Source organism: Hypanus sabinus, chromosome 7 (assembly GCF_030144855.1).
Source record: "Hypanus sabinus isolate sHypSab1 chromosome 7, sHypSab1.hap1, whole genome shotgun sequence".
Taxonomy (NCBI): Eukaryota; Metazoa; Chordata; class Chondrichthyes; order Myliobatiformes; family Dasyatidae; genus Hypanus; species Hypanus sabinus.
The window spans coordinates 147918573-148162365 of record NC_082712.1 but is presented as its reverse complement, the minus strand read 5'-3'; the positions used below and the strand labels follow the sequence as shown (position 1 = coordinate 148162365).

Here is a 243793-nt window from a genome sequence, read left to right as displayed (position 1 = left end):
AGCAAATTAAGTTCACATTATTCCATTCGGCTTTCAGTATTTGTGAAACTAATTTTTCCCCTTTTCTTCTTTACCCATCCAAGAAAAGTTCAAGTGAGAATATCAAGACAGTAATTCAACAGTATTCTATTGAGAACTTTTTTGCCAAAATGTAGAGCATTGATAAGCAAGTTATCTGTGAGCAGTTTTATGGACTTTATTTTACATTGGATCAGAGAATTATGTTTCTTTCAATTTTGCACTCAAGTACTTTGTTCATTTGAGGGAGTGCTCGAAGTTCTAAAAGACTGTTTAGAAAACCTGATAAATAATTCTGCACCACTACCTTAGAAAAGTAACAAAACACAATTATCGTGAAACAGGAAAAATGCTGAAAACCATGACTCTATTTTTCTATAAACTTTTATTTTTTTTTTGTCTATTACATCAGTGTGCTTTATTTTTGGGTGTTTCTGTTTTCTTTAAATCACATAGTGCAATCACTGCCACAAACAGGGCATGTGATTCCACGGCCAGGGTCTAGCTGGGTTCAACAAGTCAGGTTTCAGAGGGTACAATAATCCAGGAATCGTTGTGATATTTATTTGTAGTTGCTGTTTGGAACATTTCACAGTTGCACAAAGAAGCCCTTCCATCAGGCAGGGGAGGGAGGGTCCAGTTTAAATCACTTCCTGAGCAGTCATCTGGGTCGCAGTTACAATCTTCTTATTCATACCTCTGGGCCTCATCAGTCCTCCCCGGCCTGCAAAGTAAGACAGAAAGTAAATATCATTTACTACTCAGTAAAATAAATAAAACAAAACTTTTGAGTGGCATACAACTCACCCAATATGAAAGCAGCATAAGAAAGTTTGGAAAAAAAATGTTATCTCCCATTTTGTAGCACTTGAATGCAATACCCGTCAACCCATTTTAAAACATAAAACACGTTTTGAACATAAAACCCATCTTCAAAACTAATGCAGTACTAGCTGTTCTGTTTGACATGACACAACACAATCCCGTCTCTGACAAGTTTGCTTTGGAAGTTTTCTTTCAATATTGTTGTCATTTAGGCATATAATCAACTTCTACTCCTTGAACAGTTGTGAGGCACACTGCAACATTTTGCTGCCTTAAAACAAAGGCTCCTATTACAAATACAAGTATTTGCCTTGTAAAAACATTCCAACAGCAACAAAGCAGTAATTAAATATGATACACACAGGAAGAAACAATCATTGTATGTCACATTTTAGTAAATCTACTGATCTGAGACCTTTACATTAAACCAGATGGATCACAAAAATCTAAGCTTTGGCAAATGAAATATTCTGAGATAGTCATTAGTATTTTTATTTCATTTAATTAAAGAAAGCTGAATCAGATCCAGCTGATGCTACATGGCATATAGCATTCAAACCTAACAGAAAGTTCGCACTGGCAAAGATACAACGATGTTGGAAATATGCTACGTGATTGCTTCAAATGCACAAGTTAACATGTTGTAACCTTATGAAAGAACCAAAAGGTTTCAATAAAGTTCTGTGGTTAAAACAGTGCTAAACAAAGATTGCAAGAAATTTGAAATAAAAAGAGAAAAGACAAATTATTCAGGTCAAGCAAAGAGGCAACAAGTGTTCTGATAAAAAGATTGAAGATCACTGGCTTGAAACGATTTTCCCCATTTACTTCTAGCACTTTGTTTCAATTACAATTACCTGCAGCACACCTTCAATCGCAGAATCACAACCAACCCTGCATTTATAAAGGCATCCTTTTTGCAACAATTATCTATCCCAGTGAACTGTTCCCAGCAAATATCCTCACATCCTATCAGTACATTTGTGCTATTATCAGGGTTTGTTTTGGGAATTTTTAAAAAATGATTGCCCTGTGTAAAAGTAGAGAATAATTCAAGTATTAAAATATGGAAGAATCTCCAGAATCATTGATTGCTCTTTATAATCAAAGATTTTCATAAAAACAATGAGCATGCTGTTAAACAACTAAGTGAAAGTTACAAAAACCACAATGGGCAAAAATAAAGTGGAACAAACGACTACAGTACCAAATAAGGTAGGTGTACTTGAGACATCATTCTCACCTATAATCCCTCATTAAGAGCAAACATAAGAGGCTAACGTGAAAAATGACCAGAGTTGAACAAACACCATGCAGTCTTTTTTCAGCACACAAAAAACTGACAATTCGTAGCTTAAGGCAAACTGTCAAATTTGTTGCCAGCATCCTCTGGTGCAAAGACAAAACTTTGGTTATCAAGGCAATGAGACAGTAGATTATTCCAGGCAGCAATGATAAATAATCACATCACAAAAGTAGGTCCCAAATGTAATCAGTTAAGGAGTAAGTATTCACTTTGACTAGCCCTGAGACCAGAGCAATTTACAAATTTCCCAACCATTTAAAATTTCATGAATTAATCATCAATTTGGAGGCTTTTTAATTAAACTAAAATCTGTAATTTTAAGTGATTAAATTTCAGCTTAATTTCAATCCTATTTTTTCCCAATGAGTAATTCCAATGATTAACAAACCTGACTATATTGATATATATGCTAAGAATTTTAATCAATCACAATAAGACATTGTGCACTATTGGTCTGTACATTTAATACAGATTCACAATGCACATATTGAAAAAGTGTTCCTATGCAATGACCGAGATATTCTGGATATATATTCACCAAATACAAATAGCTCAGTATTTAACTATTTGAATTCTACATTTTTGAGTAACAATCACCAACTTAGTTGCTCCAGGTTGTTCCAGAAAAAGATTTACAACAGGTCAGATAAACATATAAAGATAACCTGGAAATGCGAAATCACTTGTACAACATAGATTATTGAATACCTCAGAATATACAAGTACATTGCAAAATTAGAGGAAATCTTGAGTTAACTATAAATTGGGTTTTGTTCACATTATCTGATGTTTATAACAACATTTGTAATCAAATTTCCAAACCCGCTGAGATTTACTTTCTGAAGCAAAAAAAAGTTGAGCAGCATATTATAAAAGCTAAATAGAAGCTTTTTCACCATGACATTCAATAATAAGCATGTCTTTTTTCAAATACAATCCCCGTCTAATTAGGAGAGAGGTTCATATCTCTTAAGAAAGTTGATTGCAGTGTTTACCAATTACATTGTACAAGAAAATTTATCTTTGACTCCATCCACAATTCTGCTCTTTATGTTCTGAAATACACCAGGACATGACTCCACAAGGTAACAAGCAAAATGACAGCAGACAAATATTGAAGTATGAGCCAAGATCAGCAGGCTCTGTTTGAATGGGTGCAGGGGATTGAATTATATAAAGTTCGACTTGAAGGCAATTGTAATTTATATCTTCATTGAAGGTTCTAATTTTCTTCTATTTCCATAAAACGTCAAAGGATCTGCATCTCTTACTCATTCCATTTTTTCCACGAGTGTTAAAAGTTTAACTTTATCTAAGAACAGAATTAACATCAAAAATGAGAGTACAAAAGATTATTGTGGTACAAGAAAAATGAGCTCTGGCTGGTATGTCAAACTAAAGGGAATATTCCCTATGCCTCCTTGAATAACCTCATGTGAAACAAATAAATAACTGAATTAATACAGAAGAATCTGGAACAGCTAGAAACTGACACCCTCTAAAGTTATCAAAGTATAATTGTTCACTCAATTCAAATCTAAGATTGTGCAAGGTTCCTGCTTCTGTAAGTGTGGAAACTTTTGGAACAACCGGTACATATTAACATGGAGAATGCACTTCATAATTACACCATAATGAATATAGGGCTTGAACAATGTGGAAGACAGATTTATGATCAGTTATACATTATTCTTATGAAAACATTGAAATCAAATTAAATAGATATTATATAAAATTTATACTTGAAAAATGTTAAGCTTTCAGACTTTGAAATACAGTACTTAGTTTGCAATTAGCACTACTATGAGTCATCAATGTAATGGTTCTTAACTGAATTTACCTTTCACAGATAGAGCAATTTAAAGAAACTCCAATTAGCCCCCCTTCCAAATAGTGCTGCATGGCTTGCTCAAGCCACATCTCTCTTGCATTCCCTGCTGAAACTACCATAAATGCAGCTCAGACAAAAATTATTCATTCAGATGAGTGCATTTAAAATCCTAGACTCAACATTCATTAAAAAGAAATCCCAGACGTAGAGAGAATCCACTGTTAAAACATACCTTGTGCAAAAAGTGATAGTTTTCCCAGTCTTTCAGTGTTATTACATCAGGGAAATTTGTGTTGGTCAAATGCAGTCATGCAGTGCCAGCGCATCAATTAGTTCAGCAAAATCTTAGTTTGATAAATCTGCCAAGACTTTTTGCTCCTGATCACTATCAGTGAGAATCCCTCAAGAGATAAGCATTCACCAAGAATGGAGAATTGGGATTTGGTACAAATGCTTCACTGTCAAGTAATGACTCATGAATACTGAACACAAAAAGTCCTACAACATAAACCCTAGAAAGGCTCAAATACATTTATTTAAAGAGAAAACAGAAGTAAATTGCATATCAAAACATAATGTAAAAGATCCCTTTGGAAGAGGTGTTTAAATTTAGTTAGTCATGTAATAACTCCATGTGCCCGAATTAAGACAGATTAAAATGATGCCCACAATTCAATGAATTCAAAGAATTCAAGTCCTTATTATTAGTCAATTTAATGTTTGACTGAGTAGGTTAGATTGAGATTACATCAGTGTCAAACATCTGCTAAAAATAAGAATTGTTCTATCAGAATTATGCAAGATCAGAATACCAAGTTACTGTCATTATTGAGAAGAATATAACCTGTTGTGCCTTTAATGTTTCTAAAGATTCCTTATGTATTTGCATATTTACTCAAACTCCTTAAATTTAGTCTTCAGGAACACCACCACATTAATTATCTGGACCTGTTCTACTCAGTGAATCTAAACCATCTTAATGATCCTGCATATGCAAACATGTTTTCCAAAAATTGTGTCAACTGAAAAATAATTCAATTTAAAACAGTTAAGCAGGTAAAGAAGCGAGTAACCCGACTTACTGTTCCAATTTAAAATGTTGGTACCACATTGTTCACACTTTGAAGTAAATAAAACGAATGCATACTTCGTTATTAAATCTAATGTTTATTTAACATATGCCTGACTTAACCTGATTGACTATCCAAATTTGGGAAATTCCTGTCTGCATCCATTTAAGCATTTCTTGATTTTTAAAGAGAAACCCAATAACAAACTAAAGGACTTAAAACAGTCAAAGATATCAGAATTTTTCTTTGACTTACAATAAGGTCATATTTGTGTTGGGGGATAAACAATTAAAATTTTAGCCCTTCGTTGCCTGTAACATAGTGAGTAGCAACATTATCTGGACAACAATTGCTGTACTTAAACCAAGCACAGGTCTAGCACATGGTCCGCACCTATGGATCACCAACCTTGCATTTCTGGTTAAAAATAATCATCAACATACTAGCTGTGTACAGCATTGAATTCATAAAATGGTAGTACTTACAGACTGTTTAGATCTAGAACAGATCTATCCCCAGTTATCATCAGCATCCAACTACAATCAAATACAAAATGCTGGAGTACAGGTCTGCTGAGTTCCTCCAGAATTTTATCTGTTGCTTGGATTTCCAGCATCTGCAGATTTTCTCTTATTCAAAAAAACTGGTAGTATTGGTTTTTAACATATTCAAACAATCATCTTTATGGGAATGATTTCTATTTGACTCTTCCTGATCATAAGAATCCTGTCCAATTGACATATACATTTTAATGTGGCCAAAATAGCTAACTAGCAATTACACATTTGTTAAATCTCAATCATTAATGAACATAGTTGAAATTTAATCAGCTGCATTGTTAAAAATGAACTTAACACTTTCAATTGGGAGCAGCAGCAAAGAACGGTTCAGAAAAACATGAAGATACAGGATTGATTTAAGATCACACCAGTCACACTGGGAACAGCAAGGGCTCCGTTGGTCAGGGTTGACATGGATGCCGTATCCTAACTGTCTAGATCCGCAAGCTTGGGCAGCACAATATGGAGAGCAAGCTATTGCCCATGTAGCAAGCTCCCTCTCTCCATGCATCTGATGAACACAAAGACACAACAGAGACCAGTTCTGCAGCAGCATGTTACAGGAGGTGCCAGTCAGCATTGAACTTAACATGGGACTGCCATAGGACAGCTCTGGATTTTTGTCTCAGGGTTTACTCTCAAAGTCCTCCACATGAGGTACAGCTGCAAGGCAGCAGCGGTTTGAAATCAGTTTTCCTTCTCCTAGATGAGCTGCAATCATAGCCGACAAGCACATCTGCGTGAAGCGGCTAATTTTAAGATACCAGTAACTCGTCCTTGCCCCTTCTCCTATCAATAGAAGTGATTCTGTCAGGCTCAGTAGCTGAGCCACGAGGGCCAGGAGCTGGACGTGGCTGTCAGAGGCTATTTGAGGCGCACATCATTGGCAGCATTGAATAGGTTAGTGGGAGCCTCTCCCCATTACCCAACACCTGACTGTAACCACCTTAACTGGGGATGGAGATATCTGCGCTGTTACTGCAAGTCATCTTAATCGTTCAGACTTTTTCCATTAATGATGACCTAACCTTACACACAATTGCCAAGGAAAAATTACAACTCAGGCATTAAAGATTGTAATCTAAAATATTTATGTAATGTTTTTCAAAAGAGAACCTAATTTAAAATTCATCTGAGTGCATGTTATACACAAAGGATAATCGATACAAATAAAATTCTGCTTTAAACTGCCAAATTAACAAGACAAAAAGAATACTTCTATGAAGTCATGGGAAAATATTTTCTTGACTAAACACTTAGGTTATCAAGCAACTTTTTAGTTTGAGAATATTAACTTTAAAACATTTATATACATTTATACATATGCTACACTATTGCCAGGGCAGCCAGCAACTACATAAAGATCCTCAATTTGCTATTAAATACACCAATTGCGGTATCATAGAAACAATTAAAACCAAACTTTGTCGAAAGGTTGTCAATTTGAGCCACATTCCTTGAATACTCATCTGAATCACTCCTAAAATGAAGCCAAACTAAGGACAGTTTAGTCAGGGCAGACCAAAAATTCTGTTTTTGTTATATGACTACCTAAAATTGTCATGTCATCTTACAATGGCCCATGAGCTTTCAAGTTTTACCAAAACTTAGGAACAATATACCATGAGTAAAGCATCACTTACCACAAGATGATCCACAACCCTATCTCCTAGCCACCGATCTTTAACTGGTACAATACAAATGCCAAAGATCAGGTTCCAACTTAATCATGGTAGATATGGTCCACTACTGCACCACTGGCAGATCTGAACGATACCTGAATAACTTCAAATCTTCCATTACCATCTATTCTGCACCGTCAACAGAGAACACTCAGACTAATGAAACATGCCCAATGCATTAACACAGAACTGATCACCTGCCATATATGCCAATAACAAATCAGACATTTAAATATTGTTCTATCCCAAATTCAAAATGCCCTGGTACCTGAGCTTCCTAGCACTAAACATTGAAGGTTTTAACACCTGTACTAATATAAATATCAGACAAACTAGGGATCTGAATTGATGCTGAAATACCTACCTGGTGTATCAAGAATCAATGACACATTGCAGAATAGGCAAAGAAAAATAACAAACACGGGCCTATCATCTAAATTGTATGAGCAAACATACGAGAAATTAAATTATTTCATTTACCTTCTAGAAAATCCACATATATACTAAGTGCCAAACTCAAAAGTTCTTGTCACAACTAATTTCTAAGTGACTGAATGACGTAGAAAAATCATTAGTTTCCAGTTCAAAAATTACTTCAATACATCTAAATCTTTGATTCAAACATTCAAACAAACAATGAAACTGACTGGTCTTTGCAGTGCTTTTAAGCAATACGTTAATGCTAGTTTATTACACAACTACAGTGTAACATTAGTTCATATTTCACACTGAAAGCAATACTACATTTTAACTGTATTAATAAGATGCATTCAAAATATGATCAAAGCTCTGCAAAATGAATACATACACAATACTTCAGACAATATAAAAGCAGCTTCAACATATTAAATTTCTTTATAATTCAGAAGCTTACAAGATTAGCTTTGTCATATGTATGTTGAAACATCGAAGCAGTGAAATGTGTTGCTTGTGTCAATAGCCAACATTCCAAGGATGTCCTGGAGTCAGCCCGCAAGTAGAGCCCGCAAGTATCATCATACTTCCATTGCCAACTTAGCACGCTCACAGCTTACTAATTCTAACCTGAACGTCTTTGGAATATGGGAGAAAACCTGAGCATTCTGAGGAAACCTACATGGCCATGAGGAGAATGTACAAGCTCCTTACAAAGGTGGGAATTGAACCACAGTCACTGACCACTGGCACGGTAAAGCATTGTGGTAAGTGCTTCACAACTGTGCTGCTCATAATCTTTAATCACAGATGTTGCCTGTCTTGTTGAGTTTTTCCAGCAAGTTTGTTTTCATTTTATAAATTCTAAGGTACAGTCTCAGATTGCAGGACAAGAAATTCACTGTGAGGTGAGGTGACCCAGCAGTTTTGCTAAAAATAGGTAGTAATCAGCCATGATTGTACTGAAATGGCAAAGCAGGTTCAATGGACAGAATGGTCTACAGCTCATTACCTTTACTTCCAATCTGCAGGCACATCACATTCATGCAACAAAAACCTTCATGGATTACAAAATTTGTTCAATGTTGTTCTGAAAGTGACCCTTTGAATGCATATACACAAATATACGTAACTGAGTCATTCAAAACTGTAATAAGTACATGGCAACAACAGGGGAACTGTGTATACATCTCTAAAACTGCCAGGACACTTTGGGACCATGGTTAATAAAAGCATAAGGGTACCTTGACTACAAATGAAGGCTTGGAATACAAAAGCAAGGTGTTGAGTCTTCATAATACTGGTTAGGTCACAATATAATTGTTGCACCTAAATCTGATCATGACACGTTTCAAAAACTAGGAATACCATAAAGGATGCAGATTTATTAGAACAGTTCAAGCGATGCCAAAAATCAAGGAAGAATTTCAAAACTTTTCAGAACTGAGAATGTTGAGAGGAGATTTAAGACAAATATGCAAGATCAAGACAGGTTTTCAGAGGATGAATAGAGAACCTGCACCCTTCAACAGGCTGCTCAAAAAATAGAGGAAATCATTTTTAAAAAAGATGCATAGATATAGGGCTATGCAAAGAACAACTGTGTTTTATGCAGCAAATCAAGGTCTTCACAGGGGATTCAAGGGAAAATTATGAGTGTCAATTGAGGAGCAGCAGAAAAGGGGGAACTACTAGATTCCACCAGAGGTAAGTAATGGTTTTAGTGATCATGTGACCTCCTCCTTCATGGCTCTATGAATAAGGACTCAGAGGCATGGCTTATATTATTAAAACAGAGCAAATATTTAATATGGCTGGAAGTACTCAGGGATGGGGTGCAAAAGTTACTAGTCTGCTTTCTTCATAATAAAAACAAATATATACATTGGAGTACTACATTTTGAAATTTCTGAATTAGTAACATTCTAGAGAGGTGCACAGTTACTTGAACATACAGGGATGTAGCATTCCAACAGCAAGGTTAGATTGAAGCTGCTAAGGTTTACTCCGTAGAATACACACACACATATATATGTACAAAGGCACAGGAAAAGATGGTTCTACTGAAATTTACAGTTAAACCCCAAACAAGCTGAGGAGAGCAGTCAGTCATCTCAGTTTAGTATGAATTTGGACCCCTGAAATGTTATTTTTTTTAAAAAACTTACGAAACTTGAACCGATCCATTTAATTAGATTTGTCCAATTTCTCTTTCAGATAGCAAACAATAAATCTTATTTGCAGCAATTCTATACCTACTTAACTAAGATAGGTTTATACCCATTTCTATAAATATAGATTCCAACATTTGAATGTTAAACATTATTATGCTCTGCTTGAATCTGAATTGGAGAACAACCCAGCAAATATTAAACATTTTAAGATAACATTTGAGTAAAGATGTACACAGAGCATGAGCCAGAACAATGATATGTATATAAACAACTGCCATCAATTTACACCATTATTCCAAATAAAGCCATCAGGACAGAGTAAGCAGAAGTCAAAATGCCAAAATGCTAGCACATAAAGCAAAATGCAATATCATAAGAAAATTAGCTGCATTTCTAACAGATGTAATTCATAAATTAAAAAAATATGGCTCACGAATTTGATTCCTAGTCTGCGTTCAAATGTTTAAAAAAAGCCTACACTGACAAGAACCTAATGAACATCAAAGTCTAAAAACAATTATATTCTGCAGGTGTTTGCTATCTTAACTTCATAAAGCACCAATATTCATTATACTTAAAAACTGATCAACAGAATTATAAAGAAGTGATTTTAAAATCCAAATTAAACTTGGCCTTCATCCACAAAGCTGATAGAAGTCCTATTACAAGTGTGGAAGTTCAAATTAAAATAGGTTAAAAAATGATCATTCATCTCCAAAGATGATAATAACTTCATTACAATGAACAAACCTTCAATTTAGAATCAGGTGCTTTTGTTAACAGGTACTGCAGCTTCCAAAAGAGATAGGCAGTCATTTTATACCAGCAATTGTATCTGGGACATGAGGCAAGGACAAGAGAACTGGAAGGAGAAATATTTTCTTGTTGATTGCTGCAGTGATTTAGGGAAAAAAAATTGAAATTAAATTAAAAGGGATTCTATGTCTGAATCAAACTAGGTCAACATATTCTTAAGGTTTGCTGAAAGAAATAAAACAAAAGAAAATTGAACATGAAAATCAGATGACAAGAGCTAATATCATTGAACAGAAAGAGCAATAACTACAAACATCTCCTTATAGATACCTTATTTTCAAACATTATAACAATATGCTTACTGAACCACAATTTTGTGAGCCCAAATATGTGTAAATTTGCAGCACTACATTTTTATACTCAAAGCTTTGAACAAAACATTTCGCCCAAAAGATTCAGTAAAATGTTAATATTCTGTAATTAGTGCAAAATACAAAAACTTAATTCCACAGAAGCTTCAATTCACAACAGATCAACAGCCCCCTTTCACCAGTTAAAAAAAATTAACATGCAGTGTTAATAAGCTCAAATATCTCTTGCATTCATACTGCAAAAGTTTAAAAATCTGCATTAATAAAATGAGCCTTTCTGCTTGAAATGCAGCTAATTTCCCCACAAAGCCAGTGTGAGCAAATGGAAACAGACAGAGGAAAGGCAGACTCCACAGGAACAAACTGACAAAAAGAAATCAGCAACAAGCTGCAAGTGTGCAACACATCTTTATTGAAACTTTCTCTGATGCAGCAACATCAATTTACAAACTCACACTTCTCAGGAGCTCTAAAAGGCAGAGAAGAAAAAGAAATACAGCCTCAGTTTAAAAACCAGTGAATCAAACATCCGCAAATGAACGTTATCAAAATACTCCCAGAAAGGGACAAATGGTGGCAGCATAAAGATGGTAGTAAGAAATTTTTTTTACAAAAAAATAAATTAAGGAATTTTCAAGTGTTCAGGAACAAAACTGACATACCATTTGCTCTTTTATCACAGGCGTCACTCTCGCTCTTTCGCATTCTATGTAGATGCAAACTACCAGAAACAGTTTCTGCTCAATTGAACGTGATTATTTATAAAGCAGGGTTATTTTTGTTCGAAGCTGACAAAGTGAAAACAAAGATTAAAGCTCCAAAGCTTCAACAAAAATGTTCTGGATGGGATATCTGAATCAAGTTTGTGTGGCCTACTTTTAAGAATAAATTTGTAATTCGACAACTCCCTCTAGAATGGAGCAGCACTGTGGCTGTGAAAGACAAAATTAAGCACTGCCAATATTTCACTTTCTCCAGTCCTTCATTAGGAGCGCATCACTTGAGCATTACCTCGAGGAGTGCCCCGAGGTCCACCAGGTCCAGAGCCACGCTTGAAGTTTTGCTGATATCCATCCTACAAAACAACAAATATTTGTTAAGTCTGTTTCCTGATTAGAAAGAAAATTATAAGACATGTGAATTCTGGTATCTCAGATCAAAGCAAAATTAACATCTTAACACATACTAATGAAAACTATTGGTTCTGTACTTTCAGGACTGAAAACAAATCTTTCAAGTCCTCAACAAAATTTAGGAGATTTACCACTGAGGAAATTTGAACAAAATGAATCTACTCAATGGCTAGATCAACCTGAGAGCTATAATTTATACAAATACAATTCAATCTGGCTTAATGCTTACTTTTGTTAGATTTCCTAATGGTCATATGGCAGCCAGAATTGAACTACTCATATCTTCACAGCAAGCTATTTTTCCAAGGAGCAATATTAATTCACTGTTTTTAAGTTGCTTTAAATTTGTATACTTAATTTAGAACATGGTTCACAAATCTTTGAATATGTAGTACTTCTGGAAGTATTTAGTGAATTCCAGCAGGGCTAATATAATAAACAGGTACTCCAATTTCAAGGTTACTAAACACAGGAAGATTTTCACTTACATTACCCTAAACATTAGTTCGTAGTTTCAATTAAGATCACTAATTTTGATATTCTTTTGAAAATAAATCTATTTTATCAAACTTTTTTCATCCTAACAAAGCACAGAAAGGAGCAAAAAATCCATGCAGAAACTATAAGCCAACCTTTCAATTACACAATTATTTTGTGCTAAAAAAAAATTTCTTGGCTTAATTAGCATTCACAATGAATGAGATCAATGAACAGGGAATCAGGACCCAGAATGTAGCTTATAGCTTATTAAGTGACTAAAGATAATACACATCTTTTCCAACATCTAATTATGTTTAAAGGAGTTCTATTTACCTAATGGACCTGGATCTCTACTGAAATATCTTACTGAAAATACCAAAATTTGCTTATACATTACTGATTACAATTTAGATAGAATAAAGAAATAAAACGATACATTGGAACTCTTACTGACATCTTCAGAAGTGAATCCATGACAAATATAATCAAATAGCACAAGTAAAAGGCATCAGGTCCAATGAATTACAAATAAAAATGGTTAGTGCTGTCATTGGTGGCTGAAATACATCTTAAAATGTTATGTTGTTAAAATTCAATATATTTCTAGTTTGTCAGCCTAACAATTTTGCTATTTAACATCTAGATCTGGAAATACCACCTGCAAAATATTCTATTTCAAAATTCTTAATTCAATCATGTATTTACTTTTTCATTTGTTTTCTAACTAGTGTACCTGAAGTCAACACATCTTCAAACTTACACTAATGCCATAGTTTTGTGAAAACATATTTTGAAACCATGCTCGAATGAGCACTCAAGTTAATAATGTACCATTTAATATTATAACACACTGCAAACTAACAAACACAGAAAGCTAACTGTACATTTCTGATGTTCTCCAACCAAACCATCCAAATTCTGGACTGTTGATAGCCAACTGACATAGGTAGAGTACTTACACGTTGGTATCCAGAATTGGAGTAGTCACGAGGGGCAGGAAACGGAGACTGTCCATAATTACTACTTGGAGTGTTTGAAAATGGAGGGCGATAGCTTTCATATCCACCTGAAACAGAAATATTTGGTCAAAGACCAAACACTAACTAGGCTTTTCCAATGCACATTGAAGAGTTTCAAAATTAGCACAAATGCAGATGGTAAAAAAATGACTTAATTACTTGTGAATAAACACTTTAAGTCCATTGGACAGAAGCCTTCAGAAAATACTTCCAACTCTCATTAACTTTTTACCTATGGGCACAAAAAGGCACCACCCAAAGATCAAGTTACATTTAAGTGAAATATCTAGGTGTCACCTGTCCAGGTGGACATTCTACATACACAAGAGAGAATCCAAATCTTCACAAGATGTGTCATACATATATTTTGTACTCTTCCTGCTTCAGTTCAGTCCCTTTCTGTTTAGCCAACTACAACAGATTAGTAAACTCAATATCATCATTTATACATGAGAACAGCACTGCATAGTGACTTCTGTAAATGTACAATTGGAGACAGCTCTTAAGTTTAAAAGTACAATATTAAATTTATAGTTATCTGGTCACTACAGCACAAAATAGGTTGAAATATATGAATGCCATTTGGAAGCAAGCCAAAGTTTTCTCTCAAGACATGGAAGTTGTTGGCAAGATCACTCAATGCCTAAAACAAGTAGCACCTCTAGGCAATTTAACGATACAATCTTAATCATTAAACTGTCTGGAGATACTGCTTGTGGGTCATTTCTTACTGAACTACCAGAATGCAAGTGGTGAAAGTCTCCACATGTGGCCAAGCAAATCAATGGGTTGTTCCATTTCAAAAGCAGACACCCTCCCACATGACTCAAATCAATTGCTCAGACTGGGTAAATATAAAAAAATTATTTACATTAGTGAGCCACATTTTGCAAAAATAACCCAGATGTTCACCGCTAAGACACAAAAGGCTATTGACCAAATACTGGAAAATGGGATTAGTACAGATGGGAACTCAATGGCTGACATGAACACAGTGAGCTAAAGAACACATTTCTACTCTATATGACTACCCTGGGATCTTTAAAACTCATTTCTGCTTAAACCAATCACCTTACTGGGACATAAGCCACTGACAGCAGTTCACCGGAGTCCTTTGTCCTGGCCCAAAGGTTGATCAGTCCTCTGATCTTGTACACCTGATAAGAGCTGTACAAGATAATGAGAGGCATTGATCGTGTGGATAATCAGAGGCTTCTTCCCAGGGCTGAAATGGCTAGCACGAGAGGGCATAGTTTTAAGCTGCTTGGAAGAAGGTACAGAGGAGATGTCAGGGGTAAGTTGTTTTTTTTTTTAAAAACGCAGCAAGTGATGAGTGCATGGAATAGGCTGCTGGCAGCGGTGGAGGTTTTTTTAAGGGACTCCTAGATGGTTACATGGAGCTTATAAAAATAGAGGGCTAAGAGTAAGCCTAGGTAGTTCTAAGGTGAGGACATGTTTGGCACAGCTTTGTGGGCCGAAGGCCCGGTATTGTGTCATAGGTTTTCTGTGTTTCTATGATTCCATTCACCACACAAATCCACATGTCTGCTAGGTGAAGATCCTTCCTCTCCCAGGAACAGTGTCTCCAAGAAATTCTTTAGCCCACTTCTTTATATATTAATTTACTGTGTTACTAACCCTATTAATGTAACTTTAAAACAAGATCTCAAAAAAGTGACCAAGATATTGCAGCTCCATGTGTCAAAAATTTGCACTAGCTTCTAGTATCTATATATTTTGCTCGCATACTGTTTAACATCAAAATTAAATATGTGATTCATGAGTTATCTGTAATTTTTCAATTAACTGGAAGTTGCAGTCAAATAGGTGAGACAGAAGACACTAGATGTTATTTAAATGTTTATTAACAATAAATCCCTGGCCCAGTATGTGGTCTCATTCCTAGCAAGTTTTGAGAATTACAAAGAAATTTACTTTTCTGACCTTCTTTCCCTCTTTTGCTTGCACCTTCTTTTCCATGCACCTCATTTTAAAAACTTCCACGCTCCTCACTGCTTTTTAGCCAATTCTTAGATTTCACTATTAAAGGGGACAACATGTCATTTGCATCCTTCAATCAGTAACAACTACAACTTAAAGGGCACAAAAGATTAAATTAGGTGCTCTAGATCAGCAGACTTAAAAATTGTAGTATACTTACACATAATTGCTCTAATCTTTACAAGTTAGACGCAATATGACTATAAGACAAGTTAAATCCTACCTCTAAACCCATTAGCAGGTCCGCGATAGCCATTCATCCCACCGCGTGCGTTGCGTGGTCCACCACGTGACACACCTCTGCTGTTGTAGAAGGCCTGTCCTGTGCGTGTAAAGCTTGAATTCTGTTGAGGCTGTTGGGACAGCTGTTGATGTGGTGCTCCAGCAGGGTGTGTTTGATCTTGAGTTGCATGGTAAGGACTAACCACTATGCAAAATGAAAAATAAAGCATCTAATCAGTTTAGGTCATATCATGACCACATTATCTTAAAACAAATCAAATGAACAATGGTGCAATCCTGACTGATTTCATTTACCCTGCATATAAATGAAAAACTGTTCAAATGAAAATGTTTTACATTTTCAGTTGGCAGCTTTTAATTATTTTGTTTAGTCGAAAATCCCAAACAGAAGGTATTTATTTTATTGTAACTGGACTAAAGCTTGTTCAGCTCCAAGAAAGAAATCCTTTAAGCAAAGCCTGTAGAAACCCATTACTTCTGCCACTGAAAAATCCACCAAAGGTAGACAAATTGAAAATTCAAAATTGAGAGAACAAGATATAGATGACAAAACCTACTTCTGCTGCATTCCAGGAATTTTATAAATGCTTACAGCTATTATAACATTAATACAAAAAAAAATGATGACATCTAATTCCCCTGACAAGATGATTAAATCACACAAGAGTATGGATTTAAAATCTTGCCATTAAACTCCAACTTCCCAAGTTTCATTCAACTTCTTCAGTCTGGTTAAATTATACATCTAGCTGTGATAGGACATTGTAACATTCATTAACGATACTTTTCTGAACACAAGTATCTTGCAACCATCATCAATGCTAACTGATGACAAATTGTGGAATTGATTTAATGAAGTTCAGAAACACTAAAATGTAACTCCAATTTTCCTTTATAGATGTGTGACCAAATTTGTTTTCTTACTTGATTTCTAACAAACTATTTAACTTCGTGTTAATATGGGACACCATCATAATTATTGGTTTCATTTGAAAAACATTTTATTGCAATGTTATTTTTACCTTAGCACAAAACTGATTTACAGAACCATAATGCTAGAAAAGGTCACACATCACTTTTGTGAAATTGGTAATTTAGCATTCATCAGATGTTCCATGTAATGCTTCATGTTAAGTTTGGAAGCTGCTGAGTTACTTGACGGCAACCTACCTCTGACACAAACATTGTTCAGCCACTTGTATTTCCAGTACACGGATAGCCATAATACCTTAACTCCCCAGGAGCATATACCCACAGACAATTAACAAAAAGAAAAGCAATCTTTAACATATATCAGGGTGGGTAAAAAGACTATTGACAAACAGGCCAAATTATAGCAAACATAACAGTTTGAAACTCACCAGTTGGATATACTGAAATTTGAGTACAACTGTTTAAGACAAAAACAGTCAAAATATCATAAAATGCAACTTTTGGGTACTAATATTTATGACCCCAGAGGTTGGCGTGATTTTGTACATTCTGTCAATAAACAAAACAAAGGGATGCTTGACTGCACCGCGTGCATTCACAGGAGAGCACAATGAGTAAGTGGCTGGCTGAGGGGCGGTTCAGGCAAAGGCAAGTTCTACCTGCTCCGCACTTACTCTGTAAATACACTATTATTTTCTACATTATTTTATTTTTACTATGATATAATTATGTATTTCATTATCTGTCTAGATGGCACGCAAAAAAGCAAATCTTGAAAAACATTATCAGAATAGTTGACCTGGTTCAAGGTAAGTGTTTTGAAAATTAAAATGCTTAAATTTTCTGAGGTTTCTTTATAACTTCTCCGATTGTGTCAGCATTTTAGTGGTTTGGTTGAAATTTCAGAATATTTCAAATTTGAAAAAGTCATGTTATACTTATCCATTCCAAGTATTAACAAAGTTTGATCAAGATCTGTTTAGGAAAGTTAGAGATAACTGCAAATATGTCAATCCCTGAAATGTTTTAATGAAACCATGTTTCTCTTTTTCACTGGATGTTTAAAATTAATTGACCAAGTTTCATAGAGATGCTGCAAAAGTGGATGAGCAGCAGTAACATTCAGTATGCCACCAACACCAATGAACCTGACATTTCCCTCAAATATATCTGTGATCTTCCCCAACCATATTCCACAAATAAATCTACTGTACCTGTTCCTGTTCCTTGTCCCTATGCCTGAAAAATTCAAACACAAGGGACTTGATCATTTTGGGGCTCTGGTCATAGTTGCTTGGATACCATTACAACTCAATGATGCTGCTGTACACCATTCATGCAAATTAATCCTCATTCTTTTCCAACACCTCTTGCATCTCCTACATCCTTACACTGTGACAACATCCATAGAATCTCCCGGATAAACTCAGCCTCATTCTATCAGAGATGTTCCCTTTATCATGCGGCACCCCTACCCTATCCACTAGCAAGGTATAACTAAAGTTCTCTTTTTCCCAGTTCTGATGGTATTCTCAATTTAAAATGCTAATTCAGTTTCTCCTAAAACAAATGTTGGCTGACCAACTCACATTTCTGGGATTTGCTGTTTTAATTTTAGATTTTCAGCACTTGCTCTTTCTTTGACTTTCACTACAGTCTAAAACTGAAATACATGCAAGAGTAATACTGACATCAAGGAACCATTTTAAGTGGTTCATTTTAACAAGACAGAAATCAACTGGAATGAAGGGGGAAATTTCTTCTCCAAATAGTTAGGCATCCAGAGATGGCTGCAGCTGCTGGATATCAAGATGAGGAATATGATGGAGTATTATCCACTTGCTTAGATGATTTTAGTTTCGAACTGTCATAATCTGGACTTTAAAAATTCACCCTGCCTGTTGCTGGTATACCTAGCTGCAACGCATGCTATTTCTAAAAGAGACTGCAAAATTTACCAACTCCAACACTATCCAACACATGACCTTTATCTCATAAAGAACAAAATGAGCAACAGCATCGATAGCATCATCTTGTGGCAACCCACTTCCTAGCGCACTTGAACCAGCTCACAAATAGCCAGCGCGCCAGCATAAAGGCCAGTACCAAAAGGGCGCCAGGTCTGCTTCACTAACAAATGGAAAAGCTCGCGCGGGACTGTGAATACGTGCCTCCTACAGCATCCGCGCCCGGGGAGGGCGGGATCAGGGAGGCTTTAAAGCGAGGCCGTGAAATTCGAATAAAATCTTCTTTAACTGCAGTTTACCGACTCCGTGTCGTTATTTCAGCGCTGCGTGTAGCACACCGCTACAATTGGTGACTCCGATGGTCCAAATGATATTTGGACTGGAGATGAACGACGTCGCATCTGTTCATGCAGTTTTGATGAAACTGCCAAGCTTCTGGATGCTGCGACCTCACCTGTGGTTCCAGCAAGCGGAAGCCTAATTCCACGTTCAGCAGATAACCTCAGAGGACACACGTTACTACTACGTGGTGTGCTCCCTCGACCAGGACACAGCGGCCCAGGTTGAGGAGTTCGTACAGTCTCCCCCAGCAGACGGCAAGTACACAGAATTCAAAGCCCTGCTCATAAGGACTTTCGGACTCTCACGGCGCGAGCGGGCTGTCCGTTCACTGCACCTGGATGGTTTGGGGGACAGACCTCCATCGGCTTTAATGAATGAGATGATGTCTCTGGCCGGAGGACACAAGCCCTCCCTCATGTATGAGTAGGCATTCCTGGAGCAGATGCCCGAGGACATACGCCTGATGCTGTCCGACGCGGATTTCAGTGACCCCCTGAAGGTGGCAGCCTGGGCGGACTTGCTGTGGAAAGCCAAGAAGGAGAGTGGTGCGCCCGTCGCACATATCACCAGGCCACGCTCCCAGCAGCAAACCAGACCCGGCCCGGCCACAGAGCCCGCTCACCCCAGAGGCAGGGGTGGGGAGCCCAACGAACAATGGTGCTTCTACCACCAGCAGTGGGGCGCAGAAGCCCGCCCTGCAAGTTCCCGGGAAACGCCAGGGCCAGTCGCCGCTGATGGCTACAGCGGCTGGCCATCGGGATAGCCTCCTGTATGTCTGGGACAAGCGGTCGGGACGCCGTTTCTTGGTCGACACCGGTGCCAAGATCAGCGTCTTACCTCCGACGAGTTACGACACCCGCAACAGGGCACCGGGTCCCCTCCTGAGGGCCGTGAATGGCCTGCACATTACCTTCAAGGGTTATTCTATCAGTCCCCTCTCTACAACAAAGTCAAATAAACAAAGAATAGCATGCAACCTTCATCAAACAAGACAGATTTGGGCACAAATGTATGCAACAAAAGAACTTCCAACAAGCGCAGTGTTCATGAACTTAAAGGCGAGGTTAGACAAAAATAATTCTAATTCATCCAATTTCTAGTAATGGCATTTAGTGTCAAAGTTTAAATCTATGACAACAAAAAAAGCTGCTCTATCGAAGATGTCATAATTTGGACACTGCTGTAGTTTCCACAGGGAATAGCCAGAAACAGCAACAATTCATTTGCAAATCAAAATACTAATTCAGCAAATTATAAAAGATGAAAGTGAATACTTAGTTGATTTTTTTTTAAAACATATAAAATCATGGCAAGGTCCCATGATACTTTTCCTAGCTTCAGGCCAGACTGCAAAAATGTGTCATCTAGTAAACTAAAGTAGCACTAAAAAATAGGACTCCCTGAAAATACCAGAATGGGAAACAGCTACAGAGTCTAGAACTGGTAGCACTTGGATTTACATTTAATATACCCAAACGCCCACAACTTTATCCCCAATCCAAAAATAGTCTTAACTTGCGTTTTTGACAAAATTCTATAATTAAAGCCACAAATCTATCTCTAGACAATTTTAGGACATTTGAAACAAAAATAAAAAGAGTACACATTTCAGCTTTATGGAAAATCATCCTACCAGTTGCAAGTGTTTCCTGCTGCAATTCAGATTGTTCCACCTGATGCTGAGGCTGGCTACTGAAACCTTGACCGTAGCTGGCCTGATAGGGACTCTGCTGTTTGAGTGTGTCAGGGTCACTAGCAGGAGGCACTGGTGCATTCATATTAAACACCTTTTTAAAAAGAGTAGAAAACATAAATTAATTTAAAGACAGACTCCACTGTAACTTGGCAACACCTGTATGAAACAAAGAACAGTAGCCTAAATTCTGGGATTAAAATATCAAGGGTATTATAAAGACAGTAAACAAATTACTTAAACAAATTCGACTTCCAAAGAATACAAGATGTATATAATCAACATCTGTCACACCAGGTGAATATTATCTGTATTTAATCATTAATTTTTTACTAAACAAATCCAGAAAATCTAATGGAAGCAAATTAATGAAAACGTGAAAACATTCAGTTCAGGACAGCTCAATACATATTAAAGTTCAAGGAATTTGTTTTAATGTTTTCTAGAAAGACATACATTTATGTAGTACATGTCCATGCCAGAACTTCCAAAGCACATTATACTTAAAGTACTAATGAAGTACATGAAGTGCGAATTTGCACTTGACGAATTCCCACAAATGAAGTGAAAATGACCAATGGCTTGGACACTGCAATTAATTCCTTGACTCTCAAGAATATAGAATGGTACATGCCCTAAACCCTTCTAGTAAATGAGACACAGCTTAAGACAGGTGAACATGTACATGAATTAGAATTTTTTTTTTGTCAAACATTAGCAAATGGGACTCACTTAGATGGGCCATCTTGGTCTGCATGGACCAGTTGAACTAAAGGGCCTGTTACTGCATTGTGAAGCACTATGATTCTGAATCACAAAGGTGGCCCCATTACCCAAATAAACAAACAACTATTATGTGACTGTTCTGTAGTCGCAAATCATAATCCTTCTGTGATAATGATTTATGCAGACTGGTGAAACATGTTTTGAAACTATTCCAGAATCTCTATGACATCCCAAGTTCAATCCCGTAAGTGCTTATGGGAAAAAAGACATTCAAGCCTTTGTCAGTCCACTTTGTTCAAAGTTTATACCCACAATTGCAACATGGGTTAGTGAGATTTAAGAACTAGCACACATTTGAGACCACAGCCTCATCACTATACAAATGGAAAAACTGAATTAAAAATTTAAAATCAATCATAGCACCATGCTTTGAAGCATTAAACAAACTGCCACAAAACAAAGCCACTACAAAAGACATTAAGGACCAATCTACAAACTTCCAATTAAAAGCAGAGAAGAACACCAAGTTTTTTGATCCCATTTATTTTTGTTTTTCATTTGAATAGTAGAACTTACATTTCATTTGATATCCTGGACTTCATTTTAATCTTTATCAATCATTAATATGTGCTAGTACAGATAGACAACATCTCTATATTCAACATCAGCATGGGTGCACTATAGGGCTGTGCCATTAGCCCTCCTCCTGCCCGCTGTACTCACTTTACTTCACTGCACAGTGATAAGTATGAAGCTCCAATGCTGTACAACCACTCCAGCACCATCACTGTAGTTGGCCACACCAAAGGTGGCGACAAATTGATACATAGGAGCAACAATGAAAATCTGCTTGATTGGTGCCACAACCACCACATCCCACTCAATGTTAGTAAAACCAAAGAGCTGATTATCAACAAAACGAGGAAGAACCTGGAAGCCCATGAGTCTGTCCTCATTAGAACAGAGGTGGAGAGGATCAGTCCTGGGACAAGCACTTAAATGTCATCACAAAAAAGGCACAACATCTTGTATTTGTGCAGATTCCGATCCCCGAATGCAGATAACTGACAGCTTGTCCCCAATTAATTTCAAAGCCTTTAAGCAAGCAATTTACCATGCCAATGCACTCACTGATTGTGCATCATTTTTCATGCAGCATTCCAGCTGCCTAGCTTTCCAGTATGTCTATGTATGACATCTGGGTTTTTTTTAAACTGCTAATTTCCATTCCCTTTCAATTCCACTGCTTCCTTCACTAACATTCACTTTTAATGATTCTTTCTCTACCAGCATCACCTCAACATTTCATAAGAACATAAGAAATAGGAGGAGTAGGCCACCTGGCCCATTGAACCTGCTCTGCTACTCAATAAGATCATGGCTGATCAGACCATGGACTCATCTCCACATCACATTTCCCCATAACCTTTAATTCCCCTATTATGTAAAAAATCCATCCAACCTTGTCTTAAATATATTTACTGAGATAGCCTCCACTGCTTCATTGGGCAGAGTATTCCACAGATTCATCATTCTCTGCGAAAAGCAGTACCTCCACATCTTCATCCTAAATCTACTCTCCCGAATCTTGAGGCTATGTACCCTAGTTCTAGTCTTACCCACCAGCAGAAACAACTTTTCTGCTTCTATCTTATCTATCCCTTTCATAATTTTATGTGCTTCTATAAAATTTACTCTCATTCTTCTGAAGTCCAGTGAGTACAGTCCCAGGCGACTCACTCTTTCCTCACAGTCTAACCCCCTCATCTCTGGAATCAACCTCGTGAACCTCCTCTGCACCGCCTCCAAAGCCAGTATATCCTTCGTCAAGTAAGGAGACCAGAACTGTGCGCAGTACTCCACGTGCGGCATAACCTGCCCTTAAATACAATCCCTCTAGCAATGAAGGCCGACATTCCATTTGCCTTCTTGATAGCCTGCTGCACCTGATTCAAGCACAAGCACTCCCAAGTCCCTCTGCAAAGCAGCATACTGCAATTTTTTTAACCATTTAAATAATAATCTGCTTTCATTTTTCCTTACAAAGTGGATAACCTCTCAATTACCAACATCGTACTCCATATTGCATTGCACATTCCACTGCACACTCACTTAACCTATCTCTCTCTGTATCTTCTGCACAATTTGCTTTTCCACTCAATTTACTATCATCAAACTTAGATACACTGCACTCAGTTCTCTCTTCCAGATCATTAATGTCTATCGTGAACAGTTGCAGGCCCAGCACTGACCCCTGCGGCACACTGCTCACTACTGATTGCCAACCAGAGTATTACCCATGTATCCCAACTGACTTCTTTTTATTAGTTAACCAATCCTCTATCCGTGCTAATACATCACCCCCAACTCTATGCATCCTTACCTTATGGGCACCTTTTATGCGGCACACAATCCAACGCCTTCTGGAAATCCGAGTAAATAACTTCAATCTGTTCCCCTCTATTCACTGCGCCCCTTATATCCTTCAAGAATACAGGTAAGTTTATCAAATAGGACTTGCCTTTACTGAATTCATGCTGCATCTGTCTGACGGATCCATTTCTTTCCAAACGCCTATTTCTTCTTTAATGATAGCTTCAAGCATTTTCCCCAACTACAGTTGTTAAATTAACTGGCCTATAGTTTACTACCTTTCCCCTACATTCTTTTTTATAACAGTGGCATGACATTCACTGTCCTCCAATCCATTGGGACCTGCAAAGAATTTTGGTACATTATCACCAAAGCCTCTACTATAACTTCTGCCATTTCAGTACCCCAGGCTGCATTCCACCAGGACCAGGGGACTTGTCTATCTTCAGGGCCACAAGTTTGCTTAGCACTACCTCTTTAGTGTCAGCTATTGTACTGAGATGACAATTACAGAGAGAACTTATGCCATCTGCATCAAACCACTGCAAACTTAAACTTTACTAACTGCTTGTTTCACTTCTTTCTTCCTCACTCATTCACATTGGACATTCTTGCACATCATTCCTTCTTATTTTCTCTTCCATTGCCCAGGTATACTTTCTGGGTTCAAAAGTGAATTAAGTGCCCTTGACTGGATCTGACCAAGGCACACACTAAATAAAAAGCTGTACAAATTTGAGAGAAAAACCTACAATTTCCTCAAAACCATTTATTCTATCACAATAGAAAAACATTTAGACCTAGAGATATGCCTGCCTTACTTCCTCTAACATCAATCCCACTAAGTAAATTCCACAATCCCCACACTCAGCCATGAGTTCATTTTTAGATTCATTGTTTTATTTCTATTCTCTTCCTCCTTTACATTCATAACAATTGAACCCCCGGATTTGGCTAAAAATTATTTCAGCAGAAATTTTATTGTAACAAAGTAATATTAACTACAACGTATTTCCACTTTCATATTTTGATTATAAATGAGAAATTCTGCAGATGTTGGAAATCCAAATCAACACACAGAATCCTGGAGGAACTCAGCAGGTCAGGCAGCATCCACTGAAATGGACAGTCAACGCTTCGGACCAAGACCCTTCTTCAGGGCAGATTTTGATTACGTAATAGTCTGTTCAGATGGACAGTTTCAAAGTGAAAAAAGATGATAAATAAAATAATGAAAGCCATACCGATCTTCATAAATGATGTACTTTTGGTCAAAGGTTTGATAAATTTGTAAGTTCAAAAGAGCCAATCTTACCGTTTGCATTGATTGGAATGGAGCAGCATTCACATTTATGCCACTGCTGTGAAGAGGTTTAGTAGGAGGTGCCTTGAAAGCTTGTGACTGGGAAGCAACAGGAAGTGCTGTTGATACTGGAGTCTGTTCAGAAGTCAGTGACATAGTAGTCTAAGATATACAGAAGTTGGAAGACCAAAGAAAGTTACCAAACCACAAATAACTGTTAGCGACTTCAAAACAGCATCTTCAACCTTACTGCATAAGTAACTGAGACATAGTCATAGATGATAAGAATTTTACATTACTAGTTAATCCTAGAACAGGACATGTCCACAAAAGCCTGATTGTAAAATCCAATCATAATTTCTTGTTAAGTTTTGGAAAGAATGCAGAAATAAACATTTACCATTTTTTATTCTAAATATGATGACTCAAATCCCTTGAGTAATTATGATTTTAAACCTGTTGGGCTGGCACAATATATCTAAGCTGAAAATTACTGATACTTTGATTAAAAAAAGCCAAAATTCAAAAGTGTAGTATATACAATCATGAAAATTTACAAGGCCAATACAAAATAGAACCTCAGACTTGAGAACGCTGGAAATGTTAACATGCCTACTATGTGGTTAGTGCAAGATGGCCCCCAATGTTGCTCTATAACATATTTACTTAGAAAAGGTGAATATTTTTGGAAATGGGTGAAAGTGAAGAGTACCTAGTTTATTGTACCAATTTTATGTACTTGTGTTGTAGTTACCTGAATAGATTCAATGGAATCTTTTTGGGTTCTTTGCTCTGTCATATGGGAAGGCTGGTACATAGGCTGAGAGGGTGCATATGGTTCAGTTGTGGAAGACACTAAAGGTACCTTAGTAATTAAAAGAAAACAAACAGGAGAAAAGCTTAAGCATTTATGGATTGCACCACAGGGACTTGGCAAAAACAGATTTAGCTGGAATGGGTCAAGTTAACACAATTATCAATAGTTAAAATCCTCCTTCTCAAATACATATTAATAAGCAAATGGATGTCAATATTGAAATTTCTATTAATATTTTTACAAAAAGTCTGTCATTAATAAGGATAAAACAAGAACATTTTATAACAGATATGTTACCTTAAATAAAATACAATATGCTTAATCTACCAAGGAGTTAAGAACTTCACAATGGAAATCAATGAAACAAAAACAATCACACACCTACTCTGAGTTTTACTTTCTAATATAGAGCATGGAGCAGAGTACTTGGAAACTGGAAACATCACAAGGTTTAAGCATTTGCAATAAATGCTGGCAACATCACCCCTCCTCCCACCCAAGACCTAGATTTTTAGGTGGCTCATGAAATCAAAGGATACTACAAAGTTAAAATATTTCAGCATATGGGAAAAGGAAACCTGTATTTATATACTGCTTGCAATAGGTGAGAGATCATTTCTACATTCACCCTCTCTTGTAGCCCATCCCAGCCTTTAATGTCCAATGTTTAGTCTGTCCACTTTTATGGTTCTAATGTGCCTGCTACTACTTCTAAGAAGTCAGCCGTCATGCTTCATGTGCACTAGCTTATGTGACAGGTGATATCCAAACATCTTACACCTCTCTTGCCCCAAAGGCACACCCATATAGTAATTTACACAATATGGCCACAATACTTAGAGAATTTGCACAAGAGCATCTTCCAGCATGGAAGCAAGCTACCCTGCCTAAAGAGCATGACACAGAAGAATTTGTACTTGATGCCCCAGAATGCACAATGGATACAGGTTGCCTATTCACTATTGGTGAAATTGAAACAGTGCAACATGCACTAATGTCACACTTGACTGCATTGTTAAAACTCCAATTTGTTATAAAATTAAATAAATGCTTTTCTTCATATAAATATACATCCTAGCAAAAATATGTCCAGGTTAGTAGCTGATGTATTTACTTCTAATTTATCAGGGTCATTACACATCAGTAAATCAAAAAGTTACAAAGATTAGAAGGTAAACAATGGATTTTCTTAAGGTCAGTAAAAAAAAGATTGATCAAAGATATTTGGTAAATGCAACACACACAGGGAAAAAGTTCTGCATTTCACAAGATACATTATGGCAAAGAAACTAAAATGTCTCCAGATGAGCAAAGTCAAAATGACAAATCCAAATATCCTTAATTCCATGTCAACATCAACAAACACCACTGCCTCTGCCTCATCATGTAAAATTTGGATAATGAAAAATTTCCTTATACAATGTGTAACACTGCAAATTCAATAGCTAGCCTGTGAAGGTTACAGTACCTGTGTGGCTTCTGACTGAACAGAAACTGCATTGGGCTGTCCATGCCTGGATTCACTATGCACTATGGAAAGGACAGAATGACAACTAATCACAACAGCATAAAACCAGAAACATTTTCCTAGAATTGTTAAATCTTAGAATTTAATCTAAAATAAGTCAAGTTACCTTTTACCCAGAATCAATTAACCTAGTAACTTGAGCCTTTGCTTTTAACAATATACCATTTAATATAGAAACCAATCATACAAACAGAACTCAAAACAAAACAATTTGTTACAAAGTTTATACAGTTAATTATAGAACCATTCACAGATCTCAGCTTACTGTGAAGACGTGATAACCTGGAATTTATGGTTCAAAAAATTACCTTGTGTGCAAACCATTTGTTGCATCTCCATGGATTGTGCCGTATTCATGGGCTGCACTGAAACAATTGCAGGGTCTATTGCTTGACTCTCAAACTCAAGCATGGATTCCTTTGAGAGGAAAAGAAGAATCATTTCCCACTGTATGTTTAATATCAAACTTAAGGTGAACAGGAAGCTTTCATCAGAAACTATACAGTATACAATGTGTATCAATAGGGACTCTGCTGCATAATACACTAGCTCTGGTGAAATGTTATCAAGGAGAGATATTGAAAACATTCACCATTATGTTTTTATTTCACATATCAACATTTCTAATTTAATGGTAGGAATACTTTAAGTAGAGAATTGATCAAGTCAGATGGATATGCACTTGATACCTGCTAGGAGGACACATACAGTTATTTGAATAACCCTTTTCCTTCAGAAATCAGATCAGTAATGATCATACAGTAGGCCCTCTCCTACTCCTAATCATGTTAATCGTCATAGATTTGTGTTTATTCTTTAACACACCCAGCTCGGAGAAGGGGTTCATTTGGTCCTTCAATGACTTCTGTTCTGAACTGTTCTCCACATCACTGTGGAACGTAAACATCTAATGAACTTGCTAGTTTCTACTGCAGAATCTGCAGACATTGTGAAGAAAAGAGTATAGATTACATAAAGCTTGTAATTACATGCTTCCAGTTCTCCAATGTGATTGTACATGTAGGATTGGAAAACTCGTATTACATGAAAGCCTAATAGCTCCCATCCTTCCTCCATTACACTGAACTTGCTATTTAGTCTCTTAAGTATTATCGGTAATTCAACTATCTGACCACTAATAAACCATCACGGTGGAGGCAAAGAAATAAATGAAATCTTGTTTGAATTCACTAAGGGGATAAGTACAGCTAGAGATATTTGAATAGTCTGGAAAAAGTCAGTATTAAGCCTGAGGTGCCCAATGTCTTGGAATACATACTGCAAATCTCCAGGGCAGGATTAGACTGCCCCCAGAATATTATTGAGAACAAGGGCAGATGCTTCAGAGCAAATTTCTATAGATGTACAACAGAGAGCATTCCGACTGCTTGCACTACTGTCTGGTATGAAGGTGCCATTGTACAGAACTGGAAAGCTGCACAAGTTTGAATCTCAAGAAGTGGCATCCACATGCCTCTTCTCTTTGGTGTCAGGGAGATAGTACAAAAACCTGAAGAGACACACTCAACATTCTTGGAACATCACCATCTCCTCCATCAATTTTCTGATCGGACCATGAACACAATCTCACTTTTTGCACTTATTATTTCATGTATGGGTTATAATAATTTATGTATTGCATTGTACTGCTGCCGCAAAGTAACAAATTTCATGACAGTCATCGAAACATTTCCAGTGGTTGAATACTTATTAACAGAAGGCCAGGTTCAAGCTAAGTGGTGAAGTAATGAATTACTCACCCAGCTTTGATCTGCAATAGCAAATTGTAATTATTATAAAATGATATGACATCTGCAAGAAAAAATAACTAGATTATGGATAAAGAGAAAAGATGGAGACTAAATGGATTGAAATTTAAAGACAAATATTTTATCTTGCACTGACAGGGCAAACTCAATTGCCCAAATGTCAAGTGAGATGGAAAGCCAAATTTTGTCACCCAATTGTTATCAACAAAAATGCAAACAGCAGTTAACTGTTCTCAAAACAAACCTGGATTTAAAAGTTGTCACATTAAAACATTTATATTCAAACTGTGGATTTTAGCTCTTGAAATAGATTTGGATAATACCTACTTGAATAAAGTTGAAGGTTCCTTGCATCTGTGCCATAAGATCTTGCACCCTCTGCCTCCTGACCAAGGGATCTGAGGGAGCAACAGTGTTCAGTGCATGATTTTCAGGTACTGCTGGTGGCTGCACCTGTTGCTGTGGTTGCTGCTGCAGTGAATTTACAACCTACCAAAGAGAAGGTGGGGATTAATGCAGTACTTTCACCATTCTGTTTTGTATTTTGTACATAATTGCTGACCCTGACACAAAATCATATTTTTTTTATTTCTTATTTATACATACAGGACCTAATAAGGCCGTCCAGTACTTTGAGCAGCGCTGCTAGCAACCCACCAATTTAATCCTAGCCTAATCACGGGACAATTTACAATAACCAATTAACCAGTATGTTTTTAGACTGTGAGAGGAAACCAGAGCACCCTAGGAAAATCACCGATACATGGGGAGGACATACAAACTTCTTACAGAGGATGTCAGGATTGAACTCCGAACCACAACGCTCTGAGCTGTAATAATGCCTCGAAAAGTATTTCTCTTTTTAATCCAACCAAAAAAAGATGGTAAGTTCTCAAACGTCTTTACCGCATTGAGTTAGCCATCAACATTGAACATATTGTTATTAATTTCACTTAATTAGCAACAAATGCATCACACTAAGGGCACAAGCACAAAGCTGTATTTGCTCAAAAAAAAAGTTGAAAAATTAAGTGGCTTATTCTATTGAAGTATGTTTTTACAAACCCAATTTCCAGAAAAATTGGATTTTCCAAAATGCAATAAGAACAAAAATCTGTGATATGTTAATTCACGTGAACCTTTATTTAACTGACAAAAGTACAAAGAAAAGATTTTCAATAGTTTTACTGACCAACTTAATTGTATTTTGTAAATATACACAAATTTAGAATTTGATGGCTGCAACACACAACAAAAGTTGGGACAGAGGCATGTTTACTATTGTGTTACATCACCTTTCCTTTTAATAACACTTTTTAATCGTTTTGGAACTGAGGATACTAATTGCAGTAGATTTGCAACTGGAAATTTTGTCCATTCTTGCTTGATACAAGACTTAAGCTGCTCAACAGTCCGTGGTCTCCGTTGTCTGATTCTCTTCATGATGCGCCATACATTTGCAATAGGAGATAGATCTGGACTGGCAGCAGGCCAGTCAGGCACACACACCCTGCGTCTACAAAGCCACGCTGTTGTAGCCCGTGCAGAATGTGGTCTGGTATTGTCCTGCTGAAATAAGCATGGACGTCCCGGGAAGCGATGTTGCCTTGATGACAACATATGTCTCTCTAAAATTCTAATATACGCTTCAGAGTCAATGGTACCTTCACATACATGCAACTCACCCATGTCGTGGGCACCCCCATACCATCAGATGCTGGCTTTTGCACCTTTCGCTGATAACAATCAGGATGGTCGTTTTCATCTTTGTCATGGAGAACTCGGTCCGTTTTTTCTGAAAACTAGCTGAAAAGTGGACTCATCTGACCACAGCATACGGTTCCACAGTCTTTCGGTCCATCTGAGATGATTTCGGGCCCAGAGAACTCTATAATTGTCACAGTAGCATGACGGTTTCTTAGGCAGTGTCACCTGAGGGCTCGAAGATCACGCGCATTCAACAGTGGTTTCCGACCTTGCCATTTACGCACTGAGATGTCTCTGAATTCTCTGAATCTTTTCACAATATTATGTACTATAGACGTTGAAAGACCTAAATTCTCTGCAATCTTGTGTTGGGAAATATTCCTTTTGAACTGACTAAAAATTCTCTCACAAATTTTGGCACAAAGGGGTGAGCCACGACCCATCCTTGCTTGTAAAGACTGAGCCTTTGATGGACGTTACTTTTATACCCAGTCATGATACCTCACCTGCTACCAATTAGCCTGCTTAATGTGGAGTCTTCCAAACCAGTGTTACTTGAATATTCTGTGCACATTTCAATCTTATTTTAACTCTGTCCCAACTTTTGTTGAGTGTGTTGCAGCCATCAAATCCTAAATTTGTGTATATTTACAAAATACAATTAAGTTGGTCAGTAAAACTATTGAAAATCTTTTCTTTGTATTTTTGTCAGTTAAATAAAGGTTCTCATGAATTAACATATCACAGATTTTTGTTTTTATTGCATTTTGGAAAATATCCCAACTTTTCTGGAAATGGGGTTTGTATATGCTGTCCAACAACCTCATGGAAAATAACCTCTTATAATACTGGTACACTATGGAACTGCAGAGGGTGAGAAATAAGCCCATACACTGCTATTATATGATCTAAAATAATAGTATTAACCACAGCACCAGAACTAACTTCACAATTCTGGTGTGAGTGAGGAAATAAGGCCAATGTTGGCTCTTGCTATTCAGCGACACTTACTGCAAGAAAGTTTACTATAAAGAATATTACGCTCTATAACCAATCTGACAATTGCATACATCCATATAGAAGAATGCACACTCATGATGCCAGAAAGATAAACTACTGTGGAAATGTATCCAGCCCCAAGAATCAGCAAACTTGAGAGACTTAGGGAGTCCAGGGGACGGAAGAGCCAAGCATTCTACAAAGCCATGTACCAAGTCATTGGTTTTCAATGGCTGCAAACATATTCCAAGCAATATGACACAAAAAAAGGTTACCTCAACAGTTTCTGTATTCCAATCATCAGCTTGCTCTTTTTGGCTACTGCTAAATTGTGTCTCTGCAATGAACTGTCTGTTTACAAACTGAAACACAAGCAAAATATTAAAAGATCACCACCAAGCTGAAAAAGGGAATTCCGAGTTCAAAATGATAAGGGTAATTTAGCTATCAAATACAGCAATGAAGTAAAGCAGTTCAAAGATGAAATATTTGTCTACCTGCAGAATTTAAATGAATTTATGGTGTTTTATTGGCTAACTGCTCTGCCTTTATCATAAAATGACAATTCTTTTAGGGAAGAGATTTTCTGTGACAATGCTGTATAACTTAACCATCCAGGTTAAATCAAGTTCACAAAAATACTGAAGGAATTCAGCAGATCAGGCCGCATCTCTGGAAATGAATAAACAGTTGATGGAAGAGGGAAAAAACCAGAACAAGATTAGTGGAGGGGAGGGAGGACAAGCTGGTCAGTGATAGATGAAGCCAGGTTGGTGGGGGAGGGGAATGAAGCATGAAGCTGGGAGGTGACAGGTGATAAAGGAATCTGATGAGAGGAGAGTGGATCATGGGAAAAAGGGAAGAAGGATCACTGGGGGAGGTGATAGTCAGGTAAAGAGTACCAGAAATTAGAACAATTGATACGCATGCCATTTGGTTAGAGACTACCCAAATAGAATGAGGTGTTGTTCTTCAACAAATGAAGTAGGTGACCCCAACAGATTGACATGTAAAGTGTTGCCTCATTTTGAAGGACAACTTGGGGCCCTGAATGGACGTGAGGGAGGGGGTGAATGGGCAAGTGTCAGGAGAGAGATTAGCAGGGAGGGAGTGGACGAATGGACAAGGGAATTATGAATAGAGGGATCTCTGCAGAAAGTGGAGAGTGGTGGGAGGTAAAGATGTGGCTGGTGGTAGGGTCACGCTGAAAATAGCAGAAATCGTGGAGAGCGATGTGCTAGATAGAAGCTTCGTACACCAACGCTCACCTACTGTACCCAAACAAATAAAAAATTACAGAAGCTAGTAACCCAAGGCCTGAATTTGCAAGCTGACTTGAAGCACTGCACACTTCTTGCAGTTATCTTGTCAATGCAAAGTTTCAGGTTTATTCCATACAGTTATCTATAACACAAAAATGAACTGTAGAAGTCATGCAAGTTGCAACTTTCTTGCAAAAGAACAGATTTGCTATCCAAATTTGCACATGTGCATTGCAAAGCAATTTGACAAACTGGATCCAAAACTGGTTTGTCAATAGGAGGCAGAGGGTGAGAGCCAAGTGCTGTTTCTACCACTGGAAGTATTGACAAGTGATATACCATAGAATGTCTAATGGCACCTTGATTTAACTCAGGTAATAGAAAGTGTTTAATTTTGGGAAGTTCAAGCAGGCTATGATATAAAGACTGAATGAAAGGACCCTAGAAAGTAGGGAAGGACAGAGGGAACTTGATTCAGCCTTATTGAAGTCCATAGATCGCGACTAACGCTAATCCCTCACTGAGCTTAGCTTGGATACACTGTCAAAAAACTTCAAAATAAATTCTTCAAATTTATGAAATATGATCAGTGCACAGTCATGCTGCATCCAGACATGACCTCTCTCTCAGAAAGCTGTAGAGAGCTTGGAAGTGATCTTCTAAGGACAAAGCTATGCATGATAGGATGCATGAAAGCTACATGATAGGATGGTCACCACACAATAGGAAGGATAGGGTGCAGAGCAGATTTGCTAGGATACTACACAGCATGAAACACCTCATTTTTGGAGAGAACCAGGACAAGCAGGATATATACTGCTCAGAGTAGTACATGAAGAGGAATAGGTAGGGTAGATGGTGAGAAACTTTATGCTATGGATGTATCTATGACCTGACAAAAGAGGTTTTTAAATGTAAAAATTGGAAGATTTTAAGGGGGTTTGAGAAAGAAATATTTCAACCCTGAACATTAATGAGATCTAGAAAGTATTTGACTGCATGTCGGGAGATATTCCCATAACATTTCAGTGCAATTTAGATGAGCACTCGAAGTGCCTTGGACTAGGAAATGGGGTCAATAGACAGATACCCAATAATTAGTAGATGCAGTGGGCCAGGTCTGGCTTTCATAATGTCTGACTTAACAAATTTACAAATTTTACAACTTTCTTCTAGCTGACTTGACTCCCACGTCTTCTGGAAAACTCTGGCTGAGATTTCATGTGAGTTCCCCTCCCCCCAACAGTGACTTTCTCTTTGCTGCTCTCCCAGAAAGTGGCAACTGGTGAAGCACCAGGGCAAAAGTTGCTGTATGCATAGTCTCTCTCATCTCAACCACTGAAGCTTGCAATTCCTCCAGTTTACATAAGTCTCTTGGTGACCTCCCTCACCAGCTCCCTTTTCACACAGTCACTCAGTTTTGAGAACAGGCAGATTTACAGCTGTGCTGTATACTTTCAATGTCTTGACGATCGACTTAACTGTACTCGAAGGGATATTTATTGGATCCAACTCCTCACAAGTGCTTTTCAATAATCTTTGCACAGAATTGTTTGGATAGTTCTTTGAGCAAACACGAGGAAATCTGCAGATGCTGGAAATTCAAACAACAACATGCACAAAATGCTGGTAGAACACAGCAGGATAGGCAGCATCTATAGGGAGAAGCGTTGTCGACGTTTCAGACCGAGACCCTTCATCAGGACTAACCGAAAGGAAAGATAGTAAGAGATTTGAAAGTAGTGGGGGGAGGGGGGGGGGGCGCGAAGGGTCTCGGCCCGAAACGTCGACAGCACTTCTCCCTATAGATGCTGCCTAGCCAGATGTGTTCTACCAACATTTTGTGTGTGTTGTTGGATAGTTCTTTTGTCTTCGTGGTGTAGTTTTTGGCAGGATACTCACCAAGAATTGGACCTTTCATATACAAGTGTATTTTTACTACAATCAATTGAAACACCTTGACTGTACACAGCAATCTCTATTTTAACTAATCATGTGACTTCTAAAACCAATTGGCTGTACCAGTTATGATTTGGGCGTGTTATATTAAGGGTGGGGAGTGAATACTTAGGCAATCAATTATTTTGTATTTCACATTTGTAATTAATTTAGCACACTTTTTAGAGGTCCGTTTTCCCTTTGACACAAATGTATCTTTTTCTGTTGATCAGTGTAAAAAAAACATAACACTCCTTACCTCTCTTGCCTCCACGTCAGTTTGCTCCACATATTCTTCCACTGCTTCAGGTTCTATAAAAGTAAGGTTAATTCTTTGTCTTTATGAATGAAAATATTAAATAAAATGCAGCAGCAATATTTTGCAATTCAGGACCATAAAAACCAAAATACTTGAGTGAAAACGGTAGGAAAGAAGAATTTCCTTGTCTCCTTCAAAACAGTATCATCTGATGGTGGTCTCTGATCTAAGACAGCATCCATGACCTTATATTAACGTATCTGGCCTCTTGCACTCCTTTTGCCTCTACTGTACAAGATTATTTACCAAGGGATTTGAAACCAGAAAACCTAACTTAGATGCAGTGCAGCCAACAAATCCAAAGTTGACATTAAGCCACTGAAAAATATGTCTAAAGAGATCCACCTAGAATAACTCAAGAAGTGTAAATGACACCCTTAACACTTAAACCATCCTTTTTTTAAAATCAAAATTATGAAGTAGTGCACAAAACACAATAAGCCAACAAGGAAACAATTGGCTCTGCTCAATTATTCACATCTAATTAAAAACACAATTCTCAAATCAGTGCCAAATGCAACAACATGACGAGAGAAAGGAAAACCACAAAACACAGCACCAACATTGACCAGAACAAACTACTAGCTGCCAGGGTGAACCTCTGAGTCAGCATAGTACTTTAAGATCTTCCAAAATACATCTTGCTTTTACTGAAATAGCTAATGTGATATCAGGATCACATTATTCTGATTTCAAATATTTAGATACAATGGGTCCTTCTACCATAGAAAAAGCAAATAGGCTAGCTTTCAGAGTTGGAAACCACATTAGAGAGTGCACAGGTAACATCAAGTACCATCCAGGCTCAAAAGTTACAAAATACTTTTCATTGTCTGACATTGTACTTCATATGAATTTTTACGATGCAGGTTAACATGTTAGCTTTAATCAACAGAAAGAGCATGCCTCTAAGTATGGAGTGTACAGTGGGCAAATGACATTAACTAGTATGTTAATGTCATTTATACGACATCAACGTATACGTTATATATGTCAATGTATATGTTCGTATAGAAGGCATCCATGTCATAAGGTAAATTACATAAATATTCAATTAAAATCCAGTATTACTTTAGTTATTTAAAAAGCCACGTACCCATACGCCTTATTAATTTTCTATGCAGAAGATACAAAATATTAAAAAATCAGGTTAGATCCGAACAAAATTATGAGGATTCGAGAGCTGGGGTGTAAGAAAGGGAAAGTGTAATAACAGACACTTGGTTAGTGACAACTGCAGCACTGAGTGTCTGTTACACAAAAAGCAATATATTTGAATTTAATATATATCTCTCAAATATTCTTTTACTGTAAAAGACCATACAGACTAGCTTCTTACCTGGTTCTGGAGGCTGTTCCTCAACAGGCACTGGTGAAGGTTCCTCCTCTTCACATACACCATTCTGGTGATTATGAATACTGTCAAAATAGCCACTCTGTAGGAGTCTATTGACAATTGCCTTAAGGTTCTTGTCTAGAAATTAGAAATTAGTTCATCACTTGACTCTTCTGAAAGCAAATCACAATGCTCATTAAATTCAATTCACTCTTTAAATCCTTCAAAATATTGATCATCAAATTTTCTTTCTACTTTTCTACTCTGGATAATAACCTCAACTTTCATGTGTCATTCATTTAACTGTCCTCTTCCTTGGAGTCATACCAGTGAATTTGATGTGAACCCTTTTAAAAATGTGCATATTTTCTCTAAAGCAAGAGGTCTAGAATTATGTATAATCATATTGTCCTCCAAAATTTTATTGTAGGTTTAACAATACAGCTTTACTGCTGCCAGTTTCTACTGAAATATCTATGTATTGGAGTATCCATAATCTTCAGATGTGCTCTGTGACCTTTACAGTCCTAGGGCATCATGCAGAGCAATACGAGTAAAGGCCTCCCCATCAATCAGCACATCCACACAAAACAGCATCCATCATCAAGGACCCCACATGCTCTCTTCTTGCTGTTGTCATCAGATAGGTGGTACAGCAGCCTCAAGACTCGCACCACCAGGTTCAGGAAAAGTTACCAACCATCAAGCCCATGATTCAAAAGAGATAACTTTACTCCATTTCACTTAACCCATCAATGAAATGTTGCCAAAACCTATGGACTCACTTTCAAGGACTTTTAATCATATTTGATTTGTATTGCTTTATTTATTATTATTTCTGCATTTGCACACTGGTTGAACATCCAGTTGGTGCAGTCCTTCAGTTACTTTGCTACGGTTATTATTTTATTATGGATTAATTGGGTATCCCACAAGAAAGTGAATCAGGGTTGTACATTGTGACATATGCACTTCGCTAATAAATTTATTTTGAACTTAATAAAAATTTGTGAACATATTTCAGTAGCAGTTTCTGATGTGCAACACTTAAAAACTATACTATATTGCTCAGTCTACTGTATTTTTGTTGTTTTTGAATTTCCTATCAAATGAAATTTCCATTCATCTAGCCAGTCAATGGCCATGAGCTATAATGTATAATAACCATTACATTAATATACATTTTAATGCTACCTTCCACTAAATACAAATTGAAGGTTTGCATCAACTGTAGTTCTAAATCCAACCTCATTGAAATACAGCCAAATAAATTCCTCTACCACTATCTTCTACAAAACCCCATACAAAAAGTTCAGTCTTTCAGCATCATTATTTCTATCCCTTACACAAATGATTACATTTTAATAACAAATACAAAAGTTCTTCACGATATCCTACATCATTTAAATGAAAAAAAATCTCAACTTTTCCTCAACTAGCCACCACCAAAAGAGTGTTTTGTTGAATTCAAAGGCACATCTTCCTGGAACATAAGAGCACAGAAACAAGCCTTTCCACTCAAATGGTCCATACCAACCAAGATGACCCATCCAAATTAGCCCCATTTGCCAGCATTTGGTCATAACTTTCTAAACCTTTCCAATTAGTACCTATACGATTGTCTTTTAAAAGTTATTGTACGTGTCTCAGCCAGCTGATTCCACAGACACTGCCCTTGGTGTAACCAGTTGCTCAAGTTCCTCTTATCAAATAGGGGTTTAAAAAAATGTATATTCTTGCTTGAATAGGAGAGCATAAGAGTAATTCCAATTCCATTTGTCTAAAGCAAATAAGCTTAATATGACAATTTCTTTGTTAATGTATCAGATCGAAGCATTTTATCCTAACTAGAGTTTTTGTTGTTAATTTAAACAGAGGAATATGATAATAAGTAGCATCTTCAGAATTTTTTTTCAGTTCCCCCCCCCCTCACTGCACTGAAAATCCTTGTAACTGAGATAAAGACTAATGAATAGATGAATAGTGCTCACAAAAGATTTGTGAAATTTGTTTTGAGTACTAAACGTTTAACTTAAATACAAAGGCCCAAACAATGGTGTCATTGTACACCAGTCATTGAAGGTGGACATGTAGGTACAGCAGGCGGTGAAAAAGGCAAATGGTATGTTGGCATTCATAGCAAAAAGATTTGAGTACAGGGACAGGGAGGTTCTACTGCAGTTGTACAAGGCCTTGGTGAGACCGCACTTGGAGTATTGTGTGCAGTTTTGGTCCTCTAATCTGAGGAAAGACATTCTTGCCATACAAAGAAGGTTCACCAGATTGATTCCTGGGATGGCAGGACTTTCATATGAAGAAAGACTGGATCGACTAGGCTTATACTCACTGGAATTTAGAAGATTGGGGGGGGGGGGGGGGGGGATCTTATTGAAACGCATAAAATTCTAAAGGGATTGGACAGGCTAGATGCAGGAAGATTGTTTCCGATGTTGGGGAAGTACAGAACGAGGGGTCACAGTTTAAGGATAAAGGGGAAGCCTTTTAGGACCGAGATGAGGAAAAACTTCTTCACAGAGAGTGGTGAATCTGTGGAATTCTCTGCCACAGTAAACAGTTGAGGCCGGTTCATCGGCTATATTTAAGAGGAAGTTAGATATGGCCCTTGTGGCTAAAGGGATCAGGGGGTATGGAGAGAAAGCAGGTACAGGGTTCTGAGTTGGATGATCAGCCATGATCATACTGAATGGCGGTGCAGGCTCAAAGGGCCGAATGGCCTACTCCTGCACCTATTTTCTATGTTTCTATATAAACCATCACTTGGGCCTCCATTTATTGTAGATTGATCTTTCAGGTAGAGCAAACTATAATTTGAAATGAGACTTGTCAATTACAAAAATGCTACTTTGAACTTATTAAGCATGGTAACTACTTCAGCACACTTGAAAATCCCATTGACCAAGTGGCATAAACATGCATTTTGATTTATTTTAAAAAAATTCTCAAGTACTTCATTTAAACAATTTCTGTCGAGTGTATTTATTCAAATTTCAGCATTAATAACAACATACACAACTTAATTTAAGCAGCTGAATGATAAAAAGATAGTTTAGGAAGCATTAATGAAAGGGCTTCCTATAATCAAAAACTATGCTGAGAATAAAGTTAGCTTCTGATTTGAACTTCAATGGATTTTTTTTAAACAAAGGATAAGAATAAACAAGCACAAGTTTACGAAAACATACTGTAAACTTCCTTGTGAAATTTTTGAAGGTGTATTTGACCAAACCTCAGACCATAAAGCAACAAGTTTAACATAGCAAAAAAAAATACTGAATCCTAAATTTACCCTGTTCAAAAAAATTCCCTAAAACTCACATATCTAAACCTTGCAACCAAACTTGTATAACAAACCACTGTACAAATTAGTATCAGATGATCTTAGGCTAAGCCCAAGCCACAGAATTGTTCAAAAGATTTCCAACAGAGCTAAACTCTACTCAAACACAACCCATCCTTAAAGACACTACCTTCACTAAAAGCACCCTGACTTCAAAATTATTTGCAAATATTTTGAGATGGCTTGATTTCTTTTGTGTCAAATAAACTCAAACTACCAATTATAATTACAAAGTACAATGTCACAAATTGAGACCCTCCCATTGCTACATTACTGTTTCCTTTGAGCTATGAAAATTAGCAAGTTTGTCATAACTTGAACCCTGCATGTGCCGCGGATAAAGGATGAAAATAAAGAATACCCAGGAACAGAGCAAAATATACTTTACAGTCTTTCTTATTTTGTCCTGCCAAAGATCAGATACTCACAAGTTGTGGCCCCAACTTTCTTGTCTTTGCCTTCCAGTAGATCCCATAAGTGTACTGATGCTTGTTCAAATTGTTCGCATAGTCTGTTAACCATAAAATAAAAAGGTTAAGCTCTGAGAGCACATAACATCAAATGGTTATTTCTGGAACATTTATTAATTTTAAAATTGAGTACTAAAATTTAAATAATCAAAGCAAATTCTGACATTTCATCTTGCAGAAAAGAAAAATGGTCAACTTCACCTTAAGTACTCATTCTCATCTCTCAAGTATAACCTATATTATCATACACGTGAGATGAACACAATGTTGCACTGGTACGTGCACTGCAGGAAGTTCAGTGGGGGAAGAGGACAGAGGTGAAGTAGCCTGTTTGGAGAAATAGGAATACATCTCCAGTGGAAAGAATTCCTGGTGTGAAATGCTTTCTGGTTACCCTAAGTTTCTGAAATGTAAACCTGTTAGCACAACACAACAGATTCAAAACAAGGAGTGCCACACAGAGCAAACTGATTTAAAAAAATATACACACACACATAAAAGGTACTGTATTAAAATCATCGAAGCAGGATTGTTTACATTGACCAGGAGAAACTCAGTAAAATTCTCTTACAAAAGACATTATCAACTCTTTACAGCATAGCCAGGAAATACCAACCTATGCTGCCCACCTATCAACAAATCACAGCATCAACATGTCTAAATTCTGATCATGCCATGGACTCTACACTATCAATTATAGGGAGTTCACATGATTAGCACTTGCACACTCTTCCATGAAAGTGGTTGCTTCAGTGATTTACTGATCCGACAACTGTCCAAGTGAAAATGAAGACAAGATTCATAATTACTAAGCAATTGGATCATTATGCTCTGAATCCTCCCAAAAAGGTGTTGAACTTTTTAAAAGCAGAATTATTCTGATTCCCTCCACTGTTGCTGCCAAGCCAAGTGCTTCTAGCATGTTTTCATCGAATGATAAAAATAGAAACCCTGGAAAGCCGTTCAAGAGCACGTTAGCAAGAATACAGACTATAGCGCAAAAAAAAACAAAGTAGAATGCTGTGCATCTTCCCATTCATTTAATTTGAATAGAAATTTCACCAAGTTTCTTAGTATTTACTGGAAAGATGCTATGAATATTTAATTGCTACTGAAGTGAGTGGTATGAGGAAAAATGTTATCTCCATATTCATAAACTTTCCAAAGTTTCTAAAGTTTGTAGCATTCTACTCAACTTTTTATAAATGGTTAATTGACAATAGGTTCAGGTAAATATTTTGACATCCTATCATTTGCTCATTCCATAATATAGATACTGTTTCTGTGCAAACATTTGAAATGTGAATACAGCTTTTTAAAGTGAACAGGCAATTACTTTAACTATCAATCAGACTCCACTTTTAAAGACTGGATTCTATTAAGGACAGCATCATCTGGTGCTACAGAAATTGGACTTCTATTCTTTGGAGTTTAGAAGAGCGAGGAGTGCTCTTACTTAATCATGTAATAGCCTGAGGAAGTTTTCCCACATGTGGGCAAATCTCAAATGAGGTGACAGTTACAAGATTAGCTGATGGTCACGTACAATTGGAGTGGACTGGAAAGCAACACTTCAATGGATTTTGGGGGCTCATAGCACTGAAGGTATTTAAAAAATTCATGTCCTTCCCAGGTTACAAACCCATGATTTATGGAAATCCCTGTATTTCACTGAGTTTTTGCGACACCACCAGGCTGTGTGGGAATGTATTTACCAAATGTTGCTTGAATCTTCTGGTTCACAATAGAGCACTTCCACATGCCTCTTTCCAACCCCCACCCCTTCCAGGTGCTGCAACAATTTTGGGCTGGGTCAAGCTGAACAGGGCTGGCAGCATTAAGCAGTCTCAATAACTGAGCCAGCAAGACTGGCTGGCCTCTGCTCTTCTGCTCACGCTTTCATCAAAACTACAACTTACGTCCTCAGTATTGTTTATTTACTTATTGTTTGTATTTGCACTTTATCTTCTTTTGTACATTGGTTGTCAGTTACTATGTGTAGTTTTTCATTGATTCAATTGTATTTCTTTGTTCTATTATGAGTGCCTGCAAGAAAATGAATCTCAGGGTAGTATTTGATGACATACATGTACTTTGACAATAAATTTACTCTGAACTTTGCAAACTAACTCTCCCACACAGTGCCTTTGTTCATTACCAAATTATGAACTATTCTCAGGAACAGCACCCCAACATAACCTGGGGACAGCCTGTAGAAACATTTAAAAAAAAACAGAATTGAGACTTAAGAACTGGCACAACACCACAGTCATTTTGAATGATAGGGCAGTCTTGAAGTATTAGAGGAGCCAAGCTGATTCACTGACTGGTTACCTGTAAAGTTAATTCTCTTTTTGGGTTTCCCAACAATAGCTTTGCCCTACACTTTACACCTTTTATAATTCCCCTTAGTTACCTCTCTCTCCAACTGCCCCCATTTATCTACTGTGCAGGCATCTTTGTAATTAGCAGAACCAAGTCATGATCTAATGCCAGAGATATTCACTTTGTCTTATTAAATGAAATGAACATGGTAGCACTGCAATCCCCTCAATCTCCATCAGACAGATTTATCCCTTGGATACTGATGAGAACGATGGCTTCTTGGCTAAGTGCTGCCAGTCAGAAGTGTTACAGCACAAACATCACAGCTGTGCAAGAGGGGAGGAAGCCAAATGAAAACTGAAGGACCAGGGTAAGCATAAAACCGGGAGAGCAGATAAAGGTGAAACAAATAGGGGTTTATTTACAAACTTAACAGAACTATTCTAGAGCCCAAACTTGAATCAGCTAAACAGAAATTGGTTACAACAACATAGAAAAATACTCCTCAAACCAAGAGACACCACTCATCTCCTGACTGCGGTTTATATTTGATGCTGGCCAGTCTGTAGTAAATTGCAGGGGAGAAAAAACATTCCTCTCCTTAAAAAGATACAGCATAAAAAGGAAGCAGCTCCAGAGAACACCCCTCTGGCTGTAAGCAGAATGGCCCAAATCAATCATCCAGTCCCATCTACTTAGGCTGGTATAATACAACAGCTCAGTCGTTTTACCAGATTATCAGGAGGATGGTCGGCTACAGGACACTTTAATATGCCCAGTTGATGGTGCGGCTGATAACTGCAGCCGCCACACTGACCACCAGATTTATCAATGGTGGTGATGGGGGGTGGGGGGGGGGGGAGGGGAAACGTAGCCATTTGCATCATTATAGTTCCAACTCCACAATGGTATGATGTCTCCTTGGTTTAAGTTCAAGGATGCTACTGAAAGAAAGCTGAACAACTTGAAGGGGGAAGTAACTAGCCAGAGGTTGTATCAGCAACAATAGCACAGCTAAGGCAGAAAGTCAGGGAGCTAGAGAATGTCAATCTTCAAAAGGTTGACATTTTAGAAAATAGCACAGGAGTAACGGCCTAAATTGGTCATGAATGCAGCAAATTTCGGGGGAAGACAACACCTCTTGAAGACAGAAGGACTACACCTCAATGGGAATGAATCCAATGTGCTCATTGGAAGACAGGCCTCTTAAATGTTATTATTGTTCCTGTCTGCACCACCTCCTCAGGAAATTCAATTCAGATACCAACTACTGTATAAAAATACCCTCAGTTCCCTTTTAAATCTCTCCTCCAACCTTGAACCTCTGCCTTCTTAAGACACCCTACCACTGGAAACTCTGTCTATCTCAGCCTCTAATTCTATGTACCTCTATCCCTCAGTTACTTTTGCACCAAGGAAAACAAACCAAGCCTATCCAATCTCTACTTTTAACTGAAACCCTCTAAACCATTCATAATAAACATTGGCTGAAAAAGATGCTGCATTGAGTGTTAAATATGGATCGGGAAATGTTTCAAATTGAAGCGCCCGATCTGTACTTAAGAGTTTTGATAATAGATCTCTGACCTAGACATTGCCTATGCAACTAAATTTTTGCAGCATTTTTTAAAATTTTCAGATTCCAGCACTGCAGTTTTGATTTGATTTGCTTGGGATTAAGCATTTCAGGATATCAAGTGTTTGGGAAAGACTAGAGAAGATTGAGAAGGGATATTGGTATTGATGAAAAAAATACTGGAGAGAAGACAGCAAAGGTCAAACACAAAACCATAAACACAAACTTTGCAGAGGCTGGAAATCCAAGAGAACACACAAAATGCTGGAGGAACTCAGCAGGTCAACAGCATCCATGAAAATGAATAAATGGTCAACATTTCGGGCAGCGACCTTTCTTCAGAACTGGAAACGAAAGGGGAAGACACCAGAATAAGGAGGTAGGGAAAAGGAGGATAGATAGAAGGTGATGGGTGGGAAACAAAGGCTGGAAATGGAGGAATCTGATAGAAGAGGAGAATGGGCCATAGGAGAAAGGGAAAGAAGAGGGGGATCAGGGGAAGGTGACAGGCAGATGAGAAGAGGTATGAGGTAAGGGGAATAGACAGAATCATTTTAGTTAGAAGAAAGGAATAGAAGTAGCATTATTTTGCTGGTGTATTCCATCAGTCACCAAAGTGTGGGAGAGCTCTGGCAACCAATTATGCAAGAAAAAGCAGAGTTAAGATTATAGGGCAATTATAATCTGGGATATTAGATATCCCAATGAAAAATGACTAAAATATGGTCAGCATGTTCTCAAAGTTCAAAGTAAATTTTGTTACCAGAGTACATATATGTCACCACATACAACCGAGATTCATTTTCCTGCGAGTATACTGCCAATCTAGAGAACAGCAACTATAACTAGATCAAAGAAAGATCAACCAGACTGTAGAAGACAACAAACTGGGCAAACAGAAATATAAATAACAGGAACATGAAATAACAACGTGATGAGTCCTTGAAGTAAGATAATTAGTTATGGGAACATGTCAATGGATGGGCAAGGAGTATAGTTGCCCTCTTTGTTCAAGAACCTGTTGATTATGGGAGGGTAACCATTCTTGAATCTGGTGTGAGTTCAGGGGCTCCCATACCTTCTACCTGATGGCAGCAGCAAGAAAAAAGCAAGGTCTAGGTTGTGAGAATTTCTGATAATGGATGCTGATTTCCTACGACAGCATTTCATGTAGATGTGCTCAATGGCTGGGAAAGCTTTACCAGTGAGGCACTGAGCCAAATCCATTACCTTTTGTAGGCTTTTCCCATACCAGGCTGTGATGCATCCATTCAATACACTGCCCATAACATATCTATAGAAGTTTGTCAAAGTATTTGGTGTCATGCTGAATCTCTGCAAGACACCCAAGGAAGTACAGGCACTGCTTCACCTTCACCTCTGCACTTATATGCTGAGTCCAGGATAGGCACTCTGAAATAGTAACCCCAGGAATATAAAGTTGCTAACTCTCCCCGCCTGAGCCTCCATTGAGGACTGACTGGCTCATGGACCTTTGGCTTCCCTCACCTGAAGTCTCATCTTTCTTACACTGAGCGAGCAGTTGCTGCAATGACATCACTCAGCCAAGCTTTCAATCTCCCTCCCGTTTGCTGATTCTTCACCACCTTTGATAGGACCCACAACAATGGCATCATCAGCAAACTCTTATTGGAGCTGTGCTAATCCACAGTTATAGGTGTAAAGCAAGGAGAGCAGGGGGCTAAGCACACAGATGTGATGCACCTGTGCTCAAGGAGATCATGGATATGTTTTTGCCAATCCAAAATGACTGAGGTCTACAGGTGAGGAAATCCAGGATCCAATTTCACAAGGAGGTACTGAGGCCAAGGTCATGGGAGCTTTTTGATTAGTTTGAAGGGATGATGATATTCAATGCTGAGCTGTAAGCAATGAAGAGCCAATGAGATGGCATCTGCTGTGGACCTGTTCCAAGTCGCCTCTCAGGCAGGAGCTGTTATGTTTCAAGTCAAGTCACTTTTTATTGTCATTTCGAGCATAACTGCTGGTACAGTACACAGTAAAAACCAGACGTTTTTCAGGACCATGGTGCTACATGAAACAACACAAAAACTACACTGAACTATGTAAAACAACACAAAAAAGCTACACTACACTACAGACCTACCCAGGACTGCATAAAGAGCACAAAACAGTGCAGGCATTACAATAAATAATAAACAAGACAATAGGCACAGTAGAGGGCAGTAATTTGGTGTCAGTCCAGACTCTGGGTATTGAGGAGTCTGATGGCTTGGGGAAGAAACTGTTAAAGTCTGGTCGTGAGAGCCCAAATGCTTCCGTGCCTTTTCCCAGATGGCAGGAGGGAGAAAAGCTTGTATGAGGGGTGCGTGGGGTTGTTCATAATGCTGCTTGCTTTGCGGATACAGCATGTGATGTAAATGTCTGTAATGGCGGGAAGAGAGACCCTGATGATCTTCTCAGCTGACCTCACTATCTGCTGCAGGGTCTTGCGATCCGAGATGGTGCAATTTCCGAACCAGGCAGTGATGCAGCTGCTCACGATGCTCTCAATACAACCTCCGTAGAATGTGGTGAGGATGGGGGGGGGGGGGTGGGAGATGGACTTTCCGCAGCCTTCACAGAAAGCAGAGACGTTGCTGGGCTTTCTTTGCTATGGAGTTGGTGTTGAGGGACCAGGTGAGATTCTCAGCCAGATGAACACCAAGAAATTAGGTGCTCTTAACGATTTCTACCGAGCAGCCGTCAATGTTCAGCGGAGAGTGGTCGCTCTGTGCCCTCCTGAAGCCCCTCAAGACACTTCATCATCATAGATGCAACTGGGCAACAGTCATTAAGACTGTTCTTCTTGGGCACTAGTATAATTAAATCCTGCTTGAAGCAGTTGGGTACCACACTGCCAAAGTGAAATGTTAAAAGATAACAGTGAACACACCAGCCAGTTGGTGAGCACAAGTCTTCAGCACGTGGCCAGGTACCCTGACCAGTTCGAATGTAGTACTGTACCCACTTTTGATCCAACAAAGAAAAAGGAACTGTTGGACAAATTTCTGGGAACTCAAGTGCACCAGAGGTTTGATGACGATCCTTACAAAAGACTTAAGTAGCTAAAGAGAGGAAGCAAAACAAAGTCAAATTTATTAATTGGAAAGTTAACTACAATGGGGTGAAGAGAAAGCTGAAGAGATTTGAGCGTGGGCAAAGCAGACAGCGGAGACCTTCCTTCCAGTTGCAGGCTTTAGGACTGGAGACTAAAATAAAGGCAAAAAAAGGGCCTCTAACAAGCACGTCAGTCTACATAGAAACAATTTAAAATTACAATGACAATTAGAGATACAGCATGGTAACAGTCTCTCCAGCCCAATGAGCTTGTGCCACCCAATTACACCTACATCATCAATGAACCCAACAGGTCTTTAGGATTTGATAGGAAATCAGAGCACCTGGAGAAAAACCATGCAATTTTGGGGAGAACATACAAACTCCTTACAAGCAGCAGCAGAAATTGAACCCAGGTCACTAGTCTACAGAATCTTAACTGCAGAACAAGAGATGCGTAGTCAGTGAACCTACAAAAGTGCACAGAAGACTTGTATTTTTGTAGTTAGGAAAACAACTGCAATATTTACACCCGCCTTCCATCACCAGACCTCTCCTTGACAAATTCATCCAGTTTTTCTCTTCCAGGCACTTCAAATTTTCTTTGCAAGTCATTAATTAGGCTTTAATAATATTTAATTTTACTATTTGAAGATCGTTAAATGGAATAAGATCATATGAAAGCTTGAGAAAATCAGTTTAACTGTTCTTTCTTCCTTTCCAGTTTTATTCCCACATCCTTCAAGGTACCTTTTAAAATTAAAACTCAAACCTCCTTAGATTTACCAACCACGAGGAAATCTGCAGATGCTGGAAATTCAAGCAACACACAGAAAATGCTGGTGGAACGCAGCAGGCCAGGCAGCATCTGTAGGGAGAAGCAATGTCGATGTTTTGGGCTGAGACCCTTCGTCCTGACTCGGCCCGAAACGCCAACAGTGCTTCTCCCTACAGATGCTGCCTGGCCTGCTGCGTTCCACCAGCATTTTCTGTGTGTAGATTTACCAACCTTCTGAGTTCTGTAACCTGAAAAATAACTTAAGTTCTGAAACACTGTGCTCTGCACACATTATTGGAGATGACCTGGTCCTCTATCTTAAAGGGCTTAAAACTCCCATCCCTGCAAACCACTGATCTGAAGTTGTCAATTAAATTACACAGTATACAGCTATATGCTGTATAGCATAAAGATATATGCTAATTAAATATTACACTGTATTAGCTGAAGTCAAAAAATTATTTTCAACTAAATCAGATAAAGATCAAACTATTTAGAAATCCATTTAAACATTCAAGACAATGAATAATACAAGAAATTTCTTCATAGCATAAGAGAAAATATTTTCACAGGATGTTAATAAATTTATTACCTTAAGCTCATGTCTCTCTCAGGTTGTACTAGCTTATAAAATTCATCCAACATTCCCAATTCTTCTTCAGTGAGCACAGTGGAACCATTCCAACCTTGTTTCAAGTCAGTGCGTGTATCATCGTCACCCAATTTGTCCAAAAGATACTGTAGCTCAAGGACTGTTTTTAATCGTTTTTGCTCCACTTCTTCTCGCATCAATTGTTCCCGACGAGCTGCTTTTTTCAGTGATTTCTGGATCTACATAGAATTGTAAAAAAGACAGGATATTTTTATAAAAATAAACCAACTAAGGCTTCAATACTCAAGGCAGTAAATGTGCTAATGAAACCGGGTTGGTTCTTAAGTGCACTCAACAGCCAAGCATCCCAACTCAGCTTATACAGTACTATCTTTTCTCAAGCAATTTGATTGAGTAATCAAAATTGGCCTCTGGTTGATGCTCACATTGCACCAAAGAATAAAACTGCACAGACTAAATAGCATACGTTAATAACTGAGCTTGTCCAACAACCAAAGTGCAGAAGATCTAAGGTAATATACGGTAATATAAGTTCAGTCAAGGAATAAAAGCATAGACTGTTTTCTAAATGGGAAGCAATTTCAAAAATCAGTTGCAAAGGTCCTTGGGAGGGAGTCCTACTGCAGTATTCCCTAAAGGTTAACTCGCAGTTGAGCCAGTAGTCAGGAAGGCAAATGCAATGTTTGCATTCATTTCAAAAGGACTAGAATATAAAGGCAAAGATATAATGCTGAGATTTTTCTAAGACATTGCTGAGACAGAAAATGGTCCAGAGGAGGTTCACAAGAATGATTCTGGGAATGAAAAGATTACGCATTTGATAGTCTGGGTCTATACTTGCTACAGTTAGAAGTGGGAGTGGGGTGGAAATCTCATTGAAACCTATTAAATATTGAAGGCCCCAAATAGAGTGGATGTGGAGAGAATGTTTCCAATAGTGGGAGAATCTTGGACCCTTTAGAGCAGGGATGAGGAAGAATTTCTTTAGCTCAAGGGTGGTGAACCTGTAGAATTTAATACTACAGATGGCCGGAGGCAAATCATTGGGTATATTTAAAGCAAAGATCAATAAGTTCTTGTTTAGTAAGGATGTCAACGATTAGTTGGAGCAGACTCAATGGCCCATATAGCCCAATTCTGCTCCTCTGTCTTATGGTCAGTAGAAGATAGAAAAGGAAGTAAAATAATGGGAAGAGGGGCAGACAGAAAGGATCAAAGGTACAGTGAACAGATCCAGTCAAGGGTTCTGAAATATCCTCCCCAACTGTGGCTTCCCAACTACCACAATAGTGTATGGAGTTTCATCCGAGCAATTACAACAAGACAAAGGACCGGAAAAAATTAATTGTTACAGGAAGCAGAGCGAGAAAAATTTAAATTGAGACAGCGATTTCACTTTGCAATCTCACCATCAACATTGGTCACTAATCTATCAGAAGATGGAGATGGGAGAATTCTGAACTTCTATCTCATTTCTAGTATTTTTGTCATCTTGTTTGTTGAAGTTTTAGGCAGTCTACCAAAGATGTCAGAACAATTCTCAATTGTTCCTGGAAAGGTGTTTGTTAATCAGTTTCCTTCCAGAAACATTTGAGCAATTTTTGGGCCATGTTCTAAGGCCACTTACAGCAAAAGATGCATACCCAGAAGATGATGTCTTAATATCAAGTTTTGTTAAACAATGCAAAATATAAAAGTTCTTATTTAAGTTGTGCCGTATCATTGCAAGAACGCAATGCAAGAAATGTTGATCAGATAGAACGCAACATATCCCTTTTCTCCATAGGAGCAAGTATAGACAATTCAATGCAATGTTATTCCTACACAAGTATTCTATGGCTAAATAGAAATAGCAGATTAATGTTCATTAAGAGGATACTTTTCCAGAAGTTAGATTTCAAGGGACTGAAATATTACCACTGAAGTATGTTTTGCATGGGCAGCAATTTTCAGCACAAAATGAACCCAAAGGAATAAACTGGTACAGAAGTGTTTACACCTATCCTTCCCCTCTCACACATACAATATTAGAAATGTCAGCCAGAGCAGATTTAAAAATAGACTTGAAGTAAAACACCAGTATCTCATTTAACATGCAGAATACAGCCTCAGGAAAGAGAACGGTAATGGAATCAGCACAGGAATGGGTCTTTATACCATTAGGTATTGACAGATCCATTACTAACAGTGCTTCTGTACTTGGAAAACTGGCGCAAATCCATCCTTTACAAGACTACAGCAGAAACCTGGTGGGCAATTCAGCAATGGATTACCCATACGCCAGCAGTGAAGAAGCTACTTATTATAACCTTTACCCACCAGTGCATTTTACATATTTCAAAAAGCTGATTGCCCAGTTGTGACGAAATCTGTAAATTATGCTTCAGTTTCTATCCAATTAACAGCCTAGCTCATCACCACTCCCCCTTCCCCCAAACAACTCTTGGGATACTTACATCTTGGCCTAATGTAATGAAGCTCCGTTGCAGTTCACGAGCAAACTCCAGATTATTTGCAACTTCCTGTAACTTTCCAACAGCTTCCTATAAGCAAAGACACATATTATAACATAAGCTTTAAAGGCCACCAACTCACCATAATCACAAATTCAGTTTTAAAGGTTACCATATTCTAACTGTAGATTTTGCAAATGATTAGGCAGTGAGAAATTCTCAGCAGTTAAGAGCAGAATTCTTTTATCAATTCAAGCTAATGTATAACAATAAATGTTTAATGCTGTCAGAATTTAAGCCAACTGAAGGGGTTTAATTTGAGATTTTAACATGCAAAAGTAGACTCTAAATCTCACTTTCATTCATTATCCATATCTGTAGATATATTCTTGGATAGATGGGAAAATAAAATGGATATCTCAATGTAACTACAAAATTTAAATTTGGTGTAATGGATTTTCAATTCAGCTTGGACAGAATGTTGACATTAAAAAAAAACTGCTTGCAAAGATCTAGCAATCAATGCTGGTTGTCACTGTGCAGTTTTAGGTGACAATGGTATCCAAAAACATTAATGCCACACTGTCTCTACAGCCAATTGTAAGGAAGATTAGTCACAGCAAAGCAGAAAGGATAAAGCGTAATCTTTAACATATTGCCAAGTGCAAAACAAAGATCAGAACACATAACTAGAAACAGGAGTCAAGCTTTAATTTATGAATAAAAAGCTTAATTTGAAATATTTATTCAAGATAATTAGAACCCACAAATACGGACTTAAGTCTGCCAGAAATGCCCCTAAACTTGAATTACGACTTTAGTACAGCCTTTGCAACAAGTATAACACTAAGAGTAAATTATAGTAAGCAAAGTATATAAACACAAAATTCTCATTGGTTTCATTCCTCCAGATTGCACAGAAGAAAACGAGGAGGAGGAGCAAGAAATTACCTTCAGCACCTTCGGGAGTATGTGGACTCTCAATTAAAACTGTAAATCCAGGATCTGCTGTCAGTTTCAGTGAATGCTTTAAACTTTATTGCTAAACCTCAAAATGTTTCATGTTCTCTTCTTTTGGATAAGTATGATCTTGTTAAGTGTGAAGGACAAAGAGACCTAGGGTACTAATCCATAAATTACGGGAGGCTGGAGCACAAGTGGAGAGGGCCAGTAAGTAAACACATGGAATTCTTACCCCAATCAGCCTTGGTACAGAATACAAGACCTAGGACAATGTGTTACAACTTCATAACAATAGCTAAGACAAATAAGATCATACTTATTCAGAAGTGTAGGCCTCAGTTAGTCTTGATAGACCATGAATTTGCACCCTGGAAAGTTTCCAAGGCGCAAGCCTGGGCAAGGTTTTCTTATATATGGAAGACCAGCAATTACCCAAGCTTCAAGTCTCTCCTCTCCATGCCACCAATGTTGTCCAAGGGAAGGGCATTAGGGCCCATACAGCCTGGCACCCGTGTCATCGCAGAGCAATGTGTGGTTAAGTGCCTTGCTCAAGGACACACACGCAGCCTCAGCCAAGGCTCGAACTAGCGACCTTCAGATAACTAGACAAACGCCTTAATCACTTGGCCAACAAAAGAAGAGAACATAAAACACTGAGGTTTAGCAATAAAGTTGAAAGTATTCACTGAAAATGACAGCAGATCCTGCATTTGCAGTTTTAATTGTGAGTCCATATACTCCAGAGCTTGCTGTACATAATTTCTTGCTCCTCCATTGTATATTTTATTTTATATTCTTTGTGCAATCTTGGAGAATCAAGTAGTTCTAGTTACCATATTATAAGGATGCAACTGTGGGGAAGATGTAGAAATAATTGTAGGATGTCGCCTGTATTGAAGTTTTTCAGTTTTAAGGAGAAATTGCACAGGCTGAGCTTGTTAACCATTTTTGTTTAACCAACAAAAGGGATAGAAAAACATTACAGTATTACAAATGTCTTTCAAAAACCATCCAACTTTATGCCAAAATATGCATATGCAAATCTTCCAAAAACAGAATGAAAGGCAGTTTTTAACAGTATAGAAAAGAGTTGTCAAAGTACTCATGTAAGTTATGCAGGTTTCCTTATGCAGCACGTATATAATTTCTATACACTGTGTTGCTTAAGGAAACCTACATTTTTAAAAGCTTCAGAATTGCAATGAAGCATTAAAAAAACAAACCTTTGTTAGGTACAGAGTAACTTGTGAATTACATTAAACTCAATCCACAGTATTAGCTTGTAAAAAAATTTACTTGCACATACAAATGCAATTTGCATGACTTAAGGCAAAGAACTCTGATCTTCTATCCTTCCTTGCATTTGGCCAGCTAATTACAGAATGGAGGGAGAGAGATGTTAACTTCCAAAAATGACACTGCTCTTGCACCTGCAATTTTTTTTTAAATCCTAAATTTACTTACCAGTTGGTCTTGGTTAAGTACTTCCCCTCTGTCAAGCCTTTCTTGATAGTCGTCCAGTTTGCCCTTTAAAAAAAAGAATTTCCAGATCAAAAATGTTGAAAATATTTCCGTGCAGCTAAAAGACTTCAAAATACAAAGACTAGAAAACACCCAATTATCTAGATTGTGCTATTTTGAATAATAACTTTATTGTCCCACATTACTTACTGTACATTCAGTTTCTGTTTTAATCCATTGAAAAAATGCAATTGTTAGTACAACTTGCACACAGAATGTAATCCTAGGATCTGAAGGACCAGGGTGGTGCAAAATAAGGAAATGAACTACATGTTTTGAAAACACCTTGCTGAACAAAGTTCCTACACATCCACACTTTTGCGAGTGGTAGATGAACAATTTCACTGACAAAAGCAAAAAAAGTTCAGAGGTGCAACAAGCTCAAAAGAGCATCTCTTGGTTATCACAGTGTAAAAGCCCAGACAAAAGCTGAGCTACAAATGGAGCTTTTCTTACAAAACTGCAGACACTGCCTTGAACACAAGATCTGTTTCAACACATTAACTGCAATGCTTAATCAATATTTCCTTATCCAATACAATGGGGGGGGGGGGGAGAAGAGGGGGGGTGAAGAGAAAGCCCTAATACATAATGACAGGCCAACTCCTCCACAAAATTAATACTTCACTTTAAGGACAGCTAACTCATGGTTAATTAAAGTTTGCATTTGTACCATGCTAACAAACTAATGCAAATTTAGAATTAAAAGCAGGATATTAAGTAGTTAAATCGCACAAGTATGCAAAAAGCAACAATGACAAATTTTCTCTGTAACCTTCAGCTTGCTACGAAATTGTATTTTCTTAGCTTGTTTATTTACTTTACAATTTTAACTACTTTTTCACTATTTGATGAAATTGCATGTACAAACTGAGAAAAGCTGGATATGAAATACAAGTTCACCCTGTCCTTGTTATATGCATCTTCAGACAATGTGGATTCATAGTTATACAAGGAACCTATTTCTACCAACTTCTCCTTATATGCGTCCAAAACTCAGTTATGCGAGGAGCACTGCTTTCCCGCCAATACAAGTCACGTGCGCACATTTCACAGTTGGGCTGAGAAGCACTGCTTTCCCACCAATACCAGTCACACGCGCACATCTCAGTCTCACTCCCACCAGTCTCGCATTAGTTTTGGCAACGCGTGGATGTGCGATCATATGCTCTTAAACTTCTGTTGTTTTTACCTATGGTGCAGTAATTTTGTGCTTGAAATATTTAATTATGTCTCCTAAGTGACGGATGCAAGTCCTGGGCCATCAGCCAAGCAGCAGAGAACTTAACACTTGAAAAAAGGTTGAACATTATAAACAGGGCGCCGTCGGGTGAAGGTAACACAGCTCTCGGACGCTACTTCCGCCTGGGTGAATCCACGATCAGAAACACAGAAAAGTGCTGAGAAAATAAAAAATGCAGTGATTGATTCATCACAATTATCTTCAAAGATTGTTACCAAAGTGCGTAACCTGATTAGGACAAAAAATGGAGAAAATATCGAGTTTGTACATTAAGCATGAAACAAAAGAAAAAACACCGAGTTCTGATCATCTTCGTGTGAAAGCTTTGGAAATTACGGTCGCCTTTGTTCAGGGGCTAGTGAGGAAGTGTCAAGTGATATTGTTAGCTTTAATGCAAGTAGGGGATGGTTTTCTAAGTTTGTTAGTCGTCACAGGCTTCACAATATAGCTGTGCGTGATGAGCAAGCAAGTGCTGACCACAAAGCTGCTGAACGCTACCCTGTGCAGTTGCGGGCTACAATAGCTGAGTTAGGCATCACACCAAAGCAGATGTTTAATGCAGACGAGACCGGGCTTTTTCTGGAAGCGCATGCTGAAACGCACTTGCATAAGTAAGGATGAAAAAACTGCGTCAGGTTTCAAGGCAGCAAAGGCCGAAGAAGACTGTAAGATGAAGCCTCTCTTTGTTTACAATTCACTAAACTGTGCTATTAAGGGTTTGAGTACTGTACACCCTAGTATGTTAACTTTCTGTGATTTATTACATTGAATATTACCTTAAATTGATGAAGTATAATATGAATGTTGCCTTGTGGTACTGCTTTTGTGTCGTATTGGTATGAAAATGTGAATAAATTACTGATAAAAACATATTTAAGAAGCCCTCCAGAATGCATCCCTGTTTTCTCCATTTAACTAATTATTCACATTATGCTTTGACTGTGAGGGACATATTCCCTGCATATAATGAGGATAGGGTGTTTCATGAAAGCAATAAAAATTCTCCCCATCTACTTAAACAGACCAATTTACAAACCAGGAGGCATGGTAAAGTGGCAGCTAACATTAATTTCAACTCGAGGGATCAATTCCCACCACTTGCTGTAATGAGTTTGTACAATCTTCCTACCACCATGTGTGTTTCCTCTGGATGATCCTGTTTCCTCCCACAGTCCAGACATTCTGGTTTGTAAGTTGTTGACATGTAGGCTGACCCAATATATCCTCATACTGTGTTGGTTATTGACAGAAACATATTTCACTGAATATTTTATATTTATGACAAAGTTAATCGATTTGCAATACTGCAACTTATTACTTTTCTAGTCATTTGCTGCTGCTGTAGTTAAACATTTCTCTATGACCTCACTGACACTGGCAAAAAATGTCAACCACAACCAACAAACAACAGCTTGCCCACTATAAACCAAGGAGTTAACTTCAAGAAAATTACTTTTAAAATCTAATGTTGACAACCCAGGAATCAAGGATTATACACACATTACAACAGAATTCTAACACAAGAAACTATAGAACCATACATAGTGTGAGCATTTCAAAATCACCATTTTTTTAAAAATTGGGCATCATTGGCCAAGCATACATTCATTGTCTAAAGAACTTTAATTTTGGAAGAGGGAGAGAAAAAAATGAGCCACACCTTAAAAAGTTAACAGTACTTCCATGGCAGATCAGCAAAATCCTTCCAAGTCAAGATGAGTAACACCTGGCGGGGAAATTTCACATTGTATTCCCATGTACTTGCTGTCCTCATCATTCTTAGTGGTCGGGATCACAGGTTTTGAAGTATTGTCAGAGTAGTCAGGGCAAATAACTATTGTGCATTTTGTAACAGGGCACATTTAGCGTAGTTGTGGCAGCACTTGAAATTTGAACCTACTAATTGGAAGATAACTATCATTGTTTATTCATGGCTAATATGCTATGCCACTAGAAAGTGAGGAAATTGCCCAGAACCATTTTAGACCACAAGACATAGGAGCAGAATTAGGCTACTCGGCCCATAGAGTCTGCTCCATCATTCCATGATTTTTTTTATCCCTCCCCAACCCCATTCTCTTGCATTCTTCCCAACACACTAACCAATAACCTATCAACCTTTGCTTTAAATGTACTCATTGACAAAGCCTCCACACCCATTCGTGGCAATGAATTCCAGGTTCACCACCTGCTGGCTAAAGAAATTCCTTCTCATCTCTGTTCTAAATGGATGTCTGGTCCTAGACTCACCCACCATAGGAAACATCCACTCTATTTAGGCCTTTCAATATTCGATCGGTTTCAATGAGAACACTCATTTTTCTAAACTACAGTGGGCACATGCCCAAGTGCTTCCGACACATTAATACAAAATCAATACATTGATACAAGATCAATCTTCTGAGTCACCTCTCCAACATTAAAGGGGGCCCAAAATTACTCACGATACCCCGAGTGTGGTCTCAACAATGCCCTGTAAAACCACATCTTAAATTCTTTATCTTATATTCTAGTCCTCTCGAAAGGAAATGCCAACATTGCATTTGCCTACCTTATCATCGACTTAACCTGCAAGTTAAACTTCAGGAAATCTTGTACAAGGACTCCCATGTCCTATTGCACCTCTGAGTTTTAATTTTGCTCTATGTTTAAAAAATATTCTACTAAAATGCATGACCAAACACTTTGCTACACTATATTCCATGTGCTGCTGCTTCGCCTACTATCCTAATCTTTCCAAATCCTTCTACAGACTCACTGCCCCCTCAACACTAATTGCCCTCCATCTACCTATCACGTAGATCTTAACCACTATTTAGATTAAAATCTACAAGACACAAATTATGTAATGAAAGTCTGGGCGAAAAAACATACTGAAGGTGAATTGGTCAATTGATGCAATATACATTCAGAACATCAAGTTTCAACAAGCTTGGTGGCAAAAATGTATCCTTACTGAAGGGGAGAAAGAGCCAATAATAATTAGAGTTTACTTCTGAGTTGCAGAGTATCTGTTGAATATTACAGAAATATTAGATAATTTCATCTCTAAGATTAGATTCTCTTAATCAAACACAAGGAAATTGTGGAACAAAGTCATCTTTTCTTTCCTACAATCAAAACTAAAGCCCCTCAAAAGAACGTATATGATATATACTAAATGCAAACATAACTATCAATGCATAATCAGAATGAATATATGCCAAGGTAATTTAGCAATATAAAAAGAAACTGCTATGAATGTTCAGCAAGTGGCATATGTAAAGAGTTAATGTTACAAGTTGAAAATGCATTGTCAGAACTGAAATCAAGAAAAACCAAGTTAATAAGGGAAGTCAGATTTGTACCGGAGATTGGTTGCCTAAATTCATCAAAGGAGGCACTCAGAGGCCAAATTAACAGAAAAAGAGGGAAAAAAGGGGCCAAATAATAGTTGGATGACTTACAGAGAAATCATCACATCTGACCCAAAAAGAACAAGTTTCCTAAATTTTGGAATTTAATATCAAATCCAGAAGATAATATCCCTGATGGAAAAAGTGTGGATCCTCAAAATTGCATTAGGCTTCACTACAGCACTACAGGAGACCAGAAGTTTGGAATTAAATAATTGTTTCATTTAAAAATACTACTTAAGTCTCTGGAAGATGTAAAGTGTAGAGATAATGCAGCAGTCATGTCATTCCCTTTGGTTGCACGAGGAAGTACTGTAAGATGGGATGTGATTGGTGAGGACGAAAATGCAGACATTTGTGAAAACAATACATCCCTCAATGTTGAGAAGGGTATGGTGGAATCATGAAGCTAGTAAGGATTTCAATAGTTTTATATTTACTCTATTTAGAGAGAGAGGAAGAGAGAACAAATGTGTGGGAAATCAGAGATGAGGTCAAAAACCCCATAGACTATGATTCAAGAAAGATGGCAATGTCTTTGTATGGAATGATGTCATCCAGGCAACAATGATGAAATGGAAGAATTGAGAGAACAGAACCCTATCAGGAAGTAGAGAGGACATAAGTAGAGAAGGCAGCTCTGTACATTTGTAAGATTGTAATAGATTCTCTGGCTAGCCTGAGAAAGATATCCAGAAAAGTCACAGATGACCCATCTGTGGAGGATGCACCTAGATCGGGGCTCGGCAACCCGCGGCTCCGGAGCCACATGTGACTCTTTTACGTCTGTGCTGCGGCTCCCTGTTGCTTTGGGAAATAATTGGTCAGTATTTAATTAAAATGTATTTTATGTTAGTTTGTTAGTTTTTGAAATGTAATTCTAAATTTGAAGATTATGGTGATCTTGTACAATCTAAATTAGACGTTGTGGCGACCCATTTCCTGACACATCCAAACCGGCTCACAATTAGCCAGCGTTCAGGCTAAGGGAGATAGCCTACGGGGGTTTGTGAGTACGTGTCTTTTGCAGCATCCGCGCCCATGGGGGGCGGATTGAGGAAGGCTTAAAAGCAAGGCTGTTTAGTTCGAATAAAGCTATCTTTGACTGCAGTTTACTGACTGCGTGTAGCACACCGCTACAACGTGTTTTTATCGCTGGCTGTCCAGAGGGGAGGTGCTGAAACGCTTTGTCGTGTGTCTGGAAGAAGTGAAAACTTTCCTGGGCAGCAAAGGGCTCACCTTTCCTGAGCTGGAACAGCCAGAGTGGCTGGAAAAGCTACACTTCATGGTAGACATGACAGCGCACCTGAACACGCTGAACACAGCTCTTCAGGGGTAAGGACGTACAGCCCTGCACATGTTGGAGGATGTTTTGGCATTCGAGCGCAAGTTGACAGTGCTTGCCAGAGATTTACAGAAAGGCACATTGTCTCACTTCCCCAATTTGAGAGAGTTCAAACAAGGTCACGACATGATAAATTTGGAGTATTTACATTCTGCAATCATCGCAATGCAAACATCGTTTGAGAAACGCTTCTGTGAGTTCAGAGAGGGAAAAAACACATTATCCTTCCCGGTCACTCCCCTAAGCATCGATCCATCCCTACTGAATACGACTGCATTGTCAGGTGTGAGTCAACATGACCAAGTATGATAAATATTTTAATTGCCTATTATTTTACGTATATTCATATGTTTTCATTGTTCAGTGAAATAGTCCTTTTATTTTTCAGGTTGACAGCTGGCTGACGTTATTTTTGGTTTGCTGCTGGCGGCAAATTTAAGTTTGGCGTTTTTCATAAATACAAGAAGGACTCAAATAGACGTTGAGTATTTTACTTCAAAGTAACCTTCAACCCAACGTCTTTTTTTTGGAGTTCAAAATGTTTTTGTTGCATGCAGAAATGTAATTTCGTTTTCTCTACAGGAGTTCATCAATTTCATAAATGCAACACATTATAGTTTGTTTATACATAGCATAAAGGCAAAACAAAACGTTGTATGCAGTGTTATTTCATTTTAAATGTCAAACGGGTTTTGCGGCTCCCAGTGTTTTCTTTTCTGCGGGAAACGGGTCCAAGTGGCTCTTTCAGTGGTAAAGGTTGCTGACCCCTGGCCTAGAGTAATAGCAGCAACTCCCTAGGAGAATCAGAACAAATTCTGTATTTTGCAAAATTTCAGCCAGAACTCATACAAGCTCCATAGCTACAACTCAGATTTTTAGATACTTTGACGTGGAGAAGTTGCTCAATATAAAGATGAGTTCAGCTAAATGAGTGAATGGGAATGAGTTGTGTGCCTATGCAAAAAAAAAAGTGAACTGTTAAGACCTTCCTGATTGTGGATAAAAGTCAGAAGAATTGCATATCACTGCAAAATAAACCAAATCAGAGAAGGTAATTGGAAATTGTCTACGTGCTGGAGGGCACCAGAGGTGTCATGGATGTGAGAGTAAAGGGACTGGACAAAGAAAGGAAAAAAATGGAAGATAAAATGGAGAAATATATTTTCAGTAAGAGCAGGCTGAAACCATGGATCTGCCTGGCCAATGCTACTTACAGACCATGGGCAGAGGGTAGAAGGCAAGGAAATACCTGGAAGAATCTGTGGAAGGAAGGTCTCCTGAGGAAAGATAGTCAACATTTCCCAGGTCATAAGACAGTGAGTTCAATGTTAGGATCATGATTCAGAGGAATGCATGGCTTATGCAAGTAAAAATTAAAAAATCTCAACACAGATTTCATAAATCTGGATGGAAAGAAAAATCATGTAACCAAGAGCTGGTGTTTAGCACATATGAAATAGAAGTCAGTTCAGACCATAACAGCATCACTCTTGCAGGCAGGTTTGGTGACATTACCTGGTCTGGTTTTAATAAGCAGGGTGCTGCAATTTCAGAATGAACTAGGTTACAGCGCATGAAGCAACAGGAAAAAATACAGTGGTCAATATTGCAGTTAGCAATAATTAGAAACAGAGGGCAAGAAGCAAGAGAGAATCCAAATGGATAGGGAATTCTGGAGAAAGGAGCCAGTGCCCAAGACTCTTGGCTAATGTACGTCTAGACACAGACAGCTTTAGGTTCAAGATCAATGTGACTTTCTTTTAAATTACAGAAGCCTGCAGAATCAAGAAGAGAGAAGAATAGCCTTTAACTTGGCAGTGGAGTTATCGAGGCACCGTCATGACAGTGTTTCCGTAGCAAGCTATTCTTGTTTTTACGAAGCTGAGTTGCTAGCTCGACGCTCAACCCAACTTGGATATGAACTCAGGAACCTTTGCTCCGGAGTCCGGAGCTGATATTATTGCGCCACCAAGAGGGCCTACAGAATCAGAATTATTATCACTGGCATGTTGTTGTGAAATTTGTTAACTTAGATGTTAGATTCTTCTAAATAAATTTTTAAATTTAGGCTGGAGATCCTCACTCCAAGCCAAGGGAACATTTGCTCAATTAATTGAATAATCATGCAAAAATTAAAACCGCAAGGAAGAAAAATCATGGAAATTTTCAATAAAGAGAATTGATCATGGACAATGACAAAAACATCAACTTTGTTCTGGAAATTTAATTCCTGACCAATTTTGAAAATGGATCACAAACAGTAACATATGCAATGGCATTCATTATTTTTTTTAAAAAATTGCAAAATTTAATTCAGTTTATTATATTAGCAAAGTAAATTCTGTGAACAGGATACTAATATCAAAATACAACTACAAAATTATCAAATTTAGTTTCCACTCATATGAAACATGAGAAGTCCACTTATACAAACTTTTATTATAAAGAACTTTAAAGACTACGGCCAAAAAACAGCAAAGTAAAACATGTTGGATAAATTATAGTTAAATAAGGATGAAATCCCAATGACCATTTGCATGGCTGGATGGTGTGAGATATGCAGCAATTCCCTATTCCTTACAAGCCTAGACAAGCATGAATAGTAGAGAAAGAGTATATTTGAACATCAGAACCAGCGGAATCAAACTTCAAACATTTGAATCAAAAAGGGTGCCAAAATAAATTTGGTTAACTAGCCTCCGAGAAAAGAAAGTTACTATTTTATATATGGCAGTTATTACAATGTCAAATGTTTCCTCTAAAATTTTAAATCAAAACTTGTCCAATGAATAATTTCTGAAGGATAAAGTCATCTTCACTAAAAGCTACCTAAAATTTGGTGATCCATGAGGTAGCCTGGATTAAGTATATACAATGGCTCAAATAATCCAGGCAGATTTAGCATCTCTCCCCCCTCCCATCACAGCAAGCTTCCTTTCTTCATTTCCCCAAACATCAAATACTTGAAGCACATCTGCACTAAACCCAGTTTAGAAATAAATTAATGACTAAATTAGCAAATTCACCATTTTTTAGCATATGCCCAAATCGCCCAAACATTTTTTTTGTCCTTAATTAACGCATTAATGAAATATGGCTGTAGAGAAGAAATTTGCATGAATTTCTGTTTAAAAGCATATCAAAACAGATTTTAAAACCAGTTTTAATTTGAAGAGATGTTTTCTACAATTCTGATTAACGCACCTAAGGTATTGGTCTAACAAAAGTAGGACAAAGTTTCTGATTTATGGGAACAACTTTAATTGTGAAATAATTTTGAAAAAGCTTCAATTTATTATGCAATCTATATGACTTGACAACAAAGAGCTTGAAAAACATGTGCATTCATGCCTCAATGTGAAATGGTTTTAGCTATAATTATGAAGAAATTGGGCACAGTGATCAACCATACTGGGCAGCTTTAAGCACAATACTTCTTTGGTAAATCCAGGCTTCAAAGTTATGCTTTTTAAAAAAAAATAAATCCAGCTTACCAGCATTCAGTCAAGAGCAAAGTTCAATTTTTTTGTCTCCAGAGTACATTATTAATTCATTTGATTGGGCCAAGCAATCTTGTCAATTCTACTGAATCTTCAAGATTCAAAGATTCAAAGCAACTGGTGTTCATTGTTATGTGGTCTAGCAACTTCAAAAGACAATGCTGCTAAATACAATAATTGAAATTCGCCAATCCTTGTTAATGCTCCCTGCAAATTACATTCAGTCATCTGTCTCACTGCTGCCAATGTTACAATGCTGTTATACTTAGATGGCTTATCCCAAGAAAACTTACAAAACATAATGGACCATTACCTCTATTTTTCCTTGAAATATGGGAGCAGTCATTCAGACTATGCTCTATGCTGGCTCACAGTGCAGTCCCACTCCCCCACTAATTTTACCTGCAACCTTTATATTTCACATTCCACACTCTTTTATAAAGTTGGGAGATTGATGAATAATCAATTTAGATACCAAGCCAAGACTTCAGATTGATGCAAACCATTTTAATCCCCCTCTCTACTGCACCTGTCTTGTCCTCAACTGCCAAGGTGTAGCCAAAGGAAACCAGAGGAACAGCCCCTTTCATTCCATCTAGGCGGTCTACAACCAAATATCATGAACACAGAATTCTGATTTCAGACAAACTGCTCCAATTTGCCACTTTTTTCTCTCCTCCTGATCTACCCAATTCCTCCTACACAGCTAACACCAAAATCACCCTGCATCTTTCTTCTATCCATCTCCATTATCCTCCCGAGACCAGTCTTTCTACTGAGTCCTGTTCCCCCACTTCTCCGATCTACCCATCAACCTCCTTTAGTTGGTTCCAGGATTCCCCTTCCTTTCCGATCAGATTCCATCACCTGCAGCCGTTTGTTCACCACTCACTTATCATCACACACTCTAATGTTACTTCCACGCTTTTCTCCTCCAACTGCCCATCACTCCTCACGTGGATCCAATCACTTGCAGGCCCTTGCTCCACATTCTCTCCATCTAATATTAGTCATCTCTCATCTACTCTTGCAGTCCAAATGTGACTTATCCACTGTCCACATATGCTGCCTGACCTAATGAGATTCTCCAATAATTTGTTTATTCTGCTCCAGACTCCATCAACTGCAATCCCGTACCTCAATTTTATTTGGCTCAAGCTAAATTTATTTCCCAGATTTCATTAAGCACAATAAGGAAATGCTTCCCTTTACCAAATCACCAGGATGCACCAAGCTCCATGCCACCAGACACCACAGATTGAGCATAATGTTAAAAGACATAAATTAAAGCCAAGTGCATTCCAGGTATAATAGAAGTCAGAATCAAATAAATATTTGCAATGTTTCACGTAGTTTCAATTAATTCCACTTGCCGCACCAAAAATAAAACATCCATTTTTGAGGTAGTTATGATCTTCAATAACAGCAAAGCTGAATAAAATTCTAGGTATCCAGTACTGTTGCTCAGCCATCAGTACCAGCTGCTTTGCCCTTATTATCATCTGAGATTGATCAACAAATTTCAAATAATTGCATGGTATTTCTTTTGGATCTTCACTATAAATTAAGGTAAGCACATACTTAACAAGGAATAATCTTGATGCAGTTATGAAGTGTCAGGATAAGTGTTGTAAATAGCCCACATTATAGATCAGGCATGGGCAAACTACGGCCCGTGGGCCATATGCGGCCCGTTAAGCTTTTTAATCCGGCCCACAGAACTTGATGAAATTATATTAATAAACCTTAACGTTTTTTCCTCGCAATTCTGGCGTTTTCCCAATAGATGACGCACTCTATATACATTGACCTTTGTTGAGGTGCAGCGTATTACTCCACATTTGCGCTTTACTTTGTGACCTTGTGGCGACCCATTTCCTGGCACATCCGAACCGGCTCACAATTAGCCAGTGTTCCGGCTAAGGGAGATAGCCTGCGGGGATTTGCGAACACAGAGCTCCGCATACTGGCGCGCTCTCACTGTTCTGTCATTGTGCGGGTCGTTGTTGAGTTTTGGCACAGGGGACAATTGAATAAGAAGGAGCAGGACAAGTAGACCTGCATCTCCTACCGTTTTTGAAATAAAGACAGTCAGGAGGAGAGTGATGATGATAATATCTTGAAGGATAACAGAATTTTCAGTGTTCTAAAAGTCATTTCAATAAATAGCTAAATACCATGGGACTTCAAAGACAGAAATTTTGTTGTAATGCATTTGTTCATTTTCAATCGAAATTAAAGCACATGTTTTCTACATATCCCATGATATTTTGTTTTCTCTTATGAGGTGTATTACCAAAACACTCCGTCCATCTGCTCCTGGTCCGGCCCCCCTGTCAAATTTTAGAACCCTTTGTGGCCCTCAAGTCAAAAAGTTTGCCCACCCCTGTTATAGATGCTCAACTGATACAAGCATTGTGGATTCTTTCACTGGCTTCCTTAAAATGATCCAACACTTTGCCAAGACAGACAATGCTTATAATCGACTTTTCTCAACATACAGGTACTGAGCAATTATGCAACATGGTAGGGCAGAAACAATGGGAAGAAGTGAAAACAGAAAGCAAGCAAGAGTGAAATGAGCAAACAAACATCTGTCTTGGATTCTGCCTTAAACATTTTCTTATATTTATATACTTCTTTTGGATAAAGCTAGTAAAGACTCAATTGCTCAAATAATACAGGAAATATTTCGCCTACCCTACATACGTTGATTCAAGTATTTCCATTTCAAGAACAGATGTCAACTGAAAAATAAGTAATTTTAAAGTAATTTAAAGTACCCTTTATAGCTAGCAGTCATCAATAATAGCTAGTATAGCAAACCCCGTAGATCAGAAAGTTATTTCCATGCCAAGTTAACTAACTCAGTAAAACTTCAATTATGATTAGCTCCTATAACCTTAACTCCTAAGGCGAAAATCAAGCCCAGGGTTGCACTCATTAGTAGCAGTAACTTAATGAAAAAATGTGCACACACTAGGCAAGGACAAGTTCTGCATAGCATATTTCTTAGCATAAGCAGCCCCCTGATAGTGATTAGACAAGCTCACAAGAAAAATGGTATTAGTGATGGGTTGAAGTCTATCGGCACTGAATTAAGAATGGTTCGTTCCACTGCAATGGCTAAAATTTAAGTAAGGAAAAAGGTTGAATAACAATTTATAATTCATAAGCTTCAGTTTAAGCAATTTTCAAACAGGAAAAATAACACAGCCGCATCTTTCAGCTTTAAACCTCAAAGAGAGAGCAGGGATAGAAAATTTTGACTAAGTATTCCTCTATTGAGCTACTTATACAATGGCGATACAAATCAACCTCAAAATAACCATATTTTATGGTTCATGTATATCAGAACAAGAGTTATATTTGTTTCAATTTACTCAGAGGATGATCAAAACTATTTGCATTATGAATTTGAATTGAATCATTTAAACTGGATTCGTAAGACCAGCTTGAAAACAAAAATCCCTGTAATCTTAATAGATCAATGCTAAACCACCCATGGCTGCCACCTCGGCTGGTACAAAACAAGTCCTTCAGCATTCACACATCCTTAAAACTGAGAACCAGGAAGGTGTTGCATTATTTACCATTGAAGAAAGTTTGCAAGATGGAACTTGGAGAATAAACGAAACAGATTTCAACTGTGATTCTTAAAAAAAAAATTAGACTCATTGTTCCCTCTATTGCACCATGTTAGAAAACCACAGGTGTAAATGCCCCCACCTCACCCCTAAAACTGATTGATTAAACAATTTTCGCTCCTTTCATCCAATAGTATGGGTATAGCTTCTGAAGGAGAACACTTCTGAAATACCATATTTTGTCCTGAAAAAGGACATCTATGGTTCCTCCAAAAGGAACCATACAACTCATTTACACGACAGTTCACATGACACAATCATCTCAGCCAAATACAAAAACATGCAAATTAGTTCACCAAGCTAATGGAATGTTTATTTAATGTGTTGTAGCCATCAAAAAATAAATATTACCACGCGGAGCATTTTGCAAATAATTCACTTTGTCTCAACTGCAGCAGCTTTGTTATCCAAAGGATTACATCTGATTTATGATTCATGTTTATGGTGTTTCATTAGTTGTGTTCAATGCAGCAAATTACCATTCAAAGACTTAATTTAAGTAATGATATTTAAAAAGGACAGTTATGCAATATTCTGTCACGTTAGTATGAAATAAAAATACAAAAAATGCTAATCAGCAGTATTGTGGAAAGAGAAAGACAATGAAGGGTCTTTACTAGAACCTCCCCCTCATCCAACTCCCGATTCAACTGCAAAAAAACATTAAAGATTGTTTATCACAAGTAATTATACTTAATTTACATTTAATATCATCTTAAGAGCTCATAACATTAGTCACTCGGAATGAAGTGGCAATCAATATGGGAGAACATTCCCCCACTCAAATATGCATCAGAAATTCATCTACCCACTTTGGTTATGACAACATCAAATAAATTTAAAACTTTCAATTTAACTTTTAAAATTTCAACGGAACTAGCCTCATCAGTTTTTAGTGTTAAGTTTCAAATTTCTTTCAAGCTGTGTGAAAATATTTCCTGAAATTAACCCCGCATGGAGTTTAATTTATTTAAATCGCTTCCATGTCCTCACAAAAAAATGTAATTGAAGAATTAACAAATTTACAAAAAACATATTTGCTTATACTAAACATTTAATCAAAAAAAAACTTAGAAGACACCAAGTCTAGAGTAGCTGCAGCTCTTTATATTAAACTTCAGGCAATGCTTTCGAACAACAGCAGGCCTCTACTATGACACCAATATTCAATCTAAAGAGGGCTGGGGTTCAGTTAAGCATCCAGTATACAAAGCCTGAAAATCTGAGATAGCTGCGGTATTATGGAGCTCCAATTTGACTAGCATTCATTTTAAATGAAGGCCAAAGCCTCCTGCACTGGGACAGCTAGGCCTGGCTCCCCTTTTACCTTCTTCTTTTCCATGTTGCGCACTTTCTTGTCGATGACATTGAGAACCTGCCTGAGTGCCTCATTCTGCGGGTGCGCCGCCTGGCCCTGCCCGGCCTGGAGACTCACCGCAGCGGCGGCGGCGGCAGCCTCGGCTCCGGCGGCGGAAGAGGATCGGGATTCGATTGCTTTTGTGGCGGTGGCTGCTGGCATTTTCCCTCTTTCTCTTGGAAGCTGAATTAATTTTTTTTAAGGCGGCTATGAAACAGGCGCTGGGGGAAAAAAGTTTCTACTTTTGTTGAAACGAAAAAAAAATGCGGAGAAGCAGCTGGAGCTCTCCGCGCGACAGCACACCGAGACTGAAGAGCGGGAGCGCGCAGTGGGCGCGCACTCGCTGCCATCGGCCAGGACCCCTCAAGGCCCGTCTGTCCGCACCGCGCCGGCGTCCTACAAAGCAGCCCCCATCCGACCGGGGCCCCAAATTGAGAAAGCATCCCATTTTTATAAATATATTTTAAATAATACACATGAAATTTGACTAATTATATTTTTAAACCGGCTTGAATTTACTAATGAAATGCAACAACACATTTTAGGCACTCTTTCGGCAACTAAATACAAAAGGAAGGAGTAACTAATGAGCAAGCGACGGGAGCTGCAGGCCGCGCGGCCAGAAGTGAAACCCAGTGAAATTAACGAACACTTCTCATGCTCATGAGTGTCGTACTCTCCTGAGAGATATGTAATTTTTTTTATTATATCCACGTGAGATTTGTCGTGTAATTTACTGATAGACACCAAAGAAAACATGACGTTCCACGCAAGGCAAATTAAACATTTTGAAAGCAATTCGATCAATTAGAAATACCTCGTATATTCATTTCTGAAGCTACAAATTCCTTACTCGGTTCCATAAAGTATTTCCACCCCTGTGCTCACCAAAGGAAATACCAATCAACAGCACGCCATCATAAAACATGACCACGTTTTAAGGCCCACGTTAAACAAGCTTTGCTACTCTATTTTTTTTTAAAAAATCCTGTTAAATAATTAATCTGAAGAGTTACTTCACTTCCTTCCACAGATGTCATCTAACCTGATTTCCAGCATTTTCTGTCCTTATTTCGAATTTACAGGATCTGCAGACTACTCCCATCACCCCTCCCTTCCCCCCCCCCCCCCACGCCGCCAAGTCATGGCAAAGTGAAGTCAATTTGTTCAACCTATAAACCGTGTCTTGTAATAATATCATTATCCACAATTTTCGTCATCTCCAAAAGGTTCATACCACTAAATACATCTTTACCTCCCCACTCACTTTCGCTTACCCCAGGACTGTCCCCTCTGTATTTTCCTTATCCATTCGTCTCATCCCACTAATCTCCCTCATGGCACTTAAACTTGCAAGAGGCCAATGTGCTACACCTGCCCATTCACTTCCGTTCAGAGCCCCAGTCCTTCCAAGTGAGGCAACACTTCACCTGTGAATTTGCTGGGGTCACATCTATTGTATCCAGGGCTCCTGATGCAGCCTCCTCTACATTGGATGACCTGTCGTAAATCAGGGACCACATTGTCATGCACCATCACTCCATCCACCAAAAATGGAACTTACAGGTGACTCGGCATTTTAATTCCTATTCTGACATTTCGGTCCGTGGCCTCTTGTTGAGATCACCCCCAGCGTGGAGGAGCAACACCTTATATTCTGTCTGGGTAGTCTCCAACTTAATGGCATGAATATCAAGTTCTCTTTTCAGTTAAAAAAAATTCCCTCCCTCCCCTCTTCTATTCCCCATTCTAGCCTTTTACTTCTTCTCACCTGCCTATCAACTTTCCCAGTGCCTCTCCTCCTTCCCTTCCTCCCACAGTCCATGTTCCTTTCCAACCAGCTTCTTTCACTTCTCGCCCTTTACCTTTCCCACCCAGTTTCACCTATCGCCTTCTAGCTATCATTCTTCCCCGCCCTCCACCTTTTTATTCTGGCATCTTCCCTCTTTCTTTCCCGAACTGAAGGGTCTCAGCCTGAAATATTGACTGTCATTTCCATGGAGGCTGCCTGACCTGCTGAGTTCCTCCAGCATTTTGTGTATGTTGCTGTAATGTATTCTTATCAAAAACAAGCATCTGATCGCAATGTCTTGATGGGACAGGGGTCTCAAAAGGCAACAAACTGAAGCAAAATAGAAATGCCAATACACAAATCAGGTCAGAAGGCACCTTTAAAAGTTGTACAGTGACTGTTTCAAGTCAGTAACCTCCTTCCATGAGACATATACATACTTGGATAATAAATTTACTTTGAACTTACTTACTTTCTCTTGGCTTCAAACCTACAGCCAAATGTGGAAATTATTACTGACCCCACAGCTCAGTTTTACTCATGCCTCAAACCTGATAATTCCCAACCAGCAGGAGCTTCAGCTTAATAGGGACTTGCCCAACCATCTCCTACTATTAAGTCATTGTTCCTAATCTGCACTAAGCAGTCCCCCATTTGGAGGCACAGTGGACATGACCTTCACTGTGTAACAGCTGTTTTAATAGAATATACCACGTATTTTACCTGGCTTTTTTTCAATCTTATAGAGGCTTTTGACGGTCAATCATGAGTTGCACTCCTCAAATTTGCCTGCCTGCAGAAATTGGTCTTCATCGTATGCTTGCTTAACAAAGCTGTGATTCTAAGCAATAAGCACAAAATAAAACCAACCTCACTGAAGAGCAAGGTCAAATAATTGCCCCACTTTCTGATGTTCCTACTGGGGTGGAAATAATCTACAGAATTAAAGAAAAACTGTTCAGCAAGAGTTCCCAACCTGGGGTTCACGGACCCCTTGCTTAACGGTAATGGCCCATGGCATAAGATAGGTTGGGAACTCCTTCTCCAGCACCTAACCCACTCCAAAACTTAAGTTGCACTAATCTCAGTAGTTGAGCTACAATCCCAGCAAGGGTAAATATCAATGATTAAATTAAATATCACCAAAGGACACAGATGTTTGAAGATCAAAATCTCAAACTGGCACTGAACTCATCATCCACTGGGTGACAGTGATCCTTGCCCTCCTGGAACTTGAATCATCTACAACAGGGATTTCAAAAAGAAATGACCAACACCAGACTCCTGAAACCAATGCACTTTTCTGAGACTTGTCACAAGAATAATTACCAGGCAGACAGAGGTATTCAAGGATGTTCTCAAAATTGCCTTGAATAAAAATGCAAAATCTAACAGATCCATGGAACTTATGGCCTATAATTATTCAAAGTCTAGAAGCAACATTCAGAATAGCAATGATAATCTCAAGGTCTACACAGTGCACTATTTAACAAATACCTGTGGCATGTCACAGGACCCACAAAACTAGAATAGAATGAGTCATCCTTGATCTCAAGTAATGTTAACGTTGATGACAAAGGAGATTGATGATATGCAGAGGTTACAATCTGACAGTCTAGAGCAATATTGACCACCTAGTTATTACCTTTCCACTTTGAACAGAAAGTGGCTTATTTCCCCCTTTAGAGTTTCTTAAAGTTTAGTGACTTTTATTAGTAATCATCCCATCAAACCTACAAAGAGACCCCACAATCAAGTTTATTTGATTCCAGACCAAATATTCCCAGGTATGATTTTAGTTAAGAGTAAAACATGCACCAGATTAGAATTTATTTACTATTCTTCAAATCCAGAGATCTTTTAAAACAAGATGGCCAATATAAAGAGGAACTAATTAAACATCTCCTCTCCATGTCCCAGACCCTCAATACCAATGTATCAGCCTAGAACAAAACATAAGATTAGATCATGTGGCTTTGAGCTTGCTCCATCACTGAATAAGACCATGGCTGATTAGGTCTTGACCTCAATTGTATTTCCTACCAATTTCTTAATAACTTTTGTCGTCCCCATGGAAAAGTTTAAAGACCACCCTAACCTTGAACATTTCAATAATTCATGCTTCACAACTCTCTGGATACTGAATTCCAAAGATTCATGACCCTGGGAAGTAACTGCTCCTCTTGACCTTAAAAGTATAACCACTTATTCTAGTTCAGGATTTCCCAGAAAGAGAAAACTCTCAGAACCTAAATTTTCAAGCCCAATTAGAATCATACACATTTCAACAAGATTCAGAAGGAGCTTAAAAGGATAGATTCTAAGAATCTCACTCTAAACTCCACTGAGCACAATCTGCTACGCCCCCACTTCATAAACCTTCATCCTAGGAGTCAACCTAGAGGACCTTAAAGAAAAAAAACAGGGCATAGCATAGTGAATGTATTTGTATTATGAAAGCCAAATAAAGTTTGAAAAAGTTATTAGGGTTATTTGAGGATGTAACAAATGAGGTGGATAAACGGGGAACCATTAAATGTAGTTTGTGAGGTCTGGAGAATAGAAGATTAATTCAGCAAGGAATGTCAAGGAAGTGCAATCAAATAACATATTGGTTAAGGAAACCTCTGCAAGTCAAGAATGAGCACTTAAAAAAAAACGTTAAGGCACTGCATCAGAATGCAAGCAACATCTTCCTCAAAATGTACCAGTAAAAGTTAGTTTGATGCAAATGAAATTGAATTTCCATCTTGGAATAGGATCTTTTCAGTATATTTAGTAGTTACAAGAAAAAGCAAATTCCATCAAATGAAAACAGTTTACAAAGATCCTAGCTTAGAAACTCAAGATGTAGAAACAGTTTGAGTGGAAGAGAAAAAAAATCATAACAATAGTGTTTCCTTTAACAGTAGACAGTATCCAGCACAGAACTAATCAGAATATTGATGTGGACGGAACATACGCATGAAGAAATTTAATCCTCATGTAGGCTAGAAAGATGACAATTGCAGCAAGAACATTGGACAAGTTCTCCGATTGCATTCAAGACATTTTCTTGTTCAGTCTGTCAAGGAATCAACTAACAGTCAGGCTATTCAACATCAGTACTGTACCATGTAACAGGTATTAGCAAATTTACAATAATATTACTAATTAGTATTTTTTCCACACTGGCAAAATGATGATATTTCAAAAATACAGTAAAAGTCCAATAGTTCAACACCCTTGAGACTTCAGCACTGCCACAGCAGCAGCTTCCTGGGTTATTAGTTGTGACTCCTATCAATACCCAAATGTACTGGTATTTCAATATTTTCAATTATACAGTGGTGTAAAAGATGTTCCAGTGACCACAGCAAGTTCAAGGTTGTGGGAATTAGACAAGCACTCTGATTCTGTCTCCAACCATACTCTTCATTTGCACTCTAGAATCCATTGGACATTCAGACTAATGAGCAAGCCAGATGCCCAACCACATCACTTAGGGAAGTAACAGTAATATTTGCAATGTCTCTTAAAGAGGTTGGAACTCCAAAAATTGCTAAAAAGAAAAGGATGAATAGCATAAGAAGAATCTACAGATCAGAAGTCCCAGATTTTACAATCAGTAAAAACTTTTGCTGTTTCCCTGGAATCAGATGATGTATCCATGAAGTTCCACCCAAGTCGGTATCGCACAAAATATACTGTGATGGGAGAGAACTGAAGGCATTATTGTGAATTGATTTACCCTACAGCCAACAAGTGAGTCACTTTTGGGTTAGCACACTATCACAGGTGGGATACTGCATGGGTTAGTGCTTCGATCTAAGCTATTTGCAACCAATGATATAGGTAAGTGATGTATCCAAATCTACTGACAAGGTACAAGCTTGGTTAAGTTTCACCAAGACAGCAAGTGGCTACAAAGAGATATGGACAGGTTAAAAGATTGATTATCCACTGAGGTTGAAAATAAAAAAGTGAAACATTATGTTCTTTGGTTTTTAAACAACAGAGGGCTTAATAATATTGTAAAAACTACAATCAAGAACCTGATATTACAAACTTACACAAAACTTCAAACACGCAAGTTTCTGAAATAGTTTCCCCTTCTTTGTCTAATCCTTAATTATACTGATCATACAATAAGCCCAATAGCACCCCAATGTAATATTCAGAGGAACAGCAAATATTTGTATACAAACCAAAAGGAACATACAACAGCAAGTAGGAAAGCAAAAGGCAAGCTACACACAACTGCAAGTCTTCCTTCAATGATAGACAGCTTTTTGTAAGACTACAAATTCTTAACCTTCCTCTCCAAGGATATTTGTAACCTAGAGGGAATGCAACAATAGGCATCTAACATCAAATCAGCTTCAAAAACCCATGCAAGGTGCAGAACAGAAATAAGAGTTTCAACAGTGCACAGAAGAAACACACCTGCTTAACTGATAATGTAGACTTCATCATCTAGTGTTGCTAATTATATTTTAAGGCTTATAATGTGAACATTTTAAGCTTTACATCTATTGTAAAAGTTACAATCAGGAACCTGACATTACAAACTTACACAAAACTTCAAACATGCAAGTTTCTGAAATAGTTTCCCCTTTCTTTGTCCAATCTTAATTATACTGATCATACAATAAGCACTCCAATGTAATATTTTCAGGCTAAACAATATTCTCTTTGTGCCTTGTAATCAACTTATAATCAAGTTACTGTAATAACCTTAAATCACCCCAAGTTTTCAATTCCAAATCTTCACAGCCAAAAGGCACAATTTAGCCCTTCACAAAGCAAAGTTGACTACTTTCTTGATAGGAAGGTCAAGACCAACCATAACTTACCAAATAAGTGGCAGAGGTGGAAATAAAATAGATTTCAAATCAGCGCAAATCAACCAATGACTTTGTTGTTCATTTATTTGAGCTTGTGGAGTAGAAACAAAGAACATAGAAAACCTATAGCACAATACAGGCCCTTCAGCCCACAAAGCTGTGCTGAACATATCCTAACCTTCGAAATTACCCAGGGTTACCCATAGCCCTCTATTTTTCTAAGCTCCATGAACCTAATCCAAGAGTCTCATAAAATACCCTACCATATCCACCTCCACCACCGTCACTGGCAGCCCATTCCACATACTCACCACTCTCTGAATAAAAAAAAACTTAACCCTGACATCTCCTCTGGACCTACTTCCAAGCACCTTAAAACTGTGCCTCTTGTGCTAGCCATTTCAGCCCTGGGAAAAAGCCTCTGAATATTCACATGATCAATGCTTTTCATCACCTTGTACACTTCTATCAGGTCACCTCTCATCCTCAGTCACTCCAAGGAGAAAAGGCCATGTTCACTCAACCTATTCTCATAAGGCATGCTCCCCAATCCAGGCAGCATCCTTGAAAATCTCCTCTGCACCCTTTCCATAGTTTCCACATCCTTCCTGTAGTGAGGTGACCAGAACTGAGCACAGTACACCAAGTGGGTCCAGGGTCCTATATAGCTGCAACATTACCTCTCGGCTCCTAAACTCAATCCCATGAATTATGAAGGCCAATGCACCATATGCCTTCTTAATCAGAGTCAACCTGCTTAGCAGCCTTGAGTGTCCCATGGACTCAGACCCCACCTCCCCAAGATCTCTCTGAATCTCCACACTGCCAAGAGTCTTACCATTTATATTCTGTCATCATATTTGACCTACCAAAATGAACTACCTCACACTTATCTGGGTTGAACTCCATCTGCCACTTCTCAACCCAATTGCGCATCCTATCAATGTCCCACTGTAACCTCTGAAAGCCCTCCACACTATCCATGCCCAACCTGTGTCATCAGCAAATTTACTAACCCATCCCTCCACTTCTTCATCCAGGTCATTTATAAAAATCATGAAGAGTAGAGGTCCCGGAACAGATTCCTGAGACACACCACTGGTGACTGACCTCCATGCAGAATATGAACCATCTTCAACCACTCTTTGCCTTCTGTGGGCAAGCCAGTTCTGGATCAACAAAGCAATGTCCCCTTGGATCCCATGTCTCCTTATTTTCTCAATAAGTTTTGCATGGGGTACCTTGCCAAATGCCTTGCTGAAACCCATATACACTACATCTATGGATCCACCTTCATCAATGTGTTTAGTCACATCCTCAAAAAATTCAATCAGGCTCGTAAAGCATTACTTGTCTTTCACAAAGCCATGCTGACTATTCCTAATCATATTATCCTTCTCCAAATGTCCATAATTCCTGCCTCTCAGGATCTTCTCCATCAACTTACCAACCACTGAAGTAAGTCTCACTGGTCTATAATTTCCTGCGGCATCTCTACTCCTTTTCTTGAATAAGGGAACAACATCCGCAGCCCTCCAATCCTCCAGAACCTGTCCCGTCCCATTGATGATACAAAGATCATCGCCAGAGGCTCAGCAATCTCCTCTCTCGCCTCCCACAGTAGCATGGGGTACATTTCATCCGGTCCCAGTGACTTATCTAACTTGATGCTTTCCAAAAGCTCCAGCACATCATCTTTCTTAATATGTACATGCTCAAGCCTTTCCGCCTTTAAGTTGTTCCATCTTACTGCCCAAAGTATTTTTCCGAAAGAAATTAACCAATTTTGCCAGACACTAACAAGAATTAGAGAAAAAAAATGTGAAGATAAATAATCACACATTCACCTCTTATCTACAAGCCAACGGATGCATAGTACAAAGGATTCTGGTTAATTTTGCCATCAGTAAAGTGGGACAGACCATTGCCAAACAGTTTCTAACTAGATTGTACACCATGCTTAGCGCGAAGTTTTTAAATAGCATCAGTTGCACACGCTGTATTCAAAAAGCAGTGATTTTTTTTTTAATTAATAGTGGCCAAAAATAAGCAGCAAGACAATTCAGAACTGTTTTGCTCACTGCAGCTTCAAGTACAAGGTTTGGAGATTCCAGAAACAGTTGGGAGTGAAAATGAAACAATTTCACTACTTCAACAAGTCAGGGACGACAAAGAATTTAAAGGTATTGAAATTATCTTGAATGTTACCATGCAAATGAAGATATGGAGGATGCAATCACTGAAAGCATTGCATGAAGGCAGTCCATTATCTTCAGCAGGTGTCTGTGATGATTTCGTTCATTTACAGTTTTAACACCCTCAAGAAGGTCTCATTGCTAATGCAATGGTCTTACTGCACGTAGAAGCACTGTTTGGGTTATGGTTACAGTTAACGGGTGCTTTGGAATGTGAGCAGTCCAATGAGGGCAGCGTGTTTTCGTGCTCTGTGCCTGAACTGGGTCTTTTTTTCGGATGGGGATAGAGAGTGAAGATGCCTGAAAGGAGTGGGGCCGGAAGTTGACAAAGTCTGGGAAACTCGATGAAGGATCGGTGAAAGGGAAACTGTGAGCTCCAACTTGTGTACATTAGCCTGTTTCATTAAAATGGGCCCTTTTCTTTTTGTTCTTTACTAAACCTTTTGTGAAGCTAAGAATTATAAGCAAAGAACTATAAATCGTTTAATTGCATATGGTGTACTGTCTGTTATTTCGTGGTACTAATTTATAACAGGGTAACAAACATGTAGCATCCATGGGGTTTGGCACCTCAATTTCACATATTTGGCGAGGCCAGAGTTGGTCTTCCCTAGACTTATGCAACTGAAAGAACATAAGGGTTACACAGTAAATAAAAAAAAATGCAAGCATACAATTGAATGAATTCCTCTGTTGATAAATACTAGGAAAAATTCGGTTTTATAGTATTGTAATACTATTGATAACATTTTCATTGTTCTGTATTTCATTTAAATATATAATTTAAATCTCAAATAGTAATTTGTATTTTTTTTTATATCTTTTTAAAGTACTTCCCTGAAACTTGGGCTCTTTGGGGCAGCTGCTAATTGGGCCAAAATGTGCTGATCCCCATGGTTCCAATTAACCAGAATCTACTGCATTTTCAAATCTTAAAAATGCTCATGATTGACAGACTATTTGTGAGGTGTAGTAGGCAGAAAATCTCATTAAGTATTCTCAAAAGAATGGCTATTAACAATCACATTAGTGGTTTGGGACTAGTAAGAATAAGAATTTAATTTTTTTTAAGTTTCATTGATTTGTTGAAACTAAAAATAATGACAAAATGAAAGCATCTCTTACTTTTTAGAACACAGAAAAATTGTGCTGTTAGATAACCGGCATTAGTAAATAAAAATCATTTAATATTCTAAGTTTAATTTTGTAAGAAATTTTAATGAGTTTAGACCATAAGATATAGAAGCAGAAGTCAGCCATTCGGCCCATCGAGCCTGCTCCACCATTCAACCATGGGCTGATCCAATTCTTCCAGTCATCACCACTCCCCTGTTTTCTCTCCATACCCTTTGATGCCGTGGCTAATCAAGATCCTATTTATCTCTGCCTTAAATGCATCCAATGACTTGGCCTCCACAGCCACTCGTGGAAACAAACTCCACAGATTTACCACCTTCTGACTAAAGTAATTGCTCTGCATCTTTGTTCTAAATGGACGATCTTCAATCCTGAAGTTGTGCTCTCAAATAACATTGGCATATCTAATCTGTTCAAGCCTTTTAACAACCAGAATTTTTCAATGAGATTCCCCCCTCATTCTTCTGAACTCCAGGGAATCATCCCAAGAGCTGCCAGACATTCCTCATATGGTAACACTTTCATTCCTTGAATCACTCTCATCGATCTTCTCTGAACCCTTTCCAACATCAGTATATCCTTTCTAAAATAAGGAACCCAAAGCTGCACATAGTACTCCAAGTATAGTCTCATGAGTGTCTTATAGAGCCTCAACATCACATCCCTGCTTTTATATTCTATACTTATAGAAATGAATGCCAACATTGCATTCACTTTCTTCACCACCGACTCAACCTGGAAGCTAACCTTTAGGGTATCCTGTACAAGGCTCCCAAGTCCCTTTGCAACTCTGCATTTTGAATTCTCTCTCCATCTAAATAATACTCTGGCCATTTATTTCTTCCACCAAAGTGCATGACCATACATTTTCCTACATTGTATTTTATTTGCCACTTCTTTGCCCATTACCCTGAACTATACAAATCTTTCCTCAACACTACCCGCTCCTCCAGCTAGCTTTGTATCATCAGCAAATTCAGTCACAAAACCATTAATCCCACAGTCCAAATCATTGACATACTTTTCAAAGAAGCAATGAAATTGTGTATGATGGCATATCAAATATCAAAGTAATTACATTATTGATAGAAGTATCTTTATAGAAGTCCCTAAGATTTATTCCAGAGGAAAACACATGCTTCAGATCACAGGAAATGTGGAACCTATTATTAACTAGTGAAATTGTAACTTTAAAATATAAAGCACAGATTTGTAATGACATACAAACCTGTAGGTAGGAATAGAGAATAAAGCAAATAAATATGCCATGCATTCAGGAACACTTAGCAACTTGGTTCATTAGGATTTTTTCTGTGGTGAAGATGATCTGTATAAGAGTAAGAAGGAAAAATCTGCATGGGAATATGGGGTGGTGGAGGGAAAGGAACAAATATATATCCTTATGGAAAGATTTGCTATTGCTACTCTGAAACCAAACTAGTGGGGAAAGGATGGGGTTGGAACCTAATGTAATAGTACATCAGATGACAAAGTTTAAGCAAATAAAGTTACACCAGCCAAGTCCAGTAGGCAGGCCAGGTGGAAGCAAAGCTGAGATTGTAGAAGGGTCTGATCAGTTAATTGTATTTACCTTAATTCAAGAAGACTTATAAGGGCTCAACAGATGAATTCTAACCATGGAATAGCATATAAGATTTCAGTTTCAACCTGAACTGGAGGGGGGGGGGGGCTAATATCTAGCAGGAAGATTTGCTAGTGCTGCACTGGTGGGGGGGGGGGGGGGGGGTTCAAGTCAACTAGAGTTCCAGGGGAATGGGAACCAAAGTGCCAGAACAGATGGTGGAGAGGATGTGGAGACAGCTGTTGCTAAGACCTCAGACAAAGTCAGGAATCAAAAGATTGAATGTGATGCAACTAATGCCCTGAGCTGCATATATTTCAATGCAAGAAGTGTCGTAGGAAAGGAAGGATGTGATGGGAAGAAAGAGCGGATTTCCGGGACATGACAAAACATTTTTTAATCCTCGTTAACCAAAGATGAGGTGCCAAAAGACAGGAACGATACGCCTTTAGCTAAGGAAAATAGCAGGGATAAGCAAAGGAACTATAGGCAAGTGAGGCATACATCAATGATGGGAAACTTATTGGAAGGGATTTCTAGGAGACAGGATTTATTTGTATTTGGAAGACAGACTAATTAGGGATAGAGATACAAGATTTAGATCGCAGAATCTGGAGCAATAATCTGCTAGAGGAATGCAGCAGGTTGAGCAGCATCTTTGAAAGGAAAGTGAATTCTCAAGACTTTGGGTCAGCAACACAAAAATCACCCACCTGGGTCACACATTCCTGGTCACCTCCATCTATTGGTAGTTTGCCACCAAACCACTAATGTATGTCTCAGCAGACAATGAGAGATAGAATGGAAGATGTGAGAGGTTGAGCATAAAGAAGATCCAAGAAAACAAGGAAATGGATTATAATCTATTTTATATCTCCAAGTACGGTATTTCAAATGCTTACAATTAACGTTACATGTGGAGACTATCTCTGAGGACAATTTTCTTTTCCAATTGGATCAAACTTGGAACTAAAATTAGCAACTTGAAAAGTTTGTGAAAATAACCAGTGTTCTTTCTGTTGCAGTGGAAAAACACAAGAACAAATAGCAATGTAAAACTTCTATTTCTTAAATCAGTCATATTTTTTAAAACCCAGTATTAAGACAAGCTTTCATGATTGGGTAGTAGATTTCCATTATTGGATTCATATCAACAATGAAATAAAATGATCAAGCACAATATTTCGTAACTGTGATGCTCAGCCAAGCTGAACATTCCTTGGTCACAAAATCAGATGGAGAGATGTGAGCCAGCATCTTGGGAAAATAGCTATTCTGAAATCCAATCCATGAAAATTTCAACAAGTAAGTTATTAACATGTTGTCTGCACCTGTTTTGAGACATAACTGTCTTTACAGTTGGATAAATCAGAATATCAAATCAGTTCGCACCAACAGCTAAAGAAAAATAAATTACCCAGAATACTGACTTAAACTTTATATAATGGTTCCGTGAAGCTCAAGAAAACATAGCCTGGAAACCCATGATAGATGTCATTCATTAACGTAGTCCACTCCCTGACATTCAACTTTTATAACTAAAACCTCTGAATTTACCCAATTATTTAACATACAGTACAGAATAGAAAGGAGACGAGGAGGAATTTCTTTAGCCAGAGAGTGGTGAATCTGTTAAATTCTTTGCCAGAGGCAGCTGTGGAGTCCAATTCTTTATGTACAGTACCTATAAATAGTATTCACCTCCCCACCCCTGGAAGTTTTCATGCTTTATTGTTTTATAACATTGAATCACAGTGGATTTAATTTGGCTTTTTTTTTTGACAAGGATCAACAGAAAAAGACCCTCATGTCAAAGTGAAAACAGATCTGTACAAATTAATTACAAATATAAAACAAAATAATTAATTGAATAAGTATTCATCCCCTTTAATATGACACACCAAATCATCATTGGTGCAGCTAAGGTGTTTCCATTGATAGTAGTAAAAATACACCCGTACAGTCGGCCCTCCTTATCTGCGAGGGATTGGTTCCGGGACCCCTCGCAGATACCAGAAAACACGGATGCTCAAGTCCCTTATTCAACCTGTCTCAGTGCTGTGGACATTATGACCCGGAAGCAGAGCTCTGAATCCGCAGTGTTTCTGTTCACGAAAATAATCACGATGATGATGGAAAATAAAGTGAAAAGCGTTAGGCTATGTCGGTCAACGATCGGAACAATTTTAAAGGATAAAGTGAGAAAGGCCCTGCCCCGATGAAAGCTACAATTATAACTAAGCAACGCAGTGGTTTAATTATTGGGTTTTGGGTTTTTGATCCTCCATATTAACCAGACATGGATGGAGAGTGTGCTCGGGAGCGGTCTGTCACTGGATCGAACTTGCGAACTTTTGTTCCCGAGCCCGGCTGAAACATACGTTCTTAAGTGTTTTATATGCATAGAAAGATAAAATATATACTAAGACAAACATTTGACTAACCGACGCTAAATAATACCAGATGTACCTGTTCCGACTTACTTAGTAAGAGAACTTCTGATTTTTTCTTATTCCGATCCTCAATAACCTACGCACATCCTCCCGTATACGTTAAATCATCTCTAGATTAGTTATAATACCTAATACAATGTAAATGCTATATAAAATAGTTGTTAGAGCATTTCCGGGTTTTCTAGATTCACGGTTGGTTGAATTCGCGCATGCGGAACTCACGGATAAGGATGACCGACTGTATATGGAAGGTCCAACTGCTGGTGAGCCAGTATCCTGCGAAAAATTACATCATGAAAGCAAAAGAACACTCCAAGCAACACTGAAAATGTTATTGAAAAGCATAAGCCAGGAGATCGATACAAGAAAATTTCCCAGACACTAAATATCCCTTGGAGTACAGTTAATCTAGAAATGGAAAGAATATGGCACAGCTGTAAATCTGCCTAGAGTAAACTGTCCTCAAAAACTGAGCGACCGTGCAAGAAGAGCATTAGTGAGTGAGGCCACCAAGAGATCTATGGCAACTCTGGAGTACAAGATTCAGTGCTGAGATGGGAGAGACCGCACATACAATAACTGTTGCCCAGGTGCTTCACCAGTTGCAGCTTTATGGGAGAATGGCAAAGAAACAGCACCTGTTAAAAAAAAAACTCACATGAAATCTCAGCCAGAGTTTGCCATGAGGGAGACTCTGAAGTCAGCTGGAAGAAGGTTCTATGGTCCAATGAAACCAAAATTGTGTATTTTGGCCACATAATCAAAACACATCATCCCTATCATGAAGCATAGTGGTCAGTGCATCATGCTGTGGAGATGCTTCACTGCAGCAGGCCCTGAAGAGCTTATGAAGATGGAAGATAAAACGAATACAGCAAAATACATGGAAATTTGCAACAGAACTGTGAATTGGGAGATTTGTTTTCCAGGACGACAATGACCCCAAGCATAAAGCCAAAGCTACACAGGAACGGGTTAAAAATAACAAAGTTACTGTCCCGGAGTGGCCAAGTCAGAGTCCAGACCTTAAATTGAGAATTTGTGGCTGGCCTTGAAAAGGGCTATTCACTCACAATCCCCATGCAATCTCAGAGCCTGAGCAGTTTTGTAAAGAAGAATAGGGAGAAATTGCAGTATCCAGATGTGCAAAGCTGATATGGAGACCTAGCCACACAGATTCAAGGCTGTAATTGCTGCCAAAGGTGCTACTAAATATTGACTTGAAGGTGCTGAGTTATTAAGCAATCAATTATTTTGTGTTTAACAGTTGTAATAAATTTAGACCAATTTGTAGAAATTTGTTTGACACCATAAGACATTGGGGCAGAATTAGGCATTCTATCATGGTTGATCCCAGATCTCACTCGAGCACCATATTCCTGCCTTCTTGCCATATCCTTTGATGCACTGATCAATCAGGAAACTATCAACTTCCACGTTAAATATACCTACAGACTTGGCCTCCACTGCAGTCAGTGGCAGAGCATTCCACAGATTCACTACTCTGGCTAAAAAAAAATTCTTTCTTACCTCTAAAAGGTCACCCCTCAATTTTGAGGTTGTGCCCTCCAATTCTGGATAACCCCACCATAAGAACTATCCTCTCCTCATCCACCCTAATCCTTTCAACATTCAGTAGGTTTCAATGAGATCCTCCCGCATTCTAGATTCTAGTGAGTATGGACCCAAAGCTGCCAAACGCTCCTCATATGTTAAACATAAAGTACACTGCAGATGCTGTGGTCAAATCAAGACGTAAAAACAAGCTGGATGAACTCAGCACCTGAAGAAGGAGGGGGCAGGAACCCTATGAAGAAGGAGCCAGGTGAAAAACCAATTAGAGGAAAGATCAAGGGGTAGGAGAGGATAGGTGAAGTAGTAATGAAAGGGGAAAGCACTATGGGTAGTAGAAGGCGGCAGAATCATGAGAGAGGTGATAGGCAGTGAGAAGAGGAAGCAGAGTGAAAATGGGATGGTGGAAGGGAGAGGGAAGGAATTACCGGAAGTTGGAGAATTCGATGCTCATTCCAAGGGGCTGGAGGCTACCCAGACGGTGTATGAGGTGTTGCTCCTCCAACCCGAGTTTGGCCTCATGATGGCAGTAGAGGACATATCCGAATGAGAATGTGAAGGAGAGTTAAAGAGGGTGGCAACCGGGAGATCCTGTCTGTTGTGGCGGATGGAGTGGAGGTGCTCATCGAAGTGGTCCCCCAATCTGCGTCGGGTCTCGCCGATGTAGAGGAGGCCACACCGGGAGCACCGATAGATTACCCCAACAGACTCACAAATGAAGTGTTGCCTCACCTGGAAGAACTGTTTGGGGCACTGAATGGTGGTAAGAAAGGAGGTGTAGGGACAGGTGTTCCACTTACGCTTGCAGGGATAAGTACCAGGTGGGAGATCTGTGGGGAGGGACGGGTGGACCAGGCAGTCACGGAGGGAACGATCCCTGCGAAAAGCAGAGAGGGGTAGGGAGGGAAAGATGTGCTTAGTGGTGGGGTCCTGTTGAAGGTGGAGGAAGTTGCGGAGGATAATATGCTGGATCCGGAGGCTGGTGGGGTGGTAGGTGAGGACAAGGGGAACACGGTCTCTGTTGTGGTGACGGGAGGATGGGGTGAGGGCCAAGGTGCGGGAAATGGAGGAGATGCGGGTGAGGGCATCATTGATGATGGCAGAAGGGAAATCACGATTCTTAGAGAGGACATTTGAGACGTCCTGGAACGGAAAGCCTCATCCTGGGAGCAGATGCAATGGAGAAACTGGGAATAGGGTATAGAATTTTTACATTTGACAGGGTGCTAAGAGGTATAATCAAGATAGTTATGGGAGTCAGTGGGTTTATAGAAGATGTCAGTGGACAGTCTATCTCCAGAGTTGGAGACCAAGAGATCGAGAAAGGGGAGAGAAGTGTCCGAGATGGACCAAGTGAATTTGAGGGCTGGGTGAAAGTTAGAGGCAAAGTCCATGAAATTGATGAGCTCAGCATGGGTGCAGGAAGCAGCACCAATGTAGTCGTCAATGTAGCGAAGGAAAAGTTGGGGAGCAGTACCAATATAGATTTGGAGCATAGACTGTTCCACATAACCCACGAAGAGGCAGGCAGAACTGGGGCCCATGCAAGTGCCCATAGCTACACCCTTGGTCTAAAGAAAGTGGGAAGAGCTGAAAGGGAAGTTATTAAGTGTGAGTACCAGTTCCACCAACCAGAGGAGTGTGGTGGTGTTGGGGAACTGGTGACGTCTATTGTCAAGAAAGTAGTGGAGGGCTTTGAGGCCTTCTTGATGGAGAATTGAAGTGTATAAGGATTGGACATCTGTGGTGAAAATGAAGCAGTCAGGACTGAACTATGGGTGACAAAATAGAGTCCAGGTAGGCAGATACAAGATTGGTGGGGCAGGAGCAGGCCGAAACTATAGGCCTACCAGGACAGTCAGGCTTGTGTTGCTCCTCATATGTTAACCCCTTCATTCGTGGAATCATCCTTGTGAATGTCCTCTGGACTCTCCATTGTACAACACATCCTTTCTGAGATATGGGGCCAAAACTGTTGACAATACTCCAAGTTCGGCCTGACTAGTGTTCTATAAAGTTTCAACAGTATCTCCTGGCTTTTTGTATTCTATTTCCCTTGAAATAAATGCTAATATTGCATCTGCCTTCTGTGCCACAGACTCAACCTCTGAATTAACCTTCTTGGAGTCTTGCATGAAGACTCCTAAGTCCCTCTGCACCTCTGATGTTTGCCCTATTTAAATAATAGTCTGCACTATTGTTTCTTTTACCAAAGTGCATTATTGTACATTTCCCAACACTGTATTCCATCTGCCACTTCCCCCCCATTCTTCCAATTTGTCTAAGTCCTGCTGCAATCGCATTGTTTCCTCAGCACTACCCTGCCCCTCTACCTATCTCTGGATCATCCGCAAACTTGCCACAAAGCCATCAACTCCATTATCTAAATCATTGACAAATACAGTCAGGCCTCCTTATCCGTAGATTCAACCAACCACGGATCGGGAAAACCCGTAAGTTCTCTCTCCAGCACTCGTTGTTTGAGCATGTACAGACTATTTTTTCTTGTAATTATTCCCTAAACAACTATTTACATACCATTTACATTGTATTAGGTATTATAAGTAATCTAGAAATGACTAAAGTACAGGCAGTCCCCGGGTTATGAACGAGTTCCGTTCCTGAGTCCGTCTTTAAGTCGGATTTGAAGTCAGCATCAGTTAGTCAAATGTTTTTCTTAGTATACAGTACATATTTATCTTTCTATGCATATAAAATACTTAAGAAACATATGTATTTCAATAATTAAACCACTGTGTTGCTTAGTTATAATCGTAGCTTTCATCGGGGCAGGGCTTTTCAAATGCTCCATTAAAATTGTTCCAAATGTTGACTGACTGTAGCCTAACACTTTTCCAATGACCGACTGCATTTCACCTCTTTCTGATCGCTTTATTACTTCCACCTTATTTTCAATCGCAATCAAAATTATTTTCGTGAACAGAAACACCGCGGATTCAGAGCTACGCTGGGTCCTAAAGACCACCACACTGATTCAGGTTAAATAAGGGACTTGAGCATCCGCAATTTTTGGTATCCACGGGGGTCTCGGAACCAATTCCCTGCAGATAAGGAAGGCTGACTGTAATGTGAAAAATAGCAGTTCCCCTGAGGAACACCACTTGTAACTGACAGCCAACCAGAAATGGCCCCCTTTCTTCCTCTTGCTGCCTCCCACCTGTCAGTCATTCCTCTATCCATGCCAGTATCTTTCCTGTAAAGCCATAGGATTTAATCTTGACAATCAGCCTCAGTGGCTTCTAAAATCAAATAATATCCACTACCTCTACTTTGTCCACCTTGCTTGTTACTTTCTCAAAGAACATAAACAGATTTGTCAGGCAAGATTTCCCTTCACAGAAACCAAGTTGACTTTGACTTATTTTATCATAAGTCTCCAAGTACCCCAAAACTTCATCTTTAATAATAGACTCCAATTTCCCAAACATTGTGGTTAGACTAACTGTCCTATAACTTCCTTTCTTTTTCCTTGCTCCCTTCTTAAAGAGTGGAGTGGTATTTGCAATTTTCCATTTCTCCGGGACCAGGCAGGAATCAAGTGATTTTTAAAAGATCATAACCAATACATCCATTACCTCCTCAGGAACCTCTCTCAGGACTCTGGGATGTAGCTCATCTGATCCAGGTGATTTGTCCACCTTAAGACCTTTGAGTATGCCTTGCACTTTTTCCTTTGGAATAGCAAGCAATGGCACTCACTCCTGCTCCCTAACAATCAAAGACCTCTGGCACACTACCAGTGTCTTTCACAGTGAAGGCTGATGCAAAATACCTATTTTCATCTGCCATTTCTTTGTTTCCCCGTTTCTACATCACCAGCATCATTTTCTAGTGGTCCACTTTTTACTATTTATATAACTGAAATTTTTTTTTCAGTATCATGCTTTATATTATTAGTTAGATTGCCCTATTTCATCTTTTCCCTTCTTATAGCTTTTTATTTGCCTTTTGTTGGATTTTGAAAGCTTCCCAATCATCCAACTTCCCACACACCTTATATGCCCTTTCCTTGGCTTTAATGCAGTCCTTAACTTATCCTGTCAGCCACAGTTGCCCACCAATGCCAGTTGAGAACAATTTCTTCAGAGGGACATATTTATCCTGTGCCTTGTGAACTATTCCCAGAAACTTCAGCCATCTCTGCTCTGTCATCATCCCCACCAGTATTCTCCTCCAATCCACCTGGCCTATCATGCCTCTGTAATTCCCTTTACTCCATTGCAATACTGACATGAGAGATTTTCTGTTGATCAGTATCAAAAAAGCCAAATTAAATCCACTGTGATTCAATGTTGCAAAACAAAAAGAGAGAATACATTTTAGAGGCACTGTATATTTAAGGCAGAGGTTGAGATTCTTGTTTGGCCAGAGAAAGAAGGGATAATGGGAGAAGGCAGGAGATCGGGGCTGAGAAGAAAACTACATCAGCCACGATTTAATCCTAGTCTCATCACGGGACAATTCTCAATAGTGTATCTTTGGACTATGGGAGGAAACGCACGTGTTCACGGAGAGAAAACATACAAACGCCTTACAGGCAGCAGCAGGAAGTGAACCCAGGTCGCTGGTACTGTAAAGTGTTTGCGAACCACTATGTTATTGTGGTGCCCCTGTTATCAACAAAGTAACTCCATTAAACAGTGTTATTTTACAGTCACAATTAACTTTTGTGGTTTAGACTTTGACACTAAAATAGTACCTTTGTACAAATTTGGTCTGTCACAACGCATTTCACAACCAATAAGTGTAGTTGCTGTTTCCTTACAGATTAACGCCAGCTAATTTGCATAAGGCAAGATACTAAAACAGCAATCCAAGATAAATGTCACAACGATTTGTTCAGAGGTAAATGTTGGCATCAGAATTGCATTACACTTCTCCGAATAAAGCAAAGCGATATATAACATCTTATCAGAAAGATAGTTTCTGATAAGGCTCATTTCCCCTCAATATTGGACTGATTCTGTCTTCTCGTAAAATGGGGCGGCAACAAAACTTATCACCAAGACACAACTTATGTTGAACGTAGCTTTGCTCCACATGTAAAAGTTTGAAAGCTGAGTGGGGAAAGATGACAACATACAGCTCTCTAATATTAGCAATATTTTGCTTGCAATATCCTTTGAGATGTTGGCCAGCTTATTATTCTAAAATTGAACAAAAAAAAATCACAATTTTAAGTATAAAGCACACAAATAGCAAATTGAAGAACTAAAACAAATCACAAGGTAAACTCAATTTGAATAAATGTCCTGAAAAGGACAGCAAAGCCACCAGGCACATGTTAAAGTTACCACGATGCAGGCGACTTCCATTTCATGTCCATATCAGTTACTCCACACCCCACCCCCTCTGTCGTTCGCCATAACCACTTCAGAAGGCAAAGGAGATTCTCGAGCAGACACCTTCTCTCAGGGGTGTATGGTTCTACCGCAAGGCCTTCCGCATGTCCACGTTCAGCAAATGGCAGCTGGCAAGCAGCCAGCTCCCCCCCCCCCCCCCCCAGTCTCTCGGTCCCCCTGCCCTCTCCCCAAGTATCTTTTACCTTCTTCTTCTCCATGTTGCGCACTTTCTTGTCGATGACATTGAGAACCTGCCTGAGTGCCTCATTCTGCGGGTGCGCCGCCTGGCCCTGCCCGGCCTGGAGACTCACCGCAGCGGCGGCGGCGGCGGCGGCCTCGGCTCCGGCGGCGGAAGACGATCGGGATTCGGCCGCTTTTGTGGCGGTGGCTGCTGGCATTTTCCCTCTTTCTCTTGGTGAATGGAAACCGATTTAATTTTTCTAAAGAAAAATATGTAAAATAAAAAGGAAAGGAAACGGGCTCGGGAGGGGGGGAGAAGTTGCGACTTTTGTTGAAACGAAGAAAATGGAAAGAGACGCGACCGGAGCTCTCTCCGCGCGACAGCACACCGAGACTGAGGAGCGGGAGCGCGCACGGGGCGCGCACTTGCAGCCATCAGTCCAGGACCCCGAGGCCCACCTGTCCGCACCACGCCGTCTTTCCACAAAGCTCCTCTCAGCAGACCAGCGGCCGCTAGTATTTGTAAAATAAAAATACCTTCCCCCCTTCGTATACCTCATTTTATTTTAAAATATATCAACTGTTCGGTTTAGGAAAAATATCTAAGGCATATCGGAGGACAGCAAAAGCAAGCTGCGCTTGCGCTGTTCAGTCTGGAAGATGAGATCCTGAGGTGAAGTTTATTAAGTCACGATATCCTTTATTTGACTAAATGTTTTTTTTAAAAAAAGAGAAACGCGAGGGTAGTTGAATAGAGAGTTTCAGTCGAGGATTGGGCAGTAGAGATGTCAGGAAGTGATGAAAAAAGCGAATGGGAGATGATACTGGGTGATTAAAGTTGTATGGAGGACGGCGAATGACAGGTTTCTGGGAATGCGAAAATAAGCGGCGAATTGAGGATTGGAGTGGCTTATCGTCTAGTGAGAACAGTACACAGGATTTAAATAAAATAAGGAAGGAGGAGTTTAAGGTATTGCTGGCTTTTGAATGTGGACCGGTTTCTGATATGAATCCAGTTTGATTAATTAAGGAAAATAATTAGGAGATACCGTTTAATAAGAGATGGAGCGCTTGCTCGTGTTTTGTAAAGATAGTAAGCAACATGAGAAAGCTTTAGGGTTAAAAGCTGTGGGAGGAAGGAAGGAGCATGGTACCAAGGAATTATATTGAACGACCGTGGCTTTGGGGAGTCAGCAGTGCGTCGAGATGTACTCATGGGCCAAATTTAAGTAATTTAGTTGGGGGAAGAGTTGCAGATGCTGAACGTTTTAAATGGTTTCGTGGTGGAGTAAGAACAGATAACGGTGTTGATTAAATTTGATGAAAAAATGTTACCAAATAGGGTTAATTTAGGCTATATGAGGTGTATGGTTCTAGTCTCTTCTACCCTCTAAGATATGTTGTTCCAGAAGTTTGGTTATGTAGCAGCAGTATTCAGGGGTAAAAAGTGTTGTCGATGTGATGGAGAACATGACTGTGTTAATTGTAGAGAAGACATTAAGCTAAAATTTAACAATGGTGGAGGGGAACATGGCTCTGCTTATGATGGGTGTCCTGTATATAAGAAAGCTATAGAAGAGCAGCTGTTCAGGTGGAAGTTTCATATGCAGAGACTTTACAGAAAGTACAGAAGACAGTGTTAATGAGACCAGTTAATATCAAGAATACAGATAGATTAAAGTCAGTGTGTAAAATGCATGATTTTATAGCAAAGAATTCATTAGTTGTTGATAAATTTGCTTTCATGTCAGATGTGGTAAATTGTACAGCACAAACTAGGAGGATGGAAAACAAAGTTAAAAGCTGTAGGGAAAAAAAACATCTGGAGATAAAAGTGTTAATTCCAGAAGTTATTGATGGTATTTTACAAGGAGGAATAAATGTTCAGACTTCAAAGAAGGATTGTTTATGTTTTTTCCTTTTCTGTTTTTCTTACAATGGAATGCTAGAAGTTTGTTCGCTAATAGTCGGGATTTTAATGCTCACAGTACTATGTGAGGTTGTAGTGACACAAATGCAAAAGGGATGGTGGAGGAAGACTTTCTGGAAGAAAAATATTTGGCGTGCTTGAATGATGCTCAGTAGGTGGTGGTAATGCACTTTGTGTTGGTCTGCCAACTGTCATTAAACGTTACTAGAACAACAGAATAAACATGTTTTGTCTTTTTCTTTTACATTTTATTAAGTGAAGCATCTTGTTCCTGATACTGCAGTTATTTCCTAGTGTGAGCAACAAACTGTCTGCTAAAGGAACTCAGTGGGATGAGCAGCATGGGGGTGGGGTGAGTTCTGCGGACGGTTCGGGGGGGAAATCCTGCATGAGGGCTGGCAAGAGAGAAGAAAGCCAGCAAGGGGAAACATGAGCCTGATACTGTAATTTGTGGGATGGGGGGAACGAGGTGCCAGGGGCAGTTTGGAGAGGTCAGGCACCATTTGCAGGAAAAAAAGGCCAGTTGAACGTTTCAGGTCAAGACCCCGTATCAAGAAAGAGAATGCAGAACACAGTTATCTGCTCGGAAGAGGTCTCAGGGAGGGTGTGAGACGGGAATATAAGAGGACATAAAGTTGGTCATTCTATCATGACAACATTAGTTGAGTGCTAAGACCACTCCTTTCATAATGTCTTCAGATTTGGGTGGATGGGAAACGAATAGAGACAATCTTGGGTAGTTTGATGTGAAACATGGGCCCAGTGTACCCCTTTCTGTCACCCCTCTATGGTTATCCCTTTGCCTGTGGTTGATTTAAGCCTTCAAGATCAAGACAGAGGCTGATTGTATATCAGTGACACAGCAATATGTACAGGGCAGAGATATTATGGCTTCTTGCATATATACACACATGGTTCAAATGATCCAGTGACAGGTCATTCAGGTGTTTCTGTTTATGTTCCAAAGTTTCAGGTTCTGTTAAGAAGATTATCAAAGTATCAGTATTTCCATCTGAGACTGCAATCATTTTAGCTCTGGAATGGGTGAAAGAAGAATGTCCTGACTATCTCCTTCTCTGCTCTGATTTATTACTGGTTTTGACGTCTATTAAAAAGGTTTCAAACAGTAGGCCAGACACTCTGCTTACGATTGGACAACATCTGTTGAGGCTGCAGGAATTTGGCTTGTGTATCCATTTATCATGGGTACCTTCATGGTTAATGGAAACAAGATGGTGGGCATTCAAGCCAAATAATCACTTAAAAGAGAGGCAAGAGTAGATATCAGTCCACTTGGAGATGATGCTGGAGAGGTAGTAATGGGGGATAAGGAAATAGCGGAAGAACTATTTTGCGTCAGTCTTCACTGTGGAAGACACCAGCAGTACGCCAGAGGTTCAAAAGTGTCAGGACAGAAGTGAGTGAAGTTGCCTCTACTGGGGAGAAGGTGCTTGAGAAACTGGAAGTTCTGAAGGTAGATGTGCAAGGCACCTGGACTTCATGGTCCACTCCCAGAGTTCTGAAGGAGGTAACGGAAGAGATTGTGGAGGCATTGGTAAAGATATTTCAAGAATCAATGGATTTTGGAATGGTTCCAGATGACTGTAAAATTGTAGATGTTACTCCACCCTTCAAGAAGGGAGAGAGGCAGAAGAAAGGAAATCACAGGCCAGCTAGTCTGACCTCAGTGAGTGAGATGATGAAGTTGATTGTTAAGAATGTGGTTTTGGTGTACTGGGAGGCACATGATAAAATAGGCCGAAGCCAGTATGGTTTCCTAAAGGGGAAAATCTTGCTTGACAAATCTGTTGGAATTCTTTGAAGAAGTAACAAGCAGGATAGACAAAGGAGAATTGGTGGATGTTGTGTGCTTGGTTTTTCAGAAGATCTTTAACAAGGTGCTTAACAAGTTAAGAGTGGATGGTGTTATAGGAAAGATACTGGTGTGGATAAAACAGTGGCTGATTGGCAGGAGGCAAGGTGTGGGAATACAGTGAGCCTTTTCTGGTCGGCTGCCAGTGGCTAGTGTTCCACAGCGATTGGTGTTGGGATCAGCTCTTTTTACATTTCATGTCAATGATTTGGATGAAAGAATTGATGGCTTTGTGGCCAACTTTTGGACAATACAAAGATAGGTGGAGGAGCAGTTAGTTTTGAGGAAGTAGGCTACAGAAGGACTTAGATTAGGAGAAAGGGCAAAGAAGTGTCGAATGGACTACAGTGTTGGGAAGTGTATTGGTTATGCTCTTCGACAGAAGTAAAAGCTTAAGATGATTTTCTAAATGGAGAGAAAATTCAAAAATTCTGAGGTGCGAAGGGCTTGGGAATTTTCATGCAGTATCCCCTTAATTTGCAGGTTGAGTCAGTGGTGAGGAAGGCAAATGCAATATTAGCATTCATTGACAGGATGAGAATATAAAAGCAAGGATCTAATGTTAGGACTTTAAAAGGCACTGGTGAAGCCTCATTAGGGGTATTGTACGCAGCTTTGGGCCCCTTATCTAAGAAAGGATGTGCATAAATTGGAGAGGGTTGAAAGGAGGTTCACAAAAATGATTCTGGGATTGAAAAGCTTGTCATATGAAAAACGTTTGATGGCTTTGGGCCCGCACACTAGAATTCAGAAGAATGAGGGCCTTCTCATTGAAATCTATCAAATGTTGAAAGGCCTTGATAGAGTAGATTTGGAGAGAATGTTGTCTCTGGTGAGGAGTATTAGACCAGAGGACACAGCCTCAGAATAGAGGGATGCTCATTTAGAACAGAGATTGGTGAATCTGTGGAATTCATTGCCATAGGCAGCTGTGGAAGCCAATTCATTGGGTATATTGAAGGCAGAGGTTGATAGATTCTAGATTAATCAGGCCATGAAGAGATACAAGAAGAAAATGGATCAGTCCTGATGAAATGGCGGAGCAGACTTGATGGGCCAAATGGTTTGTTCGGCTCGTACGACTTATGTTGTATGGTCTTAAAAATTAAGGAAGTAAATGTAGTGGTGCCTTAGATAAAGGGGAGTTGAACGTTAATTAAATGTTTATTTGATCACTATGGTACCAGAATTGGGGGAAAAAAGGAGAGCATTTATATAAAACTCAGAGGATGGTGGGAGCTTAACTGGGGAATGGGTATAAAAGGAGGGCAGAAGTTATACATTTACATATTGGGCATACTAAGTTGAATAATTCCCTGTTCAGAATTATTATGCATGATATGGACATTTGTAGGGAAAACATGTCAAGAAACGGTGTAGCATGCAGTATATTGTTTGAATGCAGTTCCTATGAAATCTTTGGGACAAACAGTTTAACATGGAAAGTTTGTTAGGATATCACCACCTTTGTAATGTATATGTGCATGTTTGACATTATAAAAAGCAATAGGCTTTTTGATATTATTTGAGGTTTTTTTGGGGGGAGGTTGGGAATTTGGTGGGTATACTTCCTGCAGCTTTGCTCCGTACATGGCAGTAATGCACCTTGTGTTGGCCTGCCAAGCACCATTAAACTTTCCAAGAAGAAGTGGTTAGACAAGGGCCAGGAAATAATTGGATGGAGGAGGGGTGAAGGATGACGGGCAGATGGTGATGCAGGTGATGCGTGGAGATGGAAGACAGACAGGTGAATCCAGGTAAAAAAAGCAAGTGTGAGTTGGTGGCCGTGAAGTTTGAGACAGCTGCTGAAGTGTGATAAGCAATTTCTGGAATCTGACAATAAGTTGATAATAGGAACCATTCAGAGAGGGGTGAAGGGCAGATTGAGGTGGAACCCACTGGGTTATCTGTATGGGTAATGGGTGGATGGAACCAGAAGCAGAATAAAAATGGTGATTGGGGGAGGGGGCTGGAGAGGGTTATGAGAAAGGAGACAAAAATGGAAGGATTGATGGGTCAGAAGGAGAGAGTGGGGAATTACCAGGAGGTATTTACACCTATTGCCTGCACTTTATTCTGTTCTTTGTTTTACCTTGTATGACCTCATGAATTAATTTGTATAGACAGTATGGAAGCTTTGCACTGTACCTCTGACAATAGTCAAATAAATCAAGGTTACTTTAAAATGGAACATTCAGTGTTCATACCACTGGGTTGTAAACTACCCAGACTAAATAGGAAGTGTTGCAAACCCAAGGAACAACATCACATATTCCACCAGGGTAGTTTAAAACATAACATTAAATTTTCCAATATCAGGAAACCCTTACCTCATGCATTATCTCCTCACTGTCTCTCCTTCCATTCTGCATTTTCCCAATCCTTTTGTCTGATATCCTTCACTGTACCTTAATCCACCAATCTCCTATTGGCTCCTGTCACTTCACTCCCTCTATCTCTTTATACTGACTATCCTCCCTCCCCACCCTCAGTTACACATGGAGGATGTCCTAAACAAGCCAAGTGCTTCCTAGCAACAAACCCCACCATTGTCAATATGTTATCCACAACTGTAAGCAGCCCTACAGCTTTCTAATAAGCATCAACTTATAACTTGCATTTAAGATAAGATTTCGATAAACTTTCAATGTTTTTTGTAATAAGGTTAAAATTTAAGCTACACAAGGAGATTACACTGGATAGCACAGTAAAGTGGTTTAAGCATCAAAGTGGTAAATTAGTTTAGCTAAACCTGCATAGCTCCGTCCATCCAGTTCCATCCCAATCTCCAGTGCCGTTTGTGTGGAGTATGCAAAAAACTCTTTGTGACTGCACTTGTTTCCTCTGAATGCTCCAGTTTACACTCACATCCCAAAAGCATGAATTTCAAACTATAATTTGCCCTTTCTGTGAGAACAAATTCCAAGAATCAAGATTGTTTACTGTAATTTCCAGTACGTAAGTGTAAAAGAGAACAAAATAATTGTTACTCTGGATCCAATGCAGCATTTAAGAAACATGTTAAGATAAAGAACACTATAATAAAAACATCACAAATATAAATACATAAGATAGCATATACACATAGATTGATTACACATACATAAAGTGTCCTAGGTACAGGAGTGTACATAATGTGACTGAAAGGAAATGATAAAGTGATGGTAGGTGTGAGTGGGTTAGTAAAGCGTGGTTTTGATCAACTTCCTGTTGGGAAAAGAAGCCGTTTTTGAGTCTGATGACTGTGACATGGATGCTATGTCTCCTCCTCCCTGTTGGGAGTGGGACATATAGTCCATGAGCAGGGTGGTGGGATCCTTCCTGACATTACTGGCCTTTTTCCAGCACCTTCTATATGTATGCCCTTGTTGGCAAGTAGGCAGGCGCCGGTGAAGCATTGGGCAGTTTTGATTACCCGGTGTCAAGCCTTCCTGTCCGCCACAATTTCCAGAACATGCAGTGGGTCTACCACGCATCTGTAGAAGGTCTTGAATGTTGATGTGCATAGTACAGTTTTTTTCAGTCTCATCAGAAAGTAGAGGCATTGGTGAACTTTCTTGATTGTGTAGAATGTGTTCTGGGACCAGGAGAGGGTGTGAAAGATGTGCACTCCCAGGAGTTGGAAACTGCTTGCAGCTATTGAAATAGTTTAGAGTGGGTTTAGTGTAAATGTACGCTTGATGGTCAGTGTAGGGCTCCGGCATATTTCCATGCTGAACCTCCCTTTGACTCAGATACGGGGAGGTATAAACTAAATTTTAGGAATGTCTTAAGGCAACATTGAAGATGTGTTTTGGAAAAGAAAACCAGATCTTAGGATCCAACAGCTGGATGATAAAGCAAACAACTGCATGCAAAAGGCTGGATTAGAAGTGACCTCAAATCTTGAAGACTTATGGCATTTACTGAAGAGGAAATCTGAAGTGGAGACCTTGCTGTTTTCGATTATCTTTGATTTTAGCCAGTGACAAGGATTCTTAAAGAGGAGCTTTGTTTTCTCTCTTTGGAAAATAATTAATTCAGAGGAGTTTCACGAAGTACTGTGTGCACATTCTCAGTGAATCCACTGGAGTGCAGAAGTGGTTAGAGTGTGATGGTGTTCCATCTGTAAGGGTATTTCAAAGAGGCATGAAATCAATTGATAAGCACTATAAAATGGGATACTATTTGATTTATTGACATTTTTTCTGACCAATAACTTACAGGCATTATTTCTGACCAGTGCTGAAATAACAGTCTCACTTTGGGTAGTTATTCAGAAATAAAAAAGTAGCAAGAATCAGATTTATTATCACTGTTCCATATGTGAAATTTGTTGCCTTGTGGTAGCAAAATAGTGGGAAGACATAAATTACTTGAAATCACAAAACAAATAGTGTCAAGAAAAGGAACAGTGAGGTAATGTTCATGAATTTTTGGGAAATTTGATGACGGGGAAAGAAGCGGTTTCTGAATCATCAGGACTTGTGCTCTTGTAAGTTCTTCTTAAAGGTGGTAATGAGAAGATCCAAGTTTATTTATCGTATGTACATCAAAGCATACAGTGAAACGCATTCTTTGCATTAACTAAGGGTGAGCTGGGGCAGCTCGTAAGTGTCACCACGCATTCCGGTGCCAATATAGCATGCCCACAGTGCTCGGCAAAAACACAGAATGCAACAAAAGAGAACAGAACAGCAGCAAAACGAAACAAGCCCTGTTCCTCCATCCCACACACACAAGTACACAGTCCTCCAACCCCAGGACAGGCTGTCTTCAGCCTACAGCCCTGGTGGACACTGGGCCTTCGACTTCCCCCAACAGACTCAAGGATCCAGTCAATGGACTGTGACTTCCAGACTTCCAATCGCCCCGTGGGCCTTGGTCTTCTGCATTGACTCCAGGACCCACTGATCTCTGAATACTAGGATTCATTCCAGACTCACCATTAATGAGACCTTGAGCACTTAGTTTCAAATTCCAGTCTTGCCCCAAACTCCTCCCCCTCCCCAAAATCTCCCCAACAAACTTAAAAAACAACTTTAATAGGGCATGTCCTGGATGGTGAAGACCCTTTATGGTGGATGCAGCCTTCTTGATGCACCACCTCTTGAAGATGTCCCCAGTGGTGTGGAGAGTTGTGTCAAATTGCTCTGGGTCCAGGTTCTTGCTCAGGCAGCAATAACTTCTACCTATAAGAACCTCTCAAAGTATTTCTTCACAGTAGATGAACATTGATAGCTGTTGAGGCAGCTCACCCTGCTCTGCTTGGGGGGAGCTGGTATGACTGCTGCTCTTTTGGAGCAGGTGGAAACTTCAGACTGCAGCAGTGAGAGGTTGAAAATATCCTTGTACACTTCCACCACTTGGTTTGCACAGGTTTGTACACCATTGGTACCTGACACCTTGTGAAGGTTCATCCCCTCGAGGGATGTTCTGTCATCAGCATCCAAGATGGAGAACACAAGGTTGCTAGATGCTGTGGGGATTCACACAGAAGTGATGTTATTCTGAAGACAGATGATGGAATTCTGAATCAACAGACACAAAATGTTAGAGGAACTCAGTGGATCGGGCAGTGACTATGGAAGAAAATGAACAGTTGACGTTTCGGGCCAAGATCCTACATCAAAACTCAAAGTACCAGTTCTACCAGACAGCAGAAGATAGTGATAGAGGGGAACTGGTTGCATTTGTTGTAAAGAAAGAAGCGGAGAGCCTTGAGGCCTCATCTCAGCTATTTATGCTGTTAGGTTTCACCTTGTAGAAAGTAATAGCATATAAGCCCTGCCAGAGCTGTCATGCATCCAGTCACATCTCCAATTTGGCACAGAATTGTTTTCCAACTCTCATGATGGCCTTTAGACTTCTTGTAGGATTCCGGATCACTGATCCAACCTTCAGCAGACTGTGAAACTTCTGGTTCATCTGCAACTTCTAGTTTGGGAATACTCAGTATGTTCGCAAGGGCACGCTTTTACCCCCAGATGTTCTTATGAAGTCAGTGACAGCTGTGACATATTAATTCAAATCCAAAGATGAATCCTTGAGTATGGTCCAGTCCACTGATTCAAAGCAATCCTGTAAATACTCCTCTGCTTCCCTTGATTGTACCTTCTTTGTCCTCACCACAGGTGCTGTGGTCCTCAGTCTTTGCCTATTCCAGCCGGGTGAACAGGAATACAATATGGAGTGGATGTGAGGGGAAGGGAGGTAACAGGGGTGGTGCACAGAAACAAAAATAAGTATCAGTATTCTTGATTGATTCCTGTTCGATAACTCCTAATAATAAAAAAAATCTCGCCAGTGAATGACGATACAATGAAGATTTGCTCCTTTGACTGCATTATTTGGTATTGTTGGAGGAAAGGATATTAATTTGGAGCCATCTGATTTGCACATTTTGGCTTTTATGTCTCTTAAGGCCAGAAGGACGCTTTTGCTTAAATGGAAAGATGTGGCCCCTCCTATTCACGCCCAATGGTTATGTGATGTGATGTCATGTTTAAATTTAGAGAAGGTTCAATGTTCAATCTTTGAATTTAATCAAGACTTTCAAACATTGTGGGGACCTTTTCTGAATTATTTTCAAAACCTTTGATTTGCTGTTAAAGCACAGATGATGACTAACAATCTTTTTTTCTTTTTTTTTCAACTAATCAGCTTCGGTCTTGGTCGTGGGTCAGATTTTTTTAATATAATAAAATTATTATTTTTCAATGTTACGAACTAATTGACTTGTATGAATATGGGGTAAGGAGTCTTTATATGCAATTTAGTTTAATGTATTGATGTATATTTTTTTCTGTACTCTGTATTCTTATATATATAAATTAATAAAAATATTGGAAAGGAAGATTTGCCTCTGATGGCCATCCTCCAACTGATTTTAAGCTTTTGTGTGAATATTAGCCTCCTAGATGTGTGCTAGAAAACTTTGGTAGCTGTAAATCCGAATCCCAGATGAAGTTAGCTCAGAGGCTTTGTGACAGTATGCTCTCTGCTGTGTTATAAGTTCTGCTTCCTGGGTACAGTTTCATAACTCCTTGAACAAATCTTCATTTGCTTTAAAAACATCTAATTAACATCAAAAACAATGCCAATTCATTTTCCTGAAAAACAACCAATCGGGTGTGGCAGGCAGAGCGTTGATTGCCAAAGCTGATATCCTGATCCAAGTTTATGTCATTTTACAAAATTTCCATTGACTTCAGCTGAAACAATACCCCAGCTTTTTTAAAAAAAAATTTTCACAGTTCTTTTGACAATAGAACTTTTCAGAATTATCTTAGCAATAAATTCTTGAAACGCTTCTGGGGAGGAAATGCAATCAGAACAGTACAGAGGAGCGAAACCAGAAAATGCTAGCGATATTCATCCAAAGTTGAAGAAAGGTTTCTCAGCCTGAAACATAAACTCTATTTCATTCTCCACAAATGTTGCCTGAGCTGCCAAGGTTTTCCAGTGAGCATCTGTAACCAGCTGAAGTTAGATTCATCCATAACAGACCTGTGCTGTTATCTGGCAATAAGGTCTTTGATAGCCTAACACAGAGACACAATTGACACTGCAATACAGTATAATGAAACTTGTTCCATCAGCCTTGCTCAGCAGAAGACCTTAGGATGATGTACACATTCATGCAGTTCCAAAATGAAACTCAAGGAAGAAATGCATAATTGAATTTAATTGCTCTGTCAAGACACCACTGGTTAACGGGTCAGAAAGTGGACTTAGTTCATCTAGTTCTGGAAGTAGATGTGCCACAGTATTGCTTGTGTACTGCATCAAGACTTTTACCACATTCATCAGGAATTTGGTAAATCAAGGGTGTGTCATAGATTGAGTGACAATCAGAGGCATTCTAGGATCTGCTCCTGCTACGTTTGCAGAGGTAGATGTCCAAACTGGCGGTGCACCCAGTCACAGTGCCTGCTCCAGCTACTAGTGTAGTTGTTAGTCCTTTATGATTGCAAGACACTGCTGGATATTAAGAGCACCAAGTACTGCAAGTCTACCTCACTAGCGAGTTGCTGGATAGCAGAGGAGCTGTGCAGCATAGGCTTGCATACCGTGGCATCGCCTGCTACAGCCACCCAGGGAAGAAGGTATCGGAACCATAGTAAGAATGCTGGTATTCATGCGAGACTAAAGATGAAATTCTACTGGCTGGCTCTCTTATTTCTGTTTTCAAAAGTTCAGTCACTAGTAAAGGAAACAGATTAATTGCATCTACAACTGAATCAGCTTGAGATGAAGGAGAGCTGTGAGCCCATCCTGATGGAAACGTGGTTCTTGGACACCACTGCTGAAACGGCCATCTGGTTAGAGGGTGTCATCTCTTTCTGGCCAATAAAAATCCTGCGATCCGCGGCAGAGCGCTGTGTATCTACATGAATAAAAGCTGGTGGTAAACGCTTCAGTGGTGATGACCCACTGTTCACCTCTGGTATACTTTTTAAACAGTGAAGTGCAGGCCCTTCTATTTATGTTGGGGCAGCGCTGTATAAGCTCTATAGGGTCATCTTTATTTCTTTATTGTTGCTAGCGACTTCAATCATACTAATTTCCAATTCTATCAGCATGTTGACTTTGCTACCAGAGGCAAGAACACATTAGACCTGGTTTATACCAACATCCCTGGTGCATGCAAGGCTGCCCATGCCCCCAGCTTGGATACTGTGACCGGTTATCTATTATGCTAATTCCTGCATGCAGACAACTGATTAAATGAGATAAAGACCTGGCCAGAAGGAGCAACCTCAGCATTGCAGGACAGTTTTGAAAACACAGACTGGACCATGTCCAGGGAGACCTCTGACTGTCACATTAATGTCGATGGATATGTGAGATTTATGGCTGTCTACATAGAGATGAGCATTGAGGACATCACTGTTATTAAACACATCTCTCTGAGGGCAAGCCAGAAGCCATGGTTGACAGCAGAGTTCTGAGCACTGCTGAGAGTTCGGGATGCTGCCTTCAGCTCAGGGAATAAGATGCTTTTAGATTAGCAAGAACTATGTTTTCTCGCCCATCAGGAAGGTAAAACACAGAGACACAAAGCACATGTGGCAGGACAATCAGACCATAAACCAACACCTGTGCAAATCACTACAGCACCTGGTGACCCTGTGATCTCTGTCTCGGAAGCCAACATCAGAGCATCTTTCAGGAGGTTGAACTCTTGATGGTGTGCCAACCAACTGGTAGGAGTGTTGAAGGGCATCTTCAAGCTCTCACTGCTGCAGTCAAAGGTTCCCACCTGCTTCAAAAGGGTGACAGGTGTGCCAGTGCCGAAGAGAGCAGGGCGAGCTGCCTCAATGACCTTCGCCTGGTGGCACTCACACCTGCTGTGATGAAGGGCTTTGAGAGATTGGTTGCAGATAGAAACAACTCCTGCCTCAGCAGGGAGCTGGGCCTGAGTCAATTTGGCTATTGACACCATAAGTCTACAGTGCTTGCAATCTCACTCTCTCTCCACTCAGCCATGCAGCAGTTGTGAATTTAAATTATTTGAAATTCCATTCCTTTACTTTTTTCATATAACTTTATCTTTTTTATAAATTAACCAATCAGCTAAAAGAGAGATCTGCAATTATCCTTGTGCTTTGTTTAAATAATGGTTTCTGTGCCAACTGACCTATTATTAGACAGGAAATACCACAGCATTAGGACAAGGACTATTAGAATCTGTACCAATTGACACCCTACCACCAGGCAGGAGGTACCATGGCATTAGGACAAGAACTGTTAGGATGGGAAACAGCTTCTTCCTCCAGGCCATAAGACTACTGAATTCCCTGCCATCATATATGAATCTCATCATAGGGTCTTACTGAATATGAAGCACCAATAGTGTTATACAGTTTACTATTTAACATGTATTGTACATGCTCCTTATTATTTGTTAATTTATTTGTGGTAATTATGTGTGTGAGTTATATGTACTGTGTTGTGCACCTTGTTGTGTTCATAAATATCCCTATCTCTACTGACCTGTCACTGCAATAGGTTCCTCAGTCCATCTGTGACATAGCTTAATGCAGTGGTTCTTGTGTGTTATAGAATTTCACTGGGGCCGTGGGGGTCGGGAGGGTGGTGGGCACACACATAACTGTCACAGGCTTCTCCTGTATCATTACTGAGTGGGTTCTGGAAATAAATAGCCGGCCAGTGATGTAGTGGGTTTATCTACTTCCGTATCTTGCCGTGCAAGCCCTTTGGACAACTACATTATCCATAGGGTCGCCATGAGTCAATGACGGCTCGACGGCACTCAACAGTGGCAACAGCATAATGAATCGACATACAGATGAGTCATATTCAAATTCATTTGTGGAATAGGTTTGAGTGTTGAGCGGATTTTGTTGTCTTATTTTGCTGATTTTCTCATCGATAGTACACTTCTGTGGGCTACGCTGAGCATTAGTTAAATATCTATTTAGTTACAAAAAAAATTACAGGAGAAGAACAATTTGTCACAAAAATTTAAAAAAGAGATCAAACCTAACACCCAATTCTATCTACTGGCTTTTCATTTCGTTTTGCAGTTAATAGTGAGAGTGAAATTCTGCCAAATAAAAATTAATAGTTTTGACAAATATGTGAATTGATTTGTTCTGACTTCAGAAGGAGCTAGGACTAGCAGCTTCCAAATTGGAGTGGCATGGTAGCGTAGTGGTTAGCACACTGCTTTACAGTACAGCCGACAAAGGTTCAATTACCGCCGCTGCCTATAAGGAGGATGTATGTCCTTTCTGGGACTGCTTGGGTTTCCTCTGGTGCTCCGGTTTCATCCCACAGTCCAAAGACGTCCCAGTTGCTGTTAATTGGTCATTGTAATTTGTCCCATGATTAGGATCAGATTAAATCCAGCGATTGTTGGGCGGTGTGGGTTGAAGCACCGGAAAGGCCTATACCGCACTAAGAATTTAAATTTAAAAAATAGGCATTGCATTTTCGAAAGTCGGTCATTAGCAATACATTTTTTTGGTATGTCAATGATTTCTAGCCAGCAATGAAATATCAATTAATGTGCTGTTCTCATTGGTACCAAAACAGACTTAATAGAAAAACAGCATTTTCACCTCCTTTCCCAGGAAGAGTAAAGTGCAATCATCTAGATCAGGCATGGGCAAACTACGGCCCGTTGGCCATATGCGGCCCGTTAAGCTTTTTAATCCGGCCCGCAGAACTTGATGAAATTATATTAATAAACCTTGTTAACTTTTTTCCCCGCAATTCTGGCGTTTTCCCAATAGATGACGCACTCTATATACATTTGAGGCGACCCATTTCCTGGCACATCCGAACCGGCTCACAATTAGCCAGCGTTCCGGCTAAGGGAGATAGCCTGCGGGGATTTGCGAGCACAGAGCTTTGGAGCCTCTGCACCACGGGGGGGCAGGTTGAGGGAGGCTTAAAAGTGAGGCTGGGGATTTTGAATAAAGTTTTTTTCTTCGACTGCAGTTACCGACTCCGTGTCGTAATTTTAGCGCTGTATGTAGCACACCGCTACACATTGACCTTTGTTGAAGTGCAGCGTATTACTCCACATTTGCGCTTTACTCTTTGTTCGGCTCGACCTATTCGTGTGAACAGGCGTTCAGCGTCATGAACATCAACAAAGGCAGCCACAGATCCAAGTTAACTGACCAACACCTCAGATCCATCCTGAGAATTGCTACAACAAAACTAAGTCCAGACTTTGATGCGCTGGCTAAAAAGGGAGACCAACAACACTGTTCCCACTGAAATTAAAAATAAGTTTCTTCGTTGTGTTCTGTAAAAAATGCATTTGAAAATATTTTTTTCAATAAGCCTTACATGTTACATGTCATTTCTGTTAAGTGATGGACATGAGTAGTGTGCAGGTGCACGTACGTTCTCAAAATAAAAAATGCGCTCCAGATCAAATAACGCGCTCCGCATACTGGCGCGCTCTCACTGTTCTGTCTTTGTGCTGGTCGTTGTTGAGTTTTGGCACAGGGGACAATTGAATAAGAAGGAGCAGGACAAGTAGACCTGCATCTCCTACCGTTTTTGAAATAAAGACAGTCAGGAGGAGAGTGATGATGATAATATCTTGAAGGATAACAGAATTTTCAGTGCTTTAAAGTAATAACTGTTACTATTAAAAAAAGCTGTATTTTATTCATTTAATTTTCAGTGTTTTAAAAGTCATTTCAATAAATAGCTAAATACCATGGGACTTCAAAGACAGATATTTTGTTGTAATGCATTTGTTCATTTTCAATTGAAATTAAAGCACATGTTTTCTACATATCCCATGATATTTTATTTTCTCTTATGAGGTGTATTACCAAAACACCGTCCATCTGCTCCTGGTCCGGCCCCCCTGTCAAATTTTAGAACCCTTTGTGGCCCACAAGTCAAAAAGTTTGCCCACCCCTGATCTAGATGAAGTACACCTATATGTCTGGAGCTACCGGGGACTGTCGATCCCAATCTGCACGTCAGTAAGTTGTTTGACAGTGATGTATGTGATATCAATGTGGCATGTTGTATCCTACCAAAGCACCTTTTAACATTTACTGCACCTGAACAGTGAATGTGAAACAGGATGACAGGCACTAATTTTTGAAAGATCCATAGTGTGAATCTACAGTCAGAATGAAGGAGGCAACAACATAGTTTTGCAAATGATTTAAAGGACATAGAAAAAAAATATAGCAAAATCAGAAGGAAAATTGGTCATTTCAAGGTGAACCATTTTATATTTGAAGTTTTCATTTTGTTTTTACCAATTACAAGAAAAAGTTGATTTCACATCTGGCTTCACAAGAAGCTGCATGGGAAGTTACCAGCACTGAGGAAAGAAGTCTCCAGCCTTATTCAGGAAAAGCAGTTGAAAGTGTAACTTTTTGCTGTTAAAATGTCACTAAGTTTGGGATTCTAATGCAAACACAGAAGCCTATGCTTGCTGTTCACTTTTGTGGTGATTGACTTCCCGTCTGTGCTCCTTATGGAGTCAAGCAGTGGAGCACCAGCTTGCAGCAGTCCACACTCAAGTTGCAGCACCTGCTCTCTGAATCTATGTCACGTTGGACAATCACTCATTATGGGCTCCTGCAGGGAGTCAGGCTGGTGTGCAGGGCCAGTCTTTTCACCCTGAATGGGACACTTCTGCTCACAGACCTGTAAGCTCCCCTCACCTCCCAGCAGGGTATCCGAGATGTCTCCCTGCAGCAGATCTGTGGGAAGAAATGATTGAGAAAAAAAAAACACATTTTGTTTTAATTGAGTTTATTTGTTTCAATTGTTAAATAATAAATTATGTTTTTATCTTTCCTAATTAAAAAAATAACTTTAAAAGAAGTTTAGTTTCTTCATTGACCTTTATTAGTTGCTGACTTTTTTAACTTTAGGCACATTTGTAAACATTGAAATTCTTAGACACCGCTCTATCAGGAGGGAATTTCTTGATCACGCAAAGCTCTGGTACAAAGCTCTTTGAAGATAGGAACAGCTAGTGTAAATTAGTCAACACAAGATCTGCTAAAGCTGATGGTATAGTTACCATCAAAAATAAGGCCAATAGCCACAAATTTCTCAAATAAAACTGAACATAAGCTGATCTTATCCATAGACTGTTTAATTTGATGAAATTTGAAGAATACTACCCCCATGCTCACCCGCACCTGTAGGTGGCACTATTTGTTAAGGCTCAGCTAGAAGCAATGTGCTCTTGTCCATTGAATTACTCAAGATGCAGCAATAACTTGTTCTTTATGAATAGATGGAATCCTCACCAATGAATTTCTTGAATGGCAATCCTTCAACAGTGTAGGCAAATAATACAATGTTCCCCCCCCCCCCCCCCCATTAGAACATAAGAAATGTTTCCATTTTTTAGTCTGGTAGTCCTGGCATAGATGCAATGTAGCCTCATCCCTGATGGGAGTGGGTCAAGTAGTTTATAAGCAGGATGGGTGAATCCTTTATGATGCTGGCCTTTACCTGGCACCCTCCTGTATATAAGGCAGATAGGCTGGCGCCAGTGATGAGTTAGGCAGTTTTAACTACCTTCTTATAAATCCCTCAATGACTTGTGAGGTTGATGGCACTGACACCTCACTTCTGAACCTGGTGTGTTCCTTATCCATTGAGTTTGCATTAACTTACAATCATTATGAGGGATGTGAAGGTTCTTTACCAATACCCAGCTAGAACTAGGTCATGTGACAGGTCTATATCAATGGTTCTCAGTTCATATGGTTCAAAACAATGACCGATGCCCCAAATTGAGATGAGATGAAATACAATTCCCTTTACTCTTTAGAAGGCACTTATAATATTACCAAAAGAAGAAAGCCAGTTAGCAACATAATATTCCGAGTATCACTGGTGCAGCATGTAAACTGAGAACAGAGCTGTCATGTTCCACAGATGGATCGAAGATGGTATCTTGTAGGATCCAGTAGTGGTAGCATATGGTGGGAGAAAAGTTGGTAGCCCAGAAAGGTGAATATAAAATGACAAAGAATAAATTCTTAAAGTTCTTTAAAGTAATACATTTTCACATTTACCATTTTTTAAAATTACAGATGGCCTTTTCTTTCACTGCCAGCCATTAGAAAAGCTGCATTAATGTGTGAGAACGGTAATTCATCACATCCAGCAAGAAACCCCAGAAGAGAATCAGCATTGTAGGCTTGTCTCCAGCTTATGGTTTTGTGGTACACAGGGGAGTTTAGGAAATAATGCATTTACAACAGTATAATGGAGTACCAAAACAAAACCAGAGAATGCTGGAGGCACGCAACACATCAAGCAGATCCAGTGCAGAGAGATATAGTTGACATTTTGGGTAAAAGGCCCCTTTTCAGAACCGGAAAGGCTGGAAAACAAGCGTATATTAAATTGCCGGGGGGGGGGGGGGCGCGGTTGTTGAGCACAACAGCAATGTGATGATGCAGAACAAAATTGACAAGTTAACTATCGAAAGACTGTAATGTAGAATCATTAGATTCAATTCATGCACTCGGATAGTTCCAACCCTCTGTTTCCCCTAGGCCTGGCATTTTCCTTTTGTTCAATAACTTAATTTTTATCTTTTTTAATGTAATGTTTCTGTCTCCCTCCTCTACCCTTTCAGGCAGAGAATTCCACTTCATAACTAATTTCTACACAAACATGTTCCTCGTGAGTAACCTTTGGCTCTTTTTCTCAAAAGTTGGACTCAATTTGCTATTGAGCACAACATTCCTTTGACAGTGGAACCAGTTTTTTTTATGGAAGTTTGACATAATCATCTTACTTTCATAGTCCTCTTAGAGAAGATCCAGGATCACAAAGACATTTTTAACCTTTTTTTTAAGCACTCGTGCAGATATATACAGATCTTTCTTCATGCAGTCTTTTTAGAATTGAACCCCTTTATTAAGCTGTCCTTTGGCATTCTTCCTACAAAAGGGCAGCACTTTGTATTTCTGTGCATTAAGTTTCATCTGGCACATTTCCACTCATTCCAACATTCAGTCTGTGCAATCTTGGAAGCCTAAATTATTCACCTCACTGTGTACCACACTTCTAAGTTTGGTATATTCTCTAATTTTTGAAAACTTATCCTGTATACCCATGTAAGGCATTTGTGATATCCTGAATTGTGTAGCAGGCAAGGTTCCTCACTAATTAGATGCACAAATAAAACAAAGATAATCCAACAAGATGCTGTAGAGGGTAGCAGACATGTCCCCGTCTCCACTGAAAGAATTGACATGAGGCACTGTCTCAGCAAGGCACCATCTATCATCTAGGATCCTCACCATTCTGGACATGTCCATTTCTCACTGCTACCTTTGATCAGAAGCTGCAGAAGTCTGTAAGCCCCAAGTCACTAGATTCGGGACTAGCTGCTTTCCTACAACCACCAGGTTCTTGAACCAACCTGTATAATCACAATTTCACCTACAGAACACCTTTTGCACTACCAGTGACTTGTCTCTGATTGTGATTTTTGCATTGTTGTCTTGTTTTGCATAGTCAGTTCTTCTTCACTGTCTTGTATAGTTTATGTGTAACCTATGTTCTATGTGAATCTACATGCTCATGATTCTGCTGTGTGCAAGTTTTCATCACACCTGTATCTCATTGTACTTGTGCATAATTAAACTCAACTTAACTTGATCTTTGGGACTTTAGCACCAGACAGGCACCTGTTCTGGACTGTTAGATACTATTCCTATTAATACCCTTTTAATTCACTTTTTTAGATGAGTAGCATAATGAGTTTTCCAGTAAACTCAGTAAGATAAAAGGAATAAGGAAATCTATGCTCCGGAGAATTTAAAGAGATTATTGGAACCAAGACCCTAGTGGGAGACATTGCAGACACCAGGTTCCAATAAGTTTAGAGAGAATGTGGGAAAACGTCCCCAGGGAGCCATGCGCCAAACTGACAGAATTTCCAAGCCAGGGGAGTTTAACTGCATTCATAAATTGAAGATAATTGTGATGTGTTCACAGTTCTGTAATCTGTAAAGACCAAGTTTTATTAACCAAAAAACACAGAAGAGAATGATTAAGAGGTGAAATTTTTGTTTTGTATGACTTCTGAAGGTCTGTCTAAACAGTTAAAGACTATGGTAAAGCTAAGTTCAAAGTGGCTAATTAAAATGATGAGAACAAAAACTACTTGAACTGCCTCATTTTGCCAGAGTATTTTTCCAACAACACTAAAGTAGGTTTGTTGAATGTACTTTTAACCTGGTCTAAAACTTCTAAGACCATTGATCAATTAAGAAATGTCATAATGATTTAAAAACGTTTGCTACATGTAATAAACAGTAAATGCTTCCTGTTGCACTGAAACTACAGACTCACTTTCAAGGATTCTTTACAACTCATGCTCTCAGTATTATTTTTATTTCCATAATTTGTCTTCTTTTGCCATTGGTGTTTGTCAGTCTTTTTCTGCTTATGTAAAGGTTTGGTTAAATCCTTTTTTGTATTTCTTTTTCCTGTAAATGCCTGCATGAAAATAAGTGTTGAGATATTACATAGTAATGTATACAAAGTTTGACAATAAATTTACTTTAAACTTTAAGTTTGAAATCCCCTATGGAAGTTTTCTGCGGTAATACTGATAAGGCAAAGTTCCAGTGGACTGGGGAATCTTTCATGCTCAGTTCACTTCCATCAGCTGTCACATCTCACTGTGAAATAAGTTCTTTCCAAAATACTCCTGATTCCTTTCCTCCTGTATCTTTACCAGTGTCTTTATCAGCTCAGGCTTCATATTATTAGAATGGATTTTGTAACAGAAAATAAGAAATGAGTAGATCCAATGGCTTTGTCTACCTTGCCAAAAGTAAGAGTCAATTTTAAAAATTTTCTTGATATATAAATAGTTATCTCATTTGAAGCTCTAATGAAAAAGTTCAAGGATCTGTGGAACTGGGATTATTTCAGAATGAATAGCAAAGTAATTATGTCTAATAACTGGGAACAAAGAAGTAAATTTCTTGTTTTCTACACCTCTGCTGTGGGAAAGGTTTGTTACTTCTACCCTATTTGTTCCCATGTTTTGTGAACTTCATTCCCCCCCCTCCCCCCACCAGCCTCCTCAGCTCCAAAGAAAGCAAAGACGGTATATCCCATCTCCTCATAAGTGAAAAGCTCCACTCCACAAATATCCCAGTGTATCTCTTCTGCACCTTATGCAGTGAAATTCCATCCTTGCTAGAATGTGATGCCACAGCTTCACATAGTACTCCAGCTTCAATCCTTTCTCATTTAGGAAAAGTGCAGATGTTTATGATGTTTTTCATTAATGATGCACCATCAATAACTCACACTGAGACGTAAGGCGAGATATCGGCTTTTATTGACTGGAAGAAGGAACCAGGAGTGAGTGTCCATCATAATATGTCCTGGAGACTGAGGCTGAGCGTCAGGCCTCAGATCACCTTTATACAGGGGCCTGTGGGAGGAGCCACAGGAGCAGTCAGCAGGGGGCGTGTCCAGACAGGCACAGAGTTCACCACAATTAAAAAAGTGAAGACATCTGGTATATACATCTAATTTTTGTAAGAAGCAAAAGCTAATTCCCTTGCTTGATGATTACTTCCACAAGTAGAAAATGGAGAATCAAAGAAAATTCCAGGGAAATGCCAGCTATTCCATGCACAATTGTCAACATTTTGCTGAAGTGTCCCTGGTTTAGCAATCCAGCATATACATGTGATTGCATAAATCCTCAGCTTTGTCCCTATTTCGCCAGCTGTGCTCTGATGTTGGATTCACCAGTGGTGGAGCATGCTGTTACTGCAATTCCCTTGCTTTGACTCAGTGCAGGGAGTGTGTCAGCAGTCACTTAAACAGAAAGAAAGAACACCCAAAGTTCTTGGAAAAACTAACAACTGCCTAGGCCAGGAGACATCACCAAGTCAGTTGTCAAGGCTGTAGCGGTTGTTGTTTGATAGGGCTTGGTTCAAGATGTCCCTCATGATGCCATGGTTACATGAATGGCCTTTTATTGTTTAGAGCTTTACGTTAAGCATCTGAATTCCTCATCTCGCAAGTTCAAGCTATTGGATATAAAATTAGGAAGTGAATTTTTAGTATGTACAAAGTGAATATGGCTTGCCTATGATTTGAAAATCTGGGCCAATAACTTTAAAAGGGTTGAATGTTATTTATGACAGAAAGGTATATAGCACCAGGAAAAAAACATTTGGTTCTTCCAAGGGATGGTGCAAGCATAATTACTGGTATGGCTGCACTGTTAATTTTTAGTGTGTTTTTACAAAAGCTAGTATGATAACACCATCTCTGTTAATAAAACAACTAAAATATCACTTTGATATTGATTTTATGTGTAATAACACCCAGTTCAATGTTATGTTACGTCAGCCTTGTGTCACTAGCTATGAGGGTTGCAAGGTGAAACCACTGACCTTTAAGACCAAGGCCATTTATTGTTCAATTTTCCTGCTGCCACCGGCCAAAATAAGACAGTTTTGAAAGAGGTGTAAGGAAAATGTCTTATGAATGTTGAGAAATGTACAAAATCGAGAATCAAAATTAAATGAGTTGAACATCTGTGATCTGTACTTACCTAATAGAAAAAAAAAATCACAGTCATGGTGTCCAACCTAGTTATTACATCACCAGTTATGTGTCATTCCACCAATGCAGCTGGTCAGTCCTCTGTTTACAAATCAGTCATCTTCAGTGGGCCTGGACTGCTTTGGCCAAGCATCTTTTTCAGTACCTGCAGGGAATTGTATTTTCTTCCAACCAAGTATGTAGATTCAGTAGAACAGATTATGCAATTCAGTGGAACAGTATGTGCGATTGCAACACTGTGTCAGACAAAGTGGTCAGCAGCACTGGGGCTCCACAGGGGACTGTCCTGTCTCCCTTTCTCTTCACCATCTACACCTCGGACTTCAACTACTGCACAAAGTCTTGCCATCTTCAGAAGTTTTCTGATGACTCTGCCATAGTTGGATGCATCAGCAAGGGAGATGAGGCTGAGTACAGGGCTACAGTGGGAAACTTTGTCACATGGTGTGAGCAGAATCATCTGCAGCTTAATGTGAAAAAGACTAAGGAGCTGGTGGTGGACCTGAGGAGGGCCAAGGCACCAGTAATCCCTGTTTCCATCCAAAGGGTCAGTGTGGACATGGTGGAGGATTACAAGTACCTGGGGATACGAATGGACAATAAACTGGACTGGTCAAAGAACACTGAGGCTGTCTACAAGAACGGTCAGAGCCGTCTCTACTTCCTGAGGAGACTGAGGTCCTTTAACATCTGCCGGATGATGCTGAGGATGTTCTACGAGGCTGTGGTGGCCAGTGCTATCATGTTTGCTGTTGTGTGCTGGGGCAGCAGGCTGAGGGTAGTAGACACCAACAGAATAAACAAACTCATTCATAAGGCCAGTGATGTTGTGGGAGTGGAACTGGACTCTCTGACGGTGGTGTCTGAAAAGAGGATGTTGCCATCTTGGACAATGGCTCCCATCCACTCCATAATGTACTGGTCAGACACAGGAGTACATTCAGCCAGAGACTCATTCCACCGAGATGTAACACTGAGCGTCATAGGAAGTCATTCCTGCCTGTGGCCATCAAACTTTACAACTCCTCCCTCAGACTGTCAGACACCCTGAGCCAATAGGCTGGTCCTGGACTAATTTCCACCCGGCATAATTTACTTATTATCATTTAATTATTTATGGATTTATTTTACTATATTTCTACCTGGGGAACTGTAACAAATTGGTTGGTGCAACTGTGACGAAACCCAGTTTCCCTCGGGATCAATAAAGTATGTCTGTCTATCTGTCTGTCTGTAAAGCTGTCTTAAAAATTGGTGTTGTACCAGTCTTGTTCAACAGCGTACTGTTGTCATGATGTTAAGCTTCAGGAGGATTACTTTAGAATGGTGCAGTGGCCAAGTGGTTAGCAAAATGCTTTAGAGCATCAACTATAAGATTACAGTTCAATTCCTGCCATTGTCTGTAAGGAGCTTATATGTTCCCTCCCATAACTGCATGGTTTCCCCTGGGTTTTCAGCTTTCATCCCATATTCCAAATGTACTCTTAGGATGAGTGAGTAGTGGACAAGCTCTGTTGGTGCCAGATGAGTGGTGACACTTGCAGGCTACCCAACACTATCCTCACTGATTTGATGCAAACAACATATTTTGTGTAATCACATGGATTTACTTGTGACTAATAAAGAATTTATCTTTATTAATTCTTTATTGCAAGGCCAGCTAAATCCATAAGGACATGTGTAAAGAAAAGTCTTTGTTGCCTACAGTCAATGTACTTGGATGTAAGAATGGGAAAATGTATTTGATAAAACATAGCTTATGAACTTTACCCATTGAATGAGGAGACATAAGGCAACATTTATGTATCAGCTAGCACACACATGGACACAAGCTGGGAGGAATCTATTCAAAGGTTAAAAAGAAGCCCGCTCAAATTTCTGCTCATTTGTGGAAATCCATCCAGGTTCCTGAATAGATATACAATCCTCCATGCAAAAAAAAACACAAGGAAGACCACAAGCATTATAAAGATTCATCAAGGAGAGGAAAATTATTTCAGAATCCAAAGATTACACACCTCCTCTGTTGCACACCAATACTCACACACATAAGTGTATATCTAAGGTACTCTACTCAGGGTAGCGTAGTGGTTATCGCGATGCTATTACAGTTCAGGAGGTTCTGGAGTTCAGTGTACAATTCCGATGCCACCTGTAAGGAGACTGTGACCATGTGGGTTTCCTCTGGGTGCTTCGGTTTCCTCCTACAGTCCAAAGGCTAATGGTTTATTAGGTTAATTGTTCATTGCAAATTGTTCAGTGATTAGTGTAAAATAAGTTGGTAGCTAGGCAGTGTGGCTCACTGGATCAGAAGGGACTGTTCTATGCCCTATCTCTAAACTTAAAAAACATAAAATTAAAAAATAGTCACATACCTGTTTCAGATATATTATGCGCACATGATAAGGAAGTTTTATATCATAAGATAGATAAATGTTTTAATAAATTAAAATTTCTTATAGTCAATGAGCCTTTATCATTAGTATTGGCTATAGGTTTTCAGAAAATCGGACTCTCATAGACTTGTCCTCAGCTCTTAAGGAATACATTAAACTTGCACAGTTGAAAGAGTTTGCGGGGATGTTGTGCTAGAAATATTTGAATGCAATTAGTCTAAATTAGCAAGGAATATGGGCATATAGAATAACAGTGTGGCAGTTAGATTGCTTTCTGGAGCCCAGAGCATAAACTTTGACTAACATCTAGAAGATTTGTTAGATGTATTTAAACAAATAAGAACTTCTGACAGTGTCAGAAAACCGCAGATGATCTGGATTCTGCCTTTGGTCTACATCTCAGCAATGATGGCTCATATCCTTGGTTTACTTCCAAAAAGTAACTTTGCACTGATTGTATGTTGTGCATTATGATGATGTTATAAATTAAGTCAAGAATTTAAACATGCAGTGAATTTATACCCAATTAGTAAACAGTTAATTAAGAATAACTTACATGGATAATTTAGGCAAACACCTTGCTGCCATATCTCATATGCATGAAAATTGAAAATAAATAATTTACTTATTCTATCCAGCCATAGAAGACACTGCAATTAAATCCTAATTGCCCAGACTTGATGTTAATAATGCCTAAATCACTGAAAGGAATGAAAGAGAGATTTGATTCTGGCCGATTTCTTTCAATCAACCTAAAGCTAATTATTCTATTCTCTTCACTGCCTGGCTGTTTAGTTAACAGGCATTGGAGTCAAGGCTTCTCCAATCTGAATGATTCAGTCACATGTCAGATGTAACATTTATCCGCTGAGACATGAAGGAGGAGAGAACAGGCCCATTTCTTCCTATTTTTGATTAGTAGCACTGAAAGCTGGGTAAAAAGTATAATAAATGTGTTCCCAAGTGAGTTCTTTAACTTTTGGCAAATTCACAATGTTGAAAAAAAAACCCTATCATCTGTGTTGCTGTTGGAAAACATTCCTTTTTTTGTCCGAAGTTTAAATTGTGCACTGCTAAAAGCTTTCTCGATAGCAGTTCTGCAATTACTTTTAGATTAGACAGGAAACTCCAACAGCACTATTGCTGTATCTCAGCCTATGTTATCAAAAAACAACACATCAGACTCTGTCTTCACAGGAAGAAAATCCTGAGTAATCAAAAGCATATTACTCCAATTGGCTCTTATAGCTAGCACAGGATGTTGACTGTGTAGTCAGGCAGATAAACATATCAGAGCTCTCCAGTACTTTAGCAGTGGGGAAAGTGGGATCTACCAATTTTTTAATTTCTGTATTTTCAAAATAAAAATACTCCTTTCCTTATGATTTTACATTCTTAAAAAGTGACTGGGTGTTGGCTATTTTGCAGAAAATTATATGGCATTCCTGTACAAGAAATGTTGAGCTTACCTGAAATTAGCAATATCATTTGTAGTTGTCTTTAATACGATCTCTTGCAGTTTTCCACAAATTCATTTATCAAAAATCAAAAGGTTTATTTTTGAAAAAAATTAGGAAATTCTCTCAATATATGAGGGAGATTGAAAATCTGGCTGAGTGGTGCCACAACAACAACCTCTCACTCAATGTCAGCAAGACCAAGGGCTGCAGGAGGAGGAAACTGGCAGTACATAACCCAGTCCTCATCGAGGGATCAGAGATTCACAGGGTCAGCTATTTCAAATTCTTCAGTGGTATGATTTCAGAGGACCTGCCCTGGACTCAGCACGTAAGTTCATTTATGAAGAAAACATGGCAGCACTTCTACTTCCTGGTAAGTTTGTAAAGATTCAGCACGACATCTGAGACTTTGACAAACCTCTATAGATGCATGGTGGAGAGTATATAGACTGGCTACATCACAGTTTGGTATGGAAAAACCAATGCCCTCGAATGTAAAACACTACAAAAAGAAGTGGATACGGCCCAGTCCATCACAAATAAAACCCTCCCCACCATTGTGCACCTCTACATACATGGAGCGTTGTTGCAGGAAAGCAGCATCCATCATCCAGGTCATACTCTCTTCTCATTGCTGCTATCAAGGTACAGGAGCCTCAATATTCACACCACCAGGCTCGGGTACACTTGTTACCCCTCAGCCATCAGGCTCTTGAACCAGGGGGGATAACTTCACTCAACATCACATGCCTCAATCACTGAACTGTTCCCACAACCTATGGACTCACTTTCAAGGACTCTACATCTCATGTGCTCAATATTTATTGGTTATCTATTGATTATTATTATAATTATATATTTTTATTTATTTTTGTATTTGCACAGTTTGTTGTCATTTGCACACTGGTTGTCCTCTCTGCTGGTGCAATCTTTTATTGGTTCTATTATGGTTATTGGATTTACTGAATATGCCCACAAGAAAATGAATCTTAGGGTTGTATATGGTGACATATATGTACTTTGATAATAAATTTACTTTGAACTTTAATAAGCCAGATGTTTCTATTATGATGTTTCTGAAAATGAGATAGCTATGGTACACTTGAATTACTGCAAGAATCAGGGTAAGGCTTAGACCACAGCCAGACTTTCTTTGAGATGCACTAAATGGCAACATGGTGTTAAATCCGTATTTCCATTACTTAGATAATAATACCATGATTCTAATTTTGTTTGCAGGTATGCAGAAATATGTGAAAACATGCAATTTTGATGCTAAACATTCCTATTATTACATGATTAAATCTTATTTGACCAAGTATGGAAGTGAATATTTAAATTTGATTTCATAAATTTCACTTGGAACATATTGAGATGAGGAACCTATGCCTTCTCCAAATCTTCTGTTGACACGACTAATTGTAGTATAGACATCTAAAACAGAACAAAGTGTTTCAAAACTTACTGAATGAAATTCAGCCCAGTCCTTTTGTATAATCATGAGAATACGAATAAATGTTTCCTCATTTCATTCTCTGTTTGTGGATATTCATTCTGGAGGAAAAAAGCAGAATTGCAATTTTTTTTTCCCCAGCAACAATGTTGGGAAATACTTTGAGGCAATCATTGCCTCATATAAGATTTTAGTATTAACGGGAGGACCATCTTTTAAATTTTAGCTTACAAAATCACTATTCTGTCCTTACATTGTCTGTGGTAAATATTTAATGAAATTCTCTGGAATACAATACAGTGGTTAAAAGGTCTCCAAACTTACACAAAGGCATATAATAAGTATTCTCCATGTAATAGTGCATTTATGAATTAAATGATCGTTCATGTTCACTTAGTGAATGTACAATATATTACTTCTATTGACTGCAGAATATTTGAAGAGAATAACAACAACATAGATAATTCATTGTAGGTCACTTTAATCCTTGCTCTTTGATAGAATAGGCCTGTTCTTTTACACAAGTTCAAGGTTTTCCTCTGCTTCAAACATTGAGATGCTTTTTCTCTATATGAGTCAATGATGCCTGAAATAAGTACTTTCTGTGGCATGACAATCTATATTATAAGATATCTTGATAAGCCTATTTCATTTTAAAACTGATAACCCTTAACTATTGAATTCCAGCCAAAAAAAAACAATATTTTTCCTATCCACCCAATCTGTGATTTCTCATTTCTAGCATCTGACAAAAATACAATATGCTCTGTGGTTTTAATAATCTTTAATTTTATACCAAAAACATGGCTAATGACCTTTACAATCTGTATATACCTGTATATCCAGATGTATAAAGCCTACCATTACTTGCTTTCATTTAATTAACTTCAAATGCATTTTTGGTAAATCATGCTCATTGAAAACTTGCCTCTCTTGCCAAAATCCTTCAATTTTTTTCATAGAATGTATACTCATAACCCTTAATAATTCTTGCCAAATTTCATAACTCATTCTTCTTTGCACTAAGTTGAATCTGCCATCTATTTGCTGATTCCAATAGCCAACTCCCTCAGATGGAAGTTCACCATCCTCCTTTCTGTTGAACAAATTCTCATTTCTTGTACTGTTCTCAAATTATGCTCTTATAACTTTGAAGGTCAACGAAAATTGACCCAGCATTGACAACTTCTAACTTCTCTCCAGTCCAAGTAACCTTGTTTCTCGTCTGTCAGCTCAATTATTTTTTGTGCTTCAACTTTTTCCTCTCAGATCGTGTTCATATATTGCTGCACCTAGCAACATCATACATATTCATGAGCTAGCAATTCACTTTAAAACGAGGTGGCACCTGGATAGTAGCTATGTCACTTTGCATACAACTGACATTTTTGTTCCATTCAGGAGCTAATTCATATATGAGGTATAATGATTGAATCCTCTTACATATATGGGCTCGGACAGGAAATTGGTCCGATTAGTCCACAATCATCATTGGTATCGTCAAAAAATATTTATTGTGCACACATGAAGAAGTGGTGAAGTGACTTCCACAGGATTAGATTAGATTAGCTTTGTTTGTCACGTGTATATTGAAATGTCATAACATAGTAAAATGCATCGTTTTACATCAACAACCAACAGAGTCCGAGGATTGTGCTGGAGAAGCCCACAAGTGTTGCCCAGCTTGCAGCACCAACAGAGCATGCTCACAGCTCTCTAATCCGAACCATACGTCTTTGGAATGTGGGAGAGTCAAAGGACGAAATCCTACACAGTTATGGGGAGAACATACAAACTCCTTACAGACAGCAGCAGGAATTGAACACCATTTCCAACAGGAATTGATCACTGGTGCTGAAATGCATTAGCTGCTATGCTACCATGCTGCCCATGCCCTACTGTGTGGTTGTTAGAAAGTTGCAGAATTTAGACCTAATGATGATGCAGGACCATCTGTGTGAGGGTGGTGTGCAATTTGGAAGGGAGTATGTAAAGTGGTGATGGCCCATGCACCTGAAGATCTTGTCATTCTTGATGGTGGTCTCTCTAGGATTGGGAGGAGCAGTCAAAATAGCCAAGATGCGTTTCATAGATGATGCACATTACAGGTGACAGAGGGATGAATGTTCAGGGTAATTGATGGAGTTTCTATCAACTATGCTGTTTAGTTCTCAAAAATATTAGGCGTGTGCATTCATTCAGAAAAATGGAAAGTATTCAATCACTTTCATGACTTGTCTCTCTAATTGGTGAAAGTCTTTGGGTTTAGGAGATGAGTCATTCATTGCAAGACTACAAACTTCTTACATTTTCTTGGGCCAAAGTACTAATGTCCCTGTTCCACTGATTGTTGATCAATGGTCCCCAAGGTCTTGATGGTGGGGAACTCAGTGATGATAATGTTCTGGAAAGAAGAGGGTTAGTGGTTTGACTTTCCCATGTTGGAGATAATTGGTGACAAGTAGTTTTATGCCTCAAGTGTTACATCCTGTCAAAGAATGGACCAAGCTGAATGTAGGCATGGTCTGTCTGGTTTGCTGATCACGTGAACATTGCAAAAAGTGCACCTTCACTTCTGAAATTATAACGAAAAGGAAACAGCTGAAGGTAGTCGGGCCAAAAGCAGCTGGCAGTGATGATTGACCTCTAGCAACTGTGTGTTCATATGGATGATTCCTTATTCTGAGACCATGTCCTTACCTCTGGGTACTTCCACCAGGGGAAACATCCTCTCATCATTCACCCTCTCCAAACTCCTCAGAAATAAAAAATGTTTCAAAAAGATCACCTCTCATTTTTCAAACCAATTATAGCCACAAAGTCTTAAGCTGTTGCCCACAGAATTCAGATATACCAGGACTTGCTGCTGCCATACCAGGCTTATGTCCCAAAATACAGCACCTCCAACAGTACTTGGTAATGCATCAGTGTGTCAGCATGAAATTTTGAGGTATACATTGCAGTCATGTGACAGATCATTCACAAATCATTATTTACATGGAACAAAGGAATGACATGCATGTACAGAAGATAATTAGGCAGACTAGTGGAAAGCTGGACTTTACTGCAAGGAGTGTGAACTATAAAACTAGAAAGGTTGTATAAAATTTACAGGGTCCTGGTGAGACTGAACCCAAAAACTGCCTACAGATTTTGGTCATCATATTTAATGATAGATATAGCAAAGCTGATTTCTGCGACACAGGGTTGATTAATGGAAAAGCTGAGCATTTGGGACAGGTAGAAAGATAACGAGAACAAAGGGTCATTGTTTTAAAATAAGGAATTGATGATGAAGGTAAAGAAATTTCTTCTCTCACATTGTCACAATTCCTTGGAATTCTCCACCCCAATGAGTTATGGAGGTAGTCATTGAATAAGTATATAGCTAGGGTGCCTCAGACATTCGCACAGTACTGTAGCAATTTTATGTATTGCATTGTACTGCAGTCACAAAAATAAAACAAATTTCATGACATATCCAAGTATGATAAACCTGATTCTGATAAGGGTCTCTATTGTGGTCTGAGAGTGGGAAGGGGCAGGGAGAGGGGAATCATGGTTGGAAAAGGGGAAGGGAGCAGGAAGCACCAGAAAGATATACTGTAATGATCAATAAACCAATTGCTTGGAATCAAATGACCTTGCCTGGTGTTTCAGGGCTGGGTATATCTGCACCCGCTTCACCTCCCACCCCTTACACCCCTTGTTCTCTGCCACCTGTTCCACGGCACTCCACACTCACCCGTCCCAAAATCCTTTGCTCCTGCCAGATTTACAAACTAGCTGTCCACTCCATATTGACAAATACAGTACTGTGCAAAAGCCCTAGACACCCTAGCTAGATATATTTGCCTAACACGTTTGCACAGTACAAGACAGAAATGGACAGCCTTTTGAACTGCAAAGGGAGCCATGGGATCTGGGCTTCATTGCAAGGTGTGTTGGTAAGACCAAGGCTGCATCAGCCATGATCTTACTGAATGACAGCGCAGGCTTGAAGGATTGATTGGCCAACACCAGCTCTTGTTTCTTATGTCACAAGTCCTGAGTCTCTGCTAAGAGACCTGAATCCGGAAACATTTGACTCAAAGGCAGGTATGCTCCCACTGCAGCCCAACTAACATACAGGTCACAGCATTATACCCCTGGGAGGGTGCAAAAATAACACGCACATCATTGTTTAATTTCTTAACTAATATACCTGCTAAGATTGTGTGCCTGTTTATTCGGTTACAAAACAATGATGGGGGTTAAACTGCTGTATCGCTTCTGCGATCAACCAATCTGCGAAACAAATACAGTTGATTTTCACACAAGGAGAATGACATTGAGTCAACATTACTGGAGAGTGTTGGGTTGGCCTGCAAGGCATCATTACTTTCAGAAGTGGGAAAGGGAGAAAATTGGCAAGTGAATAGGGAAAAAAACATTAGTAAGTGAACTTTATCTCCACTCACTAGTTAGTGAATGATCTCCCAGAAACAGTTGAATTAACTGATAAAACTGTCTCATTCCAATAGAGTCATATACTCCTGAGGAGTTGAAAAAATACTTGCCATTTCCAGTACAAATCACAGAGGCATGACTAATATCACACCGACCTTGTAAAACTGCCCAGAAAAAGGAGGGGCATCCTTTTCCCAAGGAGGAATGGCATGCAAATTAGCAGAAAATGATAACGTCCCTTGACAATAATCAGGCTAGAAATTAAACATGCAAAATAGTACATTACATTAAAGAATTAATGTTTCAGAAATGGAGCCACAGCCATTTCCCAGACCACTGGACTCAAACCAAGTAACTTTGGTGGTGGTGGTTATTAAACTGAATGGCTAACATTGAATAATATGAATGAAAGTTAATGTATTCTCTTCAAAGTTGAGATACCTTATCATCCAACTCCTAGCAGTTGCTCATTTGTTAATTCTGATTGTCAGCCAGAACATATCAGAAGAGCAAAACTACAACAGGGTGAAAGGTCATGCTATGCATATTTTGATAAAAGGAAGTACATTGTACCAAAATACACAAGTAATATTGTGTTTTTGGAACAACTGTTCCTATCTAAAACAAATTTGATATTTAAAAATGTCAAATTAACCTCTCATTTTTTTGTTGTCAGTATGTGTCTCCATAATTGTTTCTGTAATTCATTTACTTGTAAATTAATTCATTAAGTTTGCCTATAATAACTCGTTCTTCTATTGGAAGGACACCGAGGCTTCGGAGAGGGTGCAGAAGAGTTTATCAGGATGCTGCCTGGTTTAGAGGGCATGTGCTATTCGGAGGAACTGGACAAACTTCAGTTGTTTTTTCTGGAGTGGCGGAAGCTGAAGAGAGATCTGATAGAGGTTTGGAAGGCTATGAGGGGCATAGATAGAGTAGACAGTGAATATCTTTTCCCCAGGGGTGAAATGTCTAATACCAGAGGCCATGCATAGAAGGTGGTAGATTCAAAGCAGATGTCTAATACCAGAGGCCATGCATAGAAGGTGGTAGATTCAAAGCAGATGTGAGGGGTAAGTTTTTTACTCAGAGAGTGCTGGATGCCTGGAATGTGCTGACTGGTAGTGTGGTAGAGGCAAATACTGTACATTAGAGGCTTTTAAGAGGCATTTAGATAGGCATATGTTGCGATGGAAATGAGAAAGATTCTTTGGGTCTCAAAGGCAAGAGCTCTGGACACACAATTTTAATAATAATGAGTTTATTTACAAGGGGAGAAAAAGCTTGGGAACAACACAAGCGGCTACAGTACTCGTACAAACGCACTTAGAATAGAGGAGCGTGGGAAAGGTTGGGTCTGCAGTACAATACACGGGAAAATGGTGTGGGGATGGAGTACAGGTACACATACAAGCAAGGGAAAAGTAACTACAATACTTGCCCCCCCTTTGCTATGGACAAGCATGGCTCTTTGCTAAAGGGACAACAATAAACGCTCCCACAACACTATTCAATGCACATCTTACCATGTGTCTCCAGCGCTGTTCTGCAGTCTTCAGCCTGGAATGAAGCAGGGTGGTCCCTCAAGGATGGCAAAAAAGAGCAAGCTGAGCACATGTAGCACCTTTTATAGGTCAGGGGGCCAAAGGCTTGGTGCTAGATGGGTTAATCCAATTAAGGTGGCCAATGGTTAAGTGTGCATTGATTAGTTGGGAGGGGCGAAATGTTGACTGGCAGGTGGTATGACCTCCGACCAGGTGAGGGCAGTGTTGTCACATGACAGGCACGGCTCTCTGGTTACAGCATATGATTGTGTGGAAGATGGAGAGACATGGACATTGTGTAGGTAGATAAGCGTTTGGGGGTGTTTGATTTACTTTTCAGCTGGTTTGGCATGATTTTGTGGGCTGAAGGGCCTGTTCCTGTGCTGTTCTGTTCTAAGTTCTATGGTTAAGAAAACTTATTAGGTTGAAGCTGAGAAATTTAGAAAACTTTCACCGACCAGTTCAATGGCAGGGTAACTGAAAATGATGGACTATTCTAATTCAGTACATTAGAGTGCACAGGATGCATTTTCTGATGACAAGCTCGTCCCAGGTTCGTCCCAATCTATCTCAGTCTCATCATGCTCACTAATTTCTACAACAAGCAAAAGTTCATCAGTGGAATAGTTAAGTGGCTACCAATGACCCTATCCATCTAGTCCCAAAGTCCGTTCAAAGATGAGAAGAAAGCGTGATGGATCATGGCTCCACTGAGCTCAATGGCAATAGTTTTGCAAACTTCCAGTGGAGAGGGTCTAATTGCAAGATAATAGTGGTGGTTGAAGTGTGTAGAAGGGATCGAAAGCTGTGCTGTATTGGGGATGAATTATTTCGACTGCAGATATTCCCAGGATAGTCACACGCTTCCTGATAGTCATGGAATTTTTAATCTCGTAACTTGAATCATTAGCAAACGAGAAGTGGAGAGCCTTTGCTCATCATTGGCAGTACATTGTGTTGCAGAAACTCCGGTGACTGCAGTAACCTTTAATGCTCAGGAGTTTCTCTGTTGAAAGCTGGTTCTCATGGAGATTCAGATCCTGCCCTTGTCAACTGAGTAGGCTTTCAAAGCAATTGATTTCTATTCCCCTTAATAATTCAGATTTGGGATTCAGTCACTCCACTCTCCACAATCCAGATCCTCTGGTAAATCTAAATTGGACTTTAAAACAAATAAATTGAGCAGTATTATATCTTCTGTGTACACGGTTCACCCAGAACCTGAGGGTCAATGATAGTTTATTGTGATACACCTCAGAAGGAAACATTGTGAATAGTGGCTTGGTAAATCGGTTTATTATTGTCCCACGTAATAAAGTCTGTGGTGGGAGGGATTTGTTGGCAGGTTTACCGAGGAAACGAGGAGATAGAGTCCATGGAAAGGTGGACTCTAGCTTCCATGATGTGTTAAGCTGTACCCATTGCTTTCTGCAGTTTCTAGTGGTCATAGGCAGAGCCATATTAAGCTGTAATGCCGATCACAAACAAGAGGAAAATATGCAGATGCTGGAAATCCAAGCACCATGCACAAAATGCTGGAGGAACTCATCAGACCAGACGGCATCTATAGAAAAGAGTAAACAGTTCACATTCGGGCCGAGGCTCTTCATCAGGACTGGAACATTGACTGTTTACCATTGATGCTGCTTGGCCTGCTGAGTTCCTCCAGCATTTTGTGTGTTGTTAAATTGTAATGCATCTGGAGAGGATGCTTCCAATGATGGTTCAATAAAAATTGGCGAGGGTTAAAGGGAAGATACCAAATTTCTTTAGCCTCTTGAAGAAGTAGAGGCCTGGCTGGACTTTCGTGGCCATGGTGTCAGTGTGTTTGGAGCAGGTCAGGCAATTGGTGATGTTCATTCCTAGAACTTGAAACATTTCAAGCCTCTTAACCTCAGCACCATTGATGTAGGCAGGAGTATGTGCACCACCCACTTCCTAAAGACAATGATAAACAGATAAAGTTAATTTGCAGTCATCTTATACATAGGTCCTGTTGTCCTGGACTCATCCACAGAGGAAACAGTTTCTCTACAGCTACAGATTTTCTCTTGTTTGTGATTAGATTATTAAATCTACCTTATTTTAGTCCTGTTATAATGTAAAGATCTATAAGGGTTCTCATCTTATACAACACATTCAATAGAAACCGCGCCCCAGATAATTTCCTTTATCTTGATGGTTTTGTTTCCTCACAATTTTATTTAAGAACATAAGAAATAGGTGCAGGAGTAGGCCATCCGGCCCATTGAGCCTGCCCCGTCATTCAATAAGATCATGGCTGATCTGTCCATAAACTCAGCTCCATCTACCTGCCTTTTCCCCATAACCTTTAATTCCCTTACTATTTAAAAACCTATCTAACTGAATCTTAAATATATTTAGTGAGGAAGCCTCAACTACTTCCCTGGGCAGAGAATTCCACAGATTCACCACTCTCCAGGAAAAACAATTTCTCCTCATCTCCATCCTAAATCTTCTCCCCCGACTCTTGAGGCAATGTCCTGTAGTTCTAGTCTCACCTACCAATGGAAACAACACTCCTACTTCAATCTTATCTATCCCTTTCAAAATGTTGTATGTTTCTAAAAGATCCCCTCTCATTCTTCTGAACTCCAGAGAGTATAGTCCCAGGCGACTCAATCTCTCCTCATAGGCTAACCCCTTCAAACCTGGAATCAACCTGGTGAACCTCCTCTGTACTGCCTCCAAAGCCAGTATGTCTTTCCTCAAGTATGGAGACCAGAACTGCACCCAGTACTCCAGGTGCAGCCTCACCAGTACCCTGTATAGTTGCAACATGACCTCCCCTGCTCTTGAATTCAATCCCTCTAGCAATGAAGAACAACATTCCATTTGCCTTCTTAATAACCTGTTGTACCTGCAAGCCAACTTTTTGCAGTTCATGCACAAGCACTCCCAAGTCCCTCTGCACAACGGCATACTGCAATCTTTCACCATTTAAATAATAATCTGCTCTTCTATTATTCCTTCCAAAGTGGATGATCTCACATTTACCAACATTGTATTCCATCTGCCAGACCTTGGCCCACTCACTTAACCTATCTATTATTCCTCTGCAGACTCTCCACATCCTCTGTACAATTTGCTTTTCCACTCATTTCAGAGTCATCAGCAAATTTTGCTACGCTACACTCAGTCCCCTCTTCCAAATCATCAAAGTAAATGGTAAACAGCTGTGGGCTCAGCACCGACCCCTGCGGCACCTCACTCACCACTGACTGCCAACCAGGGAAACACCCATTTGTACCAACTCTCTGGCTTCTATCGGTTAACCAATCCACTATCCATCCCAATACACTTCCTCCGTCTCCATGCATCCGTATCTTATTTATAAGTCTCTTATGCAGCACCTTATCGAACGTCTTCTGGAAATCAAAGTATACGACGTCCACCTGTTTGTTCCCCTCTATCCACTGCACTCACTATGTCCTCAAAGAACTCCAGTAAGTCTGTCAAACAGAACCTGCCCTTTCTGAATCCATGCTGCATCTGTCTAATGGAACCACTCCTTTCTAAATGTTTTGCTATTTCTTCCTTAATGCATTCCTTCAAGCATTTTCCTGACTACAGATATTAAGCTAACTGGCCTATAGTTGCCTGTCTTTTGCCTACATCCTTTTTAAAAAGTGGCGTGATATTTGCTGTCTTCCAATCTGCTGGGACCTGCCCAGAGTCTAGAGAGTTTTGATAAATGATTACCATCGCTTCTACTATAACCTCCACCAATTCCTTCAGCACCCTGGGATGCATCCTGTCTGGACCAGGGAACTTATCTACCTTCAGGCCCTCTAGTTTGCTCATCACTATCTCTTTAGTGACAGTGATTTCATTGAGGTCCTCACCTCTGACTTCGTTCATGACATCCTTCTTTGGCATATTAGACGCGTCCTCCACCGTGAAGACCGACACAAAATAGTCATTCAATGCCTCAGTCATTTCCTTGTCACCCAATATCAATTTCCCCTTTTCGTCTTCCAAGCGACCTATGTTGACTTTAGCCACCCTCTTCTGTTTTATACATTTATAAAAAATTTTGCTATCTGTTGTTATATTTTGTGCTAATTTACTTTCATACTCAACCTTCCCTTTCCTTATTTCTTGTTTAGTTATTCTCTGTTGCTTTTTAAAGTTTTCCCAATCCTCCAGTCTCCCACTACTCTTTGCGACTTTGTACACATGAACATTTAATTTGATACTATCTTTTATTTCCTTAATTATCCAAGGCTTGCTCTCCCCACACTTACTGTCCTTACTTTTCACTGGAATATACTTTTGTTGAGCACTGTGAAAAATCTCTTTGAAAGTATTCCACTGTTCCTCAACTGTCCTACCAAATAGCATGTGCTCCCTATCCACATTACCCAGCTCCTCCCTCATCCCATTGTAGTCTCCCTTGTTCAAGCATAATACACTAGCTTTAGATCTAACTATTTCATCCTCCATCTGTACGCAAAATTCAATCATACTAGGATCACTCTTTCCAAGAGGATCCCTGACTACAAGATCGTTAATCTCACATGTCTCATTGCACAGGACTAGATCTAAAATAGAATTTATGCCCATGGTTGAAGTTACAGTGACAAACACTTCTTCAGATGACGTGTTGTTTGCAGAACTGTTTTCCTGACCTTCTGAATAATCAATAAAAGAAATATGCAGAATGTTTCTGAAACATTCATACCTACAAAGGTCATTCTCACATCGTGATGCCAGAGAAAATAGATAAAAGATCTACCTCACAGAAGGTCAAGAAATTGCTGAGCCATTCTAATGAAAAAAAAATGCAACAAGCCTATAATTAAACAGGAAATTGTCATGTTCCAAAAAGGACATGCCACCCTCAAAAGAAAACATCAGACGGAGAACAGGGCTAGCACATCTACTCCTGTGGGACATGACGCAGTTTGTCACCTGTGATTCTGCTACATTAAACCTGATTCTAATGGACTTAGACATTCTTGTACAGGTACTCAGAATCAGAACCACTGACATATGTTGTGAAATATATTATTTTTCAGGATAGTACAAAATACAAGATCACTGTAAGTTACCGAATGAGATAAATAGTGAAAAAGAGGAATAGTGAGGTAACATCCATGGGTTCATGGACCATGCAGAAATCTGATGGCAGAGGGGAAGAAGCTGTTCTTAAAATGTACCTCTTCCCTACTGGTAGTAACACAAAGAGGGCACGTCCTGGATGGTGAGGGTCATTAAAGATGTATACTGTCTTCTTGAGGCACAACCTCTTTAAGATGTCCTCACTGGCGATGGAACTGGCTGAGTCTACAAATTTCCGCAGCCACTTGCAGTCCTGGGCATGGACCCTCCATAATAGACTGTGATGCAACCAATCAGAAGGCTCGCCACTGTACCTCTATAGAAATTGTGAGAATCTTTGGTGACACACCAGATCTTTTCGAACTCAACCATTTAAGTATTGCCATGAAATAAGTTGCCACATGGCAAGAAGATGCCTGCAGTCCCACACTAACCAGCAAAGCCATTCAGCTGGTCTCCCAAGCAGTCATGTGGTCTGAACATACGCTGGATGTTCATAACCTGAGGAGGACCTGCACATAATTTGCTGACTATAAGGCAAGTTTAAGATATTTGATTATTTGTTCAAGCAGGTTTTATCAGCATTACTTTGATAAATGTAATGCAAGGAAAAAATTAGTAATTGAATATTAGTCCACTGTTTTCTTTCTGTAATTGTGTACAAAATACAGCTTTTTGTCTCTGCAGTCTTTTGTCAGGTTTAGTTTCGACTGGACATAATCAGCAGTTGTAGGATTGCTACTCGAGAAAGAAAAGGTTAAATAAAACAAATTGTGTTACTGATTTTTATTTTAATTTAATGATTTCTCTCCCCTTAAAGTCCAGCAATCCGATTGGACTACTGTACAAGATGCACACTTTTCAAATATGGTGTTTTCGCATTTTAGTTGTGAGTAACCACTACCCTCTTGGTTCTCATTATCTACATTTTCACTTTAAAAAAAATCACCTAATATACATCAGTATTTCACCTGTATTTCTGGAAGGATTTATTAACTTAGTAAAAACTGGGGTTTCCCCTAAAAGTCACTATTTTGTAGGGAAACTAATGCATACTTTTGGATGTTGCTTGAGGTTTGTTAAATGTGTGCAGCCTTCCTAGTTTGAAATGTTCAGTTTAATTAACTGACCTAAATCAACCTATTTAATCAACCACTGGAAAGCGGCCAGTGAGTGAGTGGGCCAGTGAAGGAGTGGAGATTTGAAGCTTTGACTTCAGTGATTCTGGCAGTTTTGGCAGTTGGACTGTGCAATCAAGTCAATCAAGATTTGAATAGCTCAGCAGAAAGCCGTTGATTAGACAATCAAGATTTGAATAGCTCAGACTCAGCAGAAAGCAGCTGATTGGGCAATCGAGGTCAGATGACCAAGCAGTTTGAAAAGCTCAAACAAATAAATAGAGGGGTACCTCAAGCGGAGCGGCCTGTGGAAAGCAGCCAGTGAAGGTGTGGAGATCATGGAAGAGAAGAGAATGGAGGTCATGGCAGCTGAGATCGACCCTGTGGTTTATTCATCCTGCAGCATGTGGGAAATCAGGGATACTTCCAGTGTCCCTGACGCCTATGTGTGCAGGAAGTGTGTCCAACTGCAGCTTCTGGCAGACCGCATTGAGCGTCTGGAGCTGCAATTGGATTCATACTGGAGCATCCACGATGCTGAGAAAGTCGTGAATAGCATGTTCAGTGAGTTGGCCACACCGCAGGTAAAGGCTACACAGGCAGAAAGGGAAGGGGTGGCCACTAGACAGCATAGCAGCAGGCAGGTAGTTCAGGAGTCCCCTGGGATCATCTCCCTCCTAAACAGATATACTGTTTTGGATACTGTTGGGGGAGATATCTCATCAGGGGAAGGCAGCAGCAGCCGAGTTCATTGCACCATGGGTGGCTCTGTGGCACAGGAGGGAAGGAAAAGGAGTGGGAGAGCTATAGTGATAGGGGATTCAATTGTAAGGGGAATAGACAGGCGTTTCTGCGGCTACAAAATAGACTCCAGGATGATATGTTGCCTCCCTGGTGCAAGGGTCAAGGATGTCTCTGAGCGGCTGCAGGACATTCTGGAATGGGAGGGTGAACAGCCAGTGGTCATGGTGCACATAGGTACCAACGATATAGGTAAAAAAACAGGATGAGGTCCTACAAGGTGAATTTAGGGAGTTAGGAGATAAACTAAAAAGTAGGACAAAAAAGGTAATAATCTCTGGATTACTACCAGTGCCACGTGCTAGTCAGAGTAGAAATAGGAAGATATTTCAGATGAATACGTGGCTTAAAAAATGGTGCAAGGGGGAGGGATTCAAATTTCTGGGGCATTGGAACCAGTTCTGGGGGAGGTGGGACCAGTATAAACAGGATGGTCTGCAACTAGGCTGGACTGGAACCAATGTCCTAGGGGGAGCGTTTGCTACTGCTGTTCAGGAGGCTTTAAACTAATGTAGCAGGGGGATGTGAACAAGTGCAGAGAGACAGAGAGGTGTAAAATGAGGGTAGAAGCAAAAAGTAGTAAGTTGAAAAGTAAAAGTGGCAAGCAGGCAAATCCAGGGCAAAAAGCAAAAAGGGCCACTTTTCAACATAATTGTATAAGGGCTAAGAGTGCTGTAAAAACAAGCCTGAAGGCTTTGTGTGTCAATGTGAGGAGCATTCGTAACAAGGTGGATGAATTGAATGTGCAGGTAGTTATTAATGAATATGTTATAGTTGGGATCACAGAGACATGGCTCCAGGGTGACTAAGGATGGGAGCTCAACATCCAGGGATATTCAATATTCAGGAGGGATAGACAGGAAAGAAAAGGAGGTGGGGTAGCATTGCTGGTTAGAGAGGAGATTAACGCAGTAGAAAGGAAGGATATTAGACTGGAGGATGTGGAATCGATATGGGTAGAGCTGCATAACACTAAGGGGCAGAGAATGCTGGTGGGTTGTATACAGGCCACCTAACAGTAGTAGTGAAGTTGGGGATGGCATTAAACAGGAAATTAGAAATGAGTGCAATAAAGGAACAGTAGTTATAATGGGTGACTTCAATCTACATATAGATTGGGTGAACCAAATTGGTAAGGGTGCTGAGGAAGAGGATTTCTTGGAATGTATGCAGGATGGTTTTCTGAACCAACATGTTGAGGAACCAACTAGAGAGCAGGCCATTCTAGATTGGGTATTGAGCAATGAGGAAGGGTTAGTTAGCAATCTTGTCATGCGAGGCCCCTTGGGTAAGAGTGACCATAATATGGTGGAATTCTTCACTAAGATGGAGAGTGACATAGTTAATTCAGAAACAAAGGTTCTGAACTTAAAGAAGGTTAACCTTGAAGGTATGAGATGCGAATTAGCTAAGATAGACTGGCAAATGATACTTAAAGGGTTGACGGTGGATATGCAATGGCAAGCATTTAAAGATTGCATGGATGAACTACAACAATTATTCATCCCAGTTTGGCAAAAGAATAAACCAGGGAAGGTAGTGCCCCCGTGGCTGACAAGGGAAATTAGGGATAGTATCAAGTCCAAAGAAGAAACATATAAATTAGCAAAAAAATATAGCGGCACACCTGAGGACTGGGAGAAACTCAGAGACCAGCAGAGGAGGACAAAGGGCTTAATTAGGAAAGGGAAAAAAGATTATGAGAGAAAGCTGGCAGGGAACATAAAAACTGACTGTAAAAGCTTTTATAGATACGTGAAAAGAAAAAGATTGGTCAAGACAAATGTAGGTCCTTTACAGTCAGAAACAGGTGAATTGATCAAAGGGAACAAAGACATGACAGACCAACTAAATAACTACTTTGGTTCTGTCTTCACTAAGGAGGACATAAATAATCTTCCGGAAATAGTAAGGGACCGAGGGTCTAGTGAGATGGAGGAACTGAGGGAAATACATGTTAGTAGGGAAGTGGTGTTAGGTAAATTGAAGGGATTAAAGGCAGATAAATCCCTAGGGCCAGATGGTCTGCATCCCAGAGTGCTTAAGGAAGTAGCCCAAGAAATAGTGGATGCATTAGTGATAATTTTTCAAAACTCCTTAGATTCTGGATTAGTTCCTGAGGATTGGAGGGTGGCTAATGTAACCCCACTTTTTAAAAAAGGAGGGAGAGAGAAACTGGGGAATTATAGACCGGTTAGTCTGACATCGGTGGTGGGGAAAATGCTGGAGTCGGTTATCAAAGATGTGATAACAGCACATTTGGAAAGAGGTGAAATCATCAGAGAAAGTCAGCATGAATTTGTGAAAGGAAAATCATGTCTGATGAATCTTATAGAATTTTTTGAAGATGTAACTCGTAGAGTGGATAGGGGAGAACCAGTGGATGTGGTATATTTAGATTTTCAAAAGGCTTTTGACAAGGTCCCACACAGGAGATTAGTGTGCAAACTTAAAGCACACGGTATTGGGGGTATGGTATTGATGTGGATAGAGAATTGGTTGGCAGACAGGAAGCAAAGAGTGGGAGTAAACGGGACCTTTTCAGAATGGCAGGCAGTGACTAGTGGGGTACTGCAAGGCTCAGTGCTGGGACCCCAGTTGTTTACAATATATATTAATGATTTAGACGAGGGAATTAAATGCAGCATCTCCAAGTTTGCGGATGACAGGAAGCTGGGCGGCGGTGTTAGCTGTGAGGAAGATGCTAAGAGGATGCAGGGTGATTTGGATAGGTTAGGTGAGTGGGCAAATTCATGGCAGATGCAATTTAATGTGGATAAATGTGAGGTTATCCACTTTGGTTGCAAGAACAGGAAAACAGATTATTATCTGAACGGTGGCCGATTAGGAAAAGGGGAGATGCAACGAGACCTGGGTGTCATTGTACACCAGTCATTGAAGGTGGGCATGCAGGTACAGCAGGTGGTGAAAAAGGCAAAATGGTATGTTGGCATTCATAGCAAAAGGATTTGAGTACAGGAGCAGGGAGGTTCTACTGCAGTTGTACAAGGCCTTGGTGAGACCGCACCTAGAGTATTGTGCGCAGTTTTGGTCCCCTAATCTGAGGAAAGACATTCTTGCCATAGAGGGAGTACAAAGAAGGTTCACCAGATTGATTCCTGGGATGGCCGGACTTTCATATGAAGAAAGACTGGATCGACTATGCTTATACTCATTGGAATTTAGAAGATTGAGGGGGGATCTTATTGAAACATATAAAATTCTAAAGGGATTGGACAGGCTAGATGCAGGAAGATTGTTTCCGATGTTCAGGAAGTCCAGGACGAGGGGTCACAGTTTGAGGATAAAGGAGAAGCCTTTTAGGACCGAGATGAAGAAAAACTTCTTCACACAGAGAGTCGTGAATCTGTGGAATTCTCTGCCACAGTAAACAGTTGAGGCCGGTTCATTGGCTATATTTAAGAGGAAGTTAGATATGGCCCTTGTGGCTAAAGGGATCAGGGGGTATGGAGAGAAAGCAGGTACAGGGTTTTGAGTTGGATTATCAGCCATGATCATACTGAATGTTGGTGCAGGCTCGAAGGGCCGAATGGCCTACTCCTGCACCTATTTTCTGTGTTTCTATTCCATCTGGTTTGTGAACTCTGTTGAATTTTTTCTCTTTCTGCACAAATATGGCCTAAAATGTGATCAGATGTTCATATACGTCCTTAAACTAGATAAAGAGAATCCAATTAGTTAATAACCCAAAAAAACATCATACTTGTTCATGACGAAGGGTCTCGGCTCGAAACATTGACAGTGCTTCTTCCTATAGATGCTGCCTGGCCTGCTGTGTTCCACCAGCATTTTGTGTGTGTGTTGCTTCAATTTCCAGCATCCGCAGATTTCCTCATACTTGTTCATTTATTTATTGAGAGAAATAATCCAATATTACATGTATTTGTTGGAAAACGTATGTGAATCTCTGTGGTAAAGCATTCTACAAAAGCTATTTGGAGTCAGGTGTTCCATTAATGAGATGAGATTGGTGGTGTGGGTTGAAGAGATGCCCTGCCCTGTAAAAATGACACACAAAGTCAGGTTACAGACACAGCCTGCTCTTCTTAAGAAATATATGTTAATGTGCACCATGCCTCGATCAAAACAACTTACAGGGGACCTTAGAAGAAGAATTGTAAATATGCATGAAGCTGGACAAGGCTATAAGAGCATTTCTAAAGACCTTAGTGTTCATCAGTCCACAGTAAGAGAAATTGTCTACAAATGGAGGAAACTCAGTAATTGTTCCTGCTCTCCCTAGGAGTGGGCATCCTGCAAAGATCACACAAAGAACGCAATGTGCAATGCTGAGGGAGGTGAAAAAAATGCAAGGGTTACAGCAAAAGACCAGCAGAAATCTCTACAACTTGCTAACGTCTCTGTGTCCACTATAAGAAAAGCACTGAACAAGAATGGTGTTCATGGAAGGACACCATGGAGGAAACCACCGTTCTCCAAAACAAAATATTGCTGTGCATCTCAAGTGTGCAAAAGACCACCTGGATGTTCTACTATACTTCTGGGACAATGTTCTGTGGACAGATGAGACAAGAGTTGAACTTTTCGGCAGAAATGCACATTGCTATGTTTGTCGAAAGAAGGGCACTGCACACCAACACCAAACCGTCATCCCATCTGTGAAGCATGGTGGAAGGAGCATCATGGTTTGGGACTGCTTTGCTACAGCAGTGCCTGGACAGCTTGCACTCATTGAGGGAACAATGAATTCAAGATTATATCAAGACATTTTACAGAAGAATGTCAGGGTTGCAGCCCGTAACCTGAAGCTTAATAAAAGTTGGATAATGCAAAAAGACAATGATCCAAAAGAGGAGTAAATCAACAACAAAATGGTCTAAAAAGAAGAAATTACATGTTTTGGAATGGCTGAGTTGAAGTCCTCACCTTAATCCTATAGAAATGTTGTGGAAGGACCTGAAGCAAGCAAGTCATGCAAGGAAGCCCACCAACATCCCAGAGTTGAAGCAGTTTTGTAAGGAGAAATGGCCTAAAATTTCTCCATGCCGATGTGCAGAACTGATCAACAGTTACGAGAAATGTTTGGTTGAAGTTATTGCTATACAAGGGGGTCACACCAGTTACTGAAAGCAAAGGTTCATGTATTTTTTTCCAACAAATACATGTAATATTGGATTATTTTCTCAATAAATAAATTAAGAAGTATAATATTTTTGTGTTATTATTTAGTTGGGTTCTCTTTATCTAGATTTAGGACTTGTGTAGATCTAATCATATTTTAGGTCAAATAGGTCAAGTAGAGAAAATTTTTACAGGGTTCAGAAACTTTCTAGCACCACTGTACATTGCCCATGTTGTACTAGCCATATTTGTCAATGGCTTAATAGAAATCATTGAATCAAAACAACACTTGATGCAATTGATGAATTCGAAGGAAATATAAAAATGGGAGATTTTACAGTTCGTCATATCAATGAAGACGAAGATATTGAATTGCAAAACCATGCTGGATTAGGAATGGTGTCCTTTTTCTGAGTAAGAAGTTAATTCCAAATTTTATAATTTCTATCAAATTAGAAGTAATTGGTAAGTGCTTGCTTTGTTTTACTGATTCATCTGAAAAATGATACGGAAGAAAGTTACTGATAAACGATGAGAACCAATCATTCAGACCTAGAATAAATAAACTTACTTGCTCCTTTATGACCAAAATTCTTAAGCCGAGGCAGAGGTGTGCTGTGGACAGAGAATGGAAGAGGAAGTGCAATGAGACTTGATGAAATGGGGACCCAGGGATCAAGTTGGGTGCAGTCTGGAGAGATGTCTCTACCAAAGGAAGTGTGCAGCGCTACTTCCCTCCGCTAGCCTGCAGGTCGCCCTTGGGCAAGGTGTAGCACGTGCTTAGCACCCCCCGCCCCCTCCAATCAGGGTCACATGAAGTCCTGGGGGCAGGTGGTGGGTGGTGCATTTCACAAGTCCTAGTTAAGTGACCACTGATACCAGACAGATGATCTCTAAAGAGTATTGATAATGCCTGGGGGTCACCCTTCTTGTAAAGACACTGCCCAAAAGAAGGCAATGGCAAACCACTTCTACAGAAAAATTTGCCAGGAACAGTCATGGTAATGCAAGGCTCGTATGATCATCCACATCATCTGACATGGCACATAAAGAAAGAAGGAGGAATCAAGGAAGCCTCTAGTTTATTTGCCGATGGATTTTCCTTTCGTGGGTTGGATATGCAGCTCCTGATTGACTGACTCTGTTAGACTTTGATCAACAAATAGAGAAGAGCTTGGATACATGTAAAATATTATCAGATCTTTATATAATTGGAAGCAAGGTGGGCTATTTTAAACCTAATATCAAAAATAAATGAATTATCCTTTGTGCATATTTAATAGATTTGAACTGTAGCGGACTGACGGACTGTTGAAAGATACTTTGCACTTCTAGCTGCTTTGTGCAGTTGATAGTTGTAGTTCATGACCCTACTTCTTTTCAAATGGAGTGCACATTGCTTAGAATAACCACTGAAGGCTTCCATTAAGTTATGTTTCTGTTATGAGGTTTGTTTAAGTTATCATTAAGTCTTAGAATATTTCTCAGCTTGCACTCAGCTCCAGACAAAACAAGCCACTGCTTATGTTCACAGTACACGTCACGTACTGTGCAAAGTCAGTTCCTCAATTACTTATTTTCCTTCCGCAGTCTACCAAGTAATGGCCTGTTTATCTTTGCAGATCATGCCCTTTCTGTTATTCTGAATGCAAGCTCTGCTGTTATTCTATTCACCCTCCCTTTCTGAGAGTGACTGACACTGTGGCATAATGTTTTGGCACCATCAGTGTTTAGTACCTCAGCCAAACAAATTTTCCTGAAATCCTTGGCTCTTATCACTGTCCTGCACAGAAATTAGTTAATTTAATGAAAGCCAGATACAGGTTTGCATCGTATTTGGTCGTATTATTTTAAGTGTTTCTGGTTTTTTTTTGTATACGGTAACAATTAGCAACCTGCAAACAGCAACTTATATGCACCATGTCCTTTCAATCGTTTATTGATTGTTTATCTATTCTACATTTCATGAAATCATCATTTCTCTATCATGTATGCTTCATGTGCCTTCATCCATTGATTTATAGGTAGTGTGTTATACACTAATCAGTAAAACAAAGCAAGCACTTACCAATTACTTCTAATTTGATAGAAATTATAAAATTTGTAATTAACTTCTTACTCAGAAAAAGGACACCATTCCTAATCCAGCATGGTTTTGCAATTCAATATCTTCGTCTTCATTGATATGACAAACTGTAAAATTTTTATATTTCCTTCGAATTCATCAATTGCATCAAGTGTTGTTTCGATGCAATGATTTCTATTAAGCCATTGACAAATATGGCTAGTACAACATGGGCAATGTACAGTGGTGCTAGAAAGTTTCTGAACCCTGTAAAAATTTTCTCTACTTGACCTATTTGACCTAAAATATGATTAGATCTACACAAGTCCTAAATCTAGATAAAGAGAACCCAACTAAATAATAACACAAAAATATTATACTTGTCTCTCTGTGACTTGTCTCTTTAAGACTGTGCTCTCTGGCGCCCCACAAAGGCCTGAAGAACTCATTACATCTATTGCGTATCCAGTGAGCCTCTGCACCAGAATCCCCATGCCTAGTTTATCCGCCATGATACCTCTGTCTAATAAAAAATGCGTACATCTATCTCTTCATTGGCTGGCACTGTGTGGTGGCAGGTGCAATGACCCAGCACAGTCATCAATCATTTGCTCCCTCGATTCTGGACAGAGCAAAAGCTCAGAAAGGTAATAAAGAAAATGGTTATGATTGTGAGCTGCACTCAAAACATAGTGATATATCTGCACAGATGGTTGAGAGTTTGTCTACTCCACATCATATCAAAGGGATGCAAGTATTAGAATGAAATATTTCTAGTGAGCTTACCAGACAGGTTTCTTTCTGTTCTTGTGTCAGTTTGTTTCTTCACACGCACCTTATTTATTTGGCCTTCACTATCCTTTTCGTTAATTGTGAAGCTCTTCCCTGAACCCTGCAGCATTTTGCTCTTTGAGGTAGGCATGACATGTATTGCCGCTGTCTGGTTTCCATGCAGGAGTGGATTAAAATTTATTTGGGTTTTGAGCGAACAGAATTTTGAGGCTGTAAGGCGCTAAAAATTGGAATGAATTGTTAGAAGTACTCAGTAGCTCAGACAGAATCTGTAGAGAAGTTTACAAAGTTAACATGATTTTTTTTTAACCAGTGTTGTCAGAAATGTTAGAAAACAAACGTGTTTTAAGTTGCAGTGGTGGGGGGGGGGGGGAGGAGTGGATAGAATAGTGGGAATTTTCACAATAGGTTGGAGACCAAGAAATTCTAAATAACACTTGGTGAAATGACACTGAGAATACAAAAGGCTTGCTTTTAAGGATCCATCTACCTGATTATGAACATGAATGTCTCAATGAGTCATAGTCACGATGTACCTAATATAGCCCAAAACACCATGCTGTAAGTAACCAATCTTTTACGTCACAGAATAAGACAACGACCTAATGAAAATGACTCAGATACATATCTTGTACCTACACCAACTTAAAGTCGAGGCTATTCTCATAGCCCCAAGCAGGAATCTATGAATATGATTGAACCAAAGCAGTAGGGATATTCAATGCCTCATCATGATTCTTTGCATTCAATTATTATTAATTTCTTGTACTGTAAACTACAATTGCATTTCCATTGTATTTACGTTTTGGTGCTAGCATCATTAATTACATGACCAAAATGTAGCAATATATTAACATATTAGGTGACTAGAATATAGAAATATATTATTGATATAAAACCTCCTGACAATGCAGGTACTGATTTTGCAATGACTGGTTTCTTTCAAGTGTTGTGGAGAAAAGACTTTTATACAAGATCAAAATTACTTTTTTTTGCAGTTCCTATTCAAATTTCATCAGAAATAAGGCAGATGATTTCTCAATTACTGCCATGATTGAGAATACAGGCTCTCTTCGCAAATTCCCAGCTGACAGCACAGGAGAAACTTGCGAGCAAAGTCTACATGAGAGGATGCTGATTGAAGGGCACTTTACATTAAAACTTACATCAATTCAGACAACTGATTTGGATGATGAATTTAAATAGCACAAAGCTAAACCACACCTTAGGACTACTCAACAGGGCAGGCAGCATTAGAGAAGAAAGTCATATGATTAGCTTCTCAGATTGATGATCTTTCTAAGGCATTATTATATCTTAAGTCACGGTTTACTAAGTGCCATAGAATCTGGGAGCATTACATCAACGAGACAGGCCCTTTGGCCCATCTAGTTCATGCTGAACTATTATTCTGCCTACTCCGTCGAATTGACCCACACTGGGACCATAGCTCTCTGTACCACACCTGGACCATACCTCCCATCCATGTACTTATCCAAACTTCTCTTAAATGCTAAAATCAAACCACCATCTACCACTTCCACCAGCAGCTCATTCCACACTCTCACCACTTGTTGAGTGAGGAAGTTCACTCAGGTTCCCTTGAAATATTTCACCTTTCACTTTTGACCCTTGTCCTCTAGATCTAGTCTCACCCAACTTTAGTGAGAAAAGCCTGCTTGCATTTATTCTGTCTATACCCCTCTTAATCTTGTGTATCTCTGTCAAATCTCCCCCTCATTCTCCTACACTCCTAACCAATTCCTAACTTCTTCAAACTTTCCCTGGAACTCAGGTCCTCAACTCCCAGCAATATCCTTGTAAATTTTCTCTATACCCTTTCAATCTTATTGATATCTTTCCTGTAGGTAGGTGACCAGAACCGTATACAATACTCCAAAAGTCTTCAACAAAACATCCCAACTTCCATGCTCAGTATTTTGATTTATAACCATATAATTTATGAATGCCAATGTGCCAAAACATCTTTTTACAACCTTATCTACTGATGATACCACTTTCAAGGGATTGCGGATGTGTGTTTCCAGATATCTCTGTTCCATTGCCTTCCTCAGTGTCCTACCGTTCACTGTGTAGGCCTTACCCTGCTTGGTCTTCTCAACAGGCAACATCTCACACTTGGCTGGGCTGTATTAAATTCCATCTGCCATTCTTCAGTCCATTTTCCCTTTGATACACTGTTGTGCTTTCACTACAAGTCAGATCATTTTCATAATGTTGTGAGAAAGCCCAGCTTTTTATTTTTAACACTATTTCCAGAATAGCATATTTTGTCATGCTCGTTGAAAGTGAAAGGCTGTATTCTGGTCAAGGTTATTTCCCTATAACTTCAGACTGGGGATTTTTAAACCAACGAAGAATAATGCCTCCAAAATTGTACCAAAAAGGCGGTTCCAGTTGGTTTATCTTCTGAAGAGAAACAGCTTCCACTCATTAGTATCTTCCGACAGTCTTCTAGTGCGAAGATGAGCTCTTTGATTTTTAATGACCCAACATCATGTCCTTCAACATCAGCTCCGCCATGCTTGTTCTTGAAGTGCTCTTGAAGCTTGGATGGCTTCAGATTTGAGTTGGAAAACACAACGCTACAAAGAATGCACTGGGTTTTTTGCAAGCCATCATTTCCTGTTGTGCAACTGAAACTAAAGCATACATAGTCAAAATTCCATTTCCCTCTGTTTGACATGATGAAGGGTTAATGAAGGGAAAAATATAAGCTAATATGAGAAAAACTATCTGACTAAGTCAGGGATGACTGCTTTACTCAACCAGACACGCCCATAGCAAAGTATCACGAGAAATACGCTTTCGAATATCAAGAGCACTTCAAGAACAAGCGTGGCGGTGCTGATGTTGAAGGACATGATGTTGGGTCATTGAAAATCAAAAGAGCTCGTTTTGATTCACAAGGAACTCTTCCAAAATTAGGTTTTGTTTCTGTTGAAAAACCACTACTTCTTGCTTCATACCAAGTGGCATTTCAAGTGACCAAATCCAAGAAGCCTCATACAATTGCGGAAGATCTCATCAGGCCATGTGCACTGGAAATGGCAACAATTATCCTGGGCAAAGAAGCAAGAAAAAATTGAACAGATGCCCCTATCAAATAATGTCCTTCACAACCGAATCAGTGATTAGAGTGAAGATATTTTGGACCAAGTCATCTCAGATGTCAGAGCTAGTCCTCTTAAAATCTCTATTCAGTTGGATGAGTCAACTGATGTCTCCAGTTGTAGTCAACTCAACACATTAGTGAGGTATGTCAATGATGGTGCTGTGAAGGAAGATTTCCTGTTTTGTAAAGACCTGAAAACAAACACATCTGCAAAGTATGTGATGCAGCTGGTGAAAGACGTCTTTGCCAAGCATGATTTAGATATCAAAGTCATTGGTTCTGTGTGCACTGATGGGGCACCTGCAATGCTTGGAAATAAATCTGGCTTTTCTGCATTGATGAAAAAGGAGATTCCAGACTTGCAAGTTACCCATTGTTTTCTTCATCGGCATGCTTCGGCATCAAAAACATTGCCTCCAAATTTGAAGAAAGTCCTTGATACTTGTGTGAAGATCATCAACTGGATCAGGGGGTGCTTTGGACCATCGCATCTTCAAATCATTTTGTGAGGATCTGAGAAGTGAGCATTCAGTTTTGCTATTCCACACTTTCTCCGTTGGTTGTCACGAGGACCAGCTTTAACCCATTTCTTTGAACTGCGGGAAGAAATCAAAGTTTTTCTGGAGGAGCGTGAATGTGATCTGGTTGAGGCAATGGAATCGCAGGAATTCACCCAAATGCTGGCTTACTTAGCTGACATTTTCACTCCTATGAATGACCTGAGTGTTTCTTTTCAAGGAAAAGGGATAAACATATTGAAGGCTTGTGAAAAGTTGAATGCCTTCAAAGAAAAGTTACGCCTTTGGCGTCGAAGGATGGAGTCAGTCTCTCAAATTTTCCATCACTAGAAGAGATGGTTGATGATGCTGGATCCATAACTCCTACTGTGTGTGAAGAAATCGTGACTCATTTGGAAATGCTGTCAGAATCATTTGATGGATATTCTGCTGCTGGAGACCTGAAGATTTCAGAAGAATGGATCATGAATCCATATTCCTACAATTTGGAGAAAATGTCAGATGATGAAGAGCTGAAGGAAGATCTTATGGATTTGTGGACAAATCGTGCTCTTGAAATGCAATTTGAAAGCAAGACTTTGGAGGAGTTTTGGTGTGCAGCACTGGATATATTCCCAAGACTTGGTGGAAAAGCACTCCATGTCCTCATTCCATTTGCAACAACATACTTGTGTGAATCTGGATTCAGTTCTCTTTTGTCAATCAAGGCACAATCTAGGAATCACCTGAATCCACAGGCAGACCTACGGATTGCAGCCAGCAAGAAAGTTCCACGTTTTGACCAAATCATGAATGAGAAGCAGGAGCAAAGAAGTCATTGAATTTTATGTTCACAATTGGGATTGATTTTACCGTTTACAATTTTTTCTGAATAAACTAGAATCTAATTGCTCATTTTATATTTGTATTTTATGCACTGAATTAAAAGCTTATTTTTTAAAGTTCAATTTGTTCACCCGCAGTATTGTAAGTGGTTCTATTTGTGGTTCAAAAATTAGAAATCACACTTCTTTATCTTCAAATGTGATATTACTTTTGTAGGGGGTGCGAACATTAATCAAACATTTCCTAGGGATGTGGGGCATAGAAAAGGTAGGGAACCACTGCTCTATTTGAACAGTATGTGAACTCCTCCCATGTGGGAGTGACTAACTAAGTGGCATAGGAATGACACTATTATCTAGCACAGTACCTATGAAGACGAATCACCATCTTAATGACCAAATAATACATTCTTTGCAAGTTTATTTTTCTTTATTTAGAGATACTGCACAGAGCAGGCCCTTTCGCACAACTAGCCATAGCATCTAGCAACCCACCTATTTAACACTAGCCTAATCACAGGGCAATTTACAATGACTAATTAACCTGCTAACAAGTACGTCTTTGGACTGTGGGAGGAAACCCACACAGTCATGGGAAGGACGTACAAATCCCTTACAGATGGCATTGGAATTGAACTCTGAACTCTGATCCCTTGAGCAGTAGTAGTGCCGTGCTGATCACTGTGCTACTGCGGCACCCCTGAAGTATATGATTATGGATAAGAAGAAACATCTTTGCTCACTCTTGCAGGATTCATATAAATTGCCACAGATGGATCAAATTAAGCAAGTAACTCAAAAATTCCCAAGTATCTCCTCTGATTAAGTGACATTAATGACTCATTGAACCCACAGAAAACGTGTTCATGTCCAGTTAAGAAGTTGGAATGCTATGACAAATCTAAGGTCACCTCTTTAGAAGAGATATTCTGATTGAAAGCTTGGATGTGTATCCACTGCACCTTTTCCTTTCAACACTGTATCCATGCCAACATACAATGCTTCAATATCCCAATTTCATCAACTCTGTGGCTTTGTTCTGATGGTGGAGCCTTCTGATGTTTCTAAAATGACCTTTGACTTTTCCTCTGCCATGGTGGATGGAGTGAGTGGTCAACTACATTTCCTCTATTCCTTGCAAGGCCATTCTCACCCTTTCTCCTGCAGGGCAAAGTAAAGATAGAATTTCCCTGATACTCACCTTCCACCTCATCAGTCTTTACATTCGACACATTCTCCTTCTCAATTTCTGTCAGCTATGATGATGAGTAACATTCTCCCCTTTCTGCATTTTACAGGGACTGCCCATATCATGGCTCCCTTATCCTCTCTTCCATCCCAACCAATCACTTCTCATTCCCAGGCAACTTTCCACCCAGTTCTTGCCTGTCCACCAACCACGTGAGGCAGCAATTCAACTGCACTTCTATAAAACATAGAACAGTACAGCATAATACAGTACAGGCCATTCAGCCCATGATGTTGTGCTAACCCTTTAACCTACTCTTAATCTAACCCTTGCCTTCCACACAGCCCTCCATTCATGTGCCTATCTAAGAAACTCCCAAATGCCCCTAATGTATCTGAATCTACCACCTCCCCTAGCAGCACATTTCCTGCACCCACCATTCTCTGTGTAAAAAATTTGGCCCTAAGATCCCCCTTCAACAGCCGCCCCCCGCCACACACACACACACACACACACACACACACACACACACTTTCCCTCCAAAACTCCTTAAATTTCTACCCCTTTGCATTAGCCATTTCCACATGGTAAAAACATCTGCGGCTGCCCACTTGACACCCCTATCAAGTCACCTCTCATTTTGCTTCCCTCCAGAGAGAAAAGTCTGAGCTCACTCAACCTATCCTCATAAGACATACTCTCTAATCCAGGCTGCAGCCAGATAAATCTCCTCTGCATGCTCTCTAAAGCTTTCACACCTTTCCTGTAATGAGATGACTAGAACTGAACATAAAATTCCAAGTGTGGTCTAACTAGAGTTTACAGAACAGCAATATTACCTTACAGCTCTTGAACTTAATTCCCTGACAATGAAAGTCAATACACCATACACCTTCTTAGCCACTCTTTCACCGTGAATTGCAATTTTGAGGGACTTATGGATGTGAACCCCACAACCCCTCTGTTCTTCTACACTGTTCAGAATTCTGCCATTAACCCTGTATTCTGCTTTCATGTTTCAGCTTCTAAAATTAATCTCTTCACACTTCTCTGGATTGAATTCCATCTGCCACTTCTCAGCCCAGCTCTGCGTTCTATCTATACCCTGGAGTAACCTACAACAACCTTGTACACTATCCACTGCAGCATCAGCCTTATTGTCATCTGCAAACCTACTAAACCACCCTTCCACTTCCTTATCCAAGTCATTTATAAGAATCAGAAAGAGCAGGGGGTCCATAACAGATCCCTGCAGAGGACCACTGGTCACCAACCTCAGATGTTGTTGCCATCGCTCCAGTCAACTGGGCTGAAGTCGGCATTCTGCAGAATGACTGGGGCCCCGTGAATGTACATTGGCAGCCCATTGACCTTGGCTTTCAAAGAACATGCCAGGTCAGATTACTTCCTCTTCAAATGCTTCTTAGCCCCATATTGATAGGAGCACTCTGGACCCATAAGATAACTGGCTCCTACTGCCTGGAAACAGGCATGCCTCATTTTGCACTTGTTTCTTGCTTGTAAATAGCACTACCAAAGTCTCAAACTGAACTTAGGCTGATTTTGCAAATTTTACAGATTTTTTTAAAACTGCAAACTAATTTTTGATAGTATGAAATGTAGGCATGTTTTGGCCACCATGGTAGCGTAGCAGTTAGTGTGATGCTATTACAGCTCGGGGCATCGGATTCTGGGATTCAATTCCTATGCCATCTATACATCCTCCCCGTAGAATGAATGGATTTTCTCCATTTGCTCTAGTTGCTCCTCCCATGTCCAAAGATGTACTGGTCAGTAGGTCAATTGGTTATTGTAAATTATCCCAGGATTAAGCTAGGTTTAATCGGGGGTTGCTAGGCAGGACAGCTTGAATGTCTGGAAGGGTCCATTCCATACTGTATTTCAATAAATAAATAAACTGAAATAGGATGACCCAATCTCCAGGCAATAATGCCTTGCAGTACCTTGCAGCTTGAAAGACCAATTTTATTTCTAATATTTGCTGTTGAAGAATCTGCAATTGGAGTGGCTACTTACTTACTGCCCATTATGCTACTGGTGCTTAGAGCTGCAGCGAAGGCTCCCATCTTCATCTCCCATTGGCCACTCAGATTTAGAAGGATTCCTCTTTGTTGTTTCTGTAACAATTTCGTTTTACCAGTCAGGGCTGATAGTCCTGAGCTGAACCCCCAAACCTGGAGGACCGGTGGATCACCCTTAGTCTGGCCTCTACCTTTTGACCTGATTGTCATGAGTGACCCTAGCAAATGTCAAAGCATAAAGCCCTGACTCCAGCCAGCATAACTCTCCAGGTCATTGAGGCACACAAGTAGTAGCAGGAAGTGGTGCTATTCACAGCATTTCAGCAGCACAGTGTCAGTTTAGGCAACTATCTAGTGCAAAATAATTACTCATGTATTCAGTTGTAGAAAACTTTTCTGGGCAATTTTATCAAAGAACTTTTAGTAGTGATTCCTTTAACTCAGGCACACAAGCCTCCAAACCTGGACAAGGCTGTGGTCCTCTCAGAGAAGGGTGGTACTGCTGCAGGTACTGAAAACTTTCACAAAATGTCCTGACAATCTCCTTTATAAGCAATCCCTTGGGATTATCTCTTCCACTCTAGTTCAGCAGGTTCTCAGCTGACTGATTCGGCCAGTGTAGGAACCAGAGGCTCTTGCATAGATGGGCAAGGAGGTGCCAGATGCAATAGAAGCCTGCTTGGCAGATTCACTATTCTGCAGCCAACCAGAGAACTGGTTTTCACACAGCACATATATTTTCCTGAGCAGGAAAGGAGAATTTTATTACAGTCCTTTTTGACCATCAGCGGAACCCCTAATAATCCAAAAGTCTTATAAACTATTATCAATATTTTTCCATGTAACACAGGCTCGTGGCAGAATTGAACAGAGCAACACAATGACATGACGATGAAGGGTCTTGGCCTGAAGTGGCGACTGTTTATTTATTTATTTACTGAGATACGGCGAGGAATCCAGCCCTTTGAGCTGCTCTGCCCAGCAAACTTCTCCATTCATGTGCCGAGATCCTTGGATTTCCAACATCTGCAGAACCTCGTGTGTCTCTGAATTAAATTGAATCAGTTATATTGGTTTAATTACACAACCCCGTGTTGGTTCAAATGTTTCCTGCTGTTTCGTCCTCACGCCCAAGCTTTAAGCAGCTAGGCATTTGAAATGGTGCTGTCATCTTCACAGTGTGCTCTCTTGCAAAGAAGCACTGGAAAATTGTTGCTGTCCTTTGAAGCAAAGAGGCTTCTTCAAACTACTTTGCTTGGCTGCAGCTATTTCCTGGCACTCCCATTAAGTCATGCAATCTATCCTGTGAACTCTGTCTGCACAAACACTGAACCAATATTCTAACTTGCAGCACATGCAAACAACATTTTTTGACGAGCCAAGAAATATAGGATTTCTAGGGACTGAAATTAATAAGGAATCGAGTTTGGATAAATTTAAGGATGTACAATTGCTTGTATTTTTCTTACATTATGTGGCATTTTTATTGCTGTGCAAAGGTTTACAATGTAGAGTCACACACCCTATTTCTTAATGCCACCTCCACCCCAAAACTGTATGAGGCATCACCTCTGCCTGAGCAGTGAGAGTCCCACTGCCCAATCTAACCTTTGATATCACATAAACACAAGAAGTGCTGGGGATACGAAGTAGCTCAGGCCGCATGTGTAAGGAAAGGAAGAGGTAACGATTCAACTTATTGATCCCTCTAAAAAGTTAACTTGGTCGCTGCAGTTTTTTTTTGACAACACCAACATCAGATGTTGTTCCCATCGCTCCAGTCCACTGGGCTGAAGCTGGCATTCTGCAGGATGATTGGGGCCCATGAATGTACAGTGGTAGTCCATTGATCTTGTCTTTCAAAGGACATGCAGGCAGGTCTGGGGTCAGATTTCTACCTCTCCAAATGCTCTGAGCCGCTGATTGGCAAGAGCACTCTGGATTCATGAGTTCATTGGGCCCTGCCGCCTGGAAACAGACAGAAAGTTCTTCTGTGATTACAGCAGCTATGCACAAATGAGACTGGAAACAGGCAGATCTCATTTTGCACTAGTTTCTTGCTTATAAATAGCACTTACAAAGTCTCAAACTGAACTTAAGCCAATTTTGCAATTTTTACAGGGTAGTTGTGATGGTATTGGGTTCCCTGTCCTCAAAGCCCTGAACTCAAAAGAAGATCTTAAGTCCTAACTAGTATAGATATCTATGGATTCCCTCTCTATAGTGAGGTTATACTCATCCACCTGCTTGTCAAGGACTCATTTATGTCTTTGTCTAATTCTGCAGCAAGGTTTTAGCTGCCAATACCCACAGTTTGAGTGGTGGGAACTCAACCACCACCCACAACCAGAGAGGAAATATTTCCACTTAACAAAGTACTTTAAATTCAGTTTATTTTATTTTTAATGATAGACATTTCAATTTAGACAAATAGTTCTTAATATACATTTAAAACTCACAAAGTATTTCTAATTTATAAAAGATTTCTGAATTGCTGTACTAAATAGTTACAAACTTCAAAGGATTTCAAGGCACAGGCACAATTCTTATAAACTCGAAGAACATACAAACAAGTTGAAGACAAATGAGTCGTCCATCGCAGAAACTGAAGTTTGAGGAATGAATTCTAATTCTTCTTTCTGTCCTTCCTGACAATCTGCAGTTTTTTCTGATATTTATACTGTTTTCTACCCGATGACATGATCTGCCTGTTATGTTTTCCAGATACCTTTGCTGGGAGAAAGTAACTCACACAGATGGTCTTAAAAGCTTCTGGTGACAGAGGTTACAAACATTCACAATTAATGCTGTCTCCAGGTCTCTTTATTTTGCAAAGCTGCGCCTCCATCTTCAAAATGAATGCTGCCTGCAAGTTACATTAAGAACTGGAGACTGGTTATTGTTTACAATGGAAATCTGAGCAAAGAATATTTGTTTAAAGGTTAACTTTATCAACAGCTCTAACCCCTGGAAAGGTGACGCTGCTCTGCTAGAAAACCGAGTTCAGCAATAAGCCCTTCAGGCCCTGGAAAATGAATATCCATCACACATTCACTTTATAATGGAATGTAAGCCAGGAATCCAACCTGGACCTCTCAACGTACCACATACAAATTATGTAGGAAAGTGGTTTTTTCAAGCATTTTATTTTTTTACTCGTCCAACAGGATTTCTTCCTTTTAACTGAAAGGATGTCATGAGTGTGAATAATATGCAATCAAAGCATCTGATTGTGTAATGAAAGGGTTAAGCACACAAGTCTGATCTAAATGATATAACTTTTAACCTCATTTGAATCCAGGCACAGCTAAAGGTCTCCTCACAGTGATGAGAGATCACAAATAAATTGATTTAATCCTACAAACTATACAGAAGGCAACATCTCTTTTCTCTACCATTTATGAATAAACCTTACATGTATTGTAAATATATAAGTATTTGTGACGTGGTACAATGATGGATTCAAAGACAGATACTATCTCAACTTTTTTTTAATATAACCTGGTGCACAGAAAGAAGCTGTTGCTTTAATATGAGATATATGCAAATCACAATTAATTATACCACGGGACTGACAGCTATTGCTTTTTTTATGTCCTTTACACCAAGGCAGGTTTGTGGTTAGTGTCCCTCATGGCATATCTAACTTTCGACAGGAAGACAGCTGGATTTCAGTGACCTATCAGAATCTAACATGCAACAGCAACTGAACACGAAGGAAGTAAGCACAGCAAGCAGTTGCAGCTGGAACATTCCACACTTTCCAAAGAGGTTCATTACTGAACACTTGGGTAGTGTATTATTGTTCTTATTACCCTTAAAATAGTTGCAATGCTCCAGATAACAGGAAAAAGATAACACGCACTTATATGCACGGTGTCCGCTGCAAGGAACTAGGGGGGTATGGATTCCATGTTTGTGAGTGAAATTGTTGAAATGGAAAAAAGGTAAAATAATCTACATTTTAACAGCTTGATTTTTTTTGCCTTAAGCAATTAAAAACATATAAAAGCACCCCAAGGCCATCTTGGAAGGATCAGGATGATTTCTTTGCACTGATAAATAAATAAAGATAAAATCTTGTATTAAATTGCCATTGCACAGGATAAGCTAACTACCTCTTGTGCTGTTCCAAAGGGTCCAATATAGGATCTGCCTGCGTGAAATTGTATTCATGTTTTCTGAGCATCCGATTGGATGTTTTGGATCCAGCTTACTAAATATACGATAAATGGAACTAAGAATTAGTTTTGGAGTCAGTGACGTGAATCAGCACTTTGAATCTGCCTTGCATGTTGACAAGAAACCTGAAATGTAATGATATTTCTGCCAAGCTTGGACTCAGCTGCAAGGCTCAAGTCTCATAACAATTATCTTTCAACACCCCATTCCGCTTTCTCTAGCCTTTCAAGTGCCATAACCAAATCACAAGCATGTATGCATTTCAGATTAATTATGTTGCTCTTTGATTCTTCAAACATGTATGGCTTCAAAGAAGGCATGTCAGGACAATCAAGATCTAACAAAGCCTCACTGGCTGCACCCACTATTGGATAAACACATGAAGAGCAATTTGGTGATGTTATTAATATAAAGAACAGTGTTAACAGAGCCAGGGATTTTTTCAAAGTTGTATTTCATCTTTCTGATGAGATATTAAGCTGAGATTTGTATAAGATATGGAATGTGCCTTGCTGCTATTTCAAGAAAATCAACTAGTTTTTGCAGTGTTCCTAGTTTTTCTTCTTTAGCTAACCAAATCATAACATGGGCTATTACACAAGTTTCTGGGATCTTACTGCGTCAAACTGGCTGCCAATTTGCTTTATATAACAATAGCTATGACTGTGTGGTTAAGCACAGCTCCAATGCCATATTCAAGTTTGCTGATGCCATCACTGCTGTGGACCAAATCAAAGATGGTGATGAATCAGCATACAGGAGGGAGATTGAAAATATGGCGTCATAACAACTGTCTCTCACTCAACATCAGCAAGACTTGGGAACTGATTATAGACTTCAGGAGAGGGAAACCAGGGATCCATGAACCAGTTCTTGTCAGAGGATCAAAGGGAAGAGGATTAGTAACTTTAAATTCCTGGGTGTTCCTATTCCAGAGGACCTGTCCTGGGCCCAGCATGTAAGTGCAATTGCAGAGAAAACATGGCAGCTCCTCTACTTCCTTAGGAATCTCTGGACCTTCGGCATGACATCTGAAACTTTGACAAACTTCTATAGCTATGTAGTGGAGAATATATTGACTGGCTACATTGCGGCCTGGTATAGAAACATCAATACCTTTGAACGGAAAATCCTACAAAAGTAGTGGATTTGGCCCAGTACATCATGGGTAACGCCCTCCCAACCATTAAGCACATCTACATGAAATGCTACCATCGAAAAGCAGCATCCATCATCAGAGATCCCCACCACCCAGACCATGCTCTCTTCTCGCTGCTGCCATCAGGTACAAGAGCCTCAGGACTCACACCACCAGGTTCAAGAACAGTTACTAACCCTCACCATCAGGCTCTTGAATACAAGGCGATAACTACACTCACTTGCCCCATCATTGAAATGTTCATACAACCAATGCTCTCACTTTAAGGATCTCTCTCTTCATCTCATTTTCTCATTATTTATTGTTATTTATTTATATTTGCATTTGCACAGTTTGTTGCTTTCTGCACTCTGGTTGATCTTTTGATAATCCTGTTATAGGTACTATTCTATAGATTTGCCCAAGAAAATGAACCTCAGGGTTGTATATGGGGACATATATATGTACATTGACAATAAAATTTACTTTGAACTTTAAAACTTAAAACAAATCATTGGATAGTTGTGATGTTATTTCATCACAATTATCAAAGATTATATAAAATTTCTCCACCAAGTTATCTTGTTCAAACTTTTGAATGCTTTGTGATAAATCTATGTTCCTATGCTGGTTTGCTGTTTCATTTCAGCTCTTCACTGAGGTTGGCCATTCAGAACACTCTTCAGCATGGTGAGTCAATGAGAGGATATTCTGTCTAAATGTAGACCCACAACAAAAAACAAGAGTTTTCTTTTATTACATGACAAATTTGGTTTCAACCACAGGCTCTCTCATCAGGCTAGATGGTAATTTTCAATTGAGAAGTTACAAATGAGGGCAATTAGGACAGATAACCTCAAGAAGTGAAAAAAGCAGAAGAAAGGAAATTATAGGCCAGTTACTCTGACCTCAGTGGTTGGGAAAATGTTGGATTCAATTTTTAAGGATGCAGTTTCAGGGTACTTGGAGGCACATGATAAAATAGGCTGTAGTCAGCATAGTTCCTTCAAGGGAAAACCTTGCCTTACAAATCTGTCGGAATTCTTTGAGGAAATAACAAGCAGGATCGACAAAGGAAAATCAGTTGATGTTGTGTATTTGGATTTTCAGAAGGCCTTTGACAAGGTGCCACACATGAGGCTGCTTAACAAGCCACGAGCCTGGGGTATTACAGGGAAGATTCTAGCATGGATAATGCAGTGGCTGACTGGCAGGAGGCAAAGAGTGGGAATGAAGGGAACCTTTTTTGGTTGGCTGCTGGCAATTAGTGGTGTTCCACAGAGATCCATGTGGGACCGATTCTTTTAACATTATATGTCAATGATTTGGATGATGGAGTTGATGGCTTTGTTGCAAAGTTTGCAGATGATACTAAGACAGGTGCAGTGGCAGGTAGTTTTGAGGAAGTAGAGAGCTGCAGATGGATTTAGACAGATTAGCAGATTGGGTGAAGAAGTGGCGGATGGAATACAGTGTCAGGAAGTGTATGGTCATGCACTTTGGAAGGAAAAAATGAAAGGGTTGACTATTTTCCAAATGGAGAGAAAATACAAAAAAAGTAGGTGCAAAGGGACTTGGGAGTGCTTGTGTAGGATTTCCTAAAGGGTAATTTGCAGGTTGAGTCTGTGGTGAGGAAAGCAAATGAGGCATTCATTTCAAGAGGACTAGAATATAAAAACAAGGATGTAATGTTGAGACTTTATAAAACACTGGTGAGGCCTCATTTGGAGTATTGTGAGCAGGTTTGTGCACCTTATGCTGAAAGGATATGCAGAAACTGGAGAGGGTTCAAAGTAGGTTCATAGAAGTGATTCAAAGTTTCAACAGCTAGTCATATGAAGAGCGTTTACTTATTGGAATTCAGAAGAATGAGGGGTGATCTCATTGAAACCTATCGAATGATGAAAGGCCTCGATAGACTGGACACGGAGTGAATGTTTCCTATGATGGGAGAGTCTAGGACTAGGGAACACACCCTCGGAATAGAGGGGCGTCCTTTTAGAACGGAGATGAGGAGGATTTTCTTTAGCCGGAGAGTGGTGAATCTGTGGAATTCTTTGCCACGGGCAGCTGTGGAGGCCAAATCTGTGTGTATATTTAAAGCAGAGGGTGATAGATTCTCAATTGTCAGGGCATGATGTGATACAGGGAGAAGGCAAGATTGGGGCTGAGAGGAAAATTGGATCAGCCATGATGAAATGGTGGAGTAGACCCAATGGCCCAAATGGCTTAATTCTGCTCCTTTGTCTTACAATCTTATGCTAATGAAAAAGGAAAATTAAAACAAAATGTGCTGGTATATCTCACTTATTCCAAGAAAATAGTATCTCAATGTGGTGTTCATTTCTTTTGTGTATTGAAAAAAATGAGTTTAATACCATTCAAAGCAATTTGTGTGTGTCCTTTGTTGTTTTCAGTTGATTAAACCGAAGCTATAGTTCCATGCACACTTGGGATCTCTGAACTTTTAATGTCGCCTTACTCTGGTTTTCAGCAAATAGTTACAATTCAGATAAGTATACAAAATTCAATATCTCTTAACGTGGCCTTAGAGTTCCACTTGTAGGACACCAAACTGATCCAAACAAAAACAGGAATGTTAGTGAGAATCCCAGTGGTTTGCTAAAAGCATTATAAAATGCCAGAAAATGTCTGCTGGAACCCTTCTGCAAGTAGTAGCAGGAAGTGGTGCTATTCACAGCATTTCAGCAGCACAATGTCAGTTTAGGCAACTATCTAGTGCAAAATAATTACTCATGTATTCAGTTGTAGAACAACTTTTAGAACTTTTAGAACTTTTAGAACTCAAAGAACTTTTAGTAGTGATTCCTTTAACTCAGTATGGACAATCACATTACAGACTTAAAACCCGGGTCTTAAATTTGATATTGTTCGCCTTCGGCCACACAGATGAACATAGTAAGTTTTATAACCAGAAGCCCCTCAATTTTCAGCTGTCACATTTCAGAACCAAAAATGCAGTTAAGTTTGATGTGTTATTTCTTTCAATGCCTCAGAGGCTCTGAGTAAGTGCAGACTCGCGGATCCATTAATTACCTTTCCATTTTCCACCCATATCTCAGTACTAGTCACAACTGGCCTTTCCTCTGGCTGGGACTGCATTCGCGTTGGGTTGTGGGTTTCTCCAGCAGACTTTTCCCTTCACCATAGCGTTCGATTATGGAAGCAATTACTTTAATCGGAAGGATAGATGCAACAAAGAGCAAGATCTGCCAGAAATTCCTTGCAGACAAAGGCAAAGTAGAAATACAAGCTAGAGTTTGTTGCAATGAATACATGAGATTCATATAGTACAAATCTGTTACTGTAATATTTACTTCAAGTACAAATCAGATACTGTAAACATACAATTAAATCTATACAGAAGTTACTTTGTACCAAAGGGAAATCCCATTACAGTAACATTCAACTCTCTTGGTAAATCATATGACACCCCAAACAACTGTGGCCTGAAATATTTCCCAAGTAACTGACCTTAACTGAATTTCACTCACAATACTGATGTGGGAGAGTCAAGTCCAATCCTACGTCCCTGTCGTGAGAGGGGGAAACGGGAAAGGCTGGCCAACAGGGCTCTGGTGAAGATGTAAAGGGCGATCCCTGTACATGCAATGGATTGCAGAAGCATTGATTTACACAAATCATACCATCAACTTCAGAGGACGATGGAGGCGGGAGTCATCGACGGCCTAGGAGCTAAAAGCCTGTGTAAATAATTAGGATTCAGGTAAATACAGTTTCAATGGATCTATCTAAGTACAGAAGAACGTCCGAGGAAGTAGACACTTCCTCCTTAAGTATGTAGAGTGGAGTCCAACATTGCCATTGGATGATAAGCTGATACTTTAACCTCAGACCTAAGTGAAGAAGGAAAAATTACTATTTCCCTCCACACAAAAACTGAAGAAATCCAGTACAATGCAAAAGTCTCAGGAGCATATATATCGCTAGGGTGCTATATATATATGCAGTGATTTTATATACTGCACTCTACAGCTGTCGCAAAAGAAAAGTCATGACATACGTGAGTGATGATAAACCTGATTCTGATATGGGTCTCTATTGTGGACTGAGAGTGGGAAGGGGGCAGGGAGAGGGGAATTATGGCTGAGAAAAGGGGAAGGGAGAGGGGAGGGAGCAGGAAACACCAGAGAGATTTTCTGTCATGATCAATAAATCAATTGTTTATAAACTGGACCATAAATCAATTTATTTCATATTTTGTATAAGTATGAAAATGATTTGTCTTGGACCAGCCACATGGATGTTGTTGTCAAGAAAGCACACCAGTGCCTCTACATCCTTGGAAAGCTGAGGAAATTTGGCATCTTCCCGATGACCTTCACCAATATCTACAGGTGCACCTCAGGAAACATCCTATCTGGAGGCATCACAGTTTGGTAAGACAACCTCTCTGCTCAAGACCGCAGAAATTGCTAAGTCATCTCGAAAACCAATCTCTTCCCCATTGACACTGTTGCCTTAGGAAAACAACCAAAATAATCAAAGACCCTTTACACTGGACATTCCTTCTTCTTCCTCCTTCTCGCTGGGCAGAAGGAACAACATCTTGAGAGTACACACAACTAGACAAAATGACAGTTATAAGTCTCTAAACTGGATTTCATAGAATTAAAATGAAATTTTGATGTCTCTGTCTACCTTGTTAAGACCCTTGCAAATTGTAACACAATATTCTGCATTCTGCTCTTTTATTTTTTTTGTACTACCTTAATGATCTGTTTGAATAACATGCAAACTTATGCTTTTCATTGAATCAATATAACCTAGTTTACCAATGTATTTAAAATTACAGCAAACGGAGTGCTAAATTGAATCGGGCTTCAAAGAATGAAGAGCTCGGCTTGAATATATTCAGGGACACAGCATTTACAATGCAGCGCAGCAGAGAATTCCAAAGATTTGTCACTCCTCTCAGAGGTTTTCATCTTCTAACTGGCAACCCTTTATTCTGAAATGGTATGTCCTACTTCCAGATTCCCCACAAGAGGAAACATCTTCTCAAAAAACCCTGACAAGCTCCCTCTGCAACTTAAAATTATCTGTCATTCGCTTACACTCTAATGAACAAAACCACATTTTCTAATTGTCCTGCTACTTCTTCATTAATAATAGATCCTGACATTCTCCCAATGACAGAAGTCCAGCTACTGGGTTAATAATTCCTGTATTCATTCTCTCCCCTTTCTTTAACTGGGGTTGTGATTTTCCAATGTTTCAGGTCATTTCCAGAATCTGGAACTTCAGAAGATTATGAACAATATCTCTACTATCTCTGCATCTCCTTTATTTAAGACCCTAGGATGGAGGTCATCTGTTGCATAGGATTTGTCAGCCTTTAGTTTCCTACCCTTCCTCTAAGTGACAGTGCTGATTTAAGTTCCTTCCTTCATTTTGTCTTAGATTTTCTTCTATTATTAGGATCCTTTAAACATCATACAAAGTATTTCCCCACTATTTCCTACTCTTGCTCTTAAGATGTCATTGACAAATAAAGGATTAAATTGGAGTCATGACACTTAACAGCAATCTCATAAAGGTATATGCAAATTATGACAATTGTAGTTGCTGGAACTGCTATTAGCTGAGTTATTTAGATAATAAAATCAGCTTTATTTCTGACTAAGATAATACCAAATAAAGCAGAAGAGAGTTAGAACTGGGAGCCCTGGTCTAGGAAGAGGGAAATAACAGGAATGTGGATGGGATCCTTCATGATATTACTGGCCCTTTTCCAGCACCTCTCTGTACACATGTCCTTGATGTTGGGTAGGTTGGTGCTGGTGATGTAATGGGCAGTTCGGACTACACATTGTGGAACCCTCCTGTCTGCTGCAATACAGTTTCTGTGCTATGCAGTTGTTAGGATGCTCGTTACTGCATGCCTGTAGATGTGAGTATAGATGTGCCTAGTACAGTTCTCTTCAGCCTCCTCACAAAGTAGAGGTGTTGGTGAGCTTTCTTGATTGTGTAGGGTGTGTTCTGGGACTAGGAGAGATTGTGTGAGATGTACACTCTCAGTAGTTTGAAACTACTGTGTCATCAGTATAAAGGAGGGTGTGAGTTCGCCTGAAATTGATAACCATCTCCTTTGACTTGTTGACATTGAAGAAGAGGTTATTTGCCTGGCACCAGGTCTTGAACCCTTTCACCTCCTCTCCAGAGGCTGTCTCACCGTAGTTAGTGATGAGCCCCACTACTGTCATGTTTTCATCGAACTTGACAAAGTGATTACTCAGGTGTTTGGCCGTGCAGTTACGTGAGAGCAGAGTGAACAGCGCTGGGAGCACCCACAATGAGAATGATGGCGAGGAAGACATGGCTGTGTATTCTAGCTATTTGAGGTCTGTTGGTTAGAAAGTCCAACACCTAGATGCACTGTGGTTATTTAGACCGAGAAGTAGGAGTTTGTTCACCAAGGTCTGTGTGACGATAGTGTTGAATGCCAAACTGAAATCTAGACACAGCATCCTTACATAAGTGTCCTTGTTTGCTGGTATGTCAGGGCCAGTGCATGACAAATGCTATGGTATCTGTTGCAGCGTAGTTCTGTTGGTAAGCACATTGGTGCATGTCCAATTTGCCTTTACCAGCTATTTCATGATGACCGGGCAAGAGCCATTTTGTTCTGAAGGTGCAGAGTTCTTTACTACAGCGATGATGATAGCTGTTTTGAAGCATGTGGGGACAGCAGCTTGGATGAGTGATGTGTTGCAGATATCTGTGAGGATGCCAGTGAACTCCCTGAGTACTCGGCCTGGGGTGTTGTCTGGCCTGGCTGACTTCTGGTGGTTGACCCTCTGCAGAGTCCTTCTCAAGTCTGCTGCTGTTACGGACAGTGGTTGCTCACAGGGAGATGGGAAGCTTTCGTGGCCAGTATTGTGCTGCATGCACAATGGTTGTTCAGAGCATCAGGGAGGGGAATGTCTCTGCTACAGTCAACACTACTTTTCCTTGCATTCAGCATGCTGTGCATTCAAAGATGCTGTTCTGAACACCACCGTTGTAATACATGGTTAATTGAATCTCTCCTAGTGGTAGGTGAGTTACTGGAGAAGACTCTGAGGGAAAAGATATACAGACCTCTGAAAAGACTTTGGATGATACGGTTAAGAGATATGCAGGTGTCAATGAAATAGGTGGTATAGTGGCCAATGAAGAAGGTTATGAAAAATTACAGAGGATGTTGATCAGTTGAGTAAATAGGCTGAGGAAGTTTGGGAAGTAAATTTCAGATAGGACTTCCACAGTGAACAGCCAGGCCCCAGGTTGTGTTTTTTGAATCGAAGGACCTTGAAGAGCAAGTACATGGCTCACAGGAAGCATGTGACAAGTAGACAGGATGGTGGGTGAAGAAGACTTTGGCATACTGGCTTTCACAAGTCAGGTCAGTGAGTCTGAGAGTGGCAAAGTCACATGTGAAGACACATTTAGAGTATTGTGCTCAGTTTTGGTCCTGCTGCTACAGGAAAGATGACATTAAACTGGAAAGAGAACAGAAGAGATTTACAAGGATGCGGACTTGAAGGACTGGGTCATCAGGGGAGGTTGGACAAACCAGGACTTTATTCCTTAGAGTATAGGTGGACTGAGAGGTGGTTTTATAGAGCTGCTGTTCTGTGCTAAAGTCTTGGCCATATACTCTATATAAAGCTAGGGTGCCTAAGACTTTTGCACAGTACTGTAGTAATTTTATGTATTGCTGCTGCTAATAAAAAAAACAAATTTCATGACATGTGAGTGGTTATAAACCTGACTCTGATATGGGTCTCTATTGTGGACTTAGAGCAGGAAGGGGACAGGGACAGGGAGAGGGGAATCATGGTTAGGAAAAAGAGAAGGGAGAGGGAAGGGGATGGGAAACACCAGAGAGACATTCTGTAATGATTAATAAACCAATTGTTTGGAATCAAATGACCTTGCCTGGTATCTGCACCCATGCCCCCCCCCCCCACCCCAGCACACCTTCTCTGCCACCTGCCCCTCACCCCTCCCACAGTGCTCCATCCTTGCCATTCCCGTCACCCTTTGCTCCCACCAGATTTACAAACTTGCTCTCTGCTCCATGTTGACAAGCACAGTACCGTGAAAAAGTCTAGGCACCCTAGCTATGTATATATGGTATGCTTAAGACTTCTGCACAATATAAATTCATGAGGGGCATCGATAAGCTGAATGCATTCAGTTTTTTTTTAGAGTTGCGATATCAAGAACAAGAGGGCATAGGTTTAAGATGAGAAGGGGAAGATTTAAGAGGGATTTGAAGGGGAACTTTTCTTTTACACATGAAAGATTGGTATCTATGCGAAATCAACTGCCAAATGATGTGGTTGAGGCAGGTACAATAACAACATTTTTAAAATACTTGGAACAGTTACATGGATTGGAAATGTTTAGAAGGTCATGGGCCTATGGGCATATTGTGGAAGATTATGTTAGTAAATGGGACTAGCTTGGATAAGGCATGTTAGTCGCCAATGGACCAGATAGGTCAAAAACTCCATGACTCTAATTTGCTGAATAAAATATAAAAATGTTCAATTATAAAAAAAATAAAGATTTGGCCTTTAAGTTCCTGGTGCAGGGAAAGGAAATAGGACAATGTTTATTCTTTAAGGGTTAAAAAGTATGTAAGTCAAAAGATATTGCTGTACTGTAAACTAACTGCATGCTAGTGAGCACTGAGGCCTTGGCTCTGCTCAGTCTGACACAGTAGTTTTGAGAGGAAACAGATATTGCAGGTTCAGGTCACGGTTTTCTCAGATGGGACCCACAAAATACAGTAGCAGAAGAAACGATTGCTGGCAGAAAGGATTGGCTTGTTTTTTTTTTACTTCATCCATTTGTTTTGGAATGTAGACAGCACATTTATGGGTCACCCCAAACTGCCCTTCAGAAGTGGTGGTGACCATGCTCAGGAGGTGCCAAAATGTTTCTGAATGGGGAGCAAGACCCATAGACAATGAACGATTGACAATATATTCCCAACTTAGATGGAGTGTGTCTTGGAGGAAAACCTGCACCCAGTGGACTTTCCATGCACCTGCTCTCCCTGGTGGTACATGTTGCAGATGCTGTTAAGAGAATCTTGGGTAAGCAAGCGTTGTCCATTTTGTAGATAGTCTACATCATTACAGACAGACATACTTTATTGATCACGAGGGAAATTGGGTTTCATTACAGCCACACCAAACAAGAACAGTGTAGAAATATAGGAACATAAAACCACAAATAATTAAATAATAATAAGTTAATTATGCCAAGTGGAAATAAGTCCAGGACCAGCCTATTGGCTCAGGGTGTCTGACACTCCGAGGGAGGAGTTGTAAAGTTTGATGGCCATAGGCAGGAATGACTTCCTAATACGCTCAGTGTTGCATCTCGGTGGAATGTGTCTCTGACTGAATGTACTCCTGTACCTAACCAGTATATTATGGAGTGGATGGGGGTCATTGTCCAAGATGGCATGCAACTTGGACAGCATCCACTTTTCAGACACCACCGTCAGAGAGTCCAGTTCCACTCGCACAACATCACTGGCCTTACGAATGAGTTCGTTGATTCTGTTGGTGTCTGCTACCCTCAGCCTGCTGCCCCAGCACACAACAGCAAACATGATAGCATGGCCACCAGAGTCTCATAGAACATCCTCAGCATCGTCCGGCAGATGTTAAAGGACCTCAGTCTCCTCAGGAAATGGAGACGGCTCTGACCCTTCTTGTAGACAGCTCAGTGTTCTTTGACCAGTCCAGTTTATTGTCAATTCATATCCCCAGGTATTAATAATCCTCCACCATGTCCACACTGACCCCTTGGGTGGAAATAGGGGTCACCGGTGCCTTAGCCTTCCTCAGGTCTACCACCAGCTCCTTAGTCTTTTTCACATTAAGCTGCAGATGATTCTGCTCGCACCATGTGACAAAGTTTCCCACCGTTGTCCTGTACTCAGCCTCATCTCCCTTGCTGATAACATCTAAGCGCTGGCTGTGGAAGGACTGAATGTCCATTTGGTGGATGGAGCACTATTTTATCCTGCATGGTGTTAATCCCCCTGATAGTTTTTGGAGCTCTACACATCCAGGCAAGTGAAGATTTTCAGAACTTGTGCTCTGTGGATTGTTGAAAGCCTTTGAGAGTCAGGAGTTGAGTCACTTACTAGAGGAACTCACAGCCTCTGGCTTGTACTTTTAGTCATAGTTTTTAACTGGTTGGTTCAACTGAGTTTCTGGTTAATGGTGACCCCCAAGTATTGATGGCAGGGAGCTCAACGAAGGAAATGCCAGTGAATGTCCAGGTAAGTGGTTACTCTTTGGAGGTGTTCATTGTCTGACAATTTTAATGGCATTAATGTTACTCGCATGCTCTCTCTTCTTTTACAAATGTTGTGCTGGGAAGACAGAAGGCACTCGTACGTGAAAGATGCTTCGACCACATCTGGCTGTGCTTGGGTTAGAAACTATTGGCTGGTGCGTGTGAAACACATTCAACGTTACTGAGGGCAATGCAGATGTTACAGAGGGAGAGACAGACAGCTGCTGGCCAGGAAGTGCCCATTTGCTTCAGTATCCACCTCAGGTGTTAACAGTAAGTAGAAACAACACTGAAATACTGCAAACAAACTCAAATAAAGATCTTTCCTGCCGAAATTCATACTTCAGAAAGGCCAGAAGGATATTGATCCTGTAAAGACAGCCAGTACAGAAAGCCACAGAGACCTCTTCCAGGAGGAGTATTGTGGCCTGCACCAGACAGCCCACACTGACCCTTAACCTTTCAGGCTAAACGGAATATGAGAGGTGTGTGGCGCTGGGCTGAGCAAAGAGCACCTATATAACCAACTTATTCCTCGAATAATCTTCCAGCTAAATATCCTCCATGCTTTTAGACAAGATCACGGGCCAAGGATAAGGCAATCCGTTTCTGATCTTCAGTTTGTTGCCTCACTGATTCCAATGTTCCCCCGGTTCACTCAGGAGTGAGGTATCGTTCCAAGAGCTCGGTGACCTCAAGCTAAGTCAACTGACATGTGATTCTTGACAATGAAGACAATGTTTGTGTGAGGGGAACACCACAGGCATACAGGATGTTGCCCTTGCACAAAAATCAACATTTTCCCAGTTTCCAGTCTGAAGGTGGACACGTTTCCTTTCCCTAACTAAGAAACACCAAGGTCACATGCAACAATTCTACTCCAATTGTACTTGATACCTAGTTAGTTGACACAGACTGGAGGTTTAAGCCTCAACAGGTCATTTGAGGGGCCTCACAGTGCTCGTGAGCTTTGAAATAAAGCTAGATATGTGAAATGGAATGGAATAACTAGTTACTTCATGGTCTTCTAATTATATTATAGAAGTTGAGTACCCCAATTCGAAGTTCCAAAACCCAAAATTTTTATGTGCTAATATAACTTCTCAAATGGAAAATTCCACAAGACACAGGGAAGGTTCCCAGGCAATGCTCAGGTTCTGAGAAATGATGTCACATATGTAATGAACAGAAGTTAATGAAAAATAACAAAACCCTGCATGAATTGAAAATTAAGATCTCAATCGCGTATTGAAAGGGTGGATTCATCAATGTCAGAGTGAACATTTGCTGATCATGAAACAAGCAAAAACCTATCATGACGAACTGAAAACTGAAGGCAATTGTGAATATTCACCAGGCTGGTTGCAGGAATTTTTAAAAAAGGCATGACATTAAAATTTTAAAGATTTTAAAAAGTTTAAAGATAAAGCATGTATGAATCACAAAGCAGCAAAGAAATTCATTGATGTTTGCAAAGATCATTGCTGAAGAAAATCTAACACCAGAACAAGTCTACAATGCTGATTGTTTCCATATCATACATAAAACATAAGCAAAGTAAAATACAAATAAACCGTACTGCAATCTTTTAATCAAAACACAGCATCGTAGGTGGAAACTGAAAGCCTACAGTTGTTTGTTGTTGTTCAATAGCTGATTCTGGAATTCTCCCGATACTGCTGTGCTCCTTTTGTTACCCTGAATACATTATATTTTCATTCTATTAATAGCATATTGTGGCGGCTCATTTCCTAGCACACCGCTACAATATAATAATTTTTACTGTTAAGTATATATGGTGTGTGTGATGAACAAGTGTAAGGCAAAGGCACATACCAGTGGCACGTAAATTCAGAGTTGAAAATGACAGCCATCCCAAGCTACATATCTTATTATATATTCCAAAACCCAAAATCTGAAACACTTCCAGCCCCAAGCATTTCAGATAAGGGGTGCTCAGCTTGTATTGCAAGGTGTAAATGCTGGTGCACTGTATCTTGATTTGTTACCACAATATTTGGACTTAAGAGTTTTAAAGTCTAAGTTTGCGACAAAATGGGCATGACTATCTTCAGAACCTTCCATGGCAGTGGTCTCTGACTCATATCATTTCATACCGCCAAATCATATCGTTTCCTCGCAGCCCAGTAGCACCTGCTTTGCGGCCTGGTACCGGTCCGCGGCCTGGTGGTTGGGGATCATTGTTCTATGGAATCGCTGACTTCAGATCTACTAGAAACACTTCCCTCTTTCCCCTTCCCGCTTTTACAGCTCTGCCTTTCTTGGATGATCTGCGTGAATAGTCTGCAGCAGTCACTCAAATGGCTGATGCATGGACAATTCCTGAAAACTTTCACTGACAGGAAACATACAGCTTTTACTACAAACAATCCGAGGCAGCATCTTAATCCAAAACCTTGACAATTCTATTCCCCAACAGATGCTATTCAACTACACTTACCACGCCCATCCCTCACTGAATTCCAGCTGATGTTTTTTTTAAATTTCGCTGCATATTCCTGTATTTACAATCTCTTGTGTCTACACCAGGGGTTCCCAATGCCAAGGGCTCCAACCATTAAATGAGGGGTCCGTGGACCTTAGGTTGGTATACTGTAGAGCACAGGGTAGCCTCCCTCTCCACCCCACCCTTCCTCACCCATGTCTTCAACTGCCAAATCCAAAACATCTCAAGTAAGAAACGTGTGTCTAGAGGTTAAACCCCCCTTCCCCATAAATTCAAAAAAATCAATGGTAAGAAAGGGTTTCATTTAAACCACTCTCGTGGTATTAGGTAAAATAGGTCATTTCCCTCAATGTGCAAGAAAATCTCTTTTTACATATCTTGATAGATAGAAGTGACATAGAAAACCCAAGAACTTGAATTTAAATTTATTCCAAAGTCTGGGGCCTGTTAATGCAAACTCTGAACACAAGCCCATGAATTCAGGTATTCATCCACACAGTTACAGAGCAGTAAAAGCTGTCATTATTTAAAATGTTAGTTTAAGTTCTAACAAATCAATTCTGCACCGTCATTTTGTACCGTCAATTCTGCACTGTGGTCACCTGACCACAGCATTAAGGCTGCAGAGTTGAAGGGCTTGGTGGATAAGAACTGGTTCATTTCTAGACCACAGAGGGCCATTGATCATGAATTTAAACATTTATCTTAGGCTCAAAATCAGAAACACATGCTTCAGATCGCAATTGTTTAAATCCATTTTGGCTTCATTTAGGTACAGTTTTGACAACTATTTCATTCAAGGAAACAGGTTGTGTGAAATATTTTGACCTTCCATGGCAGGAGTTTTGATCCTTATTTTATTGTTTTGTTTCTAGTTTGTCTTACCTGTGTGGAACAGCATTCATGGCTTATTGTTCTGAGAAATAAACTTTATAACTTTGTTATATATAAACTTTCACAGTCTTTCTGACTTCATTCTTCTTCAATCAGATGACAACTGCTATAGTCAACTTCCACTAGTCAGGATAGGAAAAAGTACAATTACCATCTTGAAGAGTTTGTCCTTGCAGCACAGTCTTTTGTTGCAAAATCATCCTTGACATAAAGTAAAAAGACTGATTACACTAATGGAAAAGGCTGGCCTTGTCACTTACAACTCCCCTCCCAAAAATAAACTACTATCATTAACCTGCATGCATTTTATCAGAGGGCACATGCTGACCTCCTTACTTAATTCGTGGAATTTTCAGGCACAAGTTGGTTAGAGTTCAGATAAACGGCCACAGCACAACAGGATCCAAGTATGATATATAACTAGTGATAACATCCCTGGGTGGAAACAAGTGAGAATGGGTAACTCCCCCATGCCTGTGGTGGTGTATTATGATGTAGCATTTATACATAAGAAGCAGGAGTAAGTCATTTGGCCTCCTTTGTCTGCTCTGCCTTTTTTTTTACCTCAGGTCTTCTTTCCTACACTAACCCCATAACCATGAAACCCTTAACATCTGCAAATCTGTTGAAACCAGACGGGAATATACTGAGCAACTGAGCCCCACTGCCTCTTGCTTAGCGAGGTTGCAGAAAAGGTTCACAAAGATATTACTGGTCTGGAGGGCTTGAGTTATGAAGAGAGACCAGATAGGCTGTGTCCCCCTCACTCTCAGAGTGTAGGAAGCAGAGGCATGACCTATAGAGATATACAAAATCCTGAGTGGCGTAGACAGGTGGATGGTCACAGTCTTCTTTCCAGTGTCAGGGAGTCTAAAACTAGATCATCTTGATTTAAGGTGGGAGGGGAATTTCTTCGGTCAGAGGGTGGTAGGTATATGGAATGAGCTGTTGAAGTTGTATAATTGCAATGTTAAAAAGATAATTGGACTGACACTTGGATAGAAAAGATTCCAAGGGTTATGGGCCAAATGTAAGTGATGGGACCATCTCAAACAGATATCATGGATGACTTGGGCTTTTTCTGTGCTGCACAACTCCATGACTCTAAAATTCCAAGGATTCACTAACTTCTCTTCGTTTCAGCATTCATATTTCTTTCTGTTCAGCCTCTTCAGACTGAGTTTCACCTCCCCTTTGTCTAGTTCAGCGCATTCTGTTTTCTGTGCTTAACTCAAGTCTCCTGCACTCTGGAGAGAAGGTTGCTTGATCACTTTGAGGAATATGTCTAATCAGTCTGTAAACATGACCCTGTGCTGTGGGCTACTTACCATTTCAAGACTTTGCCTCACTCCCACTCTGATCTTTCTGCCCTCAGCTCGCAAAAGTCAAAGGATCTTACAACATGGAAATAGGCCATTTGGCCCAACTCATCCATGCCAGCCCAAGAGCATCCTTTTGTATTAGTCCCACCTTCCAGCACTTGGTCCATAGTCTTCAGTGCCTAAGAGATTCAAGTGCCCATCTGGACACCTCTTCAATACCATCTGCAACTCAGCTTCAATCATTCTCTTAGGCAGCGCATTCTAGGAATGGTTTGGAAGGATATGGACCGAATACAGGCAAATAGGATTAGCTTAGCTTAGCATTTTGATCAGTATGGACCAAATAGACAAAAGACCCTACTTCTGTGCTGTAGATGAAACCTTGTTAAAGGCCTTTGTACCCTGTCCCAATATTCTCAAGCTTGGGAAACATCACTTCAACTTTTGATGAGGTATTCAGTTCTGAAAATCATTGAACCATTTGGACTGCAGCTGTCATAACTCCATATTTGCCACTTCCACTTCCTCTCAATGTATCCATTCATATAAATTCAGAGAGATACACAACCCAGCAATTGGGCCTCTGGCCCACCCAATTTGCACCATTAAGCACCCAGTTACACTAATCCTACACCCAAAGCATTTTATACTTCCCACACTTGCATCAATATCCTGCCCTCCAGATTATACCGCTCACTGTACACATGGACAGTTTACAATGGCCAATTAATCCTATCTTTGGAGTACAAGACAAAACTGGAGCACTGGTGTAAACCCCACAGGATCACAAAAAGAACATGTAGATTCCATGTAGATGAAACGGGTGTCAGAGTCAAATCCGAATCACTGGAGCAGTCAGGTAGCAGTGCTACCCAATTCCCTTCTGCTATCCTCCTAACAAAATTCTTGTTTAAAACCTCTAACTTACTTTATTGCTGATAAAAGGTCATTAACCTACTTCTTGGCTCTGCACTCCCTAGTAGTTTGTCCAGATTAATAGCTAATCCTCTTGTGAGACACACTTTGCGTATATGGGCTCAGTTTAGGAAATGCTATGGTTTCCAGGGGTTTTTCCGTTTCTAGCCCTGTCGTATATGATCACCTTTTTTTACCTACTACGTACGATTCAGCATTCCAGGTTTGGTATAGGAAGGGCATTAGACGTTTTGAAGATCTTTTCATTGATAATCACTTCGCTTCTTTTCAGCAGCTCTCTGTTAAGTTCAATCTGCCCAATGCTCATTTTTTTAGATATCTCCAAATTAGACACTTTATTGCTCTTTTAATTCCTAACTTTCCTGAAATGCCTGCGAAAAATGCTATGGACTTATTTCTTTCCATTAATCCACTAGGTAAAGGTTTAATATTAGTTATTCGAGATAAATTAGCAGCCTTACGACAGGCCCCTTTGGATAAAATTAAAATGGCATGGAAGCAGGATTTAAGTACCACCTTATCTGATGAGAGTTGGGACTCGATTCTCAAATCGGTTAACTCAACCTCTCTTTGTGTTCGCCATTGCCTTTTACAGTTTAAGATTGCTCATAGAGCCCATATATCTAAATCTAAACTATCTCGATTCTACCCTGACATGAGTACGCTCTGTGATAAATGCAAGAGGGGCGAGGCCTCTCTCATCCATATGTACTGGTTCTGTCCTAGCTTGGAGAAATTTTGGAAAGATGTCTTCACTACGTTATCGTATATTCTGAATCAGCACCTAGAACCAAACCCCTTAATTGCTTTGTTCAGTTTCTGGGGCGAGACAGGTTTACGTCTGAGTCCGACCAAATGCCGAATATTATCCTTTGCCTCTCTCCTGGCTAGACACTTGACCCTCCTTAGATGGAGAGATGTTGCCCCACCCACTCATGCTCAATGGCTTAATGACATCATGGCCTGTTTGGACCTCGAAAAAATTCATTATTCAGTTCTCAATTCGGATCTAAAGTTCCATAAGGTCTGGGGACCTTTTATCGAGTACTTTCATAACCTTCCTCTTGACTAGGGTTTTTTTTTCGGTCCCTTGCTTTCAGCTCCTTTTTTTTTCTGGTAGCAAGCATTATTATCCTCTGTTGCTAAGTGTATTCACAGTCTGGGTGTTTGATTGTCCTGATTTATATTCTCTAGATTGTGTTGTGGTTGGTCTGGAGTTTTTATTTTGTGTTGTGGGGCTTGGGGAGGATACTAAGTTTACTTGTCTTCAATTTAGGTGCTTTTTTAAAAAATTCTCTTTCTTTGTATCATATTGTCATTGTATGCTTAATTTTGCACTGTATTAATGTTCCTCATTTTGATTTGGGGTTCTTTAATTTGTAAAATGTATAAAAAAAACTAATAAAAAAAAGGTCATTAACCTGCATCCTTAACTTTTTTTATTCTCTCCATATACACTGCCCGATCTACTCTGTATAGTATTTTCTCCATTTACTGATTTATCCCCGTGCCCAGAAAAGTATCCCAGATTGAAAGGCATGTTCTATGGTAGGAGCATTAGCATGCTGTTCTTCTGAAATTCATTCCACTGATTTCAGTCATTGTCCTCTCTTAATGTCATAGAGAATGATTGATGTGTATTTGCTGAATTTTCTGTGTTTATTTCTGCTGGCAGTAAAAGTTAAAACACTAAACTTGCAGTAGACAAGCTACACCCTTTTATGCATACTTCCTGTTATTAAGTTTTGCTGTTGGAAACAGTGTGAACTATTTTCGTCGTCTGCTACCAAAATTGATCATGTGTGCACAGAACAATATGTAATTTATGATATTTTTAATCTTTACATTTATAGTTCTAACTATGCAGGTCTTAGTTCTCTTAAATAATTCCTTTCCTCGGTAAACAATGTAAACAATTTCGATGACATAATTGTTGGATTTAAATTTCAGTGAACAGCTCTCTAAAGGTCTGTCCTATGCTACTCAAGAAGCCCGTATCTGTATGAAAGCACTTTAAAAGTTTGATATCTTGCTGCTACTTAATCTTTCTGATTCCCTTTGTGCTTTAAGTCCATTTTATTTTGTATTTGACAATCCTATCAACAAAAGAACTTTTGCAGAGTGTTCATTTATATTCTGTTTAAGAATTATGGGCATCATGCTAACTCTTCAATTTCAATTGTTTCTTGTGTATTTTCAGCTTTTGTCCAAAAACTCATTATGCGCGAGTCCCACACCGTTTGCCGTGTGGTGAACAATTGAATGGGAAATTAAGGAGTATTAGCCAAACCAGCTGACATTTTACATTCCTTTAAGTAATAAGAATTGAAAAGTGTCATCATGAATCAGAGAACCAATGAAAAGTACTAGATTAAGAATTTATCATGTGGTTTCAACATCATTAGTCGGATGTAATACATACAGCGCAATATCTTCTAGTTTCCTCTTGCTTCCCCTTCCATTCACTATCAAGACCCTTCATTGTCCCCATATAAAAATGCATCCTGAAGCTGAGCTTCTCTCCGCTATCTCTATCACACATCTCTGAGATAATCCAGAAGAATCATTTCCCACTGTCACGACCCTAACTGAGATCAATTGCTGACCACTCAACTTCCTGTTCTGCCTTCCTGAGCCCCAGATCATATCTCCTTATTCAGCTATTGTACTATTCCCTTCGCAGGAGATTGATCAGTCATTCTCTAAAATGTACACCCTTGGTAACTACATCCTGGCAAATTCCAGTCTATTTCTACCACTCTTACTTCTCCACAGTGTGTGACTTGTCTAATATATTCCCATCTTTCCTACAGTTCTAAGCTGAAATGTCACCTGCCAGGTTACTTTGCTCTAACTAGGATTTCTTCATCCTGCTCCTGTTTATATCTCCCCTAGACATTTCACTTTCAATCAACAGCTTTTACCATACTTTATCCACTAGCATACCTCCACAAGTGTCATTAATCTTTCTGCTCTCCTTCCGATCACAGAACATCCCTTTTGTTCTCTCTACTCATTCCCCCTTTCCTTGTAGATTTTTTGCTAATTATGACAAATTTCGATGTGAAGTTATTAACTTTCACTATAAACTCCATTTCTCTTTTCACAGATGCTGCTTGAACTGCTGACAATTATCAGCATTTTCCATGTACTTTTGAGTTCGGGCATCTACAGTATTTTCATTTTCAATAACAAATGACACGCTCTTGTTATAAGCAAAATGTATTTTCGTTCCATGTTCTCCCCCAGACCTCCACAGTTGATCACACTGTTCTCCTCCTTTTCACTTTTCTTCTTTCCAAGGTTATCCATCCCTCTGCCCAGCACGAGCAAGTTCTTGACCATCTCAGTGCTGAGTCCACTGGCCTGCGGTGTGATCCCAACTTCTGCTTTGCAGCACACAGGCACACCACTCAGAAACACGGTGATCCGAACATTTCAGGTCACTTTCCATTCACCAGCATAGTTCATCAGCAGAATGCAATGTCTTTTGTCTTGCCACAAACTGTTCCTTACCATCATACTGCTAAGTGTCTGAGCCTAAAGTGTCAGCACACAACATTGCTGTAATATTTGCCCACAAGAACTTAAGTCCACAAAGTCATGGAATCACCATCATCTTAATTACCTTTCCCTCAACTTTTGCGCTATGAAACCATTCTTCATATCTAAAGTTGGCCATTGCTCTGCACTCTTGATCGACTTTTCTCTTTCTACCCTATCTATATTTGAAGTTACCCAAAACTCTGCAGCCGCTGTACGAACTCACACCAAGTCCTATTCACCTACCAGCTCTGAGCCTGCTGACCCACACTGGTCCCAGTTAAGTAAAATTTTGATTTTAACAAATCTTGCCTTTTTTATTTTGCAAATCCCTCCCTATTTGTGTAAATTCCTCCTACATCACAACCACCCAGGAGATACGCATTCCTCAAACTCTTGCCTCTTTGATGTTCCCATATTTATTTGTTCTACTTTGGCTTCATCTCCATGTCCAAAGATTCCAAAATTTCCTCCTTAAATCCAAACAGTTTTCTCTCTTCTTTTAAGGTTCTCCTTAAAACTTATCACTTTGAACAACTTTTGATAGGATTCTGCTGGTTTAGAATCCAGTTTGTTGTTTTTCCTTGTAGTTTTAGCTTTCCTGACACTTGTAAACTTCTAGTTGAAGTTTAGTTGTCATTCAACCAAGTGAGAATGGGTAACTCCCCCATGCCTGTAGTGGTGTATTATGATTTAGCATTTATACATAAGAAGCAAGAGTAAGCCATTTGGATAATGAGTTTTTGGACAAAAGCTGAAAATACACAAGAAACAATCGAAATTAAAGAGTTAGCATGATGCCCATAATTCTTAAACAGAATATAAATGAACACTCTGCAAAAGCTCTTTTGTTGATAGGATTGTCAAATACAAAATAAAATGGACTTAAAGCACAAAGGGAAGCAGAAAGATTAAGTGTTTGCTGACATCTTCAACTGCTTCAGTCTAAGATCCCCTCATGTTTTAAGAAGGCAATGATAATCCCGGTGCCAAAGAAAAGCAAGGTGGCATGCCTGAATGACTACCGACCTGTGGCTCTAACATCAATTGCTATGAAGTGCTTCAAGTGATTGGTTATGGCACACATCAACCATAACCTACCGGTCAACCTCGACACTTTGCAATTCGCCTACCAGAGCAACAGGTCAATGGCAGATGCCATCTCTCTGGCACTACATTCCTCCTTAGAACACCTGGAGAATAAAGACGCATATGTAAGGCTCCTTTTCATCGACTACAGGTCTGCTTTTAATACCATCATTCCAAATAAACTGATTCCTGAGCTCCGGAGCCTGGGTCTTAGCTCTCAGATCTGCAGCTGGATCTTCAACTTCCTCACAGACAGGACCCAGGCTGTAAAAATAGGGGACAAGCTCTCCTCTACAATCACTCCGAGCACCGGTGCCCCACAAGGCTGTGTACTCAGCCCCCTGCTGTACTCACTGTACACCCATGATTGTGTAGCCAAGTTTCCATCGAACTCAATATATAAGTTTGCTGATGATACCACAATTGTAGGCCGTATCTTGAGTCTTGAGTAATGATGAGTCTGAGTACAGAGAGGAAATTAAGGACCTGGTGGCATGGTGCGAAGATAGTAACCTATCCCTCAACGTCAGCAAGACGAAGGAATTGGTTGTTGACTTCAGAAGGAGTAGCGGATCACACAACCCAATCTACATGGGTGGTGCAGAGGTGGAACAGGTCAAAAGCTTTAAGTTCCTCGGGTTGAATATCACAAATGACCTGATTTGGTCTAACCAAGCAGAGTCCACTGCCAAGAAGGCCCACCAGCTCCTTTACTTCCTGAGAAAGCTGAAGAAATTTGGCCTGTCCCCTAAAACCCTCACTAATTTTTATAGGTACACCGCAGAAAGCATTCTTCTAGGGCGCATCACAACCTGGTATGGAAGTTGTCCTGTCCAAGACCGGAAGAAGCTGCAGAAGATCATGAACATCACACAAACCAATCTTCCATCCTTGGACTCACTTTACACCACATGCTGTCGGAGCAGTGCTGCCAGGATAATCAAGTACACGACCCACCCAGCCAACACACTTTTTGTCCCACTTCCCTCCAGGAGAAGGTTCAGGAGCTTGAAGATTCATACGGCCAGATTTGGGAACAGCTTCTTTCCAACTGTGATAAGACAGCTGAACAGATCCTGACCCAGATCTGGGCCGTACCTTCCAAATATCCAGACCTGACTTGCACTACCTCACTTTCCCTTTTCTATTTTCTAATTATGATTTATAATTTGAATCTTTATTATATTTACTTCGATTTGTACTTCAGGGAGCACGAAGCACAGAAACAAATATCACTGTGATGATTGTACGCTCTAGTATCAATTGTTTGGTGACAATAAAGTATCTACACTATCTACACTGCACTATCCATACATTAATACCCATGAATACAGCCAAATGAAACAGTGTTACTCTGGGGCAAGATGCAAAGCACTGTACCTACTGTCAAAAAAAGCACAAGGCACATACGAGGGGTGATTGATAAGTTTGTGGCCTAAGGTAGAAGGAATCAATTTTTAAAAACCTAGCACATTTATTTTTCAACATAGCCCCCTCCTACATTTACACACTTAGTCCAGCGGTCGAGAAGCATATGGATCTTGGACCTCCAGAAGTGTCCACAGATGGGTGATTGATAAGGTAGAAGGAGGTGAGTTATACAGCTCTCATTACATGCACATGCAGGTCAACTCTTTGAGTGATTATGCAGAAAGTTTTAAGTTAATAACTCATCTTCTACCTTAGGCCATGAACTTATCAATCACCCCTGCTGTAGACACTTTCTGGAGGTCCAAGATCTGTATGCTCCACGATCACTGGACTAAGTGTGTAAATGTAGGAGGGGACTATGTTGAAAAATAAATATGCTAGGTTTTCTAAAATTGACTCCTACCTTAGGCCATAAGTTTATCAATCACCGCTAGTATAGGACACATGAGATAGCAGTAAACATACAGGCACACAATAAGACACATAATATAGCCCAAGTCGCTAAATGGCATGTCCCGTTGATTGATGGAGAATGAAATTTGTTGGCAAAACAAGCCCTCAGCGGTCTGCAGACAAATGCACACACGTACACATGCACGCTGTCCAGCTTGTCTTCCATCCAGCAAACACTGGAGATCGGGACTTCCTGTAAGATGGCGATTACTTAGCTGCTCCGAACTTTTGTTCCATTACTGTCGCTTTCTTTGCACTAAATGTCTCCATTTTTTAAACCTTAGTCGGGAACTTTTTCGGTACCTCTTACTTGCCTGTGAACACATCTAACTTACAATGTCTAGCAAGAGCTCTAAATCCGGGAGAAAGGAAGCTCAGGCTCTCTCAGACGAGACCCTGGCTGCGCTCGGTCAGCTCCGAGACGAAATTTTAAAGGAATTCAAAACCGCTTTCAAACAGTTGGAGGACAAGATTGATCAAATCAACGACAAGGTGGGCAAACATCCCCAACACTTATCTCGCATCGATTCGACTTCTGAAGATTTAGAAAGTCGTGTTCGATACTTGGAGACTCTCTGTTCCAGCTTGGAGGAAAAGTGTAACAAACTCCTTTTCAAAACGGTGGATCTCGAAAATCGCAGCAGACGCTGCAATCTTAGAATTCTTGGATTGCCAGAGGCCACCGAACAGGGATCAACAGTGAAGTTTTTCACCGAGTTTCGCTGTGAGATATTCGGGAAAGATTTGCTTCTGAACCTGCCTGAGCTCAAATGGGCACACCGGGTCCATGTTCCAGCCGGAATTCTGGGCAACCGCCCGCTACCAGTAATCTTGTGCTTCCATCAATACCAGGTAAAACACCATCTGATCGTAGAGGCACGTCGCAGAGGTTCTTTTATCTTCCAGGATACAACCATTCGCTTTGTGGAAGATTTTGCACCCCAGACCTTAAAGATGCGCACTGAGTTTAAAGGCGCAATGAAAGTGCTTTTTGATCGTGGTTTTAAACCCTCTCTTCGTTCCCCTGCTGATCTACGAATCAAACTTAACACTGGGAAATACAAATGGTTTAAGTCAGCCAAGGAAGCTGAAGCATTTGTGGCAAGTCTCCGGCTATCCAGTCATCTTCGGAACCCGATCAGTCCTCCTAAAATGGTGGATAAGTACTTCTCGTAGTAAAATTACTTTTTCTGGACTCAGACTTTACTTGAATCATTCAGACATTATTCATGGAAACTCTAAGGGCTGTTGACAATCTCTCCCTGGATTTGGTGTGTGTGTAATCTATCTTTTATTGTTGTACAACTTTATCTACAGAGTTCTACAACTGACTATAACTTGTTTTGGAGGTTTGAAGTCTTCAGTGAAGGCCTTCATGTTTTTTGGTTCACAGTTTAATTGCCAATCTATTTTTCCTTCTTTTTATATTTATTTGTTTTATTATACTTCTTTCTTTTCACCCCCTTTTTTTCTAATTTCTGATTTTTTTTCTCTCTTCTCTGTAAACGGTTGATAAATACTCGTCTTGAATTTATAATTTTCCCTGTCCTCTCCTCTTTTTTAATCCCTTTTTTCCCCTTTCTCCTACTTTATTCTTCTATAACTTTTTCGCTGGCAGGTTAGTTTTGGTCCTCTTCCGATTTTCTCTGTATTCAGTTTTATATTCCTGCAGAAGGTGTTCTAATCTGTAGTTATGTTTTTTAGTGCATAAACTAGTTACTACTTATTATAGTATTTACACGGAACTGCTGTTAATGACACAGATCTGGAAGTTGTATTTGGGTTAATTTTTTTTGTAGAGCTAGCTACTTGTTTTGGTAGCCGTCTAGTTTTGGGTTGTGTGGGTGGGGTGGGTTTTCTAGTTCCAATGTCACTCACTGTATATATTATATCTCTTTATTGCTCAGGACATGTATATGTTTTGATTTTACAAATCTATGTTTACATCTCTGCTCCCAGACTGCTATTGTACTGCTTGACTTTTTATATGCCTTCTGCCTTTTATGCATTAGTAATCGATAATGGCTAGTGCACTTAAATTTGTGAGCTGGAATGTAAAGGGATTGAATCACCCTGTTAAAAGGAGGAAGGTCTTCTCACATATCAAACAACTCAAAGCTGACATTGCTTTCCTTCAAGAAACTCATATTCGTTGTTCTGATAACTCCCGGCTTTTGTCAAAGTGGGCGGGTCAGCATTTTCATTCATCCTTTACCGCTAAAGCTAGGGGAGTCTCCATTCTTATTAACTCAAATATTCCTTTTGAACTCCATAATAAAATATCTGATATAAATGGCCATTTTATTATTGTTTCTGGCAAACTATATAACACTAAAGTTGCACTAGCAAACCTGTATGCCCCCAACTTTGATGATGTTAATTTTTTTGAACGGTTTTTTTCCTCACTACCAGATTTAAACTCATACTCTCTTATACTGGGTGGTGACTTTAATTGTTGGTTAGATCCCAATTTGGATCGATCGTCCTCTGTTACTAGACCACCTACTAAATCTGCCTTAGCTATCCAATCGTTTCTCTCTAATTATGGTATCTCTGATATATGGCGTTTCCTCCATCCTACGGAGAGAGATTATTCTTTTTTCTCACATGTTCACCATACCTTCACTAGAATTGATTATTTCTTACTCGATAACCAACTTATTCCATTTGCCCACTCTTGTGACTATCAGAGTATACTGATTTCTGACCATGCCCCAATTACTTTGTCTTTAAATTTTCCTAGTCTCCCTCAGAGGAATAAACACTGGCGGTTTGACTCGACTTTACTATCAGATGATGATTTTCTAAAATTTATTAAGGATCAGATAACCTTTTATTTTAACACTAATACATCACCTTAGTGCCATCCCAGATTGTCTGGGATGCCATGAAAGCATATCTGAGGGGGCAAATAATCTCTTACACAGCAAATCTCAACAGAAGATCCTGTGCAGATCGATTAGACCTCATTAACCAGATTAAAGAATTGGATCAAATATATGCCCAAACTAAGGACCCTGAATTATACAAGAAGCGTGTTGAACTCCAAACTAAATTTAACCTTCTGTCCACTCAACCTGTCGAACGCCAACTTCTCGAAAGCAAGAGTCGCTTTTACATTCATGGGGATAAGTCTGGTAAATTCCTAGCCAATCAGCTGAGGCGTTCCAAAGCCAAACAACGTATTACAAAGATCCAGAAGGAGAACGGAGACTTTACATCGGATCATTTAGAAATTAATGACGCATTTAAAAATTTTTATTCTCGGCTTTATTCCTCTGAATCTCTGAATGACAATATCTCTGTTAATCAATTTTTACGGAATCTGAATATCCCCTCACTTTCATCTAATTTCAAAGCCAAACTCAATGCGCCTATGTCATTAGAAGAAATATCTACTGCAATTTCTGCACTGTCCTCAGGGAAATCTCCTGGACCTGATGGGTTCCCTGTAGAATTTTATAAATAATTCTCTTCTCTTCTTTCTCCTCAGTTACTTTCAGTATTATCTGACTCGTTTAATTACAGCAAATTGCCACCCTCTTTCAGTGAGGCATCTATTATTCTTCTTTTAAAAAAGGGCAAAGACCCAACAGAGTGTTCCTCGTATAGGCCAATCTCTCTGCTCAATGTTGATGTAAAGATCTTAGCTAAAGTTTTGGCTCGTAGATTAGAAACCGTCATTCCCTCAATTATCTCTGATGACCAAACAGGCTTTATTAAAAACCGTTTCCCTTTTTTTAACATTCAGCGTTTATTTAATATCTTATACTCACCTCCAACTGGGATTCCTGATTGTGTTATTTCCCTTGATGCGGAGAAAGCATTTGATCGTATAGAGTGGAACTACCTTTTTGCAGTTTTAGAAAAATTTGACCTTGGCCAAAGTTTCATCTCTTGGATCCAATTGCTGTACCTGTGTCCTACTGCTTCTGTTTTAACTAATTTTCAGAAATCCCAAGTATTTAATCTCAAACGTGACACCCGCCAGAGATGCCCCTTAAGTCCCTTTCTCTTTGATTTGGCTTTGGAATGGCGATGTCATTTCGAAACTGCCCTGAATTGACTGGGATTTGGAGAGGGGGTGTTGAGCATAAAGTTTCTCTCTATGCTGATGACTTATTACTCTTTCTCTCAAATCCGTCTACATCCTTACCTCTAATGTTTTCACTTCTTGACCAGCTTAGCCAGATCTCTGGCTATAAACTTAATTTACATAAGAGTGAACTTCTCCCAATTAATAAAGAAGCACAAGAACTAACATTTCATGATCTCCCTTTTAAAGTAGTCCATAATCAATTTACTTATCTTGGAATTACAGTCACAAGGAAGTTTAAAGATCTCTTTCTTGAAAACTTTGCCAATCTTTCATATGCTATAAAACAGTCTGTTACAATGGTCACCTCTATCTATGTCTTTGGTAGGTCGTATTAATGTTGTTAAAATGTATGTTCTCCCCAAATTTTTATACCTATTTCAATCTATCCCAATTTTTATTCCTAAATCTTTTTTTGATTCCTTAAACTCTATTATCTTGTCATATCTGTGGCAGATTAAGCGCTCTAGAATTAATAAAATCCATCTCCAAAAATCTAAAAAAGAGGGTGGCATGGCTTTACCTAACTTTCGTTTATATTATTGGGCAGCTAATATATGTTGTGCTACCTTCTGGTCTTTCTTCCATGGCCAACCCGAGTGCCCTAACTGGGTGGTGATGGAGCTGAGCTCCACTAAAGAATTATCTATCTCTGCACTTCTTGGCTCTGCACTCCCTAGTAGTCTGCCCAGATCAATAGCTAATCCTCTTGTTAGACACACTTTGCGTATATGGGCTCAGATCAGGAAATGCTATGGTTTCCAGGGGTTTTCCGTTTCCAGCCCTATTACTCATAATCACCTTTTTTTACCTACTACATACGATTCAGCATTCCAGGTTTGGTATAGGAAGGGCATTAGACAGTTCGAAGATCTTTTCATTGATAATTGCTTCGCTTCTTTTCAGCAGCTCTCTGTTAAGTTCAATCTGCCCAATGCTCATTTTTTCAGATATCTCCAAATCCGACACTTTATTGCTCCTTTAATTCCTAACTTTCCTGAAATGCCTGCGAAAAATGCTATGGACCTATTTCTTTCCATGAATCCACTAGGTAAAGGCTTAATATCAATCATCCGAGATAAACTAGCAGCCTTACGACGGGCCCCCATGGATAAAATCAAAATGGCCTGGGAGCAGGATTTAAATATCTCCTTATCTGAGGAGAGCTGGTATTCAGTTCTCAAATCGGTTAACTCAACCTCTCTTTGTGCTCGCCACTGCCTTTTACAGTTTAAGATTGTTCATAGAGCCCATATGTCTAAATCTAAACTATCTCGATTCTACCCTAGCGTTAGTCCGCTCTGTGATAAATGCAAGAGGGGCGTGGCCTCTCTCATCCATATGTACTGGTTCTGTCCTAGCTTGGAGAAATTCTGGAAAGATGGCTTCACTACGTTATCGTGTATTCTGAATCAGCACCTCGAACCAAACCCCTTAATTGCTCTGTTCGGTTTTTGGGGCGAGACAGATTTATGTCTGGGTCCGACCAAATGCCGAATATTATCCTTTGCCTCTCTCCTGGCTAGACACTTGATCCTCCTCAGATGGAGAGATGTTGCCCCGCCCACTCATGCTCAATGGCTTAACGACATCATGGCCTGTTTGGACCTCGAAAAAATTCATTATTCAGTTCTCAATTCGAATCTAAAGTTCCATAAGGTCTGGGGACCTTTTATCGAGTACTTTCATAACCTTCCTCTTGGCTAGGGTTTTTTTTTTCTTTTCGGTCCTTTGCTTTCAGCTCCTTTTTTTTTCTGGTAGAAGGCATTATTATCCTCTGTTGCTGAGTGTATTCACAGTCTGGGAGCTTGGCTGTCCTGACTTATACTCTCTATATTGTGTTGTGGTTGCTCTGGAGTTGCTGTTGTTTTTTCTTGTGTTTTGGGGCTTGGGGAGGACACTAAGCTTACTTGTCTTTAATTTAGGCGCCTTTTTTTTGCTAAATTCTCTTCCTTTGTAGCATATTGTTATTGTATGCTTAATTTTGCACTGTTTTAATGTTCCTCATTGGGATTTGGGGTTTTTAATTTGTAAAATGTTTTGAAAAAGTAATAAAAAAAATTTAAAAAAAAACTCTGGAGATCAGCACTGACAGGAGGGGCTTGCCCCAATCCAGCATGGATGCCACGCCACATTCCTTCTGATGTCTCCCCTACTGGCAGCTGCAATAGGCGACACCGCAGCCTGAGGCCCAGACCGCCCTACAACCAAGGCCACACGGCTCCTTTATCGTCAGTCTCACCAATGAACCCGACATGCAGCTTTCTTCACTGCTAATGTCCAACAGGGGCTTGCGATGACAAGACCATCTCTTGCTGTCAGACCGCGTAACACCGTCCCGCACCGGCCTCTGCCGCCTTTCTGTAGCAAGCAGCAACACGGTCTGCACAAAGTCCAGTTCCTCCACTACTGAGCAACTCGCTGATGGGGTAGGTTTGCAATGCCTTAAGTCCTTAATGTCTAGCAGTGCGATCATAAAAAAGACAAAAGACATCTTTGATTTGGCCTAAAAAAGCCACTGCACCTGATCATGCCGCCAACTTACCAGAAGTAACTGGAGCTTGTAGTAATTTGGTTCTATACCTCTGAGGTTCTTTTGTCCGCACGGATGAAGTATAATTTGGCCAGTACCTGCAGAGCTGGCTGCTTATCTAAACTGGCCCAAACCAGTTTGCAGTATAAAAGAAGACTGTGTGCTCATGTTCCTGTGTTACAGCTACAGCCACTTACAGTTTGCTATGGTTACAGATCCTTTGTTACTTCTCTGCCCTGCTTGCTGGTACAGGCTGACCTTGTCTGACCTGTACTATGAAGAATATCTGATAAAACCCTGGAACCATAAGAGTTACAGTCTCATTCTGGACTTCTGAAATCTTCTGGACAATATCATCTCCAGATACAATACTCCCTTAATGTCTACTTATGTGGCCCAGTGTTATCCGTCAATTAATCTACATCTGCCCTGGCTTTCACTGGAATCAATCCAGAATAATTTTGGACTGAGGAACCCAGTACTGCGGACAAGATTCAATTGTCTCACCATCGGTTGGGGCCCAGTTACCCATCATTCCCAAAAAAAGATGCAGAAATTAGTAAAAATTACAAGAATGTATAAAATTACAACATACAATCAGGCTTAACATTCAGGAAGGCTCAGCAGAACTTTAGATGGGCTGGTAACAGAAATGTATCTAATGCCTGCTGGGGAATGAAGAGGGCATATTGTATTCAACGTGTGTGCAGTGCTGATTTTTATCTTAAATCATCATTTTTACGGGGCCCAGTAAAGCATTCCTCAGCAGCATATTACCTGCTATTTGTATATTAAAGATCATTAAACATTTTTAGGTTAAGTATAGATTAATGTTTGGTGCTGTTACCCTCCCAAAAGTGCTTGGTGTTTTCTGGAGTTCCTTAAAGTACCAAATGTTTGCAAGGAACAGTGTGGCCGCGTAATCTAATAAATCCCAGCACCAAAGTTGGCGCAGGTTTCTTTTGACGACTTGGCATCGCACACAAGCTTTAAATCGAAGTGAAAGTAAGTTGGAAGAGTTCAGGATGATAAGCAAGTGGCTGATGCATTCAATTCAAGGGGGTTAAGTTGGAAATATTAGCGTGCAACTGTACGATTAAGTTAAGTGAGCACCAGCTATCTCCCATGGCATGTGCTTGTTCATGGAGTTACAAACCAGAATTCTGTAACAATTTCCCCCAAGGCACTCAGCCTCAACAGGTTGTAAGTCCCTTATGAACAAATGAATAGTCATCCATATGAGTGGGCACCATGATCTGGGAGATGGATTATTTATGCATCATAACCATTTTTTGAGACTGTAACCCATTATTTGTTAGTCAGTGTCAGAAAAAATATTGGAGTGACTCATGAACTTTCCAACAGATATCAATCAGGGGAAACTTTCAGTTTGCAAATCTAAAGCTTGTTCTAAAATAACAATTGTTTCATTAATTTCCTATAAAATGATGTGACTAGTAGCAACAATTGATTCAAGTCTGGATACCCATCTGGGATTAAAGGAATTGCTTTGTTTATGTGGATTTCAAAACATGAGCTGCTGAGGAATCAAAGGAATGAATTTTGAAGGCAAAGTATGACAGGCTAAGGGGAATACCGTATATCATACTGACTCGGGATTTATTTCTACGCAACAAAGTTGCATGGTTATCTTCAAAGTTTTATCCTATCTGAAATGGATTTATGCAACTAGTTCTGAGCAGCTTATTTCTAAATTCCGGTCTCAAAGCTGACTCTCCAGGAGACAGGAATTGTCTACATTGCATCCAACATCCTACTGTCTGTCTTCCTCCCCTCCCCCATCAAAAGGATCCACGTGTAATGGGGGGGGGGGGGTTGTACTTTCTGTTGGAATCTGAAATCGTGATTGAAGTATTTAAACATGAAAAGGACGTTAATTTCAGTAAAGAGACAAAACTCTTTGGAACACTCAGAACACTTCTACAAAGAGATTTTGGAAGAATAGTTAACCCTTTAATAGCATACAATGTGACATGTAATTCAAACACAAACAAGAGAAAAATCTGCAGATGCTGGAAATCTAAGCAACACAGACAAAATGCTGGAGGAACTCAGCAGGGCAGGCAGCATCTATGGGAAAGAGTACAGTCGAATTTTTGGACCCAGACCCTTTAGCAGGACTGGAGTTAAAAAGATAAGGAGTCAGAGATAGAAGGGAGGGGAGGAAGAAACACAAGGTGTTAGGTAAAACTGGGAGGGGGAGGGATGAAGTAAAGAGCTGGGAAGTTGATTGGTGAAAGAGATACAGGGCTGGAGAAGGGGTAATCTGGTAGGAAAGGACAGAGGCCATGGAGGGAAGAAAAGTGGGAGGGGCACCAGAGGGAGGTGATGGGCAGGCAAGGAGATAAAATGAGAGAGGGAAAAGGGGATCGGAATAGAGAAGGAGTGTGGGGCATTACCGGAAGTTTGAGAAATCGATATTCATTCCATCAGGTTGGAGGCTTGAATATAAGGTCCAACCTGAGGATAGCCTCATCATCACAGTAGAGGAGGCTGTGGATGGACATGTCAGTATGGGAATGGAAGTGGAATTAAAATGGGTGGCCCCTGGAGATCCCCCTTTTTCTGGCAGACTGAGCATAGGTGCTTGGCGAAGCAGTCTCCCAATCTGCATTGAGACTCACCTCACAAGAGGCCACACTGGGAGCACCAGATACGATAGGTGACCCCAAAATATTGACAGGTGAATTGTTGCCTCACCTGGAAGGACTGTTTGGGGCCCTGAATGGTAGAGAGGGAAGAGGTGTAGGGACAGGTGCAGCACTTATTCCACTTGTAAGGAGAAGATTAGTATTGAGGGATGACTGGAAAAGGGACACACCATCCCACCAGCCTCCACATTCAGCATATAATTATCCATAATTTCTGCCATCTCCAGCGGGATCCCAACACCAAGCTCATCTTTCCCTCCCCCCCTCCCCCCACTTTCAGCTTTCCTCGAGGATCACTCACTTGTCCAGTGAGAAGAGAGCATGGCCTGGATGGTGGGGGTCCTTCATGATAAATGCTGATCCAATGAAAACTGATGGTGCTGTTTATAGCTAGGAAGGTCATCTAGGTCAGGATTTAGATCAGATGGAAACTTAGATGGAGGATTAGCAGGTAGAGTTTAATCTGGACAATTGTGAGGTGATGTGTTTTGTGAAGTCAAATAGGAACAGGACACATACTGGAAATGACAGGACACCAAGGTACGTCAATAAATAGATGGATCTTGTGGTTCAACGATACGATTCCCTATAAGTGGTTATGTCGGTCGATGGGCAGGTAAAGAGGAATGTGGCATTTTTGTTTTTGCAGGTCAGGGCATAATATCTAAAATTTGGACATCATGGCAACACTCTACAGAACACTAGATACACCCACCAGATATAGTGTGCAGTTCGAGTCACTATGATAACAGAAGAATGTGGTTGTGCTAGAGAAAATGCAGACATTAACCAGGGTGTTGCCTGGACTGTATAGGGGAGATTGGATAGATAGATAGATAAATAGACTATTTATTGATCCCAAAGGAAATTACAGTGTCACAGTAGCATTGCAAGTGCACAGATAAACAAACAGATAAATATTAGAAGGGAAGTAAGAAAGAATAAAAGATAAATTACCTCATTCAGACTAACGGGAGGTGGGGGGAGATCATCACTTCCCCGGCTATAGGTTGACTCATTATAAAGCCTAATGGCGGAGGACTAAAATGACCTTAAACAGTGCTCTGTATAAGTTGTCTCAGTCTATGACTGAAAGTGCTGCTCTGTTCAGTCAAGGTGGCATGCAGAGGGTGAGAAACATTATCCAGAATTGCCAGAATTTTCCATATCCTCCTTTGTTCTATCACAGCCTCCAGTGTGACTCCTGTAACAGAACCAGCCTTTCTAAATCTAAATTCAGTTTATTGAGCCGGTTGGTATCACCTGTGTTGATGCCACTGCCCCAGAACACCAGCACATGGAAGATCGTCCTGGCGACAACAGACTGTAGAACATGTGAAGGAGAGGCCTGCATACACCAAGGGACCTCAGTCTCCTCCAGAAGTAGAGGCAAATCTGGCCCTTCTCATACACAGCCTCTGTGTACAAGTCAAGATGCATCACCTGGCAATCCCCCGATTTAATTCCAGCCCAATCACAGCACAATTTATAATGATCAATTAACCCACCATCTGGTATGTCTGGTGGGAGGAAACCAGAGCACCTGGGGGAAACCCATTTAGTCACAGGGAGAACGTACAAACTCCTTACAGACAGCAGCAGGAATTGAACCTAGGTCAGTGGTACTGTAAGGCATTGTGCTAAACACTACACTTGTGTTAATGGTGAAAAAAAGACATCATGAAGTCCATTTGGAAAATGTGGATAACTTCACTGACCACAAGTCCAAAATGATTCTACGACCTACAGACTCACTCTCAGAGATCCTTTTACAAATGATGTTGTCAGTGTAATTTCTTTCTATTTGCACAGTTTGTCTTCCTTTGCACTTTGGTTGTTTGTCAGTCTTTGTTTAGATGTACTTGAATTGAATTGGATTACTCACATCCTTCATATACATGAGGAATAAGAATCTACGTTATGTCTCCGTCTAAATGTGCAATGTGCAATCATGGTAATTTATAATAAATAGCATGCACAACAGGACAGTCAATATACCATAGAAATACAGTTGCGTCTGCAAGAGTTAATCGGTCTGATGGCCTGGTGGAAGAAGCTGTCCCGGAGCCTGTTGGTCCTGGCTTTTATGATATGGTACCATTTCCTGGATGGTAGCAGTTGGAAGAGTTTGTGGTTGGGGTGACTCGGGTCCCCAGTGATTGTTCAGGCCCTTCTTACACACCCGTCTTTGTAAATGTCCTGAATAGTGGAAAGCTCGTATCCACAGATGCGCTGGGCTGTCCGCACCACTCTCTACAGACTCCTGCGATTGAGGGAAGTACAGTTCCCATCCCAGGCAGTGATGCAGCCAGTCAGGATGCTCTCAGTTGTACCCCTGTAGAAAGTTTTCAGGATGGGGGGACCCATGCCAAACTTCTTCAACTGTCTGAGGTGAAAGAGGCGCTGATGTGCCTTTTCCACCGCATAGCCGGTATGTACAGACCACGAGATCCTCAGTGATGTTTATGCTGAGGAACTTAAAGCTGTTCACTCTCTCAACCCCAGATCCATTGATGTCAATAGGGATTAGCCTGTCTCCATTCCTCCTGTCGTCCACAACCAGCTCCTTTGTTTTTGTGACATTGCGGGAGAGACTGTTTTCTTGACACCACTGTGTCAGGGTGATGACTTCTTCTCTTCAGGCTGCCTCATTATTGTTTGAGATTAGGCCAATCGGTGTAGTGTCGTCAGCAAATTTAATTAGCAGATTGGAGCTGTGGGTGGCGACACAGTCATGGTAATACAGAGAGTAAAGGAGGGGTCTTAGTACACAGCCCTGAGGGGCACCAGTGTTGAGGGTCAGAGGGTGATATTTTTGTAGATTCCATTGCATTTATTTTTCCTATAAATGCCTGCAAGAAAATGAATCTCAGGGTAGGATGTGGAAACATAAATTTACTTTGAACTTAGAAAACAATATACAGACATGCTTTTAAAGACTTTAAGAATATACCTTTTAAGGCACTGCAGAAATACTTTGATTTTGAATTGCCTATATAGTGCAGTGACAGCACAGTGATACAGTACCTGATGTATTCATGTAGTATGCCCAGATGGGCAATATAGTGAGTGAAATCTTGCAGGCTCTAAGCATTTCAGGGAATTTGTTTTATTGTGTAAAGTTTCTCACATATTTGCTACAACTTGCCAATTCTGTGGAAAGAGCTTCTGGTTTATTACTAGTAGGAAAAATAGGGGAAAGATGTGTGATTATCCGCTGCATTTCAAAACCTCGAGATATTAAAAGTACTTAGTTGAACTGGTAATTAAGTTTACTTTTGCAGTATACTATTTTGGGAAAATATAATAGCCAATTTACACTTAGAATGGACAGCAATAAGATTCAAAACCAAATAATTTAGTAGTACTCAACAGAGAATTTTATTTTGGAAGGTTTCCAATATAAGTCTTTATTCTTCTTTAAAATTGTACCACACCATAATTTATTGCACATGGGAGATCTGATTAATGCTCACATCTCCTATGATGAAGTGCTTTGAGAGGATGGTCATGGCTAGAATTAACTCCTGCCTGAGCAGGGACCTGGACCCATTATAATTTGCCTACCAGCGCAACAGGACTACAGTGGATGCAATCTCACCGTCTCTCCAGTTGGCCTTGAAGCACCTGGATAACAGCAATGCAAATGCCACGCTGCTGTTTATCAATTACATCAACACCTCACCTCAATGAGCCTCTGCAACTGGAACCTTGACTTGGTCATCAGGTGACCTCAGTCACTGTGGATTGGTAATAACACTTCCTCCTTGCTGACACGGCTGAACACCAGGGATGCATGCTTAACCGGCTGCTCTACTCTCTCTTCACTCATGACAGTGTGGCTAAGCGCAGCTCAAACACCATCTATAAACGTGCCGATGACACACCACTGTTGTTGGCAGAATCTAAGAAGTGGCATAGATCGGCTGGTTGAGTAGAACAAACTTGTACTCAATGTCAGCAAGACCAGGAATTGACCGTGGACTTGGGAAGGGGAAGTTAGGAGGAGCTACACCAGTACTCACTGAGGGGGTCAATGGTGGAAAGTGTGAACGGTTTCACGCTCCTGGATGTCAATACCTCAGTGTATCTATCCTGGGCTCAACACATTGATGCAGTCACAAAGAAGGCACACCAGCGGCTATATCTCATTAGGAATTTGAGGAAAGTTGGTATGTTAAACAAGACTGTGGAAAATATCTACAGATATACAGCGCGGAGTATTTTGACTGGACACACCAATGTGCATGACTGAAAGAGGCTGCAGAGGGTTACATATTCAGCCAGTTGTTCCTTCACGGGCACAACCCTCCACACCACTGAGAACTCCTTCAAACGGCAGTAGCTTCAGGTGACAGCATCCGTCATTCAAAACCCTCACCATCCAGACCATGCTCTCTTCTCAGTAATATCATCAGGAAGGAGGTACAAGAGCTTCATGTCCCACGCTCAAAGTTTGAGAAACAATTTCTTCCTCTCTGTAGTCAGATTTCTGAATAGTCCATTTCCCCATGAACGCCACCTCATAATTCATTCCTTTTCACTACCTCCCTTTTTGCCCTCTTTATTTATTAATTTTTGCAACCTATAGTACTTTTGTTATGCATTGCACTGTATTGCTGGCACAAAACAACAAATTCCATGACATATATCAGTGCCAATAAATCTGATTCTGACTCAACGCAGTACAGAACCGTTTAGTATGCAGCTGGGTGTTAGAACGCCACTGAAAATCAGTCCAAATAATGACTCAGGCTCCATATTCAGGATTAAGTCCATTTTTTTCTGATTCAGAAGCAGAGGTTTTACTGCTGTGCCAAGATATACAATGTTCCCTCTAAGGTGTGCGTGCACACACATCTTTTGTTACTCGCACACAAAGGAATTTAAACTGAGCACAAAAGGTTGTCACTCTCTCCTTCATTGGCATTTTAAATATATTTCACCATCATACATAATCACATTTCATTTTTCCTGTTTCTGCTACGGACAGTGTTGACAATGAGGAGTTTGTGATGATCTGTTCTGCAGACATTAGAACTGACTTATCTATTCTGTTTTTATTGAAGAAATTATTCAGTGCACACATGTAGTTGTCATTGGGCAAAAAATTTGCACAGCACAAGATTGTTGTGCACACTCGTCATTAAAAGTTAGAGGGAACATCGAACACATACCCATTACTACAATACATAGAATTTTAGAATTTCACTTCATAAGACTCATCTCACCCATACCTTGCTCCCATGGATGTCTGTATTAAATGAGTTGTTGATACTTACATTATGATTCTGACAGACTATTAACACTTACCCAGTTCAGTCTATCAATCAAACTCTTCTCTTCACCAATATAGTTAAATGTTTTTACCAGTCCAATAACTAAATGGGAGCAAGAGCTTTCAGATATCTAGCACAGGGATTCTCAAACTTTTTTTATGCCATGGACCAATACCATTAAGCAAAGGGTCTGGGGTTCCCAACTTCGATTCTAGTACTGTATTTCGCAGAGGCAAATTACATACATTCAGAATCAGAATCAGGTTTAATATCAGGTTAATGTGTGAGTTTTCAGGCTCCTGCTCTCCTAGATATTAGCAGTGAAAAGATGACGTGCTAGGTAATGGAGATCCTTAATGATGGATGCTGCCTTTTTGAGGTATTGTCTTTTGAAAATGTCCTGGGCATTGGGGAGGCTAAGGCCCTTGATGGGCCTGGCTGGGTTCATAACTTTCTGCAGATTTTTCTTATCCTGTGCAGTAGCTCCTCAAACCAGACAGCGATGCAACCAGTTAGAATGCTCTCCACAGTACACCTATAGAAATTTACAGGAGTCTGTATGACATACCAAGTCTTCTCAGACTCCTAATGAAATATAGCCACTGTCTTGCCTTCTTTGTAATTGCATCAATATGATGGGCCTGGGATAGATCTTCAGAGATGTTGATGAAACTGCCCACTCAATAACTGCCCACTGCTGATCCCTCAATAAGAACTGGTGTGTATTCCATTATCTTCCCCTTCCTGAAATCCAAAACCAATTCCTTGGTCTTACTGACATTAAGTGCAAGTCTGTTGATGTGACACCACTCAACCTGCTAATCCAGCTCACTCCTGTATTCCTCCTCTTCACCATCTAAAATTCTGGCAACAACAGATGTGTCATCAGCAAATTTATAGATGGCATTTGACCAGCCGCACAAATGTGGATATACTGTAGAAATAGTAAAACATTGTTACCACAGGGGGTAACTAGAAGGTGACTATTTCAGAAAGTGTTGATGCGTGGCCAAGTGGTTAAGGCGTTGATCTAGTGATCTGAAGGTTGCTAGTTCGAGTCTCAGCTGAGGCTGTGTGTTATGTCCTTGAGCAAGGCACTTAACCACACATTGCTCTGCGATGACACCAGTGCCAAGCTGTATCGGCCCTTGCCCTTCCCTTGGACAACATCGGTGGTGTAGAGAGGGGAGACTTGCAGCATGGGCATCTGCCGCTTCCCCATACAACCCTGCCTAGGCCTGCACCCTGGAAGTTTTCCAAGGCACAAATCCATGGTCTCTCGAGACTAATGGATGCCTATATAAAAAATTCAGAAAAAAGATGAATTGTTTTTAAGTGAGCAGCCCCTGAATTGGAATCTGGAGATCATAGTGCACAATAGGTCTGCATCTGTTCAATAAAAAGTAAATTTTATGCTGCATTTTCATTTTGATGTACATGCACATTGACTCCTATATCAGTAGGAGGCTCCTAAAATTATGTGAGGAATATCCACATTACTTAAAGCTACCTTCCATCCCTTCAAGAGAAGGTGTTGGAGTTGCTGGGATCACGCTAAATCGTCCTGTTCAATCAACAAAGGCTATACTTGGGAGAGACTGGGCACGTCTGCAGCCTTCAGCTCTGCAGTAGAGCTCTTAGTGAAAGAAATGCAAAGTACAGAAGCGTTCTGCATCTATGGGCATGGAGTATTGCAGGTCACCTTCCAGTTGGATGTTAAGAAAGGAACAGACAAGAGTCAACAGGTTTACTATCAAGAGTTTAAACTGAGAATTTGCCTGTAATATCACAAGTTTTATAATTTCAAGGGCAGTGAAAATTTATTTTCACATGTTACATACCATCAACTACAGCACAAGCCTCAATTCTTTATCCCCTTCCTTATCCATACCTGCCAACTACCTCTGTCAAAGTTCATACCAAATAATCATTTGTGTCAATTCAGCTCACAATCTTATCATGATGACCAGCTTCACATCCATATATCAGAGCACCAACATTCCGCAAGCTACTCAGTATGATGGCCACATTGCCCAAGCAGATTATGGAACAATAATTTGCAGCAAAAGTGGTGTGCAAACAACTTATGGCACAAATCGTATGGTGTACTTTTCTTCATCAGTTGGGGCACTGAATATAAAAGCTAGGATGTTGTGTTGCAGCTGCATATAGCTCTGGTTACACAATGTTTGAACTATTGCATGCAATTCTGGGTGCTGCATTACAAGGATATGGAGGCTTTGGTGAGGATGCAAAGAGAATTTCCAGGATGTTGTGTAGATTAGAGGCTATGAGCTGTAAGAAGAAGCTGGGGAACCTTGGATTGATTTTTTCGAGAGCTTCAGAAGCTGGAGTCACTACGTAATATTCTAAATGGAAAAGACAGGGTAGATAGTCAGAGTACCTCCCATTGAATCCTCCTCTTCTCCTTCATTTTCTGATAGGCTGACCTAACAGCTCATTCTCCACCACGTGCTTGTCTCCGTGGCGGACTGGTGCAGCCGTGTGTAGGAACACTGAGAAGTTTTTGTGTAAAAAAAAAGCTTAGGCAAATCTGAAGCATGAAATAGAGAAATCGTTTTAAACTACAAAGAAATATAGCAAAATTAGCAACTGATGGTTAAGTCATTGATAGTGTTTTTAAATAGAGCTGCTTCGAAGGCCAACAGGCTGGCGGGTGGGGTGGGGTGGGGTGCGGCCTCTTCCAGCTACCTTTTCATGCTATGTAGTTACAAGAGGCTGTGTCAGCTGGAGGATGAAGCATGATGGCATTGCTGCCTCAAATCAGCCCTGAACACAAACCAATGTCACGAATATGCGGTCTTTATACTTCAATTTCACTTTGTAGACCAATCTCGTTACCAATGTAATAGTGAGTTATACTTTAAACGTAAAGGTACTTACCACTCTGTAAATGTGGAACAGCAGACCGTGCTTTTGAATCACCTTGTTTCATAACCCCTCCCGCAGAAGTGTTCATTTGAAAAACCACGTAGACACAAAGTTGTACTTAGTCCAAGAGTTTAATTATAACTATGAAAGCAGATCCCAGGAATGGCGCTCAGAAAATCTGTGATCTCTGTACCCCCATCCTTTTTCCTTCCTGCTCGCACTTCAAATTAAAGCCGATGAACAGGCACCACAGGAAGTGAACCAGGTGTCGTGTTTTTATACTTGAGCAGTGTTTGTGCCTGTTGCGGAGCGAACTCGTTAATCTCGGCTGTCCCGTCGCTGACTTGTTGACCCTGGTTTTTATGGGCTCACGATTCTCCTGCAGGGACGTGGTAGCGGATTCCGCATGTAAACACAGGAAGAGAGGGTGCCGATGTTACTCGCTCATCCAGAGTAACGCTAAAAATAAGCTTCAGTTGTAAATGAAGACCTGATAACAGCAGTACGATATAAACGAACCCTCCAATATGACCGATTAATTTATTCGGGAATGGTTGACACCATCACCATAATATAAATTATTCCAGCAACCGAAAGAACTATTAGTAAATTAATCGAGCACTGCCAAAACTAAATTCGATTGTTTAATCATTTAGATCGTGCGCTAATTATTCTTCATGTATTAAATTATCTCAGTCGATCACATTCACTACTTAAATAACAGGATTCAATTTTTAAAAATCCAGAAAATTGATGCCTGTCATAAAATATTCACTTAACTTAAACATAACACTTGTAATCAGGTTTTGGATATTTTATGGAAAATTGGATTCATGACAGTATATAAAATATAACGTCACCACAAATGTGTGGTTTGTTCTTAACAGCAACGGGCATTGCCTCTTTAAAAGTGATGAGTGTTGTTTTGTAGGAAGCGGTCCCTTGGCGACGCTTCAAAGCTGCGGCTTTAACACGAATTTCCGTGTATTGTCCGAATCGTGATGAGGAAAAGGAAACGTGCGATCTGGGGCTGAGCTCGATATAAAAAAGGCAGCGGCCTTGCCGAGCGGCTGTGTGTGACCGAGGCACCCGCCAGCCCACAGCCAGCCACCCCGATCGGCTCCCCGAGCAAATGTCAGCCGCAATCGAGAGGAAATCGCTGGAGAATGCGGAGTAAGTGGACGCGGGCCCGATCTCAGTCCAAGTCCGAGCCGGTATGAAGGGGGAGGGATGGTCGGATAGATCAGGGGTTAAACTATCCCTTCGTGCGCCAGGATCCCCACACAGTCGAAGCTAATAGTCTGAATAACGCTGTCGGAAAATGTCAATTACAATCAACAGTCATAATCTGCAAAACTGCAGAATGGCCTACTGACTCGTTAAAAATACACTCGGGGGTACTGATGGAGGCAACGTTATGCGTTTATTTTAATGTTATCGCCTCATACTTCATCTGCGACGGGCAAATCCTCTTTTGGAAGGATTTGGAAGGGGAAGCACAGTTATAATTTCAAAATTGATTTATAAGACATTGTTATCATTTTATTTTGACCTGAGACGCTGTTGTAACTTTTAATTGTTTTCATGTTTAGCACGGCTTTGTCGAACTCTTCCTATTCTTACATTAGGTATCTTATATAAAAAAACTACTGCTGAATCTGGAAGGAAGCTGGAACCAAATTCTGCACGAGTTAGATCCCACTGCATGATCTGATGCTTATCAGATAAACACTTATGTTTTCAACTCAACCCATGACCTAAATATTAACAATTGAAGTCACTGAAGGGGATTCGGAATATCTTAAACTGACTTCCCCTTCAGGAAGTCCAAATGGATTAAATTTGTTTCAATTTTGTTTTAACTTCTAAACTCTGTGCGTTTTACTGAAGGACTGTGATAAACAAATTGATGAAAAGTATTAGAGAAATTAATATGAAAGCATGGTAAAGTAACCGATTTCTCTTTAGTGTGTGTATATGTACATATATTGGACTATTTAAAGTCATATTTTGTTTTCTACAAAAAAAAACATTAAGAGGTATTGATCGGAGCCTCTGAATATTTCCCAACCCACAACAATACATTTTAGAATGGTCTCACCTTGATTTAATTAACTCTTTTCTATTCACAAATAGATAAGTGTTCCGTCTTACCGTTATTATGCTGCACAGAACAGCATTCAAATTCTATAAAATACTTTTACCAATCCAAAGGAAATTGGTCTATGACAGCAATATGGTGGCACAGTATGGTAGCTATTTGCATAATGCTGTACAGTCCCAGTGCCTTTAGTGTTCAATTCCTGCCACTCTGTACAAGGTATTTGTTTTTCCCGTAATTGTGTGGGTTTCCTCCAGGAGCTCCAGTTTCCTCCCACAATCCAGACGTATGGATTAGTAAATAGTGGGCATGCTATGCTGGGGCTAGAAGCATTGCAACGATTGTGGGCCTCACACCCTCCAGCTGCTTTGGTCAATGATGCAATTGAGTTATTTCATTGTATATATCAATATACAAGCTAATCTTTAAATATTAAAAAATGTCTTAAATAGAGACATCACAGAACAAAAAATGTAAACAGATAGACTATTCAGTCTGAGCTCGTGGTTGATTTACCTTGTTAGCTCTGTCATTCATATAACCCTCTTTCTTGCCCATGTCCAAAAATGCAACTGTCTCTCTCCAATATAATCAATGACCAAGCATCAATATTTCTTCATGGGTAGAAAATCTCAAAGATTCACAAGCCTTTGAAGCAATTTCTCCTCATAGTCCAAAATGGAGGACTCTTATTCTGTGAGATTCCTAGCTCAGGATAAATCTCCTTCCACTATTGGTCCTGTCAATCTTCTAGAACTTTCCTCACTGCGTCTCTATATGATTGCTTTTGAGCTTTTAGATTCTAGATGAAGGTCGAGTCTAAACCTCTCCTCACTGGACAATCAGCTTATGCAAGAAGTGAACAATAGTGAAGCTTCATTAGTTCTTTCTAAGCCAAGTATTTCCTTATCTAGGTCATACAGAGATAGAGCAATATACAAGGAGACACACCTTCCAAGCTGACCACAGTGCCCACCCAGCTAGTCCCAATTTCCTGTCTTTACCCCATATCCCTTCATATACCTGTCCAGCTACATTTTAAATGATACTATCGTATCTGCTTCGACAACTTCTTCTGGCAGCTCGTTCCATGTACTTTCCACCCACTGCATAGAAAAAAGTTATCCCCCTGGAACTTAGATCTTTTCTCTGTCACCATAAACCTATTTTGTTTTTGATTGTGGTCTCCCTACCCTGGGGAAAAGACTGTTACTGTCTAAGCAACACACACAAAATGCTGGAGAAACTCAGCAGGCCAGGCAGCATCTGTGGAAAAAGAGAACAGTCAACGTTTCAGGCCACGACATACTCCTAGTTCCCTCAGGTCCTGCTGAAGGGTCTTGGCCCGAAACATCGACTGTACCATTTTCCATAGTTGCTGCCTGGTCTGTTGAGTTCCTCCAGCATTTTGTGTGTGTTGGTTGACTTTCCAGCATCTTCAGGTTTTCTCTTGTTTGCTACTGTCAAACTTATTTAAGCAGCTCATAATTTTAAACACTTCCATTAGGGCATCCCTCATTCCCCTACACTCAAAAAATAAAGACCTAGCCTAGCAAACCTTTTTCTCATGACAGCCTTGTAAATCATCTTCTCTGCACTCTTTCCAGTTTAACTACACCTTTCCTATAACAGGGTGACCAGACCAGACCTATACTTAGTACACCAAGCGCGGCCTCACTAAGCGACTTGTACAATAGCAATATAATACCCCTACTCCTATAATCAATGCCCTGACTGATGGACGGCCAGCGTGCTAAACGTTCTTTCCACCACACTGTCTGCCCGTGACACAACTCTCAACCAGCAATGAACTTACACTCCTGGCTGCCTCTTTCCATTGTACCTTTCTTAGTGAAAGTCCTACACCAGTTTGATTTTCCAGAGTATATCTCCGCACCCTCATGTGCATTGAAATCTATTGCCATTCTTTTGCCCACTTCCCTAACTGATGAAAATCCCACTGTAACTATGATAGCCTTCACCATCAACTAAACCGGCTAATCCTGTGCCACCCACAAAGTTGCTTATCAAACCCTGTGCATTTGCATTCAAATCATTTATATAAATAATGAATAACATGAGTCCCAATAATGAGCAATGCAGTCCACCACCAGTCACTGGCCTCCATTCTGAGAAACAGCTTTCAACCATCACTCTCTGCTCCCTACCTCTGAGCCAGTCTTGAATCCATCTATCAAGCTCTCCTTGGATTCCATGGGTCCTAATCTTCCAGATCTGCCTAATATGTGGGATCATGTCAAAGGCTTTGCTAAAGCCCAAATGTCCTATCCTCATCAAACTTCCTGGTACTGTAACGTCTTCAAGTAAACCCTACAAGTTTTGTTAAGCATGACATCCCGTGCACAAAGCCATGCTGACTCCTCTTAATCAGACTCTGCCTGGCCAAATGTGGGGAGTTCTGTTAGTCAGACTTCCCCCCAGTAAGTTCTCCACTACTGATGTCATGTTGTCTAGCCTGTAATTCCCTGGCTCGTCCCTTGCTTGCCTTTTAAAACAATGGAACAACATTAGCCACCTTCCAATCTTCAGGAATTTCACACGTGGCTAATGTTGAAGCAAGTATCTCCACAGGGGCCTCTGCAATTTCCTCTCTAATCTTCTAAAAAGTCCAAGGATATACTGACAATATTTTCCATCTTAATGCTCAGCAAATTTCTCCTTCCTGGTAATAAAAATCTCCAGTTGCTCCCCTTATCACTTGAGCAACCATAATTTTTTCCTCCACATATTGAAGACATATCCACTAAAAATCCCATCATCCCATGCAACTCAAAACATAGGTGCCCCTGCTGATCTCTAAGGGACCAATTCTCTCCCTAACCACCCTTTTACTGATAATATAGCTACAGAACCATTGGGCTTGTCCCCAACCTTTCCTGCCAGATCCATCTCGCACACTCTTTTTGCCCTCCTGAATTCCCTCTTAAGAGTATTTTTAATCTTTTTATAGTCATTAAGGGGTTTGCTCGATCCCAACCTCCTAAACCCAATGTATGCTTCCTCCTTTTTCTTGTGCAGAAAATCTGTCATCAAGGTAAAACTTGCCAGGTTTACCTTTCAACCTAACAGGAACACGATGCTCCTGGACACTTGATAATCATGATCTTAAAAGCCTTCCGTTTGCTCTTTGTTCCTTTCCTTTCAAATAGACTCACCCAATTCTGTCTACTTTCCTGTAAAATTAGCCCTTTTCTGGTTTAGGACACTACCCTGTATACCTGACCTATACTTTTCCACCAATATCTTAAAGCTAACAGGATTATGGCCACTAGAGCCAAAGTGCTCCCTGACTGTCACTATAGTTACTTTCCCTGCCTTGTTCCCTAAGAGAAGGTCCTGTTTTGCACCCTCCTGAATAGAGTCCTCTATACTTTACTGATATTATTTAAAATTTCACCTCGTTCAGAACTTTTTACACACTAGGTGACACTGTCAAAACCAGGGAATGTAATCTCTCACAATCATATGAGTTTGACAACTTCTCTACACACTTTCTTTCAACTTCCTGCTTGGGGGGGGGGGGGTGGGGGTGGTCTATGATGCAGCTCCAAAAGAGTAATCCTATTCTTGTTTCTCAGTTCTACCCATGTGGCCATACAGACAAATCTCCAAGAATAGCATCTCGAAGTACCGTTTTGCTTTTTTCCTTATCAAGTTGGCTCAGTGGCGGCCACTTGCCTATCCGTTTGAGTCCTTTTGCTGGCTTGAGCACAACATGAAGACCAGCACTTCAGTATCATGTTGATAGAGCAATGCATTATCAGAAATAGTGTCCTTCAGATTAAAGACCTTTAGCCTTCTCGTGCAAGTAATTCTGCCTAAACAGTGAGGCGGTTTTTAGTAATATTCTTCCCTTAGCCAACGTCAACAAGGCAGATTATTTTGCCACTTATCTCAATACTCTTCCTGAAACTCGGCCGTTGCTTTTCCGACTTGGCAATAATAACCTATACATTCAAAGCACTAGAGATATACCAGCACTAAGGATTTACCAGAAATTTGCTATGTTACTTTTAAATATTTTACCAAAGAAATGAAAGAAATAAAACATCACTCTTCAGATACTGGGATGCAAAATAAATTGCATTTTAGCTGAATTTGTGAGCCATCCTTTAAAAATACTTTCAAAGAAATGCTCAAATTTTTATATGTTAAGATTTGCTGAACAATATTTCGGCTTCAAAACTTAAAAATTCACATCGATTATACATTGTGATTTTGCTCTTCACTAACAGATTAGAGGTACAGTTATAGAAGGGCAGGGACATTTAATAGACAGCACTGTTTCCTGATCAACGCATCACATATCATGCATTCAGTTCCATGCAAGTGAATGGAGTGGAACGTCGGGCAGAATGTACGGGAAACAACTGACATAGAACTACATGTTTGGCTTTTCCAACCCACCAGCATTATAACTTTGTGTATGCAATATTGCTCCTGTACTTTCAAACACAAGTGCAAGCATAAGTGAAGATTTCTATTCCACCCAGATATCAAAAGTGTATGATTGTGTGTGTGTGTGTGTGTGTGTGTGTGTGTGTGTGTGTGTGTGTGTGCTGGCAACACTAGTGTATGTTCTCCTCCCACAAACACTCAACTGTATAACTTCCTTCTTTCTTTTCTCCCCACCCTCTCACAGTCTTGTTTCATCTCTCACTTATCAGCCTGTTTTTTAACTCCCACTCCCCACCATCCACACCCGCACTTAGTTCTGTCTGTTTGTCATCCCCTCCCTATCAGCTTCCACCTACCAGACTCTATCCCAGCCCCCCCTTACTGCTATGCCCTGCTTTCCTCTTTCCTCACTCTTGATGCAGGGTATTGATCAAAATGTCAGCTTGTACCTTTTACCTCCACAGATCACTCAGTTCTTACCCCTCACATCTCCTTTCAACTTGCCCCCTCTCACCTTAAATGTATGCCCTCTGGTTTTAGACATTTTCACCTTGGGGAAAAAGATATTGCCTGTCTATCTGTACCCTCTCGTTATCTCAGATCTCCCTCAGCCTCCACCGCACTGGAGGAAATTACCCAAGTTTATCCAGCCTCCCATTATGTAGCACATCCTCTCTAATCCAGGCCTCTTTGGCATCCTCTCCAAAGCCTCAACTCCCTTCATAATATTGGAAGAGCAGAACTGTACCAGTACTGTACTCCAGATGCAACCTAACTAGAGATGGTAAAGCTGCGACATAAATTCTTGACTTTTGAACTCGATTCCTTGACTAACAAAGGCATGCATGCCTTCTTAACCACCCTATCAATCTGTGTAGCCACTTTCATAGAAAACCTACAGTACAATACAGGCCTTTTGGCTCACAAAGCTGTGCTGAATATGTCCTTATCTTAGAAATTACCTAGGCTTACTCATAGCCCTCTATTTTTCTGAGCCCCATGTACCTATCCAAAAGTCTCATAAAAGACCCTATCTTATCTGCCTCCACCATTGTCGCCGGCCGCCCATTCCACGCACTCACCACTCTCTGCGTAAAAAATCATTTCTCCTGACATGTCCTCTGTACCTACTTCCAAGCACCATAAAACTACCCGCTTGTGTTAGCCATTTCAGCCCTGGGGAAAAGCCTCTGACTATCCACATGATCAATGCCTCTCATCATCTTATACACCTCTAGCAGGTCACCTCTCATCCTCTGTCACTCCAAGGAGAAAAGACCAAATTCACTCAAACTAAGATCATAAGGCATGCTCCCCAATCCAGGCAACATCTTTGTAAATCTCCTCTGCACTCTTTCTATGGCTTCCACATCCTTCCTATAGTGAGGTGACCAGAACTGAGAACAGTACTCCAAGTGGGGTCTGACCAAGGTCCTATATAGCTGCAACATTACCTCTCGGCTCCTAAACTCAATCCCATGAATGATGAAGGCCAATATACCATACACCTTCTTAACCACAGAGTCAACCTGCGCAGCTGCTTTGAGTGTCCTATGGACTCGCACCCCATGATCCTTCTGTTCCTCCACAATGCCAAGAGTCTTACCATTAACACTATATTCTGCCATCATACTTGACCCAACAAAATGAACCACCTCACACTTATCTGGGTTGAACTCCATCTGCCACTTCTCTGCCCAGTTTTGCATCCAATCAATGTTCCACTGTAACCTCCGACAGCCCTCCATACTATCCACAACACCCCCAACCTTTGTGTCATCAGCAGATTTACTAACCCATCCCTCCCCTTCCTCATCCGGGTCATTTGTAAAAATCAGGAAGAGTAGGGGGTTCCAGCCTTCTGTGGGCAAGCCAGTTCTAGATCCACAAAGCAATGACCCCTTGGATCCCATCCCTCCTTACTTTCTCAATAAGTCTTGCATGGGGTAACCCTCCAATACTCCAGAACCTCTCCCGTCCCCATTGATGATTCAAAGATCATTGCCAGAGGCTCAGCAATCTATCCCCTCGTCTCCCACAGTAGCCTGGGGTATATCTCGTCCGGTCCCGGTGACCTCTTCAACTTGATGCTTTCCAAAAGCTCCAGCACATCCTCTTTCTTAATATTTACATGCTCAAGCTTTTCAGTCTGCTGTAAGTCATCCCTACAATCAGCAAGATCCTTTTCCGTAGTGTTCATTAAGTACCTCATACCTCAGGGAGATATGAACTCGGACCCCAAGATCCCTCTGCTCATCGACACTGTGAAGGATCTTACCTTTAACTGTATACTGTCTCTTTACATTTGACCTACCGAGAGTTGACCTATCACATTTGGCCAGTTTAAACACCTTCTCATTTCTCTGCCCATATCTGCAAATCATCTATATCCTGCTGAATTCTTTGCCGGTCACCTACACTATCTACAGTACCACCAATCTCCGTATCATCTGCAAACTTACTAACCCACCCATTTCTAATTTATTTTTATAAAAATAAAGTATTAAAGTATTAGTGGAAAACCACTAATCACAGACCTCCATCTGGAAAAATTCTCTTCGACCACTGCTCTCTGTCTTCAATGGTCAAGTCGGTTCTGAATCCAAATGTCCAATTCAATATGGATCCCATGCATCATAGTCTTCTGGATGAGTAACCTCATGAAAAAGACTCAGTTTACTAAGGCACGACTTGCCTGGCTGTCTCTTATTAAACCATGGTTTTCTAAATGTTCATAAATCCTATCCCTAAGAATTCTCTCCAGTAACTTCCCTACCATTGACGTGAGACTCACTGGTCAATATTTCCAGGATTATCCCTGGTTCCCTTTTGAATAATGGAACAACATTAACTACTCGCCGGTCCTCCAGACCTCGTCTGTGGCTAGAGAGGACACAAGAATATTGGTCAAGGTATCAGCAATCTTATCTCTTGCCTCTCTCAAAAACCTAGGGTATATCCCATCAGCTCCGAGGTACTTGATGCTCTTTAAGAAATCCGACACTACCTCCTCCTTCACCTCAAAATACCCTGGAATATCAACGTGTTTGGCACTGATCTTCCTATACACCACATCCTTCTCCTTGGTAAACAGTTGTGTAAAGTTATCGGTTAGGACCTCACCCATGTCCTTGAGTAGTCCTACCCTCCCCTGAGTTATCTTCTTGCTCTTGATGTATGATGGAATGCCTTGGGATTCTCTTTAATCCTACTTGCATAGGACTTTTCATGGACTCTCCTGGCTTTCTTATTTCCTTCCTTGAGTTCTGTTCTGGCTTCCTCATAATCCTTAAGGGCTCAAAGTTGTATATTGACTGGCTACATCACAGCCTGGTATGGAAACACCATTGCCCTTGGATGGAGAATCCTACAAGAAGTAGTGGATACGGCCCAGTCCTTCATGGGTGAAGTTCTCCCCACAGCTGAACACATCTACACAAAGTGCTGTTGCAGGAAAGCGGCATCTATCATCAGGGACTCCCACCACCCCTGGCATGCTCTCTTCTCACTGCTGCCATCAGGAAGGTGGTACAGGAGCCTCAGGACCCACACCACAAGTTTCTGGAACAATTATTACCCCTCAACTATCAGGCTGTTGAACCAGAGGGGATAACTTCACGCCCCATCACTGAAATGTTCTCACAACCTATGGACTTGCTTTCAAGGACTCTCCATCTCATGTTCTTGATATTTATTGCTTGCTTATTTATTTGTTTCTCTCTCTCTCTCTCTCTCTCTCTCTCTCTCTCTCTCTCTCTCTCTCTCTCTCTCTCTCTCTATATATATATATATATATATATATATCTATCTATCTATCTATTTATTTATTTACCCTCTCTTTTTTGAATTTGCACAGTGTTGTCTTTTGCACACCGATCGTCAGCACTATTTTGTTTGGTCTTCCATTGATTCTATTTTGGCTATCTGTTTTATTGCATATGCCCCCAAGAAAATAAATATCAGTGTTGAATATAGAGACGTATATGTAGTTCAATAATAAAGTAACTTTGAACTGGATTTGATTCTAGCTTCCGAAGCTTTATGTACCTTCTTCTTGACTAAATTCATCACCTCCCTGAACATCCTAGGTTCTCCTACCTTGACATCCTTGTCCTCCCCTCTGACTGGAACACACTTGTCCTGTGCTCTGTGCAGATGGTCTTCAAACATCCTTCACAGGGCGGATGTGGCCTTTCCCCAAAACAACTCTTCCTAATTAACTCTCCCTACTTCCTGCCTAATGCTCTTGTAATTTGCTATGCTCCAATTGAACACACTATTGCAAGGTGCATACTTAGCTATAGATGAGGATTAGGTGACATGGTGTAGAGGAAACGCCTCTACAGGAGCAGAGGCAATTCAAGAAACACTCTCAACATTTTATTAAGAGCTTTAAAGGAAAGGTCTTTCTGCTGTATCATTGTAGAGTTAGAATGAGGTTTAATGCCACTGGCATTTGTCATGAAATTTGTTGCTTTTGCAGCAGCAGTACATTGCAATACATAGTTATAAAAACTATAATTTATTGATAAGTATATATAAAAATAAATTAATTAAGTAGTGCAAAAGGAGAGTGAGAATACTAAAGAAGTGTTCAAGGGTTCATTGTCCTTTCAGAAATCTGATGGCAGAGTGGAAGAAGTTGTTGCTGACAAATTGAGTGTGTTTTCCAGCTCCCGTACCTCCTCCCTGATGGTAGCAATGTCCTGGGTAATGGGGGTCCTTAGCGATGGATGAGTCATTGCATTTTGAAAGTGTCCTGGCTACTGAGGAGTATAGTACCCACGATGGAGCTGACTCAGCTCACAACTTTCTGCAGCTTTTTCTGCTGCTGTGCAGCGGCCCCTCCTTACCAGATAGTGATGCAACCAGTTAGAATGCTCTCCACGGTACTTGGTAATTATTTGTGAGCATCTTTCCTAACATACCAATTCTCCTCAGACTCCTAATGACGTATAGCCACTGCCTTTGTAATTACATCGATATACTAGGCCCAGGATAGATAATGAGATGCTCTCACCCAGAAAATTGAAACTTTGGAGTGAAGGAGATGAGAGGTGACTTGATTGAAGTGTACAAGATGAGAGGCATCGATAGAGTGGAGAGCCTGGGATGTGGCTAATACAAGGGAGACGTAACTTTAAGGTGACTGGTTGAAAGTACAGGGGGGAAGTCAGAGATAAGTCCTTTTCGGATTGATGGGTGCATGTAATATTCTGCCAGGGTTTGTGGTAGGGGCAGATGCATTCGGCATTTAAGAAACCCTTAGGCACGTGGGTGATGAAAGACGGAGGGCTCTGTAGGAGGGAAGGGTTCAATTTATCTTAGAGGAGCTTCAAAGGTTGGCACAACATTTTGGGCTGAAGAGCCCGTACCGCTCTGTGTTCTAATTGTCCTCTGTGGGAACAGAATAATGAGTGGCTTTCCATTTAAAACCATTATAAATCCGGTTTTAGTATCTGTTTCTGTATGTAATGGGATGACTCTTGTGCTATTTTTGAATTAAGAAACTATTTTTTTTGTGTGGGCTTCTGGTTTCCCCAAACTCTCATGCTGACTAGAGTACTGCTGGCCCTTGGTACTTTCCTCATGGTAGTCTTTGATGCTGCCTTTCCAGAACGAGACACTAACCTTACTCTTGCTCTTACTAGTGGAGTGGTATCTCCTGCGAACCGGGCTGGCCACTTCCTCCTCATGAAAGCTAATGCTTTCATATGCCAGTACTGCATTGACAACTGCTGATGCTGGAAGTCATGTTGCTGGGCACCGGTATTTCTGGGGACAGCAGCAAAGATGTCTTCCTTTCACAGGGAGTGATTGTGAGCTGGGACTATTTCACTTACAGCTGGTCATGGTAAGTAAGTGGAGCTGGGCATTTTGTATTTGGATTTCTATAATTGCAGACATGATTGCAGCATGTTATGTTGCCTCTCTCTGGCACCGTGGTTCAGAATATCACTGAGCAAATGCAGAGTATTTTGCAGGGGGAGACCAAATACCCAGAGACAGTGATCCAGAGTAGCAGCAATGACAAAGATAGATACCGGCTCTGGTCCTGCGGAAACAGCAGACAAAGATTGGAAGGGGTGGGGGGAAAGGCAAGTAAGAGTCAGATTGTGTTTAATGGTTTACATCTAGATGCAGGATTAACGCTAAAGCTGGACAGAAGGTTTTAAGTTGGATTATACCAGTTCTGCCCGAAGCAGACCAGAAACAGTTACTTAATGTTAATTCCATCTGAGCACCGAGAGGAACTCATGCCAGAGTTTCAAGGAGTCCCAAAGAGAAGGGTTAGACATCCAAATCAGGAGTCCCTGGTTGACAAGGGTTCTTCTGGGGCATTAGCTCCCAGGGGAGGATAGACCATTGATGACTACCCGTCTCCAACTTCCAAAGCTGATGGTCTGGTTGGAGTTCATCAATGGTTCTGCAATCCTTTACATCCACTGTACAGGGGATTGGCCTGTTCAGCTTCACCAGAGCCCTGCTGGCCAGCCTAGCCCATTTCCACGTCCCACAACAGGGCCATAGGATTGGACTTTGACAGGCAGTGGACAAGGATAAGATGGTTCAAAAAGGGGGAACTTATCAAGAAGGGTCCTGATGAAGGATTTCAGTCCAAAACGTCAACTGTACTTTTTTCCATAGATGCTGCCTGGCCTGATGCAGCATTCTGTGTGCGTTGCTCAAAGTTATCCATTGCCGGGGCTTAAGAGGACAGAAAACCTAAAATAATATAGAAATTAATGAAGCAATGAGAGCGGGTGGGGGGGGGGGGGGGAATAGCAGAAAAGAAAATACCAACAAGGGAAAATCTGCAGATAGAAAATTACCAGATGTGCGCAAGGGGTAAGATCCCAGTGACACAGGTTTGACCTGCACCTTGGATGCCAGTTTGCAGGTGATTTTGTGTGGTTCTGCTGGATGCTCCACCTTCATCCCAATTCCCAGAGACCTGTGTTAGTTGTCTGATAGTAGATAGATGGCAAAAGAATTAAAGGGGGAAGGTATGTGTGAGAGAGAGAGGAGAGAGAGCGAGAGAGCATGTGGGTGTTAGAGACAAGAAACTGCAGGAAAATGAGATTGGCAGCATAGCGGTGAGAGCAAATATCATTTGGGCTGAATGGTTTAAAGTCAGTGAGACCAAATGTACAACAGGATGCAAGACAGTTTCTCACAAATAATGGCCGAACATGAGCTACCTAGAAACTCTACTGCTGAAATTTTCTTCTTTACAGCAAAACTAGCCTCTGGAGTGTTGCTACCTCTTTGCAGTAACTAGAGGAAGGGTTTATTTGTACTGTGGCCTTGTTTCCTCTTGCCAAACTAGAACACACGGTTATTTGTATTACACGATTCTTCCACTTACCAAATTCAAGAAATTGGTGCTCTAATCTTGGCCCAGCAAATCACCAGTTTTAGAACAGTGGTGATGTTGTTAGCGTAGCACTGCGCACTTGCTGAAGGCAGTTATGAATGTTAAGTAACAGCATCTGTGTATGTGAAATACCATTTGAAGCAACTTCCATTGTAAATAACTACATTTTTCTGTTTTGCTCAACCCCGAAGTTGGTAGTGCAAGGTCACAGGAAGTCGGCATGCAAGTGCCCTGCTTGTTTGTTTTGCTCGCTCACTCAAATAAAAGATGTACTTAATTAGAGGGAATGCTTTGTGCTGTTAAATTTCATGGATATTGGAGCTGACTTCACAGAAACAAAAATGTGAGGTTAGTCAGCATCTGGAAGGAGCAATCCATGTTTATACAGCTGTTTTATCATCGCACACTGAAATAGCAAGAATTTGCATTTCAGTGCCACACACGCATCCTAAAGCAGGTGTAGCCATTGAACCGCTCTGAAGTGTGGTTCCCAGAAAGAGCAAATAACAAAAACAGCAGTTTTTAAAAAGCCATTTGGTTGACTTCAGATTGCTGCCTTGTACAGAAGGAGAACTCCGTGCCCTGGGGCTACACCAGATGAGAAAACTGATCTGTTGATGGCCTATCCGGTTGTCAACAGGATTGCTGAGACCTCTGCCGAGAAAGCGGAACCACCCCACTGCTCCTTGACCACCACAATGTAGAATATTTTCCCCAGTCACTCATTTCTTTCCGATTTTCTTTCACTTTGCCTCACCTGTCACTGTCCCCCCCACCCCACCCCTCACACCACCACCACCACACCTCACTTTCCCAGGTGGTGGATACATTAAGAAGGGCAGTTGCCACTGCTGCTGAGCTGCCTTAAGATGTCAAAGTTCAAAGTATATTTATTATCAGCGTATGTATACATTATACAACCTTGAGATACGTTTCTTTACAGGCAGCCACAAAACAAATAATACCAAAAGAATCCATTTAAATAAAAACAAAGGCCATCAAACACTCAAAGTGCAAGGATTGAGAAAAAAAACTAATCATGCAAACAGTAAAAGCAAGTAAATGGTGTTCGGAACTGAAGTCCATAAAAAGACTCCATCCACTGACCCTCAGTTGAGTGCAGAGCCGAGTAAACGACATGGAGGAAAGGGTTGAACCAGCCCATCCCTCGCATCAGGCCCCGACACCCTGACATTTTCAGCCTGGCCCGGCATTTATTTTGTTATCCAAACGTCGGGTGTGGTTTGCTTCGGTACGCTGTGGGGCCTGGACCAGACCTATCTGATTTGGTCTGGTGCTTAACTTGATCGAAGCACGGGCCCTCCTCACTCTCCAAAGGGAAGTTACAGGCGGTTGTTTGTGATGATCATTTACCAGAACAAGAGTGATGAACAAAGTATTTAGTTGTTTTTCTTTGTTTCATTGGCCACCAGCAAGTATTTGCTGAGGTTCACCAGCGCCATCTTAAACTGGACAATGCTATCCAAAATACGTCCATTTCCAATAAACTGAACCCATGGCCATCCAGTCTACCCGTTCCTGTTTAACGTTGGGCAGAAGGAAGATGTTTAAAATCTGAGATTTTTCAGTAATATTAAAATAGTCAAGTCTAATGAGATACCCTTCACTGGTGCTCTGTGCAACTTTTCCTTTGAGTCACCTTCATTTCATAAATTTGGGGAAGATTAGCCATGTTGATAGCATTTTGCTTTTGATTCCCAGTCTGAGCACATTTGGAAAGTAATTTCCAAGTTCAGGTGTGTAATTGTCATTCAACCATAGATGAATGCCCGTGAAGACAAGGAAACAAAATGGTGTTACTCGGGCCAAGGTACAAAATACAGAACCAACGGTCACACACAGCACAAGGCATATATAGTACAAATAAGGGAGCAATCACGAGTAAGATATCAGTATAATACAGTCACACAAAAATTGTCCAAGATTCTGAGTCCATGAATTTTGCAGGAATCTGTATTTTGCACAATACAGCTTTCACCACCAATTTAACTACAGACTGTATGCCGTATTGGAAATGCAAAATAAAATCCCTAAAATATTCAGAAGTCATTTCCTTAGAAAATAAATCTTAAATTAGCTAAATGGAGATGTATCGTGTAAATATTTTGTAAAATAATTTACACTCTACTAAAAATGTTGGCCTCTCATCTGCTATAAACCTGGATGGGAGCTCCCCCTGCTGGCCGGAATGGATACTGTTGTGCCACTTCAAAACTATTCACTGGTCCTCTCTAGGTGACAAATGCTCGGCATGCTTACAGGCCTTCGGGGGTCTGGGGGATGAAATTACCAGATATTGCCAGGCTGAAGGCATTAACAGCCACCTGGAAACTCTGTTCACAGCCATATTTCTGACTTGCAAACTGTCTGGGTTATTAACGAGTCACAGGAATGAAATCATGTTAAATAAATGAGGGTCTGCGTCCCGACATTCTGCTCCAATTCATTTCAGAACATTAACACCCCACTGGGTGATTCTTATTTTAGTTTGCTCCCTAATCAATTATTTTAAATCTGTGTCTTCAGTCCTTTTCAAACCCCTCAGTTAGGGAAAATGGATGTCTCCTGACTATCTAGACCCCTTATAATTTTAGACCTCAATTATTTCTCTTGTTCCAATGACAAAAACCCTGTGGTTTTAATTTTCCAGTAACATTTTTGTAGATTTCCACATACAATGTCCTGTGCAATAATATCTTTCCTGCAATGTGAATATGGTGCCAAAGCTGTGGCTTAACTAGTGTTCAATACTATCCTACTAGATCTATGCTCTTGTATTGTGCCTCAAAGAAAAGTCTTTTGAAGATATTACTGTATTCTTAAGGATTTGACACTGCAATCCAAGGCCTCTCTGAATTACCACCCTTCTCGATATCCTCACTTTTATTGTGTATGACCTTGCACCTCCTCAAATGTACTTCTCTCAATTCAATTCTACTTGTAATAAGAATCAGGTTTGTCATCATTGTCATATGGCATTTGCTTTCTGGTAGCAAGTACAATGCAAAGATATAAAATTACTATAAATTACAAAATAGTGCTAAAATTTGAATAAATCAGGTTTAATATCAACAGCATATGTTCTGAAATTTGTTAACTTTACGGCAGCAGTACACTGCAATATACAATAAATAAATATAGAGAACAAAAAGGCAGAATTATGTTTAGTTTATATCTGTCTATTAAATAAGTAGTGCAAAAAAATACAAATTAAAAAAGCAGTGAGGTAGTGTTCGTGAGTTCAATGTCCATTTAGAAATCAGATGGGAGAGGGGAAAAAGCTGTTCCTGAATTGCTGAATGTGTGCCATCAGGCTTCTGTACCTCCTTCCCGACGGTAACAAGATGAAGGAGGCATGTCCTGGGTGGTGGGGGTTATTCAATGATGGACTCCGCCTTCCGAAGGCACCGCTGCTCAAAGGTGTCTTGGATACTACAGAATGTCGCACTCATGATGGAGTTTACTTATTTTACAAGTTTTTTACTTCAAACTTGTGCAGTAGCCCCTGCCTCCCCTCCCACCCATTAACAGACAGTGATGCAGCCTGTCAGAATGTCCTCCATGGTACATCTGTAGAAGTTTGAGTGCTTTAGTTAACAAAACAAATCTCCTCAAATTTCTAGTTGAATATAGCTGCTGTCTTGCCTTTTTAGCTACATCAATACGTTGGGACCAGGTTAGGTCCTCAGAGATATTGACACCCAGGAACTTGAAATTGTTCACTCTCTCCACTTCTGATTCCTCTATGAGGATTGGTTTGTGTTCCCTCGTGCTACCCTTTCTGACGTCCCCCATCAGTCCTTTGGTCTTACTGACATTGAGTGCAAGGTTGTTGCTGTGGCACCACTCACTCGACTAACTGGTATATCTTGCTCCTGTACGCCCTTTTGTCACCATCTGGAATTCTGCCAACAATGATTGTATTATCAGCAAGTTTATAGATGGCAATTGAGTTGTTCCTAGCCACAGCCATGGGGATGTAGGGAGAGTAGAGCAGTGGGTAAGCACACATCCCTGTGGAGCATCAGTGTTGATCGTCAGCAAGGTGGGAATGTTGTTTCCAGCCAGCACATATTGTGGTCTTCCTGTTAGGAAGTCAAGGATCCAGTTGCAAAGGGCTAGGTTCTGTACCATTTTGATTAGGACGTTAGGAATAATGCCGTTAAATGCTGAGCAATAGTTGATAAACAGCATCCTGGAGATATGAGGAGGTAGAGTTAATCTTCAAAGTACACTTATGATCAAATATGTATAATATACAGATATGTACATCCTCCCTGATGGTAGTAATGAGAAGAGGGCATTTATTAGGTGGTGAGGGTCCTTGGTGCTGGATGCTACTGCCTTAAGGAACCACCTCGTGATATCCTTGATGGTGGGGAAGTTTGTGCTCTGAATCTCCCTCTTCAACCTCTTGTGATCCTACATATTCAAACTTCCATGCCAGCTGTTAAAATGCTCTCCACTGTACATCTATAGACATTAGTAAGAGTCTTCGATCCCTGATGACGTAGGGCCACTGGTGTGCCTTCTTCCTGTTTGCATCAATGTGTTGGGCCCAGGACAGATCCTCCGAGATGTTGACACCCATTTCACCATTGATCCCTCAGTGAGGACTGGTGCATGTTCTCTTGATTTCCTTCCTGAGCCCCCAGCTGTTGCTGACAAGGAGTACAAGTTTGCTGTTGCAACACCACTAGATTAGCTGATCCATCTCACTCCTGTACAACGCCTCATTTCCACCTGTGTCCTAAAGTCAGGCTTTATTCCCATCTACCATCCACATACCTATTGTCTGTGTTATTTTCCAATTTCTCTGCTCTGCTCCCTATGTTTAATTCTGATTTTAAAAATGTACAATAAAGAAAATCAGGTGCTGACTCTAAATAAAACAGAACTAATTTTTGATCTAATTTGTCACGGTCCCTAGATGTCACACACCTTTAATTTTTTTTACCTATTGCCATGTGTCTTACTGAGATCTGATGACAGTATAAAAACACTGCCCTTATTGACCCTCAGTGAAGTTACATAAGAATGACTTCCCCTTAACAAATCCGTCATAGGAATGTTGACATAGTGAGCGGTTGGAGGAGGTGAGTTTGGGGAAATCCACAAAGGGGAAAGTCAAACATTTCTCAAACCACAACAACAAGTGTAGACAGCACACTGGCTGCTGTTATTTATTTTCCAAAAATATAGTATTTGTTATATTGCAATAGAAGCTTTCCTTTGTCATTCACCCTTTTTCTTTTTACAATATTTTTATTCAGAAGAAAAAACAAGATTTACAGAGTGCAACACATAGATACATCTCAATATAAATTGTGTACATTCATGTATTGTAATAAAATTGATCAAAATGTTATAGCATATCACATAAAGGTATACCACTCTGTAATCAAAAATTTAAAGATAGGTCATATATCATAAAAGAATTTTTTTTATATATTAAAAAGTCAACCCCCTACCAACTACCAAAGAAAAAAGCTGATGGATGATAATGGATAATTAGAAAAAAAACATATTCGCTTAAGAAGAGAAGATAGAAATATACATAAAAGTCTGTGCACTGTTAAACTTTATAAATTGGAAAAGTAATTTAAGAAAGGTCCCCAGATATCGTAAAAAGACTGTTTCGAATTTAAGACTGAGCAGCAGATCTTCTCTAAATTTAAATAAGACATAATATCACGTAGCCATTGAAGATGTGTAGGAGGGGTAGACTCCTTCCATTTAAGCAAGATTGCTCTTCTTGCTAAAAGAGAGATAAAAACTAAAACCTGTAGGTTAGGAGTATTTAAAGTTACATCTTCATTTGCAATAATACCAAACAAGGCAGAAAAGGGATTTGGGTCAAATTGGACCCTAAAAAGTTGTGAGAAGGTATAGAATGCTTCCTACCAAAACTTTTCAATTTTAGGGCAAAACCAAAACATAAGAATTAAAGAGGCATCAGCAGAGTTGCATTTATTACAAAGTGGAGAAACATTCGGATAAAAACTGGACAGCTTCTGTTTAGAAATATAAGCTCTATGAACCACTTTAAATTGTAGAAGAGAATGACGGGCACAGTAAGATGATTTATTAACCCGTTTAAGAATTTTATTCCATCTTTCATCAGAAATCTGACAATTTAGGTCATCTTCCCAAGCTTTTTTTATTTTATCTTAAGTCTTGTCTAGGATCAATCAACTATAGATACCGGTAATAGAATTTCCTGGACAATCTTTTAAATTTAAAACCTTTTGTTACTGGTTCTATTACCAGTATCTATACCTTGTCATTCACTCAACTTAACATTTACCGACAATTTTTATTAGTTGAATATCAGAGAATTTTATTTTCCTATACACTTCATCAGTGGTCGAGTTTGAGAGGTTATTACATAGGCCCCATCTCCTTGGTGCTGGGATGACAGGAGATACACATCTTGCTGCTCTTTTGCAGTGGCAGCACCAAGCTTTCATGTCAGTGTGTCCCTCAGCATGTAGACTGCTCCTCAGGATATACCATTCTCTGCTATTACACTGGAAGTTCAGCAAGCTACGCAGTACGAAGCCCAGCAAATACCGTGCACCCCTTTCCAAATGCACAGTTCACAAGGAGTTAGTGACAGGCTTCTCTGTACTGCTTTCTCCGAGGATTGCCCCCTTGTTGTGGTGGGGAGGTCTGTGAGTTCCTGAGAGAAATGCCCTCCGGAGTTTAGCCCACAGCGATAAGCTCAAGGAGAAGGTTCTGGACAAAGAGTGATCCAGCCAAGACCTCCATGGTGGAGCTGGCAGAAGATGACGACTCATCACAGGTGGCAGTGAACACAGCGGAAGGCTGCAGCAGTATAAGGCCCAATTCAACTTGCACACAGTGCCATTGGACCCAGACCCCAGTCTGCCTGGTCACAAACCTCCCCATGTTAAACAAAGTCATGCACAGGTATTCTCCATTAAGGGACTCCACGCTAACATCTTGGATTCACTCATGTCCACACCGCAATGGAATATCGGGCTCTACAGCCAACGGAGGACCCAGCAATACACAACCCCTTAGGGCAGTGGTTCCCAACCTTTTCTAAGCTCCACCTCCCTAGGAAATGTTTGATTAACGTTCACACCCTTTACAAAAGTAATATCACATTTCAAGATGAAGAAGTCTAATTTCTAATTTTTGAACCACAAATTGAATCACATACAATACTGCAGGTGAACAAATTGAACTTTAAAAATAAAGCTTAATTCAGTGCATAAAATGCAAATATAAACTGAGCAATTAGATCCTAATTTATTCAGAAAAAATTGTAAACAGTAAAATCATCCTAATTGTGAACATAAAATTCAATGACTTCTTTGCTCCTGCTTCTCATTCATGATTTTGTCAAAACGTGGAACTTTCTTGCTGACTGTGATCCGCAGGTCTGCCTGTGGATTCAGGCAATTCCTAGATTTTGTCTTGATTGACAAAAGAGAACTGAATCCAGATTTACACAAGTATGTTTTTGCAAATGGAATGAGGACACGGAGTGCTTTTCCACCAAGTCTTGGGAACATATCCAGTGCTGCACACCAAAACTCCTCCAAAGTCTTGCTTTCAAATTGCATTTCAAGAGCTCGATTTGTCTACAAATCCATAAGATCTTCCTTCAGCTCTTCATCATCTGACATTTTCTCCAAATTGTAGGAATATGGATTCATGATCCATTCTTCTGAAATCTTCAGGTCTCCAGCAGCAGAATATCCATCAAATGATTCTGACAGCATTTCCAAATGAGTCACGATTTCTTCACACACAGTAGGAGTTATGGATCCAGCATCATCAACCATCTCTTCTAGTGAAGGAAAATTTGAGAGACTGCCCCTTTCCATCCTTCGACGCCAAAGGTGTAACTTTTCTTTGAAGGCATTCAACTTTTCACAAGCCTTCAATATGTTTATCCCTTTTCCTTGAAAAGAAACACTCAGGTCATTCATAGGAGTGAAAATGTCAGCTAAGTAAGCCAGCATTTGGGCACATTCCTGGGATTCTATTGCCTCAACCAGATCACATTCACACTCCTCCAGTTGCAGTTCAAAGAAGCGGGTTAAAGCTGGTCCTTGTGACAACCAACGGACAAAGTGTGGAAAAGCAAAACTGAAAGCTCATTTCTCAGATTGTCCAAAGCACGCCCCCTGATCCAGTTGATGATCTTCACACAAGTATCAACGACTTTCTTCAAATTTGGAGGCAATGTTTTTGATGCCAAAGCATGTCGATGAAGAAAACAATGGGTAACTTGCAAGTCTGGAATCTCCTTTTTCATCATTGCAGAAAAGCCAGATTTATTTCCAAGCATTGCAGGTGCCCCATCAGTGCACACAGAACCAATGATTTTGATATCTAAATCATGTTTGGCAAAGACGACTTTCACCAGCTGCATCACATCCTTTGCAGTTGTGTTTGTTTTCAGATCTTTACATAACAGGAAATCTTCCTTCACAGCACCATCATTGACATACCTCACTAATATGATGAGTTGACTACAACTGGAGACATCAGTTGACTCATCCAACTGAATGGAGATTTTAAGAGGACTAGCTCTGACATCTGAGATGACTTGGTCCAAAATATCTTCACTCTAATCACTGATTGGTTTGTGAGTGACATTATTTGATAGGGGCACCTGTTCAAATTTTTTTCTTGCTTCTTTGCCCAGGATAATTGTTGCCATTTCCAGTGCACATAGCTTGATGAGATCTTCTGCAATTGTATGGGGCTTCTTGGATTTGGCCACTTTATATGCCACTTGGTATGAAGCAAGAAGTAGTGGTTTATCAACAGAAACAAAATCTAATTTTGGAAGAGTTCCTTGTGAATCAAAATGAGCTCTTTTGATTTTCAATGACCCAACATCATGTCCTTCAACATCAGCTCCGCCATGCTTGTTCTTGAAGTGCTCTTGAAGCTTGGATGGCTTCAGATTTGAGTTAGAAAACACAACGCTACAAAGAATGCACTGGGTTTTTTGCAAGCCATCATTTCCTATTGTGCAAGTGAAACCAAAGCACACATCCAGAACAAGGGGTCACAGTTTAAGGATAATGGGGAAGCCTTTTAGGACCGAGATGAGGAAAAACTTCTTCACACAGAGAGTGGTGAATCTATGGAATTCTCTGCCACAGGAAACAGTTGAGGCCGGTTCATTGGCTATATTTAAGAGGAAGTTAGATATGGCCCTTGTGGCTAAAGGGATCGGGAGTATGGAGAAAAAGCAGGTACAGGGTTCTGAGTTGGATGATCAGCCATGATCATACTGAATGGCGGTGCAGGCTCGAAGGGCCGAATGGCCTACTCCTGCACCTACTTTCTATGTTTCTATAGTCATCATTCCATTTCCCTCTGTTTGGCATAATAAAGGGTTAAGGAAGGGAAAAATATAAGCTAATATAAGAAAAACTATCTGACTAAGTCAGGGATGACCGCTTTACTCAACCAGACACACCTATAGCAAAGTATCACGAGAAATACGCTTTCGAATAGTATATTATGATATTATCTGCAGTTAAGCCAAGATTAAACGTCAGGTGGAAATGCTATGGGAACACAACGCGAATTATTAGGCTACTCTCTATTGAATTTACACACCTATTTCCGATGATTACTGGAAATATGAACTCCCATCACACGATTCAAAGTCCTCGGTGCTAAACCATGATACCTCCTCAACTAGCATAATTCAAAATTATCAACGATTCAAGAAAAAACCTTTTAAGAGAAAAAAAACCTTTGAAATTCAAAAACTTCTTTAATGCATTGAGACAAATACGAATGAATGACTTCAGCCGCTTTTTATCAAAATGCGGCTTTTTAAAATTTTATAATTGAATAATTTACCTACTGTCTGCGTGTTTGGTTTTAATGCGAAGTCGTTACTTGATGGTTGATTGGGGATATTTAAAGATTTTGGCATTATGAGATGATTTTTAACTCTGAAATGTAACCTTCTAGCTAACAATGATGAGACTCCTCGACTCTGAGGTGTAACTTCCCAGGTAACACTAATGAGAATCCTCAACGCTGACTCGGGCAACGGGAGACTGGAGTGAGTTTCCATCTCTCTCGACTCGGGCAGGGGAGACTGGAGTGTGCTTGGGACAAACGTTACTACCACTTCTCAAGGCACATTGGCAGCTGGCTGAGTGATGACTTGTGACTCGTCACTCAAGGACACAAGCCACTCTGTCGCACCCCCTGTGGGTGCGGGCACCCCAGGTTGGGAACCCCTGCCTTAGGGGAACACCTTGCCTAACTGACACACACAAAATGCTGGTGTCTCGGCCCGAAATGTTGACAGTGTTTCTCCCTACAGATGCTGCCTGGCCTGCTGTGTTCCACCAGCATTTTGTGTGTGTTGTTGTTTGAATTTCCAGCATCTGCAGATTTCCTCGTGTTTCATCTTACCCAACTGATTGACTTCACAACCACCTTGTAATGCAGCCGTCTAGTGTGGAGTAATGGAATTACAGTCTCTACTGGCCAACTGATCTTGGCTTATTTCACAGTTCAAAGTAAATTTATTATCAAAATACATGCAAGTCATCATGTACTACTCTGAGATTCATTGTTTGTTGGCATGCACAGAAACAAAAAGATAATAATAACAAATAAGGAATAAGTATTGAGAACATGAGATGAAGGCTCTATGAAAGCGAGTCCATGTGTTGTAGACACAGCTTATTGATGGTGTGAGTGAAGTTGTCCTCCTCTAGTTCAAGAGCCTGATGGTTGAGGGGTAATAACAGTTCCTGAACCTGGTGGTGTTGGTCGTGAGGCTCCTGTACCTCCTTCCTGATGGCAGCAGCCAGAGGAGAGCATGGCCGGGATGGTGGGTGTCCGTAATGATGGATGCTGCTTTCCTGCGACAGCGCTCCATGTAGATGTGCTCAATGGTGGGAGGTTTCACCTGTGATGGACTGGGCCCTATCCAGTTCCTTTTGTACGATTTTCCATTCAAGGGTTTTGGTGTTTCCATACCAGTGTGTGGTGCAACTAGTCAATACACACTCCACCACGCATCTTTAGAAACTTGTTAAAGTTTTAGTTGACATGCTGAATTAGAGGTGTTGTACCAAGTAGATTTAACAGTCCATACTCTTGAAATGAATTAACTCCCAAAAGCAATGGGAGAATGTAAAACACAAAATCAAAAGGTATATTTCACCACAGTTCAGCTCAGTGTTCATTATCTGTAGGCTGCCCAGATTCAGAAATCACCCAAACAAAACTCGCCCAGAACCAGAACACATCTTCAAACCTGAATTAGAATCCAAATCTACAATCCATGTCAATTAAACATCCCATTGTCACTCACCATCCACCAACAGCTTTGATGGGGTGAGAGAGAGAGAGACCTTCCCTCGGGAGCAGCGAGAGATCACCACACACAGACACCTTCTCCGGCTGGAAGACAGCACTGAAGACTCACTTGCCCCTCTGCAACTGCCCTGAAGATTTCAATCTTCCTTGGTGCTTTAATCGCTGAGGTCAGAGAGAGATGGAGTCGATCTTGGGCCCGCGCCCCATCTCTTGGCCTCCTGGCCTTCATGCACACGCTTGGGAACACGCTCAGAGACTGCAAAGTGCTAGATCGCCACATCGGCCCGAAATCACAGTGCCAGAGATAACAGGTTCCAATAGTTCCAATAGCAGAACCATAACTGAAATGAAAAGAAGATGTGAAAGGAATGGCTTTGTAAACCGTCTTGAGGATATCGCCTTTGGTAGTATTGTTCACTGGAACCATCTTTTGAATACGGATTACTTCTTCTAACACCTCAGACGGTGAAACATGATTGTAGCCACTCTTATGTGTCCATTTAACCACCCAGTAAAACTCCAAAACCTGACCCCTTCTGCACTCTGGAGATGCTGGGCGGGCAGATTTTTCAGATTACTGAATTTTCTGTTAATACCTAACGTACTTCATATAGTTTGTGTTATGCAGTGGTATAATAAATTTTCCAGTATACCGGTTGAGTAATAAAGGGAGCTGGAAATAGAACTTGGTGAGTTTTGGCTTGTGTTTCCCATTTAACACCCATGTTCGACATCAGCAATGGCTACTCACCCCATTTGCAATCAGGATCCCCGACGGTGATCTAATGAGTAAGCCAGATACCAGATTATTGGAGCTTTACTCATTACAGTAGTTCACTCACTCGAGCTGAATATGATGTTCTCTGAAAGGGATGTCTATTGTTGTATCCTCAGGCAGCTGTAGAGGCCAATCTGGTAATGTTAGAATGAAGAACGCCTGTTGAAACATAGCCATCTAGCTCACTGTCTTTAACAGACTGGAGTCAGGGTCCAGTAACATGGAATGCAAGATAACTGGGGCCCCTTCACCGGTGCAGCCGTCCTCCGCCTTCCTCCTCTTCTCTGCCATTGTGATGTGTCGTCATCTTCGTCCAGCCCCACCATTGAGGTCTTGGTTGAACTGCTTTTGTCTGGAGCCCTCCCCTTACCTTACTGCCATGGGTGGTCTTACCAAGAGCTAAGCAACAGATGGCTGAACTCCAGGTGGCATCACTCTTGGAGTCTCAGGACTCGCAAGGCTCTCCACCACAATAAGATGATGATCATTGGAGAAATTTTACTGTATACCACTTTAAGTATTATTGACTTCATCACTGTCAATTGTACTTTTTTTCTGAAACACACTCAGTACTGGATAGCTATCAGAAGCCCTATCTCATTTCCCATCCTTGAGTCTCAACTCTTAGCTTTCCTTCCACTACCTCGGCTGATTAGTCTAGTCCAAGGATGTTTGGACCAAAGGCATAATTTTCCCAGTGTATCACTGAATGACTTCAAGGGGTTATCAACACTATTTTGTACAGATGCTAACATAAATTCAATTGTTTATTTACAGAGAGCCAGTGGATGAGGTTCTGCAGATTCCACCTTCGTTGTTAACATGTGGAGGTTGTCAGCAGAATATTGGCGATCGTTATTTCCTGAAGGCCATTGATCAGTATTGGCACGAAGACTGTCTGAGCTGTGACCTGTGTGGCTGCAGACTAGGAGAAGTGGGTAGGAGACTGTACTACAAACTCGGTAGAAAGCTCTGCCGCAGAGATTATCTCAGGTATTACAGCTTTCTTGAATCTTAATATAAATAAGCTGCAATATCAAAAGCCAAGGGACTTCTCCATAAAAAAACAGAAGTGCAAAACCTTTGTGGTTCTCAAAGGCCAAAAACAGTGCCAGTACTTCCCAATGTTGAATGATTGTAGTGCATCGATCAGAGGTGCAATAATAGTGTTTGCTTGTGATCTGATCTAGATTTCGTGCTTTTCATTGGTAAGCTTTTTTAGTCTCATTAAGAGCAAACTGAGGAAGCATATTTCAAGATGAAGCTAGACACAAAGTCATTACTGTTTTCAGTTATTAGTTAGAGAACACTATACAATACTATGGCTTGTCTTATCAGAATTGGACGGTATAATTCCAATTGATATCTTTTATGCTGCTGCAGGATAACCAAAGCATGCCCTCAAAGTATTAAGGCTCTGATTGACTTTGTTTCTTTTGCAAATCTTATTTTGCCTCTGTTTATTATATTGATTAAAAATAACAGACACAGAGGCAAATTAAGATTGACACAAGCAGCAAGCCACAGTGACAAAGTCTTCCTGCACTATGCTTCCCTGTTGTAAGCCTTGTTGGGCTGACTGGTAATTATGGTTTACAGCCTTTGGTAAACTTAAATTAAACTATCAATCACCCTTCAATTAGTTCAGTCCTTTCCAATACACTGTTAGAGATCACACAATTTTTTTCTCTCTTCCCAAAAGTCTCAGTAGAAAATTAAGCAATTAAATAAAAGAGCGATGCTCACACCAGTTTACAAGCTCAATCATTGTAGCTGGAGACTTGTGATCAACAGAAACGGCAGAAGCAGTGCTATGCATGCTGTTATTCTATTTGTCAAAGGTGGTTGAAGGTTTAAACTGTAGCCTAGAGTATTGTAAACCAGATGTTTCCAGTGATGTTGACACGGAGCATGAAATAGTATTCAGATACTTAAACAGGTGTGAGTAAGGATATTGAGTATTAACAGCCCACCTGACGGGAAAATAATTGTCCGAAGGATGGAAAGGTGGAACACACCACAACAGAGTAATGGAAAAGCAAATCCTTACTGAGTTTAAAAACTAGAAATGTGGATGGGGAGCTGGCCAGTAACACTTCAGCAATTGAGGACAGGTTTGAGGTGAATGGTCTCCGCCTCTGCTGTCAGTCTCTCTGATTACATATTGTTGCTCCAGACAGCAGGAGATGAACAATCCAGTCCAATCATGCGCGCACCAGAAAACCATATAGAAAAATGTCCACCCTTGATATTAAGACCATAAGAGAAAGGAGCAGAAGTAGGCCATTAGGCCCGTTGAGTCTGCTTCACCATTCAATCATGGGCTGATTCAATTCTTCCAGTCATCCCCACTCCCCTGCCTTCTCCCCAGACCCTTTGATGCCCTGGCTAATCAAGAACCTATCTATCTCTGCCTTAAATGTACCCAATGACTTGGCCTCCACAGCCGCTCGAGGCAACAAATTCCATAGGTTTACCACCCTCTGACTGAAGCAATTTCTCTGCTTCTAAATGGACGTCCTTCAAGCCTGAAGCTGTGCCCTCTTGTCCTAGGCTCCACAGCCATGGGATACAACTTTGCCATATCTAATCTGTTCAGGACTTTTAATATTGTCAGAGTAATATTTAAACAGGTACAGATCAATCATCCATCAAACCTATTCCACCATTGAGTGCCTCTACGCCATTTACAGTACCTGGTAGTGTTTCTTTACACTGTAACGACTGATCTGAATTGAATTATCAATATAGTTCTCTTGTTAAAACTTCTCATGATGGTGAAACTGAGAATTGGTGTGACAATCACTGGAAGTTACATAGAGGTATATTTAAGCTAGTTGATGAGATGTGAAGAATATGCATTACTTTGTCCCAGGTGGTTTTGTAGCTTCCTTGTAATTCTAACCAGTCAGGTAAAATTACCACTAAACATGCCTTCTATATAGTGGAGAAGCTTTACAGACATGGACACTGATCCAGACCTCAAAATATACCAATGAAGTGTCCCTGTCCGAAATGTCAACCACTTATACCTCTCCATAGATGTTGCTTGACCTGCTGAGTTCCTCCAACATTTGTGTGTGTTACCCAGGATTTTCAGCATTTTCAGAATCCTTGTGTTCATAGCACTGGGTTGCTCCATGGGGTTGGTGCAATTGAGTTTCCGATTTGTGCTAATCTTCATGATGTTACATAGAAACATAGAAAACTTACAGCACAATACAGGCCTTCGGCCCACAATGCTGTGCTGAACATGTATTTACTTTAGAAATTATCTCGGATTACCCATAGCCCTCTATTTTTCTTAGCTCCATGAACCTATTCAGGAGCCTCTTAAAATACCCTATTATATCTACCTCCTCCACCATTGCCAGCAGCCCATTCCACACACTCACCACTCTCTGCATAAAAAACTTACCCCTGACGTCTCCTCTGTACCTACTTCCAGGCACCTTAAAACTACCCTTTCACGTTAGCCATTTCAGCCCTGGGGAAAAGCCTCTGACTATCCACATGATCAATGTCTCTCATCATCTTGTACACCCCTATCACGTCATTTCTCATCTTCCACTGCTCTAAGGAGAAAAGGCCAAGTTCACTCAACCTATTCTTGTAAGGCATGCTCCCTCATCCTGGGAACATCTTTGTAAATCTCCTCTGCACCCTTTCTTTCTACATCCTTCCTGTAGTGAGGGGACCAGAACGGAACACAGTACTCCAAGTGGGGTCTGACCAGGGCCCTATATAGCTGTAACATTACCTCTCAGCTCTTGAACTCAGTCCCACGGTTGATGAAGGCCAATACCCCATACGCCTTTCTAACCACAAAGTCAAACTGCCCAGCAGCTTTGAGTGTCCTGTGGACTCGGACCCCAAGATCCCACTGATCCTCCGCATTGCCAAGAGTCTTACCATTAATACTATATTCTGCGATCATATTTGACCTACCAAAATGAACCACCTCACACTTACGTGGGTTAAACTCCATCTGCCTGATCTGTCGATCATGGTGGGAACAACAGGAAGCGGTAAAGCCATTAAATGGTTGTTTTCTTTTCCAGGTCAATGCTCAGACATTAAAATTCCTTTCCCTTTATCACTCCAAGCAACAATATTGTTCAGCATTGTTCCTTGTGGGAAAGGACTACCTTTATTGTGAGAACATTCTGAATGGAACTGGATTTTACAATGTTTTTACACTAACTTTCCTTGGCCTTCTGACTGGAGTAAGACAATCTCTTATTCAAACGCACTAAAGAAAAAGAAAGCTGCACTAGAAAACAATTTTATCCAAATCACTCTTGATAATGCTACTTGTAACTCCTGCATCCCTTCTAACTGGCTTTTTCAATTCAATGACCCTTAATTCCAGAACCTTTAATGTTGATTGATCAATGCTCGAATGAAAGCTTCACTGAGATTTATGGAAGTTTCCCACACTATCCATTACCCCCCTCAAGGAATTATTGACAAGCAGGTATTCCTTTCTGGGAAATGCATCTTCTTTAAGATATTGATCATTTTATCTTTTAGTTGACAGAACGTTATCTACCACATTTGAATTGACCCACATTTACCTGGACGTACATAGAACATGACAGCACAGTACAGATTCTTCAGCCCATGATCTTGTGCTAACTTCTTCATCTATTCCAAGATCAACCGAACCATTTCCTCCTACACAGTCCTCTGTTTTTGTCCCCCTATCCATCCATGTGCCTTCCTGAGAGTTTCTGAAATGCCCCTAATGTTTCTGCCCCTCTACCACCATCCCCTGGATGAATTCTCTTTTTGTAAGTAGGCAGTGTACCGGCTGTCCTTCAGCCCAGAGCTAACACAGTTCTTAACTACAAGAGTTTTTACAGATGCTAGAAATCCAGAATAAAACACACAAAATGCTGGAGGATCTCAACAGGTCAGGCAACATCTATGAACAGTCAAAGCCTCCGACCAAGACCTGATGAAAGGCTTCTTACTGAAACATCAGCTGTTCATTTCTCCAAAAGATGCTGTCTGACCTGCTGAGTTATTCCAAAATTCTAATGTAGCACTTCTAGGGTCTCAGAAACTGCTTCCTTCACTTCTAACGTGTGTAGACCTTAAATTTTGCAATCATATTGAAACCATTACATATTCTGAAAGAGTAATCTCAGGTTTTTTTCCCTTTGATCTAAATCTATGATGTCTAAATTGTGAGACATCTAATGAGGTATTGCTTCAAAACCTCCTATTTTGTCATCTTACCATGCTGGAGATGTGGCCTGGAGTTTTGGAAAGGAATCCTTTAGTGCCATGACTCCTCTGATAGATAAACCCTAAGCAAGACAATCAGCTGTCTGTGGTTTGAGAGAAATGAAAATTCCTGTAAATTATTCTGTTCACTTTTCCAAATATATACATACTGTAGCCAGATCCAATGTCTATTCTTCATTAATTAGGAGTAGAATTAGGAGAGAACCTACTATGATTCTTTAACCCTGCGGTACTGGAGGGAGGGGGTTTGGAGTTTGATGTTCTAGCTGCTGTTTTTGGGTGGGCGATCTGTTGGTTATTGTGCAAGGGAGGGATTGGGGTGTGCGAGCTTTTGTTTCTTTACACACCGGGGAGGAGGTTGATGTCTTTCCTTTCAACAGCTGCCATGGTTTCTCTGTATTTTGTGGCTATCTGGAGAAGACAAATTTCAGATGTACCATATTCTGCATACATAGTTTGATAACAAAGTGAACCTTTCAGTCTTTTATTCTTTGATCAGTTGGTATACATTTCATAGAGTAAGGGATTAAATTGTATTCTTTACCATTCTTTTCTGCTTTAATCTTACTTCTTCTCTCTCCTTCCCTAGGTTATTTGGCCAAGATGGACTTTGTTCTGCCTGTGACAAGCGAATCCGAGCCTATGAAATGACAATGCGAGTAAAGGACAAGGTTTACCACCTGGAGTGTTTTAAATGTGCTGCTTGTCAAAAGCATTTCTGTGTGGGAGACAGATACCTGCTCATCAACACAGACATCGTCTGTGAACAGGATATTTATGAATGGACTAAACTCAATGGAATGATCTAGAATCCTGAAATGCTGAGTTTTGTAAGCACTGTGTATATGTGAATTTATGCTTTTGTAAGAGACTGTAAATGTTAAGAACTTGTACAGATATTTTATTAATACAAGCTGTGAATGTACACATGATTTACTGTGAGCAATTAACTTTTACAGCTTTATTAAAAAGAGTGAAAATTAAAATCTTAGCTGTCTAAAAATATGCTATGTAATTAAATTTAAACATTCCTTAGCTTGAGTTTTGATAGAATTATGTGTGCGGTTTGGAACTAATCTTCAACAGCAAACATGGATACAATGTTTGAAAACTCAATGAGAATTGAGTATTTCCTCCTGTTTAATAGCCAGCATACAATGTGCTTTCACAGTGGAACAGAGATCAATATGGTCAAGGAGACACCTCCACCCAACCCTTCCCCCTGCCATCAGCCACAACACCCTCTCCTCATCATCAAAGTAGGCTGGTTATCACAGTTGCATGTCAATTAATGGAACCAAACAAGCATCTTTTTTGATCCCATTAACTGACTTTCAAGCTATCCCACCTCGCTTCCCCCCTCCACCTGTTTATTCTGGCATCGTCCCCTGTCCTTTCCAAGAATCTTGGCCCAAGATGTCGACTATTTATTCATTTCCATTGATTCTGACTGACATTCTGAGTTCCTCCAGCAATAAATGTGAGTTGGTTTGGATTTCCAGCATCTACAGAATTCCTGGCATTTAAGTTTCTTGGGTAGCAGTATGCAGCAGCTTCAGTAATGAGCTTATTTCACTGTAAGCTTCAGAATAGTGATTCTTACTGTTGATTTCAGTGTTTTTGCAATTAGTGTAGGGCACTGAAAATCCTGTGATACTATTTAAAGATCTCTGGAATTCTTAAACAGAGCCAGTTCCCGTTGATAACCTGCGACACTTTCAGCTAACCAACCTGTCCTGATTGTGTCAGATATGGTCAACCCTAGAATGAGAGCAGGGAATGTTAGGGGTGGCTAAGTGTAATCTGTAAGGAGAGGGCCAAGATCTGCATTCTGGTTCCATGATCTTTCATGCTATTCACTGGCCTCCAGCATCTTCACCATTTCTCTCTCTAAAGCAGGGGTTCCCAACCTGGGGTGCCCGCACCCCCAGGGGGTGCGACAGAGTGGCTTGTGTCCTTGAGTGAAGAGTCACAAGTCATCACTCAGCCAGCTGCCAGTGTGCCTTGAGAAGTGGTAGTAACGTTTGTCCCAAGCACACTCCAGTCTCCCCTGCCCGAGTCGAGACAGATGGAAACTCACTCCAGTCTCCCCTGCCCGAGTCGAGACAGATGGAAACTCACTCCAGTCTCCCCTGCCCGAGTCGAGACAGATGGAAACTCACTCCAGTCTCCCGCTGCCCGAGTCGAGAGAGACGTAAACTCACTCCAGTCTCCCGCTGCCCGAGTCAAGACAGATGGAAACTCACTCCAGTCTCCTGCTGGCCGAGTCAGTGTTGAGGATTCTCATTAGTGTTACCTGGGAAGTTACACCTCAGAGTCGAGGAGTCTCATCATTGTTAGCTAGAAGGTTACATCTCAGAGTTAAAAATCATCTCATAATGCCAAAATCTTTAAATATCCCCAATCAACCATCAAGTAACGACTTTGCATTAAAACCAAACCCGCAGACAGTAGGTAAATTATTCAATTATAAAATTTTAAAAAGCCGCATTTTGATAAAAAGCGGCTGAAGTCATTCATTCGTATTTGTCTCAATGCATTAAAGAAGTTTTTGAATTTCAAAGGTTTTTTTCTACAATCGTTGATAATTTTGAATTATGTTATTTGAGGAGGTATCATGGTTTAGCACCGAGGACTTTGAATCATGTGATGGGAGTTCATATCTCCAGTAATCATAGGAAATAGGTGTGTAAATTCAATACAGAGTAGCCTAATAATTCGCGTTGCGTCCCCATAGCATTTCCACCTGACGTTTTATCTTGGCTTAACTGCAGATAATATTGTAATATTTGAAAGCATGTTTCTCGTGATACTTTGCTATAGGTGTGTCTGGTTGAGTAAAGTGGTCATCCCTGACTTAGATAGTTTTTCTCATATTAGCTCATATTTTTCCCTTCATTAACCCTTCATCATGTTGAAAAGAAGGAAATGCAGTGATGACTATGTGTGCTTTGGTTTCACTTGCACAACAGAAAATAATGGCTTGCAAAAATCCCAGTGCATTCTTTGTAGCGTTGTGTTTTCCAACTCAAATCTGAAGCCATCCAAGCTTCAAGAGCACTTCAAGAACAAGCATGGTGGAGCTGATGTTGAAGGACATGATGTTGGGTCATTGAAAATCAAAAGAGCTTATTTTGATTCACAAGGAGCTCTTCCAAAATTAGGTTTTGTTTCTGTTGAAAAACCACTACTTGCTTCATACCAAGTGGCATATAAAGTGGCCAAATCCAAGAAGCCCCATACAATTGTGGAAGATCTCATCAAGCCATGTGCACTGGAAATGGCAACAATTATCCTGGGCAAAGAAGCAAGAAAAAAATTTGAACGGGTGCCCCTATCAAATAATGTCATTCACAACTGAATCAGTGATTTGAGTGAAGATATTTTGGACCAAGTCATCTCAGATGTCAGAGCTAGTCCTCTTAAAATCTCTATTCAGTTGGAAGAGTCAACTGATGTCTCCAGTTGTAGTCAACTCATCATATTAGTCAGGTATGTCAATGATGGTGCTGTGAAGGAAGATTTCCTGTTATGTAAAGATCTGAAAACAAACACAACTGCAAAGGATGTGATGCAGCTGGTGAAAGATGTCTTTGCCAAACATGATTTAGATATCAAAATCATTGGTTCTGTGTGCACCTGCAATGCTTGGAAATAAATCTGGCTTTTCTGCAATGATGAAAAAGGAGATTCCAGACTTGCAAGTTACCCATTGTTTTCTTCATCGGCATGCTTTGGCATCAAGAACATTGCCTCCAAATTTGAGGAAAGTCGTTGATACTTGTGTGAAGATCATCAACTGGATCAGGGAGCGTGCTTTGGACAATCTGAGAAATGAGCATTCAGTTTTGCTTTTCCACACTTTGTCCGTTGGTTGTCACAAGGACAACCTTTAACCCGCTTCTTTGAACTGCAGGAAGAAATCAAAATTTTTCTGGAGTAGCGTGAATGTGATCTGGTTGAGGCAATGGAATCCCAGGAATGTGCCCAAATGCTAGCTTACTTAGCTGACATTTTCACTCCTATGAATGACCTGCATGTTTCTTTTCAAGGAAAAGGGATAAACATATTGAAGGCTTGTGAAAAGTTGAATGCCTTCAAAGAAAAGTTACACCTTTGGCGTCGAAGGATGGAAAGGGGCAGTCTGTCAAATTTTCCTTCACTAGAAGAGATGGTTGATGATGCTGGATCCATAACTCCTACTGTGTGTGAAGAAATTGTGGCTCATTTGGAAATGCTGTCAGAATCATTTGATGGATATTCTGCTGCTGTACACCTGAAGATTTCAGAAGAATGGATCATGAATCCATATTCCTACAATTTGGAGAAAATGTCAGATGATGAAGAGCTGAAGGAAGATCTTATGGATTTGTGGACAAATCGAGCTCTTGAAATGCAATTTGAAAGCAAGACTTTGGAGGAGTTTTGGTGTGCAGCACTGGATATGTTCCCAAGTCTTGGTGGAAAAGCACTCCGTGTCCTCATTCCATTTGCAACAACATATTATGGAAAAAGAAGCAGAACTAATGTTTCAGGTCAAAGATCCTTCATCAGGACTGGGAAAGATAGAAAAAAAGTTATTTATTTATTTATTAGGTTTTTTTTTATACATTTTCTACGTCGCTACAGATAAAAAAACCCAGATCAAAATGAAGAACATTAATACAGTGCAAAAATAAACATAGAATAATAATATGGTACAAAAAAAGATAATTGAGAAAGCACCCAAATTGAAGACATGTAAAATTAGTATCCTCCCCAAGCCCTGCAACAAAAGAAAAGAACTCCAGACCAACCACAACACAATATAGAGAATGTAAATCAGGACATTCAAACCCCCAAAACTGTAAATACATTTAGCAACAGAAGATATTAATGCCTACTACCAAAAAAAAAGGAGCTGAAAGCAAGGGACTGGGAAAAAACCCTTAGTTAAGAGGAAGGTTATGAAAGTACTCAATAAAAGGTCCCCAGACTTATGGAACTTTATATCCGAATTAAGAACCGAATAATGAATTTTTTCAAGGTCGAAACAGGACATAATATCGTTAAGCCATTGAGCATGCGTGGGCGGGGCAACATCTCTCCATCTAAAGAGGATTAAACGTCTAGCCAGGAGAGAAGCAAAAGATAATATTCGACACTTAGTCGAACTCAAACGTAAATCTGTCTCACCCAAAAAACCGAACAAAGCAATTAAAGGGTTAGGTTCTAGGTGGTGATTCAGAATATATGATAACGTTATGAAGTCATCTTTCCAAAATTTCTCCAAGCTAGGACAAAACCAGTACATATGAATGAGAGAGGCCTCGCCCCTTTTGCATTTATCACAAAGAGGACTAATATTAGGGTAAAATCGAGATAATTTAGATTTAGACATATGGGCTCTATGAACAATCTTAAACTGTAAAAGGCAATGGCGAGCACAAAGAGAGGTTGAGTTAACCGATTTGAGAATCGAGTCCCAAGTCTCATCAGATAAGGAGGTACTTAAATCATGCTCCCATGCCATTTTAATTTTATCCACAGGGGCACGTTGTAAGGCTGCTAATTTATCACAAATAAATGATATTAAGCCTTTACCTAGTGGATTAAAAGAAAGAAATAAATCCATAACATTTTTCTCAGGCATTTCAGGGAAGTTAGGAATTAAAGGATTAATAAAGTGTCTAATTTGGAGATATCTAAAAAAACGAGCATTGGGCAGATTGAACTTAGCAGAGAGCTGTTGAAAAGATGCGAAGCGATAATCAATAAAAAGATCTTCAAAATGACTAATGCCCTTCCTATACCAATCATGGAATGCTGAATCATACGTAGTAGGTAAAAAAAGGTGATTATGTAAGATAGGGCTAGAAAAGGAAAAACCATGGAAACCATAGAATTTCCTAAACTGAGCCCATATACGCAAAGTGTGTCTAACAAGAGGATTAACTATTAATTTAGACAAACTACTAGGGAGTACAGAACCAAGAAGTGCAGAGATAGATAAATCTTTAGTGGAACTCAACTCCATTGCCACCCAATTAGGGCACTCGGTTGGCCATGGAAAAAAGACCAAAAGGTAGCACAACGTATATTGGCTGCCCAATAATATAAACGAAAGTTAGGTAAAGCCATGCCACCCTCTTTTTTAGATTTTTGGAGATAAACTTTATTAATTCTAGAGTGCTTATTCTTCCACAGATATGACAAATTAATAGAGTCTAAGGAATCAAAAAAAGACAGGAATAAAAATTGGGATTGATTGAAATAAATATAAAAGTTTAGGGAGAACATACATTTTAACAACATTAATACGACCTACCAAAGACATAGATAGAGGTGACCATTGTAACAGACTCTGCTTTATAGTATATGAAAGATTGACAAAATTTTCACGAAAAAGATCTTTAAATTTCCTTGTGACTGTAATCCCAAGATAAGTAAATTGATTATGAACTACTTTAAAAGGGAGATCACGGAATGTTAATTCTAGTGCTTCTTTATTAATTGGGAACAATTCACTCTTATGCAAATTAAGTTTATAGCCAGAGATCTGGCTAAACTGATCAAGAAGTGAAAACATTGGAGGTAAGGATGTAGACGGATTTGAAAGAAAAAGTAATAAGTCATCAGCATAAAGAGAAACTTTATGCTCAACGCCCCCTCTCCAAATCCCAGTCAATTCAGGACAATTTTGAAATGCTATCGCCAAAGGTTCTATAGCCAAATCAAAGAGACAGGGACTTAAAGGGCATCCCTGAAGGGTGCCACGTTTGAGGGTAAATAACTGGGATTTCTGAAAATTACTCAAAACAGAGGCAGTAGGACACAGATACAGCAATTTGATCCAAGAGATAAAACTTTGACCGAGGTCAAATTTTTCTAAAACTGCAAAAAGGTAGTTCCACTCTATATGATCAAATGCTTTCTCTGCATCGAGGGAAATAATACATTCAGGAATCCCAGTTGGAGGTGAATATAAAATGTTAAATAAACACCGAATGTTAAAAAAAGGAAGACGGTTTTTAATAAAACCAGTTTGATCCTCAGAAATAATAGAGGGAATAACAGTTTCTAATCTATGAGCCAAAACTTTGGCCAAGATTTTAATATCAACATTAAGCAAAGAAATCAGCCTATACGAGGAACACTCTGTTGGGTCTTTACCCTTTTTTAATAAAAGAATAATAGATGCCTCATTAAAAGAGGGTGGCAATTTACCGTAATTAAACGAATCAGATAATACTGAGAATAACTGAGGAGAAAGAAGTGAAGAGAATGATTTATAAAATTCTACGGGGAACCCATCAGGTCCAGGAGATTTCCCTGAAGACAATGCAAAAATTGCAAAAGATATTTCTTCTGATGATATAGGCGCATTAAGTTTAGCTTTAAAATCAGATGAAAGCGAAGGAATATTCAGATTATTTAAAAAATGATCAACATAGATATTCTCATTCAGAGATTCAGAGGAATAAAGTCCAGAATAAAATTTTTTAAATGCGTCATTGTTTTCTAAGTGATCTGATGTAAAGTCTCCATTCTCCTTCCGGATCTTTGTAATATATTGTTTGGCTTTGGAACGCCTCAGCTGAATGGCTAGAAATTTACCAGATTTGTCACCATGAATATAAAAGCGACTCTTACTCTCAAGAAGTTGGCGTTTGGCAGGTTGAGTAGACAGAAGATTAAATTTAGTTTGAAGTTCTACACGCTTCTTGTATAATTCAGGATTCTTAGTTTGAGCATACAGTTGATCCAATTCTTTAATCTGATTAATGAGGTCTAATCGATCTGCACAGGACTTTCTATTAAGATTTGCTGTATAGGAGATTACTTGACCCCTCAAATATGCTTTCATGGCATCCCAGACAATCTGGGATGACATTTCAGATGATGTATTAGTGTTAAAATAAAAGGTTATCTGATCCTTAATAAATTTTAGAAAATCATCATCTGATAGTAAAGTCGAGTCAAACCACCAGTGTTTATTCCTCTGAGGGAGACTAGGAAAATTTAAAGACAAAGTAATTGGGGCATGGTCAGAAATCAGTATACTCTGATTGTCACAAGAATAGACAAATGGAATAAGTTGATTATCAAGTAAAAAGTAGTCAATTCTAGTAAAGGTATGGTGAACATGTGAAAAAAAATAATCTCTCTCAGTAGGATGAAGGAAACGCCATATATCAGAGATACCATAATTAGAGAGAAACGATTGAATAGCTAAGGCAGATTTAGTAGGTAGTCTAGTAACAGAGGACGATCGATCCAAATTAGGATCTAACCAACAATTGAAATTGCCACCCAGTATAAGAGAGTATGAGTTTAAGTCTGGCAGTGAGGAGAAAAAACGTTCAAAAAAATTAACATCATCAAAATTGGGAGCATACAGGTTTGCTAGTACAACTTTAGTATTATATAATTTACCAGAGACAATAATAAAACAGCCATTTGTATCAGATATCTTATTATGGAGTTCAAAAGGAATATTTGAGTTAATAAGGATGGAGACCCCCTAGCTTTGGCGGCAAAGAATGAATGAAAGTGCTGACCCGCCCACTTTAACAAAAGCCGAGAATGATCAAAACTACGAATATGAGTTTCTTGAAGGAAAGCAATGTCAGCTTTGAGTTGTTTAATATGCTTCCTTCTTTTAACAGGATGATTCAATCCCTTTACATTCCAGCTCACAAGTTTAAGTGTATTAACCATTATCAATTGTTAGTGCATAGAAGGCAGCAGGCATATAAAAAATCAAGCAGTACAATAACAGTCCGGGAGCAAAAATGTAAACATAGATCCATAGAATCAAAACAGAGACATGTCCTGAGTAACAAAGGAAAACAAAAGAAACAGTGAGTAGTGTTGGAACTGGAGAACCCACCCCATCCTCGCACCCCAAAACTAGACGGCTACCTAAAAAAGCAGCTAGCTCTATCAAAAAAATTAACCCAAGTATGACTTCCAGTTTTGTGTCGTTAACAAAAGTTCCGTATAAATACTATAGCAAATAATAACTAATTTATGCACTAGAAAACAGAATTACAAATAGGAACAACTTTAACAGAAGTATAAAACTTAATACAAAGAAAATATGAAGAAAACCAAAACTAACCTACCCGCGAAAAATTATAAAAGATTAAAAGAAAAAAAAGGGAGGGAGAAAAGGGGGAAATTATAGATTTGAAGAGAGTACTTATCAACCATTTACAGAAAAAAAAGCAAAACTTAACCTATGAATCAACCAACAGGGAGGCCTTCAATAAAAACTCCAAACCTCCAAAACAAGTTAAAGTCAATTGTAGATCTCTATAGATAAAGTTATACAAAAATAAAATAGATTACACAAGTACAATCTAAAAGTCCACAGGGAAACATTAAACTTAGAATATCTATTTAGAAAAAACGCACCAAGTCCAGGGAGAGATTGACTACAGCCCTTAGAGTTTCAATAGATAATGTCTGAATTATTCAAGTAAAGTCTGAGTTCAGAAAAAATAGTTTTATTTCAAGAAGTACTTATCAACCATTTTAGAAGGTCAGACCGGTTCCGAAGAAGACGAGGTGGCCGGAAGACTTCCAGCAAATGCCTCAGCCTCCTTCACTGATTTAAACCACTTATAATCTCCAGTAGTAAGCGTAATTTGAAGATCGGCTGGATTTCGGAGAGAGGGTCTGAATCCGCGATCAAAAAGCACTTTCATTACACCTTTAAACTCAGCACGCATCTTCAGAACCTGGGGGGCAAAATCTTCCACAAAACGAATTACTGTATTTTGAAAAGCAAAAGTACCTTCTCGGCGTGCCTCCATAATCAAACGGTTTTTCACCTGGTATTGATGAAAGCACAAAATTGCCGGCCGTGGACGGGAACCCAGAGTTGCACGGGGAACATACATCCTGTGAGCCCTTTCAAGCTCAGGTGGAGTTGGAAGAAATTCTTTCCCAAAAATCTCACAGAGAAAATTGGAAAAAAATTTCATGGGAGAGCCCTTTTTGGTGGCCTCTGGCAAACCAAGAATTCATAGATTGCAACATCTGCTCCGGTTTTCAAGATCCACCATTTTGGAAAAAAGTTTACTATTCTTCTCCTCTAGGTTGGAGCAGAGAGTTTCAAGATATTGAACACGGTGTTTTAAATCTTCAGAAGTTGAGTCAATACGAGATAAATGTTCAGCATGTTCATCCACTCTAGCATTGATCTGATCCAATTTGAAATCCAGCTGGTTGAAAGAAGTTCTAAATTCATTTCTAAAATCCATTAAAGTATCTTGTCGATGTTGTCCAAAACAGTGAGAATGTCAGCTGGCAAAGCTGTAGAAGTTTCCTTTTTCCCGGTTTTAGTACTTTTGGTAGCCATTATAAGATAGATGTGTTCGCAGGCAGGTAAAAGAGAACTAATAAAATACCTAACTAAGGTTTAAGAAGGGAGACATATAGTGCAAAGATAGGAAGAATGACAGAGCAAAAGTTCAGAGCAACTAAACAATCGCCATCTTACCGGAAGTCCAATAATTTATTTTAAAGTGCACCAAGTCTGGGTGAGGGAGAAGTAGGTCAAAGTATAGATCTCTGATGAGACGAGTACTGGAGATAAATTAGAACAAAGGTCATTCAGTAGATCAGGTAACATTTAGAGAAATATTTATGAAAGCTACAGTAATGCAATCTCAATATTTAAAGGTTCAAAGCACATTTATTAAAGAATGTGTAAATTATACACCTTGAGATTTGTTCGCTTACAGGCAGCCACAAAGCGAGAAACCTGAACAGCCCAATTTAAAAAAAAGACCAAAACCCACCGTGCAGAGAAAGCCAAAAAAAAACACCACAAGTCATGCAAGCAATAGAAGCAAGCCAACAGCATTCTGAACTGGAATGAGTCCCTGGATCTGCCTGTGGAGCAGCCAGAGTAGGCCCAAGCCTCGGTCTCTGTTCATCACAGCTGCTGGATCGGTTCACAGCCTCAGCACCGCAGAGAAAAAAATGAACATTCGCAGGGGAGTGAGCAAACAGCCCGACACTCAGGCTTCCAGTCTATCTGGACCGGCATTTAAATTGTCCAAGCACTGTATTGGACTTGCTCCAAAAGCACTTGCTCAATATTCAATAACAGTTGCTTTGTAACAGAGATGCGGATGTGTAATCTCAAGTGCTGCATTAAATACACATGGCTGTATCTTCCTAAGACACCCCTGTGAATTTGTACATACAACACGACAGGAACTTGTGCCAAGTGAAATTTGAGGTGACTGATATCTATTATTTAACCTGGCTGAGCCAAAACAAGCAATGCCAAGGCAACGAGGGAAAGGTAAATATCCAACTTTGGTGAGGCTGATCTGCAAAGTTGAGCTCAAATTGGAGAATAAAGACAGGAACTGAAACTTGGAAAGCTGACGTGACTTTGTTGGATGATATTTAAAGGCATGCTTTATCGCAGGGGTTCCATACCTTTGTTCTGCCATGAGCTCCTACCATGGATGGAAGTAAAACACAGAGTAAAATAGGAGGGAAGGGCTAGATTGATTCTGGAGTGGGTTAAAAGGTCAGCACAACTTCGTGTTCCAGGAGGAGAAATTTCTTCCCTCAGAGTTTCATGGCTCTGGATTTCCCAAACCCAAGGCAAAGTGGGTGACTATCTTCTAGGCAGAGACTGACTGATGTTAGAATTACAAAGGAGTCAAACGACAGGGGAAGAGCACAGGGAAGTAATATTTTAGCTATGAATGGATCTTAGCGTATGTTATTGATAAGGTATTGGTTTATTAATGTCACATGTACCAAGATACTGTGAAAGGCTTGTCTTGCATACTGTTTATGCAGATCAAATCTGTATGATTTGCAATGTGTTCAAACAGGTAAAACGATAATGCAAAATAAAGTGTAAAAGCTACTGAAACAGTGCAGTGCAGGTAAATCATAAACACGAGACAGCCTGCAGATGCTGGAAATTGAAAGCAAAACACACAAACCACAGGGATTACTTCCTCCATGATTCCTTTGTCCATTCATCAATCCCCACTAACCTCCCTCCTAGCAGTTAACTATGTAAGTGGCCTAAGTGCAACACCTGCCCATTCACCTCCTCCCTCAGCTCCATTCAGGGCCCCCAAACAGACCTTCCAGGTGAGGCAACACTTCACTTGCAAATCTGCTGGGGTCATATACTGTGTCCGGTGCTCCTGATGTGGCTTCTTCTACATAAGTGAGACCCGCCCTAAATTGGGGGGCCGCTTCGTCGAGTACCTCCACTCCATCCACCAGAAGCAAGTGACCAAGCATTTTAATTCTGATTTGCATTCTCGTTCTGCCATGTTGGTCCATGTTATGTCACGGAGGCCGCCCTCAGGGTGGAAAAAGAACACCTCATATTTCATCTGTGTAACCTGACTTGAATACTGATTTCTCCTTTCAGTAAATAAAACTTTTTCCTTCCCTCTCCCCGCTTCTTTTATTCCCCACTCTATCTTCTCACCTCTTCTTGCATGCCCATCACTGCCCATCCCCAGGTCTCCACCCCCTTCCCTTTCTCCTATGGTCCACTCCATTCTCCTATCAGATTCCTTCTTCTCCAGCCCTTGACCCTTCCCACCCAACTGGCTTTGCCTATCACCCTCTAGCTTCTCCTTCCACCTTTATATTCTGGCATTTTCTCCATTTTCAGTCCTGAAGAAGGGTCCGGGCTGAAACGTTGACTGTTTATTCATTCCATTCATGCTACCTGACCTGCTGAGTTCCTCCAGCATTTTCTGTGGGTTGCTTTGCAGGCAACTGACTAACTGCAACATCATAATGACAGGGAAAGTAGCTTTCAGGAACCAATTGACCTATCACTGCTCCTGTTATTTTTTATTTAAATCTTCTAAAGCACATGGAAAGGATCGATTTATGGAGATGCCCCAGGGAGGTTCCAAGCAGAAAATAAAGTGCGTATCGTTGAGAAGTCAAATGGCACCAGAGAGCAGCAGCATACAACAGCTAGAAATGTTGTCTCAGAGGGGCAATGAATAGTGTCAATCCTGGCCTGTAGTGCCATCAGTATAGGGTGTGGCATTGTGTGTGACCATGTGCATTTCCCCTGGGCTCCTGGATACATTGGTTAGTCAATGACACACACCTGTTACTGTAAGTAGTCCCTGGCATTGGGGATAGGAGAATCTGGATTGAGTTGATGGGCATATAAAAGAGAACAAGTTACTGGAAAGTGACTGGGTAAATGGGATTGGTGGGATTGCTCTGGTCTCCAGTGTAGGCTTGACATACTGAATGTCCTCTTTCCACAATACAAAAATAAACCGTCCCCAGAGACAATGTTACTTGGTACACTGCAACATCAAATTCCAAGCCCTTGACCTCTGACCCATTCCATCAGGAAAAAACCACTGCAAGAACTGTGACTGATTGTGAGTGGAAGGCCAGGAAGCTCGTCCAGTCCCGGTGCCAAGGAATTTCGAATGAGCGAGGTGAATGAAGGCAAATGTTTTCAGCTCGGTCCTGACAGTTGGCGAAAGACTGTGCTTCGGTGTGCCTGTCAGCATGTAATCTTACCTAATGTTTCTGTGCAGTCACTTGATTCCTGCTTTCATCAGGAGTGTTGTGTCAAAGCAGATCAACAAAATTGAGTGCTGCTTCAGATGCCACAGGTATTGCATTTCCAACAGGCATTAAAGTCAGAAAACAGCTGAAAAAGCCGAATATCAAGGCCCAGAAATTCATTCTCACTAAAGCCATTCCCATGCTACACAGTCTATTCAAATTGGTCTCAATACTTCATCTTGAACACCCTGTACTTCTCTTGATAATTAGCTGCAAGCAGCCTAAACTGCAATACTCTCCTCTGCTGGATATTGATATAGCAGAATCAGGCCATTTGGCCTATCAAGAGTGCTCCACCATTCCATCATTGTTGATTTGTTGGAAATAGTTTAACAAGGGTTTTAACCCGTCCCTTGGCTACCCAGTTTGATTGAGAATTTCATTAAAGATGGATCCTTGGAATGGTTTTGTTTGAATGCTGAAGCATAAAGATTTTTTAAATTTGAAAGCTACCTGCTTAGCCTGCTTTTTCATGAAGATATAAGATTAAATGTTTAATGTCTTTATGTTACTTTTGGTAAACCTTTAATTTCCTTTTGTATTTTTTTAATACTGTATTTTTGATATATGAGAATTGAATTTCTTGTTTGGATATTGTTTAGTCTGGGTTGGAATATAAACAATCTTGAAACTAATTGGAGCAATCACCAGGTTTTTATTTTGGGGGGGGGGGGGTTGTCCGTAGTTGTAGATGCCGGCTTTCTATTGGTCATTTTTTTTCTTTCGGAAGTGGGTGGGGGAATGGTTCTTTTTTCTCAGAAGCTGTTTTCGAATTTTTTTTTTAGCCAACTTGTTGCTTGGTTACCATTTCTCAAGGTTTATGGATTGGTTTTAACTTACGTTTTAACCCTTCCTTTAAATAATATTAAAAATGGACCAAACTATTAATTAATAGATGATACGTCAATAGGTGGTGTTGTGGATAATGAAATAGGTTTTCAAAGTTCGCAGAGAGATTTAGGCCAGTTGAAAGAGTGGGCTGAAAGATGGCAGATGGAGTTTAATGCATTATCTCCTACTTTTATATTCTATTCCACTTGAAATAAATGCCGACATTGCATTTGCCTTCCTCAAACAGATGTTGGCATTTTAATACAACTTTGTTATCTGATAAGGAATTCCAAAAATTTCTAGAGCGTCATATTATTTTGTTTTTTGAAGACAATAAAAAGGAAGAGACTTCTAATCTTACTGTATGGGACACTTTCAAGGCCTATATTAGAGGACAAATTATTTCTTATACTGCAAGTGTTAACAATAAAGCTAATAAAGAAAGAATTGAATTAACCAATCAATTGAAACAATTAGTTCAAAAATATGCTATAGCTCCAGATTCTGTTTCATATAAAAGACATGTTGAAGTTAAAACTAAATATGATCTTCTGTTAACATATCCAAATGAAGCTCAACTTCTTAAAGATAAAACTCAGTTTTACATTCACAGAGATAAATCTGGCAATATATTGTCCAACCAGTTAAAAACTTCTGTAGTTAAACAAAAAATTAAAGAAATTTGCAAAACTAATGGTGATAGGACAACTGATCACTCTGAAATAAATGATACCTTTAGAGAATTCTATTCTAAACTTCATAGTTCAATTAAATATCTCTGCACTTTCTGCAGATGAATGTTGTCTATATGGACTTCAGTTATGCCTTTGACAAGGTTCCGCATGGAAGGTTAGTTAGGAAGGTTCAATTGTTAGGTATTAATATTGAAGTAGTAAAATGGATTCAACAGTGGCTGTATGGGAAATGCCAGAGAGTAGTGGTGGTCAACTGTTTGTCAGGTTGGAGGCCAGTGACTAGTGGTGTGCCTCAGGGTTCTGTACTAGGTCCAATGTTGTTTGTCATATACATTAATGATCTGGATGATGGGGTGGTAAATTGGATTAGTAAGTATGTGGATGATACTAAGATAGGTGGCATTGTGGACAACAAAGTAGATTTTCAAAGCTTGCAGAGAGATTTAGGCCAGTTAGAAGAGTGGGCTGAAAGATAGCAGATGGAGTTTAATGCTGATAAGTGTGAGGTGCTGCATTTTGGTAGGAATTATCCAAATAGGACATAGATGGTAAATGGTAGGGCATTGAGGAATGCAGTAGAACAGAGTGATCTAGGAATAATGGTGCATAGTTCCCTGAAGGTGGAATCTCATGTGGATAGGGTGGTGAAAAAAGCTTTTGGTATGCTGGCCTTTATAAATCAGAGCATTGAGTATAGGAATTGGGATGTAATGTTAAAATTATAGCAGAATTAGGCCATTTGGCCTATCAAGACTGCTCCACCATTCCATCATTGTTGATTTGTTGGAAATAGTTTAACAAGGGTTTTAACCCGTCCCCTGGCTACCCAGTTTGATTGAGAATCTCATTAAAGATGGATCCTTCGAATGGTTTTGTTTGAATGCTGAAGCATAAAGATTTTTTAAATTTGAAAGCTAACTGCTTAGCCTGCTTTTTCATGAAGATATAAGATTAAATGTTTAATGTCTTTCTGTATGAATAATTGTATCTGTTACCTTTGGTAAACCTTTAACTAATGGAGATAATGCTGAGGCTTTATAAGACACTAGTCAGGCCGCACTTGGAGTATTGTCAACAGTTTTGGGCCCCTTATCTCAGAAAGAATGTGTTGTCATTGGAGAGAGTCCAGAGAAGGATGAATCCATGAATGAGGGGTGTGTTTGGCAGCTTCGGGCCTGTACTCACTGGAATTTTGACGAATGTATGGGGATCTCATCTAAACCTGCCGAATGTTGTAAGGACTAGATAAGGTCGATGTGGAGAGGATATTTCCTCTGGTGGGGGTATCCAGAACTAGAGGGCACAGCCTCAAAATTGAGGGGCGACCTTTTAGAACAGAAGTAAGGAGGAATTTTTTAACCAAAGAATGGTGAATCTGTGGAATGCTCTGTCACAGACTGCGGTGGAGGCCAAGTCCATGGGTATGTTCAAAGTGGAAGTTGATAGACTCCTGATTCGTCAGGGCATCAAAGGATATGGTGAGAAAGCAGGTGGGATCCAGGATCAGCCATGATGAAATGGCGCAGCAGACTCGATGGGCTGAATGGCCTAATTCTGCTCCTATGTCTCTTGGTCTTATGGAGTTCAGCAAGGCAGGCAGCATCTGTGGAGGGGAATAAACAGTTGATATTTCAGACTAAGACCCTTTGTCAGGTCTCTAGTTATGTGTAGAACTAGAGGTTATAGGTTTTGTATGAAAAGTGAAATATTTAAGGAGAAACCGAGGGGGAGCTTCTTCACTCGGAGGGTGGTGAGAGTGTGAAACAAGCTGCCAGCAGAAGTGTGGATGCAGAGTCGATAGCAACATTGAGGAGAAATTTGGATGGAAGGGAATTGGAGGGATATGGCCCAGGTGCAGGTAAATGTGACAAGGCAGAAGATTGGGTCAGCATGGCCCAGGTGTGCTGAAAAGCCTGTTTTTGTCCTGTAATGCTCCATGACACTGAGTCATAGAGCAACACAGCACCGATTTACGTCTTGGGGGAGGAACCCCACCCAGTCCAACAGTGGGGCTCCCCCCCCTCCTGGTCTGAGCAGTCAGGGATCTTCCCCCCCCCCCCAAGTCTGAGCAGTGTTCTATCCGTCCCCTCCCTCCTTATCTCCCTCCCTCTCTTTCTTCTGTGCTAAATGGGCAATCAGCAGAACCAGCAGCCGAGAATAGAAAAGGTTTGAGGAAACATTCAGCGAGGCATACACTACTGTGCCTGAGACTTTAGGGTGCCTGAGACTTCTGCACAGTACTGTACTATTTTTATGCATTGCACTCTACTGTAGTAATTTTATGTATTGCACTGTACTGCTGCCACATAAAAACATTTCATGACATAAGTGAGTGATGATAAACCTAATTCTGATATGGGTCTCTGTTGTGGACTGAGAGTGGGAAGGGGGCAGGGAGAGGGGACTCATGGTTGGGAGAAGGAGGAGGGAAAGAGAATCACCAGAGAGACATTCTGTAATGATCAGTAAAACAATTGCTTGAAATCAAATGACCTTGCCTGGTGTCTCAGGGCTGGGTGTGTCTGCACCAGTGCCAACCCCTGTCCTGGCACTCCTCCTCTGCCACCTGTCCCTCACCCCTCCCACGGCTCCCCACCCTCCCCATCCCCAGCATCCTTTGCTCTGCCAGATTTACAAACTCGCTCTCCGCTCCACGTTGACAGATAGAGTGCTGTGCAAAAGTCACAGGAACCCTATACGTGCTTAAGACTTTCGCACAGTGCTGTGTTTCTCCCATGTCCGTTCGCCTACAGTTCCCCGACATCTTGCTGCAGTCAGCGCTGGAAGCCAAGGGCACGGCTGTTCCTCAGGATTTCCTCCGGGCAGTGTTCCACGCTCTCGAGAGAACAAGTGGGAGCATGAAATCCTCGGACCCGTCTTCAGGTGAATCTGTTCCCTTCTCCTGACCCCCTGGGAGGCGGCCCAACCCCCCTCTCCAACATCTTTTCCTTTCTGAAAGAGCCCTCTGTCTGAGTCTGGCTGTTATCGATCCCTTCTGTTCTCTGCTTGCCTGAATCAGTTGGAGATCCAATCCTGTCCAGCCCTGAACCCTCTGGAGAGCAAGCGTGAGGAAAGTACTTGTTGATATGGTTTCTTTGTGTTCAACAAGCACTCCGTTCAGGGCAGACACAATAAGGGGAACTTAGTCAATCCACAGAATAGATACCGTACACCTAGAATGAAAGAGTAGCCACAGAGAACCTCACCGTCTGTGAAAATGATACTGATTTGTGTTAGACTGAAAGTAACTGAAAGACAGAGAGAGGAGAGGTTGGACAGGCTGGGATTCATTCCACAGAATGTAGGAGACTGAGGGCTGATCTTAGAGGTCTGTAAGATCACGAGGAGCAGAGATGTGGTCTTTTTCCCAGGGGGGTGGGAAATAGATTGCTTTCTCTGTAATTGTAACACTCTATTCTGCACCATTGAGCACATCTACACGGACCGCTGTCACAGGAAAGCAGCATCCATCATGGTGGACCCCACCACCCAGCTGGAAGAGGGTGCAAGAGTCCCGGGGCTCACACCAGCAGGTTCAGGAACAGTTATCAGCCCTCAACCACCAGGCTGTTGAACCGGAGGGGAGAACTTCACTCACCTCAACACTGAACTGCTCCCACAACCTATGGGCTCACTTTCAAACAAGAGTAAATCTGCAGATACTGGAAATCCAAAGCAACACACACAAGATGCTGGAGGAACTTGGCAGGCCAGGCAGCATCTATGGAAAAAGTCAACGTCGACTATGGCCTGCTGAGTTCCTCCAGCATTTTGTGTGTGTGTCACTTTCAAGGCCTCTTCATCTCATGTTCTTGATATTTATTGCTTATTTATTATTATTATTGCATTTTTCTTTTAGTATTTGCACAGTTTGTAGTCTTTTTCACACCGACTCTCTGTCCTGCTGGGCGAGTTTAATTATCATTAAAGCCATACGTGGATGCAGCTGAGCAAGACAGTCTTCCCCCAGGGCCAAGCTACAAAAACATACATGCGCATTCAAAATAATGAGAGGAACAAATGAACAGTCATGTAAGAAAACACATTTTTAGTCCAAGTCCCACGAATTGATGGTTCCCAGCAGCTCAGCCTGGAATTCCACCAATCCAGCACTGGAGGGCAGCCCCAACCAAGCCCGGATGAGTCCAGAATCATTGATTCTGTTGTGCTCTTGTATCCACTGTGAATCTCGGGGTTGTATATGATGACCTGTATCGTCGTTGGCATCCGTCTGTCTTGAAAGACAATGGGTGATGATGATCATCGCAAGCCTGGGCAGAAGGTACGGAGATTGCGATACCCAGTTGTCAAGATCCCCCTCTCAGCCTCACCAGTGTAGTCCAAAGGAAAGCTTATGTAGCACCACGTTTGTCACCAGCTTGGCTGCAGGAGCTGCCGGAAGGATGTTCAGTGACGTCCAGCCGCCTTAGGGCTCCACTCCAGATTTCCAGTCTGGGTTTACTCCCGTAGCCTTCGTCTCCCGAGGCTGCCTGTGGGCAGTGGGACTATTTACCCGTAGCTGGGGATCAGGTTCATGAGCACCAGTGTGTGCCCACCCTGGTGGGCCTGTGTGCTACGAGTGCAGGGGCCAGACCTCTTCCCCGTCCTCTGTAGTTCAGCCTGAGTCTGAGAGGAGTTCGGTTTCCGTGTGTCACCAGTAAGGAGGCACTGCATGAGGCTTGCTGTTGGAGAGACTGTTACTGGCAGGGAGAGACTTGCACATTCCGCTCTCCTTTATGCAAGACTGCTAGCCAGCAGTGGAAGCAGAAAGTGAGAGTGCTAAGCACTACCCACTACACTACCACACTAGACACATCACAGCAGCCATTTTGACACCAATGACCCTTATGTACTTTGATAATAAATTTACTTTGAACTTTGTTGTTGTTTTCCCTTGTTCTACCCAAGTGCACTGTTGCAATGGAATTATCTGTAAGGACGGTATGCGAAACAGAGTTTTCCCCTGTACTTGATCAGGTGACAATAAACTGATAAACCGATTTATAATCTTTCCAGAAGGCATGGCCCTTACAGTGACGGTGATGTGTCAGAGGCCTGGCTTACAGTCTCCATACTCTACATTTCTGAAGGCCTTTTAATTTCCTGTACAATGTTCCTGCTCCCAGCTTCACGTCCTTAAGGACTGAAGTCAAAGTGTTTATTGCCATCTGCACAGGTCCATGTGCGCTGTGAAAAACTTACAGACAGCAACATTGCATCAGATAAGCAGCATTAAGAAAAACATGAGTGTAGATTGTACACAGTTCTTTAACAAGAAAGAACAGAATTAGAACAAAAAACAATACAAGGGAGGGTTTAGTATTTTTCTACAGCTGTTGAGAGACTTGTTCCATTCCCAGGAGTGTTTGGCGGCACTGGGCTATACTCGCTGAAGTTCAGAAGAATGATGGGAAATCTCATTGAAACCTTTTGAACACTGAAAGGCCCAGGTAGAGTGGACATGGAGAGGATGTTTCCTACAGTGGGGGAGTCTAGGAACAGAGGGTACAGGTAGAGTGGACATGGAGAGGATGTTTCCTATAGTGGGGGAGTCTAGGACCAGAGGGTACGGGTAGAGTGGACATGGAGAGGATGTTTCCTATAGTGGGGGAGTCTAGGACCAGAGGGTATG

The 243793-nt window shown here is 40.1% G+C and overlaps 2 protein-coding genes and 1 long non-coding RNA gene across 5 annotated transcripts; 1 reads left to right on the top strand and 2 right to left on the bottom strand.

Annotated features, from left to right (window-relative positions):
- Nucleotides 1–384: 384 nt before the first annotated feature.
- caprin1b (cell cycle associated protein 1b) lies at nucleotides 385–90007 on the bottom strand. Of its 2 annotated transcripts, none has more exons than XM_059975946.1 (18): nucleotides 89644–90007; nucleotides 53977–54039; nucleotides 51553–51639; nucleotides 49076–49314; nucleotides 40682–40764; nucleotides 36899–37033; nucleotides 35500–35552; nucleotides 32316–32402; nucleotides 29662–29823; nucleotides 27874–27982; nucleotides 27506–27567; nucleotides 25975–26085; nucleotides 25233–25382; nucleotides 20759–20912; nucleotides 15864–16067; nucleotides 13580–13686; nucleotides 12019–12082; nucleotides 385–742 (listed from the first exon to the last, which is right to left on the bottom strand). In XM_059975946.1, the coding sequence occupies exons 1-18, from the start codon at nucleotides 89836–89838 to the stop codon at nucleotides 660–662; spliced, it is 2148 nt and encodes a 715-aa protein (XP_059831929.1). In that variant the 5' UTR covers nucleotides 89839–90007; the 3' UTR covers nucleotides 385–659. The 2 variants fall into 2 exon arrangements, with proteins under 2 accessions (XP_059831929.1, XP_059831930.1); XM_059975947.1 differs by lacking the exon at nucleotides 89644–90007 and adding an exon at nucleotides 68491–68834.
- A 15645-nt stretch (nucleotides 90008–105652) lies between these two features.
- LOC132396420 (uncharacterized) lies at nucleotides 105653–192084 on the bottom strand. 2 transcript variants are annotated; one of them, XR_009512976.1, is made up of 3 exons: nucleotides 191765–192084; nucleotides 117819–117907; nucleotides 105653–106619 (listed from the first exon to the last, which is right to left on the bottom strand). It is a non-coding gene; the product is annotated as an uncharacterized LOC132396420 (long non-coding RNA). The 2 variants fall into 2 exon arrangements; XR_009512977.1 differs by lacking the exon at nucleotides 191765–192084 and adding an exon at nucleotides 165658–165704.
- A 583-nt stretch (nucleotides 192085–192667) lies between these two features.
- On the top strand, nucleotides 192668–225517 carry lmo2 (LIM domain only 2 (rhombotin-like 1)). The gene is made up of 3 exons (XM_059975945.1): nucleotides 192668–192925; nucleotides 218573–218788; nucleotides 223638–225517. Exons 1-3 carry the CDS (start codon nucleotides 192885–192887, stop codon nucleotides 223855–223857), a joined length of 477 nt encoding a protein of 158 aa, XP_059831928.1. The 5' UTR covers nucleotides 192668–192884; the 3' UTR covers nucleotides 223858–225517.
- Nucleotides 225518–243793: the final 18276 nt, after the last annotated feature.

What these genes read in the sequence shown, in the direction of transcription:
- lmo2 (XM_059975945.1), top strand. Translation starts at nt 192,885, where the DNA reads ATGTCAGCCGCAATCGAGAGGAAATCGCTGGAGAATGCGGA. An exon ending in AAATCGCTGGAGAATGCGGA is followed by an intron (nt 192,926 to 218,572) that starts GTAAGTGGACGC and finishes GTTTATTTACAG; the next exon opens with AGAGCCAGTGGATGAGGTTC. An exon ending in TGCCGCAGAGATTATCTCAG is followed by an intron (nt 218,789 to 223,637) that starts GTATTACAGCTT and finishes CTCCTTCCCTAG; the next exon opens with GTTATTTGGCCAAGATGGAC.
- caprin1b (XM_059975946.1), bottom strand. Translation starts at nt 89,838, where the DNA reads ATGCCAGCAGCCACCGCCACAAAAGCGGCCGAATCCCGATCGTCTTCC. An exon ending in GCAACATGGAGAAGAAGAAG is followed by an intron (nt 54,040 to 89,643) that starts GTAAAAGATACT and finishes TTTTTTTTAAAG; the next exon opens with GGCAAACTGGACGACTATCA. An exon ending in ACAAATGGTTTGCACACAAG is followed by an intron (nt 27,568 to 27,873) that starts GTAATTTTTTGA and finishes TCCTTTCCATAG; the next exon opens with TGCATAGTGAATCCAGGCAT.